Raw genomic sequence first — 288,358 nt, forward strand, 5'->3', positions numbered from 1 at the left:
AATTTTGTGCCTAACTTTGAGCACAATCACTTACCAGCCAAAGTCTGATGTAAATACCTGCCCCGGCCATATCCTCTTTGGAGTTGCCTGTGAGTACTTAGGTATGCAAGTTTTATAGAATACAGGTATATCATTGATACATGTGTAATTACTGACTGCCAGTTACCACTTGTTAATGCCAATAATTATCACCTATTTAGTCAATTAGTTTATGCATGGGTCTGTGAACCTGTGCCCAAAATTGCTCACCCAACTTTGGATGACCTATACAGAATCTGGCGTTGTATCCTGCCACTTCCTTTCTTTCCTACAGCGAGCACTGTTCAAAACAAAATTCAGCAAATTCTCTACAGAACAAATGTTCCCCTAGCTCCTGCTTTTAGACAAGTCTATGAAATATGTTTCTGCCCTCGATACCGCTTATAGCCCTTGATTTCTTTTTGCTTCATCCTGTAGAGCTCACTCAAAACAACTCTGAAGTCTCATTGCAAGTTGAGCACTGAACCTGCAAATCAACATTGAGCAGGTGCAACTTTATATCTTAAATATAGTTCAGCTTTTGTTCTGTGCCTTCTCAGTGCAGTCACAAGTTCTTATGGCTTAAGACTTTTGTCGTCACCACATATCTGTCTACTGTTAATGTAGCTTTATTTCCTACAAGAAACCTACATTCACTTGATAAATCCAAAACCCGTTTTAAAAAAACTAGAGAACAGACAACATGGAGAATACAATGGAAAGACTCAGTTTCCAGTTCTTTTGAGGTTGCTTCTGACTAGAGGGTTCTGTTTCTGAACTGAATCCTGGGAACTGCAGCCTGAGCTAATAGTTGATGAGGGAACATGGAAGACTCTAATATCCCAGAAAGCAATACTGCTTGCCTAGTCAGAGCAAAGCCTTGAGCACTTCTATGAATTTATCCACAAGGAACTTAGTAATGCAAAGCCACAGCCCAGTGGTTCCCAAACCAGGTCCTGGAGGCACCCAGCCAGCCAGATTTTCAGAAAACCCACAATGAGTATTCATGAGAGATTTGCATGCACTGTCTATCTTATGAATATTCAATGTGGGTCTCCTGAAAACCTGACTGCCTGGGGTGCCTCCAGGACCTGGTTTGGGAACCACTACCATAGTCTATACAGAACATGCAGTCTATACATCACGCTCAAATGGAGGTTATGTCTTCCTTGTCCTATGTTCTCCTTTCCAGTTTTCACCTATCCATCTGCTCCCTCCCAACAACAGCTCCATGCCTTTTTCTTTCCCTAGTCCACAGGGGGTGGGGCTCTAGTTGCAAGAACCCTCCAGACAAACAGTCATTCCCAACCCCAGTCCTCAGGGCACACCTAGTCCCAATAAGTTTGCAGGATATCCACAATGAATATTCATGAGTTAGATTTGCATACACGTGAAGCAATGCATGCATATCTGATGCATATTCATTGTGAATATCTTGAAACCCCAATGCGACTAGGTGTGCCCTGAGGCCAGGGTGGGGAATGGTTGCTCTATAGTATTTGTGGTCACTAGCTTATGGCTGTGCATTTGTACAGGGACTTCAACAGGCCAACTGTGTCATCCCCCTCCCCCTATCCTAGCCAGCTCCATCTTTGGATGATCTGCCCCAGATGCTAGTACAATTTATTAATGTCTATGTCAAACACTGCTCCAGGTGATCAACAGTAACTCTGGGGACAGGTCTGACCATAGTCTCTGTTTCTATGAACTGGGGGAGGGGGGTCTCAACTACAGAATGACACGCGGACAAAGTTTGTCCCCAGCCACGGGGGTTCTGTCTCCATCCCCACCTCGTCCCCGTGGGCTCTGTCTTCATCTGCAGAAGCCTTGAACACTTATGATTTTATATTTAAATCTTTTTATTAAAAAAAAGTATAAAAAGGAACAATATGCTATGTAACTGTTATGTATAAATTACAAATGGAAAACAATAATAATGAGCAGCTATAATAACCCTCCTTCCCACCACCATCTTCAACCCTTCCAACCCCAACAATAGGTGATTTCTACTACATTGTTAAAATGTCCATGGGTATAAAATACAACCAGTTCTGTTTGCCCTAGAGGGGAAACATATGCCCTATGAAGCACTTACGGTTTTTAATCTGTGGATGAATAAGAAGTCATCAGAAATCTTAGGATTCAATCTAGCTCTCCTGTCTTCCACAGTCCTTCCTGGAATAGAAGTTGTCTTAGAAGATGTGCTGGTAGCAGGATGTACAGGATCCCCCATGTAAATTTTGCTAATTGTGGCCAGCATGTTTGCTTGTTTTTCCAAAAAATCAAAATATCATTGTAGGCATCACTCAAACATAAATAACCGTCCAGTTCATTAACAGGCTTCAACGTAGAAAATGACTCGGGGGGGGGACACAAAGTTGGTCTCCATCCCCATCCCTGCACTCCTGCAGTTTCCCATCCCCATGTCATTCTCTAGTCTCAACACTTATATAACCTATAAAATGATGATGATAATGATGCATATTCACAACTATAAACATAAGAACATAAGTGTTGCCATACTGGGACAGACCGAAGGTCCATCAAGCCCAGCATCCTGTTTCCAACAGTGGCCAATCCAGGTTACAAGTATCTGGCAATATCCCAAAACAGTACAATACATTTTATGCTGCTTATCCTAGAAATAAGCAGTGGATTTTCCCCACGTCCATCTTAATAATGGCGTTTGGATTTTTCTTTTAGGAAGTTATCTGACCCCTTTTTTAAAACCCTGCTAAGCTAACTGCTTTTATCATATTCTCTGGCAATGAATTCTTGAGTTTAATTGCACGTTAATTGAAGAAATATTTTCTTCAATTCATTTTAAATTTGCTACTTTGTAGCTTCTTTGCATGCCCCCCCCCCCCCCTAGTCCTAGTATTTTTGGAAAGAATAAACAAGCGATTCACGTCTATCCACTCCACTCAGTATTTTATAGACCTCTATCATATCTCCCTCTGCCATCTCTTCACCAAGCTGAAGAGCCCTAGCTAGTTTGCTGTAAGCCAAGAAAAACCATTCACGTTTTCTTGGGTCTCCTGTTGCACATTTAGATACACAATGAGAGAAGTACAAGTAGTATTTGCTGCCATCAAATGGCAGCTCATGGTACAACAAGAACACTATTCGGATTTTGCTCACACTTTTTTCAGTATTTTTATTTTAGTTACAGTTGTACCCTGCACTTTCCCACTCATGGCAGGCTCAATGCGGCTTACATGGGGCAATGGAGGGTTAAGTGACTTGCCCAGAGTCACAAGGAGCTGCCTGTGCCTGAAGTGGGAATCGAACTCAGTTCCTCAGTTCCCTGGGACCAAAGTCCACCACCCTAAGCACTAGTTAAATTCAGGTTCACTGGGTAATTCCCTGGAGGGCTCCCAATCTAAGGTTGTACCTGAGGCAATGGAGGGTTAAATGACTTACCCAAGATCACAAGGAGCAGCAGTGGGATTTGAACCAGGCACCTCTGGATGTTAAGACCAGTCCTTTAACCTCTAGGCCACTACTCCACACTAGTCACAGCAACCCCTTCCTTAGTGTCCCTCCGGATCTGCCCAGACTGCGACTGATGGGTTGTGCACGCCTTCCAGCAGATGGAGACTGAGAATTCTGATTGAACACAGTGAGCCAATAAAAGCCTTCGGTAGGACTAGAAAGATCCAGTAATCTCAGTCTCCAGCAGGTGGAAGCTTGTAAACTATTCAATCTCTCTGAATTTTCTTTTCCTTTCTTTCTGTGGTGAGTCCTTTATTTTTTCCTTACTTCTGTGCACCGGGGCTGTATAGAATAACCTGTTCTCTGGAGGCTGAGGTCCGTCGGGGCCTATTCCAGCCTTGGGGGTGTTACACCCGGGTGGCTGGGTCCCTCCCCCCCCAATCCCCCCTTTCACAGTCTTCAGTGCTGTGCTGCTTGAGCCTTAGCCTCTTCAGGGGAAGAGTGTCTAGGCAGGGAGAGGCAGCCGTTTTCTCTTGGTTCACAAGAGAACTTAAGTGTCACCAAAATTTATTACAAAAGAAAAAAAAAAAAAAGAACTGTGCAGCTTGGGGCATTGTCTTTTAAGTATTCACGGGCATACCGGCTTTTCTGGGTTTGTTTTTCAGCTGCTCTCTCTCTCCTCCTTCCTGCCGGAGTTGCTAGTTAAAAAAAAAAAGCGCGTTGCAGCTTCATTATGGCTGAGAAGCTCCGGCGCTGTTTAGTTCGTTAGATCTGCGCAGTTTTACTGGAGGTGGGCCCAAATTACCTCCACCCAATGGGTTCTGGAGGGTTATTCGAGAAGGGTAAGCCTTAAGAGTTTGCGCGGCCTCTCTCAGACGCATTTCTGGAGTTCCCTTGTTGGTCTCGTCTCAAAGCGGGTGTCGTCCGGGGAACTCTGGAAAGGCAGGGACGCTATTCCGTTTATTTCGTCGTCCCCAAAAAGGAAAGCTCTTTCAGACCCATTTTAGACCTCAAAGTAGTCAATTGGGCACTAAAGGTCTCCTCCTTTCATATGGAAACTCTATGGTCAGTCTTAGTAGCAGTATGGTCTGCAGAGTTTTTGACAGCCTTAGATCTCACTGAAGCATATCTCCACATTCCGATCCGCCCCTTGCGCCAGCGGTTCCTGCGCTTTGCAATTCTTGGCCAGCATTTTTAGTTTCGGGCGTTGCCCTTTGGTCTGGCTACAGCTCCGCACACTTTCACCAAAGTAATGGTAGTGGTTGCATCAGCCCTCAGAAGGGACGGGATTCTGGTCCATCCTTATCTGGACAATTAGCTGATCAGAGTGAAGTCGCACAGCGAGAGTCTTCAGGTCACGGAGAGAGTGGTCAATTTTCTCCAGTCCCTTGGATGGGTAGTCAATGCGCAGAGAAGTCGGCTACAGCCATCTCAGTCCTTGGATTATCTGGGAGTGTGCTTCGACACTCGTAGAAGTCGAGTGTTTCTCACCCAAGACATGATTCTCAAGTTGCAGACATTGATTCGTCTGTTTCTGCAGTCTGCGCTCCAGTGTGCTCGGGATGATCTGCAGATTTTGGGCTCCACGGCAGCGACAATAGAAGCTGTACCGTGGGCCAGGGTGCATATGAGACCTCTTCAATGGTCTCTTCTCTCCAGGTGGTTACCGCAGAGGGACTCCCTCCTGCGAAAGTTGTCACTACCAGTACAGGAGAGAGGCAGTCTTTGCTGGTGGCTCCAGACGCCCAATTTATCCAGAGGAGACCCCGCAGTGGATTCTGGTCACGGCAGATGCCAGTCTTTTGGGCTGGGGAGTTCATTGTCAGGGGCAGTATGCCCAAGGCCTATTTATTTTATTTATTTGTTACATTTGTATCCCACATTTTCCCACCTTTTGCAGGCTCAATGTGGCTTACATACAGGGCTTTTTTGAGGGGGTACTCGGGGATACTGAGTACCGGTACCTTTTCCAGTGTCTGCTAAAATTGACCCATGGACCACAAGTTTTAATGAAAGAGCTCAAGCTCAACACACCAATTCTGCCTTGTCATAGATTCTGTGACTGGTTGCAGGGGGCCTGGCTATTGTGGGTTGAGTCCCTCAGTGATCACCCCTACCTCTGAAGGGTGGCCTGGCATTTGAGTACTGGCACCTTTTTTGCTAGAAAAATTGCACTGCTTACATATAACCGTTAACGGGAGCTTAGAGAGGGAAAGGGGGAAGAAGAGTCAGGTAATGTCCGTTGCAGTCTTTGGTTATGTTGTGTCGCAAGTGACCGGTATTTTTATGTGGGGTCAGTGGGGTAAGCTCTTCTGATCAGGTCTGTCTTTAGTGCTTTCCGAAAATTTAGGTGGTCGAGCGTAGTTTTTACTGCTTTTGCCAATGCGTTCCATAGTTGTGCGCTTAGGTAGGAAAAGCTGGTTGCATAGGTGGATTTGTATTTGAGTCCTTTGCTGCTTGGGTAGTGGAGGTTTAGATATGATCGTGCAGATTTTGTGGAGTTTCTGGATGGCAGGTCAATGAGGTCTGTCATGTAGCCCGCTGCCTCGCCGTAAATAATTTTGTGAAGTCTTGCAGATTTTGAAAGTGATGCGTTCTTTGATTGGTAGCCAGTGCAGTTTTTCTCTGAGTGGTTTGACGCTGTCGAAACGTGTTTTTCCACATATAAGCCTGGCTGCTGTATTTTGGGCGGTCTGAAGTTTCTTTATGATTTGATCCTTGCATCCCGCATAGATTCCATTTCAGTAATCTGCGTGGCTTAATACCATGGACTGTACCAGGTTACGAAATATTTCTCTCGGGAATATTGGTTTTACGCGTTTGAGTTTCCATATTGAGAAAAACATTTTCTTTATGGTAGACTTCGCTCGGGTCTCTAGTGATAGGTTATGGTCGATTGTTACTCCGAGAATTTTCAGGCTGTCTGAGACAGGGAGGGTGTATCCTGGGGTGTTAATGTTTGTGGGTTTGTATGTGTTGTATTGGGATGAGATAATGAGACAGTGTGTTTTTTCTGTATTGAGTTTTAGTTGGAATGCATTTGCCCATGAGTTCATGATGTTTAAGCTTAGTTTGATTTTGTTGGTGATTTCTGCCAGATCATGTCAGGTCACAGGAGAAGGCATCTTGCTTGATCAATCTCTTGGCGACCAGAGCAATACGTTTGGCCCTCCAAGCGTTCTGTCCTCTACTGAAAGGTGCATCAGTCCACATAGTGTCAGACAACGCCACGGCTGTGGCCTATGTCAATCGTCAAGGAGGAACTCGAAATCTGCGTATAGAGTAGGAAACAGCTCAGTTCATGAGCTGGGTGGAGTGGCATCTGGAGGCCCTCTAGGCGCTCATGTAGTGGGAGTGGAGAATGTTCAGGTGGACTTCCTCAGTCACACCACTCTGGATCCCGGGGAGTGGGCTGTCAGCAATGTTTGGATAATGGTGGATCGCTGGGGTCTTCCGGTCTTGGATCTCTTCTCCTCAGCATCCAACACGAAAGTCCTGCAGTTCTTCAGCCACCGAAAAGACCCAACGGCACAGGGAGTCGATGTGCTTCTACAGCCATGGCCGTCGGCCCTTCTGTATGCTTTTCCTCCATGGCCCCTGAGAGGTCATCTGCTTCAACGACTGGAGTTGCATTCAGGTCATGTGATCCTGGTAGCACCAGATTGGCCCCGCAGGCCCTGGTATGCCAATCTTCAGCGTCTGCTCGTTAAGCCTCCTCTCAGGCTTCCCATGGATCCCAACCTGTTGGTCCAGGGTCTGCTCGATTTTGTCTTATGGCTTGGCTCTTGAGTGTGCACGGCTAACTAAGAGAGATTTTTCAGCGAGTGACATCTCCACTATGCTTCGCTCAAGACGTCGGTCCACTTCACTTAACTATATCAGGACATGGAGATTCTTTGAGGTGTGGTATGCCGACTTGAAGTTCTCTCCCTTTCGGGCCATGGTTAAGTTCATACCACTGCATATCTCAGGTTAAAGGTAACCAGACAACTGTAAAGTGGTGCACGTAAATTCTAATGCATGGATCTCAAAAGGGGGCATGGCCACAGGAGGGTCATAAGTGTTTATAAAAATTATGCGCACTGTTATAAAATATGTCCGATCCATGCCTCAGGGGCTCTTTTACTAAGCCACTTTACTGCCTGGCTACTGCATGGCTTTTGCAGTAATTTAATTTGGGCGACTGTCCAATATGCGTCACTGAAAAATAATTGTAATTTTCTGGTGCACATCCGCTATGTGCGCCAAGTGGCATTTGACGCACGTAGGTCATTACCGCCCAGTTACCACGTGAGACTTTACCACTAGGTCAATGGTTGGTGGTAAGGTCTCAGACCCAAAATGGACGTGTGCCAATTTTGATTTTGCCGCACATCCATTTTTGGCAAAAATTTTTAAAAAAGGTATTTTTTGCAGGTGCACTGAAAAATGGTTCTGCGTTGCGCCCAAAACACGCACCTACACTACCGCAGGCCATTTTTCAGTGCACCTTACTAAAAGGACTCTCAGTTAGGTGCAGGAATTTACACCAGGTACTTATGTACGGTTTTTCTTTTTGTTCACTCAGGGATAAATCTGTCCCTGCTTATAGTTTAATTTCTTCCTATTACATTTTTGCAGCTTGGTTTGTTTCACATCTGATTGAAAACAATTTAGTTATGATGTAACATTTAAGGAAATGGAAACACAACTCTCTTCTCCCTGATGGATTTGTAAACAAGATTGTTTCTGGATCATTTGGGAGTCTACTTCCTTAATTAATCTCCCTGTTGTTTCAATTATAAGTAACATTAAACCTTTGGAACATTTTGTAAGAATTTAACTCTGCCGAGTTATAAAATTCACATCTGTGTCATGAATGTGTGAGTCCTTTTAAATTCATATGCCACGACAGATGTTTTTCCTGACAATATTCTTTCACATAGTCTGCATGCAAATCAGCTCAAATCAGTGGGTTAAATAGAGACAGTACTTTTACCAAACAAGATTCATCATGAGTCATATTATTATGACGGCAGATAAAGACCTGAACAGTCCATCCAGTCTGCCCAACAAGATAAACTCATTTCACATGGTATGTGATACTTCATATGTATACCTGAGTTTGATTTGTCCCTGCCTTTCTCGGGACACAGACCATAAAAGTTTGCCCAGCCCTGTTCCTGTACTAAAAGTTCTGAAGCTAACGTCGAAGCCCCTTAAAATTTACACTCCAGCCCATCCATAACTATTTAGCCACGATCAGGGCGCAGACAGTAGAAGTCTGCCCAGCACTGGTTTTATGCTCCAATTACCGGCGTCGCCACCCAATCCCCACTAAGATTCCGTAGATCCATTCCTTCTAAACAGGATTCCTTTGTATGGAGGAGTAGCCTAGTGGTTAGTGCAGTGGACTTTGATCCTGGGGATTGAGTTCAATTCCCACTAAAGCTCCCTGTAACTCTGGGCAAGTCACTTAACCCTCCATTGCCCCTGGTACAAAATAAGTACCTGAATATATGTAAACCACTTTGAATGTAGTTGCAAAAACCCCAGAAAGGTGGTATATCATTTCCCTTCCCTTTATCCCACACATTTGAATTCCATTACCGTTTTCATCTCCACCACCTCCCACGGGAGAGCATTCCACATATCCACCACCCTCTCCGTGAAAAAATACTTCCTGACATTACTCCTGAGTCTGCCCCCCCTTAAGCCTCAATTAATGTCCTCTAGTTCTACCACCTTCCCTTCTCCAGAAAAGGTTCGTTTGCGGATTAATACCTTTCAAATATTTGAACATCTGTATCATGTCACCCCTGTTTCTCCTTTCCTCCAAGGTATACATGTTCAGGTCGGCAAGTCTCTCTTCGTACTGTTACCTGATAGTAACACTGCTTCCTCCTGTTACATCTTCATCTATATTTAATTAATTATTCTTAGGACAAAGTTTTTTTTATATACTGAAAACAAATCACTAAGGAACTGAATGAAAATCCCACCAACAATAATAAGAAAAAAAATCTGTGAAACATAACAATATCCACAGATAAAAAAAAAAACAAATAAACATCCAAAAAATCCTGAAGTTGTCTTCTGATAGCTTGTTTGACCAGTTTTTCCAAAAAAGGTAAACTAGAAATAGGATAGTAATTATTAAGTCCTGCAGTGTACAAAGATGGTTTCTGATGCTATTCTGTTTAACAGCCACTACACCATCCCTGAGTGGAGGAGTGGCCTAGTGGTTAGGGTGGTGGACTTTGGTCCTGAGGAACTGAGTTCGATTCCCACTTCAGGCACAGGCAGCTCCTTGTGACTCTGGGCAAGTCACTTAACCCTCCATTGCCCCATGTAAGCCGCATTGAGCCTGCCATGAGTGGGAAAGCGCAAGGTACAAATGTAACAAAAATAAAATAGATACTATTGGAGATTCTACATGGAATGTTGCGTGGCCACATTGGTGATCTGCAAGGGCCGACTTCTACATGGAATGTTGCTAGTGGAATAGCAACATTCCATATAGAATCTCAAATAGTAGCAACAGTGGAGGAGTGGCCTAGTGGTTAGGGTGGTGGACTTTGGTCCTGGGGAACTGAGTTCGATTCCCACTTCAGGCACAGGCAGCTCCTTGTGACTCTGGGCAAGTCACTTAACCCTCCATTGCCCCATGTAAGCTGCATTGAGCCCGCCATGAGTGGGAAAGCACAGGGTACAAATGTAACAAAAATAAATAAAGGTGCCCGATCCAAAGCATGTGACTAAGGGACTATCACCTTTGGGACCATTTTAAGATGACCCACAGGGCTCTATCAAAGGGACTAGAAGTGGTATTTATAACTTGAAACACCATTACCAGCTCGATCTGACTCATCTCAGAAAAATGACTCCATAATTCTTTAGGCAACTCAGAATGATCACTGACCACTGCAGTGGACTTCAAATAAATGTTCCCAGGTACACATCTCACTGTTGCTCCTTATACCATACTAGCCGTTCAGCCAGTAAAAACGGGCTAGTATAGGAGGGGGGGTTGAAAAGCCCCCCACCCCGCCGCCGAATTCGCCACTGCCACTCCCCCTCCGAGTTCGTCCCCCCCCCCCTCCCGGAGCCGTCGCCACCCACCTTCCACCCGGTCGGGCCCTCGCTCCGCTATTGAAACAGCGAGGGCACGCAGCACACAGCTCTACTGCTGAGCTGCGGTGGCCTTCCTTCTTCTCTGCCTGTGTCCCGCCCTCGTGTGACGTAACGTCGTCGAGGGCGGGACACAGGCAGAGAAGAAGGAAGGCTGATGGCAGTTCAGCAGAGCTGTGTGCTGCGTACCCTCGCTGTTTCAATAGCGGAGTGAGGGCCCGACCGGGTGGAAGGTGGGTGGCGGCGGCGACTCCGGGTGGGGGGAGCGTTAGCGCCGGCGGTGTCCCTTGCAAATGCGCAGTAGAGACCCTCTCTGTTCCACCCTCATCACGTATTGACGCGGGGGCGGGGCAGAGAGGGTCTCTACTGCGCATTTGCGAGTGAGTACGACACTCGCCATTTATATATATTGATAGTGAGCCTTCCAAAAACCTACTGTATCCACCTGTACACCACTACAATAGCCCTTATGGCTGCAGGTGTCACCTGTATGTGGGTACAGTAGGTTTTTGGTGGATTTGGGAGGCTCACACTTTCTATCACAAGTGCAACAGTTAGGGTGGATTATGAGCCTGGGTCCCCTTCTCCACAGTGCACTGCATCCACCACTAGGCTACTCCAGGGACCTGCTTGCTGCTCTAACAGGACTGGCTATAACATCTGAGGCTGTGATAAAGGCTGGTATGTACTGTTTCTTTTACATCTTTGGAGGGTGGAAGGGGGTCAGTGACCACTGGGGGAGTAAGGGAGGTCATTTCTTTATTCCTCCAGTGCTTATCTGGTCATTTAGGGCACTTTATTTGTGGCTTATTTGTTTTAAAAACAGATCTACCTCAAAACATCTTAGTTTTAGTTCTGTATGTTTTTGTTTTGTTCCATTACGACTAAAATTGTCTAGGTCTTAGGGACGCCCAAATCCTGCCCCTGACATGAGATTTGGGTGCATTGCAGGTGAACAACATAAAAAAACTTCTTGAAAATGGGTTTCAAAAATACTGATTTGGATGTTTTTGTAAGAAAATCATCCAAATGCTGCTTTATGCCATTTTAGATATTTTTCTCTTTTTAAAATGAGCCCATATTATGTGAGGGGTGGCTAAGTGCATGAGCAGTGCATCTGGGGGGCCGATGGTCTGAAGTAAACGTGGGCGCTAGAGGCTTTTGGGGAGGAATGGGGTTTGTGGAGCATTGGGACGGAATGGGGAGCCCTGTTCTGCATACTTACAGATCCCAGACACAGAGGCTGGAGGCCCAGTGGGTGGGGGTAGGGTTACCCACTGGGCCACCAGGGATGGATTTTTATGGTTTTGGAGGTATAGGGGGACTAGAGGTCCACCAGCCCCCTTGTGCCCTTGTGTCGGGGAGGGGGGCGGGAGTTGTGGGACCTTCAGTCTCCCATGTCCAGGGGGTGGGGGGATGGAGGCCACTAGGGATGGATTTTTATAGTAACATAGTAGATGACGGCAGTCTACCCAACAAGATACTCATGTGTGCTACTTTATATGTATACCTGACCTTGATTTATCCTTGCCATTTTCGGGGCATAGACTGTAGAAGTCTTCCCAGTACTTGCCCCGCCTCCCAACCACCGGTGCTGCCACCCAATCTCCGCTAAGCTTCTGAGGATCCATTCCTTCTGAACAGGATTCCTTTATATTTATCCCACGCATTTTTGAATTCCGTTACCATTTTCATCTCCACCACCTCCTACGGGAGGGCATTCCAAGTATCCACCACTCTCTCTGTGAAAAAATACTTGGCTAGAGGTCCACCAGACCTCCAGCACCTTTGTGCTGGGGGTGGGGGTGGGGGGGCTGGAGGTGCACCAGACCTCTAGTCCCCCTTGTCTGGGGGATGGGGGTTGGGAGAAGGCCACTGGGCAACCAGGGAAATTTGTCTGGGGGGAGGAGTTTAAGAGGTCATACCGTTAACAAAGTTTTTTTTTACTTACAAATGTGAACATTCAGAAAAGAGTGGACACAGGGGCGTAGCCAGACAACAGATTTTGGGTGGGCCTAGGGAAGAACTGGGTGGGCACCAATTGTTATCCCCCTTCCCCCAACCACCACCCAAAAAATATCTCAACTGGTGGGAAAATGCTTCTTTCCACCTTGGCAGTCTGCAGCAGGCATGCGCTGAAAACTGAACATGCGCAGGTGCCGATATCTTGGAGAGTAGCATTTTAATTACCATCAGGAGGAAGTCTTCAGCTGGCCAAGCTTGGGATCCCACCAACTACCACTAAACGTGTGCTACTGTTGGGTGGGCCTGAGCCCTAAGTGGGTGGGCCCCGGCCCACCTGTGGCTACGCCACTGGGACACACCTGCCCAAATTACCATTTCTGCATGTAATCTTAAGCGTCCCTAGTCTCTTGACTTCCAAAGGGACACTTGCTTATTATGTTTCCAAAATATCGCATTGTAAACAGACAATGGCTCAACAAGAGTTTGTTTACTAACCGCATTCCTTTGAAAGACAGGAAAAAAACTCCCTCACAGCCTACACCAGTAGATTGTAAGCTCCTTTGAGCAGGGACTGTCCTTCTTTGTTAAACTGTACAGCGCTGCGTAACCTTAGTAGCGCTCTAGAAATGTTAAGTAGTAGTAGTAGTTCCCAAACCTGGTCCTGGAGAGGATACTGTTTTAAATCCTCCCCCGTATAGACCTCTTTCTGACTCCGTCACACGGGGGATTAAAGGTACTTTGGCCATATATTAACATTCCCCTCTTCACCCTATCCCATAGGGTGACACCAGGGTTAACGTACCTTGGTACCATCCGTTCCAGAAGGTATTCTATAAGGCCATCAAATTATCTGAGTCTTAAGGTCAACTGGTACAATTTGTTTCGTTTTCGGTTTGAAAGTATCATCTTGGCAGTACTTCAATTATGTCAATCCTACTAAAACTTATGGTTACTACAATATAATTTTTCTTCAACCTTTTAATATGCAGGTTCTATCTTATTCTTATGTATGTCAATATATTTATATTGTTATAAATCACAAAATCATTGGTTATATACTGATTATATCTTAATTATACATTTACATAGATTTGCACAATTGATCACATCATCTTATACAGCTTTATATGGTTACATTCTATCCCTGTGCGTTATTATCTGATTATACAGTTGCAGACATCTCTCCAGTGTCTCTAACAGTTGCATAGCGATTGGTACTTCTCGGAGGGAGATAGTCCAATGTGTTTTCTCCTGTGGTGTTGGGAAGGAGATTTTCGTACAGGGCATATTGTCCTGCTGTGGTCCTTTTCATTATTGCGGTTTCAATTAAGCGTTCTACTAAGCCTCTAGCACAAGGGATTATGCAACATCCTACTAAAACAAAAATTGCTACTACTATGATTATAGTCGTGGCTGCTGAAATGATAAATGTTTTCCATTTACCAAAAGCTCTATCCATCCAACCTGTCCAGGATGTATCAACGCCAGAGTTCTCTGCCAATTCTTGCGACAGTGAGGTTAAGCCTTCTAAAGCTCTGGTAATTGATCCATCTGGAGCTGTATTGTTGGGGATAAAGGTGCAACACTGGGTGCCTATCTTTTGGCACACCCCTCCATCCGCTGCTAGAAGTTGGTCAAGAACTAATCTATTTTCCAACGTCATCCGGCTAGTGGCGTCTAATTGTGTTGCAATTCCTTGAACTGCATCCCTAGTATAATTCACAAATCTCTGCTGATTGTAATATATATAGTTGATCCAGTCAAGATTCTTATTGATAGTCGCCCACCAAAAGAAAACTGATTCAAATCCTGCAGCTATCTGGTTTCTGGCTTTAAACTCATCAGGAACCCCTCTTGGAACTCCAATAGCATCTATATAGACCCGATCATCAAAAGATCCAGGCATTGCATTTCTCTTCACTCGTGAGGAAGAGCTACTATGAGGAGGAGGCAAGGATGCTATAATGATTGGAATGACCAATTTGACTAGGGCACATCTGCCTGTCCAATTGTTAGGAAGTGTATGGCGGATAGTGCGGGTTCCACAGTACCACCATATGTCTGCTCTAGCTTGTGAGAACCGTGTTAGGTTCAGATTTTTCAGAGTCCCATTTCCTAAGGTTGTGTTACAATTGGTTAAGTTTCCTAAAAACCGTGTCTGTTTCACCCCATATCGTTCCAGACATGTATGATATTTGGTAGCAGGATTTGGAATCCTGAATGCAGGTGGGACCCTCATCCGAGGGGGTAAGTAGGGGTGGTGCTCGTCAAGATGTTGACAAGACTGATTTATGTCCTCTTTAACCTGCAATAACTGCAACATACACCAAAATCCATCTGGATCATTTTGGAGATCTAAGGGGAAAGGAACAACTGTTGGTTCTGCTCTTGCATGGGAACAAAAATAACAATTAGAGATATTCAGACTCTTTGTTGTATAATGTGCCCAATCGAGCCATAGGTTTGTCTCTCCAAATCCTGTTTCCAGTGCCACTAAATCTTTAGAATTATTAATTGGTACAATCTGGTAGGGAATTTTTATTTCTGGGATCTTTGTCGGCACTAAAGGATTGGTCGCTGTAGGTTGGGCTGGGGGTGGAACAATCTTGATTTTTCCAATGGGGTCTCTACCTGTGGCATCAATTCCCATGGAATAAGTTCTGTATGTAACATCCGTTACTCCTCTAAAAGTGATAGCCACTGGATTACATTTGGTCATTTGGCAGAGGCCAGTGACTCGCAATTTCATGATGGAAATGCTCCTTTTTAGATCTGGAATCTCAGTACCTGAGTAGGGAACCCATGAACCTGTATACCACCATACTTGTGCCCAACTTCCACAATTGGGGAAGGGACACAGGTATACTTCAAAAGCTGACAAATATCGCTGCACAGGATGTTCCCCACACATTGTGTAAGCACACACATCAAGGGTGATAGTGGTTGTGTCCTTGGTAGTGGGTAATGTTATTTCATAAGTGGTTGTAAATTGTTCTTGAGAATTTGCTAGGTACTGTGTTCCATGTATCATGGGTGTGGTGAGCACACACAACAGGAGGGCTAAGCACTTCATGTTGGTAGTTTTCATAATGAGGCACTGTATCACAATTGTATGAAAGGTAAGTAACGGCTACTGATTAAGGAGAGCGACAAATTTATCCCAAGGGTTTTAGCAACAGGCTGCGTGTTCGAATCACGTCGGGGTCACCACTGTTTTAAATCCTCCCCCGTATAGACCTCTTTCTGACTCCGTCACACGGGGGATTAAAGGTACTTTGTTCATATATCAGGTTCTGTATAGTTTCTCCAACCTCCATTGTCACCCAATCATAAGGGGGTCTGTTCTGGGGTGGCATTAGGAGCCGTAATTGAACACTAATTCCCATAACTACAGCTTTCTATTTTTCTAGATCTAGGTATATTCTGGACCATTTATGTTCCCACCTAAATCTTATTAAACATCTGTCTAAGTTTCTGCAAAGACTGAGTGTCACTTGTATGTGATCTACCTTGTAGACTAAATGTTAGGTAAAGAGAAGATAGAATCAATAAAAATAGAGACAGAGATAGGTTTAGATAGATAGGTACATTTTATTTCTTACCCAAACACAGGTCTTCAAGTTGATACAAATACAGACATCAGATTCTGGTTTCAACCGCACAGGGCTTCGCCGTCTGACAGAGGCTTTGGAGAAGACTCTCAAACTGAGCCAAAATCTGCCATCTTTTATACTCTATCCTCTCCATAGAAGTGAATGGTGAGATACCTAGCTCCTAATATTTCGCAATTTCTGAGATCATACTTTCCCATGCGATCTGCTATCTGATGTGCCCACCTCCTTCCGTTCTCAGCTACTGCTAATTATCAACATGTTTTGGGAAGCGTTGAGATAACAGTTTCACATCTTCCGGCTGCAATACTTTTCATACCTTTCTCATGAACTCTGTATTACCTCTGTATCATTGTATACCAAAACTAATAAGCTCCATTTTATTCATCTGATCTTTCATTACAGGTGCTATATTTGAATTAAAAATTGTACCAATTTGTGGCAGGACTCATTGTTCAGACCTGCTTTTTGCAGATTCTCAAATATTAAATCATTTACTTGTTGTTTGGCCTAGTCAGTACTTTTTCAGTTGTTTTTAGGCTGCATAGCTTTGGCCATCACTATTCCAGTGGTAGCCTTAAAGCTAGGCCATATATTAACATTACCCACAATGAATATTCATGAGAGAGATATGCATGCACTACCTCCACTGGCATAAACAAATGCGAACCCTTAAACCCCAGTTTAGGAAAATCTTGTTCCCCCACGTTAACGCTTCTGAGGAAAATGCTTGGTAAATCAGGCCTTTAGAATGTACATCACATGAGAGAACCAGCACTTCACGTGACAGTCAGACTACTTTCCGGCCTCAGATGTTCTGAAGGCCGAAACTACAACCAATCACGGGCCGCACGACTCACGTTCGCCCCGCCCCATCTCAGAGCCGTCGCCACTCCAGAATGCCTCGTAGGCCTTGTCTCCCCGGCTCCTCCCTCCCGAGTTGGGTTTTGTTACCAGCACTTCTCAATCTCAGCTTTCTTGTTCGTTTGACAGGCAGGCGCGTGCATTTAACATTTTCCCTTGCCTTCGTTCCAACCCCGGAACGAGCAACACAGGACACCAATCGCCACTCACGCAGCTTGGATTTTTATTCTCGACCTGTCGAGCTTGGACCAATCGGGAGGCAGCGCTGTTTCCGCGCGTGCTCAGTAGCAATGCGGTAATATGGCCCCTTAGGTTTCGTCCTCCTCTCCGCTTGCTGTGCTCACGTCAGGATTTCTCCCAACATAACAACAACAACAACAGTAAAGCAAGAATTAGCGGTGATTTTTTTTTTTTTTTTAAAGGAAAGCTTGTTCCCCGGATTACTGTTTCGCAAGCCGTAGGTTTCCTAGTTCTTGACGTCAGGTCGCGCGCGGGCGCCAGGCAGTTGGTAGTATCCGGAGTCTCGTGCCGGGCAGGTAACGGCTGTCGGGCTTAAGGTGTTAGTGGGCGGCAGGAGGGGGAAACGTGGCGTTGGTTGTACCGAGGGGAGCCTTCTAGCCCGGCAGCCGGGTTTTTGGGATGAACTCCGCGGCTGCGGGCGGCAGAGACGGTATGGCAGCGGGGTCTTCTCCCGGGGTGACTGTGGTGACGGCACCTGGCTCGGCGGCCCGGGCTCTGCATGTCGAGCTGCCCTCCCAGCAGGTAAGGTGATGACCTGAACCGGGAGTTGGGTTTATTTATTTATTGCATTTGTATCCCACATTTTCCCACTTCTTTGTAGGCTCAATGTGGCTTACAATACATCATGAATGGTGGAAATATATAAGAGAGTATACATTTAGTATTATAGAAGAAGCTTGGGTATGATAGAGTGGAGGAGCGGCCTAGTGGTTGCCCCATGAGCCTGCCATGAGTGGGAAAGTGCGGGGTACAAATGTAACAAAAATAAAATAGATACTACTGGAGATTCTACATGGAATGTTGCTACTATTGGAGATTCTACATGGAATGTTGCTATTCCACTAGCAACATTCCATGTAGAAGGCCGCACAGGCTTCTGTTTCTGTGAGTCTGCGCAGCCGTATTGGTGATCTGCAAGGGCCGACTTCTACATGGAATGTTGCTACTATTGGAGATTCTACATGGAATGTTGCTATTCCACTAGCAACATTCCATGTAGAAGGCTGCGCAGCCTTCTGTTTCTGTGAGTCTGACGTCCTGCACATTCGTGCAGGACGTCAGACTCACAGAAGCAGAAGCCTGCGCGGCCACATTGGTGATCTGCAAGGGCCGACTTCTACATGGAATGTTGCTAGTGGAATAGCAACATAGAATCTCAAATAGTAGCAACAGTGGAGGAGTGGCCTAGTGGTTAGGGTGGTGGACTCCTGAGGAACTGAGTTCGATTCCCACTTCAGGCACAGGCAGCTCCTTGTGATTCTGGGCAAGTCACTTAACCTTCCATTGCCCCATGTAAGCCGCATTGAGCCTGCCATGAGTGGGAAAGCGCAGGGTACAAGTGTAACAAAAATAAAATAGATACTATTGGAGATTCTACATGGAGTGTTGCTATTCCATGTAGAAGGCTGCGCAGGCTTCTGTTTCTGTGAGTCTGACGTCCTGCACGTACGTGCAGGACGTCAGACTCACAGAAGCAGAAGCCTGCGCAGCCACATTGGTGATCTGCAAGGGCCGACTTCTACATGGAATGTTGCTAGTGGAATAGCAACATTCCATGTAGAATCTCAAATAGTAGCAACAGTGAAGGAGTGGCCTAGTGGTTAGGGTGGTGGACTCCTGAGGAACTGAGTTCGATTCCCACTTCAGGCACAGGCAGCTCCTTGTGATTCTGGGCAAGTCACTTAACCCTCCATTGCCCCATGTAAGCCGCCTTGAGCCTGCCATGAGTGGGAAAGCGCAGGGTACAAGTGTAACAAAAATAAAATAGATACTATTGGAGATTCTACATGGAGTGTTGCTATTCCATGTAGAAGCCTGCGCAGCCACATTGGTGATCTGCAAGGGCCGACTTCTACATGGAATGATGCTAGTGGAATAGCAACATTCCATGTAGAATCTCAAATAGTAGCAACAGTGGAGGAGTGGCCTAGTGGTTAGGGTGGTGGACTTTGGTCCTGAGGAACTGAGTTCAATTCCCACTTCAGGCACAGGCAGCTCCTTGTGACTTTGGGCAAGTCACTTAACCCTCCATTGCCCCAGGTACAAATAAATACCTGTAAGCCGCATTGAGCCTGCCATGAGTGGGAAAGCACAGGGTACAAATGTAACAAAAATAAATTGCCTGGTAGTCCACCCTTGTCGCCAGCCACTTTTAGTGAAAGTAGGAACATAAATTTAGGCACTGAAAAGCCAATTTATAAATCTATCAAAATTAGGAGCCTAAAGCCTTTGACTTTCAGCCTCTGTATCATCAGTTTGTTACTCCCTGCTGCTTGGAACTCAGCAGGAATTTTATGTCTGCGAGATGTTGATGTATTGATGTTAGAGCGAAAATGTTATTCCCACTTCAGGCACAGGCAGCTCCTTGTGACTCTGGCCAAGTCACTTAACCCTCCATTGCCCCAGGTACAAATAAGTACCTGTATATAATATGTAAGCCGCATTGAACCTGCTCTGAGTGGGAAAGCGCGGGGTACAAACGTAACAAAAATAAAATGGATACTATTGGAGATTCTACATGGAATGTTGCTATTCCACTAGCAACATTCCATGTAGAAGGCTGCGCAGGCTTCTGTTTCTGTGAGTCTGACGTCCTGCACGTCCGATCTGAGGAAGAAGGGCAACCTTCGAAAGCTAATCAAGAAATGTATTAAGTTATGTCCAATAAAAAAGGTATCATCTTATTTTCTTTTCCATATTTTATTTTGTTTGATTTCTATTGATAACCTTTAAGAGTGGACTAACACGGCTACCACACCTCTCTGTTCAAGATACCAAATTCCCTATATCAGAGAGACGGTTAAATATTATCTCAACTAGGGTAGGAGTGGATAAACATGTCCTGCTGCAGTATATGCAGCCCGAGTCACTCCTTGGGTGTGAGAGTGACACTAACAAGTTAGTTACTTCTTCCATTAAAGGCCTGGTTGAAGAGCCAAGCTTTCACCTGCCTCCTGAAGTAGAGAGAGTCTTGTGTTAAGCACAGCCTTTCAGGCAGTGCATTCCAGAGTGTGGGGGCTACTCCAGAGAAGGCTAAATCCTAATAAATAAATAAATAAATGAGCTGGCCTCTGTCCAGAAGTTAGAACATACTAGGTATGACCCCATATATTGATTATATTAATAAACAATTGTTAAACTGAGCACAGGATAGTGTTTTTTTTATTTAAAGTTCTACACAGTGATAGTACGGTCTATCAAATCCACAGATAAATTCCTTTAGCTAGGACTGGTGCAAGGGCATTAGCTGCTATAGGCAAATCTTGGGCTTTGCACACCTCTCTCCCTTACATTATTATTGAGGTCCCTTAGTCGCCCAACAGTCATGATTTCCCCACCACCACCCCTTCCAGATCAATTTGAAAACTGCCCATCCACTCTGCTGGTAGAAGTCCTTCCTGTGTAGTCTCTTGATCTATTGTTTTGCTTTGCCTATGAATCGGGATCATCAGGACCTTGACTTCAGTAACCTGACTTTTTTAATGGTTTTTATTGGATTTAGTACATGTTTATTCATTAGTTTAGGTTAGTTTTAGGTTTGTTTGACTTGATATACTGCCTTTTTGGGGCAACCAAAGTGGTTTACAAACAAGATTCAGAAGGTAGTTCAAGGCAAATTACAGTATGTTTAGCTATGATGGATACTTCCCTAACCCAAGAGGGCTTACAATCTTAAAGGCCCTTTCTACTAAGTATTTTTCACATAGATACCAAATGGTGGAGGTGGGGGGGGGGGGGGGGAAGCTTGAGACCCTTTTTACTAAAGCTTTGCACACTAATGGACATTAGTGTGTGCTAAGTGCCACATAGGTATAAAATAAGAGGTGTAGCAGTTATTGTGCGTTAACTTTTAGTAAATAGACCCCTAAATTTGTAGCTAAGGCTATGGAGGGTGAAGTGACAACTCAAGGTCAGGATCAGTGAGAAATGTAGATTCAACACCGGCAAACTCGGTTTTCAACTTGCTGCTTCTCCTATAAGTTGATCTAGCATCCCTGCTTGAGGCTCTTGTCCTGATTCTTCTCTTTTTTTCCCCTTCAGAAATTTTATTTTTAAAGAATTTGTAATTGTTTGTGTTTTAAATACAAAGGAAATGTCATTTTCACCTCCCATAAAGTTAGGTGAAAGAACACCAACAAAGTAGTTGAATAGAGATCTTTTTAAGACTACTAAGTGTTTAAAGCAGCTGACTTTGGGGTTGACTTTAGGACAGGAATGTGTGCCCAAATGTACCCACGGGGTGGTAGGTATATTTGGGCACACATACTGTGTGCTGCAGAAAAAAAAAGCAATGTAATTTAGAACTCTTAAACATTTTACTGTGAGGAGACACACTTTTTTTTTTTTTTTCTTTAAAAATAAATTACGGGTAAAATGAAATTTTTTTTTTGTGAAGCAACCAGTGACATTTGTTTACATCCAAAAATGTTTTTGGCAGGTTAAGAAATGAGGCTTGGAGCTAGTGCAAGGTAGAACAAGTGCTAAAAATAAAGACAATTTAGGAAAGCATCTTTACTTTGGAGCCATCCTGAAAGAGAAGGAGAACACGAGAAGCATGAAGGGTTATAAATACCATTCTCTTGCAAGAGTCATGTCAAGGTGGTGACCTGAGAGTAGATTGAACCAAAATGTTTATATGATACTTAGATTATTTATAATTTGTTGGTTTAAAAAATATAATATGTTGGTAATTGTCACATTATTACAGTATGGTGAAATTAAGAATTATACCTTCAGAGCGCATTACTTCCTGACATAAAATGATGGTGTGTAGTTAGGCACTGGCAGTTTTTTTTTTTTTAAGGCTTCATAGGTAGAGAACTAGTTCATTTGTCCCCATGGCCCTTGCAGACATTGAGTTGGATGAGATGATGGTATGTTCTTCCGCTGAGGAGTGCTGCAGTTCTTGAGGGCTATAGTTTACTGTAGCTATTTTTCCATATTATCTCTATTAGGGTGGGGTAGGCAGGAAACTTCATAAATCAGCCCTTTCCCCAGCAAGCATGTCTAAGATGATTGTATCTTTGTTTCATGTTTCACAATAGTGCAGATTCCTCCCCCCCTACCTATCCCCAGATGTCTTTTCCCACTTGCTCTGAAACTACCAATCCTCATCTCCATCAATCTCCTCCTCTGTCTTCCCACTGAGTTTTCATCTAGGGGCCGATGCTCAAAGGCTTGCGATAGACTTCACACTACCTCTAAATTAGCACCAAAAAATTGCCATGGCTTGCTTAAACTAATGAGCATGCAAATTACTGGTACATCAAAATTGGTTAGTGCTAAGTGTCAGTTTTCCTGTCTGTGCCTGAGCGGTGATTAACCCCCTCCCCCTCCCCAAAAACAAAAACACACACACGAGCATGCCATGGCAACATCCCCCTAACCCATGCCTAATGATTCCAGATTACTGGATTGAGGGTTCCATGGGACCCTGGAATTTACCTGTTGAATAGAGTACTTCTGTGGTTTTGGAAGCATCAGACTCTTTGGTTCACTGTTTGCTTTAAGCGGCCAAACTCACTTTAGCGGCTGCCTGGAAGACCCTAGGGGTTCCCTTAATAGCTAAATGGAGATCTCTATTATATTCTGGCTGTAAAATTTCACTGCTATTTGGTGTAATAATTTTAGGACTTGGGTAAATGTTTGGGGTTCTGTATGTAACTGAAGTTTTGTGGGTAAATTAGACCTTCACTAGGTTTTCTTGTTTTGCTTTACCATCTCTATTGTTTTTTTCACGTGTTTGCAGTGTACCCTGTAAGTCAGGTTTTGCCTCCCTTTTTCCTGTCTTCCCCTCTTCCCCCTTTCCTTTCTTTTTGCGTTGTTATAAAAAACTATAAATGTTAGAGGACCTCATGTAAATGAACTGCACACTCAAGGAGCATGGTCCCTCCAGGAAACAGGTCTTCAGATCAATCTTCTGGAGCGCCAGGCAATCAGGAACGCTCCAAAGGTTTTCAGGGATTGGCTGTGCAACCAAATTGTTCTCATTCAAACAGATAACCAGGTTGCATTGTATTCACCAACAAGCAGGGGGGCACCAGATCACGCCCTCTGTGTCAGGAGACTGTCTGGATGTGGCTCTGGGCTCGCCAACACAGCATGTTCCTTCTGGTCACTTTTCTGGCAGGCAAAAACAACAGTCTGGAAGACAGACTGAGCAGGGTCATGCAACCGCACGAGTAGTCTCTCAATATGGGCATTGCCCACGAGATCTTCTGAGTCTGGGGCACCCTCTCGGCAGATCTCTTTTCCACACAGCTGAATCACAAAGTCTCTCAATTCTGCTGGCCCATGACAGGCTAATGTCGGATGCCTTCCTTTTACATTCGTGGATAGGTCCACTGTATGCATATCCTCCCATTCCTCTTGTGTGGAAGACTTTGCTGAAACTCAAGCAAGACCACAGGGCTATGATCTTAATCGCACCTTACTGGCCTCGTCAGATCTGGTTCTCTCTTCTTCTGGAGTTATCCTCTTCAGAACCTTGGAGATTGGAGTGTATTCCAATCCTTATCAAGTAGAACGAGGGATCTCTTCTACATCCCAACCTTTAGTCCCTGGCCCTCACAGCCTAGACGTCGAAAGCCTAGAATTTGCTTCTCTTGATCTGTCAGAGGGTGTCTCTTGAATCTTGCTGGCTTCCAGGAAAGATTCCACTAAGAGATGTTATTTTTTCAAATGGAGGATGTTTGCTGTCTAGTGTGAGGTCAAGACCGTAGATTCTGTTTACTGTGCTACATGGTCCCTGCTTGAATACCTTCTACACCTTTCCGAGTCTGATCTCAAGACCAACTCCGTAAGGGTTCACCTCTGTGCAATTAGTGCTTATCATCAATGAATAGAGGTTAAGCCCATCTGTAGACAGCCTGTAGTTGTTCACTTCATGAGAGGTTTGGTCTTGTCAGATCCCCCAGTCAAACCTCTGCCTGTGTCATGGTACCTCAGTGTTGTTCTTGCCCAGCTGATGAGAGTTCCTTTTGAGCCACTGAATTCCTGCCATCTGAAATACTTGACCTGGAATGTCATTTTCTTGTTGGCTGTTCCTTCAGCTCGTAGAGTCAGTGAGCTGCAAGTACCCTAAGTTCCTGCCAAAGGTGGTATCAGAGTTCCATCTGAACCAGTCAATTGTCTTGCTATTATTCTTTCTCCACTCTCATGTCCATCCTGGCAAGAGCACCTTGCACAACTTGGACTGCAAGCGAGCATTGGCCTACTACATGCAGCAGACAAGGCCCCACAGTCCACCCAATGTTTTGTTTCTTTTGATCCCAACAGGATGGGGGTTGCCATCTGGAAAAGTACAATCTCTAATTAACTGTCAGATTGTATTTCTTTCACTTATGCCCAGCCTGGGCTGACTCTGTAGGGTCATGTCATGGCTTATAGTGTCAGAGCCATGGTTGCGTTGGTAGCCCACTTGCGGTCTTCAGTCCACACATTTACTTCTCATTACTGTCTCGATCAGAATACCCAACGCTGTAGTTGGTTCAGGCAGACATTGTTGCAGAATCTGTTTGGGGTCTAGAATCCTACTTCTCCTCCCTAGGCTCGTTTTTATTCTGCTTCAGGCTACACTTGCAATCAGCTAGTATATAGTTTCAGGTTATTCTAAGTTATGTCCTCACCATTGCAAGGCCCAGTTAACCAATATTTGTTGTTTTCGGTGAGCCTGGATGCTAGGGATATCCCATTTGTGAGAATTAATGTCTTGCTTGTTGTCAGAGAAAGTGAAAATACTTACCTGTAGCAGGTATTCTCCAAGGACAGCAGGCCTTATATTTTCACAAACCCTTCCACCTCCCCTAGGAGTTGTCTCCTATTTTTATTTTTCTTGCTGTAGTATCTTACTGTGGTAACTGCGCCCTTGCGACTGGTGGGAAGGCACCTGCTCAGGCGCGGTGGAGCGTGTCTCGTGCTCCAAAAAAGTTCTTAAAGCTTGTTATAAAGACTGGACTGGGCAACATGGCACTATGTTACCCACTTTTGAGAATATAAGACCTGCTACAGGTGAGTACCTTCCCTTTATCTGCCATCATCTACTATATTACTTATGGCTTTTCTTCAGGGATTACTTCCTTTTGCCACTTTCATGCTGTTTTGGAGTAATTTTAACTGTAGAGTGTCAGCCAGAGTTCTCTAGTTCTTTTCAAAATAATCTTAGGTCTCACTTTGACCTTTCTAGGCTACTGACATTGGAGGATTTGCCAGATCAAGGCAGTATCTTGGTGGTACCAAAACTGTTTCCAGTTTATAGTGATGACCCTAAGAGCGCCCCAAAAGGTATTCAAACATATTGAGCCTTTCTCCAGTCTGTAGCTTTGGATAGCTTTTATCCCAGTGTGTGTTCAGTAGCTCTGTGTTTAGCATGTTTAGACCTTTGCTTCGCATTCATTTCAGACAACAGATTCTTCATTCAAGCTGGCATACCATGATAGGTCACAGGTAGGCTCCATTTAATTTCTTATGGGCCTTGTTAAGGCAGTTATTAGAAATGGAACTACTTTAGATTTGCTGTGATAAATATGTGAAGAGTTCTCAAGACTTCTTGGTTTTTTGTTCTTTTGTTTTTCTATTCTTAAATACTGTTGTTCTTTCATTGATGCACTCTGAATTGTATTTTATTAGTCAGCAGAATGTGAAAAAATGTACATGGTTGTGCAGACTTTTCTGAGGCCATATTTTGTATGACTATTATTTGGGTGAGAGTGATAAATATAAACAGATATGTTCATGTACCTTGCTAATTCTCAAGCCCAGTGGATATAGGTGTTTAACTTTGCGCTAACAATGAAAGTCTCATTAAGAGAAATCCTGTCATCTAATGTTCATTGTATATTTATTTCTGTAGCGCCGCCTTCGTCACCTGCGCAACATTGCAGCACGAAATATTGTTAATAAGATCAGTTATCAACTCCTTGATACCTACTATACGCTTCACCTCTGTGATGATAGAAAGATATATAAAGGTAAGTACAAAGTTTAATACCTATGCATTTCTCATTCCTTTGTTAGCTCTGTGTATGTTGAGCTTCATTTTATATGGGATACTATAAAACCTGTAGTCTTCATAATTTACAAGTGATTGATCTTGGGCATTAACCTCAGTGATCACATTTCTTCTGTATTAAAATGTTAGGCTGCCTATATTTAGAGAGTAAATTTAAAACGAATCAGAGAAAATGTTTCTTCACTCAACGTGTAATTAAACTCTGGAATTCGTTGCCAGAGAATGTGGTAAAGGTGGTTAGCTTAGCGGAGTTTAAAAAAGGTTTGGACAGCTTCCTAAAGGAAAAGTCCATAGACCGTTATTAAGTGGACTTGGGGAAAATCTACTATTTCTGGGATAAGCAGTATAAAATGTTTTGTACTTTTTTGGGATCTTGCCAGGTATTTGTGACCTGGATTGGTCACTGTTGGAAACAGGATGCTGGGCTTGATGGACCTTTGGTCTTTCCCAGTATGGCAATACTTATGTACTTATGGACGTCCAAATCCATAAATTTGGTCGTCCTTGGAGATGGACGTTTATGATTTTCAGCGATTTTTGAAACCAAGTACGTCCATGTCAGAAACAACCAAATGTAAGTCATTTTGGTCGTGGGAGGAGCCAGCATTTGTAGTGCATTGGTCCCCCTGACATGCCAGGACACCAACCGGGCACCCTAGGGGGCACTGCAGTGGACTTCATAAATTGCTCCCATGTACGTAGCTTATGTACTTATCTTAAAATTCTATGCTTGATTTGTAAGGCTTTTCACAGACTGTCCCAAAACTGATTAAGAACCTTTCAGTAGGCCCTTTGAAAATTCCAGATATCATAAAGCATGATAAATCCTTTGGAATGTTTTAAAATCCTTTGCCATGTTTTAAGATATTGGATTTAGTGATTTTTTTTCTTTTCGTACACTTTGTATAACATTGTTTATAAAGCCTTTGGCCGCTGATAATTATGTAATAGTTAATGTGTCTTTTTTATTTTAGTTTGGAAATAGCTGTGTAGCTTTTGCTTGATTATTTATATAATGTTCCTATGAGCTGTGCTTCCTAGAGCAAACCAGCTATCTGCAAAAGTCATGTATTCTTTATTCTTACAGGTTGAATACTGCATATGACCCATTTTCTCCAGTCTCATTGAAGTCTGTTTTCATGTCCTAGCTCAGGATGTAACTTTAGATATAACCAATAGGGTCCAGAGACCCTTAGTCATTGTGGATATTCTGTTTCCAGATATCTCCATCTTGGATACTGAAATTGCAAGCTTTCTTATTGCTTTCCTCCTCTTTCTGCTCTTGTAAGCAGCATTGTCTTTTTCCTTAGCGTCCTTCAGATTATTCCAGAACTTGGGATGTTATGTCCTTCAAATAGCAGGTGAATAAAGAGAATACAGAATTGTGCTGTGCTCTATAAGACCTGTGTGCATTTCCAACAATTCAGTATTTTTCTGTTTGTAGCAGGTAAAGTGGATGTGCTTCAGCTTGGAGTGGAGGAGTAGCCTAGTGGTTAGTGCAGTGGACTTTGATCCTGAGGAACTGGTTTCAATTCCCACCACAGTTCCTTGTGACTCTGGGCAAGTCACCTAACCCTCCATTGCCCCAGTTACAAATAAGTACCTGTATGTACTATGTAAACCACTTTGAATGTAGTTGCAAAAAACCATAGGCAGTATATCAAGTCCCATTCCCTTTCCCTTTCTTGGTTTAGCCTTGTAGGCTGGTCCAGCAGTTAGTCAGCTGGTTCCTAGTTGAGCAAGAGGGATTGTAAGTTCCAGTTGCGGATATACCTAGTTGTTACTGGCTCCATCCTTTCTGCTCTCCAATGGCAATTCTCGTCCTTTAAAAAAAAAAAAATAGGGATGAAGGAAACTTGGAGTAGGGAAAACATGCTTAAGAGAGCCTGTCTGTTTTTGAGAAAAACATTTAAGCCTGTTAGTTCTGAGTTTTCCTGTAAATGGGCTGAGCCATTGGCATTGAAGTCAGCAGGAATAAGTCTGATTTCTTTGCATACTACTCATGTTTCCAAGATGAGACCATTCTAACAATGCTGCTTGTTGCTTTACCTACGGGAGCCCGGACTTTGATTTCCCCTGCCTCTTGGCATTTCTGCAGCTTTGGTGTCAATGAGTGCAGTCTCCCTCTCGAGAGCTCCTTCTGAAGCAGTGAAACACTGTTCCTTAGTGTCATCAACAGATGAATCCAGAGACTTGTGTGTTGTGACTATCTACCAGCAGAAATTTGCAAGGCTGTGACATGGTCTTCAATCCATACATTTACATCTCATTACTGTCTTGAGCAGGATACCCAACGCTATAGTTGGTTCGGGCAGACAGTGTTTCAGAATTTGTTTGGGGTCTAGAATCCTACTTCACCTCCCTAGGCCCATTTTATTCTATTCCAGTCTACACTCTCACTCAGTTTGCATATAGTTTCAGGTTAATCTGAGTTATGCCCTCACTGTTGCAAGGCCCAGTTAACCAGTTTTCGGTGAGCCTGGATGCTAGAGATACCCCACTCGTGAGAATTAATGGCTTGCTTGCTCTCGGAGGTAGAGCGCTGAATTGCACTGTCTTGTAGGATGGAATACTCTTTGGTCAGTCAGTGTCTCTAGCAGGCGGATGGCTGGTTTCTCCACAAACTCCTGGTATCATCTGTGTGCAGCTCCTATTCTGGGCCTCCTGGTTTAGTTGAGTTATAGGGTGTGCGGCTGAGTGGTGCCGCCTTTAGGGGGTACACCTGGAGGCATATTTTCAAAGCACTTAGCCTTCCAAAGTTCCATAGGTGTCTATGGAACTTTGGAAGGCTAAGTGCTGTGAAAATGTGCCTCCTGGTCACCCTAGGTCCCTCCCCCACCCTTCTGCCTTCTCCTGTCCTTCTCCATTCTCCTTCATGAGGTGGCTATCCAGCTACATAAAAAAAAAAAGTTAGAGCCAGGTGCTTTAGACCTGCTGACTTGTACTTTCACCTGGGTTTGGGAGAGGTACTGGTGACTCTAGTATCAGGACTATGGGGCAGATGCACTAAGGTCCTCGGAAGAGCCCTTCCCTTACCGATTCCATAGTGAATCGGTAGGGAACGGCCATGCATCATGGAAAGGGAATGCAAATGAGCTGCTCGTTGTAGCTTACTTGCATTCTCTATTCCCTTGGAAGCCAGTCAGCCGGTCGAGCATGCGCAGAGGAGCCAAGCTTTATGCTGGCTGCTCTGTGCATGCCAAGGATGTCCTTTATGGGCGTTATTCACTCAAAAAACAACAACAAAAAAAGGACGTCCCTGACGAGCAGGAAACTTGTCAGCAGCCTGAAACTTCAGAAGAGAAACGGTGCTGAAAAGAGCCCCAGTTAATTTAAGTGCTACTGCTTTGCATGTTAAAGGCAGGCTTACATCAGGCAATTAGGAAGGACTTCTGTGAAGAAAAAAAAAATCCAAGTACTCCTCAGGGACGTCTAACAGGAGCTGGACGTCTTCCTGCAGCTTTTGTGATGGGCGTTCTCCTTGGATGTGTTTTTCTTACCTGCAATTAGGAAGGACTTCTCTAAAGAAAAAAAAAAAAAAGGACGTCCCTCTTTTTCTTACCTGCCTGAACTGACCACAACCACAGTTCTCTCAACAGTCCCCTCCAAGGTTGTTTTCATCTTGCGCCCCCCCCCCCCCCCAACACACAAGATCGGGACTTGCGAGGACGTCCAAATCAAAACATTTCGGACGTCCCGCCCTCCAGGTCTCTCCCAGCCAATCCCAGCGCGTTTAGCTGATACTGGTAACAGCTAAACGATCAGCTAAATGCGCTGTGATTGGCTGAGAGAGACCTGGAGGGAGGGACATCCAAAAAGTTTTGATTTGGACGTCCTCTCACGTCCCGATCTTGGAGGGGGGGGCACAAGCTGAAAACAACCTTGGAGTGGACTGTTGAGAGAACTGTGGTTGTGGTCAGTTTAGGCAGGTAAGAAAAAGAGGGATGTCCTTTTTTTCAGAGATGTCCTTCCTAATTGCAGGCAAGAAAAACACGTCCACGAAGGATGCCCATCACAAAAGCTGCAGGAAGACGTCCAGCTCGTGTTAGACGTCCCTGAGCAATTTTCTTGATCAATTGTGCCCAGTGTGGCCACGTTTTGCCTTCCTAAAAGCTGCGTCAGGGGCTTATGCTATTGGGATACCAAAGGGCACTTACACCTAATAGTAAGTTCAAAACCAAACAGCAGCAGTGTCAGATTAAAACAAGCAGCAGTAACTTATCTCTGATTTGAGGAGGAAAGAGCTCTGTGAGTCAGATCTGTTACTGCTGAAGATAGCTAAAATCCCTTATTCATCTCAAGCTTGTTTCCGTTTCCATATTTCTAGAAGGTACAGGCCTGACAAATCCAATTCTAAATCCTTTCAGAGAGCTCGACTCCACCAGAGACAGTCTACTTTTCAAGGGGACAAAATAATTCCCCTGCAGTTCCCAGAGCTTCCAACTCCTCCTACTCCTCACAGTGATCGTGAACCAGTTCACTTCTTGGACATATGTATTGGAGGTTGTCTATCAAGGTTTTACGAGAGTGGACCAAAATGACTACAGACCAGTGGGTCTTGGACATCATCAAGGAAGATTACAAGCTAGAATTTCTGTACCACTTAACAGATATTAGTTAGAATCCCCATGAAAGGGGCCTATAAAAAAATAAAAGCAGGCGGTCCAAGCAACACGGCAATCTCTTTAGGAGTGGGTGACTCATGTTCCTCAATGTGAGTGGGGGACTGAAAGGCACTCCATTTACTTGGTAGCTCCAAAGAAAGAAAGAAAAAACCCAGTACTAGATCTCGAGCATGTCAACTGGGTGTTCAAAATGCACACTTCAGGATGGAAACTTTACATACAATGATTGTGGCAGTCCAGCCAGAGAGTTTCTCATCTCCTTGGTAATAGAGACTTACTTTCTCATTCCAATTTGGCCTCCTCAAGCAACGCTTTCTCTACTTCTCCCCTTAGGAGCTCACTACCAGTTTCAGGCAATGTCGTTCGGCCTTGCTACAGCACTAAGAACGTTTTCAAAGGTCATGGTAGTGGTAGCTACCTTCCTCAGGCAGGAAGGCGTTCAAGTTAAGAGCTTCCTCTTACCAAGAGAGACTGCAGGTTTCATTTTGAGTTGGGCTCTTGCTTCGCTCTCTGGGGTATATTGAGTTGGAGTCAAGTGACTCTTAGCCATGTTGACAATCTTTGGAGTATCCCGGCATCTTATTTTTGACACGAAGGCAGGGAAAATTTTTTTCCCTTCAGCTTGTCAGTGCAAAATTCAGGCACAGGCCAACTTCCGCCTTCTCTTCCCGCAGTATGAGATTATGTGCAGGTATTGGGAAGTATGGCATCCACATGGGATATTTTCCCTTGGGTGAAAGTATGCATGTGGCCACTGGAATTCTCTTCTTTCTCATTAGTTGCCAACGACCATGGACAATAGTCTTTCCCTCCTCTGGACCCCGCAAGCCAGGCAAAGTCTACTTTGGTGGTTCCTCTCGCCTTCATCTGGGCTTTCCATTGGCTTCTCAAAATTGGGTTGTAATGACAACCGATGCCAGTCTATTGTGCAGGGGAGCTCATTGTCTTCACAGCATAGCACAGGGCTGATGGTCGCCAGCTGAAGCCTCTTGGTTGATTAGCATTCTGGAACTAAGGGTGATTTGGAAAGCATGCTGTTCTTTGTGCCCCTTCTCCAGGGGAAGCCGGTGAGAATTCTGTTTGACAACATGGTAGCAGTAGCCTATGTCAACAGGCAAGGGTTAGTGAGAAGTTCTCCTTTTGGTCAGGGAAGCCAGGCTTCTGTTTCAATGAGCAGAGCACTATGTTTTGCTAATTTCTGCAGTCTACATTGATTGCAGAGGTAGATTTTTTCAGCAGGTGGTTTCTGGATCCAGGAGAGTGGCAGCTATCAGCAGAGGTGGTCATTGGTAGGAAGTACCAGTAGTAGAACTTATGGCTACCAGATTCTTCAGTCGCTAGAAGCAGTCAGGATTGGAAGGTATGAATGCTGGCTTACCAGCAACCTTCTGAATGTGTTTCCCTGTTGCCTGATGATAGGTAGAACACTGCAGTGCATTGCTCTTCACCTAGGACCAGTAATTCTTGTGGCACAGGCCTGGCCAAGGAGATGCTAGTATGCAGATCTGATTAGGCTTCAGATATCATCTCCTGTTTGACTCCCACTTCACAAAGGCCACATGACTTGGGGACCCATCACAATGGACGATTTCTCCCCCTGTGTTCTTACGATTTGGCTCTTGAAAGGTTGGGATTAAGTAAGAAGGGTTTTTTATTATTATTATTTTTTATTTCATTTTAATACTTAAACAGAATATACTGTCAAGTGTAATACAGCCTGGAAAATACAATATAAAGAAAAATAGAGAACTATCCTCTCTCTTAGTAATATATATATATATATATATATATATAGCTTTCTTAGACCACAACAAAAATGTAAAGAAGGGGGCTAGGAATCAGGGAAGATTATAAAGCATTTAACAATCATATTACGGCGTCATATTTCCCAATTTTGTTTCTATTTTGATGATTTTGAGTCCAGAAAAGACTTCAGCTGCTCTGGAATATAGAAAATATATTTTAACTTGGGCCATCTGTATAATACACTTACACGGATAGGCCAATAGAAAAGAACCTCCTAATTCTAGTGTTTTCGTTCTCATAGTCCGAAATTCTTTCCTCCTCTGTTGTGTCACCTTAGTGACATCTGGGTATAACCATATTCTTTCTCCTCCAAACTGAGAATTAGTAGATTTGAAGTAAAGTCTCATAATTGAGTTCAAATCTTGTTCAAATATGAAAGAGACTATCATTGTAGCTCTTTCAGTAGTGTTTTCTAAAGATTGTTCCAGAATTGCAGAAATGTTATTCACATCAATATCCTCTTTTCCTATAGCTTGTTCTCCCCTTCCACTCCTTTGGGTTTACTGGAAATATAATAAATTTTGTTGATAGTAGGAATTGCTTCATGTGGAATTTTTAAATTTTCTAGAAGAAATCTTTTAAATAAGTCCAATGGATTTGATCCTATGAGTTTGGGGAAATTTAGCACACACAAATTCAATCTTCTGTTGTAGTTTTCTATCATTTCAATTTTTCTACGAAGTTCAGAATTATCCTTCACCACTACTGATTTGAACTCTTGTATTTGTTCTATCTCAGTCTGTAAAGTTGAAAAGTAAGAAGGGTTTAAAAAAAATAAGGTCATGACCTTTTGCAGACACGTAAACACTCCACTTCAGCAGTGTATAAGGGTATGGGAATCCTTTGAAGAATGGTGCGCAGAAATGAACATTTCCTCCTTTCATTCTTCCCTGGTATGTATTTTGGCTTTCTTGAAGAACTGTTTTTAAAAAAAAAAAAGAGCTTGACCTTAAATTCCCTGAAGGTTCAGGTTGTGGCGCTCACATGCTACAGTGGCTGTCTTCAGAACTCTTCTTAGAGGCACATCCAAAAGTTGTCCTTTTTTTGAAGGGAATTAATCATTTAAATCTGCCACAGATGTATGTATGTCTGTAGTGGAATTTGAATTTGGTGTTGAAAACCCTACAGAAATCCCCTTTTGAACCTTTGTGTAAAGCTATCCTTGAAAGAACTTGTTCTAAAGACACTTTTTCTACTGGCCATAACATCATCTAGGCTCTTGTCAGAGCTGTAGACCTTATCTTGTAGAGACTCTTTTCTCTGTTTTTCAGGGGCTGGAGTCACCATATGAACAGTCCCTTCTTTTCTCCCCAAAATGTTTTTCTCCTTTGAATCAACCACTCTGTCTTCCTCCCTTTTCTAGGAGGACTATGGTGAATTATGCCTCCTTACAATTGTTGCATATCCGATGGGTTTTCTTGAGGTACTTGGAAGTTTACCAATGACTTCAGGTGATCAGATCATCTTTTCATTCTCTTATCTGGCCCTAGGAAAGGTTTCTGCACTTCAAAAGCTGCTGTTGGTTGAGAGAGTCTATTTGTTTCTGCTTTTTTTTTAAAAGGACTCCTTTACAAGTTAAAGCTCACTCTAGAAGAGCCCTTTCTACCTCATTTGCTGAAACACAGCAGTTTTTATTGATGAGATCTGTAGGTCAGCCGTCTGATCTTTGTGTCATTCTTTTTCTAAACTTTATTGGTTAGATGTGGCTGCTAGATCAGGAGACTCTTTTGGTGCTTCGGTTCTTTCAGTGGGGGTTTTCTCAGCTCCACCCAACTTCTGGACTTCCTTTCTACATCCCATAAACCCGGACTGATCTTTTGTGGGCAAAAAGGAAGGAGAAATTAGATCTTACCTGTTCATTTTCTTTCCTTTAGTCCCAAAGGATTAGTCAAGAACCCGCCCTATCTTTGTGTGTGGCTGTGTTTTGCTCAGTTTCTAGCTCATAGGCATGATTTTTTTTCTAGTTTTTTTTTTTTTGTTAAGTTTGGGTTATTGACATCTTCAGTTTTCATTTTTTCCATCTGATATTTATATTAATAGGAGTTAAGAGGGTTTTTGGCACACTTGCTCTGGCGTTCTGTTCACTGCTGAACAGGAGCAGCTACACAATAGTCTTTAAGGCAGAGCTCTGTTGTATTCTCTATTCTCCGAGGACAAGTAGGCTGCTTGTTCTCACGATTGGGTCATCGTTCACGACAGCCCAGGAGATCGGCAAAATTTGCATAGCAAAAAGAAAGAGCTTTCCAGAACGCTGCATTGCGCGGGCCGAACACACTTTCCATGCGCGAACGGCTTCCCGCGACGCGAGCGTGCCCTCCTCCTTTTCTTCTTCACTTCCTGCCCTAGGTCTATGTATGATCTTTCACATTTAGCTTTCTTCCATTTTTCTGCCTCCAAGCTATTTAGTTTTCCATTTCCCTTCCTGTCCCTTCATATGCAGCATTCCTACCCTTCTTGCACAACGTCTCCCCCCTTCCCGTCATGTACGGCATCTTTCCCTCTCCTTCCCACCACTGTTCTTTCTTGCAGGTCCATCTCTTTCCCTACCTTCTTACTCCTTCCCGATCCACTCTCGCTTCCCTTCACCGTGAGTTTACAAACTCATTGTGGTCACTGGTAGCCCTTAGATCAGTTTTTCCCTCTGCTGCGTCCCACTCATGTGGCAAAAGATAGTTGTAAAAGAGCCAAGGACCCTGGGCTGGCAGAGGAAATCCTGATGTAATCGCTGCTGGCACCTGCAACAAGTTTGTAAACTTGAGACAGAGGGGGGGGGGGAGAAGCCAGAACCGAAAGAAGAGGCAGGTGGAGAAAGTTAGGGAGGCGATGCCAGAGCATGTTGACTCTGGTTGGGTGGCAAGACAGTTTTGGGGGGTTTTCCCACCCCATAACGGTTCCTATGACCAGCGCAGGAAAAAGGAGTGTCTTCACTCTAAGTGATGCTGATGGGGTGCATATGTTGCGTATGCACCATGTATGGCTATGCCACTGAGTGTAATTGAACTAGCAGAGGAGATGCTCTTTTCATTATGGATCTGAAAGTTTTTGCAATGTTTGAAGTCTAGTCCTCAGTCTAACAGTTACTTCTGGTATAACTGTCAGCAGTTCTGTGGTTGTCTGTTTTGCCGGAATTATCACTTGCACAGAGTAAAAATCTTGAGTATTATGGAGTTGATATTCAATGTGATATAACTGGGGGTGAAACAGCTCCTGGCCAGTTAAATTGCCTGTTTGGGGCTAACTGGTCATTTTTCAGCAGCATTTAACCTGTTAGCGACAAACTTAAACCAGATATTTTGGGGGCATTTTGGAGGCTGAGTCAGCACTTGGCCAGTTAAGTGCTTATATTCAGAACTTAACTGGCCACATTGACCACAAGTCCTATCTTTATGCAGTAACCCATAGCCGGTTAAGTGCTGAATATCGCACTTAACTAGCTATATGTTAGCCTGCTTCGGAAACCCAGAAATTCCGTGCCAGTGCCCAGACGTGGCCCGGCATTGAATTTCCAGGTTTAGCGTTGGCAGCGGTCAGCAACATTCTGATTGTCACCAGCTGAGTATCAGGCCCTGTAATTATAACTTTTTCAGGTATCTTATTGAGTTTGTTTCCACCGAACCGCTTATGTATTTTTGGAAACCGCCTAGGTTTTAGGTGGGTTATAAAAAAATAATAAAATAAGAATGAAGAGCTGCTGGCCGCAGCCTACATCAGTCATGTATAACTGCCTAAATGTGATAGGCATGAAGACAAATTGCCGATTGTCCTGGTTGTGATGCCAGTGTTCAATCATGAAGGAGTGTAACCCACTGCCTTCTTGTTGGGTAGTGGGTGGACCATGCAGGTCTTTATCTGCTATCATTTACTGTACTACTGACCATAATTAATCTCTAGAATTTGTTGTTAGAGAATGTGATCAAAGTAGTGCAGCTGTATTTTAGAAGAGGTTGAACAAATTCCTGGTGAAAAAGCCAATACATTTACTATTAAGGGAGACTTGAGGAAATCAGTAGATTTCATTGGAATAAGCAGCATGGAATCTTATCTGCTTTTTGGGATCCCACCATATTCTTGGTTTTGATTGGCCACTGCTAGAAACAAGATAATGTGCTTAAGGAACCTTTTATCTGACCCAATATGATAATTTATGTTCTTATGTTTTTAAGCAAGTCCAACAGACTTACTTTCAAAGGTAATTTTAAGCCATCCAGCGCTTAAAGGACGGTGTCTGTATTATATAAGATCCCTAAAGGATGCTGTATCCAGAAGTTTTCAGACTGGTTAACCAACAAAATTAGCTGGCTGAATGGACTTCAATAGCCATGGAGGAGGGACCAGTTTGTATTCTCCTGTGTTGGGAATCTGTTCGGAAGTGAAACTAGATTCTGTCTCACAGGAGTTCCTTGGAGCCACTTATCTAGCAGAAAAAATCTTGATGGGCAAACTTAGCTAGGTATTCTAATCATACGAGTCATCTTGAATTTATGTATTTATTAGGATTTATTTACTGCCTTTTTAAAGAAATTCACTCAAGGCAGTATACAGTAAGAATAAATCAAACATGTGCAATAGATTTAGAGGAAAAGATGATTTTCTCTGTGTGGGGAAACACCCATAGTGGATCTCTTCAAGTCTTCTCGGAACAGAAAAGTCTCTAGTTCTGTTCCAGGATGGTTTGTGTAGCAAACTAGTCTTGTATATTTTTCTCCTAGATTTGAATATTGATGAAGACTTTATTTATCTCTAAGCATTTTCCTCTAAACTTAAATCTGCTTTGCATTTTTTATCTCTTTAATTCTCAATTGAGTAATATTGCTCAATCATTTACGTAGGTAATGCTTAGTTCATCTATCACTGACAACTTTATCGCTGGATGAGTTATGTTCTTGCATATGATTGCTCTTGTTTTTTTATATTTAATTGTCAACAAACAAGGTTGAAAAAAATGTTCTGATCTAGTATACGTTGCATATGTGTTATAACAAGCAGATTGGACAGGAGCTCCTTTTAGCGAGGTTAAATGGAGTAGGTTTTTTTTTTTAACATGAATTCCTCATTTTCTGCTGTATAAGTATTTTGTTTTGTGTGCTGTAGTTTAACTATTGACCGGGTTTGTATTTCATGGTCATAATTCATTGAATTGGATTTGTACGTGCTTTTGGTTAATGTGTTATTATACAGATTGTTTTTATATGATCACTAATGATCTAATAAAGATAGTTGTCAAATAACTATTGACCAGCTTTATAAGATCAGCAAGCCCCTGTGCCTGGATATAAATGTACATTGGTGACTCACATCACTCTTAAGTCAGGGATGCAGGAGTGCTGCAAACAGGCTGGGTTTTCAGGATATCCCCAATGAGTGTGTATGGATACCACCTTATCTGCATTGTAAACAAATCTCTCTTTGGCATATTCATTACGGATATCCTGAAAACCTGGCCCGTTTGCAGCACTCTAGGCTTGAACTCCTTCATCCTTGCTCTAAGTGTTCGTATGAGTTGTGGAACAGAAAACCTTATCAGGCTATTTATTTTTTTTGTTATTAGAAATAAAAATGATAAAGCTTACATCATATTCTTAATGGTTATATGTTATATAAATTAAAAGAAATATTTATTCTATTTTCTACTATCTTATTTGTTTTTAGAATTTTACAGAAGTGAAGTGGTCAAAGATTCTCTGGTGAGTTTTCATTCTCTAACACTGTTTATAGTTCAGGTTTAACTTGGTTTTTATTTTAACTTCCCAGTTCAGATATTTTTGCAGAACTGTAGAATCCTTAAAAAAAATGCTTTTAGAAGCAATACATTTCTCAATAATAGCAAAGATGAGCAAGAAATACAAAACAGGAAACAAAAATATTTACAAGTTCCTCATTTAGCCAACATCATGAGAGAAGATCAACCAGTAAAAAAAAAAAATTGGGTACAGAAAAAATATTGAAAGGAAATATGGAAGAAAACTTCCTAATATATTAGGGCTCATTACTGTACTAAACTCCAATATTCTATCCACCTTAATCATCATTTATCATGTTCATGCAGAAACTTTTTTGTGTAGACTCAAAGAAATATATTGCTTTTCCTGAAATGTAACAAAACACAGTGAAGCGCAAGAAAAAAAGTGGCTCCCAAAGCCACCACTCCAGTCTTCAAAGCTAAAAAAAGCTTTTCTCTGAACCTGAGTATTTCAAGAAACATCGTGTGACGCAGCAGCTGTGTCAGCACCCCAGGGATCATGGAGATTAGGAAGTAACCAGTTCCTTGTTGTCAGCAGCAGATGAACCCGAACTATAGCTACGTAATGCATGGTTCTACATTAGGAGTCACTGACCAGGAAAGGGATATAGACGTTGTTGATACGTTGAAATTCTCTGCTCAGTGTGCGGTGGTGGCTAAGAAAGCAAGTAGATTGTTAGGTATTATTAGGAAAGGAATGGAAAACAAAAATGAGGATGTTATAATGCCTTTGTATCGCTCCATGCTGCGTTCGCACTTTGAATATTGTGTGCAAGTCTGGTCACCGCATCTCAAAACAAATATGGTGGAATTAGAAAAGGTACAGTAAAGGGCGACAAAAATGATAAAGTGGATAAGACGACTTCCTTATGAGAAAAGGCTAAAGCGGCTAGGGCTCTTCTGCTTGGAGAAAAGACGGCAGAGGGGAAGATAGAGGTCTATTAAATAATGAGTGGAGTGGAATGGGTAGACATGAATTGCTTGTAGTCTCCTTCCAAAAATAATAGGACCAGGGGACATGCAATGAAGCTACAAAGTAGTAAATTTAAAACGAATAGGAGAAAATATTTCTTCACTCAACTAATTAAACTCTGGAATTCATTGCCGGAGAAGCTTAGTGGGGTTTAAAAAAGGTTTGAATAACTTCCTAAAAGAAAAGTCCATAAGCCATTATTAAGATGGACTTGGGGAAAATCCACTGCTTAGTTCTAGAATAAGCAGCATAAAATGTATTGTATTTCTTTGGAATCTTGCCAGGTACTTGTGACCTGGATTGGCCACTGTTGGAGACAGGATGCTGTGCTTGATGGACCTTCAGTCTGTCCCAGTATGGCAATACTTTATGAATCCAGAGACTTGTGGGTTGTGACCATCTACCAAGAGGTGGAGATAGAGAGCGCTGAACTGAACTGTCTTAAAGGATGGAATGCCCCTTGGTCAGTCAGTATTCTCTATCTCCAGTAGGTGGATAGACTGTCTCTCACAAACTCCTGATCTCATCTGATGGTGGTTCCTGTTTCGGGGGCCTCAGTTCAGTGGAGCTTTGGGGTGCATGGCTGAGTGATGCTGACTTTAGAGGGTACACCTGCTGATATACCAGGTGTCTCCCCCCCCCCCCCCCCCCACACACACACATTTCTCCCCTCTACAGCCTTTCCTCCATTCTTCCTATCTGAAAAAAGAAATTGGGCATAATTCTTTAAAACCCACAGCCTTGGCTGTAGGATAAGTACTAGTTTGGACCAGTATAAAGGGCTTAGTAGTGGAGAGGGTGTGAGGGTGCTTCCAGCAGCACAGCTGTCTCCTGGGGTGAGTGTATCTTTAAATTTTCTTTAACTTCAGGTCAGTCGCGGTTTTACTTTTGTTTTCTTTGTGATGGCTACCAAAGTTGTTAAACACCGCTCCCACTATGGGAAGCGGAGAGCAGCGTCAGGGCAGTGTTCGGCTGCCTGCAGGCTTTTCTCTGGCAGAGGGGGTGGTGGTCAGGGAGGCCTCGTTAGGTTCCCGCATGGGAGAGACATGGGCTCATTCTCCTCATGGGGCTGAAAGTGATTAGACTACTATTTTACAGCAGCACAGTTTGCACAGATGCAGGAGGAACTGGAGGAGCAAGTGTTTCATAAGGAAGACTTGCTTTCTTCGATACCTAAGGCTTTCCAGGTTCTTAATATTTCTTTTTATGATTCTTCTACTCCTGCATCTGCTAATACTAAAATGGCATGCACTGGAAGATTGCCTGTCTTTTCCAGTGCATGAGGCTATGCAGAAAATTATTACTGCTCAGTAGGTCACCCTGGATGCTACTGTTCGGGTGGCAAAGGCTATGTCGTATCTTTACCCCATTTCCACGTCTTCGGGTGGCAAAGGCTGGAAAAGCTACATTTGCCTAAAGTGAATTCATTGGTTACAGCAGTCACCAAAAAAAACCCCCACACTGTCTGTGGTGAGTTAAGATATTACTTGTTGGTTAAATGCTGTTCCTAGGTTTGGAGCCAGCGAACAGCATCAGGGCAGTTCACCATGTGTATTTGGACCTCTGAAAAGGCCTATTTCCATATCATCAAGCTGATCAATCCATAGACTGGTGGGTTGTGTCCATCTACCAGCAGGTGGAGATAGAGAGCAATCCTTTTGCCTCCCTATATGTGGTCATGTGCTGCCGGAAACTCCTCAGTATGTTCTCTATCTCAGCAGGTGGTGGTCACACACAGCAGCAGCTCTGGCTAGGCCTCCAAGCCTAATTTTTAGGTTTTGTTGAGTGCCTGGGGTTGAGGGCTCTTCTTGAGCAAGTGCAAACCTGGTGGCGCCAGGTCCCTCCTTTTCTCCCCCCTCCCGCTGGCTCCGTTTAAAAAAAAAAAAAAAATTTTGAATGTCCTTAAAGGCGTTTATTTCGACGTTTATTTAAACGTTTATTGCAGCTACTCACTGGGACACCAGGTCGTTACAGCTCGGAGCGGAAAGCAGGTAATTTTTACCTTTTTATAGCGGGCAGGGGGTTCCCCGATTGATCTCCACGTGGCATATGGCGTCGGAGGGCGAGGGCGCAAAGAGTCGCTCCCCGGATCGCTTAGGCGCTTCTAGAGGGGATGCGGGGGTCTTAAAGTCGGATTCGCCCTTGTTGGGTGATAGTTTCGTGACCGATGAGTGTCCCGGTCCTTCCTCCGGCGTGGCGGTTTTTCCCGCCATAAACGCCCATCCCCCGCTGCTCGCCTCCGCCATCTTGGCTGGCCACGCGGCTCGGACGGCTTCTTCGTGGGCCGCCCTTGAGGGAGACATTAATGCCCTTAATTTGGGCGACGGCACAGAAGCGGCTAAAGTTAAGCGCCGTTTTTCCCGCGCGGCTCCTTCGCGGAGTGTCGCGCCGGACGCCATTTTGGATGCGCAGCATGTCTCTCCCCCGCTCTTGCGAGCGCCGGTTGAGGGTGCGTCTAGGGCTGTAGCCCAGGCTGCGGAAGTGCACAGTCTGGGGGGTTTCTCCCCCGAGTTTGTTTTGCTGCTGCATCAGGCCTTCCTTATGCAAAACGCTGCCCCTGCTCCCTCGTTTGGTAAAGAGGTTGAGGTCCCCGGAGGTAAAGGCCCTCGAGTTGATTCCCAGGCCTTGGAGGACCTTGTCTCCTCCGATGTAGATGAGGGCAGCGTATCTGAGTTCTCCCAACGGTCCTTTGCGGATTCCTTGGAGGAGACGGATCCCCGCTCGGTTGGAGCGGATGACCCCTCTGCAGCGCGGCTTTTTAGCTCAGAGGATTTGCCCAACCTGTTAGTGCAGGCCATGGGCATTTTCAAGATTTCCTCTCCGGAGGACGTCTCTCCCTCAGCCCCTGTTGGCTCTGCCATTATGCTGGGGACGAAACGCCCGCCTAGAACCTTCCACGTGCATGATGCCATGCACACCTTAATTTCGGCTCAATGGGATGTCCCGGAAGCGAGCCTCAAGTGGCTAGGGCTATGTCCCGCCTCTATCCTTTGCCTGAAAGTGAACGTGAGGCCTATCTGTGGCCTACCGTGGATTCTTTAATCACTGCGGTGACTAAGAAAACGGCTTTGCCGGTGGAAGGTGGCACGGCCCTAAAGGACGCCCAAGACAGAAGATTGGAGGCGGCCTTAAGGTCGTCCTTTGAGGCGACTGCTTTAAGTTTGCAGGCCTCGGTTTGCGGTTCCTATGTGGTCAGGGCGTGCCTGACTATGGTGCAGCGGGCTTCCCCCTCGGATCATTCCTTGAGGGCTGATTGGCCGGCCCTGGAATCGGGCTTAGCCTATTTGGCAGACTTGCTGTATGATGTCTTGAGAGCCTCAGCTAAAGGCATGGCTCAGACAGTCTCTGCGCGGCGGTGGCTTTGGCTGAAACATTGGTCTGCTGACCACGCCTCTAAATCCCGCCTGGCTAGATTGCCTTTTAAAGGCAAGCTGCTCTTTGGGGTCGAGCTGGACAAAATCGTGACCGATCTCGGCACGTCTAAGGGCAAGAAGTTACCAGAGGTCAGGGCTTGGGCTAGTACTCGTTCCGGTACCTCCAGAGGACGGTTTCAGGAAGCCCGTCGGTACCGCCCGGGCAGGTCGGGCTCCTCTGCCCCCTCTTCCTTCAAGAGGACTTTCTCCCCCAAGCAGCATTCCTTTTGCAGAGACCGCCGTCCCGGAGGTGCTCCCTCCGGTCCTCCCCCAGGGCCTCGTACCCAATGACGGGACCTTGGTCCACGCCCCAGTGCAGATTGGAGGACGGCTGTCCTCGTTTCTGGGCGAGTGGACCACAATAACTTCAGACGCTTGGGTGCTGGAAGTCATCAGAGACGGCTACAAGCTAGAGTTCTGCCGACCCTTAAGAGACGGGTTTGTACTCTCTCCCTGCAAGTCTCCGGTCAAAGCTGTGGCAGTGCAGCAGACCTTGGACAACCTGATCCGCCTGGGTGCGGTCGTTCCGGTGCCAGAAAATCAGATTGGCAAGGGACGTTACTCCATTTACTTTGTGGTATCAAAGAAAGGAGGTTCTGTCCGGCCTATCCTCGACCTCAAAGGGGTCAATCGGGCCTTGAAAGTGCGGCACTTTCGCATGGAGACTCTCCGCTCTGTTATAGCGGCAGTGAAGGCAGGAGAGTTCTTGGCTTCCTTGGACATCAAGGAAGCGTACCTGCATATTCCCATCTGGCCTCCTCATCAACGCTTTCTGCGTTTTGCAGTCCTGGGACGACACTTCCAGTTCAGAGCCCTCCCTTTCGGGTTGGCTACTGCTCCGCGGACCTTTTCCAAAGTAATGGTGGTCATCGCGGCCTTCCTGCGAAAGGAAGGAGTACAAGTCCATCCTTATCTGGACGACTGGTTGATCCGAGCCCCCTCTTATGCAGAGTGCGGCAAAGCTGTGAACCGGGTGGTTGCTCTTTTGAGCTCCCTGGGGTGGATCATCAACTGGGAGAAGAGCCAGCTGCGCCCGACTCAGTCCCTGGAGTATCTGGGAGTTCGATTCGACACCCAAGTGGGCAGAGTGTTCCTGCCAGACAATCGGATTGTCAAACGTCAGGCTCAGGTGGACCAGTTCCGAGTAGCCTCTCCTCTTCGGGCTTGGGACTATGTGCAGCTGTTGGGCTCTATGACGGCCACGATGGAAGTAGTGCCCTGGGCCAGGGCTCATATGAGACCACTACAACACTCTCTGTTGCAGCGCTGGACTCCGATGTCGGAGGATTATGCTGTGCGCCTTCCCTTGGATCCAGCAGTGCGCAAGGCGCTGAGCTGGTGGCTGCAGACAGACAAGTTGTCTGCAGGAATGCCTCTGGTGACCCCAGAGTGGATTGTCGTCACGACGGACGCCTCTTTGACGGGCTGGGGAGCCCACTGCTTGGGAAGGACAGCGCAGGGGCTCTGGTCTCCTGCAGAGGCAAAGTGGTCTATCAACCTCCTGGAACTCAGAGCCATTCGGTTGGCGCTTTTGGAGTTCATCCCGGTACTGGCGTTGAAGCCAGTACGGGTCCTGTCGGACAATGCCACTGCTGTGGCCTATGTCAACCGCCAGGGAGGTACCAAGAGCGCCCCTCTAGCCAAGGAGGCCATGAATCTATGCCAGTGGGCGGAAGCGAACCTGGAACAGCTGTCAGCGGCCCACATTGCCGGAGTCATGAATGTCAAGGCGGACTTTCTCAGTCGCCATACCTTGGAGCCCGGAGAGTGGCAGCTATCTGCTCAGGCGTTCTTGGACATCACGAAGCGCTGGGGCCAGCCGAGCCTAGATCTGATGGCGTCATCGGCCAATTGCCAAGTGCCGCGCTTTTTCAGCAGAGGACGGGACCCTCGATCCCTGGGAGTAGATGCTCTTCTCCAACAGTGGCCGACACAAGAGCTTCTCTATGTGTTCCCGCCCTGGCCCATGTTGTGCCAGGTCCGGACTGGCCCAGACGTCCCTGGTATGCGGACTTGATCAGGCTCTCAGTCGACGATCCTCTGCGACTGCCTGTGGAGCAGGGCCTGTTACATCAGGGTCCCGTGGTGATGGAGGATCCCTCCCCCTTTGGTCTTACGGCCTGGCTATTGAGCGGCAGCGTCTGAGAAAGAAGGGCTTCTCAGACAAGGTCATCGCCACTATGCTGAGAGCGAGGAAGCGCTCTACTTCTACTGCTTACGCCAGGGTTTGGCGTACCTTTGCAGCGTGGTGTGAAGCAGGCTCACTTTCTCCCTTCACTGCTCCAATTTCTTCAGTGTTGGCGTTCCTGCAAGAAGGTCTGGAGAAAGGCCTGTCGCTCAGTTCCCTTAAAGTCCAGGTAGCGGCTCTGACTTGCTTCAGGGGCCGCCTGAAGGGTGTTTCCCTGGCTTCACAGCCAGATGTGGTGCGCTTTCTTAAGGGAGTTAATCACCTGCGCCCTCCTCTGCACTCTGTGGTGCCTGCATGGAATCTCAATCTGGTGCTAAGAGCATTGCAGAAGCCGCCTTTTGAACCCTTGTCGAGGGCATCTCTGAAAGACCTGACGTTGAAAGCAGTCTTTTTGGTGGCTATCACTTCAGCCAGAAGAGTTTCCGAGCTCTAGGCGCTCTCATGTCGAGAGCCTTTTCTGCAGTTCACTGAGGCAGGAGTGGCTATTCGCACAGTGCCTTCCTTCCTGCCCAAGATTGTTTCTCGCTTCCATGTGAATCAGCAGCTCTGTCTCCCTTCCTTTCGTAGGGAGGACTACCCAGAGGAATACTCTGCTCTCAGATGTCTGGATGTGAGACGAGTCATCATCAGATACTTGGAAGTGACCAATGATTTCCGGAAATCGGATCATCTGTTTGTCCTGTTTGCAGGTCCTCGTAGGGGTCTGCAGGCTGCTAAGCCTACAGTGGCAAGATGGGTCAAGGAAGCCATTGCAGCGGCTTATGTGGCCGCGGGGAAGGTGCCGCCTATCCAGCTGAAGGCTCACTCCACAAGAGCTCAGGCGGCCTCGATGGCAGAGGCCGGTTCCGTCTCCTTGGAAGAGATATGCAAGGCAGCAACTTGGGCTTCGGCCCATACATTCTCCAAGCATTACCGCTTGACTGTGGCTGCTCGGGCGGAGGCCCGGTTTGGAGCTTCAGTGTTGCGGTCAGGGATTTCTATGTCCCGCCCTGGGTGAGTACTGCTTCGGTACATCCCACCAGTCTATGGATTGATCAGCTTGATGATATGGAAGGTAAAATTATGTATCATACCTGATAATTTTCTTTCCATTAATCATAGCTGATCAATCCATAGTCCCTCCCAGATATCTGTACTGTTTATATTCTGGTTGCATTTCAGATTCAAGTTTAGTCTTCAGTTCCTGTTCAGGAAGACTTCGTGTTCAAGTTATTTTTTCACTTGGATTCTTCAAGAGTTGAGACGAGTTTGTGTTACAGTGAGCTGCTGCATTCCTCTCCCCTCCGTTTTACGGGGCTGGATTGAGATTTAAATTCTGCCGGCACTCCCTCCCGCTTCGTGCGGCTGTAGGGCAGCTTTGTACCCCTCCCGCTTCGGCGGTGTTAGGGTCAGTCAGCTCCTCCCGCGGTTGCGGTTGCAGGATAAGCCAGATCCCCCCGCATCGGCGGGTGTGGTGTCCCTCCCCCGCTCCGCGGGGATGAGCTGGACGGATTCCCCTCCCCCACTTGTGTGGGGATGAGCTGGGTTAATTCCCCTCCCCCGTTTCGGCGGTGGTGAGCTGGGCAGAGTGTCCCTTTGTGGCTGTAATTCTCTAAGTGCTGAGTCCTGCGGATGGAGCTTTGATATCGACATACTGAGGAGTTTCCGGCAGCACATGACCACATATAGGGAGGCAAAAGGATTGCTCTCTATCTCCACCTGCTGGTAGATGGACACAACCCACCAGTCTATGGATTGATCAGCTATGATTAATGGAAAGAAAATTATCAGGTATGATACATAATTTTACCTTGGTGTTCTCATATTCTTATGTACCTTTCATTTAGAAAGCTTTGAGTCCCGTCAGTTTTTTGACAGAGGACAGTTACTTTATAAAGCACCCGGAAAGTTTCACTCACTTCATTTGTGGAACTTTTTTGTAACCAGAACTCTATATTAGCAGTATAGGTATTCCTTTTTTCAGCATCTTTAGAAAGGCATTTAGTGTAGAGTCAAGCTTAGTGCTATTGGCTCCATGATTGTGTGAGTTTTTTTCTGAGCCTAGTGCAGTTTCTATGTCTTTCCTGGTCTCCATGGTAACCATGGAAGAGTGGGAAACTCAATGTTGCCAATCTTGGATTTTCTGCAGGTACAGTGTTAACAATGCTTTGAGAAGCAGAATAGTTTACTCTGAAAGGTTGCTGGCTTTCAGCTTGAAGGTCATAGGTTCAAGACTGGTTTGTGTATAATATTATCAATAGAAATCAAACAAAATAAAACATGGTAAAGAAAATAAGATGATACCTTTTTTCCATATCATCAAGCTGATCAATCCATAGACTGGTGGGTTGTGTCCATCTACCAGCAGGTGGAGATAGAGAGCAAACTTTTGCCTCCCTATATGTGGTCATGTGCTGCCGGAAACTCCTCAGTATGTTCTCTATCTCAGCAGGTGGTGGTCACACACAGCAGCAGCTCTGGCTAGGCCTCCAAGCCTAATCCTTAGGTTTTGTTGAGGCCTGGGGTTGAGGGCTCTTTTGAGCAAGTGCAAACCTGGTGGTGCCAGGTCCCTCCTTTTCTCCCCCCTCCCGCTGGCTCCGTTTAAAAAAAAAAAAAAAAAAAATTTTAAACGTCTTTAAAGGCGTTTAATTCGACGTTTCTTTAAACGTTCATTGCAGCTACTCACTGGGACACCAGTTCGTTACAGCTCGGAGCGGCAAGCAGGTAATTTTACCTTTTTATAGCGGGCAGGGGGTTCCCCGATTCTTCTCCTCGTGGCAATGGCGTCGGAGGGCGAGGGCGCAAAGGGTCGCTCCCCGGATCGCTGAGAGCGCTTCTAGAGGGGATGCGGGGGTTTTACAACCTGATTCGCCCTTGATGGGTGATAGTTTAGTGACCGATGAATGTCCCGGTCGTTCCTCCGGCGTGGCGGTTTTTTCCCGCCATAAACGCCCATCCCCCACTCCTCGCCTCCGCCATCTTGGCCGGCCACGCGGCTCGGACGGCTTCTTCGTGGGCCGCCCTTGAGGTTGGAGACATTAATGCCATGAACGCCCTTAATTTGGGCGACGGCACAAAAGCGGCTAAAGTTAAGCGCCGTTCTTCCCGCGCGGCTCCTTCACGGAGTTTCGCGCCGGACGCCATTTTGGATGCGCAGCATGTCTCTCCCCCGCTAGTGCGAGCGCCGGTTGAGAGTGCGTCTAGGGCTGTTGCCCAGGCTGCGGAAGTGCACAGTCTGGGGGGTTTCTCCCCCGAGTTTGTTTTGCTGCTGCATCAGGCTTTCCTCATGCAAAACGCTGCCCCTGCTCCCTCTTCTGATAAAGAGGTTGAGGTTCCCAGAGGTAAACGCCCTCGGGTTGATTTCCAGGCCTTGGAGGACTTTTGTCTCCTCCGATGTAGATGAGGGCAGCGTGTCTGAGGTCTCCCAACGATCCTTTGCGGATTCCTTGGAGGAGATAGATCCCCGCTCGGATGGAGCGGATGACCCCTCTGCAGCGCGGCTTTTTAGCCCAGAGGATTTGCCCAACCTGTTGGTACAGGCCATGGACACTTTGAAGATTTCCTCTCCGGAGGACGTCTCTCCCTCAGCCCCTGTTGGCTCTGCCATTATGCTGGGGACGAAGCGCCCGCCTAGAACCTTCCACGTGCATGATGCCATGCACACCTTAATTGCGGCTCAATGGGATGTCCCGGAAACGAGCCTTAAAGTGGCTAGGGCTATGTCCCGCCTCTATCCTTTGGCTGTGAGTGAACGTGAGGCCTATCTGTGGCCTACCGTGGATTCTTTAATCACTGCGGTGACTAAGAAAACGGCGTTGCCGGTGGAAGGTGGCACGGCCCTAAAGGACGCCCAAGACAGAAGATTGGAGGCGGCCTTAAGGTCGTCCTTTGAGGCAGCTGCTTTAAGTTTGCAGGCCTCAGTTTGCGGCTCCTATGTGGCCAGGGCGTGCCGGACTATGGTGCAGCGGGCTTCCCCCTCGGATCATTCCTTGAGGGCTGATTGGCCGGCCCTGGAATCGGGCTTAGCCTATTTGGCAGACTTGCTGTATGATGTCTGGAGAGCCTCAGCTAAAGGCATGGCTCAGACAGTCTCTGCGCGGCGGTGGCTTTGGCGGTAACATTGGTCTGCTGACCACGCCTCTAAATCCCGCCTGGCTAGATTGCCTTTTAAAGGCAAGCTGCTCTTTGGGGTCGAGCTGGACAAAATCGTGACCGATCTCGGCACGTCTAAGGGCAAGAAATTACCAGAGGTCAGGGCTCGGGTTAGTACTCGTCCCGGTACCTCCAGAGGACGGTTGCAGGAAGCCCGTCGGTACCGCCTGGGCAAGTCGGGTTCCTCTGCCCCCTCTTCCTTCAAGAGGAATTTCTCCCCCAAGCAGCATTCCTTTCGCAGAGACCGCCGTCCCGGAGGTGCTCCCTCCGGTCCTCCCCCAGGGTCTCGTACCCAATGACGGGGCCTTGGTCCACGCCCCAGTGCAGATTGGAGGATGGCTGTCCTCGTTTCTGGGCGAGTGGACCACTATAACTTCAGACGCGTGGGTGCTGGAAGTCATCAGAGACGGCTACAAGCTAGAGTTCTGCCAACCCTTAAGAGACGGGTTTGTACTCTCTCCCTGCAAGTCTCCGGTCAAGCTGTGGTAGTGCAGCAGACCTTGGACAACCTGATCCGCCTGGGTGCGGTCGTTCCGGTGCCAAAAAATCAGATTGGCAAGGGACGTTACTCCATTTACTTTGTGGTTCCAAAGAAAGGAGGTTCTGTCCGGCCTATCCTCGACCTCAAAGGGGTCAATCGGGCCTGGAAAGTGAGGCACTTTCGCATGGAGACTCTCCGCTCTGTTATAGCGGCAGTGAAAGCAGGAGAGTTCTTGGCTTCCTTGGACATCAAGGAAGCGTACCTGCATATTCCCATCTGGCCTCCTCTCCAACGCTTTCTGCGTTTTACAGTCCTGAGACGACACTTCCAGTTCAGAGCCCTCCCTTTCGGGTTGGCTACTGCTCCGCGGACCTTTTCCAAAGTAATGGGGGTCATAGCGGCCTTCCTGCTAAAGGAAGGAGCACAAGTCCATCCTTATCTGGACGACTGGTTGATCCGAGCCCCCTCTTATGCAGAGTGCGGCAAAGCTATGGACCGGGTAGTTGCTCTTTTGAGCTCCCTGGGATGGATCATCAACTGGAAGAAGAGCCAGCTGCGCCCGACTCAGTCCCTGGAGTATCTGGGAGTTCGATTCGACACCCAAGTGGGCAGAGTGTTCCTGCCAGACAATCGGATTGTCAAGCTTCAGGCTCAGGTGGACTAGTTCCTAGTAGCCTCTCCTATTCGGGCCTGGGACTACGTGCAGCTGTTGGGCTCTATGACGGCCACGATGGAAGTAGTGCCCTGGGCCAGGGCTCATATGAGACCACTACAGCTATCTCTGCTGCTGCGCTGGACTCCGATGTCGGAGGATTATGCTGTGCGCCTTCCCGTGGACCCAGCAGTGCGCAAGGCGCTGAGCTGGTGGACGCAGACAGACAAGTTGTCTGCAGGATTGCCTCTGGTGACCCCGGAGTGGATTGTCGTCACGACAGACGCCTCTTTGATGGGCTGGGGAGCCCACTGCTTGGGAAGGACAGCGCAGGGGCTCTAGTCTCCTGCAGAGGCAAGTGGTCTATCAACCTCCTGGAACTCAGAGCCATTCGGTTGGTGTTATTGGAGTTCATCCCGGTACTGGTGTTGAAGCCTGTACGGGTCCTGTCGGACAATGCCACGGCTGTGGCCTATATCAACCGCCAGGGAGGTACCAAGAGCGCCCCTCTAGCCAAGGAGGCTATGAGTCTTTGCCAGTGGGCGGAAGCGAACCTGGAGCAGCTTTCAGCGGCCCACATTGACGGAGTCATGAATGTCAAGGCGGACTTTCTCAGTCGCCATACCTTGGAGCCCGGAGAGTGGCAACTATCTGCTCAGGCGTTCTTGGACATCACGAAGCGCTGGGGCCAGCCGAGCCTAGATCTGATGGCGTCATCGGCCAATTGCCAAGTGCCGCGCTTTTTCAGCAGAGGACGGGACCCTCGATCCCTGGGAGTAGATGCTCTTCTCCAACAGTGACCGACACAAGAGCTCCTCTATGTGTTCCCGCCCTGGCCCATGTTGGGCAGGGTGCTAGGCCGGGTGGCAAAGCATCCCGGCAGGGTAATCCTGGTGGGTCCGGATTGGCCCAGACGTCCCTGGTATGCGGACTTGTTCAGGCTCTCAGTCGACGATCCTCTGCGGCTGTCAGTGGAGCAGGGCCTGTTACATCAGGGTCCCGTGGTGATGGAGGATCCCTCTCCCTTTGGTCTTACGGCCTGGCTATTGAGCGGCAGCGTCTGAGGAAGAAGGGCTTCTCAGACAAGGTCATCGCCACTATGCTGAGAGCGAGGAAGCGCTCTACTTCTACTGCTTACGCCAGGGTTTGGCGTATCTTTGCAGCGTGGTGTGAAGCAGGCTCACTTTCTCCTTTCACTGCTCCAATTTCTTCAGTGTTGGCGTTCCTGCAAGAAGGTCTGGACAAAGGCCTGTCGCTCAGTTCCCTTAAAGTCCAAGTAGCGGCTCTGGCTTGCTTCAGGGGCCGCCTGAAGGGTGCTTCCCTGGCTTCGCAGCCAGATGTGGTGCGCTTTCTCAAGGGAGTTAATCACCTGCGCCCTCCTCTGCACTCAGTGGTGCCTGCGTGGAATCTCAACCTGGTGCTAAGAGCATTGCAGAAGCCGCCGTTTGAACCCTTGTCAAGGGCATCTCTGAAAGACCTGACGTTGAAAGCAGTCTTTTTGGTGGCTATCACTTCAGCCAGAAGAGTTTCCGAGCTCCAGGCGCTCTCATGTCGAGAGCCTTTTCTGCAGTTCACTGAGGCAGGAGTGACTATTCGCACAGTGCCTTCCTTTCTGCCCAAGATTGTTTCTCGCTTCCATGTGAATCAGCAGCTCTGTCTCCCTTCCTTTCGTAGGGAGGACTACCCAGAGGAGTACTCTGCTCTTAAATATCTGGATGTGAGACGAGTCATCTTCAGATACTTGGAAGTGACCAATGATTTCCGGAAATCGGATCATCTGTTTGTCCTGTATGCAGGTCCTCGTAGGGGTCTGCAGGCTGCTAAGCCTACAGTGGCAAGATGGGTCAAGGAAGCCATTGCAGCGGCTTCTGTGGCCGCGGGGAAGGTGCCGCCTATCCAGCTGAAGGCTCACTCCACAAGAGCTCAGGCGGCCTCGATGGCGGAGGCCGGTTCCGTCTCCTTGGAAGAGATATGCAAGGCGGCAACTTGGGCTTCGGCCCATACATTCTCCAAGCATTACCGCTTGACTGTGGCTGCTCGGGCGGAGGCCCGGTTTGGAGCTTCAGTGTTGCGGTCAGGGATTTCTATGTCCCGCCCTGGGTGAGTACTGCTTCGGTACATCCCACCAGTCTATGGATTGATCAGCTTGATGATATGGAAGGTAAAATTATGTATAATCATACCTGATAATTTTCTTTCCATTAATCATAGCTGATCAATCCATAGCCCCTCCCAGATATCTGTACTGTTTTTATTCTGGTTGCATTTCAGGTTCAAGTTCAGTCTTCAGTTCCTTCAGAAAGACTTCGTGTTCAAGTTTTTTCACTTGGATTCTTCAAGAGTTAAGACGAGTTTGTGTTACAGTGAGCTGCTGCATTTCTCTCCCCTCCGTTTTACAGGGCTGGATTGAGACTTAAAATTCTGCCGGCACTCCCTCCCGCTTCGTGCGGCTGTAGGGCAGTTTTGTACCCCTCCCGCTTCGGCGGTGTTCGGGTCAGTCAGCTCCTCCCGCGGTTGCGGTTGCAGGATAAGCCAGATCCCCCCGCATCGGCGGGTGTGGTGTCCCTCCCCCGCTCCGCGGGGATGAGCTGGACGGATTCCCCTCCCCCACTTGTGTGGGGATGAGCTGGGTTAATTCCCCTCCCCCGTTTCGGCGGTGGTGAGCTGGGCAGAGTGTCCCTTCGTGGGTGTAATTCTCTAAGTGCTGAGTCCTGCGGATGGAGCTTTGATATCGACATACTGAGGAGTTTCCGGCAGCACATGACCACATATAGGGAGGCAAAAGTTTGCTCTCTATCTCCACCTGCTGGTAGATGGACACAACCCACCAGTCTATGGATTGATCAGCTATGATTAATGGAAAGAAAATTATCAGGTATGATTATACATAATTTTACCTTATTGAACATAACTTAATACATTTCTTGATTAGCTTTCGAAGGTTACCCTTCTTCCTCAGATCGGAAATAAGCAAATGTGGTAGCAGATAGTATATATAAGAGAAACATCAAAGCATTACTTTGACAGTCTGACAGAGTGGGAGGGTGGGTGTATGCATGGGGACATCAAAGCATTTCATTGATATTCTAACAGGATGGGTGTTGGTAGGTGAGAGGAGGGTAATAAACAGAGAAATAAACAGAGAAATACAGCTTTATGGTTTATAATGGGTTAGAAAACCCAGATCCTTGTTAAGTCCTCTCTACTTAAGATGTATAATATTAGAAGCTCTGTGTCAGAAGGCCATTCGGATGTGGTGTGGGGCTGTCCAGCATGGTATGCTCCTTCACGTCTTCTGGCGGCAAAGACAACCTGGCCGACAGACTGAGCAGAGTCATGCATCCACATGAGTGGTCTCTCAACATGGGCGTTGTCTCCTCCTTTTTTCATATGCTTTAGTATTGGACTGATGGTCCCGCGCTCTCACGGCAGGCGGGAAGGCACTTGTGCATGCACAGTGGAGTGAGTCTCTCACTCCCACAAAGCTCTTCAACTTGATATAAGCTCCAAACTGGGCAACACAGGTCTCATTACTCACTTGTGAGAATTTAAGGCCTGCTCTCCTCAGGAGAATACCTGCTTCAGTTAAACATGTTTGCTTTAGATACAGAGAAAATGAAGCAGTCCGAAACTGAAAATAGACCCTCAGCACAGGAATTAGCTGTTTTTTTAAAATCTAAAATTGTCAAGATACGTTCAGTGTTATCTCCTTTTTCTCCAGATAAGATTATGAATTACTCTGTTTATTTTATGTCAAAAGTGTTGAGCACTCCAGATGTGACAAGAGTAGGGTCTGCTTTTAATTTAGTTGATTTGGAAGAGACCAAAAGGTTATTACTGAAATATTCCTCCTCCTATTGTACTTTGATATATGCCCTACTTATGTTTTAAAGTTGCCACCAGTAGTCTTTTTAAAGTGGCTGATGACCCGGCTTAATATTTGTTTAGATCAGGGGCATTATCCTAGTTATCTGGGTCCTATTGTTCTTCGGCCAATCTTGAAGAACTTGCTTGGACTAAGTTAGTAACTACAGACCAGTAGTGTCCATTCTTTTGTTTTTTAAAAATATTGGAGGCATCTGTTACATAGCAACTTCTGGAATATTTACATCAGCATCAGTGCTTTTTTTGTAGAAAAAAAGGTGCTGGTACTCATTGTGGGCGGGGTCACCACAGATGGCTCCACCTCTTATAGCCACACCCACATTAGCCACACCTCTTATACCAGCCATGGCGCATATAAACAGACATCATTGAAAATATTATACTAGTATAGGAGAAAAAAATAGTGATTTTTATTTATTATAAATAATTTCTGTAAGCTGTTACAGGTCCAGTATCCCAGTGGGATACTGGACCTGTAACAGCAGATGTAAATTCTCAAATTGGACATATTCCAGACACTAAAATGAAAATAAAATATTTTTTTCTACCTTTGTTGTCTGGTGACTGTTTTTCTGATCATGCTGGCCCAGTATCCGATTCTGCTGCTATCTGTCCTCTTAACTCCGTTTCCAGGGCTTCCTTTCCATTTATTTCTTTACTTTCCGCCTTTCTTCTTCATTTCTTGCCCTACATCCGTAAGTAAAAGCTGGGTCCTCCGCAGACTTGACTGTCCAGTGGATCCAGCTTCTGCCTATTTTCTTCATCCATGTGCAGTTTTTCTCCTCCTTTTCCCTCATCTCATCTCCTTCCTCACTCTTCCCTCCCCTCCATCCATGTCCAGCATTTCTTCTCTCTCCCTGACCTCTCCTCCATCCACCCATGTCCAGCAACCCTCCTCTCCCCCTGCCCCCCTCCAGCCACCCATGTCTAGTGACTCTCCTCTCTCCTCTGCCCTGCCCAGCATGTCCTCTCTCTCCCCTGCCCTCCCCCTCCATGCCAGCAATTCTCTCTCCCCTTCCCAGTATGTCCCCTCTCTCCCCTGCCTCCCCTTCCTCTGATGATGAATTTCCTGTTTCCGTGTGGGCGGGACACAGAGAGGGAAGGGAAAGGCTGAAGGTGAGCCCGCTGTCACGCTGTGCTGTTTTCAGTGCCTTCGCTGCGATTTAAAATAAAAGGTTTAAACGCTGGGCGGCAAGGAACGGAGAGGAGAGCTGTCGGGAAGCTGAGGGGGGGGGGGGGAGGAGTGACCGAGAGCTGCTTGCAGCCGGGTTGCGCCCCCCAACCCCCAAACTACACCCATGAATAGAGACAATGATCAGGTATTCTATATCACATTAATTGTTGGTTTAAGCACGACTTGATAATGGTGTGACTGTTGAGCAGACTGAATAGACCATTCAGGTCTTAATCTGCCATCATTTACTATGTTACTGTGTTACTGTTTCTGGGTCTCTAAATAGTAAGCTTAATCCTTTGAATTAATCCTACAAAGCAAACACACTACACTACTCAGATATATAACACATTTTTAAAGCCTGAAAGGATAAGCTAAATCACGGTGTACCCCAATAATAGGCAAGGAAGTACACAACTACACGTGCAGAGGGAATCTGAACAGATTCTTAGATCTCGCATTAAAGTAACTACCTCCTTCTTGTAACTTACAGAACGGGTAAAGGAAAAATTAGGGTTGGGATTTTGGTAGGTCTTTTTCTCTCTCTATCCACAGGTACAAAAAGATCCTACAGTTGAAGTATGGCTAAGAAACATCATGCCTCCAAAGCTGCTGCTGCTTTGATTACAGCTTCTGCCTCTGTCCAGACTGAATACTTGATCCAAGGCGAGAGGCTGGTTTCATGTGCTAAATGTATGCACATTTAATCCTTCATTAAAGAGGTACAAGAACTAAGAGAGGAAGTGACAAGACTAAGAAGCATCTCTGACAACCAGAAATCCATCCTGGAAGTGCATCTTGAGGCATTGAGGATATCCAGCAAAAGGGTAGAGAATTGGCATATGTTAAGCATAATATTAAACTGACAGAATTGCAGGACAAATGAAGTAAGGAGGAAGCACTGTGGGTTAATCTGAAAAGAGGGAAGGGAAAACACATTTACATTGGTGTGATATACAGCCCTGCTTCACAGTCAGATGAAATGGACAGAGATTTAACTGAAGACATTCACAAGATAGCTATGATCTGTGCCCTGAGAACGGCAAGGACAAATCAATCTCGGGTATACATATAAAGTATCACATATCATGTAAATTGAGTTTATCTTGTTGGGCAGACTGGATGGACCATACAGGTCTTTATCTGCCGTCATTTACTATGTTACTATGAAAGACAAAGTACTACTAATAGGTAATTTTAATATGTTAGATGTTGATTGGGGCATTCGTTTTGCAGGGTTGTCTAGAAGCAAGGGGATCTTGGCTTTGCTACAGGAAGAACTGTTCCAGCAGTTGGTAATGGAACCCACACAGGAAGGAGCTATTTTGGACCTCATGCTTACAAACGGGGAGAGTATTTCTGATGTTATGGTGGGTGATCATTTGGCATCTAGTGTCCACTGAATGGTGTGGTTCAGTATAAAGATGCAGGAGGAGAGGGCTTATTCAAGATCAAAGGTTCTAGACTTCAAAAGAACTAACTTTGTCAAGATAGGAGAATACCTCAAGGGGGGGTTAGTTGAATGTGAAAGCTGAAGGAGGTAGAATAGCAGTAGGCAAAACTGAAAGGAGCTATTTTAAATGCGGAAAACCTTTATGTTAGAAAAGTATATAAAAGTAAGAGGAAAAGAAGGCCGCTTTGGTTCTCAAAAGGTAAGGGAATATGGTTAGCCTTCATAAATTAGAAGAGATCGCAGAAAGAAGAAGACAGGCAAAAATACCTGGAAAAGCTAAGTGAAGCTGGAAAAGTCAGGAAAGAAAAGATGCAAATGGAAGAAAAGATAGCTAATAGGTTAAAATTGGGGGACAAGACATTTTTTAGATATGTAAGTGATAGGAGGAAGTGCCAAAATGGCATTGTGAGGCTTAAGGATGAAGGGGAGAAACATGTAGAAGCTGAGGATAAAGTTGAACTGCTTAACAATTATTTCTGTTCTTTGTTCATGGATGAAAGGCCGGGGGGTAAGACTTGAGAAAACAAATACTAATGGGTAGATCAGGATCAGTTCTCAGAAGACTGTGTTCATGAGGAGCTAGCTAAACTAAAATAGACAAAGCAGTGAGGCCTGATGGGATACATCCAAGGATACTCAAGGAACTCTGAGAAGTTCTGGCGGCTCCATTGACATTCAATGCTTCTTTAGTCTGGAGTGGTCCCAGAGAAGGGCAGATGTCTCTCTGCACAAGAGCAGAAGTAAGGAGGAGAGATTTGAAATCACAAAGGTCTCTATTCTATCCTTATCCTTTTTGATCTATCTGCTGCTTTTGACATTGTTGATCACCACTATACCTTGATACGCTGTCCTCACTTGGATTTCGGGGTTCTGTTCTTTCTTGGTTTTCTTCTTATCTCTCTCATCACACTTTTAGTGCATTCTGTGGTGGATCTTCCCCCACTTCTATCCCACTATCAATTGGTGCACCTCAGGGTTCCATCATGGGATCTCTTCTTTTCTCCATTTATACTTATTGCCTTGGTGCTCTGATCTCCTCCCATAGTTTTCAGTATCATCTTTATGTTGATGACTCCCAGATCTACCTCTCCACACCAGAAATTTTAGCAGGAATCGAGGCCTAAGTCTCAGCCTGCCTGTTTGACATTGCTGCTTGAAGGTCTCACCACCATCTGATATTAAACATGACCAAGACTGAGCTTCTTATATTTCCCCCAAACCCACCTCTTCTCTTCCCCCATTCTCTATATCTGTGGATAACATTGGGGCTCATTTTCAAAGCACTTAGCTCTATGGAACTTTGGAAGGCTAAGTGCTTTGAAAATATGCCTAATTGTCATCCTTCCTGTCTCATCAGCTTGGGATCATCTTTGACTCCTATCTCTCTTTCTCTGCATATATCTACCAGACTGTTAAAATCTGTTGTTTCTTTCTCTGTAATATCACCAAAATTCGTCCCTTCCTTTCTGAGAACACTACCAAAACCATTATCCACACTCTTTTATCACCTCACGCTTAGACTACTAAAGCTTGCTTTTCATAGGACTCCCGCTAAGCCGTCTCTCTCCCCTTCAATCTGTTCAAAATTCTGCTGCATGACTTATATTCCACCAGTGTTGCTACGCTCATATTTGCCCTCTTCTCAAGTCACTTCATTGGCTCCCTATCTGTGTCCACATACAGTTCAGACTCCTCTTTTTGACTTAAAATTGCATTCACTCTGCAACTGCTCAGTACTCTTCCCTACACTCCTCCCCAGGAACTCCATTCATTGGGTAAATCTCTCTTATCTGAACCCTTCTCCTTCAGTGCCAACTCCAGACTCTGTTGCTTATATCTTGCTGTACCATATGCCTGGAATAGACTTTGCTGAGCTCCGTCTCTGGCTGTATTCATTCTAAGCTAAAAGCCTATCTTTTTGAGGCTGCTTTTAACTTCTAACTCCTATTCTCTTGTTCAGTGCCCATGTCTGTTTTATCATTCCCACTTTAGTAATTCCCTTATCCCTTATTTGTTCTGTTTGTCTTGATTAGAATGTAAGCTCTGTCGAGCAGGGACTGCCTCTTACATGTTTAGTGTACAATGCTGCGTATGTCTAGTAACACTATGGAAATAAGTAGTAGTAGTACAGGTCTGTTAGCCTGACTAATGGAAACACTTCTAAAGCAGAGTATTCTGAGGTTTCTAGAATTGAATGGACTTCAGGACCTGAGGCAGCATGGTTTCACTAGACTCAGGCCTTTGACTGGGTGGCCAAACAGTTGGATATGGGAGGGGCACTAGATTGGTGTACTTGGATTTTAGCACAGCCTTTGACATGGTTCCATATAGGAGACTGGTAAATAAAGTACCCTAAAGTGACTGAGTTAAAAACTGGCTAAGTGGAAGGAGACAGAGGGTAGTGGTAAATGGAGTTTCCTTCGACGGAAAGGATGTTATCAGTGGTGTACTGCAGAGATCCGTCCTTGGGCAGGCTCTTTTTAACATCTTTGTGAGTGATATTGCAGAAGGACTGTGGTAAAATTTGTCTCTCTGCGGTTGATACCAAACTCTGTAATAGGGTAGACACCCCAGAGGTTGTAGATCATGAGGAGGGATCACCGGTGACACAATTACCCAGGCGATCAAGAGGTACTCCAACAGCCACTGTCAACTGGATACCTGTCCCAGTTACCTAATAAAATATGCCCCCCATCGCTTCATAACAGACCTCACATCCCATTTAAACGTCATGCTTCAACAAGGTACCTTCGCTAAGAAAAAGGGCAACATCCTACTCACCCCAATACCAAAAGACACCAAGAAAAAAACGAATGACATCACCAACTATCGCCCAGTAGCATCCATCCCACTGGTAGTCAAACTAATGGAAGGCTTGGTAACTAAACTACCTAACGACTACATAGACAAATTCACAATATTACACGAATCACAATCAGGATTCCGCCCCTCACACAGCACCAAAACAGTTCTACTCACCCTCTTAACTAAATTCAAGCAAGAAATAGCAATAGGTAAAAGCATACTTCTACTACAATTTGACATGTCCAGTGCATTCGACATGGTCAATCATAATATACTACTAAGACTCCTAGAGTACTTTGGAATCAGTGGAAACATACTCAAATGGATCAAAGGCTTCCTATCCACTAGAACATGTCATGTGAAAGCCAGCACAAACATATCATCACCTTGGCAACCAGAATGCAGAGTACCAGGATCACCATTATCACCGATCCTTTTCAACCTCATGATGACCCCATTAGCCAAGTCCTTAGCCAGTCAAGGCCTCAAACCATTCATATATGCTGACGATGTCACAATATATATCCCATATAAACACGACCTGGCAGAAATCACCAATGAAATCAAGCTCGGTTTGAACATCATGGACTCATGGGCAAATGCATTCCAACTTAAACTCAACACAGAAAAAACACACTGTCTCATAATCTCATCCCAATACAACATATATAAACCCACAAACATAAACACCCCAGGCTACACCCTTCCTATCGCTGACAGTTTGAAAATCCTCGGAGTAACAGTCGACCGGAATCTCATACTCTAGAATCAAGCAAAATCAACCATAAAGAAAATGTTCCATTTAATGTGGAAACTTAAACTTGTGAAACCATTCTTCCCGAGGGATATATTCCGCAACTTGATACAATCAATGGTACTAAACCAAGCAGACTACTGCAACGGAATCTACGCGGGCTGTAAAGAACAAATTATAAAGAAACTCCAGACTGCTCAAAACACAGCAGCCAGGCTTATATTTGGCAAATCGCGTTTTGAAAGCACCAAACCCCTCCGAGAAAAACTACACTGGCTCCCAATCAAAGAACGCATTGCTTTCAAAATCTGCTCCCTGGTCCATAAAATTATCTACGGGGAAGCCCCTTGATACATGATAGACCTCATAGACCTGCCAACCAGAAACACAACAAGATCAGCTCGAACATACTTGAATCTCCACAACCCAAACACCAAAGGACTCAAATACAAATCAACATATGCATCCAGCTTCTCCTATTTAAGCGCACAACTATGGAACACACTGCCAAAAATAGTAAAAACAACGTACGACCGCCTAAAGTTCTGGAAACAACTAAAAACGAACCTGTTCCAAAAGGCTTACCCCACCGACCCAACATAAGAACAAGAGTACCTGCTACACAACAACACCAAGAATGAAACGAACTCACCCCAACTCTACCTCTTCCTACCTTATGTTCCCCCAATGTATCTACCATATATGATCCCCATTCTACCACAACCATACCTTGTCCTTATGTACACTTTGTATTTGCTACGGCACCATCTAAGCCACATTGAACCTGCAAATAGGTGGGAAAATGTGGGATACAAATGTAACAAATAAATAAAAATAAAGCTTGAAGAATGGTCCAGAAATTGACAACTAAGATTTAATGCTAAAAAATACAGGGTCATGCACTTGTGCTGCAAAACTCCAAGGGAACAGTGTAGTGTAGGGGGTGAAGTACTTCTATGTATGAAAGAAGAGCAGGACTTGGGGGTGATCATATTTGATGATTTTAAGGTGGCCAAGCAAGTGTAAAAGGCGACAGTCAAAGCCAGAAGGATGCTGTGGTGTATTGGGAGAGGAATGGCCAACAGGAGAAAAAAAGGTGATGGTGCCCTTGTATAAGTCTTTGGTGAGACCCCATTTAGAATACTGTGTGCAATTCTGGAGGCCACATATTCAAAAAGATATAAACAGGATAAAGTTGGTACAGAGAGTGGCTACAAAATTGGCCAGTGGTCTCTGTTATCAAGTGTATGGGGACAGACCCTTAATATGTATACTGTGGAAGATAAGCAGAAGAGAGGAGATATAATTGATTTGTTTAAATATTTCTGTGTCATTAATGTACAGGAGATGAGCCATTTTCAAATGAAGGAAAGCTCCGGAATGAGAGGGCATAGGATGAAGTTCAGAAGAGGTTATAGGCTCAGGAGTAATCCAAGGAAATTCATTTTGCACAAAGGGTGGTGGATGCATGCAATAGCCTTCTGGTGGAAATGGTGACTGTCTGAATTTTAAGAAAATGTGGGACAGGCACGGGAGATCTGTTAAGGAGAAGAGGAGATAGTGGATGCTGAGGGTGGGCAGACTAGATGGGCCATTTGGCCCTTATCTGTTGTCATGTTCCTATGTTTCCTCCTGCCTTCCCTTGCTGCACTGCAGGTTGGCGTTTACTAATCCACATTTAATTAAGTACAGTATAGACTAGTGAAGGTGCCCTGCTCCCCTCCCAGCACCCACAGAGCTGGCATTTGTTTCACACGTCTGGTAACATTTTTTGCTTAGACGTGATTTCATTTTTTTGTAGTTGGATTATATATTGTGATTAAACTTACTCTACAAGTATGTCCATATTTTTTGCTTGTGTTTAAATAATTTCTTCTTGCTCCTCTGTTTTCAGCCTCCCTTTATTTATTTATTTAATTATCTAATTATTTGATTATTTATTTTCTTTTTAATCTATTTAATTACTGCCTTTATCATGAGATTCACCCAAGGTGGTGTAGGCTACAGTTTTATAAATTTTCATTTGCAGCTGCCTTTTGTTTTTTCTTACCTACTTACATATCCCCCTTTCAACTCGATTAAGTAATTGCAGCCAATAACCACAAACTGTTGATCCTTCAAACGGCTAATGTTCTGACTCTTTGATTTAACATTTAATTATAAGCAAATGCAAAGTGATGCACTTAGGGAGTAGAAATCCAAGAGAGGCTTATGTGTTAGGTGGGGAAAGCCTGATAGACACGGACGGGGAGAGGGATCTTGGGGTGATAGTATCTGAGGACCTGAAGGCGATGAAACAATGCGACAAGGCGGTGGCCGTAGCGAGAAGGTTGCTAGGCTGTATAGAGAGAGGTGTGACCAGCAGGAGGTTTTAATGCCCCTGTATAAGACGTTGGTAAGGCCCCACCTGGAGTATTGTGTTCAGTTTTGGAGGCCGTACCTTGCGAAGGATGTTAAAAAAAATGGAAGCGGTGCAAAGAAAAGCTACGAGGATGGTATGGGAGTTGCGTTCCAAGACGTATGAAGAGAGACTTGCTGACCTGAACATGTATACTCTGGAGGAAAGGAGGAACAGGGGTGATATGATACAGACGTTCAAATATTTGAAAGGTATTAATCCGCAAACGAATCTTTTCCGGAGATGGGAAGGCGGTAGAACGAGAGGACATGAAATGAGATTGAAGGGGGGCAGACTCAGGAAAGATGTCAGGAAGTATTTCTTCACAGAGAGGGTGGTGAACGCTTGGAATGCCCTCCCGCGGGAGGTGGTGGAGATGAAAACAGTAACGGAATTCAAACATGCGTGGGACAGGCATAAAGGAATTCTGTGCAGAAGGAATGGATCCACAGAAGCTTAGCTGAAATTGGGTGGCGGGGGGAAGAGGGGTTGGTAGTTGAGAGGCTAGGATGGGGGAGGGCAGACTTATACGGGGTCTGTGCCAGAGCCGGTGATGGGAGGCGGGACTGGTGGTTGGGAGGCGGGAAATACTGCTGGACAGACTTATATGGTCTGTGCCCTGAAAAAGACAGGTACAAATCAAGGTAAGGTATACACATATGAGTTTATCGTGGGCAGACTAGATGGACCGTGCAGGTCTTTTTCTGCCGTCATCTACTATGTTACTATGTATTAAATGTACTTACATAAACGTTTTTGATTACTATTCCTTGTATATTAACAATGTCATTCCCTTTGTCTGTTTTGCCTACCTGAAGAAATAAAAAAAAGTTTTCCAGTATGAAACATCGTCATTCTGAACATGATTGTTAACATAGTACAACAAAGCAAAAAACTTAAGCTGGATTATCTGACTATCCAGTCTTCAGCACTGCTTCATGTAAATTTAGAATTTCGAAAGTGTTTATTATAGTTAAAATGTTGCTTATTTTAAATCTACAGAATCCAACATGGAGAAGTCTTGATTTTGGAATAATGCCTGATCGACTAGATACATCTGTATCGTGTTTTATAATAAGGATTTGGGGTGGAAAGAAGGACCTTTATCAAATGCTGATTGAGTGGAAAGTAAATCTAGATGGACTAAAATATTTGGGGCAGCAGGTAAAGTAGTTTATATGTTGAGTAATTACTTGTTTGATTTTTGTCCCCCCCTCTTTTCCTTAGGGTGATTGCCCTGTTAATTCAATTGCTTGAACTGGTGTTGGAGACTGAGCTTTTCATTGTTGCTGATGTGGTTCTCAACCCAGTCCTCAGGGCACACCCAGCCAATCAGGTTTTAAGGATATCCACAGTGAATGTGTATGAGATAGCTTTGCATACCAAGGAGGCAGTGCATACAAATCTATCTCATGTATTTTTGTTGTTAACTAATTCCTATGAGTACCCTAAATTTCAATTCAGTCACAATGTATTACTCTATTGTTAATGCAACGGCAACAACAATTTTTTTAATACATTTATTTCATTTTATTACTATTATTTGTTGCAGTTGCATTAATAATAGATGTATTTTTGTTGTGCATATCCTGAAAACCTGACTGTCTGGGTTTTCCCTGAGGACTGAGTTGAGAAGCACTGTTCTAGTAGCAGTGCCTTTACAGCAGAAAGTGAATGTCTGCCTTTCTGTCCTAGTATAGCACCACTCCACTATTCATGCATCTTGTTGGCTCTCAAAGACCAGCATATTAGTACTCTGGCTGTGGGTTCTGCAGAAAACTTGGCTTTAAAAAGAAATGTTTAACACTCACTGGTATAGCATTACATTTGATGTACTGTTGCAAAGCACACTGTAGCACAAGTCTTGTAGTATTGCTTTTATTGACTGTTTATGATCACTGAAATGTTAAGAAGCAAAAAAAAAAAAGCCCCCAAAACAAACCTATTTCTCCAAGGACAAGCAGCCGTGATATTCTCACATGTGGGTGACGTCATCTATGGAACTCGGTGCGGACACTGCCACAGTGCACAGTCATCTTAAAACTTTGAGGCTGTGTCCCCACTGTGCATGTGTAGGTGCCTTCCCACCCAACACTTGTACGCAGGTCCAGCAGTCTATAGTGTTTTCCACGGAGCAGAGAGGTTACATAAGAACATAAGTATTTTCATACTGGGACAGACCGAAGGTCCATCAAGCCCAGCATCTTGTTTCCAATAGTGTCCAATCCAGGTTACAAGTACCTGGCAAGATCCCAAAACAGTACAACCTGGCAACGAATTCCAGAGTTTAATTACACATTGAGTGATGAAATATTTTCTCTGATTCGTTTTAAATTTATTACTTCCTTAGCATCCTTCCGGACCAGCCCAGAAGACTGGTGGGTTGTACGTGCCTTCCAGCAGGTGGAGACTGAGAAAACTGATTCTTGTGAGAGCCAATAAGAACTCAGCTTAGCCCCTACAAACCTCAGCATTCTCAGTCTCCAGCAGATGAAAGACGTGGTGAGTCCTTCAGGCTCTTCCCTTTCTTTCTTTTTGAAAAAAGAAAGAGAAATTCTTCCTTAGTAGAGTAGCTTTGTTTCTCTCTGTGTGTCATTTAGCTTGTTTGCTGGCTGAGGCTGAGACCCGCGGGGGTTTCTGGAGCCTCGGGGGTGCACACTCGGGTGGCTGGGTCGCTCCTGTCAAGTCTTAATAAGCTTTTAGTGCTCAGTTTAGTTTCCACCTGTTCGAGGGAATGGTGTTGCATGGCTGAGGGGAACAGTCACGTTGCAGGTCCTTGAAAAAAATAAAACAAAACACGGAAACCCAAACTTGCAATGGCATTTACTTTAAAAAAAACCCAAACGAGAAGAGTCACGTGATGCTAGGCGAGGGATAGGACGCCGCAGGGGAGAGCTCTGAAACCCCGGTGTAACATCAACCCCTCTAACGGCCGAAATCGACAAGAGAACAACCCATACGGAGTATAAATAGAAATAGAACATTACCAGGGAGAAAGCTGAGAAGATCCGCCGAAAATATCAATAGTATGGCATCCAAATCGCAGCGGAAAGATGGAGCACGAGGGCGGACTGGAGAAGGCAAAATGGCGGACGCAGGTCCCTCGGGAGAAACTGTAAGTTCTATCTGGGCGGCAGAAATAGCGGCGGAGGTCTCGCAATTGCTGGAGTCATCAGTAGATGTTAAATTGCAGAGAATCTCCGAAAAGCTTGATAATATGGATGGCAAGCTAGAAGGACTAAAGAATGATATGGCGGGATTCCAGCAAAGACTGTCAGAGTTAGAAGATCGGAGTGCACAGCAGGAGGGCCGGGATAAGGACTGGCAGAAGAGGATTACCCAACTAGAAACGAAATTGGAAGACCTAGAAAACAGAGCAAGAAGGAACAATCTCAGACTAGTGGGGATCCCGGAAGCTATAAGAGAAGTGGATCTGCGCGAAGTTTTAGAGTCCTGGCTACCAAAGGTCTTGCAAGTTAAAGCCCTGGAGAATAACCTAAAGATAGAGCGTGCACATCGCTTGGGACAGTTGAGATCGGGAGAGAGGCGTCCGCGAGTAGTAATTTGCAAAATCTTAAATTACACTCATAAACAGGAGATCTTGAGAGCTTGGCGATCCCTGGGAAAAGTATGTTATGAAGAGCAAAGGATGTTGTGTTTTCAGGATTTCTCGGCTGCAGTGGCGGCGCAACGCAAGCAATTTGTGGGCTCCTGCACGGAGCTTCATCAACGCCGAGTCCGCTTTGCCTTGTTGTACCCGGCACGCCTGAGGGTTCACTATGATGGCCAGACACGACTATTTACTGCCCCAGCGGAGGCGATGCAGTTCGTCAAGGAGATCAAAGGAGGCATGGTGCAGAATGCGGAGGAGACAGCGCGCTGACAGAAGTAGAGACACCCGTACAGGAGTTTGGATGGTGGGGATCAATCGGAATAGATGCAGGAGAAATGGACCCACTTTGACAGAGCTGGAGCAGAAACTGGAGAAGGCGGTCGAGTAAGACCTCACATGCAACAGCAATAGAGTCCCATGTTTGGGGATTTAAAAGTTTGGAATGTGTTTTTACAGTTTAATAAACCAATTATTTGAAAGGGAACTGGGGTTTGAAAGGGACTTATAGGCTAAGAGGAACTACATTAGCTTAAATATGGGAAGAGGGTTTAAGCAATTTACGAGGACATGTTGAAAAGGGTTGTTTGTGTTAATTTAGAGTTAAGGTTAGAGGGGGAGGGGTAGAGCAAACACGTGACCAGTTCTCAGATGAGAACACTATCTGGTGGTATGGGGAGAGGGGAAGGGAAGGGGGAGGGGGGGAGGGAGGAATTCTGGGTTTTTTTCTTTGGGAATGCATTTGCTGTGTTTGATATTATTTGCTCGCTGACTGTATACATTAGAGGGGATCTATGGAAGACACAATGGTCAAGAGGGGAGGCACTTAAGGGCTGGGAGGTGCGTTCCCCACATGATAGGAAAGAAATCACACGGAGTTACGTGCTACTTTGGAGTGATGGGGCAGGTTAAGTTGATATCGTGGAATGTGGGGGGGGTCTCATCGCCCGTAAAGCGGAAGAAAATTTTACAGGCTTTGCAGCGTCATGCAGCGGATGTTGTGTTTCTTCAAGAAACGCACCTGACTTCAGTAGAGCACAATAAATTCCGGCAGGGGTGGGTAGAAACAGTAGTCGGAGCCCCAGCTCACAATAAGAAGGCAGGAGTGCTGATTTTGTTTCGAAAGGGGCTGCGGCTGGTCATAAAATCAGTTAAGAGGAGTGCAGTGGGCAGGTTTGTATTGGTAGAAGTAGAGATGGGGGGAATGCCCTACATCCTTTGTAATATATATGCACCAAATGTATATGATAAGAAATTTCACAAAGAAATCATAACATTGTTGACGCCATACCAGAGGGGGAATGTGGTGCTTGGGGGAGATTTTAATATGGTGTATGACCCATTAATGGATAAGACAGGTCGGGGGGGCTTGGGCCCTAGTCACTACTTTAGGGGACTACCGTTTTTGTGTTCCACATTAGATTTGATAGATGTGTGGAGAGTGCTACATCCAGGGTGCAGAGATTACACGCACTTATCTCGAGCTCACTCTTCCCTATCCCGAATTGATTACATTTTTGTTTCAAACCCCCTTTTTTCTAAAACAGTGGAGGCAGAGATTGGGCCCAGCGAAATCTCGGACCACTCCCCCATATGGGTGACTTTAGAAGGCACAGGAGATAGGAGAGGGCATGGGGGGTGGACGTTTCCATTTGAGCTTTATCGGGACACAAAATTCCAAGAACTTTTACAAGAAAAGTGGAGGGACTATGAGTATCATAATGAAGGGCACGTAGAACAACCTGGGTTGTATTGGGAAACAGCAAAAGCGGTCCTAAGAGGTGAGATAATTGCATATAGGGCATGGAAGAGGAAACGGAGAGATAAAGAGATACTGAGGTTGGAACGGGAGGTGAGAGTGCACCGGAAGAAATATGGGGCAGTTCAGACAGAAGAACAGAAGTTAATATATTTGGAGGCCCAGAGGGAATTGAATGAACTCATACAGGAGAGGGCACAGAAATCTATTCTGTATTATAAACATCAGATGTTCATGCACGGGAATAAGGCAGGTACTTTGCTGGGTCGATTGGCAAAGGGGAAAAGAGATACATCTAGGATCTTGCAAATGAAGAACCAAGAGGGCAGGCTGCTTAGACTGGAACAGGACATAGTAGATAGTTTTAGGCAATACTATGGAAACCTGTATAAGGAGAACACAGACATAATACCTGACAGTGCATTGTTTTTGGATAATATTGACCTCCCACTGCTGACAGACGCCCAGAAACAAAATCTTAATGCCCCCATTGAAGAGGGGGAGCTGATTTTAGCGCTACAACAGAGCGATATTCACAAAGCGCCAGGGCCCGATGGGTATAGCATGGCTTTTTATAAATTACTACAAGAACAGGTGACCCCGCCTTTATTAAAGCTTTTTAATTCCATGGCGGCCTCCGGGTCGACCCCAGAGACTTTAAGTATGGCCAAAATGATTGTGTTGCTAAAACCGGGTAAAGACCCGGAGGATATGGGTTCATATAGGCCAATATCCCTATTAAATTGCGATGTTAAACTCTACGCAAAAATTCTGGCAAACCGGTTGGCACGGGTGCTGCCGGGTTTGGTAGCATCCCCGCAGGTGGGGTTTGTAAAGGGTAGGTCAGTGGTAAGTAATGTGCGGGCTTTGTTAGCCTCGTTGGAACATGTGGAGGAACAAGGACAGCCTTCTCTGCTAGTAAGTTTCGATGCAGAGAAGGCTTTTGATCGAGTGGTATGGCAGTTTATGTTCGCAGTTTTGCAGAAAGTAGGTATAGAAGGTTTTTTTAGGACGGCGGTAGAGGCTCTGTACTCGAACCCTCAAGCGTTTTTGTGGATCAATGGCGAACGGTCGCAGACGTTCTCAATTAGGAGAGGGGTGAGGCAGGGATGCCCTCTCTCCCCATTACTCTTTGTGTTGACACTGGATCCCCTGATTAGAGAGATTGAGGCCCACCCGGAAATCGCTGGGGTAGAATGGGGGAAGGTCAGATTTAAGATATCCGCATTCGCGGACGATATTCTGGTACATATCACAGACCCCAGGAAATCTCTAGACAACTTGTTGGAATTGTTCAGGGAGTATGGGGACTTTGTTGGATTTCAGGTCAACTTCTCAAAATCCTTGGCACTAACAACATCGGATAAAGTGCGGGGGGAGTGGGGAGAGGGGTTCCCATTAAAGTGGGCTAACGAAAGTTTGACATACTTAGGGGTGCAGGTTGCCATGAAAACTACGGCCTTCTATGGTCTTAATCTTACTAGGTTGCTGGACAACATGAGGCATAGGTTGCAAAGATGGGCAGTCTTACCGCTCTCGTTACATGGAAGAATTCAGCTGTTTCGCATGGCGGAATTCCCCAGGTGGCTGTATGTTTTGCAAGTTTTACCATTACGTTTGAGCAACAAGGATCTTAGGCAATTTCACAAACATCTACGACAGTTTATCTGGGGGGGAAAAAAGCCCAAATTACCATTGGAACTATTAATGGGATCTTGGAGGGTGGGAGGTATGGGGATCCCAGATATTAAAAAATACAATCAAGCATGTCTGCTACGACACCTGAGAGACTGGTTGTTGGATAAGCAGGATTTCACCCCAAGGGAGTTGGAACAGGCTTTTTTTGCACCATTTCACATACATTACCTACTGCATGGCCCACAGAGCTCGGTGCCCCATAAATTTAAGGATAGTTTACTATTAGGTCCTATGAGGGCGGTTTGGAAGGATTTGAATGGGTACTGGGGATTGGCAGCGGATACATCTGATATGTTGCCACTGCAAGGTAATCCTGCGTTCACACCTGGTACCGAGAATAAGGTATTTAGAAGGTGGGCATCTATGGGTATAACAAGATTAGAACATGTATTGGGGACTAGAGGGGGACTGATGAATCTGGGGGCGTTGGGGGTCGGCATAGATGTTAGCCATGAGTTTGCGCATCAGCAATTAGCCCACTATGTCAGAACCCTAAATGCGGAACAGTTGAATAGTGGGCATGGGAGGAAGGTAAGGGAATTTTTTTAAAGAAATCCCGGGGTCACGGATCTCGATCTCAAGTTTGCATAAGCGACTATGGGAGTTGAGACCCCAGAGAGATACAGCAGTAATCACAGCCCGTTGGGCTCGAGACATGCAGAGACCTAGTTTGAATTTGGATTATATAAAGCTGGTGTCCCGTATACCAGGGATCTCGGTACATGCAAATCTGAGGGAATGCCAATTTCGTATCCTATACAGAGCATACATGACTAAACCACAGGTGTTCAAGATGGGAGGGGTACCAGATCCATTATGCTCTAAGTGTCAACAGCGGGAAGGTACACTGTATCACTGCCTGTGGGAGTGCCCGGGTACACAAAGATATTGGCAATTGATTATAAAGTATTTGGAAGGCTTGGTAAAATCTAGAATAAGCTGCACTCCTCTGGGGATTTTATTCGACAAATATGAACTCTTTGTTTTACAGCGGGGGGGCCAACGGCAATTGATTCGTAAGGCCTGCCTGATAGGGAAGAAGGTGATCCTGAATGGGTGGCTGACTGTGGACCCACCAGATTTTTGGCATTGGAGAAACAGATTTCATGACTTGCTGCTGCATGAACGCCGGGCGGTGGGACCCTCGCAAAAGAAAAGAACACGTTTTTTGGAGGTCTGGGGGCCGTATGTTCAGTCCCTATCTCCAAGAGCACGAAGCTTAGTACTAAATGGTTTCTAAAAAATTTTTTTGTAGGGGGCTTTGTGGCTTGGGAATGGGGCTCAAAGAAGAATGGGAGGTGATAAGACAAATCCCTCCCATTTGTTCTATATTTCTCATACGGGCCCTCTACCAGTTTTTTGTGATGGGGATATGCGGTCTAATAGTGTATAAGGTCAGGAGATTAGGTTATAGAGCATAATTTGTGTGCTTTTCGAGCTATTGATTGGGTGGGGGAGGAGGGAGGGACTGTTCATGCACGTCAAAAGTATATCAATGTGGTAAATGTCAGCTTTTGCTTAGTCTGATTGGTTAAAGGTTTTTGATCCATTGTATATTGAACTGGGGGGAGGCATTCTTTGTTACATCATCAATAACATTTGTTGGAATTTAATTAGGGGGGGGAAGGGGTGGGTGGGAGGAGGGGGGATAACATGGGGGGGGGGGAAATTTGTATAGTGACTGGAGTTATGACATGGATAATGTAAAAATGGTCTCTTTTCATTGCATACTCTGTATCAGCTCTGTTACTATTAATAAAAAGATTTAAATATAAAAAAACCCAAACAAATAAAAATAATCCTCAAATCAGACCAACATTGCTTCGCCCTGTTAATTCTTTCAGGCTGTTCCCCTCAGTTCTGGGCTCTTGTCTGCAGGCATTATGGCACAAAAACTGTGTCGCTGCTCCGTGTGTTATCGTTGCAGTCTTACAGCTTGCCGGTATTTGTAAACTTTGTACAGCATCGGAGGTCGCGATTCAGTCTTTATCAGCTGATGCGAGTGCTCGGTCTTTGGTGGCTTCCGCTGTAGTGGCTGGTTCTTAAGTAACAGTTGACAAGATGGGCCCGGATTTGGCGGGATCTTCCGCCATTTTGGAGCATGTGATTCTATCTGCAGCCCACATCGCGGCTCTCTGCAGCCTTTGATGTTACTGGTGAGCCTGCAGTGCTGCAGGGAGGGATCCCTGAGGGTGGATTCCTTCCAGAGTTTGTTTTAGCTATGTATAAGGCTTTTGTGCTGAAACAATTCTCTCCCTTGTGCCACCAGAGACCCCCAAGGCGGCCTCCTTGGCTGCCAAACGGCCCAGGGTGTCCTGGGAGGATCAAGAATTACCCTTGGATATGGATGTAGAGTCCTTTGGGGGGAGACCTGGAGGACTTGGATATGGAGGCCGGGGGGGTTTGGGGCTGAGGAAGAGCTCTTTCCTTCCCAACTAGATTTATCGCCAGGTGAGAACCCTTCTGTGGCGAGGGCCTTCCAAAAGGAGGATCTGCAGGAGCTTATTGTGCTAGTAACTTCCACATTAAATTTTGAAGTAGTACAGGAGGTTTCTGTGCAGCACAAGGTGGATCCCTTGGTTAAAGGAGTCTGTAAGTCAAGCAAATCTTTACTTTGCATCAGTACATCGGGAATATTGTCCAGGTGCAGTGGGATGTTCTGGATGCTCCCTTCTGCTTGTCTCGTTCTATGGTTCGGCTTTATCCAATGCCAGAGCAGGATAAGAACTGACTCAAGCCTCCTGTGGTGGATGCTTGTTGGGCAGACTGGATGGACCGAACAGGTCTTTATCTGTTGTCAGATAAAGACCTGTACAGTCCTGTCATTTACAGGATTCTGATCCCACCATAGCACTGAAACTGTCCTGGTTACCCTCCTGGCCAAATTCAAGCAGGAAATACTCATAGGTAAAAGTATACTCCTCCTTCAGTTCGACATGTCGAGTGCATTTGACATGGTAAACCACAACATGCTACTAAGACTACTAGTCACAAAACAGAGGGAAAGCAGCATACAAAAGCATACTAGGCCACTTCGGGATTGAAGGAAATGTACTTAACTGGATCAAAGGTTTCCTAACCACCAGAACTTATCAAGTAAAATCAAATTCAAACATACCACCACCATGGAAAGCAGTCTGCGGAGTACCCCAGGGATCACCATTATCACCAATACTCTTCAACATGATGATGATTCCACTGGCACAGTCCTTATCCAATCGAGGCCTCAACCCATTCATTTACACAGATGATGTCACAATCTACATCCCCTTCAGACATGATCTGACAGAAATAACCAATAAAATCAACGATGGCCTGAACATCATGGACTCCTGGGCAAACTCATTCCAACTGAAACTGAACACTGAAAAAACACATTGCCTCATCCTCTCTTCTCAACATAACAAGTATAAACCCACAACCATAAATACCCCAGGACAAGCCCTCCCCACCTCAGACAGCTTGAAAATACTCGGCATCACACTCGACCGCAACCTTACTCTCGAGAGTCAAATAAACTCTGTAACAATGAAAATGTTATATTCAATGTGGAAGCTCAAACGATAAAACCTTTCTTCCCAAGAGCAACCTTTCGATACCTGATACAATCAATGGTTCTAAGTCATGCAGATTACTGCAACGGAATCTACGCGGGTTGCAAAGAACAACTCGTTAAAAAAAAAAACTCCAGACCACCCAAAATACAGCAGCCAGGCTGATATTCAGCAAAACACGCTTCGAAAGCGCCAAACCTCTTTATGAAAAGTTGCATTGGCTCCCAATCAAAGAACGGATTATGTTCAAAATCTGCACCTTAGTCCACAAAATCATTTACGGCATTGGCCCAGGATACATGATAGACTTTATTGATCTATCAATAAGAAACAAAGTCAGACTGTCAAGATCCTACTTAAACCTACACTACCCAAATTCAAAGGACTGAAATACAAAACAACTTACGCATCCGGCTTCTCCTACATAAGCGCACAACTATGGAATGGCCTCCCAAAAGCCCTGAAAACAATCCACGACCACCTGAACTTCAGGAAATCACTAAAAACCAACCTCTTCAAAAAGGCCTACCCCAACGACCCCACGTAAACCTCTTCACCCAGCAACACAGCATGACTTTGACCATACTGGACAACACGCAATCTTCACAAGAATCAGTCAGTCTCCACCTGCTGGAAGGCATGCACAACCTGCCAGTCTGGAGGGACTAAAGGAAAGCAAATTAACAGGTAGGACCTAATTTCTCCTTTGTAGCTTCATTGCATGCCTCCTAGTCCTAGTATTTTTGGAAAGAGTATGCAAGCGATCCATTCTACCCATTTCACTCCACTTATTATTTAATAGATCTCTATCATATCTCCCCATCAGCCATCCTTTCTCTAAACTGAAGAGCCCTAGCTGCTTTAGCCTTTCCTCATATGGAAGTCGTCTCTTCCCTGTTATCATTTTCATTGCCCTTCTCTGTACCTTTTCTAATTCTGCTATCTTTTTAAAGATGTGGTGACCCAGATTTGCACACAGTATTCGAGGTGCGTTTGCACCGTGGAACGACACAAAGGCATTATAACATCCTCATTTTTGATTTCCATTCCTTTCCTTATAATACCTTTCTTAGCTGCCACCCCACACTAAGCAGAGGGTTTCAAAGCGATGACACCTAGATCCCTTTTACTGGTCGGTGACTTCTAATGTGGAATCTTGCATTACATAGCTATAGTTCGGGTTCCTCTTTCCCACATTCAACACTTTGCGCTTGCTTACATTAAACGTCATCTGCCATTTGTATGCCCAGTCTGATAAGGTCCTCTTGTAATTTTTCACAATCCTCTTGCGATTTAACAACTTTGAATAACTTTGTGCCAGAAAGTTTAATTACCTCACTAGTTACTCCTATCTCTAGATCATTAATAAATATGTTAAAAAGCAGCAGTCCCAGCACAGACCCCTGAGAACCCCACTATTTACCCTTATCCATTGAGAATACTGACCATTTAACCCTACTCTCTGTTTTCTATTTTTTAACCAGTTTTAAATTCACAATAGGGCACTACCTCCTATCCCATGACTCTCCAGTTTCCTCTGTAGTCGTTCGTGAGGTACTTCATCAAATGCATTTTGAAACGACCGGCTCACCTTTATCCACATGTTTGTTCACCCCTTCAAAGAAATGTAATAGATTGGTGAAGCAAGATTTCCCTTCACTAAATCCACATTGGCTTTGTCTCATTAATCCATGTTTTTGAATATGCTCTGTAATTTTGTTCTTTATAATAGTCTTTAGTCTTTACCATTTTGCCCGGCACTGACGTCTGGCTCTGGACTATAATCTCCTGGATCACCTCTGAAACCTTTTAAAAAATTGACATCACATTGGCCACCCTACAATCTTCGGGTACCGTGCTTGATTTTAAACATATTACTAACAATAGTTCTTCAAGTTCTTTTTTCAAGTCTATCGGTACTCTGGTCCAGGCATTTTGCTACTCTTTACTTTGTCAAATTGTGCCATTACCATTACATCTTCCAGGTTTATAGAGATTTCATTCAGTTTCTCTGACTCTTCAGCTTTGAATACCAATTCTGGCACCGGTATCTCTCCCAAATTTTCCTCGGTGAAGACCGAAGCAAAGAATTCACTTAATCTCTCTGCTATGGCTTTGTCTTCCCTGAGTGCCCCTTTACCCCTCGGTCATCTAGTGGTTCAACTGATTCTTTTCCTGGCTTCTTTCTTTTAATATAGCTAAAAAAACTTTTTACTGTATGTTTTTGTCTCCAACGCAATCTTTTTTTTTTTTTTTTTTTTTTTTCCCCCGCAAAGTCTCTCTTTGCCTTCCTTATCAGCGCTTTGCATTTGACTTGCCATTCCTTATGCCATTTCTTATTATTTTCAGTTGAATCTCTTCAGCGTGCCAAACTTTTGACTTTTGGTGTGTTTCCTTTTTCAGGATATTTTTTCTTCATATTCTTTTCTTTATTAATTTTGTTCAATTCATTTTTAATATTTTTCATTTTTTGGCCTTTGGGGCCTCTGTGCCCTTCTTTGCGTGGGAATCATCAACCATTTTCAGGTGTGTGACTACTGTGTCGGCTGTTTTTCCCTCCAGGTCAGTGAGGGTGCAGAGTTGCTTTAGGAAGTGTACTCGATGCAATAGGACCATTTCAGACACAGACACCCTTAACTGGCATGTTCAGTGATTGGATCTGGAGTACCGAGGCATACAGTGTTGTCTGCCTGCACCACGAACCCAACCAATGTATGCGTCAACATCAGCAGAGGAGCTTTCACCAGCCTCAGAGACTCCTCTGCCTTGACATAGAGCCGACACACTCTTCATGTACTTCCCAAGAACAGTACTTTGAAGAGTCAGACTCAGACCTCTCCTGGGAGATAGATCAGGACCCACAGGACCTCTCAGCTGAAAGCTCCTATGGCATTTGATCTGATCCTTCTCCACCACCTAAGAGACTTGGGTCTCCTCCAGAAAATATATCCTTTGCTGGCTTTCTCTGAGAAATGGCCTAAGCCATACATTTCAAATTTGGGATAGAGGAGGAACCTAGTTAAGAACTCTTTGAGGTTCTGGAGAACTCTTTGAGGTTCTGGATAAAGACTTTCCTCCTAGAGAAGGAATCACTGTTCTACTTCATATAATAAAGAATATTCTAATCAAAAACTGGGAGACTCCACTAAGAGTTCAAGTTGTTCCAAAGAAAATTGATACATATAAGATTCAGAAATTTACTGGGTTTCAGAAAACTGTTACCCCATCATTCCTTAGTTGTGGAATCTGCTTTGAAACATACTTGCAGTGCGATATCTCATGCTTCTGCTTCTCCAGTCAGAGAAGCTAGAACATTAGACTCATTTGGCAGAAAAACATTTCAGGTCTCAGTGCTAACCAATCATATATTACATATCAACTTTATTCCACAGTTTGTTTAAAGTTGCTAAAGTCTTCTTTGTAGACTTTCGTGCTCCTGACAAGGCTGATGAGTTCTTCAAACTTCACAGGGAACTTCTAGATTGCCGTAAATATCTGGCAAGGCAAGCCTTGGATGCCTTTGATGTCTCTTCACACATTTCAGCCTTAGGAGCAGCAATGCAGTGTCTTTCTTGACTCAGTCTTTAACCTTGAATCTGCTATCCAAGAATTACTAGTAAATGTCCCTTGTTGTGGATATTACTTATTTGATGACAAAGTCGAGGACGTGGCCAATCTAATTAAAAGCATACTCCAGGCCACAGACTTCTGTCGCCTCTTCTAGAAGTTTTACAGGAAGTTTTTAACACTTTAATTACTACACATCTAAACATCGTTATTCTCCCACTCTTCCTCCACCTTAAAGGACTACGTTCCAACTCTCATGTCCAAGGCAGCAGTAAGGACAGAAATCACAAACTCCTTCTCAATCTAAACAGCCACCTAGTTTTTGAGTCCTTCCTAGAGAGCATGGCCACCATCCAGTTGTCCGTGCCACACAATCTACCAGTAGGAGATAGACTTCTCCTCTTTTGCGGAGGTGGCCACTCATACCCTTTGACCGTTGGGTGGTATGTATCATACAGCATGGTTACACTTTGCATTGGAGGGGAAAAAGACCTTCTGACCATCCACCAAGAAAGTCTCGTTTCAACTCACTCCAAATGATAATACTTTGAGATGGATATCTGCCCCAGTTCCTCCACTGGAGAGGGGTTGAGGGTTTTACTCCAGATATTTTCTCATACCAAAAAAGACGGTTGGAGGGGGGCAGGGAGTGCAACTAATTCTCGACCTGTGACATATAAACAAATTTCTGCTCAAATCTTTTGCAATGCCATGAAACCAACTCAACAACTGGCATTGCTCTCTAGATCAAGGAGAGATTCTACCTGTCCACAGAAAGTTCCTGCACTTCCTCTGTGAGACTCTGCATTATTAGTACAAGATCTTACCATTCAGATTGGCTTTGGCTCTTTGAGTCTTCACAAAATGCCTGATGGTTATCGCTGCAACACTCCGCCTACTCAGTCACATGGCATCAACAGTCCATGTAACATAGTAGATGACGGCAGAAAAAGACCTGCACGGTCCATCCAGTCTGCCCAACAAGATGAACTCATGTGTATACCTCACCTTGATTTGTACCTGTCTTTTTCAGGGCACAGACTGTATAAGTCTGCCCAGCACTACCCCCTCTTCCCAACCACCAGCCCCGCCTCCCACCACCGGCTCTGGCACAGACCCTATAAGTCTGCCCACCACTATCTTCGCCTCCCAACGACCAACCCTTCTTCCCCCCACTGGCTCCGCCACCCAATTTTGGCTAAGCTTCTGAGGATCCATTCCTTCTGCACAGGATTCCTTTATGTATATCCCATGCATGTTTGAATTCCGTTACCGTTTTCATCTCCACCACCTCCCGCGGGAGGGCATTCCAAGCATCTCTGTGTGAAAAATACTTCCTGACATCTTTTTTGAGTCTGCCCCCCTTCAATCTTATTTCATGTCCTCTCGTTCTACTGCCTTCCCATCTCCGGAAAAGATTTGTTTGCGGATTAATACCTTTCAAATATTTGAACGTCTGTATCATATCACCCCTTTTCCTCCTTTCCTCTAGGGTATGCATGTTCAGGTCAGCAAGTCTCTCCTCATATGTCTTGGAACGCAAATCCCATACCATTCTAGTAGCTTTTCTTTGCACCGCTTCAATTTTTTTTTACATCCTTAGCAAGGTACGGCCTCCAAAACTGAACACAATACTCCAGATGGGGCCTCACCAACGACTTGTACAGGGGCATCAACACTTCCTTTCTTCTGCTGGTCACACCTCTCTCTATACAGCCTAGCAACCTTCTCGCTATGGCCACCGCCTTGTCACACTGTTTCGTCGCCTTCAGATCCTCGGATACTATCACCCCAAGATCCCTCTCCCCAAGATCCCTCTCCTCCTCAGTACATATCAGACTCTCACCGCCTAACACATACGTCTCTCGTGGGTTTCTACTTCCTAGGTGCATCACTTTGCATTTCTTCGCATTGAATTTTAATTGCCAAACCGTAGACCATTCTTCTAGCTTCTGTAGATCTTTTTTTCATGTTTTCCACTCGGCTCGACTCCACTTCAGAATTCCTCAGTGGTACCAAGCCACTGGATTGTTCTCAGCCTGTATTTGAGTCACTTCACAGCTACATCACTCTCTACAATGTTTGGTCCTTTGAGTAGCAATCAATAAAGTGTTTTTTAAGCTCCATCTCCTGGGTTGTTTTCGTCTGTGGTCAGCCTTCACTCCTGGTGATTTGTTTCCTCTTTTTGTGCAATACCACTGGCCCCCTATCCCATAGCACAGGGTTTTGACATTCAATTACAAAGTTCTACACTCTGGCAGTCCCTCCTACCTGTCTTTTATTACCCCATATACATCAACCTGTTCCCTTCGTTCTGCCTCGGGCGGATAGTGGTGTGATCCGATGGATGGTTCAGCAGTGTCCCCTGCCATGGCAGCAATAATTTTATTGAACCCTCTAAATATTCCCTTTCATTTATACTCTTCTCTACTGTCCTATACTAAGTTGTAGTTCCTTTTCTTATCTTTTGAAATTTTTTATTAAGTTTGTTGTAAACCTCTTTGATTTTTATTTGAAAGGTGGTATAATCAAGCTATAACAGTAAACATAAACAATGTTTTATCTTGTTAATCTTGCTCATGTATATGTAAAAAAGATGTTGGTCTTAGTCATGCTAAAGCAGTGTGTTCAGTTTTTGGTCTCTTGGTCTCTCAAAATTCTCAGGTTTTGCTTATTCCAAAAGATCTTCCACTTACATTCTTAGTAAACATGATAAGGTAACCCCGCTTTATACGAATGCATTGGCTTCCTATAGAAGCCAGAATCTTGTATAAGCTTTCCTGCTTGATATTTAAGATTGTTCAGTGAACAGCACCACATTATGGGGCCCTTTTTACTAAGGTGTGCTAACAGATTTAGCATGCAGTAACGATTAGTGCTCCCTAGATGCCGTGCAGCCCATTGTATACCTATGGGCTGCATGCACATAACACACACTAATGATGTTAAATCCGTTAGTGCACCTTAGTAAAAGCATCCCTATATGTATAGACTAACCTGTATGCCATGTTCTAAAAAATATTCAGCATGCAATCCTACAAGATTGGTTTTTCCTGATCCTAAGGTATTAATTTTGTAAGATTTTTTTTCTTCATTTCCTTATCAAGTGGCTAAATCTTGGAAAATATTGCCAGTGAAGATTTCCCTGACTAATTATGACATTTTTAAAAGAGCTGTGAAAACTATTTTGTTTTGTGAACGTCATATCTAACACACACAACCTGTAGTTTACCACATATTGCTTTTTTCAGATCCTTGTTTTTCAGAGATTTTTATTCTTATTGTTTAGTTCTTTTGGATGAAAATATTTCTGGATGAGTTGTAAATTCTTACATATATGTTCTAGCTCTTTGTCTGTAATCCTTTTTGAACTTCACGGTATAATGTTCTCTGTAAGATCTACTTAGGCCTGTCTATATATATGCGTGCTTATGTGATTATCCCTTGTGTAAGTGAATAGTAGTCACGTTTCACCCTCATGCTCCATTGGATTAAAGACATCACAGAATTAAACTACATGTGATGTGTTTTACTACTGACGTAGCCTGAGGGTGAAATGTGCCCACGTTGGGTCTTACATTCAAAAATGTCAATTTTTATTATGTCTGTGAAGTGGTGGTCTTTGGACTTTGTGTATTATCTAGCCTCTGTGTTTTGTTCCTAAGTAAATAGTGGAGGATTTTTACAAGTAGCATGATGCCATATAGTGAGCTGTTTCTTTGTGGCGATGAGTTTTTATTTTCTACCTTCTTGCAGATGCATGCACGAAATCAAAATGAAATCATTTTTGGGCTAAATGATGGGTATTATGGAGCCGCATTTGAACACAAGGTAAGAAATATAGTATCATAGGAAGACATGTATGTATTTTGCAACATTTTCATATCATTAAATAAAAACTGCTGGATGCCAGAAACCCAGCTATGGTACACTAGTACTGCATCTATAACATAACCAATCGAGAACTTTTCTTTGAGGACAAACAGGATAGCAAGCCTAAACAATATAGTAGATGCCATTGACAGATTCTGACACAGGAATGCTTCTCCAGCTGCATTGATTGGGAAGCTTTTGTGATCTTACCTTGCACATGCCTCATTTAGAACCTGCCACTGTTGGATGGGACCACCTTGGTCTCATCCTTCTACAGAGCTGGTTGAATGCGTTACTGGTTTTATGTTTTATTTCCTTTTTCTGTATTCACAAGTATAGGCCTCCATTGAAGGCTTGAGTGTCCCACTATGGTACATTTTCAAAATTGAGTCATTTTTGTTACATGTCTCAGAAAAAATTCCTAGTGGCTTTTTAAGAAGCACACCCAGTGTGCAAGACCATATTATAACAGATACTTGTAAGTGATGCTTGCAGTACCTGGGGCCTGATCGTGAATACTATAGCTATGATTTGTGTTAAAGGTGTCCAAGAGATCTTCAGGGTTGAGAAAAGCTGCATGAAAATATTTTTGAGTCTAAGTCTGATCCATTGGTATTTGAAGGATCAGTCTTTATGGGTCCAAGAGCTGTATTGGATGCATCAGTCCCTGTCAACAATGAGCATCAATAGAGACCATTGGAACTGGACATTTCACCGACTCCTGCCCAATGAAGAGCTAAAATTAGTCCTCCTTGAACATTGAAGCCTTCAACAGATGGCACTGTAAATGTAGCAAAAGCAAGTAGATTTTGAAAGGTTCAAAAGAACACACAAGCTTACAGAAAAGGCCAGAGAAAATTATGAAGCAGAAGTACACAGGAACCTCCTTCTAGAAAGACTCTGGCTCAAAGTAGGGCAGGAGATTAAAAAAAAAAAAAAAAAGGCAACGATGATAGCCTTTATATAGAGCAATTACAGCCAGTCTATAAGCAGCACCAGTAAAAGTCAGAAGAATGTTGCCAGTTCATAAGCAGAAAAGGTACAAAGCATAGTTTAGCCCAGAGAGAGACACAGCAAGCTACAGATCTTGCATACCAGGCAATGGTGACAGAGGCAATTACAGACATGAAACCTCACACAGATTCACAAGGAGAGAATGAGTCCCAATACTCTGTCACCTCTAAGCATAGTTCCAGAAATTCTAGAACTTCTAGATCTATAAAATCACACAGGACCAGCCATTCTGGTCAGTCTACAACTAGTTCAGTTGGTGGCCAGGCTTGAGCTAAAGCAGAAGCTTCTAAAGCACGTCAGCAAGAAGCAGCCATAAAAATTGAGAAGCTTAGAATAGAAAAAATAAAGCTGCACACAAAGGAGTTGGATATTGCCTTGGAGGTGCTTCAGCAAGAGAAGGAACCAGCTGCCGTTGATAATGAAGCCAAGGCTGTTGAAGCCACAAGGCAGGATGTTGGGGAGAGCCAGCTTAGTCATATTATCGCAGAAGATTCTGCCTAGTGAACTGCAGCCTATGTGAAGGCTTATACTGCAGCACATGCTAGCTCGGTCAGTCTGACTTAGAAGAGTCATCAGATTTAGGGAAAGTATGTCCCTTTGCACCAACTAGCTCACCTGAAAGAAGCATTCCTAGGCCAAAAAATGCCAAGGAGGCAAGTTGCCACCACAGTGATCCACACGATTGCATGCGTACGAATGCACCATCATTGGCTTTTACTCCAGAAAAGCACTCCAAGGGAAATGCTTCATTTCAACCACAGTTCCTGGTGTCACATAGGAATTTGGCTCAAATAAATGCTGAGCAGTTGCACCCAGGAGTGCATTAGCTAAACACCCTGTGGTTCAGCAAGAGGCACCTGCCCAGTCACACTCCACACCTGACTCCAGACAAATTGTGGCAAACAGCCAGCCACAGGTACCTATGGCCATCACACTAGAAACTTCAGAGAGAAAAGATCTAGCAACATTCATGGCATACAAAAAGATGGCGAGCATGGAGATTACCCAGTTCAGTGACAGCCCCGAAAAGTATAGAGGATGGAAATCTTAAGGATACCCTATCAATTAGGAAGCCTACCCTAAAGCAAGAAATGAATTTGAGGATAAAATGGCTGGGAACTGAGTCAGCCTAATGTTTAAAAGGGATTAATGAATACATATTTATATGATCTCCAGAGGATTGAAAGAAAAGTGGAAGAGGGCTGTGCAGCACTATGGCAGCCCAGAAGCAATCCAAAAGGCACTGATGAAGATCATAAGGAATTTTCCAAAGGTTATAAGTAAAGATAGTGACAAGTTACAAGAATTAGGAGATCTCCTTCAGGAACTGGAAACAATCAAAACTGATCTGAATCTTCTAGGCCTATGCTACTTGGATACAGTTTGGGGTAAAACAAAATGTGAAAGTGCTAAACCCCTACAAGAAAAGCTACACTGGCTACCACTCAAAGAACGCATCACGTTCAAAATATGTACCCTAGTTCACAAAATCACGGAGATGCCCCAGCCTGCATGTCAGACCTGATGGACCTATCACCCAGGAACGCCACAAAATCATCCCGCACATTCCTCAATCTTCACTTCCCCAGCTGCAAAGGTCTAAAATACAAACTAATGCATGCGTCAACCTTTTCCTACTTGAGCACACAATTCTGGAATGCGCTGCCACGCAACTTAAAAACGATATACGAACTAACTAACTTCTGCAAATTACTGAAGACAATACATTTCTTGATTAGCTTTCGAAGGTTGCCCTTCTTCGTCAGATCGGAAATAAGCAAATGTGGTAGATGACAGTATATATAAGTAAAACATCCAAGCATTTCATTGACAGTCTAACAGGGTGGGGATGGGTAGGAGGTATGCATGGGAACATCAAAGCATTTCAGAGATAGTCTAACAGGATGGGGGTGGATAGGTGAGAGGAGGGTGATAAACATAGCAGTACAACGTTATGGTTTATAATGGGATAGAAAACCCAGATCTTTGTTAAGTCCTGTCTGTTGGGTGTCAAAATATTCAATCATTCTGACTTCAAAGGTCTTATGTTCCTGCATTGTTTTAAAGTTACCTTTCAGGATTCTTACTATGAAGTCACTGGTACAGTTATCTGGTTTTGTTAAGTGCTGGCCCACAGGGGTGGGAACCCGGCTGGCACCAGTATTGTTCATGTGATGTCTGTGTAAATTAAATCTTGTCTTTAGCATCTGGCCTGTTTCTCCAATATAACATCCTTCGTTTGCCTTTTTGCGGATGATACTAAGATTTGTAACAGAGTGGACACCCGGGAGGGAGTGGAAAAAATGAAAAAGGATCTGCGGAAGCTAGAAGAATGGTCTAAGGTTTGGCAATTAAAATTCAATGCGAAGAAATGCAAAATGATGCACTTAGGGAGTAGAAATCCATGGGAGACATATGTGTTAGGCGGGGAGAGTCTGATAGGTACCGACGGGGAGAGGGATCTTGGGGTGATAGTATCTGAGGATCTGAAGGCGAGGAAGCAGTGTGACAAGGCGGTGGCCGTAAGTAGAAGGTTGCTAGGCTGTATAGAAAGGGGAGTGACCAGCAGAAGAAAAGAGGTTTTAATGCCCCTGTATAAGTCGTTGGTGAGGCCCCACCTGGAGTATTGTGTTCAGTTCTGGAGGCCGTATTTTGCTAAGGATGTAAAAAGAATTGAAGCGGTGCAAAGAAAAGCTACGAGAATGATACGGGATTTGCGTTACAAGACGTATGAGGAGAGACTTGCTGACCTGAACATGTATACCCTGGAGGAAAGGAGAAACAGGGGTGATATGATACGGACTTTCAAATATCTGAAAGGTATTAATCCGCAAACGAACCTTTTCCGTAGATGGGAAGGCGGTAGAACTAGAGGGCACGATACGAGATTGAAGGGGGGCAGACTCAGAAAAATGTCAGGAAGTATTTTTTCACGGAGAGAGTGGTGGATGCTTTGAATGCTCTCCCGCGGGAGGTGGTGGAGATGAAAACGGTAACGGAATTCAAACGTGTGGGATAAACATAAAGGAATCCTGTTCCGAGGGAATGGATCCTCAGAAGCTTAGTTGAGATTAGGTGGCAGAGCCAGTGGTTGGAGGCGGGGTTGGTGGTTGGGAGGTGAGGATAGTGCTGGGCAGACTTATAAGGTCTGTGCCCTGAAAATGACAGATACAAATCAAGGTAAAGTATACACAAAAGTAGCACATATGAGTTTATCTTGTTGGGCAGACTGGATGGACCATGCAGGTCTTTTTCTGCCGTCATCTACTATGTTACTATGTATGTTACTGAAGACACATCTCTTTAACAAGGTATACCACAAAGATCAACAAATGTGAACTCCAACACACATATCCAGAATTGCCTTACGATATTTATTTGACACACTACTATCATGCTTTATCACTATCATGTCACCCAAGATCCTTTTGTAATACTAAATGTTTATTTTCTTATGTATTTCCACTATTCATGATGTATTGTAAGCCACATTGAGCCTGCAAAGAGGTGGAAAAATGGGGGATACAAATGCAATAAATAAAATAAACAAGATTATAACAAAGCTGCCATACAACAAAAGAGATAAGTGGTCATTATTAGACACAAACTATAAAGAATACAACCAAGGGATGTTTCCTCTGCCTCAGAAGGAGGACCTTCTCTTTCTGGACACTCTCACTTTCACTGAGGGGGGTCATTCTTCCTTCCACCTCTCCTAAGTGGAGGGGGTTTACCACAAAAGAAAAATCACTCTCTGAACTGGTTGTCAACTTCAATCTCAATGTGCTTTATTGTCTCTCATACTTAATTTAGCAGTCATCAATCAGAAGCAGAAGCGAGCAAAGTGCAGCTAGCAAGGTAAAAAAAGAGAGGTATTAGAAGTAAGAGCTAGGAAAAGGATCGACTCCGCAAGCCTCCATCCAACTCCCCCGAGCCTAGGTACAGGACTGTCTTTTATAGGTATATTGATCTCTCTCTAGCCCACCTCCTTCCTGTTTTGCTCCTTTCTGTCACGTAGACCATAGGCATACCACAATTGATCCATCCTAAATACCAGACAACGAAACCGATACTAGAAATAGACAAAAATGAACTCTCAATATTTGACTTCTTCACCTAATCTGTCAATTACTGAACCTTAACACAATACCACTTGATGATTTCTTATTCCGGAAAAGAATCTTTAACACTTGACTGCTTAATTTACTTTGTCATGTACGAACATTACTGCAATACCACTCTGTATTTCTTAATCCGGAATTGGCGATCGCCATTACGGTACAATGTAAGCCACATTGAGCCTGCAAATAGGTGGGAAAATGTGGGATACAAATGCAACAAATAAATAAGAGTAAGCCTACTTCTACAGGAACCCCAGTCTTAGAGTCGAGCCACAGCGGGGAGAAGGAAGCAGAGCGTCACTACTGAATGTTACTCTAAACTGCACAAGTGTGCAGAGGTAGCCACAGTGGAAGGTCATGCACCAAGATGTGTAGCTAAGTATATCCAAAAGAACAACCAGAAAAGGCAATAAAGATGTGTGCCATCATAGATGAGTAGAGTAATCAGTCCCTGGCAAGGACAGCATTCTTTGACCTATTTGACTTCCAAGGAGCTCACTATCCCTACCATCTTGAAACCTGTACAGGGATGACGAAAAGTACAGAGAGAAGAGTAAGTGGATATGTAAAAGAAGCAATGCATGGCAGCAACAAGACCCATCTATGACTCTCATTGAGTGTTATCAGGTACTTGATAACAGGGATGAAATTCCCACTGCAGAGGTTGCATATCATCACCCTCATTTGCAACCTATAGTGGAGTACCTGTAGCCTTTGGACCCAAATGACGATGTCTTACTCTTATTGGAAAGAGATGTACCAACATTGTTCAGAGTTCATGAGTTGCATGCAGGTCCACTCGATTTTCCATATGCCTACTGACTTGCCCTTGGATGATTGATAATAGGTGATATCTGTCTTAACAGATTGAAGAGACCAAGTATAGATGTATACAAAACATGCATCTTGAGAACAGGTGCACAAGTTTGTTCAAGCATGGTTTATAACCATCTGCACGTAAAGGAGCTTTTCAGCTGGGAAGAACAAGACCCCAACTCAACAATCAGATTGCTTCTCTACCAGATTTAGAACTTCTAGGGAATTCAGTGTTCCAAGTTGCCAAGGATGGTGACAAACCAACTCTTTCAGTAGAGTTCTTGAGAATCACTAATACAGAATTCTCAAAAGATGAGTCACAGTTGGGTAGCTCCTCTACCATTTCAGATGCCCATATTGGAACTCCCTAATAACAGAGAACAAGCGCTGTCCTAACTCCATTGCAGAAGACTTTTAAAGAAGGAAACCAGAGTCAAAACAACACTTTATAACATTCATGCAAAACATTCTGGATAATGGCCATGCAGAGCAAGCTCTGGCCCCTTTGGGGCTCATCACTAAAACCTTTCTGAGTGAAGATGAGAGAGTCAGTAAACTGGAAATCAGGACTGTGAACCAAGGGACAGCAAAGACCTTCATCTGACCAGTCACTGACGTGGTACTACATGAACTCCATGGACCGTTGTCCACTCCAGAGACTCTGAGACTTTTCCTCTCTTTTATGTTGTTTGTAGTTTGTGTTGTCTGTCTCTCGCTTCAGCTGCTGCGAGACTGCATGAGAAAAGTCACTTGAACAACAGAACTTGACAAGCAAGGAGTTGTCACTTTTCGAGATCCAGCTTTATTAATGGATCTTGCATGCTTATAATGTTGACAGTTTTGAAAATTAAATATTGGTATCTACTGATACTAGGTGGAGTATTGCATGGAGGCAGATAATAGGGTTATATAATACTACTATAAGTCCTTGTAGTCTGTTCCCTGTTATAGGGTCTTTTAGAGCACATGTCTAGCATCCTGTGTCTTATGGGGCTCTTTCTATTGGCTTGCCCCCCTTCTCTCGCCTTCAAATCTGTAAAAGTTAGTCTACAGTATGTTTCCTCTGTGAACTGAAACTGCCTAGCTTGTTTTTGTGTTGTTTTGGTGCATGATCGCTTCAAACCTTTATGACTCTATCAAAACCTCACCAGTGTAAAACTATAAACAGCATTACTATTCAGTTTGTTGCTGAAATCTCCCATCCTCTTTTGCATGGCGAGAGAGCTGGTTGAGAACAGATTCCTAATTTGCAAGGCAAAAACCCTTGTCCAGCTCAAATGAACTGTAAGTTAATTTTCCTTGTTTGATTACTGTAGTGCTTCCCAAACCTGGTCCTTGGGGCACCCCAGCAAGTCAGGTTTTCAGGATATCCACAATGAATATACGTAAAACATATTTGCATGGCCTCCTTCCAATGCGTTTAAATCTGTCTCATGAAGAATTATTGAGGATATCATAAAAACCTGACTGGCCGGGGTGCCCCCAGGACCAGGTTTGGGAACCACTGAATTACTGCGTTTTAAGAAGATTTTGGCATATTTCTTAAATAAAAAAATTAAATTGATACCAATTTGAAGTACTGAAATCTGCTCAAATCGTGTCTCCTGGTATAGCCAGATTTCCTAAGGGGTCTTCACATTTCAAAGGAACCAGCTTATTATCAAAATGAGATCTAATTGTTTTTACTTTCCTCTGAAAGAAATCTGCTAATTATGACACAGTAGGTATTATGTCTGATATTAAATCTTGACAACGATGTGTGTTAAGATTATGCACCATCTGAAAAAGATATTTAGTATTAATTGTATCTGCCCCTACTAATTTAGAATAGTATGCTCTTTTTAAAAAACTTTTAATGGGGTCTTATCATGAATTGCCTGTCTCCAGCTTTTTTTCTTTTTAATTGGAGATTGTGTTGTCTTTTAGCCAGGCACATTCCAATTTCCTACAGCATCTTTTTAACTTTAACAGATCTTCATCAAACCAAAGATATATCCAAAGATATAGTAGAACTGGTAAAAGTATAGAAAAGTATGAGGAAGGGCTGAAGAGATTAGGGCGCCTTTGCTGAGGGGAGGTGATAGAGCTCTATAACAATCCTGACTGGAGTGGAACAGGTAATAGATTGTTTACTCTTTAAAAAAAAATACAAAGACTAGGGGACACTCCATAAGAGAAAATATTTTTTTCACTCAACATAAAGTTATGCTCTGGAACTCTTTGCTGGAGCAAGTAGTAAAAACAGTTATTGTAGGCTGGGATTTAAAAAGGTTTGGATAAATTCTTGAAGTCCATAACCCATTAAGGTAGACCTGGGTAAAGTCGCTGCTTAGGCTGGGGGTGGATGGACTCTTGCTACATTTTGAGACTCTACCAGGTACGACTGGTCACTGTTAGAAACAGGTTATTGGGCTAGATTGACTCTTGACTTGATCCCGTAGGGCAGCTCTTATTTGGATATGTTCTGTTCTGTTTTTGTGACCCCCACAGTCAGGTGTTCAGAATATCCACAATGAAGGCTCATAAAAAAGATTGTGTAGAGTAAGCCTCTAGTGTGTACAGATTTATCAATGATACTCATTATTAATGTTCTAAAAACTGAATTGATTTTGAGATTACCCTGACAGATTTGGAAAGTCCTAATCACTGTAATACCTGCTTTCGTTTTTTAGTAAAAAATTTGTGTTTCTTTTTATATACCTTTTCTTTCAGGATCATGCAGATACACAGCGAAGCAGTCACCTTCAGGTTGATCAGAACTCTGTTCGTAATTCCTATGATGTCTTTTCTTTACTTAGGTAAGACTTGATGATTCTGAAATGCTCATATAAGACCCTCTGTATTTTAAAGGAAATATTATTATTATTATATATTAGGATTTATTTACTACTACTATTTACCGCCTTTTTGAAATAATTCACTCAAGGCAATAATTGTCAACATTGATTAGAGATGTACATCAGACTAGAGGAATGCTGAACTAATTTTTCAAGTTGAATTCTAAAGAAGGGTCTTGTTTGTGGTCTTTAATCCATGCCTCATCTTTGGCAGATGCTTGTGTTTTCTTCAGGCTGCTAGAGCTCTTTGCTGCTTTTCACAGATCAGTCCAGAACTTATGGATGTGTCCATCGACCAGGAGATGGAAATGGAGAAAGAAAGTAGTTCTTTTTGATTTGCCCCTAAAGGGGATCAGGCAACTGTAGAATACTTGGTATTTTCTCTGTCTCCAAGTGGATGGAACAGTGAGTTCTGCAGCTCTGGTCTGCATAGTCCTCACATGTTCCTCAACTAGTTTCTTCTGGTTCAGTTGAGCAAATCTTCTTTTCTGTAAAGCAATGAAATTGAATTTGAAGTTAGGAAATACTTGGAGGGATCCAAGTGCTTTCCCTCTTCTTTCCCCCATTCTCCAATAGGTACTTTTTTGCTGGGGTTATGGAACAGGGAGAATTCCACTGTATCTTGGGCACTGCTCATGCTGTCTTAAAACGGTTACATTTCTGATATTAGATTGTTTAGCACTGGTCTTGGTAGAAATCAGAGACTTATCTGTGGCTTTTCTACGTGCTTTAAAAGTTATTTTGTATTAGCCCTCCTGCCCCCTCCCCCACCTTTTCTCTAAAGCAGTCTCCTGGTCTTGGAGGCAGGCTTTTGTTGCAAAGCAGCGGTGTAGTAAGGTGTTTTAATGCAGCATTGGAGTTTGGTTTCACAGCTAACACATTCTACAGATCTTTGGAGCTGTTCTGGACCTGGTGCTACAAATGGGGAGAGTGTTCCTGATGTTACGGTGGGTGGGTGATCGTGTGACATCTAGTGATCACCAAATGGTGTGGTTCAATATTACGACACAGGAGGAGAGGGCTTATACAAGATTGAAGGTCATAAGCTTCAAAAGAACTAATTTTGCCAAGATGGGGGAATTTCTCAAGGAAGAGATAGTTGGATGGGAACAGCTGAAGGAAGAAGAATATCAGTGGGCAAAATTGAAAGGAGCTATTTTAAAGGCGACAAATCTTTCTCCGAGGACAAGCAGGCTTTATAATTCTCACAAGTGGGTGACACCAATCTGTGTCACCCGGTCTGGCATTTACCATAGCTAAATGAGAGCTTTGTGGAGCATGAGGCACACTTCATTGCGCATGCACGAGTGCCTTCCCACCTGCCACGACAACACGGTCTCCTCAGTTCTTCTTTTTCCACGTGAGGAGAAGGTGTTTTTCTTATCTCCTCTTAATTCTGTTCCTGTTGTTGGAACCTCCATCTTTTTCGTCCTTTAGTTTCTTTAGTTTTTTGCCTGGTTTTAAGTTTTGTTTGATTTTCGGTCATGATCAGGCCATTTTTAGGCCTTGACTTCGGCTGGGACTTTTCCTTTCATTGACAATTTTCAGGCACCATCGTGTTGTTTAATTCAGGCAACTAAGTTTTTCTGTCCATTTCCATGAAGATTCCCAATGGGTTCAAGCACTGTACCTGGTGCAATCGGACAATATCTGGGAAAGAAACACATTCTTGGTGTCTGCAGTGTCTTGGGCCCGACCATAGCCCTGCTAACTGTGTTCTCTGTCTTCGCAGGAAGAAAAGGACCCAGGTTTCCAGAGAGGCTTTTGGAGCCAAGTCCGGTTCCTTGACATCGGCATTGAGGTCAGAGGCATCGACGTTGAGCCGGCTTCGGGAACGTTGGTAAGCACGACAGCTACTAGACCCTCAGACACTGGGAGCAGTGAAGCATTGAGTGGGTCTCCACCTGCTTTGGGACCCTCCGTTGGACCTGACCCTGAGGTGACGTATGGATTTGATGACGTCCTCATCGGCACCGAGGAGCCATGCTGACATTCTTCGGCGAAGGCCAAGATGCATCATCATCGATTACCCTCGACACGTGGTGCCGGATGTTCGGGGCTGTCGTAGGACTCCAGCACCCAAGAAGCATCAGCGTCAGGAGGACTGCTCCCCCTCCATATAGGAGGTACCGATGCGCCTGTCTCTTAGCAGCTAAGATCCAGCTACCGTTTCGACCCCAGTGGTTCTGCAACCTGCGCCTCTGCCGGCACTCCAGCTCTTCCCGATGTAGGCACTCAATGAGCCAATCTGGGCCTACTCCCTCAACTGCTGGATGGCCTCATGCAACGTTGTGCATTGGCACTGGGGGTGCTTGTGCCTACCCTGCCTCCCATTGCGGCCCCGCTTGGCCCTCAGCCTGTTGTGCGGCTTGCGACTCTGGTGCCGCATGCAGCCCCGGTGTCGACTGCCAACCAAGCCAGCACTCCTCGATGTCAATGGAGGAAGCTTCGCTGGAGTTGAAAAGGGAGTCGACGTCTTGATGCCGTTCTCGAGAAGCAGGTTCCATCTCGACACTCCCAATGGGAAGTACTGTCTGACACTGTAGAGGAGCGCTTATTGGATTCAGAGGAGGATCCCAGGTACTTTTCCTTGGACAAGTCTTATGGGATTTCCTTTGAAGCCTCATCCGCCACCTTTGGAAGTGGAGGATGAGCCCAGGGCCAAGATGCTTGAGGTCCTGGACTATACATCTCCTCCTAAGAAGGCTGTGAGTGCATCTCTCCGTGAGGTACTCAAGGATGTCCTTGTCAGGAACTGGGAATTGGGAATCCCCTCTGTCGGTCCCTGTCATGCCCAAGAACATTGACTCCGAGTATCGGCTCCATAACTTTCTTGATTTTGATAGGCCTCAGTTGCTTCACAATTCCATTGTGGTGGAATCTGCTCTTAAAAGAGCCAGGAGTACTAGGTACTATACCTTGGCGCCCCCAGGCAGAGAAACTAGAACCCTGGATTCTTTAAAATGTACCAGGCTTCAGTGCTCATCTCTAGTATACAATCCTACCAGCTGTTCATGAGCATCTACTTGCGAAACTCGGTGCGACAGCTGTCGGACTTGGTTGAGACGCTCGCTCCAAAGCAGGCCACGCCTTTCGCCAGTTGGTCAGGCAGCAAAAGGTTTGTTGAAAGTTCTTGGCCAGGGGCACTTAGGACACTTTTGATGTGGCATCCCTGATCTCTGCTCAAAGTATAGCAATGCGCAGACCCTCATTGCTGTGTGTGTCTGACTTGGAAAACTCTGTTCAGTAGAGATTGGCGGATACCCCTTGCTAGGGGGATAACCTTTTTGGAGAGAAGGTTGAAGAGGTCACTGACCAAATAAAAAAACACACTGATAACTATCTTTTCTCTCCCGTTGGGCGCCTTCAGCTAGGAGGACCTTTGGCAAGCTAAGGAGGAGTTCCTATTCCTATCCTAGGCATAGGTACAACTCTTCGGCTCACCAGCCTACTCAGGCTCAAACCCAGCATGTTTGTTCACGTCAACAGTGTGCGCCTAAGCCCCCTGCTGCTCCCCAGGCAAAGGAAGGGGTGATCTTTTGACTGGCTCCAGCAGAGCATAGCCACAGTAAAAATGTCCATCCCTGTTGACTTGCCGGTCGGAGGGAGACTAAAATTATTTCTCCAAAGGTCTCCTCTTATAACCTCTGTCTGGTGGGTTCTTCAAATAGTCCATCTCAGATATGTCCTCATTTGGTTCAGCTGTCAGCACAGGCAGGTACTTGCAGAGGAACTCTCCGCACTTCTGAAGGCCCATGCAATCAAACCCATTCCACCATGGGAAGAAGGGCAGGGATTTTGTTCCAGGTACTTGTGCAGAAGAAAATATGGTGGATGCGTCCCATCCTAGACCTAAGGGCCTTGAACAGATTCCTAGTCCAAGAAAAGTTCAGGATGGTTTCCCTGGGCAACCTTCTCCCAGTGATTCAGGAAAATGATTGGCTATGCTCTCCTGACTTAAAGGAGGCATATACTCATATCCTGATACTTCCAGCTCACTGGAACTATCTTCGATTTTGGCAGGGTGCACATCACTTTCAGTACCGTGTGCTGCCTTTTGGCCTCTCGTCAACTCTCAGGGTCTTCACCAAATGTCTAGCGGTAGTTGCGGCATCGCTACTCAAAGTGGGAGGCCATGTGTTCTTGACGATTGGCTGATGAAGACCACCTCAGAGGAGGTTGCTCAGGAGTCAATGTGCTTGACTTTTCGGGTGCTTGAGCTTCTAAGGTTTGCCTTAAAAGTATAAGAACAGAGTCTCAGTGCTCAATCAAATCCTGCTTCCATGATAACCAAATCATTGAGGTATCCAGGACTTCAAACAAATCCCAGGAGAAACTTTCTTGCTTCGGCATTCAAATTAAAATTCAATGTGTCACCTATGCATTCCTATACTTTTAAGACTCTCAGGAAATTTTATCATCAAGGATAATAATAATAATCCATTTGAATGAGCAGGGAATAACAGCTAGACTAAAATTCAGTTTGTCAGCATCATTGGATGCTGTTTGAACTTTAATATCGGACATATTGGGACATTAGTTCTGCTTTTGATATGATATATATGAATGTGAGGGATTGTAGTTGATTGCATTTTATAATAATTGTATGACATTTGTTTGCTTCTCGAAACCCGTTTTCCTTTTTGCTTTTTATTTATTTACTAGTAAAAAAAACCCGTTTCTGATGCAAATGAAACGGGGGCTAGCAAGGTTTTCTTCAGAGTGTGCATGTGGGAGTGTGTGTGTCCCTGCCCTCTGCCCTCTCTCCCTCCCCCTCCCCCTTGGAGTCCAGTCCTTCAGTGTTGTTTCCTGCTGTTCTGTGTTTTTGTTACAGAGAGAGTGAGGGCATCTCTCTCCCCTCCCCTCTCTGAATCCTTCACTGTTTGGTGGGATTTCCTGCTGTGCAGTTTTCCTTCGCTCATGGGGAAACCGGATATCTCTGGCGCTTCACACTTCCGGCTGGAGGCTTCAGTGGTGCCTTTTATATATATAGATATTGTATGCTTTAAATATGCTATATTATTTACTAGTAAAAAAGGCCCGTTTCTGACACAAATGCGCTAGCAAGGTTTTCCTCGGAGTGTGTATGTTTGAGAGAGTGTATGTGAGAGTGACTGTGTGTGAGAGAGAGAGTGAATGTGCGAGTGTGTGTGTGTGTGAGAGAGAGAGTGAGTCTGGGTGTGAGTGCGTATGTGTGAGAATGAGAGTGTGTGCAAGTGTGTATGTGAGAGAGAGAGAGAGTGTGTTTCACACAGATACAGTGTGTGCGAGAGAGAGAGTGTGTGTGAGACAGACTCTCTGTGAGACTGAGTGTATGAGACCAAGAGAGTGTGTGAGTGACTGTGTGACACATAGAGAGTGAATGTGATACAGTGAGAGACATAGAGTGTGTGAGAGACAGTGTGAGAGTGAGAGAGAGAAAGACATTGACTGTGAGAGAGAGTGTCTGTGTGACAGAGTTACCTCCCCCCCCCCTGTGGTGTCAGGCCCCCCCCTCTCTCTCTCTGCAGTGTTGCCAGGTGGAAAATTTTTTTCCCACCCAATCCAGCACAAAAACCGCCCAAAACCCGCCCAAACTCAAACCCCGCCCCTGACACCCCCACCCCCGCGTCATCACCCCCGCCATCATCAACCCCGCCCCCGCCGTCACCGGCCCCGCCTCCCCCGTCATCGGCCCCGCCTCCCACGTCATCGGCCTCGCCTCCTACGTCACTAACCCCGCCCAAAAACGTCACTAACCCCGCCCCCCGCGGCCGAAAAAGCCGCACAAAAAACCGCCCTGAAGCCCAAAAAACAGCCCAAAAAACCGCAACCCGCCACGGGCAAAAATTTCCCGCGGCGGGTCGCGGAAAACCGCCCAATTGGGCGGTAAAACCACCCACCTGGCAACACTGTCTCTCTGGTGTCTGAGCGTTACTGTGCAGGACGCTGAGCTCTGGCTGTGCTTCAAGGAACTGACCAATCCTATTTAATAGAATGCACCTCCAACATTCTGAAGCCGAGAAACCTCGTGTGGTTGGTCACTTCTGCTTGTGACGAACCCGGAAGTACATGATGTCAATTCAGGAAATGGATACAGAGAGCAGGAATGCCTCAGCCATGCAGTCAGCTTCAGAATGTTGGAGTTGCGTTTTATTATATAGGATGTTTCCTGTGATAAATATTTTTAGATTAAATTTTAACTGCCAGACCCGTGACCATTCTTCTAATAATTGGAGATTCCTTCTCCCTGTTTCTATTCCCTCCAGGGTATCCATTCTATTGGCTGTCTTTGTGTCATCTGCAAAAAGGCAAACCTTTCCTTCCAACCCTTCAGCAATATCTCTCACAAAAATATTAAACACAATCGGTCCCAGCTCCGACCCCTGAGGAATTCCACTGCTCGCCTTCCTTTCCTCCTAGCAGATTCCCTTTACCACCACCCTCTGCCATCTGTTGGTCAACCAGTTTCCTATCCAGTTCCCCACTTTTGGTCCTAAGTTCAGCCCTTTCAGCTTATTCATGAGTCTTCTGTGGGGGACCATATCAAAGGCTTTGCTGAAATCTAATTAGATTACATCTAGATCACGTCCTCCATCCAGTTCTTTGGTCACCCAGTCAAAGTAGTCAATAAGATTGTGAAGAGTTATGCTAGCAAATTAAATGCAATTGGCAGGATTTTCCTTTGGTAAAGTCATGTTGCCTCGGATCCTGTAACCCGTTGGCTTCTAGAAAGTTAACTATCCTTTCTTTCAACACCAACTCCATTATTTTTCCTACCACCATCGTGATACTTACCAGTTTGTAGTTCCCACTTCACTTTTGTGGACCACATCCGCTTGTCTGCAATCCCATGGAACCTCTCCTGTCTCTAAAGATCTATAAAATAAATCTTTAAGTGGTCCCGCCAGGACCTCTCTGAGCTTCCTTAGTATCCTGGGATGTATCCCATCCGGCACCATAGCTTTGTCCACCTTCAGATTCTCAAGCTGTTTATAAATTCTTTCTTCTATAAATAGCACAATATGCACTCCATTCCCAGATATTCCCTCTGCAGCCAACCTCGGGACGTCTTCAGAATTTTCCTCTGGTGGTTGTGGGACTTTTTCATATCACTGCATGTTAGTTATCATACCTGCCCAGAGTGATAGAGAAACAGAAGATGACTGGACAGACTGGGGATATCATTTTGTACTTATTAGGTGTCATATATTATATTACCGTTGACCTGCTTTGCTGTGTTGCCCCCTTCTCTACCTATGGGGTAATGCTTAGAAAGACAGATCCTATGTGTGTTAAAGCAGTATGCACACTTTACCACAAGATGTCACTGCTGCTCTTCAGAAATGTAATTGAATGCATAATTGTATGTATTTAATATTTTGTTAAGTTGAATGATAAAATACCATATTATACTTTGCTTATATTGATTCAATGAGCTTAACTTTCAAAAACCTCTTTATCTTTTCCACATTGTATAAAACCAAATAAAATTTAGCTATTGACAAAGATTTTAAAAAAGATTGTTTTCTTTCTGAGCATCACTTGTTTGAGAACAATGTATATTTTAGATTTTTTTTCATCCCTTCACAGTAAAATTAGGTTGATGAGGAATGACTCTGTTGTAATGAGATACAAAAGATTTCAGTTTGATTTTTAACCTTTGACAAAATGCTCTCCACTGTGAAGATCTTATTTAAAGGTAACCCCCCTCCCCCATTTACTAAACCGCGCTGGTGGCTGCTGTGCACGAATGCTGATAGCCCATTCACTTTGAATGCAGCATTGTTAGGCGGCTTAGTAAAAAGGGAGGTAAGAGTTCAGCTCAATGCAATTGGCACACATCTTCAAATATAGAAGGAAATTTAGTATTAAAACATTCCAAAGGGTCCGTTCAAGAAAAACAAACAAACTGGTGTAGTTTAGTAGTTAAGCTACAAATCATGATGTGAGGGAAACAGTCTGATGAGGAAGAGAAGATCAGGGACCTTACAGGTAACAAACAACAAGTCTGTAAGTGAGGTCCGAAGCAAAACAAAGACAAGGAATCCAAAAGTCCTCTTTATTATAAACTGAGGATTAAAAAAAATTCCAGTGTCAAAATATGCCAGAAGCATGACTTGACACTGCCGTGTTTCTGCATAAATGCCTGCATCAGGAGTCAGGTGCACTGCAAGAGTGTAATAAACATAATGTATCAGCCTGGGTTATACAAGACTGTGGTTATTGCACAATTATCAATAAAAGACTTAGAAAAAAAACAAATCACATAGAAATAAATGGATATATAGAAGATATTTACATAACCAGTACAGTATTGTATACAGTGTTGTATATTTAATGAACATGGAATTAAAATAGTCATAATCAATCTAACAAAGGGTGTTAAGAATAAAAACACATACCTAAATAAGTGTGAGTCACACCTGAAAGTCTGTTCAATAAAAGAACCACCATGATCACATGTGCACAATTGAGCCTGCTCTGCCTGGGAAAGTTGAAGATGCGAGTTTTGGGGCAGGAGTGTTGGCGCGGGGAGCGTCGGCTTCCCACCCTACTCAAGGAATGCTTTGGTACATCCCACTAGTTCCTGGATTCATCTGCTTCAAGTGACAAGGAAGGTAAAATTATATCTTACCTGATAGTTTTCTTTCCTTTAACGCAGCAGATGAATCCAGGATCCCTCCCTAGTTCAGCTGAATTTTTTTTTCATTTTCCACGCAGTGTGGCTATTTTTTCCTTCCGGGTTCCCCTTTGCAGAGTTCAGACAGATATTGGAACTCAGAAAGGATTTCGATTTCTGGATCAAGTTGCAGTTATTTCGAAGTTCTTATTTGGTTCTCTGTTTTTCATAGTGAGGATGGTTTCTGATATTGGTTTCATATTTTTAGCCTTGGCAAATGCTTACGAATGACATACTAACTGAGGAAGGAGCTGGCCGTCTGACATAACTGCCTTTAGTTTGTTTATCTCTATCTCCACCTGCTGGTAGGTGGACTTAACCCACTAGTTCCTGGATTCATCTGCTGCATTAAAGGAAAGAAAATTATCAGGTAAGACATAATTGTACCATGGTAAGCAACACCAGCGTTGCTCTGTGAGTGAAAATTTGAGAGTCTGCTTCATGATATACAAACAGAGGGAAAATGATGAATAAGCAAGCATAGAAACATAAAGCATTGTCTTACTTGAAGATGGATTAAATACCCAATACAGAGTGTAGGATGCCAAAAAAGCTCAGACTCGCTCATGCATATTGCACCTCTTGTAACAGCCATCATGAGCATAGGTTGAAGAATGACATGCAGGTTGCTCACACTGGGTGAGAGTCTGGTTGTTTGTCATTCTGGCTGGCTGCCAAGAGGTTTCCTTCTACATTTCTTCATGCACCAGTGTCCCCTCCACACTCGATGCAGCACCTCTCTGCTTTGGTCCTCTTTGGCCTACCCCTGCACCTTTTCTTGCCACGATAAATTTTTTTTTAAAGCAGCGCCAGCACGGTTAGCAAAAGCAGGCTGCTTCAGACAATCCCAGGGGCTTTCCTTCAGCCCAAAAGTAGGGATAGGCTGAAGGAAAGCCCCTGAGATTAAGCAGCTTGCTTTTGCTAACGGTGCCGGCACTGTTTTAAAAAGAAAATTAATCGCAAGAAGAGGTATGAGGGTAGGTCAAACAGGGAACGAGCAGAGAGGTGCTGCATCTGGTTGGGGGGGGGGGGGGGGGTACAAGATGCCCAAGCTACAGGGGAGGAGGATGCCAGGTGTGTGGACCTGGAGTGGACCAGTGGGCAGTTGATTGAAAGCCCTGCGCTGTTCCAAACAGCGCTCTAAAAATAATGCTGGAACAGCATGGGGCTTTACTGCCCATATGATCAGAAAAAATAGCATACAAATTTAAGCACGCTGTTCTCTCTCTGATCATGGGGTAAAAGTGCGGGAGGATTGTGCCTGAGCATGCGCTCGGGCACAGTCCTCCCGCACTTGATTGACAGGTCTAGGCTGTCAGAAACCCATAACTGTCAAACACAGAGATTGGAGGGCCATGGGACCACCAGACCCCTAAGTACCCCACCCCACCCCGAGCCAAGCGACACGGGGGGGGGGGGGGGAGGAGAGAGTGAAGGTCCGGCAGACCTCCAGTCCCCCGGACCCCCCCCCCCCCCCCGACAAGTTCGGGGGGAGGAGGCTGGAGATCCAGTGGGTCTCCAGCCCCCCCTTACCCCCCAGCGTCCCATCATATAAAGCCCTGGTGGACCACGAGTCAAGCCCCCCCCCCCAGTCCCCCCAACACAGGTTCAGGGGGGGCTGGAGATCTGGGAGTCTCCAGTCCCCCAACCTCTCCTGGCATACCCACACATGAACGGAGCTCTGGTGGCCCAGTGGGCTGCAAGTCAATCCCCATCCCACCTCCATCAGTGGTCTTAGTGGCCCTTCCCCACCCCCTCTCTTTGGTGGAGGAGGGAGGTCGCCTCCCTCCTCTTCCATAGGCGCCACCTTGAAAAAGGGCGGCACCCAGCCCTGCCCAGTGTATCCTGGGATGAGCTGGGTGGGGCTTCACCATATAAGGGCATTTCTTCTTATATGGTGTGAAGCCCCACCCAGCGTATTCCAGGGTACCAATTTCTTTAATTGGTACCCTCTGCTTTAGCTGAAGTAACTTTAACATCTGATTCAAATTTCTTGCAGTGTTTGTCAGCATCCCATGACCATGGGACCTAGAGTAACTGTTTGGGTAAAAAATTGGTTGAATGGTAGGAGACAGAGGGTGGTGGTAAATGGAGCTTGCTCTGAAGAAAAGGATGTCGTCAGTGGAATACCGCAGGGATCGGTTCTAGGGCCGGCTCTTTTTAACGTCTTTCTGAGTGATATTGCGGAAGGGCTGTCTGGTAAGGTTTGTCTCTTTGTGGATGATACTAAATTCTGCAACAGGGTGGACACCCTGGAGGGTGTGAATGACATGAGGAAGGACCTAGCGAAGCTAGAGGAATGGACTGATATTTGGCAAATAAGGTTTAATCCCAAAAAATGCAGGGTCATGCACCTGGGTCACAAAAATCCGAGGGAACGGTAGGGGCTGTAGAGCTTCAGTATGCGAAGGAAGAGCGGGTCTTGGGGGTGATTGTGTCTGACGACCTTAAAGCTTTCAAATAGGTAGAAAAAGCGACGGCCAAAGCCAGAAGGATGCTTGGGTGCATAAAGAGAGGCATGACCAGCAGGAAAAAGGAGGCGATAGTGCCGTTGTATAAGTCTCTGGTGAGGCCTTATTTGGAGTACTGCGTGCAGTTCTGGAGACCGCACCTACAGAAAGATATAAACAGGATGGAGTCAGTCCAAAGGGCGACTACGAAATTAGTAAGCAGTCTTGAATGCAAAAATTATAGGGACAGGCTTATGAACCTGAACATGTATATGCTGGGAGAGAGGAGACATGATAGAAATGTTTAAATATCTCAAGGGCATTTATGTACAGGAAGAGAGCCTTTTTCAAATGAAGGGGAGCTCTGGAATGAGGGGGCATATGACAAAATTAAGAGGGAATAGGCTTAGGAGTAATCTAAGGAAGTATTATTTCACAGAAAGGGTGGTGGAGACGTGGAATGGCCTCCTGGTGGAGGTGGTGGAGTCGAGGACTGTTCCAGAATTTAAAAAGGCATGAGATAAGCATGTGGGATCGCTTAGGAACAGGAAGAATTAGGGGTTAGAGAGGATGGGCAGACTGGATGGGTCATGTGGCCTTTATCTGTCGGCATGTTTCTGTGTTTCTATTTCTTCATTCATGCATCCACAGAGCAAAAAAAAAATTTTGAACCATTTTATGTCTTCGGTACAGCACAAGTTTATTTTTTATCCAGTGTCCTTGCCCACTTATATATGTGGGTAAGACAAAAAGGACAAGAAAAACCTGTATTACTGAACATCGCAGCTGTATCAATAGGAATATCCTTACAGTGCCTCTTGTAGAACATTGGAACAATGCAGGACATTCCATCAGTGATTTCAGATTCTTCATTTTTTTAAGATTACTAAAAATAGGTGGAAAGGAGGAGACTGATACCATTCTATTACATGGAGAACAGTGTTTGTTTGATTTTGGAGTTAAGTTCAGTGAAACTACACAGTATGAATTCTCTCACTTCTTTTCTTTTCCTTCCTTCCTTTTTCTTCCTGCCCTTTCTCCCCTATACTCTCATTTTCCAATTTCTTCTTCTCCCCTTCCCCCTTTTCCCACCGTTACCCCTTCATTTACCTCTCCTCCATGTTTCTCTTTCATTCTTCCCCTTCCCAGCTTCCCTTTCATCTCCCTTCCTTACCTTTCCTTTTTCATTTTTTCTCCGCTATCCCCATTTCCCTTCCCCCTCCTCTTTTCCCACTTTCACCTCTTCCACCTACTCCCCTTTCCTTCTCTTCTTCCTTCATCTTCCTCATTTATTAAACATTTATAGCCCACCTATTAACTAGGTAGGTTATAAACAATACATACACAACCATTAAAGCAAGTCATATAATTATATAGTTATATATGATTCAAAACATTTCTTCACCTTCATAAAACATGTAATAAGTCATCTGCAAATAATGTCTACATTCCAAAATATGTCTGTGCAAATAACAATGCCTTAACTGTTGTTTTTTAAAATATCAAGACCATTCTGTAGTCGAAGCCTCAGTGGCAATTCATTCCACCCCTTTTTCCCCTTCCATATCCTCCTGTTCCTTCCCTTTTCCATCACCCTCCTCCACTTTTTCTTTCTCCTTCCCGTTTTCCTTTCTTCCCCTTTATTCTTCTCCCTCTTCATTCCCCTTCCTTCTCCCTCTTCTCTCTTCCATCCCTATGCTTCTGATCAGATTTTTAGTCACCCTCCTCCCCTTTTTCTTTTTCTTTCTCTTTCCCTTTTCCTTTCTTCCCCTTTATTCTACTCCCTCTTTGTTCCCCTTCCTTCTCCCCTTTTCCCCCTTTCTCTCTTCTCCATCCTTACCCTTCTGATCAGATTTTTTTTCTGTCATTAAGATTTCTCATGGCAGTATTTTTGATGACGTTTCATATCATCTTACAGCTATATAGAGTTGTGGGGTTTTTAAAAAAATATATTTTTGGACTCGTATTAGAGAGATCTAATTTCGACATAAGAGTGTATACTCACGACAGTTTTGTGACTTTTACAGCATTACTATCTCTCCCCTCCACACACATATCTTTTATTTAAAAAAATTTATACTTGCATCTTTTACTGTTTATTCATACTTTTTTGTGACCAGTATACTATGTTTATATTTGTCACAATAATTGACTAATAAGTGGATTTGATGAGTATGTTTAAAATAGGTTTTTATTTAGTATATCCATTTTTTACACTGACTTTATTGGGAGTGTTTTTGGCAAAAGGCTTTCCCATCAGTAAGTAACTCATGTTTTTAGTTCTTTAAAGTTTTATATGACCATTTTTAATTATAGTAGGACAGCAGTGCAGATCAGCGACTCATGTTTTGTTGCATTAACTTTTTGCATTCACTTATTTAAATTAAAAAAAAAATTTGATATCGCTAAAAATCACAGCAACTGTCGCCAGAGTTTCACTATAATGAGCTGTCTCAAGGCATGAACAGCCAATCAGTTCATAGCGCACAAACCAGGATCCAAGTGACATAGATATTTTGTGCGCGATGAACTGATTGGCTGTTCATGCCTTGAGCCAGTTCATTATATCGAAACTCTGGCCACTGTCGGTGTGATTGACTCATATACACACTTTTGAATCTTCACTAATATTAAGAAGCAAGGTGTTTGCTTTTTTCTTACGCTTGTCACGCTTTTGGGTGGATCCATTGAAATTAATTACTCTGTGGAGTTTCAACAAAGTTTTGTGTGAAAGGGATTTTTATGCCGATGAAGAAAGCTGACCCTGTTTAAGTCCTTTTTACCCAGTAAGTGTTTCTGTTGGATGGAGGCACAGGTGCTGAGGCTTTTTCCCTTTCATACTTTTTTTGTACTCTACAGAGAGATATATATAGTATATAAATAGTACTTTGCATATTTATCTATTTGTTACATTTGTATCCCACCTATTTGCAGGCTCAATGTGGCTTACATAGTAATACTACTACTACTTATCATTTCTAAAGCGCCACTAGAAGTATGCAGCGCTGTACACTTGAACATGAAGAGACAGTCCCTGCTCGACAGAGCTTACAATCTAATTAGGACAGACAAAAGATAAGGGAATATTAAAGTGAGGATGATAAAATAAGGGTTCTGAACAAAGTGAATAAGGGTTAGGAGTTAAAAGCAGCATCAAAAAGGTGGGCTTTTAGCTTAGATTTGAAGATGGCCAGAGATGAAGCTTGACGTACCGGCTCAGGAAGTCTATTCCAGGCATATGGTGCAGCAAGATAAAAGGAACGGAGTCCAGAGTTAGCAGTGGAGGAGAAGGGTGCAGATAAGAGAGATTTACCCAGTGAGCGGAGTTCCCGGGAAGGAATGTAGGGAGAGATGAGAGTGGAGAGGTACTGAGGAGCTGCAGAGTGAATGCACTTATAGGTCAACAAGAGGAGTTTGAACTGTATGCGAAAATGGATAAGAAGCCAGTGAAGTGACTTGAGGAGAGGGCTAATATGAGCATAACGACACTGGCAGAATATTAGTCGTGCAGCAGAATTTTGAACAGATTGAAGAGGAGAGAGATGGGAGACCTGTAAGAAGCAAGTTGCAATAGTCTAAGCAAGAGGTTATAAGAGTGTGGATGGTAGTGTGCTCAGAAAGGAAAGGGCGAATTTTGCTGATATTATAGAGAAAGAAACGACAGGTTTTGGCAGTCTGTACAATATGTGCAGAGAAGGAGAGGGAGGAGTCGAAGATGACCCCAAGGTTACGAGCTGATGAGACAGGAAGGATGAGAGTGTTATCCACAGAAATAGAGAATGGGAGAGGAGGAGAGGTTGGTTTAGAGGGAAAGATGAGAAGCTCAGTCTTGGTCGTGTTTAGTTTCAGATGGCGCTGAGACATCCAGGCAGCAATGTCAGACAGGCAGGCTGATACTTTGGCCTGGTTTCCTGCTGAGATTTCTGGTGCGGAGAGGAGGTAGATCTGGGAGTCATCAGTGTAAAGATGATACTGAAAACCATGGGATGAGATCAGAGTACCAAGGGAAGAAGTATAGATGGAGAAAAGAAGAGGTCCCAGGACAGATCCCTGAGTACCGTAAAGGCGTTCTCCAAGTCCGGTAGAGAAACAAATACATGGTGATGTTGTCAATTAAGGTTCAGGCACAGTGGGGATCGAAGAGAGGAGAGGTTATAGTGTCCATTACGAGCTTTGGTTTTGCTGTGTTGGGTCGGTAGGGTATGCCTTTTTGAACAGGTTGGTTTTTAGTGATTTCCTGAAGTTTAGATGGTCGTAGGTTGTTTTCAGAGCTTTTGGCAGTGAGTTCCATAGTTGTGTGCTTATATAGGAGAAGCTGGATGCGTAGGTTGCTTTGTATTTGAGTGCTTTGCAGTTTGGGTGATGGAGGTTTATGTATGTTCGTGATGATCTGGTTGTGTTTCTGGTTGGTAGATCTATGAGGTCTGTCATGTAGCCTGGAGCTTCGCCGTAGATAATTTTGTGGACCAGGGTGCAGATTTTGAAAGTAATACGTTCTTTGATTGGGAGCCAATGCTGTTTTTCTTGGAGGGGTTTGGCACTTTCGAATCGTGTTTTACCATACCTTTACAATAACAGATACAAATTGGTCTGAAGTACCATGGTCAGATTACTTTAAATTAAATATATCTATGCATTGGCGGATAAAAAATCTGATCCAGAAGCAGGAGCGACAAACTTTCACTACAAGGGGTCAAATCGATCCGATACTTTTTTGGCAGAAGTTCTATGCGAATGACTGGACTACTCAAACTGATTCTAACCAATAGCTTCTAAATTGGGATAACAGATGCAAATACATACTTGAAGCAATAGCACCATTACAAATAAAAACATCACGAAGACATACAGTGGTGGAAATAAGTATTTGATCCCTTGCTGATTTTGTAAGTTTGCCCACTGACAAAGACATGAGCAGCCCATAATTGAAGGGTAGGTTATTGGTAACAGTGAGAGATAGCACATCACAAATTAAATCCGGAAAATCACATTGTGGAAAGTATATGAATTTATTTGCATTCTGCAGAGGGAAATAAGTATTTAATCCCTCTGGCAAACAAGACCTAATACTTGGTGGCAAAACCCTTGTTGGCAAGCACAGCGGTCAGACGTCTTCTGTAGTTGATGATGAGGTTTGCACACATGTCAGGAGGAATTTTGGTCCACTCCTCTTTGCAGATCATCTCTAAATCATTAAGAGTTCTGGGCTGTCGCTTGGCAACTCGCAGCTTCAGCTCCCTCCATAAGTTTTCAATGGGATTAAGGTCTGGTGACTGGCTAGGCCACTCCATGACCCTAATGTGCTTCTTCCTGAGCCACTCCTTTGTTGCCTTGGCTGTATGTTTTGGGTCATTGTCGTGCTGGAAGACCCAGCCACGACCCATTTTTAAGGCCCTGGCGGAGGGAAGGAGGTTGTCACTCAGAATTGTACGGTACATGGCCCCATCCATTCTCCCATTGATGCGGTGAAGTAGTCCTGTGCCCTTAGCAGAGAAACACCCCCAAAACATAACATTTCCACCTCCATGCTTGACAGTGGGGACGGTGTTCTTTGGGTCATAGGCAGCATTTCTCTTCCTCCAAACACGGCGAGTTGAGTTCATGCCAAAGAGCTCAATTTTTGTCTCATCTGACCACAGCACCTTCTCCCAATCACTCTCGGCATCATCCAGGTGTTCACTGGCAAACTTCAGACGGGCCGTCACATGTGCCTTCCGGAGCAGGGGGACCTTGCGGGCACTGCAGGATTGCAATCCGTTATGTCGTAATGTGTTACCAATGGTTTTCGTGGTGACAGTGGTCCCAGCTGCCTTGAGATCATTGACAAGTTCCCCCCTTGTAGTTGTAGGCTGATTTCTAACCTTCCTCATGATCAAGGATACCCCACGAGGTGAGATTTTGCGTGGAGCCCCAGATCTTTGTCGATTGACAGTCATTTTGTACTTCTTCCATTTTCTTACTATGGCACCAACAGTTGTCTCCTTCTCGCCCAGCGTCTTACTGATGGTTTTGTAGCCCATTCCAGCCTTGTGCAGGTGTATGATCTTGTCCCTGACATCCTTAGACAGCTCCTTGCTCTTGGCCATTTTGTAGAGGTTAGAGTCTGACTGATTCACTGAGTCTGTGGACAGGTGTCTTTCATACAGGTGACCATTGCCGACAGCTGTCTGTCATGCAGGTAACGAGTTGATTTGGAGCATCTACCTGGTCTGTAGGGGCCAGATCTCTTACTGGTTGGTGGGGGATCAAATACTTATTTCCCTCTGCAGAATGCAAATAAATTCATATACTTTCCACAATGTGATTTTCCGGATTTAATTTGTGATGTGCTATCTCTCACTGTTACCAATAACCTACCCTTCAATTATGGGCTGCTCATGTCTTTGTCAGTGGGCAAACTTACAAAATCAGCAAGGGATCAAATACTTATTTCCACCACTGTAACTCACTTCTTTGGTTCAACGATGAGCTGAAAAAATAAAAAATTCAAACAAGAAGACTCGAACGTGCATGGAATAAAATGAAAAAAGAACAAACGTTCACCGCGTGGAAACTAATGTTAAGGAAATACAAATACACCATCAGACAGACTTAAAAGGTCATTCTATAAATCCAAAATTGGACCACATTACAAAGATTTACACAAGTTATTCCAATCTGTTCATAACCTACTAGATGTTACACCGGTCACCTCCACTAATTCTGATACTCCATCAGCAAATGATCTAGCCACTTATTTCAATCAAAAAATCCGCAAATTAAGATCCACCTTATCAACTAACTCTTCTAATTACGAAACATTTATTGATTACTTAGACCCAATTACTGACGAATATCCAGCTGACCAAATATGGACAAATTTCAACTCCCTAACTGAGGATACAGTCACCCAAACGATCAATAGATTTACCAAATCCCATTGTAAACTAGATGCTTGCCCTAGTCATTTAATAAAATCTGCTCCTCAATGTTTTTTAATCGATCTCACCTCCTATTTAAACCATATGTTCCAACATGGATCCTTTCCTGCTGACAAAGGTAATATATTACTTACTCCAATCCCAAAAGACCAGAAGAAAAAATTAAATGACATAACTAACTATTGCCCAATTACATCCATCCCTCTTGTAGTCAAATTAATGGAAAGCTTAGTAACTAAACAACTTAATGATTACTTGAGTAAATTCTCAGTATTACATGCGTCCCAGTCCAGATATCATGCTAATCACAGCACTGAAGCAGTTCTTATAACACTCCTAACTAAATTCAGACAAATTATCGCAGCTGGCAATAATGTTCTACTCCTCCAATTTGACATGTCTAGTGCATTTGACATGGTTAACCATGGTGTTCTATTAAACATCCTTGAATACTTTGGACTAGGTGGAAACGTATTGAACTGGTTCTACAAATTCCTAACAGTAAGATCTTATCAAGTGATATGTAAGTCGACCATTTCCTCACCATGGAGACCTGGATGTGGAGTGCCTCAGGGCTCGCCGCTTTCACCAATTCTCTTTAATTTAATGATGTTGCCACTAGCCAAATCACTATCCAATCAAGGCCTAAACCCATATATTTACTCCGACGACATCACGATATACATTCCATTCAAGAGCAATGTATCAGAAATTACAGATAAAATTAATACCAGCTTCCAAATCATTAACTCATGGGCTGATGCTTTCCTACTTAAACTCAATGCAGAAAAGACTCAATGTCTTATCTTATCATCGCAGTTTAACAAGACTAATTACGCCAATATTAATATACCATGCCACACTCTCCCTATTGTGAATAACTTAAAACTCCTAGGTGTTACTATTGATCAAAATCTCACCCTTGATTGCCATGCGAAGAATGTGACAAAATGTTTTTTGCTATGTGGAAGCTGAAAAGAGTGAAACCTTTTTTCCCAAGGGAAGTATTCCGCAAACTAGTGCAATCACTAGTACTGAGCCACCTGGATTACTGTAACTCCATTTTCGCAGGATGCAAAGAAAAAACCATTAAACTCCAGACTGCCCAAAATACAAAACATCAAAAGTTCATCACGTACCTTCTTAAACCTCCACTACCCCAATTGTAGAGGACTCAAATACAAATCACTACATACATCTACCTTCACATACCTCTGCATAAAATCATGGAATAAACTACAGAATGCAATAAAAACAACGCATGACTTGACAACCTTCTGGAAGTTATTGAAGACGCACCTATTCGAAGAGACTTACAATAAAAATCCTCTTTAATGACTTGATTCCATTCTACATCTAAACCAACTAATACTGATACCTTCTAATTTGATTATGTTAATCACATTATCACTATTGGTCATTATATCTTACCTGTTTTATTTTGTGTTATGTAAATAATTCTACTGACCTATCTACCTAATTTCTTACACAGTAATATGTTAAATTAGACCATACCTCTTACTCTGTTTATGGTTATAACGTTTGCAACATAGTGTAAGCCACATTGAGCCTGCAAATAGGTGGGAAAATGTGGGGTACAAATGCAGCAAATAAATATCAGCCTGGCTGCTGTGTTTTGAACGGTCTGGAGTTTCTTTGTGAGTTGTTCTTTACATCCCGCATAGATTCCGTTGCAATAGTCTACATGGCTTAGTACCATTGATTGTATGAGAGAAGGTATCATGTATGACTAACTTTATTGCATTTACATTTCATGATTTATAGGTTTTAACTTGATTTTTTTTGTCAGCCTTTGTATACTCTTATTGATATTGTTTACACTGATCTTATTTCCATATTGAGAAATCTATTATGTATTTGACATGCTCTCATCTTTTAATGTTCCCATACAGTCACTACCACATATTTACTCTAGCTTATCCACAATTTACTCAAATTCACTTGGACTTTGCTGTGGCAGCTTTCAGGCCAGCACTATTCCAAAAACGTCTTGTTTAAAAACAGAATTTCACTGTAGTAGCAATTTTGCTGTTCGCTCAGTTTGAATAACAGTTTCTTATCTCACCCCAAGGAGAGATCTGTGTTCCCCCATTAGGTGAGCAATCTCTCTCCATGGCACCTCTTTCTGGTCCCCCTCTGCATGGCTGGAGACCACCACCTTTCACACACTCCAACTTTCTGGCTAATGTTTTTTGTATTTTTTATTGGGATTTATTAACCACCTTTATGAAGAGATTCACCCAGGGTGGTGCACAGCAGGTACAGTTTAACATAAAACTTGCAATTTTGTTAACAGTATAACAATAGTAAAATAACCAAGAATAAACATAAATACAATAAATGAGTTAAACTTGAAAGCAGTAAATTGAAACCTAATAGAACTACTGTGAAACAGTATTAAAGAAACCCAATGCTATATAGGATTTGTAGCCACAAATGTTGTTTGGCATTTCATGGTTGGTCCATCTTAATGAGGCTTAAGTCATGGGGGTTGGTCCTGTGATGCAAAGGCCTAGTCAGCTTAAGCATACAGCACATCACTCATGGTAGTTGAAGAGGAGTCTCTGTAGACCCACTACAGGTTGCTTGCTGTGTCACGATTCTTCTGTGACCCATGACTCAGACCAAATATCCAAGCTCTACGTCAGTATATACTCTGGTATACCAACTTGGATCAATAATGCTGACTGCTTAATTCTCTTAAAAATACAGTTGGTGCCTGGTTTGACCAGCTAAAAACCTAATGACCTAACTTTCCTATGGCTTACAGGCCCAAAGCCACCCCAAAACTAACTATAAGAATGGAAAGGGGATGGTATTTGATATAGCGCCTTTCTGTAGTTATTGTCAAAGCGGCTTACATATTGTATACAGGTACTTATTGTGGAATGGAGGGTTAGGAGACTTGCCCAGAGTCATGAGCTGCAGCTGGAAATATATAAGTAAAATTAAAATGCCTTTAATTGTGCAATTAATTGCAGTTAAAAGTTTTAATCAAAATGCAGCCCTAGTCATAACAATATGTTTGCTATTTATTTGTATTGACATATTTGGTTTTGGATTTTGATGTATTTGTATGAGGTTGTAGTTTTATAACAGTGTTTTTAAAATTTGAAACGTGTTCTTATATTATATTTTAACCTGGCTTAGGTTTGAGACACCATTAAAAACATGTGTGTCAAATTTAAATCACTGGTAGATTTAGGATACTTGTAGTCCTTTGCACTTGCCGTAGAAGTTACGGGGTCAATATTCAGAAAGTGGCACTCGAACAGTTATGGCCAGAAATTCTGTGCCGGGCCATTTCCAGAGCTAGCATTACATAGCTGGTTAAGTACGAAATTCAGCACTTAACCAGCTCTGGAACACCTCATAAAGATAGGACTGACTTTTATGCGGTCCTGTTTGTGCAGTAACCTTGCCTGGTTAAGTGATGAGTATTGGCACTAAACCAGGAGCCTTTTCTGGCCTGTTAAATCTTTTAATATCGACCCCTACATCTTTAAGTCTTTGTTGTTGCAACTGTTCAAAGCTTTGACAAGATTTACATATGGAGTATGGACACTTATTTTTTTGTTCTTTCCTTTGTTGCCATAGTAGTCTGATTTGTGCACTTGTGGGAAAACTCATTGTATACACATTGAAAAACTCCTAATGCTGTGGAAAGGTTTTACACATTCTGTGTAGTAACAGTGGTAATGGCTCATTGTATTTCTCATAAATACATTTATTAAAATCCTGCAAACGTATTTACAAAATGCTTATACATTTGTTTTTATTTTTTGGAATTCCCTGCCCTTTCTTTCTGATGGTGATGGTGAAAGTTCATGAAATGTACAAACTTACTGGGCAGTATTCAGCCTGCAGGTGTCAGTGATTTTAAAGCCACTAACAGCCACAGGCAGAATTATTTATTTATTAATTATATTTGTATCCCGCACTGGCATTAAATATCTGGGACTTGCTGCACCTATCTGTCCAGTTACATATGTAGGCACCAGAATTTAATAATCACCAGTGCCTGCATATCTTCCTGCTCTGCCAGAAACCACTCCTGGACCATCCTGGCAGTCATATTGGATTTTCATTGGCACTGTGCTCTTAAGTGCTGTTGATCATCCAGGGATGGCCACTCAGCATGGTTTAAGCAGGCAGGAGCCTCTCCTTCCCACTTAAACCATGCTGAATATCAAACTCTTGGTTCATGAATGCACCCCCTAGCAGAATAGTTTGCAGGGTGGCTCATTTCTATGCATTCATACAAAATATTAGGACTGTTGAAGGTCCCATGCAAAGTAATTCTAGATGAGAACTGAGCTGTACCATCAAAGCCTATTTGTATTGTAACAAAAAGCTTCATTTTATTCAAACATCAGAAATGGTGTGATTTTTGCATGCAGACACGGCCACCCTGTACGTGTGCACTTTTCAACTTGTTCTCTGTATTTTCTTGCTCCTCTGTTCATTCAAACAAACAGGGCAAATGATCTGCAAATTCCAATGCCGCAGTAAAAAGAAGATCAGAATCGGGATTATTTTTCTTCAAACATTTATGCTCTGTGAAATCTAAAACAAATGAAGCCCGATATTGGCCATGTTTTGCCCATGCAAGGGCTGCGTCAAGGGCTAGGTAATGCTAACAACAGATAAAACATATGAGTAAAAAAATATTATAAAAATAAATAGAATAATTAGACATAAATGTATAAATACCAATTATAAATACCAGAACATGTACATTAAAATTCATTGGTAATATCAAGATAAATGGAAACTCATATAAGTTATAACATATATATATATAGCCACATACCCAAGTGGTGCACAAAAATCACCTCACCAGCTTGGCCAAAGCTAAATACACACACACACCAGAAAAAAGTGATCCTCCTAATCACTGCAATAACAACTTTGAACCTGCACCCAATTAATTAAAATTCTAAGTGCACAAAGTGACTTCTGTTTATGTCGCCGACACCAAATTACGTAGGAATCCCTCGTCCTGTTTAAGAGGGAGAGGAAAGTAGAATAGACGAAAAAGAAGAAATTGAGTAAGAAAGAGGGGTTAAGAGAGGGTGGGGGTGGTCAGGGAGAGGAGAAATTGTGTGATGTGAATGGGCTTGGGAGCAATGAGGGACTAAAGATTGGTTGGTAGGAGAATGATATGGGTGGTATGGATGGGGTGATGCCAGATTGCATGGGATAAGACAGTAAGTGATATAGATGGGAAGGGAAATGGGACTTAATATACGGTCTGTGCTGGGGCTGGTGGTTGGAAGGCGGGACTAGTGCTGGGCAGACTTATACGGTCTGTGCCGGGGCTGGTGGTTGGGCGGCGGGGATAGTGCTGGGCAGACTTATACGGTCTGTGCCAGAGCTGGTGGTGGGAGGTGGGACTGGTAGTTGGGAGGCGGGGATAGTGCTGGGCAGACTTATAGGGTCTGTGCCAGAGCTGGTGGTTGGGAGGCGGGGGATAGGGCTGGCCAGACTTATACGGTCTGTGCACTGAAGAGGATAGTACAAATAAAAAAGTAGCACATATGAATTTATCTTCTTGGGCAGACTGGATGGACCGTGCAGGTCTTTTTCTGCCATCATCTACTATGTTTACTATGTTTATACCGCCTTTCTGAGGTTTTTGCAACTACATTCAAAGCGGTTTACATATATTCAGGTACTTATTTTGTACCAGAGTCACAAGGAGCTGCAGTGGGAATCGAACTTAGTTCCCTGGGATCAAAGTCCACTGCACTAACCACTAGGCTACTCCTCCACTGTGAGAAGAGGAGTAAAGTGTGGGTAAACTTGTACTAGTGGATATGAGTTGGGATTGGGGATGGAAAAGAGACTGGTGCTGCGTCCCTAGCTGGTCTTTTAGTTATGAGACCCTCCCTTTGTGTGTCGCTTGCTATTCAATTGACTGCATTTCAATGTGCCTGGCCAGTTGTGCCTGTGACCTTCAATGTTTTGTTTTACTTTTTCCAGCTGTGGTCATTTATGTAGAGTTGAGTCCCCGCAATCATTTTGAAAAGTTGACTGTGCCTTACAGTTAATGCAGAGGTTAACGTGGCTAAACAAAAACACCAGAGCATTTGCCACCCCAAAAGGTGTAGTTGACTGTATCTTGTGTTATTGCCATGCATGGTAGGAATCTCTTCTTTGCATAAACTGCGTGGCAGCACTCCTAAAAATTATGAGACCATCCCCAACAGTTAATGAGGAGGCTTTGCAGTCACCACATGTTAATTTTGGCAATTACTGCACAGTAACTGCAAAACCTGGCTTTACTTTAGCAGCCTGTATCTTCTTTAAAAAAAACAAAAAAACAAAACATAGGCATAATAGGCCAAATTTAACAAAGGTTGTCTGAAAGTCTTTATCCAGAAAAAAAATTCTTCAGCTGATTTGTTTTTTTTCCAGCTAACTCTATACAGCTGTGTTTTGACATTTAATAATTCAAGCCTCTAGGCTGATATTTAAGTTGTTCTGATTGACTCAAAAATGTCCTTTCTTCATTGGGTAGAACGTATCCTACAGTAAACACATTCTTTTCTTTGATTTTCAGATTACATAGAACCCAATGTGCAATTAAACAGACTCAGGTAACTGTTCAGAAAATAGGAAGACAGATAGAAGAAAAATTGAGGCTTACTTCCACGAGCAATGAACTAGTAAGTATGTTTTTAGCGCTTTATTTCTATTTCTATTCCAAATTTTTATTTTTATATTGTTGCTGCTTTACCTAATACATAACCCTATTGCTTACTTAGCTGTCCGCTGTGAGATCCATCACTGGGGTAGGTTAACATAGAGATTTGAGTGTAGAGGCTCAGTTAGCACTCTAGTGTATTTGATATATTAAATTTTTTGTAATCTATAAATATGATCCTGTAAACATCCTCACAGTATTAACTATTCCGCAGTTCCCTGATATCCAAAAGAATTATCAAGTAACGATTTTTATGTTTCAACAATTTTTATTGAGGATTCAACAAATTAAACACATTGGACAAGCTCTCTGATGATTGAATTGAACAACATAAAGAATACGACAGAGTATGAAAATCCATCCCCAGAGCTTTAATAACTATCTGTCTTCCCCCCCTACCTATGTATCACCCCCCCCCCCCCCCAAAAAAAAAAAAAATTATACACATAACTATTCAAGGAACAATCACTTTACTTCTTTCAGGGTGACGTAACAGGATTCACCCTCCAACAGAGCACAAAAATTGTCAGGAAGGAGAGAGAGGAGAAGGAAAAAGAACCCCACAACTCGACCCCCTCCTTGACCAAACAGGAATATTTATCTTCCCTCCGTTATCTCAAAAACTGTGAACCTCCATAAGATAGATCAAATATTATTGTCCCCCCAAAACCTTTTTAACTCGCAGTCCCCCGCAGCCATTGCACAGTAACAAGACAACCACAAACTAGGAGGGATGCTGCAACTCTTGAGCCCCCCAACAATTACCCTGTACCCTAACCCTCCCCCCTTCCCGGTGCAATGCCTCACTCCCACCCTCTCAAGTGGGCCTATCCTCCCCAAGGGAGTTTATTCAGGATTTGACTACGTGCCCTTGGTGAGATCTTGTTCAAGTAAACTTCCCATATTGCAAGGAACCTCCGCTGCCTTCCAGGAGACAAACATGCTCCCCGTGATTCCCAGACCATTACTTCATGCAATTTGTTTCTCCAGTGCCAAAAGGAGTGGGGGCGATCCTGGGTCCAATGAATGAGAATGCATTTCTTCTCTAATATACATGATTTACCTAAGAACAACTTCTCTCCTCTCGTGCCCTCCTGCCGCAAGCATGGATCACTAAACATCGCCCTCTCAAATGATATCGTAATTGCTCGTCCTACTACCAGTTGAAGAAATTGAGCTATTGCCGACCAGAACAAAGTAATTTGCCTACACTGTCACTACCATGGAAAAAAGTAGCCTCCGCCCTCCTTCACTTTTTGCAACACGGCGATTCCGATACCCCAACATGAAAGGCCTGTCTCTGAGAAAAGTATGCCCTATGCACAGTCCTAAAGTGGCACTCCTGCAATTCTGCACTATGTACCAAATGTACTCCACTCTGAAGAGAGGACAATAACAATTTCACTGAAACCGTCCTACCCACCTCTTTGCTCCACTGATCCACGACCGTTTGTAAATCCCTATTTTACGCCATCCTGCATAACTCACCATGAAACCAAGAGATCGAAATTTAGCCCACGGCATCTCCCTCTAAAAGTTCTCGCAGCTGTCGTCCGAATCTTGGGAGCAAACTGCCCCTCAGCAACGAACGCATGTAGTGAGATAGCTGACAATAGGCTAATATTGTGGCTGGACCCTGTGCACATTGAGCTACAAAATCTTGAAAGGGCAGTAGGGGACCCATCTTATTTAGCTAAACTTTCTTGCTGCGTCACCCCCTTCTCCGTCAGGGACTGAAAAACTCTATTTTCTCCACCCGGCGTAAAGTCTACATTCCCTGTAAGGGCATCCACACGCTGCTAAAAGGGCTCTGCCCCCAAAGAGGGAGAACCGTCCTCCACAAAGACCATAAGGGTTTAAGCAAAACACTTTCTCGCAATTTCTCCGGTAATCTCCCCCTTGGAGTATGAAGCAACAAATTCAGATGCCAAGGGCGAAAATAAACCTGTTCCAACCTTACATCCATCTAGGTTGTGGTACCCAGCAACCAGTCCCATAGATGGCGAAGCAAACAAGCCTGATTATATTTCCGAAGATCAGGTAACCCCAACCCTCCTGATTTTGGGGCCCTGTCAAGTAATGCCACCTCATTTTTTATTTCCATCCCCCCCCAACAGAATTTTGCCACCATCCTCTGAAGTAACGCCAAATCTCGTCACGATAAACAAACAGGTAAGGTTTGTAACACGTACAGTCACCTCGGAAAGACGATCATTCTATAGAGATGCAATCTACCTAGAAAAGACAACGGAAGAGTAGACCAGAGTGACAACTGTTCTTTCGTCTCTCGGAGTAGCTTTAAATATTAAGCTCGTACAGAATTGAGGGATCCATTGACAACTATACCCAAATAGCGAAACGACTCCCTCGCCCACCTTAAGGGGGACCCATACCCCCATGACTGTCGTAAAGCATCCGAACTCGCCAGTGCTTCCGATTTTGTAAAATTCAATCGAAACCCGGAGAAATCTCCATACTCTACCATACTCACCATAAGATTCGGCAACGACGACTGTGGCTCTGTGATCAGTAACAATAAGCCATCTGCAAATTACAGTTAAAAGACCCTATCTGCACCTCTTTAATTTTCCGGATTATGCTGGATCTCCCTCAAAAGAAGATCCAGAGTTAAAACAAAAAGTAGCGGTGACAGAGGGAAACCTTGCCTGGTTCCTCGTTTGATAGGGAACCAGTCAACTAGTATTCCGTTAGCACACACCTGCGCCTTTGGGTCTGAGTACAGAGTCCACACCACTTTAACAAACCAGCCCTCTATACCATACGCTTCCAAAACCACAAATATGAACCCCCACTCCACCCTGTCAAATGCTTTTTCTGTGTCAAAGCTTATTAATAAAGCCTGAGCTTTTTCTGAGCCAGTGGTCTCCAAGGCCGCCAATATTCAGCGCATGTTTTTCGCAATCACCCTCCCGTGAGTGAACCCCACTTGGGGTTTGGCCACCCAAGAGGGAAGAATTCTCGACAACTTATTAGCCATAATCTTGGCCAGAAATTTTACCTCCATTTTGAGCAATGAAATTGGGCGATAGGATTCTGGGCGTTCTGCTGGTTTGCCCGGTTTTGGGAGAACTATAATTTGAGCTGTATTAAGATGCTGTGGTAACTTCTCCCGTTGGATAAAATTATTAAAAACTTTCACCAGTACCGAACTGATCTCTGATTGCAATAATTTGTAAAACTCACTACGGAAACCTTCCGGTTCTGGGGCTTTCCCCAGTGCACTCTGCCTAATGACCCACTCCACCTCTTCTACTGCTATAGGTGCATTCAACTGAACTAACTTAAACTCTGTGACTCTAGGTAAATCCATACTAGATAGGTAAACCTCACTGGCCATTGGTGGTGGGGTCTGCGGTTCATAAAGCCTTGCAAAAAAACTCTTGAGTGTACCTTGTTAATAGCCCCATCCTCTTGTCTCTGAACTCCCTTTGAATCTACTAACGTGGATATTTTATGACGTCTGGAACTACCGTGTGCCAGCCTAGCCAATAATGTGCTTCCCTTGTTTGCAAACCAATAGAGCTGATATTTGTAATAAGCCCAAGACCTCTTCGCCTTTGCATGCAACAATTTGTTCAGAGCTTGCTGAGCTTCCAATAATTGTCTTAACCCGCAGGGAGTGCCACTGCTTTGGGAAACCAGTCTTCCAAAAAAATGTTTGTCCTTTTCTGGAAGGGATTCGGGGAAGCCCACTAGCCTTAAGTTTTTTCTGCAGGAGCGATTTTCTAAATCTTCTATCTTCTCTTCTAAATTCAACAAGCACTTTAAAAGCTGTGGCTGCCCCTCCGTCACCTTTTGCACTTCGTCCTCGATGTCCCCCACACGCTGCTGCACCGCCTGGAGCTCCGCCGCCATTGCCACATACCTCTCCTCCATCCCATCCAATATGTCCAGGATCCGTTGAAATTTTGCTTCCACCGTCTGCTCCACCTCCGCTTTAACCTCCGTTATTATCTCTGCAGACCATAGAGAGCTCGGTGTTGGGGACGGCGGCATGCTCTTGTTTTCCATCTTGGAGTCTGTTAACTGCTCCTTCTCCCGACTCTCTTTCCGCGTGGATTTGGCAGCCATCCGCGTTAGTTTTTAACTCCACAAAGGTCTTATACTCAATACAATCTGAGATTAATTTAAGTTTTCCATTCATGGGGAGAAAAGCTGATTCTGTGTGCTGATTATATCGGGCACTCCGGAGCAGCGATTCACTTCCTCCTCCGTAGCCCAACCGGAAGTAAGTAACGATTTTTAATGAACAGATTTTACTGATGGAAAGCAAAGTTTCAGTAAAGATTTGCACTGAGAATTTGTATAGTTAAGTGGCAACGAGAGAGAGTGAACCAAACCTTCTGGACCCATACCATATAAAGTTTTAAATACTAATGTTGCCAATTTAAAATCAACTCTCTCCTTAATGGGGAGCCAATGCAATTCTCAAAAGCGGGGTAACCTGATCCTATTTTTGATAGAGACAGAAGAGGAGCCCAGGTCAGAAACATGGGATATCCTCCAATTCCTTGACAACCCGCCCCCCCCCCACCCCCCACACACATACATACGAAGCTGTGACTGTTTCCATTTACAGAAAGACGTATAGATGAGAATGTGGGAGACCTCCATACCTCTTCTCCAATAGGAGGTGAACTCTATGTACAGCAAAACTTCCCAGTCTGTGGGGCAGGACCTCAAATGGAGTCATAAAACCACATTTGGGGTCACAAACTAGGTGAAATCTCCATAAGTGCATCATTATTGTGCACCTCTGAAGGGTCATACAATTTTATTGGGCCGTAGTCATGGAGTCATAGTTACAAGATTAGGAAGCACAATGTACTGATTCCAAAAGGCTCTGGCATTCCAGAAGCAACAGCCTCCTCACCATTCCTCAGTGGTTTGAATTTCACTCTCAAAAGAGCCAGGAGTATGAAGGCTTAGTCCTCAATGTCCCATGGTAGAGAGGTGAGGAACTTTTGGGAAGAAATTCTTTCAGAGCGTTGTGTTCACGTCCACTTAGCATACTACCAGCTCTTCTTGAGTATGTACTTACCAAACATAATGTGCAGTGTAGCGGAGTTTGCTAACACTGTCCTTTATGAGAAGGTAGATGACCTCAGTGAGTTAGTATCCAAGGGAAAGGAATGTGGATGATATATATAGTTTGTGTGTCTCTGATATTTTAAAAATGGCATCGAGAGCCTCTGAAATGAGGATTGGGGGCTGCAGAATTGTCTAGATGTAGGCCTCAGGCCTCAAGCCAGAGGTGCAGGTGTGCCATGCCAAGGATAGAATCTCTTCAGAGATAAGTTGCATGAGGTTGCTGCTCTCATCAAGCAGCACTCAGATACTACAACTGCTATTACTACTACTACTTATCACTTCTATAGCGCTACAAGGCATACGCAGCGCTGTACACCATACATGAAAAAGACAGTCCCTGCTCAAAGAGCTCACAATCTAAATAGGACAAACACACAGACAACTAAGAGGTAAGGGAATTAAAGAGAGGTGGGGATAAAAAGGGACAGGGCAAGTGAGTAGTGGTTAGGAGTCAAAAGCAACGTTAAAGAGGTCAGCTTTTAGCCTGGATTTGAAAACAGCCAAAGACGGGGCTAGAAGTACAGACTTGGGAAGTCTATTCCAGGCGTGAGGTGCAGCGAGATAAAAGGAACGGAGTCTGGAATTAGCAGTAGAGGAGAAGGGGACAGACAAGAGAGATTTATCCTCAGAACGGAGTACCCGAGGGGGGCATAGGGAGAGAAGAGTGAAGATGTACTGGGGAGTGGTAGAGTGAATGCACTTATATGTCAGCAAGAGAAGTTTGAATTGAATGCGGAAACTGATAGGGAGCCACTGAAGTGACTTGAGGAGAGAGATGGCTAAGTGGGAGGCCGGTGAGAAGCAGGTTGCAATAGTCTAGGCGAGAGGTGATAAAGAGTGTGATAAGGGTTCTGGTAGAGTGTTCAGAGAGGAAGGGACGGATTTTGCTGATGAAATAGAGAAAGAAACGACAGGTTTTGGCAATCTGCTGAATGTGAGCAGAGAAGGAGAGAGAGAAGTCAAAGATGACCCCAAGGTTACGAGCTGATGAGAGACAGGGAGAATGAGAGTGCCATCCACAGAAATAGAGAAAGGGGGAAGAGGAGAGGTAGGTTTAGGGGGAAAGATGAGAAGCTCGGTTTTGGCCATGTTAAGTTTCAGATGATGTTGAGACATCCAGGCAGCAATATCAGATAGGCAGGCTGATACAGTGGTCTGGATGCTAGTTGAGATTTCGGGGGTAGAGAGGTAGATCTGGGAGTCATCAGCATAGAGGTGGTATTGAAAACCATGGGATGATATCAGAGAGCCAAGGGAAGAAGTGTAGATGGAGAACAGGAGAGGACCGAGAACAGAACCCTGAGGTACACCGATTGGTAGTGGGATAGAGGTGGAAGAGCATCCACCAGAGTGTACACTAAATGTGCTAAGCGAGAGGAAGGAGGAGAACCAGGAAAGAACAGAGCCTTGTAATCCAAGTGAAAACAACGTATTAAGGAGTAAGCTGTGATCAACAGTGTCAAAAGCGGCGGATAGATCGAGAAGGATGAGGATAGAATAGAGACCTTTGGATTTGGCCAGTAACAGGTCGTTGGAAACTTTAGTAAGTGCAGTTTCAGTTGAAAAAAGAGGGCGAAAGCCAGATTGGAGTGGGTCAAGAACAGCTTGAGATGAAAGAAAGTCAAGACAGCGGCGGTGAATGGCAGTTCAAGTATCTTGGAGAGGAGGGAGATGGGTCGCTAGTTGGAAGGACAGGTAGGGTCAAGAGAAGGCTTCTTAAGGAGTGGTGTGACCATGGCATGTTTGAAGGCATCAGAAACGGTCGCAGTGGAAAGTGAAAGATTGAGGATATAACAGATAAAAAGGGTGAGAGTAGGAGAGATGGTGTTAAGAAGGTGAGTAGGAATGGGAACAGAGGAACAGGTAGTTCGTTTTGAGGAGGAGAGAAGATGTGTTGTTTCCTCATCAGTGATTTCGGGAAAGGAGGAAAAGGACGGAGGGGTTGGGGAGTTTGGGGAATGGACAAGGGGAGGGAGAGGTGGGGGTGGCTTGGTAGAGAATTCAAGGTTTATCTTCTGAACCTTGTCATGGAAGATACTCTTCAAGACCCTCTCCAGACCCCACTCCTCGCTTGACTTCCTATTCTAGGAAGTTTTACAGCGAAGGGCAATGGCGATCCAACGGCTGCGAAATTAGTAAGCGGTCTTGAATGCAAAAATTATAGGGACAGTCTTATGAACCTCAACATGTATATGCTGGAAGAGAGGAGAGAGAGAGGAGACATGATAGAAACGTTTAAATATCTCAAGGGCATTTATGTACAGGAAGAGAGCCATTTTCAAATGGAGAGCTCTGGAATGAAGGGGCATACGACAAAGTTAAGAGGGAATAGGCTTAGGAGTAACCTAAGGAAGTATTATTTCACAGAAAAGGGTGGTGGAGGCGTGGAATAGCCTCCCGGTGGAAGTGGTGGAGTCGAGGACTATTCTAGAATTTAAAAAGGCATGGGATAAGCATGTGGGATCGCTTAGGAACAGGAAGAATTAGGGGTTACAGAGGATTGGCAGACTGGGTCATATGGCCTTTATCTGCTGTCATGTTTCTATGTTTCTATTACTCTCATAAACATAGGTTTCCTCCACCTAGTCTACTCAAATGAGGGTCTAGAAGACCCAGCCAGCTCCACAGTCAAAACCGTAGCTGTACCTGATGAGCTTCCGTTAGGAGGGAGGTTACATTTTTTTGTACCAAGATGGCTTCTTATAATCTTAGACAACTGGGTTGTCAAATTTAGTTTGGGAAGATTACTGTCTGCGATTAGAGACAATTCCTCCAAACTGGCTACTGAGAAAATCAAAGATAAGCTCTCAACATCAGGAATTATATACCAAGGAACTCTCTTCCCTCTTGTAGGCCAGTGGGAAGGGATTTTATTTCAAGTACTTACTGATCATAAAGAAGACGGGGGAATTTCATCCTCTCCTAGACTGAGTTCTGAAAAGTATTTGACCAGACAAAAGTTTAGATTGGTTTCTTTAGTCACCCTCATTCCATTCTACAAAAAGATTGGTTATGCTCTCTGGACTTAAAAGATGCTTATACCCACATACAGATACATCCAAGCCACAGGAGGTATGAGATTCATTGTAGGGAAACACCACGCCAGTACCTTGTATTGCCTTTTGGCTTCATGTCAGCACCAAGAGTATTCACAAAATGTCTAGCAGCCATCACAGCATCGCTGTGCAAACTAGGGTTGCATGTGTTTCCCTGCTTGGACAATTGGCTAGTCAAGAACACATTGGAGGAAAGAGCAAAATAATTAATGCACATGACCATTTGGGTGCTGGAGCTTCAAGGGTTCTTCGTAAATGATCCCAAGTCGCAGCTTAGCCTGTTGCAAAAATTGCAGTTCATAGGACCTCTACTTGATATAACTCTAGTGTTTGTATTTCTTCCACAGCAGTGGATTTTAACTTTACTTTCCTTAGCAGTGGAAGTGCACAAAAGTCAACAGGTATCAGTTAGTCAAATGTTGAGTATTTTGGCCATGTGGCCTCCACAGTTTGTGTAACTCCTATAGCTCACTTCAATTTGAGGCGTGCTCAGTGGACTGTGTCTCCCCAGTAGACACAGACCACAGGGAGTCTTCAGGATGTTATCTCCATCACAGCTCCTTACCAGGATTCCCTGTCATGGTGGATGGTTCATTCCAATCTGGCGAAAAGAATCTCCTTCCAGTTTTCTCAAATTTAAAAAAAAAAAAAATCCTCACAATGAATGCATATAACCTTTGTCTGAAGAGCTCCTGTAGATGGACTCCACATTGAGGTTTCTGGTCTGCTCAGGAAAAGATTCATCAAGTAAACTTCCTAGAGCTAAGAGCAATCTGGAAGACACTAAAAGCTTTCAGAGATTGGTTATTTCATCAGATCATTCTAATCCAGATAGGTAGGTTGCAGTGTACTACCTCAACAAGCAGGGAGAAAATTTGTACCTCTAGTATTGATTGTCTTTCTTCTATGTTTGTGAAGCGCTGCGTACGATTTGTAGCGCTATAGAAATGCTAAATAGTAATAGTAGTAGTAGTAGTATTGGGGAAACAGAGGTGGAAGTGGGCCATCTCAAACAGATTGCTTCTCAGAGCCACTTATCTGGCAGGAAAAGATAACTGTTTGGCGTACAGACTGAATTGGGTTCTGCTACCTCACAAGTGGTCTTTAGAACAATGGTGTAGCGCAGAATATCTTTTGAGTGGGGCACCCCCTTGATTGATCTTTTTGTCATTCAATACAGCAAGTAAGTCCCTCAGTTCTTCTCCAAACTAGGGTCACATGGCAAACTATCTTCAGATGCCTTCCCCCTTCATTGGGTTATAGTTATGGTTTATATTGTTCAATATACTGCTTTTCATTAGAAACAGCAAGGTGGTGTACAATAATCATAAAATTAGAAAGAAGCTAGAACTCAATTTTCATGCTTCAAGGCCACTGGAAGTATCTCAGAATTCGAGTGTGAACATGTCACTTCGAGTACCGTGTGTTGTCATTTGGCCTTGCATCAGCTCCAAGGGTTTTCACCAGATATTTAGTGGTAGTCGCAGCATTGCTACGTAGACTGGGAGTCCAGTGTTTCCCTACCTGGACGATTAGCTGGTGAAGAGCACATCAAAGGACAGTGCTCAGGACTATTTGGGTGTTGGAGCTATTAGGATTTGTTTTAAATTACCCCAAGCCCCATGTGCTCCTAGTTCAGCAGTTGGAGTTCATTGGAGCCCTGCTAGACACACAGCAGAAACAAGTCTATCCCCCTGTGCTGAGGGCAGACATACTAGTCACAATCACCACTCAGGTTCAGGCCAGCCAGCAATTCACAGCTCGGCAGATGTTGAGGTTGTTAGGGGGCGTCCACGGTGCATGTCATGCCTGTGGTACATCTTCACATGAGAACTGCCAGTTGCTTCCTAGTGGTTTCATGCCTCCGGGAACCTAGTGGATGTCACCCGATTGACACTGGAGTTAATTCAGTCCCTCCTCTGGTGGTCAGTTTGAAACAATTTGACTGTGGGACTTCTATTCCAAATTGCTCAGCCCCAGAAGGTGCTGATGACAGATGCATCCTGCCTGGGGTGGGGAGATTGTGTGGATGGGCTTCACACCCAAGGTGCTTGGTCATCTCAGGAATCAGATCTTTAGATCGACCTTCTGGGAGCTACGGGCAATCTGGAACGCTCTAAAGGCTTTCAGAGATCAGCTGTTCAACCAAATTGTGCTCATTCAAATGGACTATCAGGTTGTGATGTATTACACCAACAGGCAGGGGAGTACCAGATCATACCAAACTCAAGACCGAGGAACAATGATTCTGATTGCTCCTTATTGGCCCAGGCAGATCTGGTTTCCTCCTTCTTCTGGAGGTATCATCTGAGGAATATTGGAGTGTTTTCCGACCATCATGTAGAATGAGGGATCTCTTCTGCATCCCAAACTCCAGACCCTGGTTCTCAGAGCCTGGATGTTGAGAACTTAGAATTTGCTTCCTTGCATCTTTCAGGCGATATCTCCAAGGTCTTGCTGGCTTCCAGGAAAGATTGCACTAAGGTGTTATTCTTTCAAATGAAGGAAGTTTGCCTTCTGCTGTGAGGGCAGAGCCTTAGATCCTATTTCTTGCCCTACACAGACCCTGCTTAAATACCTTTTAGACCTCTCCAAGTTGGGTCTTAAGATCAACTGTAAGGGTTCAGCTCAGTGCAATTAGTGCTTTCCATCACCATATAGAAGGTAAGCCCATTTGTGGACGGCATCTAGTTGTTCAGTTCAGGAGAGGTTTGCTTTTGACAAAGACCCCTAGCAAACCTTTGCCTGTGTGATGGGAGCTTATCGTCCTTACCCAGCTGATGGAAGCTCCTTTTGAGCTGCTAGATGTCATCTGAAGTACTTGACCTGGAAGATGACGTTTTTGGTGGCTAACTTCAGCTGGTAGGGTCAGTGAGCTTCAGGTCCTAGTAGCGGATCCATATTACATTAAATTTAATCATAACATTCTCTGCTCGCACCCTAAGTTCCTGCCTAAGGTGGTGGTGGAGTTCCATCTAAACCAGTCATTTTTTCTTCCAACATTCTTTCCCAAACCTCATGCCCATCCTGACAAAAGTGCACTGCACACCTTGGACTGCAACAAGCACTGTCCTTTTTACTTGGAGTAGACTAGGTCCTACAGACAGTCCACCTAGCTCTTTGTTTCTTTTGATCCCAACAGGATGGGGGGTGCCTTCAGAAAACACTCAATCTCCAATTGACTGGCAGCTTGCATTTATTTCACTTATGCCCAAGCTGGGATGACTGTTGAAGGTCATGTGAAGGCTTGTAATGTCAGAGCCATGGCTGTGTCAGTAGTCCACTTGCACCTAGAGCAAGATACCTGATGTGATGGTTGGTTTGGGCAGACTGTTATGCAGAATTTGTTTGAGGTTTAGAATCCAACTCCACCCCTCTAGGTCTGTTTTGTTCCAGGCTGCACTCTCACACAGTATATATATAGTTCCAGGTTAATATGTTTTTTGACCTCACCATTGTGAGATCCAATTGTGCTAGTGTTGTTGTTTTCAGTGAGCCTGATAGCTAGTGATTTCCCACTTGTGAGAATATGGCCTGCTCGTCAGTGGAGAAAGCAGGAATACTTACCTGTAGCAGGTGTTCTCAGAGGACAGCAGTCCAGCCATTCCCACATACCCTCCCACCTCCCTTTGGAGTTGTCTCTTGTCCTGATAACTATACTTTTGTACTGCTGGTCTCACACTCTCATGAGTGGGAAGGCACCCGTGCATGCGAGGTGGGGGGATACTGTCGCGTGAGTTTAAAGCTATATTATGCTTTTTAAGCATTCCATGCCGGTCGATATGGATCTCATCGCCCACATGTGAGAGTGAATAGCCTGCTGTTCATGGAGAATATCTGCTACAGGTAAGTATCCATGCTTTCCAAGCAGCTAGCTGTAAGCAACACTGAATTACACATTACAAATGATCAGTTCTAATTATCTGTTGTCTCACTCCATACACTGAATTTAAGGTTACTGATTTACTAATAAAAGTTATGTGGGTAGGAGGGAACTGGTATTAGGTTTGATACGGGAATTTATATGCTCATCTACCCAAAATGGAAAAATCACAACAAGACAGACTAGATAGGCCATTTAGTTTGTGTTATTATGTAAAGGTACCATGCTAACACTTGAATCTTATTGTATTCTTTCTTAAGAGGTTCCTCAACAGCATTTCAGCTTATTCATTGAAAAGTGGTCAATAATAAAATGCTTCCCTTGGGATATACATGCTCATATAAAATTATACTGTTCAGTATTTTATTGATGTATACCAGAAAGGAGATTTTTTTTCATCCTAGCTAATTGTTTTGATTACATCGAAGCACGGGTTCTTAACCCAGTCCTCGGAAGATGCTTAGTCAATCAGGTGTTCAAGATTCCGACAATGAACATTCATGAGATAAATTTGCAACCGGTGGAGGTAGTAATGCATGCAAATTTATGTATATTCATTGTGGGTATCTTGGAATTCAGACAGGTTTGGTGTGTCCTGAGGGCTGGGTTGAGAACCCCTGCATTGAAGTGATGTTTTAATGAAGATAGTATATTAAGAGACAACTATCATTGAATCTACAAGGCATATATGGCAGGACCTCACAGTTTAGATCTTCTTTTTCCCCAAATTTCTAAATTGTTTTCTTCTCCGAGGACAAGCAGGCCATTGTATTCTCATAGATGGGTGTCGTCATCTGATTGAGCCTAGTGCGGACTCTGACTAGTAAGCATCCCACTGTGCATGCATTGATGCCTTTCTGCCTGACGTATGAGCGCAGTTCCCTCAGTCCCCCCTTTTTTTTTTTCCACAGAGCAGGGAGGACACATTTTGTGTTCTCACAGTGTGTGTATTTCTCTCTCTCTCTCTCTCTCTCTCTCTCTCTCTCTCTCTCTCTCTCTCTCTCTCTCTCTCTCTCAGCGCCTTCCTGTGCGGGTGTTATTTATTTGTCTTATTGGCTATTTCTTTTTATTCTTTTTGTTTCTAATTCCTCTTTATTTTACTAGTGTTTTTGGCTCTTCTTTATTTTTCACGAACGGCTAGATCCATTTAGGCCGGATCACAAACCTCAGTTTGAATGCTGCCCCTTTTTCGATCCTCAATTGAGGAGTTCAATTTGGCTGTGATTCTTTTCTTGATGTCTCAGAAGACCTCTAGTGGCTTCAAGAGATGCAGCCAATGTAATTGGGTGATTTGTGTGACGGACTCATTCTCTTGATGCATCGGGTGCTTTGGGCCTAACCATGAGCCTAACTCTTATTTTCTCTGTTTAAAAATGGAGTTGAAAACATACAGGGCGTGGCAGGTCCAACAGGAGAGACGTTTTGGCTCCTCGAAGGCTGGTACATAGTCATCAGCACCGGAAACATCAACCTTGATAGCTGCTAAGACTTAATATCCACTGGGAGTGCATAGGCATCGAGGAGGTCTTCACCTCTCTTGACATCAGGGGCTGAGTAGACCCTGGGTCTGGTCAGCATCGGACCTGACACTGAGGACATGTACGAAGGACCATGATGCTGAGCATTGGGGGAAGCCCAAGAAGCACAAGTATTGGTCCTCATCGACGCATGGTGCCAGGAGCACCAGGGCATCTGCTTCGCTGGTACCTGAGAAGTGCTGGCACTGGAAGGAGCACTCTCCCTCTTTGAAAGAGGTACCAATGCACAAGTATGCAGGCAGCCAGGTCCCCGCTACCAGTTCGGCACCAGTGTTTTCTCAGGCTACCTCTCTGCCGGCTCTCTCGCCTTTGCCGATGCCTTCCTTCGATGAGCAGTTCTGAGCAATGCTCAGGGAGGAGCTAACTCAGATTCTGCAGCTACAAACTGCTCAGGCATCAAGGGTGTTTGTGCCAACTGTAGGTCAGCCCCTTATTCTTCCTGAGACTCAACCCATGTCTGTGCAAGGATCCTCAATGCAGGCACCTCAAAGGGTGTTGATATCGACATATGCAGTACCTCTTTCAAAGTCAGGTGAGGAAGCTTCCCTAGAGTCGGAGGGTAGGGCTGTACCACTGCGCTTTTCGGGATGTGGACATTGTTTTATTGAGCCAAGGCAGGCACAGACTCATTTAGCTCGGTCTGAGTATGGGACCGTTCATGGGACTCGGAGGAGGACCCACACTACTTCTCAGAGTCATCGTCTTATGAGATACCTCTGATCTCTCCCCACCTCAAAAGAGACTCAAATCTCCACCCAAGGTTCTCTCATTTACTGGTTTTGTTAGAGAGATGGCTTTTGCCATCCCATTTAAGTTAGAGAGAGAGAGAGAGCCTAGGGCAGGAATGTTAACTATCCTAGACTATGAGTCTTCTCCTAAGGAAGAGGTCACAGTACCATTGCACTCTGTCCTTAAAGATGCACAAAGAACTGGGAATAACTCCTCAGTTCAGGTTGCACCTAAGAAGGTAGATATGCAGTATCGTATCCATAAGGCTCCCAAATTCGAGAGGACCTAGCTGTCTCACCATTCTCTGGTGGCCGAATCCGCCCTCATTCGAGCTGAAAGACTTATTCCTCAGCACCCCCAGGTAGAGGCTTGGACACTGGACTCATTTGGAAGGAAAGTTTTTCAGGCCTTGATGCTCATTGCCCGCATCCAGTCCTACCAGCTCTACATGAGCCTTTACTTGCAATCTGTGGTCCACAGTACAGTAAGTCATGTGGATTCTCTCCTGTACAGTTGGCTGCAGAGCTTTGCCAGTTGGCCAGTAAGCAGCTGGAGTGTAGAAAATATCTGGACAGGGGCATGTAAAACTCTTTTTTGATATAGCGTCCAGGCTCTGCCATGGGTGTGGGGATGCACAGAGTCTCACGGCTGCATGTGTCTGACCTAGAACCAGCTGTTCAGGAGAGGTTGGCGGACGTTCTTTGATCAGGTGACAACTTGTTTGGAGATAAGGTAGAAGAGGTCGCAGACCTCATCAAGTAGCATACAGATGCCATCCAAACCCTGTCTCAGCAACCCTTCTAGAAGGTTTTCAAGTGGGCCTAGGCAGTGATCCTACTCTCTGAAGTGTAGATTTCCACCACCACCTCGCTCTGCCCAAATTTCCCAGGCTCAGTGTTCTCAGCCTTTGCCAGTCCTGTCCTCAAGCATTGTCCTCATATATCAGCTCTCAGCACAAGCAGGTACTTTGTAGAGGAAATCTCTGCCCTTCTATAGGCCAGTGTGTTCCAACCCGTACCACTCGGGCAAGAAGAAATTGTGCCCAGAAAGACGGGGGGATTTCGCCCTATCCTAGACCTAAGGGTTCTGAACAATGTCCTGGTCAAAGAAGTTCAGGATGATTTCCCTGGACCCCTTCTCCCCATGATTTACGAAAAAGATTGACTGTGTTCTCTGGACTTGAAGGTTGCATATATCCACTTTTTGATACTTCTCAGTCACAAGAAGTATCTCAGGTTTTTGTAGCTTTCCATTGGTCTCAGGCAGCTGGGAATCAAGAGGTTGCAATCCAGATTTCGCCAGAGCTAACTCATGCCCCTCTCTGGTGGACAAATTGATCGAATTTGACTGTGGGACTACCATTCCAAATTCTACTGTCTCAGAAGGTGTTAACAACAGATGCATCCAAACTAGGATGGGGAGCTCATATACATATACAAGCACCCAGGGAACTTGGTCTGCTCAGGAAACAGATCTTCATATCAACGTCCTCAAGCTGAGAGCCATTTGGAATGCTCTAAAGGCTTTCACAGATTGGCTACAGAACCAAATTATTCTCATTCAAATGGACAACCAGGTTTCAGTGTTCTATGTAAACAAGCAAGGGGGTATAGGTTCCTACCCCTGGTGTCAGGAAGCAGTAGAAATGTGACAGTGGGCCCTCTTTTATAGATTGGTACTTCGAGCAACATACCTACTAGGAAAGGACAATTGCCTGGTAGACAGATTGAGCAGGTTCTTGCAACCGCACGTGTGGTCTCTCAACGTGGACGTAGCCCACACGATTTTCCGCGCATGGGGCACCCCTCAGTGGATCATTTTGCCATTCATTTCAACAACAAAGTCCCCCAGTTCTGTTACAGGCTCAGATCATGCGACAGACTAGCATCTAATGCCTTTTCTCCTGCATTGGGGGAAGGATTTCTCTGTGCGTATCTTCCAATACCGCTCATAGAGAAGACGGCTGAAACTCGAGCACCTTACTAGCTGAGGCAGATCTGGTTGCCTCTTCTGGAGTTGTCCTTTGAAGATCTGTGGAGATTGGAATTCTGATCCTCATCACGTGGAACGAGGGATCTCTTCTGCATCCCAGCCTACAAAACCTAATCCTCAAGGCTTGAATGTTGAGAGCGTAGAATTTGAATCCTTAGATTTGCCGGAGGGAGTATCAGATTTTGCTGGCTTCCAGGAAAGACTCCACTAAGAGGTGTTTAAGTGGATAATGTTTGCTGTCTGGTGTGAAGGCAAGGCCTCAGATCCACTCACCTGCCGTATACAAAAACTTCAAGTACGTCCTGTGCCTTTCTGAGTCTGGTTTGAAAACCAACTCTGTAAGGGTTAATCTAAGTGCAGTCATTGCTGATCACCGTGTGGTAGGTAAGCCCATCTCTGTACAGCCCATAGTTTGAGAGGTTTGCTATTGACAAAGCCCCCTATCAAACCTCCAACTGTTGGGATCTCAACATTGTTCTCACCCAGCTGATGAAAGCTCCTTGAAGTATTTGGCCTGGAAAGTTGTGGTTTTGGTGGCCATCACTTCAGCTCGCAAAGTCAGTGAGCCTCAGGCCCTAGTAGCTGATCCACCTTAAATAAGTTTACCACAATAGAGTAGTTCTCGACATACATCCTAAGTTCCTTCCTAAGGTAGTGTCGGAATTCCATCTTAATCAGCTGATCGTCTTGTCAACATTTTTCTCAAAACCACATGCTGCACCTTCACAACTAGTATGTAAATAATTTCAGATTAATTAACTTTCAGGCCTTGACATTTCCCTTGGAGTTGTATTCTTTAGGTATCTCGCAAGACTGAGGTTTGGGTGGGAAGGCACCAGCGCATGCATGGTGGGACGCTGTTAGAAAGTTCTCCAATAATCTTGCTAGTCAGTGTCTGCAGTGGGTTCCGTTGGATGACATCACCCATCGGTGAGATACTCAGCCTGCTGTCCTCGGAGAACATCTGCTGCAGGTTAGTAACTTTGCTTTATCAGTGCTATTAAATTCAATAATTCCAAATGTGTGAGAACTAGATGAGAGGCTGCTGTTAAGGCCTTTGACAAGCACGTCCAAAACTTTCCTGCCTCTCACTTCCATCCTACCGTTTAGTAGTCACCTAACACCTAAGCAGTGGTAGAAAGTAGCCTTAGCGTACCGTTATACGGGTTCTTCCCGCATGCTAAGGCCATTTTTATCACAGCAGTAAAATGGCCAATTTTCCATTTTTTGAATTAGTGGCCATGTGCTAGTGTTGACATTAGCATGTAGCCATTAACATAAATTTGTGCGTGAGTACTTACTGACACCTATTTTATAGGCGATAAGGGCTCACTTGCTAATCCTGAGCTAATCTGCATGCAGTAAAGCTGCGCTAACTCAGTGCAGAAATACCTACTCTCTGCCCCCACCATGCTCCCTCCGCAGAAATTGTTTAGCGCATGGTTTGTGCGCACAGATCTCAAACTTTACCTCGGGACACCTGAGTGTGTTCTGCGTCAACGTACGCTAGCATGTGAAAGAACCCCATATTTTGGTTTTAGTTAATGAAGACTTTTATTTATACTAGAAAAAGGAGAGTGAATGTTTACAGCTGAAGATCTTGGTGCTTCAAAATGAACTGGAGAGGCAGAAAAAGGCTTTGGTGCGTGAAATGGAGTTGTTGCATAAGGAGCACAAAACCTTTCAAGTTAAAGGTGAGTTTGCAGGTTAAAAATATTTCCGCCAGCAATAAGTAGAGCTACGATGTGCAAATTTAGAAGTATTTAAGTATGTCAAAAATATTTATTAACATCAACAAGAGTCCAGTGTAAATGTTTAAATAATCAACACGATGTATTAAAATTCCAAATATTTCTTTATTCTCAAATATTATCTTCTTTTATATATAAAAAGTAGTTGAGCATTTAGCTATGGCTCGACGGTGGCCAAATCCGTTTCACTTTGCATGCTTCATCAGGAGCCGTGCATCAACTTTCTTATAATTTGTTGCATTTGTATCCCACATTTTCCCACCTATTTGCAGGTTCAATGTGGCTTACATTATGCCGTAATGGCAATCTCCATTTCCGGAATGAGAAATACAAAGTGGTCTTGCATTAAAGTTCATAGGTGACAGATTAGATTAAACAGTCAGCTATAAAGAGATCATTTCCGAATGAAAAATAAAGTGGAATTTCGTTAAAGTTCATTAGAGATAGAGTAGATGTGGCAGTCAAGTGTAGAGAGTTTGGTTTTGTCCAGTTCCGGTATAAGTTTTGTTGTCTGGTATTTAGGTTGGATCATTGTGGTATGCCTTTTTGAACAGGTTGGTTTTTAGTTATTTTTGGAAGTTTGTTAGGTTGTGCATTGTTTTTATGACGTTTGGTAGTGCATTCCATATTTGGGTGCTTATGTATGAGAAGCTAGATGCATATGTTGATTTATATTTTAGTCCTTTGCAACTGGGGTAATGAAGATTCAGGAACGTGCATGCTGACCTTTTTGTGTTTTTGGTTGGTAGGTCTATGAGGTCTGACATGTAGGCCGGAGCCCCACCGTGAATAATTTTATGAGCCAGGTTGCAGATTTTGATCGTAATACGTTCTTTAAGTGGGAGCCAGTTTAGTTTTTCTCATAGGGGTTTGGTGCTTTCGTATTTTGTTTTTCCAAATATGTCTAGTCGCTGTGTTTTGGGCAGTTTGGAGTTTCTTAATGATTTGTTCTTTACATCCAGCATAAATTGCATTGCAGTAATCTAGGTGGCTTAGTACCATTGATTGTACCAGGCTGCGGAATATTTCCCTTGGGAAGAAAGGTTTTACTCTTTTGAGTTTCCACATTGAGCGGAACATTTTCTTTGTTGTATTTTTGGCATGGCTTTCTAGTGTGAGATTTCGGTCAGTTGTGACTCTGAGAATTTTCAGGCTATCTGATATAGAAAGGGTATAGTCTGGGGTGTTTATAGTGGTGGGTTTATTTGTGTTGTATTGTGATGAGAGGATGAGACATTCCAGCTTATTTTTGAAAGAGAAAGACGCCCATATTTCGACCCAAATCGGGAGATGGGCGTCTTCTCCAGTGTGCGACCAAATCGGTATAATCAAAAGCCAATTTTGGTCATCTTCAACTGCATTCCGTCGCAGGAACAAACAAAGTTGATGGGGGTGTGTCGGAGGCATGGCGAAGGCGGGACGGGGCGTGGCTATCGGCCAAAGAGAGATGGGCGTCTTTAGCTGATAATCGAAACAAGGAGGGCGTTTTTGACGAGAATTTGGTCCGCTTTATTTGGACCATTTTTTTTCAGGTCCAAGTCCCAAAAAAGTGCCCCAACTGACCAGATGACCACCGGAGGGAATCGGGGATCATCTCCCCTGACTCTCCCAGTGGTCACTAACCCCCTCCCACCAAAAAAAAAACCCACTTTAAAAACTTTTTTTGCCAGCCTCTATGCCAGCCTCAAATGCCATACCCACCTCCATGACAGCAGAATGTGTTCTATCCTCTGACAGCCTTTCCCTGGTTCTGATGTGGCTCTCGGGTGAGTGTGACACTTCTGTTATGCGCACTGCAGAGTCAAATCAGCAATGCATTGTGGTGGGTGTAGGCTATTGGGCTCCATGATTCCAGTAGCTTGTGTTAAATACTCACGATGTTGGTAGTTGGTAGGCTCTACTCCCATGGTGCTTTTCCCCCTGCTTACTGGGTCAGAGTGTGCCCTGTTTTGTTTCCGGTAGTCTATGAGGTGGTAGCCATTTTTGTAAGCCAGTTTTAGATCCCTTTCATGTGTTAGCCACGTTACAGCACTTAGTTCTTCCCTTGAATGTTGCTGAAAAAAGGCATTGTACAGCATTCTGCCAGCCCTGACCTACTGCTAATCTCAGTACCAGGAAGACTCTTTGCCAGTGGGACACAACCTCTGATCTGCAGTTAACTGTGAGTAAACGTGCTTATTCAAATAAAGGACTTTTTCAAAGAGATTAGTCTTCAGGTGTCAACTGGTGTGCCAAGGTTATACAGCAACAACAAGTCCTAGAGGCCTGCGTGTATGCAGGTCCCTGGAGCACTTTTAGTGGGTACCGCAGTGCACTTAAGGCAGGTGGACCCAGGCCCATCCCCCCTTACCTGTAACACTTGTGCTGGTAAATGGGAGGCCTCCAAAACCCACTGTACCCACATGTAGGTGCCCCATTCACCCCTAAGAGCTATGGTAGTGTTGTACATTTGTGGGTAGTGGGTTTTGGGGGAAGGGGGTTGGGGGCTCAGCACCCGTGGTAAGGGAGCTATGTATGTGGGAGCGTTTTCTGAAGTCCACCGCACTGACCTCTAGGGTGTCCAGTTGGTGTCCTGGCATGTCAGGGGGGCGAGTGTACTACGAATCCTGGCCCCTCCCACGACCAAATGGCTTGGATTAGGACGTTTCTGAGCTGGGCGTTTTTGTTTTCCATTATCACTAAAAAAAACAAACGCCCAGCTCACAAATGACTAAATCCATGGCATTTTGGTCTGTACAAACCGTATTTTCGAAACGAAAGATGAACGCCCATTTTTTTTTTGAAAATACGGTCTGTCCCACCCCTTCACGTACCCGTTCTCGGACATAGACACCCATAGAGATGGGCATTCGCGTTCGATTATGTCCCTCGTGTTTTTTCTGCATTGAGTTTTAATTGAATTGCATCTGCCCATGAATTTCATGATTTGGAGGCTATGTTTGATTTCATTAGTGATTTCTGTTAGATTGTGTTTGAACGGGATATAGATTGTGACATTGTGTGTGTAGATGTAAGATTAAGGCCTTGGTTGGATAGCGATTTGGCAAACAAGATGGTATCACATATTTTTGTGATCACCTACAAAACATATACACATCATTTGCATCTATAAAAATCTCACATCTGGTATTATTATTATTACATTTGTACCCTGCGCTTTCCCACACATAGCAGGCTCAATGCGGCTTACATAGTAAAAAAACAATACAAGTTCTGTAAGAGAATAATTACAAGCTATAATAAACATTATAATGATAAGGTTTTAAGAATAAATGATTTGGATATGGAAAGGATAGGATAGGCGAAAGGAGATTGGGAGGGGTATGGTATGGAAAGATGGAGAAGAAGGGATTGGAGGATGAGTATGATAAGAGTTGGGAGAAGGTCCAAGGTATAGTCGGTGTCAGAGTCAGTGTCAGAGCAGGAGTAGTGTAGGTGGGGTGATAGGATTAAGTAGGGTCGTTAGGGTAAACTTGTTTGAAAAGATGAGTCTTCAACATTTTACTGAAGGGTAGATAGTTATTAATAGTTCGGATGGATCTAGGTAGAGCATTCCAAAGCTGACTACCCAAGAAGGAGAAACAGGATGCATAGTAGGTTTTGTATTTAACTCTTTTACAGCTGGAAAGGTGTAAATTGAGGTAAGTACGTGAGGACATGGATCTATTTCTGATTGGAAGGTCGATCAGGTCATTCATATAGCTAGGGGATTCTCCGTATATGATCTTATGAATCATTGTATAGACCTTGAAAAATATTCTTTCTTTGATGGGGAGCCAGTGAAGCTTCTTCTGAAGAGGTGATGCGCTTTCAAATCTAGATTTGCCAAAGATAAGTCTGGCTGCTGTGTTCTGGGCAGTCTGAAGTCTTTTCAGGACTTGGGTCTTACAACCTAGAAAAACACTGTTGCAGTAGTCTGCATGGGTAATAACTGTGGATTGTACCAGGTTCCGGAAGGTGTCCAAGGGAAGATATGGTTTCACTCGTTTCAAAATCCACATCATATTGAACATTTTTTTCGCATTGAACGTAGCGTGGAGATCGACAGATAAATGGCTATCTATCGTAACTCCTAGGATCTTTAGGCTGTTAGAAATGGTGAGAATAACATCAGGGGTGTTGAGAGTAGTCGGAAGGAGTGGGGAATATTGAGATGAAAGGACTAGGCACTGTTTTTTCTTTATTCAATTTCATCTTAAAAACATTAGCCCAGGAGGTTAGGGTGGTCATTCCAGTAGTAATTTTATCAGCGATTTCTGATAAATTGGATTTAAAGGGGATAAATATAGTGACGTCGTCTGCGTATATGAAGGGATTAAGGCCGTGTTTGGTCAGTAACCTGACCAAGGGGATCATCATAAGGTTATGTTTCAACGTTTTTTATTTGATGACAAATCAATTGAATACAAATCCACCTTGGTACATTGATTGCAGTACAAATTTACGGCACTTAAGGTAATAACACAGCAGAGATACAACATTGTTTACCATCATCAGACTTTTAACATTTTTACCCCCCCTCCTCTCCAACTGTTTTGGAAATTTAACTGCCAACCCTTTCCATTTAAAGCAAAACAATGTACATCTATAATCCTGATATGGTACATTAGCAGTGAATAACAAAAAGTACCTTCAACATTTATGCAATACAACATATTATCATCACTCTTTTAGCTGTTATTTCCCTCCCTATCTCCCCCACCACCGTCCCTCCCTCTATTTATCCAGCCAATATGGGGATCAGGCGTTCAGACAAAGTGCATTCTAAAAAAGATTCACAACAAGGTAAGGAGCAGACTTCTTCCTCGTGGGCTGAGCCCTTGCATGTATTGACTCCATACTAGCATGAAATGCTTTTTCCTTTTTGGGGCTCCTTTCGCCTCCCTAGCCTTCCATGTGGCCAGCTCGTGTACCCGGTTCCTCCATTGCCATTACACCGGTAGGTCAGGGGCTATCCACCTCTGCAGGATGGTCTTACGCGCCACCAGACATACCTTACGGCACCAGATTCTAGTTCCTTTCGCCTGGGTTGAAAAGGCTGACTGCGTGTCTAAGACATATTGGTCCCAGGTCCCCCCTACGGGTACCTGCGTCGTTGCTCTGGATTTGTCTCCAGAAGGCATGTACTCCTGGGCAGGGGATCATCATAAGGTTAAAGAGTATCGGGGAAAGTGGAGATCCCTGTGGTACTCCGCATTCTGATGACCATGGGGATGATATGTTTGTGGTTCCTTTGACTTGGTAGGACCTTACCGCGTCAATCAACATATAATTTCCAATGTAATATTTTTAACACTATCATACTGCCAAGTTTATATAAATAAAAGGCTTAACATTCAAAACCAAGTGACAGATATTCTGTTAGCAATTATGAACATACGTACATAAGTACTGTTTAAGTTAAGAAACAAACATTTCTTTTTCTTTACTTACATTACATCTCATCCAAACCCAAATACTTTCAGACAGCATTTTTGGCAGTTAGATAGGTTTATATTTATTTCACAATCTACATACATAATATCTTTTCTAACCCCAGTTCTTTCATAAAAAGTTTCTAAGTATTAAACAGATTTATATTTCTTTCATAATTTACTTACATTGCATCTTATCAAACCCCAATTCTTTCATACAGCGTTCTTAGCTGTTAAGCAGGTTAGTATGTGTTGTTGCACAACCTGTCCTCATTGCTTAAGATTCACTATCAATTATCCATCCTCCAATGAGCAGGTGAACTTTTCTTGACCAGTCACTTCATTGCATTATTTAAAGTTTCCAATCAGTGGTTAATACAAACATGACACTATCTTTAGCTCCAATCTACTGCAATCCTAGATGGTTACTCAGTTCCGCTATATGGAACATGATCACAACATTCTTTTGATTGTCATTAGCAATAGAATGCACACCACCCAATTAGATTGTTTAAACCAACTGGTTCCAATGAGTATGTTATTGCACAACCTGTCCTTATTTTTTAAGACTCATTATCAATTATCCTGCAATGAGAAGATAAACTTTTCTTGACCAATCATTTCATTACATTATTTCTCCGAGGACAAGCAGGCTGCTTGTTCTCACTGATGGGTGACGTCCACGGCAGCCCCTCCAATCGGAAACTTCTCTAGCAAAGTCCTTTGGTAGTCCTCGCGCACCCGCGCGCACCGCGCATGCACGGCCGTCTTCCCGCCCGAAACCGGCTCGAGCCGGCCAGTCTTCTTTTGTCCGCACTCGGTACGGTCGTGTTTCGCCGTGTCGAGCCCCGGAAAGTCGACCTCGCGCGTCCAAAGTTATTTTTGACGTGTTTTTTCTTCGGAAAAGTCTTTTAAAGTGTCGGGAAGTGCTCCGGTTTTCGTGTTACCCTTCCCGTACTTCCAGCTTTTTGCCCCGATAAGTTTTCTTTCGTCGTCGGGGTAGGCCTCTTTCGGCCTCGGTCGAGATTTTCTCCCTTTAAATCTTTTGGTGCTCTTTTTCCGTCATTTCGGACTTTGATTTCGCCGGCGTGATTTTTCCGCCCATGACATCGAAGCCTTCCAGCGGCTTCAAGAAGTGCACCCAGTGCGCCCGGGTTATCTCGCTCACTGATCGACACTCGTCGTGTCTTCAGTGTCTGGGGGCCGAGCACCGCCCTCAGAACTGTAGTCTGTGTTCCCTGCTTCAAAGGCGGACTCAGGTAGCGAGATTAGCCCAGTGGAACGTGTTGTTCTCGGGCTCTTCGTCGGCATCGGCACCGGGATCTTCGAGTGCATCGACGTCGTCAGCGTCCAGACCATCTTCCTCGGCCGCCCCTGCATCGAGTGCATCGAGGCATCGGGCCTCTGCATCGGCGCCGAGACATCGGATAGCTGCATCGACGTCGGTGGTACCGGGACCTCGTCTGCTGATGTCGTCGGACGGTGGTGCATCGTCAGGAGTGCAGGTGAGGGCTGTCCATTCCCCTGCTGGTGGCGGTGAGCCTTCGGGTGGGTCTCCTCCTACCCTGAGGGCTCCTGCGGTACAGCCCCCCCGAGACCGACCTCCTTCGGCCTCGGCCCCGAGGAAGCGACGGCTGGATTCTACGTCCTCCTCGTCGGTGCCGGGGAGCTCCGGTGACATGCTTCGGAAGAAATCGAAGAAGCATCGACACCGGTCGCCTCCCCGCGTCGGCACCGAGAGCTCTGGGTCGCCGAGGGAGTCGGCACCCAGCAGGCATCGGCACCGAGAGGACCGCTCACCCTCTGTTCAGGAGGTGTCGATGCGCTCCACTCTGGACAGCCCGGAACAGCCTCCTCGCCCGGAACAGGTTCTGACGTCGACGCCTGCATCGACCTCTTTGCCTTTCTCTGCAGCCGCTCTGAACGAGAGCCTCCGGGCCGTTCTCCCAGAGATTCTGGGAGAGCTGTTGCGCCCTACCCCTCCGGTACCGGCGGTGCTTGCGCCTCCGGTACCGTCGAGCGTGGCGCCGGCTGGCCCATCGCCCGGGGTGAGGTCCCCGACGTCGGTACCGCGTGCGGTGCCGACTGCGGCCACCTCCCAGGAGGGCTCCCCGACTACGTCGGCGGAGGGAGCTTCGCCGATGCGGGCGAGGGAGTCTACCTCTCGACGCCCCCATCGTGGACGTGGCTCCACCGAGTCGAGCCGGGCGAGGTTGCAGACACAGGTTCGTGAACTTGTGTCTGACACCGAGGGTGAGGCCTCGTGGGAGGAAGAGGAAGACCCCAGATATTTCTCTGACGAGGAGTCTGAGGGTCTTCCTTCTGATCCCACTCCCTCTCCTGAAAGACAGCTTTCTCCTCCTGAGAGTCTGTCTTTCGCTTCCTTTGTCCGGGAGATGTCTACGGCCATCCCCTTCCCGGTGGTTGTGGAGGACGAGCCCAGGGCTGAAATGTTTGAGCTCCTGGACTATCCTTCTCCACCTAAGGAAGCGTCCACTGTTCCCTTGCACCATGTCCTCAAAAAGACATTGCTTGCGAACTGGACAAAACCTCTAACTAATCCCCACATCCCCAAGAAGATCGAGTCCCAGTACCGGATCCATGGGGACCCAGATCTGATGCGCACCCAGTTGCCTCATGATTCTGGAGTTGTGGATTTGGCCCTAAAGAAGGCTAAGAGTTCTAGAGAGCATGCTTCGGCGCCCCCGGGCAAAGACTCTAGAACCTTAGACTCCTTTGGGAGGAAGGCCTACCATTCCTCTCTGCTCGTGGCCAAAATCCAGTCTTACCAGCTCTACACGAGCATACACATGCGGAACAATGTGCGGCAGTTGGCGGGCTTGGTTGATGCTCTCCCCCCCCGAGCAGGCCAAGCCTTTTCAGGAGGTGGTCAGGCAGCTGAAGGCGTGCAGAAAATTCCTGGCCAGAGGGGTGTATGACACCTTTGATGTTGCGTCCAGGGCCGCTGCTCAAGGTGTGGTGATGCGCAGGCTCTCATGGCTGCGTGCCGCCGACCTGGAGAATAGACTCCAGCAGCGGATTGCGGACTCGCCTTGCCGTGCGGACAACATTTTTGGAGAGAAAGTCGAGCAGGTGGTAGAGTCTCTCCACCAGCGGGACACCGCATTCGACAAGTTCTCCCGCCGGCAGCCTTCAGCATCTACCTCTACAGGTAGAAGATTTTTTGGGGGGAAGGAAGACTGTTCCCTATGCTTCTGGTAAGCGTAGGTACAATCCTCCTTCTCGACAGCCTGCGGCCCAGGCTAAGCCCCAGCGCGCTCGCTCTCGTCAGCAGCGTGCGCCTCAGCAGGGCCCCGCGGCTCCCCAGCAAAAGCAAGGGGCGAGCTTTTGACTGGCTCCAGCAGAGCATAGCCGACATCCAAGTGTCAGTGCCGGGTGACCTGCCGGTCGGGGGGAGGTTGAAAGCTTTTCACCAAAGGTGGCCTCTCATAACCTCCGATCAGTGGGTTCTGCAAATAGTCCGGCAAGGATACACCCTCAATTTGGCCTCAAAACCTCCAAATTGTCCACCGGGAGCTCAATCCTACAGCTTCCAGCACAAGCAGGTACTTGCAGAGGAACTCTCCGCCCTTCTCAGCGCCAATGCGGTCGAGCCCGTGCCATCCGGGCAAGAAGGGCTGGGATTCTATTCCAGGTACTTCCTTGTGGAAAAGAAAACAGGGGGGATGCGTCCCATCCTAGACCTAAGGGCCCTGAACAAATATCTCGTAAAAGAAAAGTTCAGGATGCTTTCCCTGGGCACCCTTCTCCCCATGATTCAGCAAAACGATTGGCTATGCTCTCTGGACTTGAAGGATGCCTACACACACATCCCGATACTGCCAGCTCACAGACAGTATCTGCGATTTCAGTTGGGGGCACGCCACTTCCAGTACTGTGTGCTACCCTTTGGGCTCGCCTCTGCGCCCAGGGTATTCACAAAGTGCCTAGCTGTAGTAGCAGCGGCACTTCGCAGGCTGGGGGTGCATGTGTTCCCATATCTCGACGATTGCCTGGTGAAGAACACATCCGAGGCAGGAGCCCTGCAGTCCATGCAGATGACTATTCGCCTCCTGGAGCTACTGGGGTTTGTGATAAATTATCCAAAGTCCCATCTTCTCCCAGTGCAGAAACTCAAATTCATAGGAGCTCTGCTGGATTTTCGGACGGCTCGCGCCTATCTCCCAGAGACGAGGGCCAACAACTTGTTGTCCCTCGTCTCGCGGGTGCGAGCGTCCCAGCAGATCACAGCTCGGCAGATGTTGAGATTGCTGGGCCACATGGCCTCCACAGTTCATGTGACTCCCATGGCCCGTCTTCACATGAGATCTGCTCAATGGACCCTAGCCTCCCAGTGGTATCAGGCTGCTGGGGGTCTAGAAGACGTGATCCACCTGTCCACGAGTTTTCTCGAATCCCTGTATTGGTGGACAATCTGGTCCAATTTGACTCTGGGACGTCCTTTCCAAATTCCTCAGCCACAAAAAGTGCTGACAACGGATGCGTCTCTCCTGGGATGGGGAGCTCATGTCGATGGGCTTCACACCCAAGGAAGCTGGTCCCTCCAGGAACGCGGTCTACAGATCAATCTCCTGGAGTTGCGAGCGATCTGGAACGCTCTGAAGGCTTTCAGAGATCGGCTGTCCCATCAAATTATCCAAATTCAGACAGACAACCAGGTTGCCATGTACTATGTCAACAAGCAGGGGGGCACCGGATCTCGCCCCCTGTGTCAGGAAGCCGTCAGCATGTGGCTTTGGGCTCGCCGTCTCGGCATGGTGCTCCAAGCCACATATCTGGCAGACGTAAACAACAGTCTGGCCGACAGACTGAGCCGGATTATGCAACCTCACGAGTGGTCGCTCAACTCCAGAGTGGTGCGCCAGATCTTCCAAGCGTGGGGCACCCCCTTGGTGGATCTCTTCGCATCTCGAGTGAACCACAAAGTCCCTCAGTTCTGTTCCAGGCTTCAGGCCCCCGGCAGACTAGCATCGGATGCCTTCCTCCTGGATTGGGGGGAGGGCCTGCTGTATGCTTATCCTCCCATTCCTCTGGTGGGGAAGACTTTGTTGAAACTCAAGCAAGACCGAGGCACCATGATTCTGATTGCTCCTTTTTGGCCGCGTCAGATCTGGTTCCCTCTTCTTCTGGAGTTATCCTCCGAAGAACCGTGGAGATTGGAGTGTTTTCCGACCCTCATCACGCAGGACGAAGGGGCTCTTCTGCATCCCAGCCTCCGGTCCCTGGCTCTCACGGCCTGGATGTTGAGAGCATAGACTTTGCCTCTTTGGGTCTGTCAGAGGGTGTCTCCCGCGTCTTGCTTGCTTCCAGGAAAGATTCCACTAAGAGGAGTTACTTCTTTCTATGGAGGAGGTTTGCCGTCTGGTGTGACAGCAAGGCCCTAGCTCCTCGCTCTTGTCCTACACAGACCCTGCTTGAATACCTTCTGCACTTGTCTGAGTCTGGTCTCAAGACCAACTCTGTAAGAGTTCACCTTAGCGCAATCAGTGCATACCATTACCATGTGGAAGGTAAGCCGATCTCAGGACAGCCTTTAGTTGTTCGCTTCATGAGAGGTTTGCTTTTGTCAAAGCCCCCTGTCAAGCCTCCTACAGTGTCATGGGATCTCAATGTCGTTCTCACCCAGCTGATGAAACCTCCTTTTGAGCCACTGAATTCCTGCCATCTGAAGTACTTGACCTGGAAGGTCATTTTCTTGGTGGCAGTTACTTCAGCTCGTAGAGTCAGTGAGCTTCAGGCCCTGGTAGCCCAGGCCCCTTACACCAAATTTCATCATAACAGAGTAGTCCTCCGCACTCACCCTAAGTTCTTGCCAAAGGTCGTGTCGGAGTTCCATCTGAACCAGTCAATTGTCTTGCCAACATTCTTTCTCCGTCCTCGTTCCTGCCCTGCTGAACGTCAGCTGCACACATTGGACTGCAAGAGAGCATTGGCCTTCTACCTGGAGCGGACACAGCCCCACAGACAGTCCGCCCAATTGTTTGTTTCTTTTGATCCCAATAGGAGGGGAGTGGCTGTAGGGAAACGCACCATATCCAATTGGCTAGCAGATTGCATTTCCTTCACTTACGCCCAGGCGGGGCTGGCTCTTGAGGGTCATGTCACGGCTCATAATGTTAGAGCCATGGCTGCGTCGGTAGCCCACTTGAAGTCAGCCTCCATTGAAGAAATTTGCAAAGCTGCGACGTGGTCATCTGTCCACACATTCACATCTCATTACTGCCTGCAGCAGGATACCCGACGCGACAGTCGGTTCGGGCAGTCAGTTCTTCAGAACCTGTTTGGGCTTTAGGATCCAACTCCACCCCCCGAGGGCCCTGTTTGTTCTGTTCCAGGCTGGACTCTCAGTTAGTTGGTAAATTTTTTAGGTCAATCTCAGTTATGTCCTCGCCGTTGCGAGGCCCAATTGACCATGGTTGTTGTTTTGAGTGAGCCTGGGGGCTAGGGATACCCCATCAGTGAGAACAAGCAGCCTGCTTGTCCTCGGAGAAAGCGAATGCTACATACCTGTAGAAGGTATTCTCCGAGGACAGCAGGCTGATTGTTCTCACAAACCCGCCCGCCTCCCCTTTGGAGTTGTGTCTTCCCTTGAAGTGTATTGTCTTGCTACATACTGGACTGGCCGGCTCGAGCCGGTTTCGGGCGGGAAGACGGCCGCGCATGCGCGGTGCGCGCGGGCGCGCGAGGACTAGCAAAGGACTTTGCTAGAGAAGTTTCCGATTGGAGGGGCTGCCGTGGACGTCACCCATCAGTGAGAACAATCAGCCTGCTGTCCTCGGAGAATACCTTCTACAGGTATGTAGCATTCGCTTTAAAGTTACCAATTAGTAGTTAATATGAACATAACAATCTTCATCAATCAATAGCTCCAATCTACTGCAATTCTATGAACTCTCCAAAGAAAATTTTACATTTAGAAAAAATAATTTGAATTGTGAACAACGAATGGCTTTAAAAATTTTACAGAATGATACTTCAATTATGATTAAAAAAAGCCGATAAAGTGGATCAATTGTAATTCTAAATAAAGATGACTATGAAAAAGAAGCATTGAGACAACTAAATATGGAGGATACATATAAGAAAAATTAGACCCCACAACGAAACATAAGAAAAGAATTAATGTCACGAAGAATTGAAAAAAGGTTTTCTATCAAAGAAGGAATTTAAATTCCTCAATAAAATGCATCCTATGATCCCTGTTTTCTACTTGCTCCCTAAGGTCCATAAAAATCCTGTAATCCACCTGGACGACCTATACTGTTAGCATGCGGGTCTCTATTGGAACCATTATCAGTTTATGTTGACTCTTGGGGCGAGGGGAGAGAAGGAATGAGTTGGAATCACTGAATACTCTTGTGCAAGCAGTTTCAAAAGATAAGTGTTCTTTTCAACTATATATATTCAGATTAACACCGTATTGAGTAGCTCTTTAGAGTACTATAGTGAGAGAGGAATCTTCATTAATTTACAGATTGAGCTACAGTGTGTGAAAGAGATCAGATTACCACAAATTTTTGAAGGTTTTGGCCAATGATGAACAGAGGATCATTATAGATCCGTTTTAGCTCCGATAGATGGTTACATCTAGTAGCTCTGTGAGGCCTTTTTTCCTTCTTACACATAGAACAATGTTATGTTTGAATACCATTAATTCATTGATCAGTGGAAATTAAGATGTGACAGTATCTAAAGATTTTATATTTCCACATCCTATATTTACATATATCTTAGTGTACTCTTTTATTAAGCCAGAGGTGGAAAGACATTCGACATACATTAAGGACACGGCACATTTCTTGAATATTCTTATGAATGCCACGATTAACAAGGAGAAATATCTGATTGTAATTCTCGATATTGTGGCTTTATATACCTCCATTCCACAAAGTAATGCATTAGATGTTTTGAGTAAAGTTTTAATAGACAGAGACCACACAAAGTACCAAGTGAATTCATTATTAATTTGGCAAGAATGGCGATAAAGGAGAATTTTTTCCTGTTCAATGGTCAATTGCATCATCAAATCTGTGGAGTATCAATGGGGGCAACATTTGCGCCCCCAGTTGCGTGCCTTTTCATGAACGATTTTGAAAACCAATAGATTTTACATTCTCCATTCCTGGAATATTTTTCATCATGACACTGCTACATTGATATTTTTCTTCTATAGACTGACGGAATTTCTAATTTAAATTCATTTGTCATATGGCTGAATTCCGGTAATGAGAAGATTCAATTTACTGTCAATTATTCTTTTGACTGTATATCATTTTTGGATGTAGAGATATTTCAAACATCTAAAGAGTTCATTACGAAAGTCCATCAAAAACCTGTGAGTAGAAATATGTTCTTACATTCAACAAGTTGCCACCCTAGACACTGTAAAGAGTCCTTGCCATATGCGCAATTTTTGCGATACAGAAGGATATGTAGCAAAAAAGAAGATTTTAAACTACAATCTAGAACTTTGACATCACGATTGAAAGCACGTGGATATGAGGATGGTATTTTGAAGAAAGCTTACAATAGAGCAAAATACAATGAAAGGGATTGGCTCTTAAGAAATTCTGCAAAAACACAAGATTACCAAAAAACTTTCTTTTATTAGCAAATATACAAATGCAAGCCCAAGAATCTCTAACATAATAAGGGATCAATGGCATATATTACAATCAAATGACATGTTTAAAGACACTATATGTATAAATTAGAGCTCATAGAGTATTACAATCCAACAATCAAATCTGCATACATATACTCTAACCCTACTACTATTGTGGTATATATATGGGAGGAAAAAGCCTCAAATACGGACAGATACTCCTTTGTTACGTGCTAGAAGTCCCAGCACGTAATATATCGATTACAAGATACCACGGTACTCTGAAGCAGGAGTCGAAACTCGGCCGGAGTCGGGCCGTGGATGATAAATATATCGATTGAACAGCTGCAAGATAAGTGATTCCTGCACATTTACTATTTAGAGTGTTAGGTATCACATTATTAAAGCCTGGGAGGTTGTTTCAGCCCGTGATGATTAGACAGAACTCCCTTAAGTTTGGATTCTAACAAAGGAGTATCTGTCTGTATTTGAGGCTTTTTCCTCCCATATATATACCACAATAGTAGTAGGGTTAGAGTATATGTATGTTTAAAGACACAACATTATGCTTTTCATATACACGGGGAAAAAATCTGAAAGAAATTTTAAGTCCATCAAATCCAAAATTTGGGTTTAAGAAAAAAAACAACATTCCAGTAGGTCACTTCAAGTGTGGTAAATGTAAAAACTGTGACATAACTCTGCAGTTAAAATCTTTTGTAAATTCACATGATTTTAAAAAGTATCAGTTAAAACATTTTAGTAATTGTGATACTAACGCAGTGTATATAATCCTTTGTCCATGTGAAAAACTACGTGGGGGAAACGATACAAAGTTTTAGAATAAGACTAAATGAACATCGGAGCAATATTAAGAGAGAACGTATGGAAGCACCTTTAGTCAGTCATTGCAGTAAGTTTGGTTATACTGTTGATAATTTAAAATGTTTTATAATTGATGTGGTGAAATCTAATATCAGAGGAGGAGACAGGGAAAGACAGCTCCTACAACAAGAGCAAAAATGGATTTACCGCTTGAATTCACTGGAACCAGTTGGTTTGAACAATTTAATCATTCTATTGCTAATATATGACAAATCAAAATAATGTGATTATGCTCCAAACAGCTGAATTAAGTAACGATCTGGAATTGCAGTGAATTGGAGCTGTTGATTGATGATGAGGGTTGTTATGCTTGTATTAACTACTGATTGGTATCTTTAAATAATGTAATGAAATGATTGGTCAAGAAAAGTTTATCTTCTCATTGGAGGATAGATAATTGATAATGAGTCTTAAGAAATAAGGACAGGTTGTACAATAACACATACTCATTTGAACCAGTTGGTTTGAACAATCTAATTGAGTGGTGTGCATTCTATTGCTAATAATGACAATCAAAAGAATGTTGTGATCATGTTCCATATAGCTGAATTGAGTAACCATCTAGGATTGCAGTAGATTGGAGCTGAAGATTGTGTCATGTTTGTATTAACCACTGATTGGAAACTTTCAATAATGCAATGAAGTGATTGGTCAAGAAAAGCTTACCTGCTCATTGGAGGATGGCTAATTGATAGTCTTAAGCAATGAGGACAGGTTGTGCAATAACATATACTAACCTGCTTAACAGCTAAGAACGCTGTATGAAAGAATTGGGGTTTGATAAGATGCAATGTAAGTAAATTATGAAAGAAATATAAATCTGTTTAATAGTTAAAAACTTTGTATGAAAGAATTGGGGTTAGAAAAGATATTATGTTTGTAGATTGTGAAATAAATATAAACCTATCTAACTGCCAAAAATGCTGTCTGAAAGAATTTGGGTTTGGATGAGATGTAAGTAAAGAAAAAGAAATGTTTGTTTCTTAACTTAAACGGTATTTTATTTATTTATTTGTTACATTTGTATCCCACATTTTCCCACTTATTTGCAGGCTCAATGTGGCTTACATAGCACCGGAGGGGCGTTCGTCGACTTCGGTATGAACAAATACAATGTGATGTTATGGTAAAAAAGGTTCATGTGGAACAGATACATTAGAGAATCGTAGAGCAGAAGGGTTATGTTATGCCATTGCGTGCTTTGCTTTCGTTGTGTTGCGGGGTTCAGGCATTTAAGTTGGATCGGTAGGGTATGCCTTTTTAACCAGGTTGGTTTTTAGTGATTTCCAGAAGTTTAGGTGGTCGTACGTTGTTTTCACATATGTACATATGTTCATAATTGCTAACAGAATATCTGTCACTTGGTTTAGAATGTTAAGCCTTTTATTTATATAAACATGGCAGTATGATAATATTAAAAATATTACATTGGAAATTATATGTTGATTGAAGTGGTTAAAAGAAAAGTCAAATTAATGATTTTATAAGTAAAGATTGAACACCAGATAATGTGAGATTTTTATAGATTTAAATGATGTGTATTTGTTTTGTAGGTGATCACAAAAACATGTGATACCATCTTGTTTGATGATATAAGAAAGTTGATGCATGGCTCCTGATGAAGCATGTAAAGTGAAACGGGTTTGGCCACCGTCGAGCCATAGCTAAATGCTCAACTACTTTTTATATATAAAAGAAGATAATATTTGAGAATAAAGGAATATTTGGAATTTTAATACATCGTGTTGATGATTTAAACATTTACACTGGACTCTTCACCTGTTGATGTTCATCTTTGGAGTTAGAGTCACAGTAGTCTTCCTCTTTTTGTGGTGAAAAACTATTTATTAGACATCCCTTCCTATCTATATAGATCAGGGCTTGACAATCCCCAGGTGGCCATGGTGCATAAAAATAGCAGTTTGTTGATCCTGTGGGATTTTGCTGTCTCTCCCCCCCCCCCCCCCCCCCCCAGTCTCTGGAGTCATTGGTCCACTTCACACTTTCCTTAGCACCTGGGATTTTATGCCACCCAATAGTCTTTTTTTTGATTTTGGTGCTTAAGCAAAACAGGTTTCCTTCCTCCCTACTACAACTTGGTTCTGAAGCTTGTGCTATGCTGTACAGGAAGTTGGGAGCGCTCATGTTTTCAAATCTCACAAAACTTGAAACCGTGAGGCCAACTTGAACTTCCTGTATTGTGCAGCTCAAGTTTACAGAGAGCTGAGATGCAGCGGATAAGCAGGAAGCATGCAGTTTCATCTGCTGCTGAAGCCTGCCAGGTGAGGGCAATAGATTGCAGTCTCTGAGAAAGAGGCTGGGTAAAAGCTGGGGGGGGGGGGGGGGGGGGTAAATGAAAAAGAAAGAGACTGGTAGGGACCAAGGCCATGTTTTACATATCAACTAAGAGGCAATCGCATCTTTGCATTATCTATCATTATCTCAGTAGTGGCACCAATAATTTGCTATAGCATTTATAAAATTTGTTTGTAAACCCATCTGGTCCTGGGGCTTTGCCATTGGGCAGGTCCCCTATAGCCCACGTCACCTCGTCCGATGTGATTGGCGCTGATGGTGCTTCGCTTTCTGCTCGAGATTTCGTAGGGAGCTCTGTATGTTCAAGGTAATTCTGAGACTCCTGTGGATTCGGTACCTCCTCTGCCTGATATAAGGTCTTATAGAAATTTACCAAGACTGACTTAATGCCTTCTAGTTTTGTACAGCTGTTTCCCTCTGCGTCTAAAATAGAGTGAATATGGGCACTAGTGGACCATTTTTTCAACTTATGAGCAAGGCGTCTTGAGGCCTTGTTCCCAAATTCGAAGTAAGCCTGTCTAACCCTTTGTAGATGCTCTGTTATCTCCGCTAACTGGAGCTCCCGAAGCTCCGTATGTAGTGCATGCATACGATGTTGGATGCAATCCCCCTCATTGAGTGACTTGCTCATTAAGAGGCGATAGCTGTGCATGTATTTGCTGGGCCCAAGCTCTTGCCTGTCGTCTAATATGTACCTGCAGAGCTATTACCTTTCCCCTAACCACTGCTTTAAAGCCCTCCCAAAGTACCCCTGAGGATACCGCTCCATTATCATTGAGACTAATATATTCTTTAATATCTGCTTCCAGGTGGAAGACTACTAAAGGATCAGCCAATATCTCATCATTAAATCGCCGGTGGGGCTATTACATAAAGCTCCATCTCCAGCATGACCGGTGCATGGTCCGACCATGTTCAAGGGTGTATCTGTATATCGCCTAAGTTAGTCAGTAGTGCCGGGGGTCCCACCCAGAGATCTATACGGGATTGAGAGTTGTAGACTGCTGAGTAATAAGAATATCCTATGGCCCTTGGATTTCTATGTTTCCATAAATCTATTAACTGCATTTGGCTCAGGAACTTACACAATTGGGACCGATCAGCCTGCGAGTATCGAACCCCTTTGGCGGTGTTATCTAATGTAGGTTGCAATGTAAGGTTAAAATCTCTGCCTATTAATAGGGTACCCTAGATGTGCTTAGAGAGGAGCACTGACAGTTCCAAGTAGAAGGCACCCTGATGGTCATTAGCGCATATTTATTTAAGAGCGACATCACCTCCACCCTCACTTGCACTACCAGCAGCAGGTACCGACCCCCCCTACCTCGCACTACCCGCCGTACCTGCCACGGATATCTGCGAGATAACACTATCAGGACTCCTTTCTTTTTTTTTCTATAGTATTAGATGCAAAATAGATCTGTGAAAACTTTTTAGAGTGACATAACCGTTCACCTGTCTGGACCAAGTGAGTCTCTTGTATAAAGGATATATCTGCCTTCAGGCGCTGGATTTCTTTAAACATAAGCTGGTGCTTCATTGGGGAATTTAGCCCTTTTACATTAAGGGTCATATATTTTATGGTACTCATCCTGTATTCAAAACCAAGTCCCCCAACCCCCTGCTTATCTCATGTCCCTGCTTCCTAACCTTGTGTGGATCCCTCTCACTGATCATCAGTTGCTTCTTATTCTTAATTTGCCCCCCCCCCCCCCCCCCCCAACCATTAACTCCCCTACCCTCCCTCTCTACCTTGTGACACCCCTGCAAAAATATTATGGGGTTGTCCTAGAGGTAAATGACCTCACCCCTTATATATTATCTGTTATTAGCTGGATCCCCGCTTTTTATAATAACTTTTTAGCCGTTGTAACATCATTAACATATAACTACTTAACCGTTGCCAAACACCTTGTAAGTTTCAACCATTAATGTTCCAGCCACTATCTTGAAACACTAGGCATATCCAGGTGGTCTCTGCGCCCTCTTATTTCTTAGCAGTCTCCTCAGCTGTGTATCGGACTGCTGGCGTTGTAAGCGGCCCTTCCCTGAGGTGGCTCTTTGCCAGCGTGGTTTGTCCCCCATCGGTGCTGCTTGGTGTCTTGCTGAGCTAGCTCCCTCAGCCAGCCCTCCTCCTGGGAATATCTCCGCCACCTCCGCTATATTGCGGACCTGACATAGCCTCTCCTCTTTGTAGAATCTCAGCACAAACGGATGTCCCCATCTATATCTGATGCCTTTATCATGTTGAAATTTCGTGAAGGGCCTGAGTTCTGCCCTCCTCCTTAGCGTGGCCGCTGCTAGGTCGTGGTAGCATTCTATGGCGTATGAGTCTCACTTGAAACCTAGCGCTATTCGAGAGGCCTGCATGATCTTCTGCTTCAACTTAAAGTCGCTAAAGCAGGCAATTATATCTTTTGGGCGGTTTGTCTTTGTAGTGCCCAAAGCCCGAGAAGCTCGTACTAATTGGATTTCTGATGGATCTTTGGTAATCTGTACTTCCATTAGTAAAGCACTCGCTATTTTCTGTACCGTCAGCTCACAGTCTGTATATTGTGGTGTATCCGGGAGACCACGGAACCTCACATTGCAGTGCTGACTCCTGTTCTCAAGATCTTCTATCTTGTCCCACATCTGCTGGGTTTCCTGCCTAGTCTCCCGGACCTGCGCATCCAAAGCCTGAATTTTCTCCATTTGCTCATCCAGTTGCTTCTCCGTCTCTGCCACCCGATTTCCCAGCGCGCCAATTTCTCCTCTCAAGTCCGCCCCCAGCGCGGTAATGTCTGCACGTACTGCTTTTATATCAGTTTTTATTTCTTGCAGCCAGGAGCGTATTTCGTGCAGATGAGTCTCCTCTTGCAATTGCCCCTCTCCTGATGTAAATAAGGGCGGCGAGAGCTGTGATGGGTGCAGCGCTCAATGTTCAGGCGACCGGTTCTCGGGGGCTGACGCGTGCATGCTCGGAGCTGGGCCCGTATATGCGAATGCTGTCAAATCTATTGCCGGAGCTCAGGAACTCATTCACCATCTGCTTATCTCCGACATCACCCGCTTTTTCATCCCACTCGGAAGTTTTATTTGTGCTGAACAGCCACGGTTAGTTTCCTGATTGCTCTAGGCTGGTCAGAGCTCGTGGCTCAGGCAGCGATTTCGGGTGATGATGTCACTTCCTCTTCCCGGTAGCATCCTATTTTAATGTGGACAAATGCAAAGGGTTGCACATTGGGAAGAACAATCCAAATCATAGTTACCTGATGCTAGGGTCCACCTTGAGGATCTGCAGTCGTCCCTTCCCCTTTATCATTTTCATTGCCTTTCTCTGCACCTTTTCTAATTCCACTATATGTTTTATGAGATACGGTGACCAGAATTGAACACAGTATTCGAGGTGCATGATGGAGCGATACAAAGGCATTATAGCATCCTCATTTTTGTTTTCCATTCCTTTCCTAATAATACCTATTTGCTTTCTTAGCTGCCGCAGCACACTGAGCAGAAGGTTTCAAGGTTTCAACGTATCATCGACGATGACACCTAGATCCCTTTCTTGGTTGGTGACTCCTAACGTGGAACCTTGAATTACGTAGCTATAATTTGGGTTCCTCTTTCCTACATACATCGCTTTGATCACATTAAACGTCATCTACCATTTAGACGCCCAGTCTCGTAAGGTTCTCTTGCAATTTTTCACAATCTTCTTTCGATTTAACAACTTTGAATAACTTTGTGTCGTCAGCAAATTTAATTACCTCACTAGTTACTCCCATCTCTAGGTCATTTATAAATATGTTAAAAAGGAACAGTCCCAGCACAGACCCCTGGGGAACCCCACTAACTACCCATCTCTATTGAGAATACTGATCATTTAACCCTACTCTCTGTTTTCTATCTTTTAACCAGTTTTTAATCCACAATAGGACACTACCTCCTATCCCATCACTCTCCAATTTCCTCTGGAATCTTTCATGAGGTACTTTGTCAAACACCTTTTGAAAATCCAAATACACAATATCAACTGGCTGACCTTTATTCACATGGTCACCCCTTCAAAGAAATGTAATAGATTGGCGAGGCAAGATTTCCCTTCACTAAATCCATGTTGGCTTTGTCTCATTAATCCATGCTTTTGAATATGCTCTGTAATTTTGTTCTTTATCTGTACTGTTTTGCCCGGCACCGACATCAGGCTCACCGGTGAATAATTTCCTAGATGATCTCTGGAACCTTTTTAAAAATTGACATTACATTGACCACCCTCCAATCTTCTGGTACCATGCTCGATTTTAAAGATAAATTACATATTGCTAACAATTGTTCCGCCAGTTCATTTTTCAATTCTATCAGTACTCTGGGATGAATACCATCCAGTCCAGGAGATTTGCCACTCTTCAGTTTGTCAAATTACCCCATTACATCCTCCAGGTTTATAGGGATTTCATTCAGTTTATCCGACACGTCAGTTTGAATACCATTTCTGGCACCGGTATCTCTCCCAAATCTTCCTCAGTGAACACAAAAGCAAAGAATTAATTTAATCTCTCCGCTATGGCTTTATCTTCCCTGATTGCCACTTTTACCCCTCTGTCATCTAGCGGTCCAACCAATTCTTTTGCCGGCTTCCTGCTTTTAATATACCTAAAAAAAAATGTTACTATGCGTTTTTGCCTCCAACGCAATCTTTTTTTCAAAGTCCCTCTTTGCCTTCCTTATCAGCGCTTTGCATTTTACTTTTCAGTCTGTTCCTTCTTCCATTTTCTGAAGGATTTTCTTTTAGCTCTAATAGCTTCCTCCACTTCACTTTTTAACCATGCTGGCTATCATTTGATCTTCCGTCCTCCTTTTTCAATATTCGGAATATATTTGGCCTGGGCTTCCAGGATGGTATTTTTGAACAGCGTCCATGCCTGATATAAATTTATGACCCTTGCTGCCGCTCCTCTAAAGTTTTTTCCCACCGTTCTTCTCATTTTATTATAGTCTCCTTTTTGAAAGTTAAACGCTAACGTATTGGATTTCCTGCGTATACTTACTCCAAAGTTAATATGAAATCTAATCATATTATGATCACTGTTATCAAGCGGCCCACACCATTACCTCCCACACCAGATCATGCGCTCCACTAAGGACTAGGTCTAGAACTTTTCCTTCTCTTGTTGGCTCCTGTACCAGCTGCTCCATAAAGCAGTCCTTGATTTCATCAAGGAATTTTACCTCCCTAGCATGCCCTGATGTTATATTTACCCAGTCAATATCGGGGTAATTAAAATCACCCATTGTTATTGTGTTGCCCAGTTTGTTAGCGTCCCTAATTTCCTTTAACATTTCTACATCTGTCTGTTCATCCAGGCCAGGCGGATGGTGCTACACTCCTATCACTATCCTTTTCCTCTTTACACATGGAATTTCGATCCATAGGGATTCCAAGATGTGTTTTTTTTCTTGCAGAATTTTCAATCTATTTGATTCAAGGCCCTCCTTAACATACAATGCTACCCCTCCACCAATTCGATCCATCCTATCACTACGATATAATTTGTACCCCGTTATGACAGTGTCCCACTGGTTACCCTCCTTCCACCAGGTCTCAGAGTTGCCTGTTATATCTAATTTCCCATTTAGTGCAATATAGTCTAACTCTCCCATCTTATTTCTTTGGCTTCTTGCATTTGCATATAGACATTTCAAACTATGTTTGTTCATATTTACATCATGTTCAGTACTTGACAGTATTAATTTGCAATTTTTTGTCTGATTTTTATTTAAGGACACCTGATCTACAAAGGTCTCTTTTGCAACCTCACTATCGGGATACCCTATCTTCCCTGTTTTGGTGATATCTTTGAAAGATACCGTATTCCGAACCATGCACTTTTGAGCAACTGTTGGCCTTCCCCCAGTTTCTAGTTTAAAAGCTGCTCTATGTCCTTAGTGGAGCGCATGATCTGGTGAGGGACGTTATGGTACTGGGGCCGCTTGATAACAGTGACCATAATATGATCAGTTTTGACATCAACCTTGAAGTAACTGTACACAGAAAGTCAAATACGTTAGCGTTTAACTTTAAAAAAGGAGACTATGATAAAATGAGAAGAACGGTTAAAAAAAAACTTAGGGGGGCAACTGAGAGAGTAAAAAACTGTACAACAGGCGTGGACGCTGTTCAAAAATACCATCCTGGAGGCCCAGGCCACACATATTCCGCGAATTAGAAAAGAAAGGCGGAAGTCCAAAAGACACCCGGCCTGGTTGAAAAGTGAGGTGAAGGAAGCTATTAGGGCTAAAAGAAACGCCTTCAGAAAATGGAAGAAGGAACCGTCTGAAAATAACAAGAAACAGCATAAGGAGTGTCAAAGCAAATGCAAGGCGCAGATTAAGAAGGCCAAGAGGGAGTATGAAAAAAAGATAGCATTAGAGGCAAAAAAACATAGTAAAAATTTTTTTCGGTATATTAAAAGCAGGAAGCCGGCAAAAGAATCGGTTGGGCCGCTGGATGACCGAGGGGTAAAAGGGGCGATCAAGGAAGACAAAGACGTAGCGGAGAGACTGAATGAATTCTTTGCTTCGGTCTTCACCGAGGAAGATTTGGGTGGGATACCGGTGTCGGAAATGGTATTTCAAGCGGACGAGTCGGAGAAACTTACTGACTTCACTGTAAACCTGGAGGACGTAATGGGGCAGTTCGGCAAACTGAAGAGTAGCAAATCTCCTGGACCGGATGGTATTCATCCTAGAGTACTGATAGAACTGAAAAACGAGCTTGCGGAGCTACTGCTAGTGATATGCAACTTATCCTTAAAATCGAGCGTGGTACCAGAAGATTGGAGGGTGGCCAATGTAACGCCCATTTTTAAAAAAGGCTCCAGGGGAGATCCGGGAAATTATAGACTGGTGAGTCTGACGTCGGTGCCGGGGAAAATGGTAGAGGCTATTATCAAAAACAAAATTACAGAGCACATCCGAGGACATGGATTACTGAGACCAAGTCAGCATGGCTTTTGTGTGGGGAAATCTTGCCTGACCAATTTACTTCAATTCTTTCAAGGAGTGAACAAACATGTGGACAAAGGGGAGTCGGTTGATATTGTGTATCTGGATTTTCAAAAGGCGTTTGACAAGGTACCTCATGAAAGGCTACAGAGGAAATTGGAGGGTCATGGGATAGGAGGAAATGTCCTATTGTGGATTAAAAACTGGTTGAAGGATAGGAAACAGAGAGTGGGGTTAAATGGGCAGTATTCACAATGGAGAAGGGTAGTTAGTGGGGTTCCTCAGGGGTCCGTGCTAGGACCGCTGCTTTTTAATATATTTATAAATGATTTAGAGATGGGAGTAACTAGCGAGGTAATTAAATTTGCTGATGACACAAAGTTATTCAAAGTCGTTAAATCGCGACAGGATTGTGAAAAATTACAAGAGGACCTTACGAGACTGGGAGACTGGTCGGCTAAATGGCAGATGATGTTTAATGTGAGCAAGTGCAAGGTGATGCATGTGGGAAAAAAGAACCCGAATTATAGCTACGTCATGCAAGGTTCCACGTTAGGAGTTACGGACCAAGAAAGGGATCTGGGTGTCGTCGTCGATAACACACTGAAACCTTCTGCTCAGTGTGCTGCTGCGGCTAAGAAAGCGAATAGAATGTTGGGTATTATCAGGAAAGTTATGGAAAACAGGTGTGAGGATGTTATAATGCCGTTGTATCGCTCCATGGTGCGACCGCACCTTGAGTATTGTGTTCAATTCTGGTCGCCGCATCTCAAGAAAGATATAGTAGAATTGGAAAAGGTGCAGCGAAGGGCGACTAAAATGATAGCGGGGATGGGACGACTTCCCTATGAAGAAAGTTAAGGCTAGGGCTATACAGCTTGGAGAGACGGCTGAGGGGAGACATGATAGAGGTATATAAAATAATGAGTGGAGTGGAACAGGTGGATGTGAAGCGTCTGTTCACGCTTTCCAAAAATACTAGGACTAGGGGGCATGCGATGAAACTACAGTGTAGTAAATTTAAAACAAATCGGAGAAAATGTTTCTTCACCCAACGTGTAATTAAACTCTGGAATTCGTTGCCGGAGAAAGTGGTGAAGGCGGTTAGCTTAGCAGAGTTTAAAAAGGGGTTGGACGGTTTCCTAAAGGACAAGTCCATAAACCGCTACTAAACGGACTTGGAAAACTCCAAAATTCCAGGAATAACATGTATAGAATGTTTGTACGTTTGGGAAGCTTGCCAGGTGCCCTTGGCCTGGATTGGCCTCTGTCGTGGACAGGATGCTGGGCTCGATGGACCCTTGGTCTTTTCCCAGTATGGCATTACTTATGTACTTATGTACTTATAAATGCTGATGCCAGCAGCCTGTTCCCACCCTGGTTAAGGTGGAGCCCATGCTATTTGGAGTAGGCTTCCCCTTCCCCAGAGTGTTGCTCAGTTCCTAACAAATCTAAAACCCTCCTCCCTGCACCATCGTCTCATCCACGCATTGAGACTCCGGAGCTCTGCCTGTCTCTTGGGTCCTGCGCGTGGAACGGGTAGCACTTCAGAAAATTCTATCCTAGAGGTTCTGGATTTGAGCTTTCTACCTAAGAGCCTAAATTTGGCTTCCAGAACTTCTCTCCCACATATTCCTAGGTAATTGATACCCACATGTACCAAGACAGCCAGCTCCTCCTCAACACTATCTAAAATCCTATCTAGGTGACGCGTGAGGTTTGCCACCTTCGCACCAGGCAGGCAAGTCACCAGGAGATCCTCACGTCCACCAGCCACCCAGCTATCTATATGCCTAATGATCAAATCACCAACTGCAACAGCTGTCCTAACCCTTCCTTCCCTCCTGGGCAGAACTTGGAGAGATATCCTTGGTGCGAGAGGATAGTACATCCCCTGGTGGGCAGGTCCTGGCTACAGGAGTACTTCCTACTTTCCTTCTAGGATACCTCCCTCCTCCAAGGTAGCACAGCAGCTACCAGACTGGAGGAGGGACTTCTCTACATCCCTGTAGGTCTCCTCTATGTACCTCTCTGTCTCCCTCAGCTCCACCAAGTCTGCTACTCTAGCCTCAAAAGAACAGACCCGTTCTCTGAGAGCTAGGAGCTCTTTGCATTGGGCATACATACATATAACCGCTCACCAACTGGGAGATAATCATACATGTGACACTCAATGCAAAAGACTGGATAGCACCCTTCTCGCTGCTGGACTGCTGACTCCATCTTAGTATTTTTGAGTTTTTCAATAATTTAAAACTTGCTGAAGTACTAAGAATATTAGCGTAATACAAAAATGTCTTTTAGTTTATATGCTATATTGTGTGATTTATTTATTTATTTATTGCATTTGTATCCCACATTTGCCCACCTTTTTGCAGGCTCAATGTGGCTTACATAAAGCCGTAGTGGCTATCGCCACTTACAGAATGAGAAATACAAGGTATTATAACATTTAGGGTACAAATAGTATTAAAATAAATTAAAGTAAGTGCTCCGGAGTAAATTTAGTGTTTCCTTCTTAGATGGTAATGAAATGTATTTTAAACTCTGTACGAGCACTCCTTGCTTGTTATCCTAATTACAATAACGGACTATAAATGAAAAGTTGTGTAGAGATGGGCAGGTGTTGGGGAGGGTGGGTGCGATGAAGACTAAACTAGGTCCTGCAGTGCTTGCTAGAGGCTACCTGTTAATGCTGTGGTACAAAGTTCAAGTTTTAAAACTAGAAGGAAAAGAGTATGGAGATTAGTTGATAAAGTTTGCTTTTTTATATTTTTATTCTTTGTATCACTAACCTACAATTCCTCCTTTAAACCCCAAGCACAAAGCAAAATAGTGTTCACTTACCAGAGAAGTGTCCTCTTCTCTCAGAACTTCTCAGAAAGTTCTAGTAGTTCTAGAAGCATCACAGTGGCTTCATTTTAAAACAATCTATGATAAAAGCAAATAAGGAGTACACATATTAAGGGTATCAATAGAAATAAAACTTGGAAAAGAAAATATGATACCTTTTTTATTGGACATAACTTAATACATTTCTTGATTAGCTTTCGAAGGTTGCCCTTCTTCGTCAGATCGGAAATAAGCAAATGTGCTAGCTGACAGTGTATATAAGTGAAAACATTCAAGCATTACTATGACAGTAAAATAGATACCATTGGAGATTCTACATGGAATGTTGCTACTATTGGAGATTCTACATGGAATGTTGCTATTCCACTAGCAACATTCCAAGCAGAAGCCTGCGCGGCCACATTGGTGATCTACAAGGGCTGACTTCTACATGGAATGTTGCTAGTGGAATAGCAACATTCCATGTAGAATCTATAGAAATCAAACAAAATAAAACATGGAAAAGAAAATAAGATGATACCTTTTTATTGGACATAACTTAATACATTTCTTGATTAGCTTTCGAAGGTCGCCGTTCTTCGTCAGATCGGAAATAAGCAAATGTGCTAGCTGACAGTGTATATAAGTGAAAACATTCAAGCATTACCATGACAGTCTGACAGGGTGGGAGGATGGGGGTGGGTAGGAGGTATGCATGGGGACATCAAAGCATATCATTGATATTCTAACAGGATGGGTGTGGATAGGTGAGGGGTGGGGTGATCAACAGAGAAATACAGCTTTATGGTTTATAATGGGCTAGGAACCCCAGATCCTTGTTAAGTCCTTTCTGTTGGGTGTTAAAATATTCAATCATTCTGACTTCAAAGGTCTTACGTTCTTGTATGATTTTAAAGTTACCTTTCAGGATTCTCACTGTGAAGTCACTGGTACAGTGTCCTGGTGTTATAGAGGAAGAAGCGACAGGTCTTGGCTATCTGCTGGATATGCGCAGAGAAGGAGAGGGAGGAGTCGAAGATGACACCGAGGTTGTGGGCAGATGAGACGGGGACGATGAGGGTGTTATCAACCGAGATAGAGAGTGGAGGTAGAGGAGAAGTGGGTTTGGGTGGGAAGACAAGAAGTTCGGTCTTGGCCATGTTCAGTTTCAGGTGGCGGTTGGACATCCAGGCAGCAATGTCGGATAAGCAGGCAGCAATGTCGGATAAGCAGGCCGATACACGGCTACCACACTCCTCTACATATTAAGGGGAAAGAGCCCAAGGCAAAACATGGATTCTTGTCAGCATATACAGTGTGTGAATTAAAGCTTAGTAAAATTTGAAATTTAAAACTTGGATAAAAAGTCTAAAATCGTTTTAAAAAAATGGACATGTTAAATGTGGTCTTCAAAAATGATGGACTGATGATATGAAGTGATGACCTTGTAGCCAGTCATTTCTGCAAGATCACTTCTGATAGTCCTTTACCTCTAATAAGATTGTCAGTAAACCAATTTGGTTGTACAGAAAAAGATGGTACGTTAAATCCATGACCCTTTACCTTTTCTCGTTTGCAGTTAGTTTCAGTAAAAAAAAATCTTAGCGTTTTCATATTTCAGAATACCAAAACAAATCTGTAAAATGTTTTCTGTGTAGTAAGTGTCTTTATTTTTTATAGGAAATGCTTTTGCGGCAGAGCATCAGAGACTGCAAAAGCAAAAAGAATCTTTAAATGAACAAAGAAAAGAATGTACTGCTAAGAGGTAAATTTGCTCCACAAAGAGCCTCCTTTGTTTATTAATTTTGCTTAATTGTGGTTTGAGATTAGAAACTGGGGAAGGAATGACAGACAGAGGAAACAGGAGGGGATGTAATTGTGCGAAACGTATATGGTGATCCAAAACCGAATGTTTCTTTTAGTAATAGTACAAATTATCTTCATTGCTGCTTTATATAGATTAGGTTGTCCTTTTATTTGGTAGAAGGTGGTTTGGGTGGAGGTTTAATTTATTGAAGCATGAGAAATCACATACCAAATTTATAAATAAATGTTTGTATTAACAGGGAGTTGTTTTTGAAGACCAACGCACAGTTGACAATTCGATGCAGACAGCTATTGTCTGAGCTTTCATATATTTATCCCAATGATGTGGTAAGTTAATTCAGTTAAAGCTGTAAAACTAGCATAAATACTCAAAATAACAATTTGCTTGTATCTCAGCTTTGTCTTTTTCTCTCTTGTTCTTATTAACTTTTATGAGATCTTAATATTAATCAGAGATTTGGCCACCAGTCTTTATTCTCTGATTTGTCAAAAATTAGCCAAATAGCCATATGTATAAATGTATCAAACATAGTATAAGTAGGATGTGACAGGATGAGTGGTTGTGGAAGATGCGATGAGAGAGAGGAGGAGTGGGAAAGAAGTGAAGAAATAGGTGGAAAACAACTATACAGAGGGAATCTGGGAGAGGGAGGAAAGATGTAAAAGAGAAGCAAAATGCTGGGGGGGGGGGGGGGGCGGGGTGTAGTATGGATAAGGAAGCAAAGGAAACACTGTGGCAAAGAAGGGGAAGGTTGACTGATAAGTTTGGGAACTACACATATTTAGTTAAATGATCTTTATTTGGTCTCTATCCAAGTCACCAAGTTAAGAAACTATCAAGAGAAGAGGTGTATAAATAAAGAGATTAAAATGATGTAATAAAGAGGCACATGACAAAAATTTTGTGGTCACAGACTAATAAAATTGTTCTGTTATTCCTGGTACCTAATAACTATATGCTGTAGCTGAATTAAATATGATGGCATATTTTTATTCTCTTTCAATTCAATGACTTGTTTTTACATGAGTGATCTCCTGGTATCTATATCTTTCTTCACCATAATGTATGACTTTTTTAAAAAATGAGGCATATTTAGTACTGTTTTTATTTGGGCTAGACAAGCATGCTCAGGGTTTCACATAAGTGGAGGAGTAACCTAGTGGTTAGAGTACAAAGCCGACATCCAGGAAAGCCCTCCAGAGACAGGGGAATGCCTAATGTACCTGAATATAAATTGCTTTGATCTGCTTCTGAAAAAGGTGTGAGCTAAATCTAAATAAATACATTTATGGCCGCCCTTTGCAGGGTAGAACAGTTTATCACTTACATACATAGGAATCTGTGAGGCTGTACGAGTCTTTCTATAACAGAACATGGGCACCCAGGTTCTGTTATAGAGTCTAAGCATAACTGATATTGGCATACCTAACACTTAGGTGCCTGTAGTTACACCAGCCATAGAGTTGCAGTAAGTTGGGGGTGCTTAAACAGCAGCAAGGACACATGTAACTTATAGTATAATGCAAGTTACCCGTGTAAGTAGGAGCTCCACCTATGTCCTATACCTGTGTATGCCCCTTGCAAATACACACTATGGAATTTAACTGTGTAGTTGCAGAACAGCACCCAGGTGCCCTGCTAACATTTATATATGCGCATAAGTACAAGCATTCTAGACATTTATGCGTGCAATATAAATGTGGGCACCTGGATTATAGAATTGCCTTTTTAATGCCAAGCTACATTAGGGAACTGTTTCATACTGAGGACATTGATTTATGTCCAAAAATGGTCTTGCTGAAAGTTGTCCACCCTGAGCACATGTAAACATATGTGCGGCTAGGGGAAGCATTCCTCTGGTCAGGATTGACACTTAACATGCATGTTTTGCAGTTTCAGAGGGACATGTTTCCTTTAAAAATTGTGAAGTCTGTAGGTAAATCATACTTGCAGACTTTACACTTTAGTACACTTCTAAAATTTGCCCCACTATTGAACACATTTATATTTGTTCTTAACCAAAATAGTTAATACAGTCCAGTTAAGACCAAGATTTCTCCAGCAGAACTCTGTTGCTGATGAACCAGACCCTAGTCATTTTCTTTATATTTCAAATGTGATAAACGCTTTCTAATCTAAATGGTTACTAACTACCATGTTTTGCTATTAAATCTACAGAATGATCAAAAGGATTATTTTATTTGTGGCGTGAAACTTCCTAATTCTGAGGATTTTCAAGGTATTGGAACTTTTCTTTATTTTATGTAATACCAAAGATTTAACAATCTAGGACAGGCTTGTCCAACCTTTTTCTGTTGGGGGCCACATTTTAAATTTTGTAACATTTGGAGGATCAAAACACACACCATTATATTTTGCCACATGTTTCGTCAAATAGTGGTAAAATACAATGGTGCATTGTACCCTACCCAACCTTCATCCGGTCTGTCTCTCTCTTGTGTACTCCCCCTACCCCCAGTCTTCAACCAGTCTGTTTACGCTCACTTGGCTTCAGCTGCAGAAGAAACAGTGGAATTCCTGCTTCCGCACTGAGATAACAGCTCTCTGCAAGCTTGGGCCATGTGGTGCTGGAAGTTCGGGCTATATAAATACATAAGTATTGCCACAGTGGGACAGACCAAAGGTCCATCAAGCCCATCATCCTGTTGACAACAGTGGCCAATCCAGGTTACAAATACCTGGCAAGGATCATGGAAACGTTCAATATGTTTTATGCTGCTTATTCCAGAAATAAGCAGTGAATTTTCCCCAAGTCAATTTAATAATGGTCTATGGACTTCCTTTAGGAAGCCATCCAGACCTTTTTTAAACCCATAAGTATTGCCATTCTGGGACAGACCAAAGGTCCTTCAAGCCCAGGATCCTGTTACCAACAATGGCCAATCCAGGTCACAATTACCTGGCAAGATCCCCCCAAAAGTACTAAATATTTTATGCTGCTTATCCCAGAAATAAGCAGTGGATTTTCCCCAAGTCCATTTTAATAATGGTCTACAGCTAACCGCCTTTTCCCACATTCTCTGGCAACGAATTCCAGAGTTTAATTACACGTTGAGTGAAGAAAAAGTTTCTCTGATTCGTTTTAAATTTACTACTTTGTAGCTTCATTGCATGCCCCCTAGTCCTAGTATTTTTGGAAAGAGTAAAGAAACGATTCGCATCTACCCATTCCACTCGACTCATTATTTTATAGACCTCCATCATATCTCCCCTCAGCCGTCTTTTCTTCAGCCTTTCCTCATAGGGACGTCGTCCAATCCCCTTTATCATTTTTGTCGCCCTTCTCTGTACCTTTTCTAATTCCACTATATCTTTTTTGAGACTTGAAACCGCAAGATCAACCTGAACTTCCAGCACCACGTGACTCGAGCGTACAGCAAGCTTAGTTATGGAGGAGAAACAGGAATCCCGCTGTAAGCATCACATGAATTGCCAAACTTCCGAGGTCCAGAAAAAAAGCACCTGGTGGGCTGGATTCTGACCCTCGGGCCATAGGTTGGACAAACTTGGTCTAGGATCTCCTTCTTTCCTCTCTTTCCTTCTCTCTTCATATTACCTTATTAAGTACCACTTTGATGATTGCTTTGAAAAATGGTACCGAAAATGCATTAAAATAAACATGCAGGTTTAACTTGTCACACAAATGGTTTCCATGACTATTCTCAGCACCAAACAGATGGAATCATACAGTTGCTTTGCTACAGCAGCCCAGTGGTTATATATGAAAAGTGTTGTATGCATTTTCTTCTTGTATCTTTGCAGAGTTTCAGAAGCTTTTCTTTATTTCTTCCAGCTTTTCTTTCAAACCCTTCAAGTATTGCCTTATCTAGGATTTTTGATACTTGTTTTATTCTCTGAGGATAAGCAAGATAACAAGTCCTCACACCTGGATGATATTTTATGGACCTCAAATGAGAAAAACACTCCAAAGGAAAAAATTCTGGAAGCTTTTTTGGGGGCATTGCTGTACATGTTCATGACTTAGTGTCTTTCATCACACAGACCTTCCTCAGTCTTCATTTTTCCATGGAGCTTTTTCTTTTAGAGGATGTGCATTTTTTTCTTTTAATTTCTCTGAAGAGGAGGACTTCAGTAGCCTGCTCTTACATCCCTCTCCTCTGCAAGTAAGAAAGTATTTCCCCAGCAGATTGTTTTTCACCAGCTTTATTAGGGAAATGGTTTATGCCATTCTATTTAACTTAAGATGGAGGAGGACCCATGGCAGACATGTTGGACATTCTCTAATTTCCTGAAGTTCAACCCCACCAAAGGAAAGTGTAACCATGCCTGTTCACAAGATCCTGAAGGAGTGTGCACATGAAAATGTGGGAGACTACTTTGTGCACCATGTTAACAAGAAAGCTGACTCCATGTATAGAGTCCAAAAGACTCACAAATTTGAGAAACAACAACTTTCACACGTTGATAGCTGGATCATTTGGCCCTAAAGGATAGATTCAAATTCCATTGTTTGTGTCCCCCAGGGTGAGATGCTTAGACAATGGATTCTCTTGAAAGAAATTTTTTGTCTCATTGCATAACTTTTTCCAGCTCTTCATGGACAAATATATGCAAAATGCTTTGCACATTCTCTCTCTGTGTAAAGCTGCTTAACTCCATTCACTAGTAGACAAAGTAAAAGAGTGTAGAAAGCACATGTTCAGATTGACCCTTTGTCACAATAATCAAGGATGCAAGTGGTAAAGTGAGAAAAATATAATATGTACAAACAAGCTAGGTACATTAATACTATGGAACTCAATAGCAATATCACAGTTAACATAAATGATACTGCGCTGTTCAGAGGAGCTAGCATATTTCTGCATCTCACTAGTGGAGGGATCCTATTATAAGCTTTCCGGGTATTATCTGCATGGGTGATCCTGGCATCTCGTCAGTCCCTCAGTAAAGTCCTGATACAAATCAAGCACTCTGTATTTTATTTGTGATTTAAAAAACAATTGTTATCAACAGGTCTTCAAGTTATTTAACCCCTCCTTCATGTACCAAATTCATCTGACGTTCAGAATTTTTTCTTCACATAGCTAATAAGTTTACATCATACTTGTTATGCTGATAATTTCTCATGTTTATTTATTTATTTGTTACATTTGTATCTCACATTTTCCCACCTATTTGCAGGCTCCTTGTGGCTTACATAGTACCGTAAAGGCGTTCGCCAATTCCGGTATAAACAGTTACACAGTGATGTTGTGGTAGAATGAGGTTCATGTGGAACAGACATATTAAGGAATCATATAGAGGAAGAGTTACGTTATGTCCATTACGTGCTTTGGTTTCGTAGTGTTGCAGGGTTCAGGCATTTAAGTTGGGTCGGTAGGGTATGCCTTTTTGAACAGGTTTTAGTGATTTCCGGATGTTTAGGTGGTTATACGTCATATATACTAACTAGTATTTTTCCACTGTGAGAAGAAACCATAGACCTTCTTTCCCATAACAAGACCTTTTGCAATGGCCTTTGGAACTTGCAGATTCTAATGGCTCTGACTTTTAGACCTTCATTATAATATGAAGGAAAGTCTTGTTGACATGCCAAGCTGAGGAGAAAATATCTTTGGAGATAAGGTAAAGGAGACAGATTCTCATAGAAGAGTATTGTGAAATGCCCAGGTCCTAGTACACTTCTGACCCAGTGTCCTTTTTTTTTCCAGGAGGTATATGAATAGGGACAAAGGGAAAACTACAACTCAAAGCATAGTTATCCTGCTTCCTCTCATTCCAGACAAACATAACAGGAATTGTGTTCTCATCCCAGACAGCAGAGATCCCAGAAATCTAAACCTGCTCCTCAGCCAAAATCCAGGATGGGTTTTTGAGTACTTTCTCTACTCCACTATGTATAATGGACAACCTTCCAGTAAGAGGGAGATTAAGGATTTTCATAAATCATTGACCCCTTATAGCCTCTTACCATTGAGTTCTAAAAACTGTCTCAAATACCAGCTGTGCCTATCTGAAATACCTTCAAATTATTCACTTGGGAGTTTTGTAGTGAAAATCTGAGCACCAGGAAATAATTATTAACAAGCTCCCTCTTGGAGAGCAAAGGTATCAAAACCCATTGGAGAAAGGATAGGGATTTTACTGCCAAGTATTTCTAAATCACAGAGAAAATGGATGCTCCTGATCAGCTGGAGAGCTTATACCAGTTGAGCAGGGGGTATTTTTGATTGATTTCAGCTCTTAACGACAACAACAATGACAATTTAAAAAGTAGAGATGAAAAGAAGTGTAGGTCCCCAGCCCTTCATCCCCCTAGCAGCTGTAATTCTCATCTTCTGGGTTTAAGGTAGTTCTATAATACTTGGATACTTGGGTTGCTCTGCAAGTGAAAGGGAAAGATCCGTGGACACGGTAAACGCCAGGGAGCTTGGGTTCTCAGCCATGGCTCTGGCTTGAGGGAAGATTTCTTGAAAGGATGAGCTATGGACATATTCTGGATGCTATGCTATACTAGAGGCTTGTATCCTGCTAAATCCCTTTAAAAAAAGAAAAAGTGCAAGGTGGATAAGAAAAGGACCCAAGCATTACAGTCATATAGGTACCAAAAGAAAAAGTATAACTTTTATATATAACTGTATAAATCAAGCTCCTAAATTCATAAGATATACTTTGCAAAAAGATAAGTTTTTCAGTTTTCTCCAAATCCGATAAAAAGAAGAACAAATATCCTGCGGAAGAAAGTTCCAGATTCTAATGGCATTGAAAATTAAAGGTTGACTGTATAGCGATCTATATTTTACACCTTTCAAAGATGGTAGCTGCAAAATAAGGCGGTTCACACCCTTTACTCATTGAGTATCACCATATAATGTTTTAAAAACTAAACAAAGTGTAAAAACAATTCATGCTTTATGGGGCGCCAATAAAGACCAGCAAATAACGGAATCACATGATCAAATCTACTTTTCCTACAAATTTCTGAGAAATACCTAGATAGTGAATTAACAATAGTCAAAGATGATAAAATAACAACCTGAATCAATACTCTGAAATGTTTGGGAAAAAATATCGAATTAAACGTAATTGCTTCAATTTAAACATAGATTTTTTTAAACTATAGCATTAATCTGAGGTTCCATTATTGAAGATGAGTCCAAAAACACTCCCAAGACCCTGGACTTCTTATCAGCTGAAAGACATGACACATCCAACAATATAATCTGATCCAGTATAGAACTTTGATTAATAGCAAACCACAGTATCTTAGTTTTATCAGCATTCTGTTTTAAATGATCTTGTACAGAACAGCTTTTAATCTTATCAGTAGCAGGTGTCAGATTTCCCATGAACACTCATTTATAGAGAGCAACATAAAGATATCATCTGCATATGAAAACATCCACCCACCTAACCCAGCATAACCACACTCAATGAGGTCATAAAAACATTGTAAAGCAAAGGAGAAATAGGTGTCCCTGAGGAACTCCACAGGGAGGGACCCAAAAGAGGGATGAGCACTATATCATCTTCCTCTGGAATTCATCAAACCATTTTACTATATTCCCCATAAGACTAAGTCCCTCTTCTATCCAGTATCACAAGTCATTGTCTATGGTGACAAATGTAGCGGAAACATTGAAATGCAGTTAGACCATTTGATTCACCTTAATTCTGATCAAACAGTTGACTTTAATGCAGTTAAGTGTGTCTGTACTGTGAAACCTGCTGAACCTGTGTTGAGATGATATCAGTAAGTCTGATTGCTGAATAAATTCCGAAAGCTGAGAAGCCACAAGAAACTCAATAAGCTTAGTTAAAAAAGGAATGATTGCAATCAGTATAAAACCTGATGTTTGTGATCAATCCAGTCCTGTGGCTTTTGGAATAGGTGTCAGGACATAGATTCTATATATGAAGCCTAAAAAAATCAGCACCAAAAAAAAAAATGCGCCTAAGCGTATTCTATAAAGTACACCAAATTTAGGCGTACTTTATAGAATGCGCCTAAATGTATTTCCATGTGGTTTATAGGCAGTTACACCTAGTAAAATTTGGTGCAAATGCTGACGCCTAAATTAGGTGCCGACTGGGTGTATTTTATAGTAAGCTGCATAGATTTTAGAAACAAGTATACCCTGCCAATGGCTACGCCCATTTTTCAACTAATCTCTTGTAAAGCTTCTCATAAGCTCTGAAGAGGGCAATGTTAGGCCTCATTACCCAATTGAGAATATAAGGTCTGCTATCCTCGGAGAATACCTGCAACAGGCTTCGCTATACTAACACAGGTCATGCAACTTGTATGTATGTCTTTATTAAGCTGCTGTTATCAAAGAACAAATATTTAAAGTAAATTTCATGATTGTGTTTAGTCCTGACAGACTTGTTTAATTTGTAAAAGTTTTCTGTTACACAAATCCTAATAATTAAATAAACACACACACACACACACACACACACACACACACACACACACGTAAGCAAATGGAAACAAAGTAACAATACTGCTTATGCTTTCATTTAACAGCAAAAGATGATGGAAGCATTGCTGTTGCCCTTGGCTACACGTCTCACCTTGTCTCAATGATTTCCTTTTTCCTGCAAGTGCCACTCAGGTATCCTATAATTCACAAGGGTTCCAGATCTGCTATCAAAGATAATATAAATGACAAATTGACTGACAAAGAAAGAGAGTAAGTATTCTGCATCAGATATTTGCTTTGAAGTAGTCTGTTCTAGAGTTACCATACAGATTATGAGTTTTAAAACAGCCTCCCTGCAGGCAGTTGAAATGTTGTCCAGACAGCTTGTTTACTGGATAAAAATGTAACTGGTTAAAAGAGAGGGGAAGTAGTTATGCCACGGGAAGTGCTCAAACTATTCTAATAGCACTGAATGCCAGTCTGATTAAGTCAGACCACAGAAATACCATGTCTAAAGTTAACTGGATAAGCTGTCTAATTAACCGAATTTTTTCCTCAGTGGTGACTTAACGTTATAATTTTTTGAATATTTGGTTACAATTAATATGATGAGCTATCCATTCATTAATAAGCAACTGTTGAATGATATCACAGTAGTGTAGAGATCCAATAACAGTTCTGTTGTATGGTTATATAACTTTAGCATACAGTTCTATATTGCTAAACTTTAAACCAGTAAGCCCTGTTACAAAATGGATAAAATTAGCCTGATAAATTTATCCGACTAGTATTGAATTAGGGATTTGGAATTAGTTTATGCTTTTCTTAGTATTTCAAGGTGAGTTCTTCAGGTAGATTAGATATTTCCCTTTTCCCAGATGGTTTACAATCTAAGGGCCCTGTTTATTAAGGGGTGCTATCTGTAAAGTTCTGTGAAGATAGGACAGTTCATCAAAACGAGTGAATAATGATGAGAAGATGAGGAAGGAACGCGAAGGGTACAATAACACTTCGGCTGTCGGGGGTTTGGGTCCCCCGTCAGCACAGGTAGTACACAACGGCGGCGGGGGGCAGTTTTCGGCGGTCCAGGGGGGGGGGGGGCGACAGGTTCGCGGAGGGGGGGTCAAGGGGGCTGTAGCGCGGGGGGTGACAGATGATTCCGAGGCAGGGGGAAGCGTGTTTCCCTACTCCTCCACTTGCCTTGGAATCAGCTGTCATGACGTCAGTGCGTGTCTGCCTAGCAGACCACCTCCAGCCTAGGGAGCTACGGTCCCAGACACAGAACGTTGGAGGTGAGAATTATTATATAGGATTTGGTGCATGGATCCGCACCAAATTTTAGGCTCAAGGATTTACACCAAGTGAAACCTAGTGTAAATCCTTGCGTCTAAATTAGGCACTGATCGGCCTTATTCTGAAACACTGCGTGCAAATTCCAGGAACGTCGTTGACCTGCTCATGCCCCTCCCATGGCCATGCCCCCTTATTGGATCCACACAGAAAAATTTACACACGTGTCTTTATAGAATAGTGACTATAAAGATGCATGTGTAAATTTCAATTACTGCCAATTAGTACCAATAATTGATAAGCACCAATTGGCACATTAAGCAGTTAAATTGTTGCACATAAATTGAGCACGTGCCCAAACTTGTGCATAAGTTTTTTTTGTGTGAGAGTGGTAGGTCTTTCCTATTTTAATAATTTGAGTTCTTTTCTTTTTAGACAGTATATATTTTTATTGTTAACCACTGTGATCTGAAGATGCCAGGTGGTATATAAAATTTTAATAAACATAAACAGGACAAACTTTGGAAAGAAGGGTCAATAAAGAAGAAGGTCAGATGCTCGATTGGAGATGGGGAAGAAACAGGGCAGATGCTGGTTTGACTGAGACAAGGGGTGGAGAAAGAGGGCAGATGCTGTATTAGTGGGGGAAGAAAGAGGGCAAATGCTGGATTGAAGGGGGGAAAGGATGAAGGGATTTGATATATCGGCTTTCTTTGTAATGGTCAGAGCAGTTTACATACTATATGTACAGGTACTTTTTCTGTTCCTAGTAAGCTCAGAAGCTAATTATTTTTTCGTATCTGGGGCAATGGAGGGTTAAGTGAAGAGGACACAAGCTGGGTGGAAGAGGGGAGAGAAGGGGCAGACAATGGAAGCGGGCCCATTAAATACAGAATTTGTTTTAAAATATTTACATTAGCAGATAAAGCTTTTTACAAAATGCAACCATCTTTAAATACTTTTGCAATACCTTCTGTATCTAGTAGGGTTCTTAGATTACTACTACTACTACTACTGCTATTTAGCATTTCTATAGCGCTACAAAACGTGCGCTGCACAAACATAGAAGAAAGACAATCCCTGCTCAAAGAGCTTACAATCTAATAGGATTTTAGAATGGTGGTGCCTTATGCAGCTAGAGTAAGATGGGAATGGACACGAGAGAGAGCTTTTTTTTTTTTTTAGCTCCATATTTGTGGAATGAATTACCGAAATACTTACGAGCAGAGGCAATTAACATAAGAATAGTCATGCTGGGTCAGACCAGTGGCCATCCAGCCCAGTATCCTGTTTCCAACAGTGGTCAATCCAGGTCACAAGTACTTGGCAGAAACCCAAATAGTAGCAAAATTCCATGCTTCTAATCCCAGGGTAAACAGTGGCTTCCCCACTCAATAACAGACTATGGACTTTTCCTCCAGGAACTTGTCCAAACCGTTTTAAAACCCAGGTACACTAACTACTGGTACCACATTCTCGGCAACAAGTTCCAGAGCTTAATTACTCGTTGAGTGAAAAAATGTATATCCTTCTATTTGTTTTAAATATATTTCCATCTAGTGTCATTGAGTGTCCCCTATTCTGTTGTAATGGCTTCAGGGTAGAGTGTTAATCCTGCACTCCAATGACTGATATATAATCTTCATTCCCCAAAACTGCTTCTCAAACCAATCACAGACACAACCATATGCTTCGGTGCCACACAAAGTCATAATTATTTGAACCCTCTACCTATACATATATCTCCCTAAAAAGAAAACAACTTACATACCTACACAATTCCCCCAAAACTTAATAACCGCAAGCTTCAAAACATAAACCATACAATACTCATTGCAAAACCCCAACTCTAGGAAAATCATCACAGTTCATAACATAGCAGTGATGATCAACATTTTTCATCTTGCAGCACACTTACAAGGTGCAAGAATTGTCAAGGCACACCACTAGATTTTAACCCATACCCGTCTGTCCCTGCTAAGCTTCATTCATCCCCACAAGTAATCTCCATCCCCACCCATATCTATAACCTTCAGAAGTAGTCATTTCATTTAATTATGCTACTGAAATGCATTAAAGGCTCTGGCAGAGACCCATTTACAAAGTATTCTTCACAATATTTCCAAATGAATAAAGTGCTTTTCCTTGTTTGTAGTTCAAAATCTTGTTTTTGGGTCAGCTAATACAAGATGTGTTCAAAACATTTCATACTTTGCAAAAGGATGTTTCTGTTGCAGATTCACAATTCTATGCATGATATCAACTACAACAAGCTATAGGCCACAGTGACATCAATCTCCACAACCTATCAAAAGAATGGACCTTAGAATCATCAGCCTGCAAAATTCTGGTGCAAATATTTAAAAAAGAAAGAGAGAAGACTTATGCGATCAGCATCTGTGCTGATCTTATAACTCCCGGTGCATTATTTTAACACTTACCACTTTGGTGACAAACCATGGTTAACTGGCACTGTATAGCAAGTCCTCAGAGTCCTTGCTTCAATAATTCAGCTCAGCCTTACTTGCTCTCTGTCTGGGCAGAGGTTAGCAAGGCTTACACTGACACACGCATGGGCCAGTAGCATCAGAGGTCATCACGTGATTTACTGGTGCATGTGTGTGATGACCTCCACTGGCTGCACATGGAGGTTGCCACACACATGTGCCAATAGATCAGGTGACCTCTGCCCAAGCAGAGAGCAAGTGCGTCTGCACTGAATTATTGAAGCGAGGAGGCGGCAGTACTTGGATGTCTTGGAGGACCCTGGTTAGGTAGGTGATCCTTACAGACCTGGAGGAGATTCCACGGCACACCTGAGGAGCAGCTGCAGCACACCAGTTGAAACATCCTTCTCTACAGATTTGGGGATATGTGTACATAGGGTATGAACGGGAGGTGAAACTATATAAGCTGAGAGTCAAGGTGTTGAGGGGTTATTAAACTTGGGGTGGGGGCAGAGGAAATAGACTCCACATAATGTTTGTGGGAGAGAGCCCTGGGGCTGTGGAAGATGAAACTCAGATGTGTAATGCTTCCGTTAACTTTGATGCTGTCAGCAGTTTTAAATTGTTATTATACTATTATAATTGCTGGATTTCATAAATTAAAATAACTTTTATTTTCTTTCCTCAGATTTCCTTTGTACCCTAAAGGAGGAGAAAAATTACAGTTTGACTATGGTGTGTACCTTTTGAACAAAAATATAGCACAGGTATTTATCACTGTTTATTCCCTTTTGCTTCTAATGCTAAACATGCATAATTTTTTGTAAAGATATGTCAGGAATAATGCTTCCAGATCTGAAACATTTTGAATATTTGCTGCAAAGTTTGTATTTTATAATACGGTCATTCTTTTGAATACTATAAAATACAATTGCCATTTGAAGTATTGCATCAGTTGCCTTATTTTTAAAGTAATGTCAGCTGGTCAAGTTTGAGTCTTCCTTCTTACAAAATTTAAGAAATTATAGTTTATCCTATCGTTATGAAGTGGATGGTACATCTCATGAGCCTGCTGTGTTTCAGCCTCAAGCTTCCCCTAACCTAAGCACGTGAATTGCTGAAAAGAATTAGAATTGGTACTAAAATACATTTACAAGATTATCTGAAAATCATAAATTTTTTTTGTTACATTTGTACCCCGCGCTTTCCCACTCATGGCAGGCTCAATGCGGCGGGCAATGGAGGGTTAAGTGACTTGCCCAGAGTCACAAGGAGCTGCCTGTGCCAGGGAATCGAACTCAGTTCCTCAGTTCCCCAGGACCAAAGTCCACCACCCTAACCACTAGGCCACTACTTGACTGTGCTTTTTACTGAATAGACAGCTATTTGAAGGCTTTTTCATTGCATGTTGTTTTGTAATTTTTTTTAACTACCTCTCGCCAAAAACAACTTATTTCCTTAGGTATGTTTTTGGGAATTGTTTTCTTTACTAATCATTTGGCATATAGAATTTTTTTTCTTTCCATTTCACAGGTACAGTCTGTTATGCATTTGTTTTTAAGTTTTTTTAATTTTCTGAAGGAGATTTATTTCACTCTGGACTCAATTTCAAAAGAGACAAATGTCCAAAAAGTGGCATAAATCTACATTTGGACGTTTTTCTCACTTTCAAAACCAATTTTTAGATGTTTTTCTATGAAGTCCATCAGAAGAGCGATTAAATCACAAGGAGGCATGTCAGAGGCATGCTAAGGGCGGGATCTGGGCATTCCTAACACTTGAATGTTTTTCTGCCATATTGGAATAAATCAAAAACATCCAGGACTATAAGCTGAACGTTTTGGTCTAGACCTGCTTTATTTAACGAATAAGCTACAAAAAGTGCCCTAAATGACCAGATGACCACTGAAGGGAATCAGAGATGACCTCCCCTTACTCCTCCAGTAGTCACTAACCCCCTCCCACCCCCAAAAATATGATTTAAAACATTATATACTAGCCTGTGAGATGTTATACTCAAGTCCATTAGAGTAGCATGCAGGCCCCTGGCGTAGTCTAGTGGTGGGTGCACTACGCTGCAGACAGGTGGACCCAGGCCCATACCTCCCCCTACCTGTTACACTTGTGGAGGAAACTGTGAACCCTCCAAAACTCACTAGAAACCCACTGTACCCACATATAGGTGCCTCCATCCATAAGGGCTACTGTAGTGGTGTACAGTTGATAGTAGTGGGTTTTAGGTGGGTTTGGGAGGCTCAGTAGACAAGGTTAGGGAGCAATGCTGAGGTGTATACCTAGGAGCATTTATTTTTAGTCCGGTGCAGTGCCCTCTAGGGTGCCCCATTGCTCTGCTGGGATGTCTGTATGGCCAGTCTACCTAGAATGCTGGCTCCTCCTACATCCCAATGACTTGATTTTGTTTTTTTCACTTTCCAAAAATGGACCAAAAAGATAAACACACTGAGCACAACAAACGTTTTTCTGTTTTGAAAATGGCTATATGTGCCCTATTTACATTTTGGGTGTTTTTAGCAAAATGTCCAAAGTAGGACATAGATGACATATTGAAAATGCCCCTCTACGTAACTTTGTAAGTCTAATTGTTTTGAAAATATGCCTCCATGTGACTTTTCCTCACCATATCAGAAAAGCAGATTAGCAGTCTCAGTTTTGGTCCCAACTGTAAATAGATGAAGTCCATCAATGATTGTGAGGATATTTGCCTTAGACATATTAATATATGTGTTTCTGATCATCTGTGCACTTGATTTCAGCCGTATTAGAAGGAAAGTACTCCCAGAGGCATCTCTTAGGTTGGAGGGGATAAAATATGCATTTCCATTCTGTAGCTTCCCACTATGTTTGAAGGCTGGTATTCTGAGTGTGGACTTTCTCTCTTCTCTGCTCAGATTGCATACACATCCTAGCATTTCTTCAGGAAGGAAAAATTCTAGACCTAGGCCTTAGTGAAGTTCATGATCTGGTGCAGGAGGTAACGGTGCTGCGGCCATTTGATAACAGTGATCATAATATGATCAGATTTGATATTGGCTTTGGAGTGAGTACAGACAGGAAATCCAATACGTTAGCGTTTAACTTTGAAAAAGAAGACTATGCTAAAATGAGAAGAACGATGAAAAAAAAGTTGAGCGGCTGCGAAAGTCAAAAATTTACATTGGGCATGGATACTGTTCAAAAACACCATCCTGGAAGCCCAGGCCAAATATATTCCATGTGTTAAAAAAGACGGAAGAATGACCAAATGGCAGTCGGCATTGTTAAAAAGTGAAGGAAGCTGTTAGAGCTAAAAGAAAATCCTTCAGAAAATGGAAGAAGGAACAGACTGAAAATAATAAGAAACAGCATAAGGAATGTCAAGTCAAATGCAAAGTGCTGATAAGGAAGGCAAAGAGGGACTTTGAAAAAAAGATTGTGTTGGAGGCGAAAACACACAGTAAAACATTTAGGTATATTAAAAGCAGGAAGCCAGCAAAAGAATCGTTTGGACCGCTAGATGACCGAGGGGTAAAAGGGGCGATCAGGGAAGACAAAGCCATAATGGAGAGATTAAATGAATTCTTTGCTTCGGTCTTCACCGAGGAAGATTTGGGAGAGATATCGGTGCCAGAAATGGTAGTCAGAGCTGACGAGTCAGAGAAACTGAATGAAATCTCTATAAACCTGGAGGATGTAATGGGGCAATTTGACAAATTGAAGATTAGCAAATCTCCTGGACCGGATGGTATCCATCCCAGAGTACTGATAGAATTGAAAAATGAACTTGCGGAACTATTGTTAGTAATATGTAATTTATCTTTAAAATCGAGCGTAGTACCGGAAGATTGGAGAGTGGCCAATGTAATGCAGATATTTTTAAAAAGGTTCCAGAGGAGATCCGGGAAATTATAGACTGGTGAGCCTGACGTTGGTGCCGGGCAAAATGGTAGAGACTATTATAAAGAACAAAATTACAGAGCACGTTCAAATACATGGATTAATGAGACAAAGCCAACATGGATTTAGTGAAGGGAAATCTTGCCTCACCAATCTATTACACTTCTTTGAAGGGGTGAACAAACGTGGATAAAGGTGAGCCGGTCGATATTGTGTATCTGGATTTTCAAAAGGTGTTTGACAAAGTACCTCATGAAAGACTCCAGAGGAAATTGGAGAGTCATAGGATAGGAGGTAGTGTCCTATTGTGGATTAAAAACTGGTTAAAAGATAGAAAACAGAGAGTAGGGTTAAATGGTCAATATTCTCAATGGAGAAGGGAAGTTAGTGGGGTTACCCAGGGGTCTTTTCTGGGACTGCAGCTTTTTAATATATTTATAAATGATGTAGAGATGGGAGTAACTAGTGACATAATTAAATTTGCTGACAACACAAAGTTATTCAAAGTTGTTAAATCGCGAGAGGATTGTGAAGAATTACAAGAGGACCTTACTAGACTGGGACTGGATGTCTAAATGGCAGATGACATTTATTGTGAGCGGAAAGAGGAACCCGAACTATAGCTACGTAATGCAAGGTTCCACGTTAGGAGTCACCTACCAGCAAAGGGATCTAGGCGTCGTCATTGATAAAACCCTCTGCTCAGTATGTGGTGGTGGCTAAGAAAGCAAATAGAATGTTAGGTATAATTAGGAAAGGAATGAAAAACAAAAATGAGGATGTCATAATGCCGCTGTATTGCTCCATGGTGCAACCGTACATCGAATATTGTGTTCAATTCTGGTCACCGCATCTCAGAAAAGATATAGTGGAATTAGAAAAGGTGCAGAGAAGGGCGATAAAAATGATAAAGGGGATGGAACGACTTTCCTATGAGGAAAAGCTAAAGCAGCGAGGGCTCTCTTCAGCTTGGAGAAAAGACGGCTGAGAGGAGATATGATAGAGTTCTATAAAATAATGAGTGGAGTGGAACGAGTAGATGTGAATCTTTCAAAAAATACTAGGACTAGGGGGCATGCGATGAAGCTACAAAGTAGTAACTTTAATATGAATCGGAGTAAAGTTTTCTTCACTCAACATGTAATTAAACGCTGGAATTCATTGCCAGAGAATATGGTAAAGGCGGTTAGCTTAGCGGGATTTTAAAAAAGGTCTGGATGGCTTCCTAAAGGAAAAGTCCATAGACCGTTATTAAAATGGACTTGGGGAAAATCCACTGCTTATTTCTCGGATAAGCAGCATAAAATATATTGAACATTTTTGGGATCTTGCCAGGTATTTGTGACCTGGATTGGCCACTGTTGTAAACAGGATGCTGGGCTTGATGGACCTTTGGTCTTTCCCAGTATGGCAATATTTATGTTCTTATGTTCTAACTGCTGGTAGTTAATGATTGCTAGGCAACATCATTCAAAGCTTTTGAACTAGAGGTGTGCATGGCCACATAATCTGGTCCCCATCCCCAGTCAGTTCTATTATGTCCTTACTCCAGCTTCATCGTATTAGTACTATCATCTCGCCATCCCTGCTCAGTTCTTTTCCGTCCCTTCACATCCCCTCAATTTTTTTTACCATCCCAATCCCCAACCCACATTTAAAAGATCTTGTAAATTCAAACAAAACATAAAATATGTCTTGTGTAACTTTGTTAAATATGTCACAAAAACATATATATTAACATGGACTGCGAGAAAACATTAATTTCAAACTATGTGAAAATAATAAACCATCTACAGAGTCAGAGCTAGGTTCCATTCTGCGTTGCTCAACTGTTAATCCTGCAACTGAGAGAAAACATTCTGATGATATGCTGGTGGCAGGAGCTCCGAGCAGGGAACGAGCAACCCATGTCTGTTTCGGCCACATATAGGACCTCTGTTGCCGGTAGGTAGGTAATAAGAGATGAGCAGAATTCCGTGTCCGAGCTTGATATGTATGTATCCACTTCATTGATCACTAAAGCTGTTTCCTGGCTCTTGAATAAGTCTCCAAAAAATCTGCCTCTGATTCTTCTCATTTTAGATGTTTGTTGGTGGTTCGGCAATTGATGCACCTCGACTACAGCTTGATGTGCTGTCAGTGTTTGCAGTTTGTTTATGGCACTGTTCTGCCCTTTGACTGTCATCAGATCTAAACAACCCTTCAGTCTTGGATCTAGCAGCATTGCTGCTGCGTATGTCTTTGTAACTGTAAAATAGTGATCCAGATGATTCTTTAAGGATGCTATCATGTGGCTGTCTGAGCTTGCAGTTATCAGATGCCATTTCAACCGATATTTTGTTGGGATCACCAGATGTAGTGAGGGCTTTAGTATCTGTCAACATTATTATTTGTTACATTTGTATCCCACATTTTCCCACCTATTTGTAGGCGCAATATGGCTTACATAGTACCAGAAGGCGTTTGCGGATTCCGGTGTGAACAAATACAATGTGATACTGTGGTAAGATAAAGTTCATATGGCAGAGCCACATTAGGAATCATAGAGCGGAAGAGTTGTGTTATGTTCATTACATGCTTTAGTTTTCTTGTGTAGTTTTCTTGTGTGGATGGGAGGGGAGGCGAGGGGAGAATCGCGGTTCATTTAAACACATAATCACTATTACATGATAGCCTTACTAGCACCCATTTCATTTTTTAGCGAAACAGGCTTTTTTATTGCTTGTTTCAAATAGAACTGTACCAAATAGCATATTTTACTATTTGGCTGAATACAACTAATGAAAAATATTATTATTCAGCTGAATACGAATACCGATTGTGATTAGTGGGCATTGAGCTTTAATATAACAAACAATAAAAGAAGCAACGTGAAATCAGAGATCAAGTGTTTATTTCAGGATTTGGCACAGTAGAGCCCCGGATTACTTGTATTCAAATTTAAATCACAATTTGGCCAAAAACAAATAAAGTATTCGGGGCACTCTTTTGTAGCCCTGTCAAATGGTTCCAACACCATAACAACTTCTGCCAGCAGGCAGTCATCAATTGCATAGAGTTTGGTCATGATCTGCTTGATTGCACCTGGTTCAGTGGCAGTTGCATGCAGCTCCTCCATGTTCTCTGCCACAGATTTCAGTGTCGGTAGAATTCTGTTCCATCAGGTTGACGTACACAACTTGAGCATTCTCGTCGATGAACAATTGACTTTTGTTCGCTTAGTGAGTGTAACCACCTCCTTGTACAGTGATACAAGCTTGCTTACCTTGCTGAGAAGGTCATTTGGATCAACTTCAGTTTTTGATTGCTGGAGTCCGTGAGAGAGTACAAGATTGATATTATGACCTGTACAATTCTATCCAGACCCCATCTCGAAATGCTGCTTTCATATTAGCTGCATTATCGGTCAGACAGAGAGACTAGAATGGTGGAGATTATACACTGCCAAAATGCTTGAGACGAATTGACAGATGTTCTCACCAGTTTCGGTGGTCTCCCTCATTGCCAAAATTGCTGAACACATGCACCAGTTTTAATCAAGGTGAGCTCCTCTTTTGTTTTGTTTTTTAAGCTGAGGTATTGGTGTCAGGTTTCCAAGTCAAGGTGTACACAGGAACATAATCGGGTCCCCATTCATTTTTTATCTTTCCCCATGGTAGTAATGGCTTTTTGTCCCAATCCCCACACACCTCTATTTTGAACTTCCAGCTTGAGGGGTTCCTTCAAGGTCGTATGTGACAAGTCACACACTACCTTCACTGGAAAAAGAAGAACCAATCTCCACACATCAAAAGCGCAGAACAAAACAGTAGAGATGACCAGAAGCAAACAATGGTGTAAAGGTGTATTTATTAGATGTTTTCTAAAATGATTCGACACTGGCTGTGATTCAACTTGTAAGGCCTGCTTCAGGAGTCTGCATACATATCATAGCAAACTGAAAAACACCTTGACAGCCTTGTAGGTCCAAAACCTACCCAAAAAAATCAAACCTCCTCCTACAAGTTCTCCAAAATATATTTGAGAAAAAACGCTTGCCGATCACAACAGAAATGTCTTCCAGAATCTCGACTGCTCATGTGTGGAGTGTTCTTTAGTACTTTTCTTGCCAGCATTCTACTGTTCAACAAGTATTAGAAGCAGTGAGAATTCTGAATTATTGGGACACCTATGTGCTAAGCTAAGTGCCTTCTGGTTTTTGTTTTTGATGTTTTGAAGATTTGAAAAATGTAAGCATTGAAATATATTTAGCTGTGTATTCTCTGTCTGCACAGGGTGGATGAATGGAGTTTTCTTGACCAGTGGAGTGGTGTTTTTCCCTTGACTGTACAGCAGTTTTGCAGTGAAGCTGCAGTATAGGGGTTCTCTGAGGTCTTTTCTCCATTTTTTTCTTGCTTCTGCTTCTTTTGTATTGTACTGTATTCTCTGATTGTGTTTGGTAGTAGGCCTACATTTATAAGCAAAGCTTTAAAACTCCAAAATTAAGACAAAGTTATAGCTGAAAATATATGCTCATAAGTTTGGCTGAAAATAGGTTACACACAGCTCTTTTTGAATATTGGGTTCCATGTAAATATAACATTTCTATGGTCTGGTCCAATGTCTTAGGCATAGTCCTGCAGCCTATAGGAACCAACTTCAGATCTCTTATCCACTGAGTCTGGGTGCTTTACAGAGGTGGCATGTTGGTGCAACAAGGATGACATCTTGTGTTCCATCTTACAATAAGATGTCTGTTGTCTGGTGGTATTTCTTTGAAGAAAAATTCATTCTTTAGAAGCATTAAGTTATGACTCATTTAAAGTTGTGGCTTTCTGTATATAGTTTTGAAAGAGCCTTTTGTACGTGTTTGGAATGGTGTACTGTTGTTCTTGTGAAATGTGTCTTAAATTAATACATTTTTTCATAATTGTTTCAAAATGTTAGTATGAAGAAAAACTGGCATTTTCAATTAAAACAAATGACTTTTCTTATAAGACTATCCAGTGTCTTACATTTTTTTTTAATTTTTCATATCCAGTTGCCCAGATCAGTTCTGTTGAGCATATCTAATGTAATTTCAATTGTACTGTGTTTTTATCCACTTTTTATCATAATAGAATGTTTAGATCATATCCTTCTTTACAGCACATTATGATTTCACTGTGAAAACTACATATAATTCTGTCTTTTAAAGAAAAATTTATTTATGAACAAAAATAAAAAGATAGAACTGTGTGCAGGTAATTCTTTGCTGGAACCAGTTAAATGCTTCTATTGTCACATGCTTTATATTGAAACTTTATAACCCATGAACACATGAAGAACAATTTTATACCCGTGTGCCTAGGCTATTTTATAAAGGCACACGGGTATAAAATTGTTACACCTGCTATGTAAAGCAACACATGCACCTGTATATCTTTTGTAAAATAGCTTTCCTGAAAGCTTCCACAGTTGCACTTGCATAGAGACAGATGTAACTTTTCCACCTGACATAGCACGGTTATGTGTGTATTTTATAACATGCATGTGTGTAATCCCCCATTATAATGGGGATTAGTAAAGAGTATAAGAGAACTCTCCAGAGTTACTGAGGGGACAATTCTAAGGTTATGGGTTGTGAGGGATCCAGCCCAAAAGGGTGGCTTCCTGGGTAAATTGCAGAGGGAAATGTTCTTGGTTGTTGAATGACAGTAGGGGAGGAGTTTAGAGTTGATAAATAGTATTGGGGTTTGCATTAGGTCTGTAGTTGCCTCTACCCCCACTGGGGGACCCTTGTAAAGAGGGGGGGGGAGTCCTGGATGGGTTCTAGAAACTAAGGCTGACCAAAGAGGAAGGTTTCTGCTAGTAAAGCATTAACCATGAAGTGGAGGAGTGCTCCAGGTGGAAAGTAGGGGATACCAGCCTGGGAGCAGGGACAGAAAGAGCCTGTTCAGAGCAACAGGTAGTAGTCCAGAGAGGTACTCCTTTTGAGGAGAGTGTGGACCTTTGGAGGTCTGGTCCAAAGGAAGATCTGCTTGATGCACAAGTGCTGCAGGCACAGCCTTAGGTTGTTTCACCTAGAAAGGATGGGTATGGACAAGAGGAGCTGTAAATATGTACATACTGTAGGATAATAAAATTGAACCCGAGAAGATACACCATATCCCTGAGTTCGCTTCTGGCTTTATAATTATTGAATATCAAATTGGATTATAAATTGACTGTCTCTAAAAGGATTTGAACTGCCTGTTGCAGAATGTTTCAGTAAAGTTCTGGTTGTTTCACATGAAACCTTGGACAGTGCATAAGTACATAAGTATTGCCACACTGGGACAGACCAAAGGTCCATCAAGCCAAGTATCCCGTTTCCAACAGTGGCTAATCCAGGTCGCAAATACCTACCAAGATTCCCAAAAAGTTCAATACGTTTTAGGCTGCTTATCCCAGAAATAAGCAGTGGATTTTCCCCAAGTCAATTTAATAATGGTCTATGGACTTTTCCTTTAGGAAGCCATCCAGAACTTTTTTTAAACCCCACTAAGCTAACTGCCTTTACCACATTCTCTGGCAACAAATTCCAGAGTTTAATTACATGTTGAGTGAAGAAAACCTTTCTCTGATTCGTTTTAAATTTACTTGGTCTGTATGATGCTTTCCAGTGTTAACCCCCCCCCCCCCCCCTTCCTCTCTAAATTTGCTCCACCCTCTTCTTCTGGTTTGTGTAGTAGACGTCCTTTTAATCAGTACTGCAGAGCTTCTATTAGTGGAATTTAGGAATATCAAAAAACAACTTCCACGGAATCAACATTCTCATCAGAGCCCTCATGAAAGGGCCTGAGTGCTTGCTTCACTAAAGCTGCAGTCTTCCTTTTGACTACTGTCTATCTCAGTAGCCATAATCTGTCCATGAAGTGTATCCTGTCTTTCTTTAAGGGGTCAGGTAGATTATTTCTTCTAAGTTTATCAGACCATCATGGATTCTTATCTTCCAATATGCCTTGTATATTATCAGAATTCTATTTCTTATCCAATATTATATTTACATTTCAGTGTGATTAGGCATGATTCTCAGTAGTATTTAGGGGCAGATGCACTAAAGCTAAATGAGCCTTTAATGACCCTCCAACGAGGAAAATTTGATCCGTTGCATGCATCAAAGGGCTTTTACCGAGGAAGCCAGCAGCTAACGAAAACGGAATGGAGATGAGCAATTAGTGTGAAAACCCCATTGAAACGACATGCACTAACCTTTTCCGATTGCCTTTACGCAGGAAAAAGGCAGGAAATCTAACGAGAGGTCTGGACCTCTCGTTAGGACAGCTCTGTGCCAGGAAAAATCATTAAGTGAAAAAATAAACAAACTTTGAGCCAATCCCAGCGCATTAGCAGAGCTAAAAGTGCTGTGATTGGTCCAAAGGACGTCAGAAAACACATCAAATAAAAAAAATTAAAAAAGGATCGGGAGGGGGCAAGGGCGCTCATCAGGAGCGTCCTGTATGGACGGCCTTGCCCCCCCCCCCGCTGCTCCCCACTTTCCGCCACTCCCCCCCCCCCCCCGAAAAAGCAAAATGCTAGCTGCCCCGGTCCCCCTCCCTTCCTGTTCCTGTGTTCTGCAGAGCTAACTCCGCCTCCCGTCATTCTTTCGCCCCGTGCCCCGCCCCCACTGCCCCCCCTGAGGTCGACTACGCCGCTCCCCCCCTCCACCGAGACCCCCCTCCCTATTAACGACCCGAGCAGCGCCTCTCACCTCTTTCAGAAGCGCTGCACGGGCAGGAAGATCTATTGTGTTGGTTGTAGAGTCTCCATGACGTCTCTTCTTCCCTGGCCCAGGCCCCGCCTCCTTCTGACGTAAGTAACCTACGTCAGAAGGAGGCGGGGCCTGGGCCAGGGAAGAAGAGACGTCATGGAGACTCTACAACCAACACAATAGATCTTCCTGCCCGTGCAGCGCTTCTGAAAGAGGTGAGAGGCGCTGCTCGGGTCGTTAATAGGGAGGGGGGTCTCGGTGGAGGGGGGGAGCGGCGTAGTCGATCTCAGGGGGGGCAGCGGGGGCGGGGCACGGTGCGAAAGAATGACGGGAGGCGGAGTTAGCTCTGCAGAACACAGGAACAGGAAGGGAGGGGGACCGGGGCAGCCAGCTAGCATTTTGCTTTTTCGGGGGGGGGGGGGGGGGAGCGGCGGAAAGTGGGGAGCAGCGGGGGGGGGGGGGGCAAGGCCGTCCATACAGGACGCTCCTGATGAGCGCCCTTGCCCCCTCCCGATCCTTTGTTTTTGGATTTTGCTGACCGGGTAGCCACGTGTATGTGTTGTGGCTTTTTTGTTTGTTTGTTTTTACGTTTGCAGCATGCGCAGAGCAGCCAGCAAAACGCTTGGCTGCTCTGCGCATGATTTAGGGGCCGATTACCGATGTGTATTGTGATTCTTTGATACATTGTACGTTTGAATACCGATCTGAGCATGTGTGACTTTTTTTTTTGGTGCATTCTTCGTTTTTTAAAAATCGTTAGGGACTTTAACAATTTTGATTTTTTACGTTTGGTTGCTGCATCTGCCTCTTAATTGCCAGATAACAAATGCACACACCAGGTGCTGATGCTACTTAATTCAGATTGAGTGTAGCAGGAAGTAACATCAGCACATTGAGACCAGTGTTACTTTATTATCTTTATAATAAACTGGGATCATTTGAAGGCTGTCAAGAACAGAGAGAGCTGCAGCAGGAAGATGGAAGTACCGGACAGCTCAGCTTTATATTACTTTAAGAAGAGGTGAGAAGTGGGTACCCCTTCTTCCATCAAAAAGATACAATGCCAGAAATAGTGTAGGATAGTTTTAAACATACAAATTGCATGTAGGAAATAGAGCTAACAAATACAGTAATGCTACTTGCAGTTTTCAAAGAGAAAGTATCTGCATACTTTCTTTTAAAATTACCCCCCAACCCCACATGCACACAACATTTTCAAAACAAATCACGTGCATATGTTGGACAATCCAAAACTATGCACATAAATCCAAACTCTTACCCAACTCCATTCTGAACAATATCTCTGCTTGTCATAGGTAAAATTATGCATGAAATGGCTTTTATACACATAGTTTTAGCCACATACATTTGGGCCGATTTAAAAGAAGCCATTTGTAGGGAGAGAAAACACTCTTTTATGCATATAAATTAGGTTTTGCACCGATGCAGCCTACGCATGGCGGAACACAGCCATTTCAGGCGTACTTTTAATTGAATTACTAATAAATTCTTATCCTTCTACCTACTGCTTGAACCAGAAGAGTATGGTTCCATTAATATGTCAGTTTGGCGTAGCCCCAAACTTCTAATAAACCTTAAACTATCAGTTGGAGAATATGACAAAGTTATAATATCTTATTGAATTCACAAAGGATTAAGCCATTTCCAGTTTTGCAGAGAGGATTTGACTTGCCTGGTTCTTGGTTTTTCAGTTTTTTTAAATCACAAGAGGACTGTGAAAAATTACAAGAGGACCTTACCAGACTGGGAATCCAAATGACATATGACATTTAATTTGAGCAAGGTTCCACGTTAGGAGTCTTCAACCAGGAAAAAGATCTAGGTGTCATCGTTGATACGTTGAAACCTTCTGCGCCTTGTGCAGTGGTGGCTAAGAAAGCAAATGTTAGTTATTATTAGGAAAGAAATAGAAAACAAAAATGAGAACGTTATAATGCCTTTGTATCGCTCCATGGTTCAACTGCACCTTGAACACTGTGTGCAATTCTGGTCACCGCATCTCAAAAAAGATATAGTGGAATTAGGAAAGGTGCAGAGAAGGGCAACAAAAATTGTAAAGTAGGTGGGACGACTTCCCTATGGAGGAAAGACTAAAGTGGCTAGGTCCCTTCAGCTTGGAGAAAAGACGGCTGAGAGGAGATATGATAGAGATGTATAAAATAATGAGTAGAGTGGAATGGGTAGATGTGAATCACTTTTTTATTCCTTCCAAAACTACTGGGACTATGGGGCACACAAGCTACAAAGTAGTAAATTTAAAACAAATTGAATAAAATCTTTCTTCACTCAACATGTAATTAAACTCTGGAATTCATTGCCAGAGAATGTGGTAAAAGCAGTTAGCTAAGCAGGGTTTTAAAAAAGTTTGGATAACTTCTGTAAAAGTTCATAAACCATTATTTAAAATGGCCTTGAGAACATTTTCTAGGATAAGCAGCATAAAATGTACTTTTTTGAGATCTTGCCAGGTACTTGTAACCTGGATTGGGCACTGTTGGAAACAGGATACTGGGCTTGATGGCCCTTCGATCTGTCCCCTTATGACAATGCTTATATGTTCATATGACTTGCCGGAGGTCCTGCTTTGTATGAAAAGTTTCTGTTATCTTCAGACTCTAACATTGAGTTAACCTTCCACAAAATTGTTGTGAGCCATATATTTAAATTCAATAAAGACATTTGAACTCGGGCATACATATTCACCAGTGGCTGGTGACATGTAAGTCCACTGTATTTGGATTTTCATATTTTGTGTGGATAGTGTCAGACCAAAAATTCCTCAAACCTGCTGGATTTTGTATAGTGAAGAATGGAGAGAAGGCAGAGCTACTGTCTGTCTAGTTTAGGTCTGGCAGTCCTGAGCTAAACAGGTAGTCATAGCAGTGACGACACACAAAAAAAAAAACGCAGCTTTTCTGGAGCTATGTAACAAATGAAATACATAACAGATGTTTTTACTATACTTTGTCTTTTTAGCTTAGGTACCAACATGGATTGGGTACTCCTGATCTACGTCAGACTCTTCCCAACCTGAAAAACTTTATGGAACATGGTCTTCTCGTTAGATGGTAAGTAGTTCTGTTTTTTCAGGAGCTAGAAGTATATTTGAAAGAAATATATAGAAACATAGAAACATGACGGCAGATAAAGGCCATATGACCCATCCAGTCTGGCCATCCTCTGTAACCCCTATTTCTTCCTGTTCCTAAGCGATCCCACATGCTTATCCCATGGCTTTTTAAATTCTGACACAGTCCTCGACTCCACCACCTCCACTGGGAGGCCATTCCACGCCTCCACCACCCTTTCTGTGAAATAATACTTCCTCAGGTTGCTTCTAAGCCTATTCCCTCTCAACTTTGTCGTATGCCCCCTCATTCCAGAGCTCTCCTTCATTTGAAAAAGGCTCTCTTCTTGTACATAAATGCCCTTGAGATATTGAAATGTTTCTATCATGTCTCCTCTTCTCCTCTTCTCTTCCAGCATATACATGTTGAGGTTTATAAGCCTGTCCCTATAATTTTTGCATTCAAGACCTCTTACTAATTTCGTAGCCGCCCTCTGCACCGACTCCATCCTGTTAAAATCTTTCCGTAGGTGCGGTCTCCAGAACTGCACGCAGTACTCCAAATGAGGCCTCACCAGAGACTAATATCTGCAGTAAATGAAATTGTAGTAGCCCTTTGCATTCACTTTGTCAGAATATTAGGCTTTATACTTCCCTTTGACTCGCTTAAGAATGTATCAATAAACTATAAAAGATATCAGTAGAAAGTATGGGAAGAAAAAAGATATATATTCCGTTTTACTTGCGAAGGACAGACTTGTATTTTTTATTTTTGACAGGGTTGCACTGTGAATAACACAGGACGTTTTTTTTTTACCATGTTGAGAAGATATAGAATCTGACAAGAATTTAAATAAATGCAGAATATATAAGAAACACTCTCTTACGTCATTAATTGTAACTTACTCCTGAATCTACAGAAGAAAAGAATCTATTAAAATAAACAAAGGGTTATCAGACAGTGTTCTCACTATATATCACACTAACTCAAACAAGGAAATCACTACGAGTGAAACTTTAGCATTACAAATTTTCAAATGATACATTAATTCATTTATATGAAGAGGACCTCATAGCATAAGTAAGAACCCTATTACAAATCCATATCCTTTCTCAAAGTTCAAATCATATGTCCTCTAGTGTAATGCACACCTTTAATATGTGTTTCTAATGTGAAATCACAATATAGATATTTAACATATGGAAAACAGTGGCAATTACTTATCTGAAATAGTGTTGTGCCACTCTAACTTGGTCACCCAACGCCCAAACGATGACATCAATAATTGCCAAAATGTGGCTCCAGAATATAACACATAAATTAAGGCATTTCGGCATAAAATATTCCTTTCTCCAGGGGTTTTAAAGCATGTTCTTTATGCCATTCATGTAGTTTGTAAAGCCCAAGCATCCAGCCACAAGATGCACTAAGAATAAAGATAAAAATGAAGATGAAAGGTAAAAATAGCAGTAATATTCCATTATAACTTAACAACCATTCCAAGAAAAGAGCCACATACAGAAATCAAACTTTTAAACGTACATGCTTATTTAAATCGGCTATAATTTCAAGCAGCTCTAATTGGCTCAGGATAGCTCCCCAAAAAATATGGCGGCAACTGGCTTAGGATGCTAACTATAGAGCATTCTCTATCCGGAATGATGTCTTCATTCAACCTACTTTATACAAGATCTTACAAGGCAACAGAAATTTAAGCTCTCTAAAATCCGTATGAAAAAACAATTATGTGTGTACTAAAATACTGCTGCTAAAATGTGTTGTTTTATTTAATATTATATGGGCAGTCTCCTTTGGCACATTCTACAACTGTCATTACTGTGCATTAGTCATGAAGTAATCTCTAATAAGGTGAAAATCCATTATAGCTTTTTTACCTCAGTTGACATGATGTTGGCTGAGATCTGTACCTTGAACTTCAGGCATTTCAAATGGCTATATACCAACTTAAACACATCCATTTAGAGTTCTTACTGTCATGAGGTCATTCTTTGAAAAAGAGAGCGAGGAAGAGAGATCAACTGGTGTTTTAAAGTTATTTTTTAGCATGTTCTAATGCTGTAGACTTTTAGCTGTAGATATTGGCCAGTCTCCAGATCTTCAAGATTTAGTATTTTGAACAGCTGTGATCTAGCAATATTATACAAAGAAATACTTTGAAAAGAAAGATATATATTTGAGACTATGAATTATACACCATCATTTACAATACTTGATAGCTTTATTAGGCTGTGCTTCAGACAGATTAAATAATTTCATGCATATCTGACAGGAAGAAATTAGCAAAGTCACCATCTCAGTATAAGAAAACGTTCTTTGTAAAAACAAGCGTTTATACAAAATTAAGGCATTGACTAATACATGGTAATTACTTGAGTCACTATGGAGCGCATGATCCAGAGTGAGGTACATTCAAAGGATACTGTTAAAACAGGAAAGTTAATTTTAGCCATATCCTCTCTGTCAGAATACTCGTGGGTAGGTCAGCAGGATTTGAATAAAGAACAGATATGAATTATTCCAAATTACTTGAATTAACATCTAATAATTGGGATGGGAATAGGATTAAAAAGACCACAGATTTAGTTGATTTATGTGAATTCCCAAATACAAATATTGAGTTTGGAGAGAGAGAATATGACTTCAGATGAAGATAGAGACATGGAAGAAGGCAAGCCAGGCATCAAAGTCACTGAGAAAGGATGAAAGGGACTTATCAGGGGGACGATAAATGACTGCTATTCGAAGAGGCAGAGGAGAGAAAAGGCGGATAGAGTGGACTTCAAAGGAGGAAAAACAGTGAGATTGAGGTGGAAGAAGGGGTTGAAATCTGGAGGAGGGAGAGAGAAGTAGTCCAACACCGCCCCCACGGCCAGCAGGGCGAGTAGTATGTGAAAATAGATAACCGCCATGGCACAGGGCTGCGACTGAAGCAGAGTCATCAGGGCAGAGCCAGGTTTCTGGCGAGCAGATGGAGGTGACGCGAGATAAAGAGGTCATGGATATAGGTGAGTTTGTTACAGATAGAGCGGGCATTCCATAGGGCGCAAGAGAAGGGCAGAGAAGAGGAGGGGAGTAGAGAAATAGAGATGAGGTTAGAGAGGTCGCGGTGAGATCTGTAGAGTTGGGATAATAGTTGGTGAGGGGGGCCAGGATTGGGATTGATGTCACCGGCTGAGAGTAAGAGAAGGAGTAAAAGAGAGCGGAGGAGAGTAGGAGAGGTGTGGCCACGAAGGCGTCGAAGGCGAGAGGTATTTAGGTGGAATGGGGAAGGCAAAATGGACGGAAGAAAGAGGTGGAGATTAAAAGCCAAGAGGGAGGAAGAGGGTAGGAGAGAAGGTGAGGTGATGAAGTCGATGGATGGGCAGTGAGTTCCTGTAGCGGAGAGAGGTAGGAGGTGAGGGAAAAGATTAGGAAGGGACAGGGCTAGGAAGAGAATATGAATAGGGGCCATAAATGACTGAGGTACTTTAGCAAGATTAGATGTAACGAGAAAAATGCCCCTCGCGCCGTTAGACGCGCGGCACCTAGAGCGGAGGCCCTGAGTGGATCGGAGTGGACCTGGGTGTCACCCCGGAGAAGGCTTGTAAGGATATGCAGATGAGCTGCAAGTCCTCCACAGCACCTGAAAGGCAGCCGGTGGTAGAGCTGGGCACCTCTCAGCTGAGGAAAGGCTTACCAGGGGTTAGGCCGAAGCCAGCATTCCTCCCCCTGAGGGTCGCCTGATCCTAGCAAAAAAGCACCTGGAAACTCTGTGCACTTGGAGCGAAGGCCCTGGGAAGATCGGGGTGGAACTGGAGTCACCCCGGATACAGCTGTGAGGAAATGCAGAAGGGCTGCAAGTCCTCCACAGCACCTGGTGGGAGAGCTGGGCACCTAGAGCGGAGGCCCTGAGTGGATCGGAGTGGACCTGGGTGTCACCCCGGAGAAGGCTGTAAGGATATGCAGATGAGCTGCAAGTCCTCCACAGCACCTGAAAGGCAGCCGGTGGTAGAGCTGGGCACCTCTCAGCTGAGGAAAGGCTTACCAGGGGTTAGGCCGAAGCCAGCATTCCTCCCCCTGAGGGTCGCCGGAGCATAATACCAAGACGTGCACCTTGTGTCTCGGCTTGCGGAAGCGGACACAGGTGGTGAGGCAAGTTCTATGGGACCGTCTTTTTGGAACTTGCGCCGGCCCCTCGACGATGGCATCGGTGTCGACGGCCGGATCTTCGGTACCGGTACCAATGTCGACGAAATCGGCACCGACGATGGCATCGACCCCAGGAGTACAGGTACCGTTGGTCTGCCGGCGACGGCAGGGGTGAGCGGCCGCGCGGGCAATCGGCCCTGGCTACTCCCTCTACACAGGGCCATCGGGACCGAACCCTGTCACACCTGATTCCTCGAGGCCGGGGGGTTCTACCTCCTTTTCATCTCTGCCACCCAACACCGATGACGGGCACCATAAGAAACCAAAAAAGCACCGTCATCGGTCGCCCATGGCGCATGGGACCACCAGCTCCGGCACCAACAGAGATGATTCGATGCCGAGGAAGCGGCAGTGCCGAGAGGAGTGTTCCCCCTCGGTCGAAGAGGTGTCGCTACGTCAGTCCATGGGTGCTTCAGTACCGTCTCCTGGACCCGAGCAGCTTCCGGCACCGACACCCGCACCAGCCCCCCTGCCTTTCCCGGCAGCGGACCTTGACGAGTGCCTCCGAGCCATCCTTCCTGGGATTATGGAAGGGCTGATACGCCAGGCTTTGCCGGCGCCGGGGGTGCTTGCGCCCCCAGCGCCGTTGTTGGAGGCGCCGGTGTGTTCTAGCCCGATGCCGAGGCCTCCGATGCCGCTTGTGGCACCGGTGTCGACCGCCACGCAGGTGGAATCCCCGTCGATGGAGGGAGCTTCATCCCCGCCGACGCGGGAGTCCACCGCTCGACGCCATCATCGAGGACGTGGTTCCTCGCAGTCGAGACGGGCCTGGTTTAGGTCAGAGCTGCAAGAGCTCATGTCCAACACCGAGGAAGAGGCCTCGTGGGGGGAGGAGGAGGACCCCAGATATTTCTCCTCAGAGGAGTCTGAGGGCCTTCCCTCCGACCCCATTCCTTCACCGGAGAGGAAGCTCTCACCACCTGAGAGCCTCTCCTTTGCCTCCTTCGTCAGGGACATGTCTATTTGCATTCCCTTCCCCGTGGTCTCTGTGGATGAGCCGAGGGCTGAGATGCTCGAGCTCCTCGACTATCCATCACCACCTAGAGAGTCTTCCACGGTGCCGTTGCACAATGTCCTCAAAGAGACACTGCTTCGGAACTGGCTGAAGCCATTATCTAATCCCACCATCCCCAAGAAAGCAGAGTCCCAATACAGGATCCACTCTGACCCAGAGTTGATGCGGCCCCAATTGCCTCATGACTCGGCGGTCGTGGACTCTGCTCTCAAGAGAGCACGGAGTTCGAGGGATACCGCCTCGGCGCCCCCGGGGCGGGAGTCTCGCACTCTGGACTTGTTTGGGAGGAAGGCCTACCAATCTTCCATGCTCGCGACCCGCATCCAGTCATACCAGCTCTACACGAGCATTCACATGCGGAACAATGTGAAGCAACTGGCGGACCTGGTCGACAAGCTCCCTCTGGAGCAGTCCAGGCCTTTTCAGGAGGTGGTCAGGCAGCTGAAGGCGTGCAGAAAATTCCTGTCCAGGGGTATCTATGACACCTGTGATGTGGCATCCTGAGCTGCGGCCCAAGATATAGTGATGCGCAGACTCTCCTGGCTGCGTTCCTCTGACCTGGACAACCGCACCCAGCAAAGACTGGCGGATGTCCCTTGCCGGGGGGATAACATTTTTGGTGAGAAGGTCGAGCAGTTGGTGGACCAACTGCACCAGCGGGAAACCGCTCTCGACAAGCTCTCCCACCGGGCGCCTTCAGCATCCACCTCAACAGGTGGACGTTTTTCCCGGGCCAGGCAGGCTGCGCCCTATGCCTACAACAAGCGTAGGTACTCCCAGCCGGCCCGAAGGCCTCCTCAGGCACAGGGACAGTCCCAGCGCGCTCGTTCCCGTCAACAGCGTGCGCCTAAGCAGCCCCCAGCGCCTCCACAGCAAAAGCCGGGGACGGGCTTTTGACTGGATCCATGGGAACATCGCCGCCATCAAAGTGTCTGTACCGGACGGCCTGCCGGTCGGGGGGAGGTTGAAAGCTTTTCACCAAAGGTGGCCTCTAATAACCTCCGACCAGTGGGTTCTCCAAATAGTCCGGTGCGGATACACCCTGAATTTGGCCTCCACTCCACCAAATTGCCCGCCGGGAGCCCAATCCTTCAGCTCCCATCACAAGCAGGTACTTGTAGAGGAACTTTCCGCCCTTCTCAGCGCCAATGCGGTCGAGCCCGTACCACCCGGGCAGGAAGGGCAGGGATTCTATTCCAGGTACTTACTTGTGGAAAAGAAAACAGGGGGGATGCGTCCCATCCTAGACCTGAGAGGACTGAACAAATACCTGGTCAAAGAAAAGTTCAGGATGCTTTCCTTGGGCACCCTTCTACCAATGATTCAGAAAGACAATTGGCTATATTCCCTGGATTTAAAGGACGCTTATACTCACATCCCGATACTGCCAGCTCACAGACAGTATCTCAGATTCCGTCTGGGGACACGGCACTTTCAGTATTGTGTGCTGCCCTTTGGGCTCGCCTCTGCACCACGGGTGTTCACGATGTGTCTCGTGGTGATTGTGGCGTATCTACGCAAGCTGGGAGTGCATGTGTTCCCGTATCTCGATGATTGGCTGGTCAAGAACACCTCAGAGGCAGGGGCTGTCCGGTCCATGCAGTGCACTATTCACCTCCTGGAGCTGCTGGGGTTTGTAATAAATTACCCAAAGTCCCATCTCCAGCCAGTCCAATCTCTGGAATTCATAGGAGCTCTGCTAAATTCACGGACGGCTCAGGCCTTTCTTCCCAAAGCGAGGGCCCACAACCTCCTGTCCCTTGCTTCCCAGGCCAGAGCGTCTCAGCAGGTCACAGCTTGGCAGATGTTGAGACTCCTGGGTCATATGGCCTCCACTGTTCATGTGACTCCCATGGCTCGTCTTCACATGAGATCTGCTCAATGGACCCTAGCTTCCCGGTGGTGCCAAGCCACCGGGAATCTAGAAGATGTCATTCGCCTGTCCCCCAGTTGTCGCAATTCGCTGCACTGGTGGACACTTCGGACCAATTTGACCCTGGGACGTCCATTCCAAATTCCGCAGCCCACGAAGGTGCTGACGACGGATGCATCTTGCCTGGGATGGGGAGCTCATGTCGATGGGCTTCACACCCAAGGACTGTGGTCCCTCCATGAACAAGATCTTCAGATCAACCTCCTGGAGCTCCGAGCGGTCTGGAACGCACTGAAGGCCTTCAGAGATCGGCTGTCCTATCAAATTATCCAAATTCAGACAGACAATCAGGTTGCAATGTATTACATCAACAAGCAGGGGGGCACCGGATCTCGCCCCCTGTGTCAGGAAGCCGTTGGGATGTGGCGTTGGGCCTGCCAGTTTGGCATGCTTCTCCAAGCCACATACCTGGCAGGCGTAAACAACAGTCTGGCCGACAGACTGAGCAGAGTCATGCAACTGCACGAGTGGTCGCTCCATTCCAGAGTGGTACGCAAGATCTTCCGAGAGTGGGGCACTCCCTCGGTGGACCTTTTCGCCTCTCAGACCAACCACAAGCTGCCTCTGTTCTGTTCCAGACTACAGGCACATGGCAGACTAGCGTCAGATGCCTTTCTCCTCCATTGAGGGCCCGGCCTCCTGTATGCTTATCCTCCCATACCTTTGGTGGGGAAGACCTTACTGAAGCTCAAGCAAGACCACGGCACCATGATTCTGATAGCGCATTATTGGCCCCGTCAGATTTGGTTCCCTCTACTTCTGGAGTTGTCCTCCGAAGAACCGTGGAGATTGGAGTGTTTTCCGACCCTCATTTTGCAGAACGACGGAGCGCTTCTGCACCCCAACCTTCAGTCTCTGGCTCTCACGGCCTGGATGTTGAGGGCGTAGATTTTGCTTTGTTGGGTTTGTCTGAGGGTGTCTCCCGGGTCTTGCTTGCCTCTAGAAGGGATTCCACTAAGAAGAGTTACTTTTTCAAGTGGAGGAGGTTTGTCGTCTGGTGTGAGAGCAAGGCCCTAGAACCTCGTTCTTGCCCTGCACAGCACCTGCTTGAATACCTTCTACTACTACTACTTGGCATTTCTATAGCGCTGCCAGGGTTATGCAGCGCTGTACGAGTTTAAACATGGGGAAGGACAGTCCCTGCTCAAGAGAGCTTACAATCTAAAGGTAAAAACTGTGTAGTAAGTGTAGGTATCAGGAATGGGAAGGTGGTTAGGCGCCAAAAGCAAGGGAGAAGAGATGGGCCTTGAGTAAGGACTTGAAAATGGACAGGGAGGGCGCATGGCGTATGGGCTCAGGAAGTCTGTTCCAGGCATAAGGTGACGTGAGGCAGAAGGGGCGGAGTCTGGAGTTAGCGGTGGTGGAGAAGGGTACAGAAAGGAGTGATTTGTTCTGAGAGCGGAGGTTACGGGTGGGAACATACGGGGAGAGGAGGGTAGAGAGGTAATGGGGGGCTGCAGATTGAGTACACTTGAAGGTCAATAGGAGAAGCTTGAACTGTATACGGTAGCGGATCGGGAGCCAGTGAAGCGACTTGAGGAGAGGGGTGATATGAGAGTATTGGTTCACGCGGTAGATAAGACGTGCGGCGGAATTTTGGACAGATTGAAGGGGGATAGGTGGCTAAGCGGGAGGCCAGCGAGGAGAAGGTTGCAATAGTCAAGACGAGAGGTAACCGAGTGGACGAGGGTCTGTTCAGAGAGGAATGGGCGAATTTTGCTAATATTATAGAGGAAGAAGCAACAGGTCTTAGCTGTCTGCTGGATATGGGCAGAGAAGGAGAGGGAGGAGTCAAAAATGACTCCGAGATTGCGGGCTGAAGAGACGGGGAGGATGAGGGTGTTGTCAACAGTGGGGGAAGAGGAGAAGAGGGTTTGGGTGGAAAGACAAGGAGCTCAGTCTTTGCCATGTTCAGTTTCAGATGCCGATTGGACATCCAGGCAGCGATGTCTGAAAGGCAGGCCGAAACTTTGGCCTGGGTTTCAACTGTGATGTCGGGAGTGGAGAGGTAAAGCTGGGTGTCATCAGCATAGAGATGGTACTGGAAACCATGTGATGAGATCAACGAGCCCAGGGAAGAGGTGTATATTGAGAAAAGAAGCGGTCCAAGGACAGATCCCTGAGGGACCCCAACAGAGAGCGGGACGGGGGTGGAAGAAGAGCCATTAGAAAATACTCTGAAGGTGCTTTGGGAAAGATACGAGGAGAACCAGGAGAGGACGGAGCCCTGGAACCCAAATGAGGACAGTGTGTCAAGAAGTAAATTATGATTGACGCAGTGTCAAAGGCGGCAGATAGGTCGAGGAGGATGAGGATGGAATAATAAAACTCACCCTCAACGTTTGCTCCGCCCTCGTCATGATGTTTGACTTGAGGGTGGGGCCTGGTGGCTTCACCACCACGAACCTTCGAACCTGAAGGAACTGTTGTCAGTGGCTTGGCTTCACTGACGTCAGTGTCCTCAGAACGTTGAGGGTGAGTTTTATTAGATATTGAATAAATTGATGCTCTGCACTCTGAAAATGTCCTCATGGTATGTTAACTTCTGGTGACATTTCTCTCCTCAAAAATGTCTCTGAGGAAGCAGGAGGCTAAATATAGGAGTGTGTTACTAATACATAGCATTACAAAGATTACTAATTGATGTGAAGAATCCCATAAGTGGAAACAGAAGTGCCTTAGCTGGCCTCTCTCCACCCTTTGTTTTCAGTGAGCAACAAAGTGAACGATGCATGAATCAAATATTTCATATGTCGGGGAAGGATTTTTGGTAACTTAAATGCATTCACTCTGCAGCTTCTCAGTACCTCTCCACTCTCATCTCGCCCTACACTCTTCCCCGGGAACTCCATTCTCTCTTATCTGCACCCTTCTCCTCCACCGCTAACTCCAGACTCCGTTCCTTTTATCTTGCTGCACCATATGATTGGAATAGACTTCCTGAGCCGGTACGTCAAGCTCCATCTCTGGCTATCTTCAAATCTAAGCTAAAAGCCCACCTTTTTGATGCTGCTTTTAACTCCTAACCCATATTCACTTGTTCAGAACTCTTATTTTATCATCCTCACTTTAATATTCCTTTATCTTTTATTTGTCCTGTTTGTCTGTCCTAATTAGATTGTAAGCTCTGTTGAGCAGGGACTGTCTCTTCATGTTCAAGTGTACAGCGCTGCGTACGTCTAGTAGCGCTATAGAAATAAGTAGTAGTAGTAGTACATAGCAACCTGCTGTGGCCACTGCAGGATTTGTCTTATGCCAAAGAATTTGGATTCCACTGCAGAACTAGCAGATCCCTGTAAAATAATTGCAGGACAGTGATGCTGGCACCCTATCCCTGTTCACCCCTAGCACACTCTGCCAAGAGGATTCCCATCCTTTCCTGCAGCCCAGCGCAAGCATTTCTTCTCTTCTGCTTACTGGATATTCTTTAGTTCAGTGGTTCTCAACTCAGTCTTCTAAGCACACCCAGCCAGTCAAATGTTAAGGATTTTACAGTGAATATACATGAAATAGATTTCCATACACTGTCTCCTTGATATGCAAATTCATTGTGGCAATCCTGAAAAACTGACTGGCTGGGTGCTCCCAAGGATTGGGTTGAGAACCACTGTTTTAGCCTCTCCAGTCCCATGAGTTGCTCTATTTGTGAAGTACGTGGGTAGGATGACACCTCCTTGGTATAACAGATGTATAGTGCTGGTAGTGCCAACCATAACTGTTCCTGTTATTTCTACAGGGCTCAAAGTATACAGAGTATGCAGCAGTAAGGGAGGCAGGGATGGAGAAATGGGGAATAAGGGGCAATGAAAGGAGAGAGAGTGAGAATTTGAGGAGGAGAGACTAGGGAATGGATAGCTTGCAGGCAGAACGGGATAGAGGTCAATTTTGTAGGGAAGAATGAAAAGGAGAAACTGATATGGTAAATGCAATTGAGAAGCAGAGGTATTTTCAGGTATGCATTTTCAAAGCACTTAGACTTGGAAAGTTCCATAGGTTACTATTTAACTTGGTAAGTCTAAGTGCTTTGAAAATACGCCTCTATGTGGAAAACGTTAGAAGGGAAATGGGACTTGATATACCGCCTTTCTGTGGTATTTTGCAACTACATTCAAAGCGGTTTACATATATACAGGTACTTATTTTGTACCTGGGGCAATGGAGGGTTAAGTGACTTGCCCACAAGAGGTAAAACTGAATTGGAAAACATACATTCAGACAGTTCAGTGAAATGTTTTATTTTAAGTAGACATTTGTTCAGTGACAAATTGGGATATATATATTTCAAAATTGTAAGTTTTATGTTAAACTGGACCTGCTGTACACTGCCTTTGGTGAATCTGTTCATAAAGGTGGGTTAATAAATCCTACTAAATAAATAAATAAATATATTTTTAACATATTTAGGGGCCATCTTATCATGAAATTTTGAAGAGGATTATTGTTAGGGTTTTTCTGTATGTTTTATCAAAGGTTAATTGTGTGAAGAATCGTAAACATTGAATTCCTGCTGGTCCTGAAAACCAAAACATTTCCATTTCTCCACAAGAGAGTGGCCTAGTGGTTAGGGTGGTGGACTTTGGTCCTGGGGAACTGAGGAACTGAGTTCAATTCCCACTTCAGGCACAGGCAGCTCCTTGTGACTCTGGGCAAGTCACTTAACCCTCCATTGCCCCATGTAAGCCGCATTGAGCCTGCCATGAGTGGGAAAGCGCGGGGTACAAATGTAACAAAAATAAAATAGATACTATTGAAGATTCTACATGGAATGTTGCTATTCCACTAGAAACATTCCATGTAGAAGGCTGCGCAGGCTTCTGTTTCTGTGAGTCTGACGTCCTGCACGTACGTGCAGGACGTCAGACTCACAGAAGCAGAAGCCTGCGCGGCCACATTGGTGATCTGCAAGGGCCGACTTTTACATGGAATGCTGCTGGTGGGACTCTGGGCAAGTCACTTAACCCTCCATTGCCCCATGTAAGCCGCATTGAGCCTGCCATGAGTGGGAAAGCGTGGGGTACAAATGTAACAAAAAAAAAAAAAACCTACCTTGAATATTGTCAGTACAACTTTTAATACAAACTTTTATTCCTTCTCCTCCCCCCTCCCCGCTTCCCTTTTCAATTTAGTATATTTAGGATGGCTCACAAAGCAAGAAGGATACAACTGTTCAGTTTGATGAATAATAAACTGATATGATATTTTTGACAGCGTATAGAACTCTGAGATAAACCAAACTGTACATCATACTTGAAAGAGACCTCATTCCTTGTACCATTTTTATTTTAATGTGCTTTTGTATGTCACTGTAGTTTATAAAATGGTCCTCTCCAGCAGAGTTTTACAAAATGTGACAGCTATGACATATTTCCCCAAAAATTATTGCAAACATTATTGAAGAATACATTTTCAGCAAGTCAGTGTAAACAAATTACTTATCATAAACTATATTTGAATGAAAAAACAAGATTCCAGATGTTGACCTTAATGAAGAAAACCGTAGCATTTTCCATGCTTCTTTTTGTCTGTATACAGTACTTGACAAGCATAGGTTTCACTGAACAAATAATTGTGAGACCTCTTTATTTGGCAGCTGGTCAAGTAATGTAATATTGTTAGTTTAGATAATGTAATATCCATTATACTTTTCAAAATGAAAAGGCTCCAATAGTATTCTCACTTGTGCTCTTTTTTTGAAAGTAAGAACTTATTTTATACTATATTATAAAAGCAACTTATAGCACAGTAGTGCAAGACTATAATATACTTGGACCCCCCTGAATTGCGTGGCTCCGCTCCCCCCACCAGAACCACAACTACTGGATGTATGAACATAGGGTTTTTTAAAAAAATAGAACATTACAAAACTCAGATGCCATCTCCGAGGAATTTTTCTTTAAGGTCGTCGGCTTTGTGTAAACTGCAATAATACTGTACACGAAAAAATCAAATTAAAGCTAGTTCGTCAAATTTTTTTTAAACATAGCCCTTGATGAGAGCTTTCTGAAAAGATGTTATAATTTGCAGATCCTAACTGATTCTTAGTTTATTTGAGGTCCATTTATTTGATTTTCAGCCCTAAATATCTAAGAATCAGTTAGGATCTGCAAATTATAACTTATCTTTTCAGAAAGCTCTCATATACACAGTCATCCTGCAGCCACTCCCTTAAGCCCTGCCAGCACTTCTTCTCATCTTCAACTTCCCAAACTGCCTCATAAAAACAGGGGGAATACACCCCATTCTAGACCTGAGAGCCCTGAGCAAATTCCTGGTCAAAGAAAAGTTCAAGATGGATTCCTTGGGCACGCTTCTTCCAGTGATCGCGAAACAAGATTGGTTATGCTCTCTGGATTTAAAGGAAGCCTACACGCTTATCCCGATAAACTCCCAGGGTACAGGAGGTATCTCAGATTTCGGGTGGAAGCACATCACTTTCAGTACCATTTGGCCTGCACATCACTTTCAGTACCATTTGGCCTTGCATCAGCTCCCAGGGTTTTCACAAAATATCTAGTAATTGTAGCGTTGCTGCCGTACTGGGAGTCCATGTGTTTTCCTACCTTGACAATTGGCTGGTGAAGAAGCACATTCAAGGACTGTGCTCAAGAGTCCATGAGGAGAACTCTTCAGGTGCTAGAGCTACTAGGGCTCATTTTAAACTACCCCAAATCCAATCTGCTCCCAGTTCAACAATTGGAGTTCATTGGAGACCTGCTAGATTCACAGCAGGCACGAGATTTTCCCTGTGCCACAATCTGCTCCCAGTTCAACAATTGGAGTTCATTGGAGACCTGCTAGATTCACAGCAGGCACGATATTTTCCCTGTGCCAAGAGCGAACACTCGAGTTGCTCTGACCACTCAGTTTCTTGCCATTCAGCAGATCACGACTCTGCAGATGTTGAGGTTACCAGGCCATATGTGCATGTCACTCCTTTAGCACATATTCACATGAGAACTGCCCGGTGGACCCTAGCTTCCCAGTGGTCTCTTCTTTGTACTCTAAACCCATCTAACCTACAGAAGATCTTGGGCCTTAATTCTAAGTTAGAACAGATTAATGATTGGCTCTGGTCAAATAAACAGGCCCTGAACCCTCTCTCCTCTTCACAGGAGGAAAAGAAATCCCCCATGACTCGCCTTTGCTACTTCATCATATTCCTGTCCAGTTGACCACTAGCACTACTACTACTACTTATCATTTCTATAGCGCTACTAGACGTACACAGTGCTGTACACTTGAACATAAAGAGACAGTCCCTGCTTGGCAGAGTTTACAATCTAATTAGGACAGACAAATCATAACAATTCAAGGTACCTTACAGTCAGGTACAATTGGTGTTTATTCAATCTAAGTTTATAACTAACGTAATGGATGCTGAAGCGTCACAAGGTGCATCAGTGGAGTTTGAACCACTCCTTCCTTTGCTGGTCTACATGAATTTCAGCCCAAGGATGGTCACTGCTAGAATCCTAGGAGTTGTTTTTGACAATACACTTTCCTATCGTATGCACCAGGGGTGACATGATACAGACGTTCAAATATTTGAAAGGTATTAATCCGCAAACAGAGACGGGAAGACGGTAGAACTAGTGGACATGAATTGAGGTTGAAGGGGGGAAGACTCAGGAGTAATGTCAGGAAGTATTTTTTCACAGAAAGGGTGGTGGATACATGGAATGCCGTCCCACTGGAGGTGGTGGAGATGAAAATGGTAATGGAATTCAAACACGTGTGGGATAAACACAATGGAATCCTGTTTAGAAGGAATGGATCCACATAATCTTAGCGGAGATTGGGTAGCAACACTAGTAACTGGGAAGCAAAACCAGTGCTGGGCAGACTTCTACGGTCTATGCCCCGATCATGACTGAATAGATATGGATGGGCTAGAGTGTAAATTTTAAGGGGCTTCAACGTTAGCTTCAGAACTTTTAGTACAAGAAGAGTGCTGGGCAGACTTTTACTGTCTGTGCCCTGAGAATAGCAAGGACAAATCAAACTCGGGTATACATATAAAGTATCGCATACCATGTAAAATGAATTATCTTGTTGGGCAGACTGGATGGACCTTACTGGTCTTTATCTGCCATCATTTACTATGTTACCTGTCTCATTCAATTTGCAGGATGTTTTACAAATTGAGACTTATTCGCTCGGTTTGAGCACTTCTTCACCTCTCAGCATTCTTGTCACCAGTCAGCTTGATTACTGTAACTCCCTGTGCAAATCACTTACGTTAAAGGATCTTCACTGGCTACAGCTTGTTCAAAATACAAGAATAAAACTTACACATGGTGCACTGAAATACGATCATGTTATACATTTGCTACAGTCATGTCACTGGCTTCCAGTTTCCTTTCGTATTACATATAAAATTTTGCTTCTGGTATTCAAAATACAGTCCATTGGAGATCCCTTCTTCCTCGCATGTTTTCTTTTTCACTATGTCCCGGTGGCTGTCTTTGTTCATCCACTCAGCATCAGCTAGCTAACTGTCTCCCACCTTTCAGGATATTGTGCATACTAGAATCCGAAATGCCTGAGGTCTCAAACTTCCCTGGAACGGTTTAAGACTGAACTAAAGATTCACCTCTTTCTAGAGGCTTTCCAGTGTCCCTAATACCTGTGGTAGGCCCTGACACTGTAAGGTTTTGAGAGCATTCCCCCTCCTAAGTGTGCTTCCCGTTCTCCTCTTTACTATCATGATTATTGTAGTTCTCCCTCTTTCCCTCTGCTTGGTGTTCAGTCCGCCTCTCTTTACGTCTTCATTTTTCCTTTTTTTAGTCTGTAAGCCGCTTAGTTGGCATTGCCGATAGGTGGGATAGCAAGTGCTCAATAAACTTGAAACTTGGTCTCAAGCCTCGGGGAACCTAACAGATATCATCTGAGTGACTCCAGAGTTAGTTCAATCCCTCCTCTGGTGGACAGTTTGATCCAATTTGACCATGGGACTTCAATATCAAATTCCTAAGCCCAGGAAGGTGCCAACAATGGATGCATCCCACCTGGGGGGGGGGGGGGGAGGGAGCTAACTTGAATGGTTTTCTTACACTCAAGGTGCTTGGTCAGCTCAGAAAATGGAACTTCACACCAACCTTCTGGAGCTCCAGGTAATCTGGAACACTCTAATGGCTTTCAGAGATCGGCTGTTCAACCAAATTGTGCTCATTCAAACAATCAGCTTGCAATGTATTACACAAGTGTGTGTGTTTTTTGGAGTGGGGATTACGGGATCATATCCTCCGTGTCAAGAGGCTGTCCGGATATGACAGTGGGCTCTAATGGAATAGTTCTCAGAGCCACATACCTGATGGAAATATCCAACAGCCTGGCTAACAAACTAAGCAGGGCAATGGAACCACACAAGTAATAACTCAGCATGAGCATTGCCTGTGAGATTTTCTGAGAGTGGGGCACTCCCTTGGTAGATCTCTTTGCCACTCCTTACAGCCACAAAGTCCCTCAGTACTGCTCCAGGTTCAGAGTACATGACAGACTAGCGTCGGATGTCTTCCTCTTCCATTAGGGAACTGTCTTCTGTATGCATATACTATTCCTTTCATGTTGAAGACTTTGCTGAAACTCAGGCAAGACCGGAGAACCACAATCCTAATTGCCCCATATTGGCCTAGACAGATCTGGTTCCCTCTACTTTTGGAGTTATCCTCCAAAGAACTGTGGAGATTGGAGTGTTTTCTGACCCTCATAATGCAGAACGTGTGATTTCTTCTGCATCCCAACCTCCACTCTGGCTCTCACAGCCTGGATATGGAGAGCCTAGAATTTGCTTCCTTGTATCTCCCAGAGTGTGTCTTCAAGGTTTTTGCTGGCTTCCAGGAAAGATTCCACTAAGAGGTGTTATTCTTTCAAATGGAGGAGGTTTGCAGTCTTGTCTGAGAACAAGGCCCTAAATCCTCTTTCTTGCCCTACATAGACCTTGCTTGAATACCTTCTACACCTCTCCGAATCTGGTCTTAAGACTACCTCTGTACAATCCAAGGACTTGACGCGGCAAACGTGCCTTCATCATCAGAAGCCCTAATGAAGTAAAATACAGTAAATAATATAAATATAAACATTCAATTAAAATCAGTACAAAGATGATAAATCAAAAATAAAAGATTAAAAAAGAAATAAAAAGAAATAATGGATGAGAAATGGAGCGAAAAAATAATATAAAATGTGACATGTATAAAAGTACAAGGTAAATTGTTGGCTAAGAACATGCGCTACGGAGGCATTAGGTTGAAATGTACCTTAACGAATACAGTACACAATATGTAGAAGTCGCAAAGTAGGCAAAGGTAAATCACATCTACAGATCCAAAAAGAAGCAATAAATTGCAGATGCTGTGAAAATGATATAATACTAAAAACAAAAACAGTCAGAAACATATATTTAACATATGGAGTAATATAAATGTCAAAAAACTATAGTATTATGCTAGTTAAAGTGGAACCCATATACAAAAATGTATGATAATTGGTTAAAGGGAAGAATATAAACAGCTGATTTGGTGCTAAAATGAAATGCTGTTGTATTCTACAAATTCTCCGAGGACAAGCAGGCTGCTTGTTCTCACTGATGGGTGACGTCCACGGCAGCCCCTCCAATCGGAAACTTCACTAGCAAAGTCCTTTGCTAGCCCTCGCGCGCCCGCGCGCACCGCGCATGCGCGGCCGTCTTCCCGCCCGAAACCGGCTCGAGCCGGCCAGTCTTCTTTTGTCCGCACTCGGTACGGTCGTGTTTTCGCCGTGTCGAGCCCCGGAAAGTCGACCTCGCGCGTCCAATTTGTTTTGAACGTGTTTTTTTCCTTCGGGAAAGCTTTGTCCTAGTCGGGAAGTGCTCCGGAAACCCCCCGCCGGGTTTCGTGTAAATCCTCCCCGTACTTCCAGCTTTTTTGCCCCGGTAAGTTTTCTTTCGTCGTCGGGGTAGGCCTCTTTTCGGCCTCGGTCGAGATTTTTTTCTCCCTCTAAATTTGGTGCTTCAAATTTCGCCATTTCGGCTTTTGATTTCGCCGGCGTGATTTTTCCGCCCATGACATCGAAGCCTTCCAGCGGCTTCAAGAAGTGCACCCAGTGCGCCCGGGTTATCTCGCTCACTGATCGACACTCGTCGTGTCTTCAGTGTCTGGGGGCCGAGCACCGCCCTCAGAACTGCAGTCTGTGTTCCCTGCTTCAAAGGCGGACTCAGGTAGCGAGACTAGCCCAGTGGAACGTGTTGTTCTCGGGCTCTTCGTCGGCATCGGCACCGGGATCTTCGAGTGCATCGACGTCGTCAGCGTCCAGACCTTCTTCCTCGGCCGCCCCTGCATCGAGTGCATCGAGGCATCGGGCCTCTGCATCGGCGCCGAGACATCGGATAGCTGCATCGACGTCGGTGGTACCAGGACCTCGTCTGCTGATGTCGTCGGACGGTGGTGCATCGGGTGGAGTGCAGGTGAGGGCTGTCCATTCCCCTGCTGGTGGCGGTGAGCCGTCGGGTGGGTCTCCGCCTACCCTGAGGGCTCCTGCGGTACAGCCCCCCCGAGATCGACCTTCTTCAGTCTCGGCCCCGAGGAAGCGACGGATGGATTCGACGTCCTCCTCGTCGGTGCCGGGGAGCTCCGGTGACATGCTTCGGAAGAAATCGAAGAAGCATCGACACCGGTCTCCTCCCCGTGTCGGCACCGAGAGCTCTGGGTCGCCGAGGGATTCGGCACCCAGCAGGCATCGGCACCGAGAGGACCGCTCACCCTCTGTTCAGGAGGTGTCGATGCGCTCCGCTCTGGACAGCCCGGAACAGCCTCCACGCCCGGAACAGGTACTGACGTCGACGCCTGCATCGACCTCTCAGCCTTTCTCTGCAGCCGCTCTAAACGAGAGCCTCCGGGCCGTTCTCCCAGAGATTCTGGGAGAGCTGTTGCGCCCTACCCCTCCGGTACCGGCGGTGCTTGCGCCACCGGTACCGTCGAGCGTGGCGCCGGCTGGCCCATCGCCCAGGTTGAGGTCCCCGACGTCGGTACCGCGTGCGGTACCGACCGCGGCCACCTCCCAGGAAGGCTCCCCGACTACGTCGGCGGAGGGAGCTTCGCCGATGCGGGCGAGGGAGTCTACCTCTCGACGCCCCCATCGTGGACGGGGTTCCACGGAGTCGAGCAGGGCGAGGTTGCAGACACAGGTCCGTGAACTTGTGTCTGACACCGAGGGTGAGGCCTCGTGGGAGGAAGAGGAAGATCCCAGATATTTCTCTGACGAGGAGTCTGAGGGTCTTCCGTCTGATCCCACTCCCTCTCCTGAGAGACAGCTTTCTCCTCCCGAGAGTCTGTCTTTTGCCTCCTTTGTCCGGGAGATGTCTACGGCCATCCCCTTCCCGGTGGTTGTGGAGGACGAGCCCAGGGCTGAAATGTTTGAGCTCCTGGACTATCCTTCTCCACCTAAGGAAGCGTCCACTGTTCCCTTGCACCATGTCCTGAAGAAGACATTGCTTGCGAACTGGACCAAGCCATTAACTAATCCCCACATTCCCAAGAAGATCGAGTCCCAGTACCGGATCCATGGGGACCCAGAGCTGATGCGCACTCAGTTGCCTCATGACTCTGGAGTTGTGGATTTGGCCCTAAAGAAGGCTAAGAGTTCTAGGGAACATGCTTCGGCGCCCCCGGGCAAGGACGCTAGAACCTTAGACTCCTTTGGGAGGAAGGCCTACCATTCCTCTATGCTCGTGTCCAAGATCCAGTCTTACCAGCTCTACACGAGCATACACATGCGGAATAATGTGCGGCAGTTGGCGGGCTTGGTTGATGCTCTTCCCCCTGAGCAAGCCAAGCCTTTTCAGGAGGTGGTCAGGCAGCTGAAGGCGTGCAGAAAATTCCTGGCCAGAGGAGTTTATGACACTTTTGATGTTGCGTCCAGGGCCGCTGCTCAAGGTGTGGTGATGCGCAGGCTCTCATGGCTGCGTGCCGCCGACCTGGAGAATAGAATCCAGCAGCGGATTGCGGACTCGCCTTGCCGTGCGGATAACATTTTTGGCGAAAAAGTCGAGCAGGTGGTAGAGTCTCTCCACCAGCGGGACACCGCATTCGACAAGTTCGCCCGCCGGCAGCCTTCAGCTTCTGCCTCTACAGGTAGACGATTTTTCGGGGGAAGGAAGACTGTTCCCTATACTTCTGGCAAGCGTAGGTACAATCCTCCTTCCCGACAGCCTGCGGCCCAGGCTAAGCCCCAGCGCGCTCGCTCTCGTCAGCAGCGTGCGAATCAGCAAGGCCCCGCGGCTCCCCAGCAAAAGCAAGGGGCGAGCTTTTGACTGGCTCCAGCAGAGCATAGCCGACATCCAAGTGTCAGTGCCGGGCGACCTGCCTGTCGGAGGGAGGTTGAAAGCTTTTCACCAAAGGTGGCCTCTCATAACCTCCGATCAGTGGGTTCTCCAAATAGTCCGGCAAGGATACACCCTCAATTTGGCCTCACAACCTCCAAATTGTCCACCGGGAGCTCAGTCCTACAGCTTCCAGCACAAGCAGGTACTTGCAGAGGAACTCTCCGCCCTTCTCAGCGCCAATGCGGTCGAGCCCGTGCCATCCGGGCAAGAAGGGCTGGGGTTCTATTCCAGGTACTTCCTTGTGGAAAAGAAAACAGGGGGGATGCGTCCCATCCTAGACCTAAGGGCCCTGAACAAATATCTCGTAAAAGAAAAGTTCAGGATGCTTTCCCTGGGCACCCTTCTCCCCATGATTCAGCAAAACGATTGGCTATGCTCTCTGGACTTGAAGGATGCCTACACACACATCCCGATACTGCCAGCTCACAGACAGTATCTGCGATTTCAGCTGGGCGCACGCCACTTCCAGTACTGTGTGCTACCCTTTGGGCTCGCCTCTGCGCCCAGGGTGTTCACAAAGTGCCTAGCTGTGGTAGCAGCGGCGCTTCGCAGGCTGGGGGTGCACGTGTTCCCATATCTCGACGATTGGCTGGTGAAGAACACATCCGAGGCAGGAGCCCTGCAGTCCATGCAGATGACTATTCGCCTCCTGGAGCTACTGGGGTTTGTGATAAATTACCCAAAGTCCCATCTTCTCCCAGTGCAGAAACTCGAATTCATCGGAGCCCTGCTGGATTCTCGGACGGCTCGCGCCTATCTCCCAGAGGCGAGGGCCAACAACTTGTTGTCCCTCGTCTCGCGGGTGCGAGCGTCCCAGCAGATCACAGCTCGGCAGATGTTGAGATTGCTGGGCCACATGGCTTCCACAGTTCATGTGACTCCCATGGCCCGCCTTCACATGAGATCTGCTCAATGGACCCTAGCCTCCCAGTGGTATCAGGCCGCCGGGGGTCTAGAGGACGTGATCCACCTGTCCACGAGTTTTCTCGAATCCCTGTATTGGTGGACGATTTGCTCCAATTTGACTCTGGGACGTCCCTTCCAAATTCCTCAGCCTCAAAAAGTGCTGACCACGGATGCGTCTCTCCTGGGATGGGGAGCTCATGTCGATGGGCTTCACACCCAAGGAAGGTGGTCCCTCCAAGAAAGCGATCTACAGATCAATCTTCTGGAGTTGCGAGCGATCTGGAACGCTCTGAAGGCTTTCAGAGATCGGCTGTCCCACCAAATTATCCAAATTCAGACAGACAATCAGGTTGCCATGTACTATGTCAACAAGCAGGGGGGCACCGGATCTCGCCCCCTGTGTCAGGAAGCCGTCAGCATGTGGCTCTGGGCTCGCCGTCGAGGCATGGTGCTCCAAGCCACATATCTGGCAGGCGTAAACAACAGTCTGGCCGACAGGTTGAGCAGGATTATGCAACCTCACGAGTGGTCGCTCAATTCCCGTGTGGTGCGACAGATCTTCCAGGCGTGGGGCACCCCCCTGGTGGATCTCTTCGCATCTCAAGTGAACCACAAGGTCCCTCAGTTCTGTTCCAGGCTTCAGGCCCACGGCAGACTGGCGTCGGATGCCTTCCTCCTGGATTGGGGGGAAGGTCTGCTGTATGCTTATCCTCCCATTCCTCTGGTGGGGAAGACTTTGTTGAAACTCAAGCAAGACCGAGGCACCATGATTCTGATTGCTCCCTTTTGGCCGCGTCAGATCTGGTTCCCTCTTCTTCTGGAGTTATCCTCCGAAGAACCGTGGAGATTGGAGTGTTTTCCGACCCTCATCACGCAGGACGAAGGGGCTCTTCTGCATCCCAACCTCCAGTCCCTGGCTCTCACGGCCTGGATGTTGAGGGCGTAGACTTTGCCTCTTTGGGTCTGCCAGAGGGTGTCTCCCGCATCTTGCTTGCTTCCAGGAAAGACTCCACTAAGAGAAGTTACTTCTTTCATTGGAGGAGGTTTGCCGTCTGGTGTGACAGCAAGGCCCTAGATCCTCGCTCTTGTCCTACACAGACCCTGCTTGAATACCTTCTCCACTTGTCTGAGTCTGGTCTGAAGACCAACTCCGTAAGGGTTCACCTTAGTGCAATCAGTGCATACCATTACCAAGTGGAAGGTAAGCCGATCTCAGGACAGCCTTTAGTTGTTCGCTTCATGAGAGGTTTGCTTTTGTCAAAGCCCCCTGTCAAGCCTCCTACAGTGTCATGGGATCTCAATGTCGTTCTCACCCAGCTGATGAAACCTCCTTTCGAGCCACTGAATTCCTGCCATCCGAAGTACTTGACCTGGAAGGTCATTTTCTTGGTGGCAGTTACCTCGGCTCGTAGAGTCAGTGAGCTTCAGGCCCTGGTAGCCCAGGCCCCTTACACCAAATTTCATCACAACAGAGTAGTCCTCCGCACTCACCCTAAGTTTCTGCCAAAGGTTGTGTCGGAGTTCCATCTGAACCAGTCAATTGTCTTGCCAACATTCTTTCCCCGTCCTCATTCCTGCCCTGCTGAACGTCAGCTGCACACATTGGACTGCAAGAGAGCATTGGCCTTCTATCTGGAGCGGACACAGCCCCACAGACAGTCCGCCCAATTGTTTGTTTCTTTTGATCCCAACAAGAGGGGAGTGGCTGTAGGGAAACGCACCATATCCAATTGGCTAGCAGATTGCATTTCCTTCACTTACGCCCAGGCTGGGCTGGCTCTTGAGGGTCATGTCACGGCTCATAATGTTAGAGCCATGGCAGCGTCGGTAGCCCACTTGAAGTCAGCCACCATGGAGGAAATTTGCAAAGCTGCGACGTGGTCATCTGTCCACACATTCACATCTCATTACTGCCTGCAGCAGGATACCCGACGTGACAGTCGGTTCGGGCAGTCAGTTCTTCAGAACCTGTTAGGGCTTTAGGATCCAACTCCACCCCCCGAGGGCCCTGTTTGTTCTGTTCCAGGCTACACTCTCAGTTAGTTGGTAAATTTTTTAGGTCAATCTCAGTTATGTCCTCGCCGTTGCGAGGCCCAATTGACCAATGTTGTTGTTTTGAGTGAGCCTGGGGGCTAGGGATACCCCATCAGTGAGAACAAGCAGCCTGCTTGTCCTCGGAGAAAGCGAATGCTACATACCTGTAGAAGGTATTCTCCGAGGACAGCAGGCTGATTGTTCTCACAAACCCGCCCGCCTCCCCTTTGGAGTTGTGTCTTCCCTTGAAGTGTATTGTCTTGCTACATACTGGACTGGCCGGCTCGAGCCGGTTTCGGGCGGGAAGACGGCCGCGCATGCGCGGTGCGCGCGGGCGCGCGAGGGCTAGCAAAGGACTTTGCTAGTGAAGTTTCCGATTGGAGGGGCTGCCGTGGACGTCACCCATCAGTGAGAACAATCAGCCTGCTGTCCTCGGAGAATACCTTCTACAGGTATGTAGCATTCGCTTAAGAGACAATGATTGTAAACAAACGATATAGACATGATACCAAATGTCGCGGCTCTGATGTCACTCCGGTATTGGTGAGCTCTCGAGTCTTCCCGAGCCCCACTAGGGCCAGGAAATCACCGAGCACCCCGAATCTTCACCCGCGGCGACCGCCGTTCACCGAGGGTTGTGCCCTCAGCTGCGGGCGGCCAGCAGGACTGTTGGAACCGCGGGGTGACGGCTGGCCTGGCTGGGTGTGGGTACAGAGTCCTTGGTGAGCGTGGCTTAGCTGGGCGGCTAGCTGAGCACGGGGAACGGACACAGTCTTTATTGGCAATAGCCAGCAGGATGGCTAGCTGGCACGAGGAACAAACACAGTCATCACTGGAAATAGCCAGCAGGACGGCTAGTTGACACGAAGAACAAACACAGTCTTCACTGGAAATAGCTAGCAGGACGGCTAGCTGACACGAGGAACAAACACAGCCTTTACTGGAAATAGCTAGCAGGACGGCTAGCTGGCACGAGGAACAAACACAGTCTTTACTGGAAATAGCTAGCAGGACGGCTAGCTGGCACGAGGAACAAACACAGGCTTGGAATGTGGCTTCAAACAACAAAACGGAAGCACTGGACCCCTTCCGTGTTCTCGTTTAAATCCCCCGCTCGTCCTGGCTGGGGAACCGCTGGAACCAATCCTCTTCGCCCAGGCCGGCAGCGGGGGCCCGGATTGGTCCTCCCGTCCGATGGGCGGAGTTCCTATGCGGATGCGCTAATCCGGCGCAAGTGGGCGGAGCCTCCTCGCTGGTCCCGCTGTAGCGAGGAGGACGACGACGCCGGCGCCGCCATCTTGGCCGGCGGATCTCCTTCTCCGAGGCCGGCGCTTGCTCTTCTGGATCGCCGGCCTCGGAGCAGCCTGCAGTCGCGGCGATCCCCGTGGCAGCCTTCCCCCGCCGCCCCGCATCCCACGGGCGCCCCAGCCTCTCGCTCCGGCCCGTGGACCGCCAGGTAAGGGCCCAGAACGGGACAGTATCTTCCCCGGATGACCCCTTCTCCCGGGGCCCGGGTTTGGACGGATATCGGGCGTGGAAGGCTTTGACCAATTCTGGGGCATGAACATTAGCCACGGGTTCCCAGGAATTGTCTTTGGGGCCAAAAGATTTCCATGATAACAAATAATGCAGTCTTCCCCGCCGCCACTTTGAGTCGAGAATTTCTCCTACCTCGTACTCCGGGTCCGGGGCCACCTGGAGATCTTCTTCTTGGGCCGGGGGCGGGTGCCACCCGGACCCCTGGAACCGCTTCAATAACGAGATATGGAAGGCGTTATGCACTCGTAGGGTGCCGGGTAACCGCAACCGATACGTTACTGGCCCAATTCGTTCTTGGATTGCATATGGTCCCGCATATCGAGGTCCCAATCTTCGGGAAGAACCTCGGAATCTCAGATGTTTCGTGCTTAACCATACCTTCTGTCCTGGTTGGAGCACGGGAGCGGGCCGCCGATGGCGGTCAGCAAAGATCTTGTCCTTGGTCGCGGTCTTCTGTAATTGTTCCCTAGCCATCTTCCAGACCTTTTGTAGGTCGGCCACGACTTGGTCCCCCGCCGGGGTTATGGCGGTAGCCGGGAACGGCCCTGGAAGCCGAGGATGTCGTCCATATACCAGGAAGAACGGGGACTGCCCTGAGGACGAGTGGTCACTTTGGTTATAGGCGAACTCGGCCCAGGGAAGTAGAGAAACCCAGTTATCTTGTCGTTGGTTGACAAAAGCTCGTAAGAATCCTTTCAAGGTTTGATTAATCCTCTCAACCATGCCGTTGGTTTGAGGATGGTAAGCGGATGAAAAATGGTTCTCCACCCCCAAGGCCGTGCACAAAGTTCTCCAGAAGCGGGAGGTAAATTGGGGTCCTCGGTCACTGATGATCCGAGTGGGTAGTCCATGTAGTCGAAAAATGTGGTGAATGAAGGCTTGAGCTAGAGAGGCGGCCGACGGGAGGTTCGCGAATGGAACAAAGTGAGCCATTTTAGAGAACCGATCTATCACAACCCAGATCACGGTATGACCCTGGGAGCGAGGTAAGTCAGTGATAAAGTCCATGGATATCTCCGACCAGGGACTGGTCGGCACGGGCAGTGGCTGTAGGTCTCCCACGGGGGGTCCTCCTACTGGCTTGGTTCGGGCACATACCGGGCACGAGGTAACAAACTGGAGGATGTCTCGTCTCATCTGTGGCCATCGATAATGTCGTGTGATGAATCGGAGTGTCTTTTGGTACCCGAAGTGCCCGGCCCATCTAGACGAGTGCCCCCATTGCAGAACCTCTTTCCGATCGGCGGCCGCCACGAATCTCTGGATCGGTGCAACCTCCCCTGTGGCCACACTGAGACAAGCGGGGTCTAACATCGGATGAGTCTCCTTAGTCTCTTCTGGTACCTCGAAGGCCCGGGAGAGCGCATCGGCCGGGGTATTCTGGGAGGCCGCCCGGAACACTAATTGAAAATGAAACCTGGCAAAGAATAATGACCACCGAGCCTGTCGGGGATTCAACCGCTGAGCCTCTTGGAGGTATAGGAGGTTCTTATGATCAGTGATGACCGTGAACCGGTGTTCCGCTCCTTCCAGCAAGTGTCTCCACTCCTGCAGTGCTAGTTTCAAAGCCAAGAGTTCTCTATCCCCTACCGTATAATTCCGCTCGGCTGGGGAGAATTTACGTGAAAAGAAGGAGCACGGTTGGCGCCGGCCTTCGGGGTTGATTTGAGAAATGACCGCCCCGGCCCCTAGGGCGGACGCGTCCACCTCTACAATGAAAGGTTTCTCAGGGTCGGGGGTCAACAGAATGGACGCGGACTCAAAAGCCTCTTTTACCAGATGAAAAGCCGCTTGCGCCTCTGGCGGCCAATCCCTGACCCTCGCGTTCTTGTGGGTGAGCGCCGTCAACGGGGTTGTCAACCGGGAGTACTGGGGAATAAATTGGCGATAGTAATTGGCGAAGCCCAGGAATCGTTGTAAGGCCTTCAGGCCCTTCGGTTGAGGCCACTCTCGAATGGCTTGGAGCTTGTCTGGCTCCATCTGTAACCCCCCTGGAAGCAGGATATGCCCTAAAAAGGGTAAGGATCGCTGATGGAAAGCGCACTTACTCAGCTTAGCAAATAGATGGGCTTGACGTAGGCGGTGCAGCACTGCACGAACATGGCCCGGATGCTCCAGGGGGTCCTTAGAGTAAACTAGGATGTCGTCCAAATATACAATCACCGTGGAATTTAGCAAATCCTCTAGTACACAATTGATAAGGCGTTGAAACACCGCAGGGGCATTGCAGAGACCGAACGGCATCACCCGATATTCAAAATGTCCCTCGTGGGTGTTGAAAGCCGTTTTCCATTCGTCCCCGGACCGGATTCGTACTAGATTGTAGGCCCCCCGCAAATCTAACTTCGTGAAGATCTGAGCTCCTTGCAGTCTGTCCAAGAGCTCGGGAATGAGTGGCAGCGGGAACCGATCCTTCACGGTGATGGCATTTAATCCCCGATAGTCAATGCAAGGTCTCAGCGACCCATCCTTCTTGGTAACGAAAAAGAACCCTGCCCCGGCTGGGGATGTAGACGGCTGAATGAACCCTTTCCGTAGGTTCTCATGGATGTATTCTCGCATTGCCTTGAACTCTCCTCGGGACAGTTTGTACAGTCGGCCCCGTGGGGGTACCGTATCCGTCTTCAAATTGATAGCACAGTCAAAAGACCTATGCGGCGGTAGTACCTCCGCCTCCTTGGGATTAAACACATCTGCAAAGTCTCTATAATCCATAGGCAAGGAGCCCAGTTCACCGGTCCCTCCTCGGGCAACGTATTTAAGGCCGGACAGCTGCCAGCCCGACCCTTACAACAGGTCTCTTGACAGGAATTACCCCACGCTTGAATTTCTCCCCCGGCCCAGTCGATAACCGGGTTGTGGTATCGTAACCATGGCAGTCCCAGAACCACAGGGTGGATGGTCCGGGATAATACTAAGAATTCGGCTTCCTCCCGATGGTTCTCCCCCACTTGCAGTTCCAACATTGGAGTAATCTCAGTGACCGGCTGGGGAAGGGTAGTTCCTTGGATGGAGGTTATCCGCAGCATCGGCCTCCGGGGGAGCGTGGGCCAGCCCATTTGCTGCAGCAGTTCGAGCCCAATAAAATTGCCCCCTGACCCCGAGTCCACCAGGGCTCGGGTCTGAACCGTGGCCTCCTGCCACCGTAAGGTCACCGGTAGGATGATCAGGGTGTCTGGTAGGGGAGCGGAGTGCCCCAAGAACCCTCCCCTCAGGGTGCCTTGGGGAGCGCATTTCCCGGCCGGATGGAACAAGTCCGGAGGAAATGCCCAGCCTTCCCACAATAGAAGCACAGTCCGTTTGACTGTCGTTGCTGTCTTTCGGCGGGAGTCAACCGTTGCCGGCCCATCACCATCGGCTCCTCCCCGGGCTCCGTAGTGTCCCGGTTCCCCTGGCGAGAGGACGGCCCTTTGCTTGTCCGGGAGGTCCCTCGTGCCCACTTCTGCCGCTCCGCCCGGGCTCTGGCTCGCTCCTGGAATCGGGTGTCCACCCGTATACAGAGTGATATGAGGGCATCCAATTGTCCGGGAATCTCCCGTCCCGCCAATTCATCCTTGATTCGTTCTTGTAATCCCTCCATAAAAATGGCCATCAAGGACTCCGGATTCCAACGCAGCTCCGTGGCTAAGGTACGGAACCGGATGGCATAATCGGCCACCGTACCTTCTCCCTGATGAATCCGGAGCAGTTCCGATGCCACGGAGGAAGGTCTTCCCGGAAGGTCGAACACCATCCGGAACCGGCGCTGAAATTCGCTATAATCATCCAAAATGGGGTCATGTTGTTCGTTCAGGGGGGCCACCCAGTCCTGGGCTTTTCCTTCACAAAGGCCCATAATGTAGCCCACCTTACTTTGGTCCGAAGCAAAGGCCTCCGGTTGCATCCGGAAGGCCAGGTTACACTGGTTAAGGAACCCCCGACAACCTCCCGGGGTCCCATCGTATCATGCTGGTTCAGGGAACCGAGGTCCCACGCGGAACCCTCCCATACGGGGAGCCGCTGCGACCCCTTGGACCGCAGCGGCCTGGTTCTGTACCTGAAGCCTGGAAAGCTGAGAACATACATTCTGGAGCGCCCCAGACAGGGCATTGAGCTGTTCCTGTTGCTGCTGGAGAACCTTGGCCAGGTCCCGTAGATCAGGTTGCGTCGGCGAGCTCATGGCTTCCGTTTTCTGTCGCGGCTCTGATGTCACTCTGGTATTGGTGAGCTCTCGAGTCTTCCCGAGCCCCACTAGGGCCAGGAAATCACCGAGCACCCCGAATCTTCACCCGCGGCGACCGCCGTTCACCGAGGGTTGAGCCCTCAGCTGCGGGCGGCCAGCAGGACTGCTGGAACCGCGGGGTGACGGCTGGCCTGGCTGGGTGTGGGTACAGAGTCCTTGGTGAGCGTGGCTTAGCCGGGCGGCTAGCTGAGCACGGGGAACGGACACAGTCTTTATTGGCAATAGCCAGCAGGATGGCTAGCTGGCACGAGGAACAAACACAGTCATCACTGGAAATAGCCAGCAGGACGGCTAGTTGACACGAAGAACAAACACAGTCTTCACTGGAAATAGCTAGCAGGACGGCTAGCTGACACGAGGAACAAACACAGTCTTTACTGGAAATAGCTAGCAGGACGGCTAGCTGGCACGAGGAACAAACACAGGCTTGGAATGTGGCTTCAAACAACAAAACGGAAGCACTGGACCCCTTCCGTGTTCTCGTTTAAATCCCCCGCTCGTCCTGGCTGGGGAACCGCTGGAACCAATCCTCTTCGCCCAGGCCGGCAGCGGGGGCCCGGATTGGTCCTCCCGTCCGATGGGCGGAGTTCCTACGCGGATGCGCCAATCCGGCGCAAGTGGGCGGAGCCTCCTCGCTGGTCCCGCTGTAGCGAGGAGGACGACGACGCCGGCGCCGCCATCTTGGCCGGCGGATCTCCTTCTCCGAGGCCGGCGCTTGCTCTTCTGGATCGCCGGCCTCGGAGCAGCCTGCAGTCGCGGCGATCCCCGTGGCAGCCTTCCCCCGCCGCCCCGCATCCCACGGGCGCCCCAGCCTCTCGCTCCGGCCCGCGGACCGCCAGGTAAGGGCCCTGAACGGGACACCAAAAATATAAACAAGTAGAGGTGAACAACTGTAAAGTGTAAGACATATACCTACTAAAAATATTTGTTGACTTGTTTAAAAGAGAGAGTGATGCTGTGAAATAATGAACCACTGTGTAAAGAAACTGCAATTATGAGGGTGATTATAGATACTTTACTATACCATGTAATAGTGCAATAAGAAAGCCACAAAGGGAAAAAAAAAACAAAAGGAAAATCAGGTGCTACAGAAAGTGAAAAACATGAAGGTGAACCCAGATGAACAAGTGCTATGGTATTGAATGTAGAGTGAAAAGGTATAAATGTAAATATATCAACCGGGTACTAATGAAGATGGTGAACAAGAAAAGGGCTAATGAGTGAACAGACGGAAAAAAACGATATGTGGAAACAAATCAGTTTTCCAAAGAGAACAAAAAAACTATACCTGTAAGGAAAATACTGAAAAGTGAATATTAGACTCATTAACCTGAATAATGTTGATCGAGCACAAGCGAACAAACTGACTGACAGCGTTTCGTATACAAATGAGTGCATGTGATATTACGTGAAAGTGTTTAAATGTACTGTTGGTGCTAAAAACATCAGCTGTGCCATGAAAAAATAGAGGAGTGCAAGTGAGCCCATATGGCATGCCCAGTAAAACTATTTACTTATTTTGTACTGTATACATTTAGGTTCATTTCATCCTCTATAATGCCTCTGTTTTTAGCTAACAATTTACCTTGTACTTTTATACTTTTATATTATGGGCTTTTTTTCGCACCATTGTTATCCATTATTTTTTATTTTTAATCTTTTTTGTTTTATCATCTTTGTACTGATTTTAATTGTTTATATTTATTTATATTCTTTACTGTAGTTGTTACATCACTAGGGCTTCTAACAAAAGCACATGCCGAAACACGACCGTGTCGAGTCCTTGGATTTGTATACCCATTACAAGTTGGAAAATAAATTGGACTTTTATTATCCAGCTTTGGCTTCCTCATTTTATGTCCTCACTCCCTTTTGTTGGAGTCTTGGTTATAACCACAAATCATCCCCAAGTATTGCTGACAGTATTCAACTTACCAGTCAATATGTCTTCCCCTCCCCTCTGAGCTGCACTACCCTCACTTGCAGCACTATCATCAGGCAGTTCTGAGTTTTAAGAATGCAGTACTCTAGAAGTTACAGTAAATATAGGATTAGATGATCAAACAGATAAAAAGGGAGACCCCTGTAAGGGGCATAGAGAGCCAATATCAAAAATCAAATTTTAAATTTGATGCAGTAGGATACTAGGAGCCAGTGGTATTCCTTAAGTAATGAGATAACATGGTCATACTTCTGTGAGTGTGCAGTATATAAAACATAATGCTGTGACCAGTAGGACTTATAATACCCACATTCACAATCTTTGAGCAGCTCCCCATATGCACCATAGTCTAAATTCTGTACTTTATCAAGAAAACCACCATAGGCCTCTTTCTTCCATGTTTCTGCACTGCAGATTATTTCTCTTGGATGCAGTTGTATCAGTAGTATTGATATCCCATGCTGCATCTCTAATAGCCACCTGGGATTGCAGCTAATCCAGTCAATTCAGTACCAATATCATAAAAATAAGCTATGGGTGGGAGTGTGGAACAGCTGCACCAGAAAAGGAGATTAATGTTGGCCATCAACAAAAGACTGGAAATTGCAGCTGGCTCTGTCATGATGAAGCAGCAAATACTCATAGGCTTTATCACTTTCTTAGATCTCTCTGGATTTAGCAAGAAAGCAGCAGTAAAGGCCTACTTGGATCTGGAAAGAGAGATAAGTTGCTATGATAGGGTAATGCAAAAATGTAATATGTGGCTAAAAGATGTTCATGAACCATGTGGTGATCTGGTTTCAAGACTCAAATGACTTGCTACAAAGCCTTATTTTTACATTTTTTTCAGTAGAATTGCCCAGTTCTTGTTCTGCCTTTAGACATGCCTGCAGTTTGCTACAATAAAATAACATCAGTATTGGTTAAGCAGCTACAATAGAGAGAGAATCTGATAATGTTCTTATTTTTTTATTTTAGTGACCGACATCACAGCTCCAGTGCAATTCCTGTTCCAAGACGACATCAGAGTTCTACATTTGGTGGTCTAGATATTGGCTTTTCTATTGGGATTCCTTCCCCAGATAAAGGACTCCGCAAACGGGCCAGTTCTGAGAATGAAAAACTACAGTACAAGACACCTCCACCTAGTTATAACTCAGCAGTAACTCAACCAATTGCCATTTTAGCCACTTCAAGAGACTCGAGTACAAAGCTTGGGTCCTCATCTTTGGATGCTTCATTAGACTTTTCAAAAGAACATGACAAAGATTTGTGTGAAAATTTGAATGGAGAAAGCCCAAACAAGAATTTACCTGTGAACAGTGATCAGGATGACCAGGAGCCATCTTGTCAACCCTGTAGTGCAATAAATGGAACCTTTCTGACCAATGAATGCACTAACATTGCAAGGCAGGACCATCCTTGTAATTTCCATCTTTTACGAGCCAATGATGTTTGTTGTACTGTTGAGCAAGCAGAGGAGATCATTGGCATGGAAGCAACAGGACTTAGCACAGGTGACCAGTTAGAGGCATTTAGCTGTATACCTGTGGATCATGCTGTGGCAGTGGAATGTGATGATCAAGTCCTAGGAGAGTTTGAAGAGTTCTCACGAAGGATCTATGCACTGAATGAAAACATGTCCAGCTTTCGCAGACCACGCAAAAGTTCGGATAAGTGAATAATAGTGATTGATGTTAATTCCCAAGGAAAATTGGTGGTGGGAAAGACAAAGAAATTTGCTCTCACCATCCTTTATCAATTATGGTAATAAATTATGATGGAGGCTGTTCCTATGGTGCTGGAAAACTGACCTTTGAATCAGGCAAAATAGGGTTATTATGTGCTTACTTATAAATATCTTTTTGATTGGACTTCCAACTCTGTTTTACCGATTTTCATTATGAAACCCACTAGTATGTCATTATCACAAATACACGTTTTTTTTTTTCTTTTAGGCACGCTGTTAGAGAAATCAGGCACTTAACATTTTACATTTCTGTTTGTTATATTTGCCATTGTATTTGCTTATTTTAGTTTCTGAGAAGGAATTCAATGCGGATTAAAAAATCTTTAAGCTATTAAAGGTTTATATTTTCCTATCCAGTCATTAATAAATGTCATAAACAATGAGTGTACTAAAACAGCAAAATTGCTTTGAATTCAGTACTACTGAAGAATACTTAATTCATTTAGCCAATCACTTTCTTTCTCCCCAGTTTCCAAAAGTGATTTCTTTTATTATGTTTTAACTTTATTGTAAAGCAGGCAATCAATTTTGTATACTTTAGAAGTTTCCATTCATTTTGTGTACTCCCCAACAGATTGATTTGCCTTTGTGTTACTTACACAGCTCATCAGCCTGAAGTACTACCAGCTGGCACTTGGGTCAAGTATAGTATGTGTCTGAGCACCTACAAACTTCTGTAGTGTCATATAAAGTTTTATAGCAAAGAAAAGGCAAATATTTTGCTAAATCATATTACAGGCAGCAGTTATCTGCACCCTTTACCTTTTTTGAAATGTAGAAGAAAGTGCTTAGAGCAGTGGTTTTCAACCCAGTCCTCGGCGTACACCTAGCTAGTCAGGGTTTTTAAGATAAAGTTATTCTGAAATCCCCAACTGGCTAGGTGTGCCCCAAGTACTGAGTTGAAAAACTCTAGCGTAGAGAGAGAGAGAGGTTTTTAGAAAGCAATAGTCTAGTAAACAAATGTGTTCCTTTTCTTGGATACAGCCATCAAATACATTTAAAAGAACCTATACATCATATATATATATATTTCATTTGTATGGAAAACATATCACACATCGGTCATCTTTGCCACATCTGTTTACTACTGCACTAATGTAAAATTAGATTTGGGAAGCTGCTTGTGAATCTTGGTCTTCAGTTTGTTCATATTTCATTGTTCTCTCTTGCTTCATTGTAATCCTAGTAATGTAGTTCAGAATTTGCACTGCTGAAAGGAGGAGGAATAGATCAGCATTATATGTCAAGCCTGGTGTTTCTTTTCAGTTCCTATATTTCTTGATGACTCCTGAAACTGTTCTAATATGCTACTTTCTGACTTCACCATAAGAATGGCCTAAGGAAACTGTGGATATGTATAATGTAAGCAACCTTGACTTTTGTCCCATTATTGCATTTTTTTGTGTGTTTATACAGAGACACGCATGTGTCCGTTTTACCATTATGTAACTGTAACATTCCATGGACAGAAACACTTTCAGTGTAATGAATGTGTTGAGATCATACATTTTGCAATGAGTTTGCTCCTTGAGCTTCAGTTTAAGGATCATTTTTACGCAGTATTTTCCAACAGAGACTGACATGGGAGAAACCCTTTAGTACACAGATTCCAGTCTGTTACATTTATTTTTTATTCTTTTTAAGGTTGTTCCCAGAAAACACATTAAACAAAACAGTATATATGATAAGAATGTTAAATGAATTTTTGTGTTGTTTTTAACTTCATTAAACATGCATTCCTTTTGTACCCATATTTTTGTGGGGAAGAGAACTATTAAATGATATATCCCAAAGATGCATTATTTTATTATTTAATGTGACATGCAAGCACCAACAAAAATTAGCTTAAAAATGGATAAAATATGATGCATGACATGTCAGTGTGAGTCATATGTTACTGTTTGTTTTTGAATTGCTCAGGTTTCATCCAACCAAATAAAGCGTTAATTCCTTTTGCTGCTCTTTTGTTTTATCATCATGTTATAGAGTTGCATGAATGTATGTCACACCTATTAAATATAATGGGAAGGGTCATTGTAGTGCTTTGCTGTCTGAAAAAAATGTATCTTCTTTGATGAAATAAATTACTTTCTACTTGTTCCTCACTCACTCACTCTATTTCCAGTTTTCAGTAGTTTTTGCTCTGTCTTTTGATATTGTTAAGTACACTGTTGTATTTTGTACTTTAATTTTGCTATTCACCTGGATTGAAATTAGATTACAGCTGATTTGCAGGGCTAAATAAACTAATAAAAGATTAGAATTTCTAACTGTTATCCAGAAGAAGAGACAACACTTATTTGTAATGGACCCCTACAACATGCTCATAGAGACAAATATCAGAAGCCAAGTATTATACCGATTTATGGTGCTCAAATTGTCTTTCCTTTGTGAACAGTTTTTCCTTCAATAAGATGTATTGTGACTTCCTCAAAGAGATGTGAAATCCTAGGCAAAGCATGTCAGTTCACTACAACAAACAGAAAGCAGGGTTCTAGAAGTGAAAGTAAACTTTCTGCCTAGGGACTTACCTGATATGATAATTTTCTAATCAACGTAGCTGATATTTAAGTTCTTTCTCATTACTTTAAAACTCTGCAATGTAAAGTTAGCCTAATAATCAAATAACCTAATGTCTTATTTTAGAAATAAATATTTCTATCATATTCAGTCTTCCCGCTCATGTAAGTTTTCATCTCCAAAACAGACTGAGGAAATGTGCAGGAATTAACAAGATATTGATGCTATCACTGTTTATTTCAGCTGCCAAGAATCTCTTTATTTTCAGGTTGTTGTGAACTGTTCAAAAATTTGAAAAACTTGTATTATTTCATAACAATGTATTATTGCCTTTTCCCTTAAAAATAACCTATTTTCAGAGTATTTCTTTTGGAAGTTAACATTTAGCTATATTTTTATAGCAAGCCTAACAATATCTGCTTGTCCTGGCTTAATTAACTAAAGAAAATAAAACTGTAATTGATGGCACGTTACATTGTTTTGGTGATAAGGAATGAGCACTTGGTATCTGTATTTATAAAATAAAATGAATTAGTATCTACTTTGAAAGCATTGGTGTATATTTTCTGATGTGAAGAGTCCTTCCTCCAATAGTTTATCTGTTTTATGAGATGTTTAATATCCCAATGTCATACATAATCAAGTAATATTGTTGAAACTTAAGATCTGGAGAATCTTTTCAAATTGTCACTCAGTCACACAGCATTGTTAAATATGCTGCTTTCTTACACGTTCAAACACACTTTCTTCAAGAACAGCCGTCCGTCTGTATTCTCACATCTGGGTGGCATCATCCGACGGAACCCGGTGTGGACGCTGAATAGCAAGATGATTATAGAAATTTCTAGTAGTGTCCCACTGAACATGCGCTGATGCCTTCACACAAGTGCGAGCGCAGGTTCCTCAGTCTTCGTTTTTCCACAGAGCAGAGAACGCGCGTCTTTGTGTCTTCTCACTTTGCATTTTTTTTCTCTGCTATTGTAGTGCCTTACCATGCAGGTACTTTTGTCCTTTTTTCAATTCTTTTATCCTTTCTCTTTATTTTGTTTCCTTTTAGTTTTAGTTTTTAGTATTTTTGGCTCTTCAAGCTTCCTTTCTTTTTTGTGAGTTGCCCACTTAGGCTGGAGTACCTACCTCAGTTTGAATGCTTCCCGTTTTTACAGTTCACAATTGAGTTTAATATGGCTGCAGTTCTTTTTTTTATGTCTAAGAAGACCCCCGGTGGCTTCAAAAGGTGTGCTTAATATGATCGGGTGATTTCTGTGATGAACCTGCACTCTTGGTGCATCAGGTGCCTTGGGCCTGACCATGAGCCTAACTCTTGTTCCCTCTGTTTCCAAATGCAGTTGAAAACACAGAGGGCGTGGCAGGTTCAGCCTAAAAGGCCGATCCATCAACACTGGCACCAGTAGCATCAACCTCAATGGCGCTTTAGAAATATACCTAAAAAAAATTTTTACTATGTGTTTTTGCCTCCAACGCAATCTATTTTTCAAAGTCCCTCTTAGCCTTCCTTATCAGAGCTTTGCGTTTGACTTGACATTCCTTATGCTGTTCCTTATTATTTTCAGTCGGTTCCTTCCATTTTCTGAAGGATTTTCTTTTAGTTCTAATAGCTTCCTTCACCTCCCTTTTTAACCATGCCAGCTGTTGTTTGGTCTTCCGTCCTCCTTTTTTAGTACACGGAATATATTTGGCCTGGGCTTCCAGGATGGTGTTTTTGAACAGCATCCTCCACGCCTGATGTAAATTTTTGACCCTCACAGCCCCTCCTGTAAGTTTTTTTTTTCACCGTTCTCATTTTATCAGTCTCCTTTTTTTAAAGTAAAATGCTAACGTATTTGATTTCTTATGTGTACTTACTTCAAGCTAATATCAAATCCGATCATATTGTGATCACTGTTATCAAGTGGCCCCAGCACCATTACCTCTCACACCAGATCATGTGCTCCACTAAGGACTAGGTCTAGAATTTTTCCTTCTCTCGTCGGCTCCTGTACAAGCTGCTCCATAAAGCAGTCCTTTATTTCGTCAAGGAATTTTACCTCCCTAGCATGCCCTGATATTACATTTACCCAGTCAATATCGGGGTAATTGAAATCACTATTATTATTGTGTTGCCCAGTTTGTTTGCATCCCTAATTTCCTTTAAAATTTCTGCACGCGTCTGTTCATCCTGGCCAGGCGGATGGTAGTACACTCCTATCATTATCCTTTTCCCCTTTACATGTGGAATTTCAATCCATAGGGATTTCAAGATGTGTTTCCTGCAGAATTTTCAATCTATTTGATTCAAGGCTCTCGTTAATATAGAATGCTACCCCTCCACCAATTCGATCCATCCTATCACTACGATATAATTTGTACCCCGTTATGACAGTGTCCCACTGGTTATCCTCCTTCCACCAGGTCTCAGAGATGCCTATTATATCTAATTTTTCATTTAGTGCAATATATTCTAACTCTCCCATCTTATTTCTTAGGCTTCTTGCATTTGCATGTAGACATTTCAAACTATGTTTGTTCATATTTACATCATGTTCAGTACTTGACAGTATTAATTTGCAATCATTTGTCTGATTTTTATTTTTATTTAAGGACACCTGATCTACAAAGGTCTCTTTTGCAACCTCACTATCGGGAAACCCTATCTTCCCTGTTTTGGTGGTATCTTTGAAAGATACCTTATTCCAAACCATGCGCTTTTGAGCGACTGTTGGCCTGCCCCAGTTTCTAGATTAATGCCCCAGTTTCTAGATTAAAAGCTGCTCTATGTCCTTTTTAAATCCTGATGCCAGCAGCCTGGTTCCACCCTGGTTAAGGTGGAGCCCATGCTATTTGGAATAGGCACCCCCTTCCCCAGAATGTTGCTCAGTTCCTAACAAATCTTGAAACCCTCCTCCCTGCACCATCGCCTTATCCACGCATTGAGACTCTAGAGCTCTGCCTGTCTCTTGGGCCCTGTGCGTGGAACAGGTAGCACTTCAGAAAATGCTACCCTAGAGGTTCTGGATTTGAGCTTTCTATCTAAGAGCCTAAATTTGGCTTCCAGAACCTCTCTCCCACATTTTCCTAGGTCATTAGTACCAACATGTACCAAGACAGCCAGCTCCTCTCCAACACTATCTAAAATCCTTTCTAGGTGACGCGTGAGGTTTTTATGGTATATTGTGTGATTTATTTAGCGTTTCCTTCTTAGATGGTAATGAAATGTATTTAAAACTTTTTAAGAGCACTCCTTGCTTGTTATCCTAATTACAATAACTGACTATAAATGAAGAGTTGTCCTAGGGGTGAGCGGGTGTTGGAGAGGGTGGGTGGGAAGACTAAATCCTGCAGTTCCTGCTAGAGGCTATCTGTTAATGCTGTGGTACAAAGTTCAAGTTTTAAAACTAAGGGGAAAATACTATGGAGATTAGTTGATAAAATTTGCTTTATATTTTTATTCTGCCTGTCACTAACCTACAATTTGTCCTTTAAACCCCAATCTCTACGTTCACAAAGCAGAATAGTGTTCACTTACCAGAGAAATGTCCTCTTCTCTCAGAACTTCTCAGAAAGAAAGTTCAGTGGGACTTTTCCTCTTTATATAGTTTTGAATGTATGGGGCCTTTTTTAAACAGGCTCTTTCAAGCTAACTCAGCAACCTATGCAAATATTCTACTTCCCCACACCGTAATTAACACCTAATTGAAGTCACAGGACGTGCTACCTCTCCAGCAGCCAAAGAACAGAAAATAACTGTCTCTTAAAGCAAGAGTTTTTGGCTGTTAAATTTCTACCTCTAGAAAAGGTTTCAGTTTAACACTATGGGAAAAGGGTTGTGCACTATGGCAACTAGTTGATAATGCTTGCTTCTGTCTCTCTCTCTCTTTTTATTCCCCCTTAATACTAAACTAGATCCTGAAGTGCCTGCTAGAGGCTATCTGTTAACGCTGTGGTACAAAGTTCAAGTTTTAAAACTAAGGGGAAAGACTATGGAGATTAGTTGATAAAATTTGCTTTTTTATATTTTTATTCTGCCTATCACTAACCTACAATTCCTCCTTTAAACCCCAATCTTTAAGTTCCCAAAGCACAAAGCAAAATAGTGTTTGCTTACCAGAGAAATGTCCTCTTAGAACTTCTCAGAAAGAAAGTTCAGTGGGACTTTTCATCTTTATATATTTTTTAATCCAAGGGTCCTTTTTTTTAACAAGCTTTCGAGTTAACTCAGCAACCTATGCAAATATTCTACTTCCCCACACCGTAATTAACACCTAATTGAAGTCACAGGACATGCTACCTCTCCAGCAGCCAAAGAACAGAAAATAACTGTCTCTTAAAGCAAGAGTTTTTGGCTGTTAAATTTCTACCTCTAGAAAAGGTTTCAGTTTAACACTATGGGAAAAGGGTTGTGCACTATGGCAACTAGTTAATAATGCTTGCTTCTATCTCTCTCTCTTTTTATTCCCCTTAATACTAAACTAGATCCTGAAGTGCCTGCTAGAGGCTATCTGTTAACGCTGTGGTACAAAGTTCAAGTTTTAAAACTAAGGGGAAAAGACTATGGAGATTAGTTGATAAAATTTGCTTTTTTATATTTTTATTCTGCCTATCACTAACCTACAATTCCTCCTTTAAACCCCAATCTTTAAGTTCCCAAAGCACAAAGCAAAATAGTGTTTGCTTACTAGAGAAATGTCCTCTTAGAACTTCTCAGAAAGAAAGTTCAGTGGGACTTTTCATCTTTATATATTTTTTAATCTAAGGGGCCTTTTTTTAACAAGCTTTCGAGTTAACTCAGCAACCTATGCAAATATTCTATTTTCCCCACAACTTAATTAACACCTAATTGAGGTCACTGCACGTGCTACCTCAGAGAAATGTCCTCTTCTCTCAACCTCTGAGAGTGTCCCCGCTTTATAGGTGAATTTAGGAATACACTATCTGGGATTCCAGGGATAAACTACAGTAGGGATGAGTTCCTAGTACCCAATCTCTCATCTATTTTATTAAACTAACAATATTCTAGATTTTAATATGAGGAGTCCCAATTGCCCTTCTTAGGTATCCTTAATAGTGCAATGTACATGCACAGTATTTTCCCCATCATTTTAATCAGCTGTATTCTACCTATTAAAGGGGCAAATCTCTCCAGTTTTTAAGAAGATATCCCATGTCCCTCAACAAGGTTCTTATATTTAATTCATATAAACGGGTAAGCTGTCTAGGAATATTAAGGCTCAGGTATTTCAAATATCCCTTGACCCATTGATGGAGGAAAGGTCCCAGCTACTGCCCATCCCTTTCTGACTGTAAGTGCAAAAGTAAAGATGTGCCTTGATTAACTTTCAAATCTGCAAATTGACTAAACTTGTTGAAATGGGCCAGTACACAAGGAAAAATGTGTTCTCCTATTTGTTTTAAATGTACTACATAGTAACAATGGCATCTCCCCTAGCCTTGGTGTTTTTTTAAAACATAAACAGTCAATTTGTGTTTAACTGTTCACTCCACTCAGGATTTTATAGTTCTTTATCATGTCTCCCCTGAGCTATCTCTTCTCCAAGCTGGAACCCTTTAACCTTTCTTCATAAGAGAGTAGTTCCATCCCCTTTATCATTTTGGAAGTGGTTCTCTGTGTCATTCCTAATTCCATTCTATCTCTTCTGAGATATGGTATCCAGAGTTGCACACAGTATTCAAGGAATATTCACACCATGGAGTGATACAGAGGCGATAATTCGGAAGGAAGGAGATGGGAAATATAATAGAGATGTTTAAATATCTGTGTGACATAACTGCACAGGAGGTGGGCACCTCTCAGTTGAAATGGAGGTCATAGGATGAAGGCAAATTTGGATGTTCTCAGGAATAATCTAAGGAAATATTTCTATATGGAAAGGATGGTGGTTGTGTGGAACAGCCTCCCAGTAAAGATGGTAGAGATGAGGACTATATCTGAATTCAAGAACAGAGGATCTGTAGGGGAGAGGATGAGATTGTAGAGCTTAGATATATATGTACAGACTGGATGGGTTATATAGGGCATGTTTATTAAAAAAAAGCATTAGGTGTTTGCACTTAATGTGAGTTAACAGCCAAAAGTAACCTGCCTTAAGTGCAAAAGCTCTGTGGTAACTGGTAGGGGGGCATGTCCAGCATTCTCCCTTCAGTTTCCACACAGACAGGTTCTCTAATACACCTTACTTTCAGGTGCTATGATCGCGGATGCACCGAATACAGCCTATTGAAGTGAGGTGGTTAAACAGCCTTAACTGTACATTTGACAATACACACACTACCTCTTGTGCACTGACTGCAATGAGCAGCACATGCCCAATCTTTACCCATACCCCACCCCATTCTGCTTAGCATGGGACTTATAGCGCACTGACCATTTCAAGCAAGTTAGATGTTAGCATGGGCTAGGGCTAATGGTTAGCATGCAACAAATCCATGTTGCTGAGTGTGCCTTAGTAAACATGTCCCATTGTTTTATCTGCTGTTTTTATGTGAAATCTTAACTCAGAGAGCGTGACAGCGGAGGAGTGCCTCTTGTCAGATGAATACTTGTTAACCATCACCACACTGCCTTGTCTTAAGGGATCTGGGATTCGTCAGGTATTGCGGCTTGCAGAAGCTTTGAGCGTCTGAAATGGTCCTGGCTTTGTACAGTACTTTCTCTCCTTCAGAAGCAAGTCATATAGAGAAATGGCTCCTGAGCTGTCATCCATCACATCTGGTTACTCTCAGGTAAGAGTTTTTGACAGCTCTCCCAAGAGCACATTCCTGGTCTTGTTATTGATTTAATAATGGTAGTTTGTATGTGTATGTGTAATAAATTCAGAACATCTTAGAACAGTTTACTTATTTAACTGAGACATGAGCGGTGAGATCACCAACTGTAATATGTCTAAAATAGCCATTTGGCCAGCTCAGATTAAATTCATGTTTAAGTAACAATAATTGTGTTGTAATCTCCCCATTTATGCATTACGTTATACACAGAATTTTTTTAAAACAGGCTGTACATCATCATTTGTGTATTTTTGAGTAGTAGAAAAGGCTCGTACGTAGCTGTATATTTCAACTTTATTTTCCAGAGGGTGGTGGTGGTCTGTGTAGCTTTGTTTATAACCATCCAGTAGCCCCACAAAGTGTTTCAGATGAGCCCAATAGGTGCTAACGGAACTTTATACCGATGACAGAGATTTGGGCCATGGATATAACAAAAGAGAGGGGATATAACAAAAGAGAGGGAACGAAGTACAAACTAAAGTCCAAAAAAAAAAAAAAAAAACAGCACCACGGGCCTTTAAAAATGGAACACAGTTCTTTAATGAATGAGCCTTGACAAAAAGACCCGATACGGGCCGTGTTTCGGTGACTAGCACCTGCATCAGGGGTCACAGTGATGACGTGGAAAACTTGGGGAATAACTCGAATATATTCCTCTACAATATATTATTCCTTACCCCACATCTCATATAGTAAAAGCTACAAAGCACCAAGGCACTTTCACTTTCTGTATCCAAATGGATGAAAAGGAATAATATATTGTAGAGGAATATATTCGAGTTATTCCCCGAGTTTTACACGTCATCACTGTGACCCCAGACGCAGGTGCTAGTCACCGAAACACGGCCCGTGTCGGGTCTTTTTGTCAAGGCTCATTCATTAAAGAACTGTGTTCCATTTTTAAAGGCCCGAGATTTGGGTCATGACATTTATCATTAATTACAGAGTGCAAGATAGCATATTATAGTGGTAGTTATTGCCATAGAGCAGAGGGCACTGAACCCCTATCCTCAAGGGCTGTCATGAATTTTCCAGGGTTACAAAAATATGCAAATTAACCTAGTACCAGGCACCTCAAAGGGGGAAAGTGGCAGAAATTATCACCAGCTAAATGACTGCCATTTGGAAAAGTATTACTGTAATTAAAAAATACAAGATTCTTTTCCTCACTAATGTGATTAGCAGTTTATCTGATTTTAGTAAACATTGACATATCAAGAACTCAACCACTCAAATCGGAACACTAATCACAGCCTGCAGTGGTTTTCTTTTATTACTGTGTAGCTTAATGGACGATTTTCATTCCAACCTACCAATTTTTATAGTACTTATTTTTAATTTTTATATTTTATATTAACCTGATCAACCAGTGAAGAGTGGGTATCCTGAAAACCTGACTGGCTGGGGTGCCTCCAGGCAGTGGCGTAGCTAGGGTAGTTGACACCCCCCCCCCCCCCCCCCCCCCCCCCCCCCAAATCCAGTACTAGGCATACTGAGAATACAAAACACTCAGGACCTATAGAGCAATTCTACCATACCATAAGCAGTCATTTCTACAAGTCACACAAGGAAAAGGAAAGCATCTTAAACACTACAGTGAGCACTAGAACATCAATTCACCTATTGTAAAAACGAAACCAGACAGAATAGTACAGATAGTCGATCCTGCACAGTCAATGCCAATTGAAAGCCATGTCTTTTTCACAAACACAGATACACCCTAATCTACTATAGAATAAGTAATCATAAACTTTCTATTTAGACAAAAATTAAACTGAACCCCCGATGCCAGACTCTGCATACAATGCAACACCACAGAAACAGAAAATGTCCCCTAGTACTGTGCAAAATATAAAGACAGCAGATGTAAATTTGAAAAAACTAACAAATACCAATCACCACTTTACAAATTAACAAATAGAAATAAAACAAATACAGAAAATAAAATAATACCATTTTATTGGACTAATACATTTAGCTTCCAGAGGCCAAAATCTTCTTCTTCAGGTCAATACAGTATACTGCTGTTACAGTATCCTATCCTGACCTGAGGAAGGGGGTTTTGTTCTCTGAAAGTTAAGTCAAAATGTATTAAAATTAGTCCAATAAAAAGATTACCTTATTTACATGTTCTATTTATAAACATTAACACAGCTACAATACTATATCCTAAAGCAAAATAATAAAAATATATATTTACAGTTTTATTGTCTCTGGTTTCTGCTTTCCTCATCTTCTTTTCACTGTCTTCCTTCCATCCAGCATCTGTCTTCGCTCTCTCTCTCTCTCTCTCTCTCTGCCATCCAGTGTCTGCCCTCTCTAATGTCCCTTCCACCCACTGTCTGCCCTCTCTCTCTGCCCCTTCCATCCACTGTCTGCCCTCTCTCTTCCATCCACATCTGCCCTCTATTTCTGCCCCTTCAATCCACCATCTGCCCCAGTCTGCCATCTCTCTCCCTATTCCATCAACATCTGCCTTCTCTCTCTCCCTCCCTTCCTTCCATCCATCCACCATTTGCCCCAGTCTGCCCTCTTTCTATCTTCCCCCTTCCACCCACAATCTGCCCTTTCTCTCTGTCCCTTCAATCCGTCTACCTTCCCTCTCCCATCCATCTAGGGTCTGCCATCCCTCACGCTTCCCCTTCCATCCAGGGTCTGTCCCCACCCTCCCCAATCCCCTTCTCCCCGCTGGGCACCCATCTGGGCTCCCCCACCCTCCCCAATCCCCTTCGGGCACCCATCTGGGCTCCCTCCCCCACCCTCCCCAATCCCCTTCTCCCCTTTGAGCACCTCTCTGAGTCCCCCCTCCCACCCGACCTGACCCAACAAAATTATGAAGTCATTCTCAAGTGGCCCTTGGGAACATGGTGCATCATATGGCCAGACCAACTCAAAACAGCTAAGGCCTATGGGAGAGGTAAAAACATAGTCAGGTGTACCCCCTTTCCCCGGCAGACATTCCAAGCGGAAGGCAGTCTGTCAGTGATAGACAAGCTCACCCTTACAGCAGGTAAGGAGACTCCCACCAGAAATCCAACAGGTTCTCCCACAGAACCTACAAGTTCATCAGGCTCAGGATTGGTGACCAACTAGTGAAAAGAGGAAGCAATCCTCTCCAAGTATAGCAGAGCATCAAGAGACAAGCCAGGTCCTGAAAGTGTGCATGAGGATCAAAGAACACCATCTTGTCCAAGGGTCTCTGGCCATGTTTCAGGCAGATCTTGAGAGAAAAGTCTTCTGCCTTTCCCAGAATCCAAACATCTTCAGCACATATCACCTCACAGACCTGAGGGTCAGTCAGTTCAGACTTCAGGCTGGCACTTGTGGTCTGGAACTCCACAGGGGAACCTTGCAGTCTCTCCCAAAGGACATGACCCACCAAATCTACATAAACTCCCTGTCTGATGAGGCAATCCGAATTCAAACATGAGGGCCATTTCAGGCCTCAGACAATAGAGAAGTGGTAGACAGAAGTCCTCGTACCCAAGAGCAAGGGTAAGCTGCAACTCCCCACAAAGGGCATGGCACCTTGCCCAGGTACCTGCACAAAAGTGTAAGGACACTTGACAGAAAGAATCTGTACAGACTTCACAAGACTTCAGTAATGTGGTTCACTGATCATGGAGATGTCACTGAGTAACAACAGATAGGCTTGGAGCTGGACTGTGACTGTCAAATCATTGCTTTCTGGATGATGGTCTATAAACATGCCAGGATGTGACAAGTCAGGATTGGAAAGAGTAGAAGAGAGCATCTGAGGTACGTCCTTGGCAGCATTCAACTGATCACGTGCAGCAGGCGAGTCTTTAGAACAGTCTCCAACTTACCAGCATGAAGAGCAATGTCACCCATTAGATCATTCTTGACTCTGATTACCTTACCGTGCTGCTGCTCCCCCCCCCCCCCCCACCCCGGAGCTGTCTCGAATTGGAGCTCCAAAAGATATGGGTTTGCGGAACGCTGGAAATTTATTCAGATAGAAGCATCCCTAAGCTCTTTGGAGCGTAACTGCTATTCTATTAATAGGTGCATGTGATTGGCGCCTAATTCGGGGGTCTTTTACAAAGCATTGGTAAGCCCAACGCAGGCTTACTGAATGTGAAATTGTTGGGATGGCAGTAGTTCCACCCCGAGCGTGCGCCATTTCCAGGGGGGAGGGGAAGAAAACCCCCAGAAACGGCTTGTGTGGCGGTAACCCGGTGGTAATCTGGCATTGAAGCATGCTGCCGGGTTACAGCAGGAGCCTTTATCGTCACCTCAATGGGTTCTCTTACCGCATGGTCATGTTTGGGAGCTTTTTACCTGCTGCGGTAAAAATGGCCCCTACCACTTTTGCAGGGCCCTTTTCCCCACAGCTTGGTAAAAGGAACCCCTAGGTGCACCTTATGGAATTGCCCTTTGTAAGTGACAAGACTAACAGTAAATACCACACCAAGGGGCCATTTTTAGCAAACAGTGGTAAAACGTGGCCTTAGCGTGTCCTTATTTTATTTATCTATTTATTTATTATTACATTTATATCCCACATTTTCCCACTGATCGCAGGCTCACAGTGGCTTACAAAGTCTGTAGTGCAAGCTACAGTACAAGAAAAACAGTTATACAAATTGAAGAATAAAGTAACAATTAAACATCAAAAGGCAAGTGATAATGATAGGTAATTATTGTCCTTGGATCTGAATTTATAGTAATAGTTAATTCAAGTTAGGTTAGACCTGGGGAATAAGCCTTCTTAAACAATACTGATTTCAATAATTTTCGGAAATGTAGGTAGTTCTGGGTAGATTTTACTTGTGTGGGTAGAGCATTTCATAATTGAGTGCCTATATATGTAAAGTTGGTGGTGTAAATTGATTTGTACTTATGCAGGTCATTCCCATTTACTGAGGCCACTTTTACTGCTGGGGGTAAAATGGCCACGTGCTAATGTTGCATTAGTGCATGAGCCCCATACTAGCACCTATTTTGTAGGTGCAACAAAGTTAATGCAGAACACACCTACTCTCCACCCAAGAGACATACCTCCTGCACCAAAAAAAAAAAAACTTAGTGCATGGTTATTGTGTGCACATGGTACAATTAGCCCAGGATGTCTCATGTTATGCATTTTTTTGCTGCACCATTTTACCACAGCTTTATAAAAAGGTCTCTAAATATTTCTCAAATAATTAAGTTTTCAAGTCCTTACAAAACATTACATAAGATCGTTGCTTTTTAAACAATAGCAACTTGAAATTTCTTTATTTCTTTATTTGTTGCATCTGTATCCCACATTTTCCCACCTATTTGCAGGCTCAATGTGGCTTACATTATGCCATAATGGCGATCGCCATTTCCGGATTGATAAATACAGAGAGGTATTGCATTAAAGTTTGTACGTGACCGAGTAAATTAAGCAGTCAAGTATTAAAGGTTCATTTCTAAAATGAGAAATCAAAGGTTCATTTCCGGAATGAGAAATCAAGTGGTATTGCGTTAAAGTTCAGTTATTGACAGAGTAGGTGAAGCAGTCAAGTATTGAGAGTTCAGTTTTGTCTATTTCTGGTATAGGTTTCGTTCTCTTGTATTTGGGAAATGAATAGGAGCTTTCTTACGAGATAGTCAATTAACACGAGGGAAGTGTAATACAAACCAATCTGTTAAGTGTGAGCATCTTCCAGTACCGGGAACCTTAATCATTATCTGTAAATTGAAAAGGTGCCAAACCTGAGAAGGTGTTGAACACAAGGCAAGCCAGTTTAAACTACATTCTTGCCTGAATTGCAACCCAGTGAAGCTTTATTAGCAAAGTAGTAGAGCTATCAAACCTTTTAGCTGTAAATATGAACTTAGCGGCTATATTCTGAAGAAGTTGGATCTTCTGCAATTTGATTGGCACTCCCGAATAAAGTGAATTACAGTAATCCAACTGTGATAAAATTGTACTGTGAACCAGCAGAGCAAAATGATCCTTATAAAAGTAAGATCGTATAAGCTTACACTGCTTAAGCTTGAGAAAACATTTTTAATAAGATTCCTCGTCTCTGACTCCAAAGATAAAGAAGAAACTAAAATCATCCCCCAAACTTTAGAAGATTTCTACAGCTAAATAATCAGTAGAGCTCAGAGGAATAGAAATGGATCAAATCCTGAGAGCTGGAGAACCAAAGCACTTTTGTTAGTATTGGAAAAGGTGCAGTGAAGGGCGACTAAAATGATAGCGGGGATGGGACGACTTCCCTATGAAGAAAGACTAAGGAGGCTAGGGCTTTTCAGCTTGGAGAAGAGACTGCTGAGGGGAGACATGATAGAGGTATATAAAATAATGAGTGGAGTGGAATGGGTGGATGTGAAGCGTCTGTTCACGCTTTCCAAAAATACTAGGACTAGGGGGCATGCGATGAAACTACAGTGTAGTAAATTTAAAACAGAGAGGAGAAAATTTTCTTCACCCAACGCGTAATTAAACTCTGGAATTCATTGCCGGAGAACGTGGTGAAGGCGGTTAGCTTAGCAGAGTTTAAAAAGGGGTTAGACAGTTTCCTAAAGGACAAGTCCATAAATGGACTACTTGGGAAAAATCCACAATTTCAGGAATAACATGTATAGAATGTTTGTACGTTTGGGAAGCTTGCCAGGTGCCCTTGGCCTGGATTGGCCGCTGTCGTGGACAGGATGCTGGGCTCAATGGACCCTTGGTCTTTCCCAGTGTGGCATTACTTATGTACTTATGTATTTAGACTTATGATAGATAGAGGCCTAATGTTTTATCCTGTTAATACAATTCACTAATTTAGTATATGTTAAATCTGTCAGACAGATCAGGAACTAACATAAAAATATCATCTGCACACAAACATAGACATTCATCACTTTTTAAATTACGAGCACCCAAACAAGTCATAAAAATATTTAAAAGAATCAGTAAAATTGGGGGGCCCTATGGTACTCTACAAGGTGGGTTGCAAAGCAAGAGAAATTTTACCATTTAATTCTAACTTTATAGTTCCTATTAGTCAAAAATTGTTGGAACCAATCACAAACAGTTCCTCACGTACCAGGATCACGGAACTTGGCCAATAACAGATTATGATGAGCAGTGTCGAGGCACTTGAGATATCAAAATGTGAAAGTACAATCTGAGTAACAAAACTTGGTGCTTCCTTTACTTCTGAGATCAATGCAATGAACAAAGTCACATTGGCGCCTATGCACACACAACACATGACTACTGCATGACCCAGGTGGTAATTTATTTATTTAGATTTTGCTCACACCTTTTTTAGTAGTAGCTTAGGGTGAGTTACATTCAGGTACTCTGGATATTTCTCTGTCCCAGGAGGGCTCACAATCTAAGTTTGTACCTGAGGCAATGGAGGGTTAAGTGACTTGCCCAAGATCATAAGGAGCAGCAGTGGGATTTGAACCGACCACCTCTGGATTGCAAGACTGGTGCACTAACCACTAGGCCACTCCTCCACTCTATATAATTCCATTTTTTACATGCGCCTGCAAATATTTTTTATTATTGGTTGCACGGTGCTAACTGGGCGGTGATTGGCAGTGTACAAGCATTGACAATTACTGCCTGGTTAATGCGTGAGACCTTACCGCTAAGTGAATGGGTGCAGTAAGGTCTCAGACCCAAAATGGGCGCATGTCAATTTTAATTTTGCTGCACATCCATTTTCGGCCAATAAAAGGGCATTTTTTTACAGGCGTGCTGAAAAATGAATCTGTGTGCATCCAAAACACACATGCCTACACTTGCGCAGGCCATTTTTCAGCGCACCTTAGTAAAAGGACCCCTCAGTGCTTTGTAAACGTGTAAAACCATATTGAGTAGGATGTAAACTGTCAAAGTTTTTCTAAATAACAAACCATTTGGGTAGAAACCAATGATTCAATTAATTTAGCAAAAAGAGGAATTGAAGTGATGGGCCTATAGCAACTTGTCTTAGACAGATCTAGATTTGCAGATTTAAGAATCGGCATCAAAACTCTCCCATAATGGGTTGAAAGTAAACACAATTAATGAAATAAACAATGCAATTTTTAAAGTCCAGTGGTGGAATCTTCGCCGTGTTCAACTCTAGGGGAAACAGTGATTTAGAAGTATCGTATTGACTGACGATAGCAGGACAACTGTCCAAAATACAAGTTGATTTAGAGCATTTGTGAAGTACAGGGCTAACCTCTACAGCTGCGATTAGATTAAATTTAGGCCATACCATATCTGCAGGTACATCTTAATCTATAGCAATAGATAGAGATTAAAAATGATCAGATACACCATCTTTTCCCTGAAACAAAAGTCTCAGTTGTTTAACCATAAGTACACAAGTATTGCCATACTGGGACAGACCAAAGGTCCATCAAGCCCAGCATCCTTTCTCCAACACTGGCCAATCCAGGTCAAAAATACCTGGCAAGATCCCAAAAAAGTACAAAACATTTTATGCTGCTCATCCCAGAAATAAGCAGTGGATTTTCCCCAAGTCCATTGTAATAATGGTCTATGGACTATTCCTTTAGGAAGCTGTCCAAATCTTTTGTAAACCCCGCTAAGCTAACCGCCTTTACCACATTCTCTGGTAATGAATTCCAGCAAGTTCACTGGGGCTGGGTTATCACTATCAGTAGTAAAATGATAGTAAAATCCTTGACCAACTTAAACAACACCATCTGCTCAGGACTCCCAGTGCCAACCAAATTAGAATAATATTGCTTCTTAGCCAAAGATATCTCACTTCGTACAAACAAATCTGATGCTTCCAAATTGCTTTATTCGAATTACTACCAAATTTGTACCAAGCTCTCTCAATCCTATGGCTTTCCTGTTTACAAGAACATAGCTGTGGACAATACCAAGGGAAAGAATTGGCTTTTGAAGATTACTTCTCAACCAATGGTGCCACTAAATCTTCTTGCCCACTGTCTTAACATATGCATGTAACTATAAGCGAATTCATTCCTCTATAAAACTAAAAGTTTAAAGGAAGATCAAGCTTAGATCAAAATCTTATGTCCTGGAGTTAGGACGACTGTGATAGCATGAGGGAGGGTTGAGGGTGGGCAGGTACTATTTGGAAAAATAATACTCCATGTGCCCTCTTTTTTGTTGGGGTGTAAGGATAGGCAGCGTTTCCGTTACTGATCACCAGTTGCTGCGGGAGAGTCTAGCTGCTAATGGGCTTTAGAGGGCGGAAAAGCAGCGAGCAGAAAGCGAGCGAGTGCAGAGAGAGTACTGAGAGCATAGTAACTTCATCAGCCGTTTGTATAGGAACATCCCGAGCTACCACAACACAGGTTGAGCACCTGCCCGAGCGGATCACATTGCCCCAAAGAGGAGAAATGGGACTTTTTACCCTCCTGTATAATATCGGAATAAGTAGAATCCAAAATCCACAATAGTCCAAAAACAATTCTACAATCAACTTTGAGTGTTCAAGAGTAGATGGAAATCAAATGAAAAAATAGTGGAGAAAAAAAAGACCTCAGTAAATACCGGATTCACCTCTTTGTAAAGGACACGCCTTTTAAATAGAGAGGGAACCTCTTAATCATTAGTCTTTTTAAAAAAACTCCACTTCATTTACTTTCATATTCATAATACCATCTCACCCCTGTAAACACTCATTAAGGGCGGACACACTGCTTCATATCAAAAAGCCAAAAAATTAAGTATTACTTATCTTGGGCGGTGACCATTTCCATCTGTGAAACTTCACGAATTTCTTTCCTTTATTTCTCTTTCTCTTTCTTTGTAATTCCCCTCCCCCAGACACCCACCAGTTCGGAGCCCACTTGCTACTCTGGTGCTGGGAGCTGCCGAAGCTGTGCCGGGCTAAGCTGTGCAATCTCTCCCTCCTCCCCCCCCCCCCCCCCCCCACCAAAAGACTACCTCAGCTTTCATGCACACAGCTTGTCTGTGTGTATGACAGCTGTCTCTGGCATGCGCAGAGCAGCCACTCTTAGCGATGGGCTGCTCTGCACATGCTCAGCTGGCCGACTGGCTTCCCCCATATCACATGCAAATAAGCCTGTTTGCAAAAGCAACACAGCTCATTTGCATGCGATTCTCTTTGGGAATCCCTCTGTATTTCCAAATCGTTAGTTTTTACCGATTTTGAAATACAGAGGGATTTTTAACAGGGACCTTTGTGCATCTGGCAGGGGCGTAGCCAGACAACAGATTTTGGGTGGGCCTAAGGAAAAACTGGGTGGGCACCAACTGTTCTCCCCCCCCCCCCCCCAACCACCACCCAAACAATATCTCAGCTGGTGGGAAAACGCTTCTTTCCACCTTGGCAGTCTGCAGCAGGCATGCGCTGAAAACTGAACATACGCAGGTGCCGGTATCATGGAGAGTAGCGTTTTCGTTACCATCAGGAGGAAAGTCTTCAGCTGGCCGAGCTTGGGATCCCACCAGCTACCATTAAACATGTGCTACTGTTGGGTGGGCCTGAGCCCTAAGTGGGTGGGCCCTGGCCCACCCAGGCCCACCTGTGGCTACGCCACTGGCATCTGGGCCTAAGTCCCTCACTGCCTCACAGGAGGAAAGATCAATATGTTTTTCCCAGGGGAGGAAAAATATGTTTTGTCTAATAGTCTGCTACTGATAAGAGAAATTGCAAGAAAAACATGTTTGTTTGCACCAGTCTGGAACATCTCATTCTAAAGCAGAAAATATGCAGTAAGAAATGAAGGAAAAAAACAATCATGCTAAAACATAGCTTAGGGCCCCTGCCTGACTTTCCCATGATTTTTCCAGCCCGCATAAGCTTTGTCCTCTGGCAAAAGATTCCACAGCATAATCGTGCATTCTATGAAAAAAAAAAAAAAAAGCTATCTACCATTTGTTTTTAATCTGCCTGGTTGTTAGTTTCATGGTGTTTAAGGTCCTGTCTATTGCTTTAAAGGCTTTTTATGTATGTTTAAGGAAACTCTTATTTTTACATACGCCCTCTGCAATCAGTTATTCCCCCTTGTCTTAGCTAAATGAATCTCTGAACAAAAATAGCACATTTTCTTATGTATTATTGTCATATATTAGAATGCTCTGCCAGAAGAAGTTTAGGTTAGATGTTTAGGTCTAAATTTACTGAACCGTGTTAAAGTGTTAACCTTCTGTAGCTGAAAAAATAAATTTGAGCAGAGTGTGGAGCTGTGCCACTAATCAGGGCACTGGTCATTACCGCATATTAATGGCACAGCTACTAAAGAGTGGAGGAGTGGCCTAGTGGTTAGGGTGGTGGACTTTGGTCCTGAGGAACTGAGTTCGATTCCCACTTCAGGCACAGGCAGCTCCTTGTGACTCTGGGCAAGTCACTTAACCCTCCATTGCTCCATGTAAGCCGCATTGAGCCTGCCATGAGTGGGAAAGCGCGGGGTACAAATGTAACAAAAATAAAATAGATACTATTGGAGATTCTACATGGAATGTTGCTACTATTGGACATTCTACTTGGAATGTTGCTATTCCACTAGCAACATTCCATGTAGAAGGCTGCGCAGGCTTCTGTTTCTGTGAGTCTGACGTCCTGCACGTACGTGCAGGACGTCAGACTCACAGAAGCAGAAGCCTGCGCGGCCACATTGGTGTGACTCTGGGCAAGTCACTTAACCCTCCATTGCCCCATGTAAGCCACATTGAGCCTGCCATGAGTGGGAAAGTGCAGGGTACAAATGTAACAAAAATAAATAAATAAAAATAGCAGTTAACTACACCTCTGCACTATCTGCCGTTTTAGCAGTTAATATTTTGAATCAGCGTGGCTTTTCTTATATTCTTAGTCAAATTTCAACCAGGCGTTGTGATAAAACTTTCAGACTTTAAGCGGGTGAAAAATAAATCTATCAGCTTTCCTCTCGGCAGATCTGGTAAAACACAGATCTGATAAAACACAAGATCTACACAGATCTGGTAAAATACACACGTTTTGCTTGCCTTGTATGTGTAAGTGCACAGAAAAGTGTCACTTGTACATATGAGTGCACTAAGCACTGTGAGCCAGATTCAGTAAATGGTGGCAGAAAGATTCGTTCTAAACTAATATTCTATAAAGGGCGCTGTACGCCAAGCGCCCTTTATAGATTAGCACTTAGGGCCAAATTCTTTAAATGGCGCCTGAAAAATCGGTGCCAAAAAAACCCACATGCGTAGCGTGATTCTATAAGTTAGGCTTATTTTATAGAATATGCGCATGTGCCGATTTTGCCAGCTAAAATCAGGCCTAAATACCTATGCCACATATCATGTGTTCTATAATAGTGCACATAGTTTTTTGAATGCCCACAACCCACCCATTCCACATCCGTGAAACACCCTCTTTTCTGCTTCACGCATTAGAATTATTCGCACCATGCTATAGAATGCGCCTAGAACATTGTGTACGTAAATTCTAATTAAAGCCAATCGGTGCTGATTGGCTTGGTAATCAATTAAGTTGTATATGAAATATGGCTATGTGGCCAAATTATCACGCACAACTTAATGCGCCGTATATAGAATTCGGGGGTTCGTGCAGATTCTCACTTCCAACTTTGATTGCAAGGACTTATACCTGCGGAAACCTGGTGTAAATCCTGGTGCCTAACTGAGGGCAGTTGGGCATGGAAATTTACGTATTCTATAACATCGCACTTTATTTCTGGGAATGGCCACACCCACTTTTGAGTTGCACGCTATGAAATTTAGGCATGCATGATGTAAAATAGTTAATAGGTCAGATGCATGTACAAATACAAATTCATGCCAATTAACTCAAATTATTGATTGTTGACACCCCATTAACTCATTAATTTGCATGTGCATCTGGCCCATATGCCCAAATTTGGGCACCCAACTGGGTGACCTGTATAGAATCTGGGAGATACTATTTGTATCTTATTACATTTGATGCTTATGATTTTTAATGATTTTATATATTTTTGTGTGTGTGTGTGATTCAGTTTATGGTTTTGTGTGGTTTGTATTTTGTAAGCTTCCTTGAACAATTTTAATTGTAAAGATATCCTATAAGTATGTACATGAAATGCAATTAAAATTTAAAGGCACAAATAGTGTGGTACAAGGAGAATAACACTAAAGGGTCCTTTTACTAAGGGACACTTGCAGATCAGTGTGTGTTAAGTGCCATGCAGCCCATAGGTACTGGTATACAGTGGGCTGGGCGGCACTTAGCATGTGCCAATCATTAGCACATCTTAGTAAAAGCATCCTAAATCTGGCTGTCAACTATGCAGAGGTGTAGCAATACACGAGTGACTTATTCCAGTGCTTTATGCAGCCAACAACCTCAAAGAGGTAGAATATAATGGTAGCGAAGTGGGCCCCAATCTTAATTTCTGTATGTTTCCTTCAGCTTATAAAAGTTAATAGATTAGAAATGCAGTATAGCAAAGGGCAGGCTAAAATTATACCCCCCCCCCCTCAATATTCAGCCGGTGGCAGTGAACATTTTGTTGCCCGCTGCTGGTGGTATTACCAGATATCTAATCTAATCCAGTAATTTATATACCGCCAAATCCAAATCTTCAGACTACCCAAAACACAGCAGCCAGACTCATTTTTGGTAAATCACGATTTGAGAGTGCAACACCCCTTCGTGAAAAGCTACACTGGCTCCCTATAAGAGAACGAATAAGCTTCAAGGTCCACACAATGGTTCACAGGATCATCCATGGAGAATCCCCGAGCTACATGACCAACTTGATCGACCTACCCACCAGAAACATTTTGGAATCCTCTCAAAGCTAGCTTGACCTGTACTATCCCAACTGCAAAGGTCTCAAGTACAAATCCTCGTTTGATTCAAAGGCGGTCAACTTTGGAACGCCCTACCCAGACCCATCCGCTCTATTAAAGACTACCTACCCTTCAGAAAATCTCTGAAAACCCATCTAGTCAAGGAAGCTTACCCAAACGCCGCGTCCTAATTCTACGAATCCATCTATTCATTACCTGATCCTGCAACAACGGCAATGACTCAGACCACGTCTCCTCCAATTTTAATTATGTTTACCCTGACCCTATCCCCTGATTATCTCTATCTAGCCTAAAACTAGCACCTCCTCCTAACACCTTACCCCTTCTTCTCATATTATTACCTACCTACATATCTCCATTACTCTGCATCTCCTTTACTCTGCTAAGCTTAGCCTGTACTCTCTACACTTTAGTTTGCAATCCTACTACTATGTGGGAAAGTGCGGGGTACAAATGTAACAAATAAGTCCAAAATGGTTTACAATGAAAAAATTAACAAAGTAATAATGTCAACAATACAAAATAAAAGTAACAAGCACTGGGGTCCTTTTATTAAGGTGCACTGAAAAATGGCCTGCGGTAGTGTAGGCGTGGTTTTTGGGCGCGCACAGATCCATTTTTCAGTGCCTGCAAAAAATGCCTTTTTTTTGTATTTTTGCCGAAAATGGACGTGTGGCAAAATAAAAATTGCCACGTGTCCATTTTGGGACTGAGACCTTACCCGCCGGCCATTGACTTAGCGGTAAGGTCTCTTGCGTTCACTGTGCGGTAATCACCTACGCGTGTCAAGCCGGAGTTACTGCCTGATTTTCGCTGTGCACCAGAAAATAAAAATTATTTTCCAGCATGCGTAGCGGACGCGCATACAAAATTACCACACGGGCCACGTGGTAGCCGAGGAGTAACTTCAAATTGGCGTGCATTGGGCATGCGTAGGCGCCTACACAGCTAGTAAATGGGCCCCATTGAGAAAAATATTGAAACAAAATTTATCAATGATAGAGAACATCCACAAGATTAAGTAAACAAAAATGTATCAAACAGGTATGTCTTCAGACTCTTTCTAAAAGAAGAATAAAAAGAAAACAACCTAAGGCATTGAATATCTGTGTTTTTTTTGTTGTTGTTTTTGGTTTTTTTTTTGAGCTGGTTAAGTTGGCCTTGACTGCATAAGCCAAACCGCTTAAATATAGGACTGCTGTTTATACGGCCGGGTTTAAGTCGTTCACTTATGTGGTGAGGAGCTGAATATCGTCACTTTACCCGACTCCACCCCTGGAATGCCCGCAAGTTAGGTGCTTTTGAGTTTGGCGCTAACCAGCCATTTTCATCAAAGATAACCGGTTAAATGCCGCTAAACATGACCGGATAGCCACGAACAAACAATTTAACCCATTGGCGGCCATTTTCAGCCAGTTAAATCGCTTTGAATATCGGCCAGTTGCTATTTTAGTTTCAGGCATTGGAGTCTTGTAAAGTGGAACAGCCTGACTTTTTAAGCTCTTTGATTTTCTCTAATTGCTGATAAAACCGATCTAGGTTAGATATATTCCTGAGCCTTCATACTATCTAAAAATCACTGTTAATGTATGCATGGTCCTTAGGAGCTCTCTGGCCCTGCTTGTGACTGCTAATCCTGCTTATAATCGAATGAGAAAAACACCCAAGTTCCGACCTAAATCGGGAGATGGACGTTTATCTCACAAAAACGAATAACGCGGTATAATCGAAAGCCGAACTTGGACGTTTTCAACTGCACTCCATCGTGGAAGCGTACAAAGTTGACGGGGGCATGTCGGAGGCGTGGTGAAGGCGGGACTGGGGCATGGTTATCACCTGAACAGAGATGGGCGCCTTTCGCCGATAATGGAAAAAAAAGTATGCGTTTGTAGCTAGAATTTAGGGCACTTTTCCTGGACCCTGTTTTTTCACGAATAAGGCCCCAAAAAGTGCCCTAAATGACCAGATTACCACCGGAGGGAATCAGGGATGACCTCCCCTGACTCCTCCAGTGGTCACTAACCCCCTCCCACCACAAAAAATGATGTTTCACAACTTTTTATTTTCACCCTCAAATGTCATACCCACCTCCCTGGCAGCAGTATGCAGGTCCCTGGAGCAGTTGTTAAGGGGTGCAGTGGACTTCAGGCAGGTGGACCCAGGCCCATCCCCCCCCCTACCTGTTACAATTGTGCTGCTTAATGCTTAGTCGTCCAACCCCCCCAAACCCACTGTACCCACATGTAGGTGCCCCCCTTCACCCCTTAGGGCTATAGTAATGGTGTAGACTTGTGGGCAGTGGGCTTTGAGGGGGATTTGGGGGGCTCAACACACAAGGGAAGGATGCTATGAACCTGGGAGCTCTTTAACTTTTTTTTTGTAAAAGTGCCCCCTAGGGTGCCCGATTGGTGTCCTGGCATGTGAGGGGGACCAGTGCACTACGACTCCTGGCCCCTCCCACGAACAAATGCCTTGGATTTATTCATTTTTGAGCTAGGCGCTTTCATTTCCCATTATCGCTGAAAAACAAAAACGCCCAGCTCACAAATTGTCGAATAAAACATGGACGTCTATTTTTTTCGAAAATACGGTTCGGTCCGCCCCTTCACGGACCCGTTCTCGGAGATAAACGCCCATGGAGATAGACGTTTTCGTTCGATTATGCCCCTCAATGTGTACGTTATTCATCATAAAATATCGTTAAAGCCACATTTACACCCCCCCCCCGACTCAACAAAAATACCGTCTAAACGGGAAGAAGAAAGATTTTTCAAAGTCATGTCAGACATGTAAGACAGAAAGATTTCTCAGCACAGAACAAAGCATTGTTTCCAGACTGGTTTCATGCAATATTGACCGTTTTGGCTGTGTGTACTTTCCTGAGCTCTGCTGATGTTTATTGAGGCTGGTTAGACAGGAAATTCCATGTGCGTACACTCAGCATTATCACATATGTTTCCCTCTAATAAATGTGTTATTTATCATACCCATGTGTGAAGGATTCTCATAAGGGTATAATACTGGAAACTCCTCATTCAAATATTAATGGAGCAATTTCCAAATGTCTGCAGGTAACTTTCTTGGACCCTGCATCTGCTTTCCCTTTGAAAATTGCCTAGGGACAAAGTACCACACTTGCTTTTTTTCTGTAAATACATTTTCCTTTAAAAAAAAAAAAGAAGCATAAAAGCTTCTAGTTTTGGAAACGCAAAACAGTATGTTGATGCTTCCTCTTTTTACCCGTGCCTCGGAGCCCACCTACTATTCCATGGTGGCCAGTTTCAAACGCCTGATTACCTGGGTAAATGGTTTTAAAAGATTTGCCTTCTAAAACCTTATGAGAGTGCTTGTCAACCGAGTCTGTGGGGCACAACCAGCCAGTCGGGTTTTCAGGATATCCACATAAGTACATAAGTAATGCCACACTGGGAAAAGACCAAGGGTCCATTGAGCCCAGCATCCTGTCCACGACAGTGGCCAATCCAGGCCAAGGGCACCTGGTGAGCTTCCCAAACGTACAAACATTCTATACATGTTATTCCCGGAATTGTGGATTTTTCCCAAGTCCATTTAGTAGCGGTTTATGGACTTGTCCTTTAGGAAACCGTCTAACCCCCTTTTAAACTCTGCCAAGCTAACCGCCTTCACCACGTTCTCCGGCAACGAATTCCAGAGTTTAATTATGCGTTGGGTGAAGAAAACTTTTCTCCGATTTGTTTTAAATTTACTACACTGTAGTTTCATCGCATGCCCCCCTAGTCCTAGTATTTTTGGAAAGCGTGAACAGACACTTCACATCCACCTGTTCCACTCCACTCATTATTTTATATGCCTCTATCATGTCTCCCCTCAGCCGTCTCTTCTCCAAGCTGAAAAGCCCTAGCCTCCTTCGTCTTTCTTCATAGGGAAGTCGTCCCATCCCTGCTATCATTTTAGTCACCCTTCGCTGCACCTTTATATCTTTCTTGAGATGCGGCGACCAGAATTGAACACAATACTCAAGGTGCGGTCACACCATGGAGCGATAGAATGGCATTATAACATCCACAATGGAGACAGTGCATGCAAATGTCTCTCAGGTATAGTCATTGTGGATATCCTGGAAACCTGACTTGGCTGGGTTGAAAAGCACTGGTTTATGATACTGCAGTACTAGAAAAAGGATTAAATGCAGCTGTGCAGGGGCTAAACTATATAAACCATATAATTCTACTGTCTGTCACCTTCTGATCACCCATCCATTCCCCTTCCCCCACCCCAGCCTTTTCTCTTTCATAATATCATTATCATGCTTTTATGATTCCTCATATATTCTAGTATTGCCGTCTATTGCTTATTTTGTTCTGACCCGAGGAAGGGGGTTTTAAGTGGTGAAAGTTAATTTTTTAAAAATGTATTTAAATTAGTCCAATAAAACGACAGCACCCTGTTTTGTTTTATTCATTAACCCTTATCTCTATACCTAAGCTATTTTAGGACAGGGAATACCAGGGGCGTAGCCAGATGGTCAAATTTGGGTGGGCCTGAGCCCAAGGTGGGTAGGCATGGAATTCACATCCCCCAATCCCCCTCTGGTTTGCTCTTCTCTCCACCCTTCCCTGCCCACAGACCCCAAATATTAAATACTTGAGCAGCTGGGGATCCCCAAACTCTGCTTTCTGAAGATTTCCTCCTCCTCCTCGAGGCAGCCGGCAGCACTTGCCTCCAACTGATGCTGCTACCGGCTTGTCGTGCATGCTCAGTGCTTATGCATGTGCGAAAACTGAGCATGTGCAGAAGGGCCGGTCTCCAGGCAAGTGCCGTTGACTGACATTTGGAAGAGTTTCTGGTGCCCAAGGAGAGAAAATCTTCAGCTGGCAAGGTTTGGGGATCCCCACCAGCCACAGCAAGACTGTCACAATTTTGGGTGGGCCTGAGTCCAAAGTGGGTGGGCCCTGGCCCACCCAGGCCCACCTGTGGCTACGCCACTGGGGAATACAGAATGCTACAACATGAAATTCCAAAAGTTATAGGAAACCACCAGCCTCTTCCAAATTCCAATGTTTACTAAAATTCCCTTTTAAACCTGTTTTTTTTTTAGGTATAGCAACTAAGGGCTCCTTTTACAAAGTTGTGGTAATGATTCCCGTTGCGGCAAATGTGACAAAGCCCATTCAGTTCCTATGGGCTTTTTGCCATGCAGGAATCACTGCCATGGTTTAGTGAAAGGAGCCCTATGGTCTTTATGTTCTGGGTGATGTCTTTGTAAGTGATGTTCACCTCCTCCACTAGAGGGCAGCCAAGCCCTTCACTATAAAAGGGAATGTGCAAAACTGGAGAGAAGATTCTGGCTACCTGATGGAAGAATCCCCCTCTATCCTTGATGGTTATTGAAATAATTTGAGGCAAGAAAGATTCTTTATGCTTTTCATAATGGAGGCTTCAATTTTTTAAAGTAACATTTCTTAATGTATGTGTGGAGTAACCCAAGTTTAGCACTATAATTTTTATGTGCGGTTTTATTGATTTTTACCTGCTGTATGGACACTTGAAACCTACGGCATAAAATGTGCCCTCTGAGTGTTAGTGGACATAGAATGTGTTTTTCTGAAGCAGCAGGCCTGTGCTTACTCTAAATATTAGTTAGACAGACAATAGGGAGAGACAGAAAACCTGAGCACAACACATCTCAGCGATCCGAGCAGGGGCGTAGCCAGACACCCAATTTTGGGTGGGCCTGGGCCCAAGATGGGTTGGCAGAAGAACTCTGCCCTACCCAAAAGTGTTTTGGTCTCTCCCTCTCTCGCCTTTATACCATATGGTCTCTCAGACATCCCCCTAACCTTTTAAATAGACTTTCACCGACAGCGAGCAACAACTAATACACACTGCTCATGTTGGCCCCACAGCCTTCCTTCTGATGCAACTTCCTGTTTCCACATACAGTGGTGGAAATAAGTATTTGATCCCTTGCTGATTTTGTAAGTTTGCCCACTGACAAAGACATGAGCAGCCCATAATTGAAGGGTAGGTTATTGGTAACAGTGAGAGATAGCACATCACAAATTAAATCCGGAAAATCACATTGTGGAAAGTATATGAATTTATTTGCATTCTGCAGAGGGAAATAAGTATTTAATCCCTCTGGCAAACAAGACCTAATACTTGGTGGCAAAACCCTTGTTGGCAAGCACAGCGGTCAGACGTCTTCTGTAGTTGATGATGAGGTTTGCACACATATCAGGAGGAATTTTGGTCCACTCCTCTTTGCAGATCATCTCTAAATCATTAAGAGTTCTGGGCTGTCGCTTGGCAACTCGCAGCTTCAGCTCCCTCCATAAGTTTTCAATGGGATTAAGGTCTGGTGACTGGCTAGGCCACTCCATGACCCTAATGTGCTTCTTCCTGAGCCACTCCTTTGTTGCCTTGGCTGTATGTTTTGGGTCATTGTCATGCTGGAAGACCCAGCCACGACCCATTTTTAAGGCCCTGGCAGAGGGAAGGAGGTTGTCACTCAGAATTGTACGGTACATGGCCCCATCCATTCTCCCATTGATGCGGTGAAGTAGTCCTGTGCCCTTAGCAGAGAAACACCCCCAAAACATAACATTTCCACCTCCATGCTTGACAGTGGGGACGGTGTTCTTTGGGTCATAGGCAGCATTTCTCTTCCTCCAAACACGGCGAGTTGAGTTCATGCCAAAGAGCTCAATTTTTGTCTCATCTGACCACAGCACCTTCTCCCAATCACTCTCGGCATCATCCAGGTGTTCACTGGCAAACTTCAGACGGGTCGTCACATGTGCCTTCCGGAGCAGGGGGACCTTGCGGGCACTGCAGGATTGCAATCCGTTATGTCGTAATGTGTTACCAATGGTTTTCGTGGTGACAGTGGTCCCAGCTGCCTTGAGATCATTGACAAGTTCCCCCCTTGTAGTTGTAGGCTGATTTCTAACCTTCCTCATGATCAAGGATACCCCACGAGGTGAGATTTGCGTGGAGCCCCAGATCTTTGTCGATTGACAGTCATTTTGTACTTCTTCCATTTTCTTACTATGGCACCAACAGTTGTCTCCTTCTCGCCCAGCGTCTTACTGATGGTTTTGTAGCCCATTCCAGCCTTGTGCAGGTGTATGATCTTGTCCCTGACATCCTTAGACAGCTCCTTGCTCTTGGCCATTTTGTAGAGGTTAGAGTCTGACTGATTCACTGAGTCTGTGGACAGGTGTCTTTCATACAGGTGACCATTGCCGACAGCTGTCTGTCATGCAGGTAACGAGTTGATTTGGAGCATCTACCTGGTCTGTAGGGGCCAGATCTCTTACTGGTTGGTGGGGGATCAAATACTTATTTCCCTCTGCAGAATGCAAATAATTCATATACTTTCCACAATGTGATTTTCCGGATTTAATTTGTGATGTGCTATCTCTCACTGTTACCAATAACCTACCCTTCAATTATGGGCTGCTCATGTCTTTGTCAGTGGGCAAACTTACAAAATCAGCAAGGGATCAAATACTTATTTCCACCACTGTAGGTGGGAATACATCAGAGGGAAGGCTGTGGGGCCGGTGTGAGCAGTATGTATCAATTGCTGCTCGCTGCAGGTGAAGATCTGCTATTTGCAAGGTATGCAGGAAGGATAGTTGGGAGTTTTCGGCTGGTGGGGCTTAGGGATCCCTGCCAGCCACATCATAGGTGTGCTGCTACTGGGTGGGCCTGGGCCCACCCTTGGCTACGCCACTGGATCCGAGAAGAAAAGCCTGCCCAAAACAGAATCCAAACTAGTTGGAGAATAGACTCTCCTTGGTTCTCTGCTTGAACGTTAAACAGAGAAGCTGGATAACTGAAAGGCTGGCACAGAAGAAGAACTGAGACCCAGTGGAGAAAATTGAATTAAAGCAGTGCAAAGTATTATCAGGATTTCGATGAAAAGGAGGCCCCTGGCAAAATTTAATTCAAGATTTTGTCATAGACATTTTTGGTATACTGCTATACATGTTATTGGTCTGAGACTACATTTTCTTGGACAAGAAGAGAGAAAATGGCCTTGCTGTTGTGTATTCTTCCATGCTTCCTAATAGCAGAGCCAGATCAGGGAGAGCACCTTGCGTTTGTAGCTAGAATTTAGGGCACTTTTCCTGGACTCTGTTTTTTCACGAATAAGGCCCCAAAAAGTGCCCTAAATGACCAGATGACCACCAGAGGGAATCGGGGATGACCTCCCCTGACTCCCCCAGTGGTCACTAACCCCCTCCCACCACAAAACATGATGTTTCACAACTTTTTATTTTCACCCTCAAATGTCATACCCACCTCCCTGGCAGCAGTATGCAGGTCCCTGGAGCAGTTGTTAGGGGGTGCAGTGGACTTCAGGCAGGTGGACCCAGGCCCATCCCTCCCCTACCTGTTACAATTGTGCTGCTTAATGCTTAGTCGTCCAACCCCCCCCCCAAACCCACTGTACCCACATGTAGGTGCCCCCCTTCACCCCTTAGGGCTATAGTAATGGTGTAGACTTGTGGGCAGTGGGTTTTGAGAGGGATTTGGGGGGCTCAACCCACAAGGGAAGGGTGCTATGCACCTGGGAGCTCTTTTACCTTTTTTTTTGCTTTTGTAAAAGTGCCCCCTAGGGTGCCCGGTTGGTGTCCTGGCATGTGAGGGGGACCAGTGCACTACGAATCCTGGCCCCTCCCACGAACAAATGCCTTGGATTTATTCATTTTTGTGCTGGGCGCTTTCATTTTCCATTATCACTGAAAAACAAAAACGCCCAGCTCACAAATTGTCGAATAAAACATGGTCGTCTATTTTTTTCGAAAATACGGTTCGGTCCGCCCCTTCACGGACCCGTTCTCGGAGATAAACGCCCATGGAGATAGACGTTTTCGTTCAATTATGCCCCTCCACATGTTTAATATTTATAATGAATATGCATGAGATCTATTTGCATACAATGGAAGTATTGCATGCAAATAGATCTCATGCATATTCATTGGGGAAATGTTACCACAGTTAGACTATTGTAATCTGATATACATATGCTGTAATTCCACTGCTAGACATAAACTTCAGATGCTGCAGAATGCAGCAGCCAGATTGATTTCTTTTTCAAAATCAAAATATGAGACAGTAACGCCATTGTTTAAGTTGCACTGGCTTCCTGTGGAAGCAAGGTATATTTTTAAGTTGTGCCTATATGGAGAATTTGATCCTGTTACAGGATTGCAATAGATTGAAGACAGCAATACGTTTTTTGTTTTTGTTTTCTTTTAAAGAGTTATCATACCCTAGTCCAAAAGGTGTTGTGTATAAATCTTTTTTTATTTTTTTTCATTTACTTTCCAATATCCAGCTGCCAAGTGGTGGAACCAATTGCCAGATAAAATTAGGAAACATCTATTTATGGTATGTTTCGTAAATCTCTTAAACCTTTTTTTATTTGTGAAGTTATGTATTAGATAAAAATTGATGTGGTAAATCTGTAGTTCCTTGGAATTGCCCAGTCTTATCTTTTGTACATTTTTATTTTATTACATTTGTACCCTGTGCTTTCCCACTGATGGCAGGCTCAATGCGGCTTACATGGGGCAATGGAGGGTTAAGTGACTTGCCCAGAGTCACAAGGAGCTGCCTGTGCCGGGAATCGAACTCAGTTCCCCAGGACCAAAGTCCACCACCCTAACCACTAGGCCACTCCTCCACTGTGGCTACTATTTGAGATTCTACATGGGATGTTGCTATTCCACTAGCAACATTCCATGTAGAAGTCGGCCCTTGCAGATCACCAATGTGGCTGCGCAGGCTTCTGCTTCTGTGAGTCTGACGTCCTGCACATACGTGCAGGATGTCAGACTCATAGAAACAGAAGCCTGCGCAGCTTTCTACATGGAATGTTACTAGTGGAATAGCAACATTCCATGTAGAATCTCCAATAGTATCTATTTTATTTTTGTTACATTTGTACCCTGTGTTCAATGCGGCTTACATGGGGCAATGGAGGGTTAAGTGACTTGCCCAGAGTCACAAGGAGCTGCCTGTGCCTGAAGTGGGAATCAAACTCAGTTCCTCAGGATCAAAGTCCACCACCCTAACCACTAGGCCACTCCTCCACCGCAAGGAACTCTAGTTGGGGTAATTATAACATCAGCAAAATCCATCCCTTCATTTCTGAGCACTCTACCAGAACCCTTATCCACACTCTTATCACCTCTCGTCTTGATTATTGTAACCTGCTTCTCACCGGCCTCCCACGTAGCCATCTCTTTCCTCTTCAATCAGTCCAAAACTCTGCTGCGTGACTCGTTTTCTGCCAGAGTTGCTATGCTCACATTAGCCCTCTCCTCAAGTCACTTCACTGGCTCCCTATCCGTTTCTGCTTTCAATTCAAACTTCTCTTACTGACCTATAAGTGCATTCACTCTGCTGCTCCCCAGTACCTCTCCACTCTTGTCTCTCCCTATGTCCCCCCTCGGGTACTCCGCTCTGTAGATAAATCTCTCTTGATCATCCCCTTCTCCTCTATTGCTAATTCCAGAATCCGTTCCTTTTATCTTGTTGCACCTCACGCCTGGAATAGACTTCCCGAGCCTGTATGTTTAGCGCCGTCTTTGGCCGTTTTCAAATCCAGGCTAAAAGCCCACCTCTTTGACACTGCTTTTGACTCCTAACCACTACTCACTTGCCCTTTACCCCACCTCTTTTATTCCCTTACCTCTTAATTTTTCTGTCTTATTTAGATTGTGAGCTCTTTGAGCAGGGACTGTCTTTTCGTGTATGGTGTACAGCGCTGCGTATGCCTTGTAGCGCTATAGAAGTGATAAGTAGTAGTAGTAGTAATTATGGGATAGAAGAAATTGAATGGAATGGAAATCCAAAAACCCAACGGAGTTGAGGTCTGAGGTTTCCCCAGTGGCATAGCACACCCAGAAGCAGCACCTATGATGTGACTGGCAGGGATCCCCAAGCCCCTCCAGCCAAAAGCTCCCTAGAAATCTCCCTCCCACATACCTTTTAAATAGCAGACCTTCGCCGGCAGCGAGCAGTGACTGATACACATTGTTCATGCCAGCCCCACAGCCTTCCCTCTGACTTACTCCCACCTATGAGGAAACAAAAAGTTGTGTCAGAGGGAAGGCTGTATGCAGTGGCGTACCAAGGGGGGGGGGGCGGTCCGCCCCGGGTGCACGCTGCTGGGGGGGGGGGGGTGCCGCTCGCCTCTCGGCTCTTTGTTTTCATGCTCCCTTTGCCCCGGAACAGAGGGAGCATGAAAACGAAGAGCCGACAGGCGCACGGCACCCCCCACCCCCAGTGGCGTGCACCCGGGGGGGGTTCTTTTGCCGGGGGGAGGGCGTCACGCTGTTCTGGGGGGTGCTGCACCTGGGGGGCGGGGCGCATCGGCGATCCGCCCTGGGTGTCAGCCTCCCTAGGAAAGCCACTGGCTGTATAGCTGGTGTGAGCAGTATGTATCCAGTCACTACCCCATACTGGCAAAGATCTGCTATTGAAAAGGTATTGGGGGATGGGGGGGTGAGAGACCATATGGCATGTGGGTGGATGAGAGAAACCGAATTGCCTGTGGGCTGGAGGCATGGCGGGGTTCTTCTGCCCACCCACCTTGGGCCCAGGCCCACCCAAAATTGGGTGTCTGGCTACGTCGCCGGGTTGCCCACCCCTGGAGTAAGCAGTGCTTGTGCTGGTTATTCCCACATCCATCCTCCCACTGATTTTGTGTGCTAGAACCAATCAACAGTAAAAAGCTGGGAAACACTTTCTCTGCTTCCTGCAGTCAGCAAGGGGTGTGGGGGAGGGGCAGACAGCAAGCTAGAGGGGTTTTTTTAAATTATGAATTATAATTACTACAAAGATACATTAATCTCTTTGAAAGAAAACACCAAGATTCAGAAAGAAAAAACGTTACAATGAGGAAAATAAAATTAACAATAGACTTTTGATTACTTGGTTAATTAGACCACAATTTGGAGGATCCTTGAATTAATCCAAAGGAAGTTGGAATATAGGAAATATTACCATGAAAAGATGTAGGTGGTCTTTCCCTTATACTTTTAAAGGTTATCAATAGAAATTAAACAAAATAAAACATGGAAAAGAAAATAAGATGATACCTTTTTTTATTGGACATAACAATACATTTCTTGATTAGCTTTCGAAGGTTGCCCTTCTTCCTCAGATCAGAAATAAGCAAATGAGGTAGCATTTCTTTTCCCGTGCAAACCCTGAGAATTCAGAAAACTGCGCAATTGAAGAGGTTCAAAAAACACATGTTTCTTATCTTTAAAGAATAGAATACTTTTACAAGGATGATAGTGTGTAAGAGAAACAGGAGCAGGAACCATGAAAGGAGAGCAGAAAGTTAATAAATTGATTTTATGCAAATAAAACTTCTGAATTAATGTGTGTAAAGTTGATTTTAATGGGCATATTTTACTTTTGACGCAGTGGAGTCTGAAATGAAGCAATCAAAAAAATTATCCAAAAAGATCTGAAAGTGAACCAAATTTATTTTTGCGTGCATACTCCAGAAAGAAATGATGTAGGAAAGACTAATGGAGGAGGACTAATGGGCAAGGCAGATGATAAAAAAATGGGATAAGGAAGAACAGAGGGGCTGTTAGGGCAACAGGGTATGCTTCAGTTTCTTGCCTAATCTTAGTCCTTCTGTAGGAAAATCAATATCAAACCACTGGATTAAGGGGTAGCACAGTCAACTTGCAAAACACATTGAATTTGCTGCTTAATAAGTTGCTACTGATGTAAACCAAAACTAAAATCTAGCACAGCTTTTTTTTTTTTTTAACTCTCTGTAGTGCTGAATCTGGCATAAAATTGCAGTGCAGGAACAGAAGGTGATCTAAGGTGAAGCGTGATACTTCAGATTAGCAAACATTCCAGAAGGCTCCCGGACCCCCAACCCTGACCTCTCAAATGGCCCTTATGGCTCCCTGGACCTTCCACCCCCTGTCCCAACAAATGGCCCTGGTAGCTCTTCAAATCTACCAATCTCTCAATTTCTCAAACAGCCGTAGTAGATTCCCCAATCCCATAACAGACCAAAGCCCCTGTGCTCCTCCAAGTTGGGAGGCAGAAGCAATAAGCACTCACTCCTGTCTTCACTCCATACCATACTCTGTGTTATCTCTGTGGTACTTTGTACCACACCTTGTACCTTACTTTGTGTTATCTCTATGATACTCTGTAAGCCGCACTGAGCCTGCTATTGAGCGGGAAAGAGCGAGGTATAAATGCCATAAATAAATAAATATATTGAAAAATGGCAGTGCCTGACCCCCATGTGGTGCATCAGGATGCTCCAAGTGGGGTCAGTCTGCCAAATAAGGCAATAAGGAGGGAAGTTATCAGTGTGGGCCAATGTTAAGTTGGGTTATTTTTGCACAGGGTCCTATTTTATGCAATGAGTTTCTGTGATAAAATAACCCAATTTCTGGTAAAATAACCCAACTTAACAGTAGCCCACATTGATAACTTCTCCCCCCCCCCCCCCAATTGTCTAATTTGGCAGACTGATTCCACATGATGCACTGCCATTTTTCAAGATGGTGGCATTGAGGCAGAAGCAAGTGGTCATCTCTCCTGCCTCTCAATTTAGAGGTGTGGGGGGGGAGGGGTCAGGAATTACGAGAGAGAGCCATCTTGGGCTGCCTCAGTCAGTTGTGTGGTTGGGGGTGGGGTTTCAGGGGAGCCACCAAGGCCATTTATAGAGTTGGAGGAAGGAGAGAAGAGTGGGCAGAAATGTTGTAGGGAGGGGCCAGGAAAGGTGTCCGGTCTTCCATGGTTTTTAAAATCCCTTGCTGTCATTTCATAAGCCAATCTCCAGTCAAGCCGTAAGACCAAAGGGGCATGGATCCTCCATGAGCACCAGACCTTGCTTCAGTAGGCCATTTGCCTGCGGAGGACGGAGAGTTCCCCCATCCAGCTATTGAACCAGGTCCATGTACCGTGGCCTCAGCAGCCGATCCAGGGCTACAAGAATTATTCGACCCTGGTGCAATGCGATCCTTTTCAACATACGGCCAATTCATGTCCTCTAGTTTTACTATTTCCCCATCTCTGGAAAAGATTTGTGTCTATGTTAATACCTTGCAAGTATTTAAACATCTGTATCATATCTCCCTATCTTACCTTTCCTCTAGGTATACATATTCACAGACATGCCAAGTCAAACGCATCTGGACCCCTTCTCCAGCTCACATGTGTAACTGTAATAATCTCATGCATCGCTCCCATGGTCTACTGAACTTGCTTGAGGCCACCACCCATAGCGCTGAAGAGATGCTGCTTCCAACCAATGCAGGGCCTTTCTTCTAGAGATGGGAGCGGCAGAAGAAAGGCCCCACATTGGCTGGAAGCAGCGTCTGTCCAGTGCTTTGGGTGGCAGCTTAAGCGAGTTTGGCAGAAAACAGGAGCAAGGAAAGTCAGAGATGGTTGCTGGGTTGTAGGGAAAGGAAAGGGAGAATGAGTGAGGTAAGAGGAAGAGATGCCACGATGGTTGGGGGGGGGGGGGGGGGAGTGAGAAATAAACATAAGCTAGGATGGGGGGGGGGGGGGGTAAGAAAGAGATGCCAGGATCTTGGGGAAAGGAGAAAGAAAGAGATGCCTGGATGGTGAGGAAAGAAGGAAGAGGGAGATGTGCTGGATCTCCAAAGGGGAGCCAGAACAGGAGTCACGGAAGAGAGAGGAACACTTGCTCGATACCTGGGGAGAGAGGGAAGGGAGGGAGAGATGCTGGCCTGATGGGGGTCAGGAGGGAAAGGGAGAGATGCTGACATGTTGGGGGGGGGCATAGGGATGCAGAAAATTTATGTTGGACAAGGCAAGAATACGGACAGAGAGGGGGAAGATGCTTAACATGGCAAGGTAGGGGCAAGGATATAAGGATGATGCTGGATAGGGTTGATAGGGATACAGAGAGAAGATAGATGGTAGGCATGGAGAGAAAAAAAAGTGCCAAGTGGACGAGATCCTGGCAAGACAATTAAGAGAAGACAGAAGAAAGCAGAGCTGGGGCCAACATGATTAGAAAAGTAAAATTACTAGACTACGAAAGTAGAAAAAGGTTTTTTGTTTTTTTTAAATTTTCTATTTATTGATTAGAATGTCAGTTTTTGGAACATGAATGTGCTAGAGCTCGTTTAAAACATGGCAGGAACCTAAGAGAAATCTCACTCATTGGCCTTAAATGTCCAGTTTTGGGATGGGCCACCCTTGGTGTCTCTGTATTCAGGTCTTCCAGTCTCTTCTCGTACATCTTTTGGTACAAACTCCTTACCATTTTTGTCACCTTCATCTTAACCACTTCAAGTCTTTTTACATCCTTAGAAAGATACGACTTCCAAAACTGAACTCAGTACTCCAAGTGGGGCCTTGCATGACTTCTACAGGGGCATCAATACTTCCTTTCTTCTGCTGGTTATGCCTGGTTAGCCAGAACTGATTTTGTTTTTTTGGGGGGGAGGGATGCCGAGGTTATCATGGGGAGGCACTAGGCATACAGGTCTCAGCCATGCTTGTTATACTGGGATTGACAAATAATGCCTCCAGGTCCACCTGACAATTGATTTCTAAGTAGTCTGCAACAGCTGATGTACAGTGGGTGACACTTTTAAAAATGGAAATGGCTTGAGCAGCGGTAACCCAGTGGTATTTGGGCATCGCCATGCGCTGCCCAGTTATCACCCGGTTAGCACGGGAGCCCTTATCGCTGCCTCAATAAGTGGCGGTAAGAGCTCCCCATCTCATGGCCATGCGGTAAGAGTTCTCTTACCGCATGGCCATGTGTGCTGGTGGCTTTTTTTACCTGCTGTGGTGAAAAGGGCCCTGGCACGTGGGAAAAATGGCCCCCCGCCACCAGCGAAGGGCCCTTTTTCCCACAGCTTAGTAAAACAGACCCTTAGTGTGGGAGCTTTGCATGTTAGATGCGCCAATAGTCTCATGAAACCTAGGTGCCTTGGTTCTATTACGGACTAGATTCCTACCCCGCAGCCTTGGAGCATCTAAATGGCGACACTAGTTATAGATTTGGCCCCCTCTCTGTTATTCTTCTAGTGGAGATAGTTGAGATGATATCTGAACTCAAGAAAGCATGGGACACATACAGAAGATCTCGTAAACCTCAGCAGTTGGTATGGATGGGCAGATTAGATAGGCCCTATGGTGTTTTTCTACCATCATGTTCTATTTCTGCAATCTCTAGTGATAGAATCTATCTTGAGAGCTACTTTACATGGCTGTATCATTTTAGGGAAAGGGAAATGGGACTTGATATACCGCCTTTCTGAGGTTTTTACCACTACATTCAAAGCGGTTTACATATATTCAGGTACTTATTTTGTACCAGGGGCAATGGAGGGTTAAGTGACTTGCCCAGAGTCACAAGGAGCTGCCATGGGAATCGAACTCAGTTCCCCAGGCTCAAAGTCCACTGCACTAACCACTAGGCTACTCCTCCGCTCATGAAATTCTTGAATTACTCCTGGAGATTGATGCATTCTCAGTAAGAGACCATGCTTTTGCCTTTACCTTACCCCTCAAGCTTAATTAACATCAGTGACTTACAAAATGTTAAAGGCAGATCATAAGAAAGAAAAAGGACCAACTAGTGCTTTGCAAACTATAAGATATTTTGCCTTTTTAAGTGTCTATATAAATTTATATCACAAAGATCAACACGTGTAACTGTATATTCTTTAATATATCCAGAAATGTCTTATAATGTCTGTTACTTTAAAACTATTATGTATTTCAACACCATGTAACAAATACCCTCTGTAAACCAAATGTATATTCTCTTCTATTTCCAATTTCCATGTTGAATTGTAAGCCACATTGAGCCTGCAAAGAGGTGGGATAATGTGGGATACAAATGCAATAAATAAATAAATAAATAAATAAATATTTTGGCAATATGTGGCATCTCATGTTGAAATGACATGGCAACATGCATGCAGCTCCATTAAAGGGTGCTATGGCAGAGCATGGTAAATTCATTAGAAACTTCCGCGTTGCTGGCAGTTTTAGATTGCTGTATCTCTGTTATAAGGCAAATCATATGTACTGGTTGATTATTTTGCAAACTTGATGGTTTAGGAAATGTTAGGAATTGAAGATAAACCCAGGAGATGAGTACACATTGTAGTATTACAGCAGGAAGGGAATTCAGACACACTAGATGGATTTTTATCATCTTCATCCGATGTTATAGTCTGTTATTCAAAAAAGATATAGTGAAATTAGAAAAGGTGCAGAGAAGGGCGACGAAAATGATAAAGGGGATGGGATGACTTCCCTATGAGGAAAGGCTAAAGCGGCTAGGGCTCTTCAGCTTGGAGAAAAGGTAGCTGAGGGGAGATATGATAGAGGTCTATAAAATAATGAGTGGAGTGGAACGGGTAGACATGAAGCGTCTGTTTACTCTTTTCAAAAATACTAGGACTAGGGGGCATTTAATGAAGCTGCAAAGTAGTAAATTTAAAATGAATCGTAGAAAATTTTTCTTCACTCAACGTGTAATTCAACTGGAATTCGTTGCCAGAGAATGTGGTAAAGGTGGTTAGCTTAACAGGGTTTTAAAAAGGTTTGGACAGCTTCCTAAAGGAAAAGTCCATAGACCATTATTAAAATGGACTTGGGGAAACTCCGCTGCTTATTTCTGGGATAAGCAGCATAAAATGTTTTGTACTTTTTGGGATCTTACCAGGTATTTGTGACCTGGATTGGCCACTGTTGGAAACAGGATGCTGGGCTGGTTGGACTTTTGGTCTGTCCCGGTATAGCTATACTTATGTAGAAGAGCAGTTTATAACCCTCTACAAGGCTCTGCTCTGAAGATATTCCTATGACTTCCCTGTCCAAGCCAGAGATGTGGATTGAGTCCCAAACAAAATTGAAAATCTGAAGCTTTATGTAAATACACAAGTAACGTACTTGCAGATAGCTTTATAAACAGTGTATCCTTGTGCAAGAGGCATGCCAAGTAATGCAATTTCGAAGAGTGTATCTTTCTTGCTACAGCCAACCCTTAGGGCATGTTGTCGTGGTGTTTTCGAATTCTATAATAGCTAAAGTAGATACAGAGCATCTTGAGTTTGCTTTGTGGAAATAGGAGCCTCTTCCTGTTTCCCAATTGCGCTTTTGAGTTGATTTGTCTTGCTGCAGGATCTCTTCCTGTTTATTCTACTGAATCCTAATTTTAGACAATCTAATTCTTCAGCGAGTGAAGGAAGCAGAGTCTAGTAACTCTAATGAATTTGATAGTTAATTTGAACTTCAATTCTTAAAAGCTTAGGGAGCAATTGCAGTGGAAATTAGCACTGACTCTAGTGCTTCTTCCAAAAATGTAAATTGGCACCTCATTGGTGGTAACAGCTTTCCACAGTGCCCCCTAATTTATTAGTGGTGACTCCAGCACAACGTCCCTCTTACTCTCACTTTTTCCTCCATTCTCTCCCCAGCACCATTATCCAGTGGCGTAGCTATGGGGGGCCATAAGACACACAGAACTGGACATAGGCTCTTTCAGAGCACATCACAAGGAACTACAGGATTACATGAATTTGTAGTTCAAGGGCACAACCCAATTCCCTGCCTCTATGCAAATGTTTATTAAAATTCTTGATATACCACCTGGGCTGGCGTACAGATCACAGCGGTGTACATAAAATCATAAAATAAATGAAAAGAAGACAAGAACTCCAAATTAAAATAAGAAAGTACCAATAATACTACAGTATATAGGACGAAGAACAATTTTTCATAGATAATCCAGGAATGTATCACAGTGCTCATTGCAACAGTGCTCCCTCATAAGCACGGCACAAAAATGTGTCTTCAATAGTGTTTTAAATGTTGTGAAGGAAAGTTCAGAGTGTATAGTTAGAGGAAGGTCATTGCTCGGTCTGGGAGCCAGGTAAAAGGCCAACTGTTGAGTGGATTTATCATGAGCTTTCTTGGGAACTGGGGACCACCAGACAATGAGAGTCATTGTATCTTAGAGAATGGATAGGTGTATATAGAATAGTTAGGGATGATAAATACAATATTATTATTATTATTATTTATTGCATTTGTATCCCACATTTTCCCACCTTTTTGCAGGCTCAAAGTGGCTTACAATACATCATGGATAGTGGAAATGAGAGGGGATTAAACATTTGGTATTACAGAAGGATTTTGGGTTGCATGGTAATGGACTACATAATGATAGTATAACAGAAGGCATTATTAACATTACTGGATATATGTATTCACATGTTTTGATCTTTGTGGTATGTCTTGTCGAAGAGATGGGTCTTTAGTAGTTTGCGGAAGCTGGTCAGTTCATAGGTCGCTTTTAGGTTACGTGGCAATGCATTCCAGAATTGCGTGCTCATATAGGAAAAGGTTGACGCATGCATTAATTTGTATTTCAGACCTTTGCAGTTGGGGAAGTGAAGACTGAGGAATGTACGAGATGATTTTTTGGCATTTCTGGGTGGCAGGTCTATCAGGTCGGACACACATAGAGTCCATACTCACTGTTCATCAATGCAACATACATCCACTTCTGATCCCTCATCCCGTAATCCAGTCAATCATACATTTATTCACGGAACTATGTACACCATATGTCTTTGTGTCTAACACTGCCCTTTTAGCTTCCCATTGTCTCCTTCCAATGTTTCTATGTTGATGTCCCATTGCTATATTCCTAATGATATTCGAATGTCTCGCACAACTCTACACAATGTAATCCATAACCAAGTTGTAACAAATGTATTTCTATTATTCATATTTTATTGTAAGCCACACTGAGCCCGCAAAAAGGTGGGAAAATGTGGGATACAAATGCAATAAATAAATAAATAAACATATAGGCTGGGGCCTCACCATGGATGATTTTATGTACTAGGGTACATACTTTAAACGTGATGCGTTCTTTGAGTGGGAGCCAGTGCAGTTTCTCTCGTAGGGGTTTTGCACTTTCGTATTTTGATTTTCCAAATATGAATCTGGCTGCCGTGTTCTGGGCTTTTTGGAGTTTTTTTGAGTATTTGCTCTTTACAGCCAGCATAGAGTGAGTTGCAGTAGTCTAAGTGACTGAGTACTAATGATTGTACCAGATTACAGAAGACGGTCCTTGGGAAGAATGGTCTTATTTTTTTTTTAATTCCACATTGAATGGAACATCTTTTTGGTTGTGTTTTTCATGTGATTCTCAAGTTTTAGGTGCTGATCAATGGTGACTCCAAGAATTTTCAGGGTGTCCGAAATTGGTAGATTTAGTTTTGGTGTGTTGATGGTGGTGAATTTGCTTGTGTTGTGTTGAGAGGTGAGTACTAGGCATTGGGTTTTTTCTGTGTTGAGTTTTAGTTGAAAGGCATCTGCCCAGGAGTGCATGATATGTAGACTTTGGTTGATTTCATTGGAAATTTCTTTTAGGTCTTGTTTGAATGGGATGTAGATCGTTACATCATCTGCGTATATGTACGGGTTGAGGTTTTGGTTTCATAATAGTTTGGCCAAGGGTGTCATCATTAGGTTGAATATAGTCGGTGAGAGGGGAGATCCCTGTGGAACTCCACATTCAGGTGTCCTTGCGGCTGATATATTTGAGTTTGATGTCACTTGATATGAGCGTGTAGTAAGGAATCTTTTAAACCAATTAAGGACGTTACCTTAATTGGTAATTAAGAAACTCCATTGGCTCCCACTCAAAGAATGTATCGAGTTCAAGATTTGCACGATAGTGTACAAAATTATACACGCAGACGCCCTAATCTACATGCTAAACCTTGTGGACCTGCCTCCCAGAAACGCGGTAAGATCCTCCTGCAAATATCTCAACCTGCACTTCCCCAGTTGGAAAGGAATGAAATACAAACTGACACACGCCACCACCTTTTCCTACTTGAGCACGCAGCTGTGGAATGATCTTCCTACAGACCTGAAAGCCATTGACGAAGTAATTAACTTCCGCAAATCTCTGAAAACTCATCTCTTCCAAAAGGCATACAAGGAAAATACATAGCCTACAAACCACTTCAACAGCTCACACAATTGCCAAAGCTCATCTCTAACTGACCTAACACTTCCCTGTCTATCTTCCATTACCCAATCTTTAAACAGCAATAATTGTACTTTTCATCAGGAAACGACTATGCTTATCTTCTCTTAACAACATTCAAACTATAAGAAATGTACCTGTTAATACGAAATGACTATGTCATAACCACACTCTGTAAGCCACTTTGAGCCTACAAATAGGTGGGAAAAAGTGGGATACAAATGCAATAAATAAATAAAATAAAAAATAAATAATACCTCCAACACTGAAGTATTCAAGGATGTGCAGTAGGATTCCATGGTCACCCATATCGAAGGCGCTTGACATGTCGAATTGTAGAAGTAATATATTCTTGCCGGTTGCAATCGTTTGTTCGAATTTCGTCATGAGCGTGATTAGTACAGTTTCAGTACTGTAATTGGAGCGAAATCCTGACTGGGAGTCATGTAGTATTGCAAACTTGTCTAGATAATCTGTGAGTTGTTTGGTTACAATCCCTTCTGTTATTTTGGTTATTAAGGGAATGGATGCTACTGGTCTATAGTTGGTTAATTCACTCGCATTTTTCTTTGCGTCTTTGGGTATGGGGTATGGGTTAGGGATGATAAATACAATAGTAGACCATAATAATAGGACTTATGAGTCAAGCACAGAATTTTGAAAGATATTCTGAAAGGGACAGGAAGCCAACGTAACCGGGCTAGGAGAGGTGTGAAATGATCAAATCTCTACACTTTAAGAAGCAATCTAGCTGTGAAATCATTTTGCAATTTGGAAATTAGGATTACTAATTATAGTCTATTCTTTCATGTATGTAACTTCCTGGTAAATTTCCAGCTTCTTGAAACTGTAAATCATTGGGTGTAGGCAAATACCAAAAAAAAAGAATAGAATAGAATTATTACTACTGCTTCGGTAGGGCAAGAGTAACTAAGAATCATTCTTCCCCGTGAAGAGTCTTCATGCGGCAATGGGTAAGATAAGAGATTGTGGGGGGAAGGGGAACTGAGGGCCCAAGGAAATTTTTTGATTTGTGGCGGGCCAAACAAAACAATTTTTTTAATTTAGTTTATTTTTTTAGTATTCTTTTTGTTTTATTTTTATTTGAACCAAATGGGATTTTAATAATATAAAACACAACATGAAAAGAGAAAAGACACCAATGGTGTGGTAATATTGCAAATCAAAGGGTAGAAGTTCTGCTGACTTGTAATTCACAGATTTAATCGCTAGACACCATCTCAACTGCTTCTTTACTTACCAAACAGTCCAAAACCTTAAGTAATAACATTAGCTTTCTTTCTCCACAGACCCTGTTAGAAGCTGTCAGGAAATTCAAACAGCAGAATCAGTCCCCAGGCAACACAACATACAATCAAGGGGAATGTGTGTTTCTGAGAATCTCTGTCTAGAAAGTTCACTGGGATCTTGTTAATGAAATATGCTTTATAAAAAAAACAATGATTAGTTTTATTAAATGGCTTGTGGGAAAAAAGTAGACTGGACCAAAGAAAAGTCTTTACTGGGATTTGTCTTCCAAGCCATACGCCTATGGCACCACTTCTGCACACTGTCAGCTAATACTCTGGCAGAAATACTTCAGGTCATGGCTTTATTTCTCTAGTGAGCCTTCATCAAACCAGAGACAAAAGGATAAGAACTACAGGGTTCAGCAAAGCTGTACTAGTGGGCAGACAGCTGCATGAATGTAGTTAGCGAAACGTTCCTTATTTTTGCTTTCATAAATCCACCAATGGGACATTAGCCATCTACAGGGACAGCAAGTGAGTAGAGAACTAACGAGTTGGTATAAAATGGAAAGGAAAGAAAAACCCAGGGTGTGTGGAATGGTGATAAATAGCTGTGTCCACAGTGAGAGCTTTGACAAGTGAAAAGAAATGGTAAGCTCAGTCTTTTCTAATGAGCTTTTAGAGTTAGAATCTGGCTTTTTGTTCACTCATACTAAGGGGAAATCTTAGACGTTAGGGTTGCCACCTTATTCGGGTCAACCCAGACAGGCTGATCTGATTCTAGTTTTGTCCCATTGCTTGTACTGGGGCTGTAATGCAGATTTCCATGAGTAAAGAGGGGAAGGGGGGGAGGGGGGTATTACATCTCCATGCCTGCAATAAAGCAAACCCAAGACTGAATGAACCTCTCCAGGCTGCTGTCAGCAGGGCATGGTAAAGGTAATTCCAGCAATATTGTGTCTGCTGAGTCTGCATTTAAAAGGTACCCTAACAAAGTAGCAATCATACACAGGTGCAAAGTGTCATAAACGCATCCAAATCAAAGTAATATCTTTTACTTTTTAACAAATTCTGCTTTCCTTTCTAAGCTCAGTAGTGTCTGTTATCAAGTGTCCATCCATCTGTTGCTCTATCTGTTCATCTGTATGCATGTTTGTTTAAGCATGCACAAACATTTGCTTAGGGTAGTGTTCTTCAGTGCAAGACCCACAGGATAAAGGTGGCCCCTGGGGACCTTTGGGGTGAACCACACAGTTGCTGCTTTTTAAATTAATTAATTAATTATTGCCACTAGTTGGATGTAGGCTTTGCATCGAAGAATACTGCCTTCTCCTTACGTTGGGCCTCTCTCTATCCCACACCCCCTTTCCCCCTCCTGCAGCACCCACTGTCCCACATCACTTACTCCCCCTCCCCTGCTTCTGTCCACTCTGGTCTGGTCTTTCCATGCTCTCTCCCTGCCTACCTCCCTCAAACGCAACTGATGGTCTTTCAGAGTTGGTTGTCTTCCCAGCAGTAAATAAGCATGTGGATAAAGGTGAGCTGGTTGATGGTAGTGTGTCTAGATTTTCAGAAAGCATTTGACAAAGTCCCTCATGAGAGACTCCTGAGAAAACTGAAAACTCATGGGACAGGAGGCAATATTCTGATGTGGATTAGGAACTGGTTGATGGATAGAAAACAGAGGGTAGGGTTAAATGGCCAATTCTTTTAGTGGAGGAGTGTGAATAGTGGAGTACCCCAGGGATCTGTACTGGGACTGGTTCTATTTAAGATATTTATTAATAATCTAGAAATTGGAACGAGTACGGTGATTAAATTGCCCACCTAAACTTCAGGAAATCATTAAAAACCCACCTCTTCAAAAAAAGCTTATCCCACCGATCCAACAAAAATCTCCACACCCAGCAACACAACATAATCAATGATCGTACTACTGGACAATTTACTATCCTCTTTCCCCTCGACGCCATGATGCCTGATCACTTCTACCTCATTTGACCACAACACAATCTTGTATTTGTTATCAACCGAAATGGCAAATGCCTTTACGATACTTTGTAAGCCACATTGAGCCTGCAAATAGGTGGGAAAATGTGGGGTATAAATGTAACAAATAAAATAAAAAAAATTTAGACAACAAAAAACTATTCAAAGTTGCTAAAATGCTTGCGGATTGTGAAAAATTGCAGGAAGAACGTAGGAAGTTGGAAGACTGGGCATCCAAATGGCAGATGAGAATTAATGTGGACAAGTGCAAAGTGATGCACATTGGAAAGAATAATCCGAATCATAGTTACCTGATGCTAGGGTCCACCCCAGGAGTCAGCACCCAAGAAAAGGATTTAGGTGTCATCGTGGACAATAAGCTAAAATCTTCTGCCCAGTGTGTGGTGTGTAAGCAAACAGAAAGCTAGAAATTATTAGGAAAGGGATATAAAATAAGACAAGGAATATTATAATGCATCTGTATTGCTTCATGGTCTGACCACACCTTGAGTATTGTATGCAGTTCTGATCGCAGTATCTTAAAAAAGATATAGCAATATTAGAAAAAGTTCAAAGAAGGGAGACCAAAATGATTAAGGGGATGGAACTCCTGTCATATGAGGAAAGGCTAAAGAGGTCGGGACTCTTCAGTTTGGAAAAGAGACGGCTGAGGAGTGATATGATCTACAAAATATTGAGGTCTACAAAATATTGAGTGGTGAAGAACAGGTAAAAGTAAATTGATTTTTTTACCCTTTCAAAAAGTACAAAGACTAGGGGACACTCAAGGAAGTCACATGGTAATTCTTTAAAAATGAACAGGAGGAAATATTTTTTTCACTCAACAAATAGTTAAGCTCTTGAACTTGTTGCCAGAGGATGTGGTATATCAGTGGTTTGTGTATCTCGGTTTAAAAAAGGTTTGGACAAGATCCTGGAGGAAAAGGCCATAGTCTGCTATTGAGATAGACATGGGGAAAGCCGCTACTTGTCCTTGGGATCACTAGCATGAATCTTGCTACTCTTTGGGGTTCCGGAATCTTACTACTCTTTGAGGTTCTGGAATCTTACTACTCTTTGAGGTTCCGGAATCTTACTACCCTTTCGGGTTCCAGAATCATGTTATTCTTTGGGATTCTTGAATCTTGCTACTATTTGGGATTCTGTCAGGTACCTGTGACCTGAATTGGCCACTGTTGGAAGCAGGATACTGGGCTAGATGGACCAGTGGTCTGACCCACTGTGGCTATGCTTATGTTTTTATGACTCAGCCAGGCTAGTTCTAGCCACCACTGTTCCCTCTAAGCTGAGTGAGAGTCCTCCACCTAGAATTCTGCCATTAAGGATTAAGGGGGGGGGGGGGTGCTGCTGATTCACTATCACATTTTCAATAGTGAGGGACAGGCAAGTTCTACAGGACTCCAGGAAACCTGTCTGTCCCTACAGATTGAAAACAACATTGAAGCACCACACCATACTGGTAGCAATGCATAAGACATAAGAACATAAGCATTGCCATACTGGGACAGACCGAAGGCCCATCAAGCCCAGCATCCTGTTTCCAACAGTGGCCAATTCAGGTCCCAAGTATCTGGCAAGATCCCAAAACAGTACAATACATTTTATGCTGCTTATCCTAGAAATAAGCAGTGGATTTTCCCCAAGTCCATCTTAATAATGGCGTATGGATTTTTCTTTTAGGAAGTTATCCAAACCTTTTTTTTAAACCCTGCTAAGCTAACTGCTTTTACCTCATTCTCAGGCAACAAATTTCATCTTTTAATTACACGTTGAGTGAAAAATATTTACTTTGATTTGTTTTAAATATACTACTTTGTAGCTTCATTGCGTGCCCCCAAGTGCTGAAGGGATTCTTGTCTACTCGTTGCAATCCACTCATTATTTTATGGACTTCTATCATTTCTCCCCTCAGCCATTTTTCTCCAAGCAGAAGAGCCCTAGATACAGTTGGAGGACACCCGCTCAGCTTAGAAGGAACAGTCCCAGTCACCCCAAGGGCCTTCCATCTGATGCAACTTCCTGTTGCCACGTGGAAGGGATGCACAAAAGGAAGGCCCCCCAGGGTGGCCAGAAAGTAGCCTGGCTGAATCACTGCCAGGAAGACAACCAACTCTGTAAGATTGTTGGGTGCATGGGAAAGAGGTAGGCAGGGAGAGAGCTAGAACCGCTGAAGGGTATAGAGAAAGAAGGGTGGTGAAAGAGAGGGCAAAGCTACTGGAGTCAGAGAGGAACATGGTGAGCGATTCCAGATTGTGGGTGGGAGGAAGTAGGGAGAATTACTGGACACATGAAGGGGGAGGAAATGAGGGCAGAGAAAGAAACAGAGCCTAGATTGGACCAGGCAGAAGAGAGGGAAAGAGGGTCACAATGAGAGCTACAGGCCTGCCGGGCAGGGGGATATGCATTTTGGGAGGAAGAAAGTAGAGAACAGAGAAGCTGGACATGGGGAAGGAAAGAAACACAGCAAATAAAATGCTGGAGGGGGAGGGAGCATAGGGACAGGGACATGGAGTAATGCTGGAAACAGGGAGGGATAAGTATACAGACTGGTGATGCTGGATTGAAGGGAGGAGATGGCACACATGGATGGAGGGGAGGGGAAGAGAAGAGAGATGAGGAGATGGTGCACTTGGATAGAAAGGAGTGGAGGGGAAGAGAAAAGAAAAGAATGGGAGGCGAATTTTGCACATGGACGGAAGAGAGGAGGAAGAAATGGTGCACATGGATAGAGGGCAGGGGAAGAGATGGAAAAGTAGATAGATTTGAGATGGAGGCAGAAAAATGGAAGAAAACAATGTGAAAAATCAGTGCCAAAGAAGAATGTAGGCCAGAAAGTGAAGGAGGGAAAAGAAACAGCAAATGGACAAGGAGGCCCTGGAAACAGAGTTAAGAGCACAGACGGAAGTGCAAGCAGAGACTGGGAACAAGATGATCAGAAAAATAAAATCACCATACAATAAAGGTGGGGGAAATGATTTGATTTTCAGTTTAGTGAATGAAATATGTCAGTTTTGCGTATTTTGTATTTTGCACTGTACAGGAAGAAATGCTTTTTTTTTTCTATTTCTCTCACGATGCAGTGCATGCAGAGTCCGGCATCTTAGGGCAGGGCACAAGGGAAGTAGTGCCAAAATTGCTCCTCATCCATCGGCCTCCCTTGTTTGGCATTAACCCTGTGGACAGGGTAGGAGTGATTGGGGATGTGCCGCACAGGGCATGTCTCCGGGCTGCTGCGCTCCTATCTTAGGGTTTTATTTGGCCGCATTAGTACTTTTCATTTGTGATCACTTGTGATCGACATGGTTGACCACGGAATTTTATTACACATCCTTGAATACTTTGGAATCGGAGGCAACATCCTCAATTGGTTCAAAGGATTCCTAACCACAAGATCATACCAAGTAACATCTAACTTGACTATTTCAGTCACATGGGTACCTGAATGCGGAGTACCACAAGGATCCCCCATCTTGCCGACTGTATTCAATTTAATGATGATACCCCTGGCAAAATTACTATCAAATCAAAACCTTAATCCATACATTGATGCAGATGACGTAACGATCTACATCCCATTCAAACAAGACCTAAAAGAAATTTCCAATGACATCAACTAAAGTCTCAATATCATGCATTCCTGGGCGGACGCATTTTGGCTAAAACTCAATGCGGAAAAGACCCAATGCCTAATACTCACCTCCCAACACAACAAGAAAGAATTCACCGCCATTAACACACCAACCCTAAACCTTCCTGTCTCAGAAACCCTAAAAATTCTTGGAGTTACCATTGATCGACACTTAACACTAGAGAACCACACGAAATATACAACCAAGAAGATGTTCCACTCAATGTGGAAATTAAAAAGAATACGACCTTTCTTCCCAAGGAGTGTTTTCCGCAACCTGGTACAATCAATGGTGCTCAGTCATCTAGACTATTGCAACGCACTATATGCCGGCTGCAAAGAACAAATAATCAAGAAACTCCAAACAGCCCAGAACACTGCAGCTAGACTCATATTTGGCAAACCAAAATTTGAAAGTGCCAAGCCCTTACGAGAAAAATTACACTGGCTCCCACTTAAGGAACGTATCGCGTTCAAGGTATGCTCACTAGTTCATAAAATTATCCATGGAGATGCACCAGCTTACATGTCAGACCTGATTGACTTACCACCTAGGAATGCCAAAAGATCATCCCGCACATTCCTTGATCTGCACTTCCCCAGCTGCAAAGGAATGAAATACAAACTAATGCATGTGTCAAACTTCACCTACCTGAGCACGCAGTTATGGAATGCACTGCAGCGCAGCTTGAAATTGATTCACGAAAGAATGAACTTCCGCTCATTACTAAAGACCCATCTCTTTAATAAAGCCTACCACAAAGATCAACCAATGTGAATATGCACAACTCACCCATTTATATTCAGAATTGTCTCTTAATATCTGCTTGTATACTATTATTTTGTTTTATTATCATTATGCTGACCAAAACCCTGCAATACTAAATGTTTATGGTAAATCATTTTTATTGCAACAAAAAGATATCACATTGTTACAGAAACGCAATAATCATAACTTGTTTTATACAAACTTCCCCCCCCAACCAACCCCTTCCCTTCCCCCTTTCCCCCCCTGCTCATCCTCCCCCCTCCCAACTTCCTTATGCAGAATCCACAGAGTACCATTAGTAGTTCAGTAGTCTACTCCTAGCTGACGGGGACAATGTGTTGAAAAAGGGGCTCCATACAACTTGAAATTGTAATCCAGCTTTGGAGTTAAAGTCCACTATCCCCACTCTCTCCAACCTCAATAATGTTATCATGCGCGTCCTCCACTGACTTTGTGTGGGGCATCGCCGAGATAGCCATCCAGCCATGATCACTTGTTTGGCAACTATAATTGCTTTCTGGACAAAAATTGTAAATCCTGGTGGGATTGGATAGATGAATTTTGGGTGTCCCAGCAATAACCCAGAGTCACACTTCCACTTTGCTGACCAAAGACTAGAGGAATATTGGATCAAAAGTGACCAGAATCTCACCACCTCCCTGCAACTCCAGAGCATATGTCCCAGCGTGGCTCCAACTTCTCTGCATTTGGGGCATTCTCCCCATGCAGAGAGCCCCATGTGGAAGGCTCTTCTCGGGGATATGTATAAGCGGAGTGCTATTTTATATTGCAATTCCCAATGGATAGTCATGCTGGATTGTTTCCGCATTCTTAACAGATGTTCTTTAAGTTGAGACACCGTCAAATCTAACTTTATGTCATTTTTCCACATGTCTAGTAGTTTATTGTAATCTAGTTCTTCTGCTGTATCTCTAATATGTCTGTGATGGAACTTAAGTGGAACCCTTTGCTGTGCCGTGAGAGAAAAAGCCGAGGTTAGCTCCTCTTGGACGTCCTCTGCCAAGTCCTCCCACGGCAAAGACTGCACATAGTGCCTCAGCTGGAGGTAATGAAATTCATCCGAGGGACGTAAAGAGTATTCTTTCTGTAGTTCTGGAAAAGATTTGATTTTGCCTTCAGGGGTAAGGACATGTAATAAATATCGCATCCCACTGCGTCCCCATCTCTCAAATGCTGGATATAGTAGGCCAGCCTCAAAGGCCGGGTTTCCACATATGGGTAGGTAAGGAGTGGTCCTTGCTGAAAAGTTGTGAAGTTTACAAATCCACTTCCACACCAGTCTCGCTGTCTTCATTATTCCAGAAACCCTCAAGATATAAGGTATCTGGGGCCCCCTTACATGTAAGTAGGTGCTAAAGTGTATTTCAGGGTGCAGCTGTAGCTCAATTGCTGTATTTGTAAAATCCTGAGATCCTCTGAACCAGTCGTTCACATGGCGCATGCCACTAGCCACTGTCATAAATTTGATGTTCAAGAGTCCCAGACCACCATATTCTGTCGGGGTACACAGCACTGAGTACGGGAGACGTGGCTTCTTCCCTCTCCATAGGAAGGCTTGCACTGTTTTTATCAGTAGTTGCTCGTCGGTCCTCTTTAAGAAGAGTGGGAGGGTCTGAAATGTATACAGCCATCTAGGAACTATGACCATATTAACCAGAGCGATTCGTCCCATTAGAGAGAGTGGCAACGCCTTCCAGGCCAACAACTGTTTTTTAGTATCTCGCAAAAGCCGTAGTACATTGAGGTCATAAAGTTTGGACAAGTCCATGGGGATATAGACTCCCAGATAAGTCAGCGAAGTCTGCGCCCATTGTAGTGGAAAAGTTCCAGGCCATGTAGTTTGTATCTCCGGGAACATCGGAAGTGCCATGGATTTGTGTAGGTTTAATTGGAAGCCAGAGAGGTTCCCATATTGTTCAATAATCTTTAGTAGTCGCCCTAGGGTTCTGGAGGGCTCCCCCAGCACCACCAGTAAATCATCTGCATAGGCCAGAATTTTTATAGTATGACCCACTAAAGTAACCCCTTGAAGGTCTGGAGCTGCAAGGACCATTCGTATCAGGGGCTCCAGAGACAATAGAAACAGCAGGGGAGACAGGGGGCAGCCCTGCCTGGTGCCCCTGTAAATCTGAAACTCTGGTTCCCTGATACCATTCACCAATACGCTCGCTCTGGGTTGGCAGTAAAGAGTTCCTACTGCCCGTGTAAACCATCCCTTTATACCCATCATTTCCAGCGTTTGAAACATAAAGTCCCACCCAACTCTGTCGAAAGCTTTCTCAGCGTCAAGGCTCAGAATAAGGGTGGATACTTTGTTCTGCCTACTTGCTGCCATCGCCAATAGGAGCTTTCTAACATTATGTACCGCCTGCCGGCCTCTCACAAATCCCACCTGCTCTGTGCCTATTAGTGAAGGCAAGCATTGCGCCAATCTGTCTGCCATCATTTTCGCCATTAATTTTGTGTCTACATTTAATAGCGATATCGGTCTATAGGATTCCACTTTATCTAAGGGCTTCCCTGGTTTAGGAATGAGCGTTATCAGCGCTGTGTTCGCATATCTTGGAAAACTCCCTTCCTCAATAACCTCTTGGAAATATTCCAGGAGTGCTGCCAAGGATTTACCGGGCAGAATTTTATAATATTCCCCAGAAAAACCGTCTGGGCCCGGTGCAGACCGCAATTTTAACGCTTTGACCCCCTTCTGCAGCTCAGACATTGTCAGTGGTTGGTTTAAAGTTTCCAGCTGCTCCTCCGTTAATTTGGGGAGGTCTATTTGCTGTAAATAATCTCGTATTGCATGCGCAGTTGGGGGTAATTGCTTTTGATATAAAGTGGTAAAATACTCTGTAAACGCCTGTCCTATCTTTCTATTGTCAGTTATGAGATCTCCCTTGTGATTTTTTAAAGAGGTCACTGTCCGTGGACCACCTATAGTTTTAATTAATCGTCCCATCATTCTGCCTACTTTATTCCCAAACCTCTGCAATTTGTATTTATAAAATTGAGTGGATTTCACCTCCTTCTCATGTAGCAGACTATTTAATGCTACTTGAGTGGCTTTTAAATTTTCCAGGGTAACCAACGAGGGATGATGTAAGTGTATCTTTTTCGCCCGCTGCAGCTGGCGTTCTAAGTGTAATATGCTAGCTGCTTTCCGTTTGTTCCTAACACTACAGTAAGCTATAACAGCGCCCCGCAAAACTGCCTTTGAGGCTGACCAGAACAACTCAGGTTGAAGATCTGCATGCATGCCATTATGCTCTATGTATTGTTCCCAGTGCTTCTGCACGTGCGCTCGTAAGTGCGGGTCAGAGTACAAATGAGCCGGGTATCTCCATCCCGTCCCCCCCCTAAACTCAGACCTAAGCTTAAGGTCTACCCACACCAGGGCATGGTCGGATATTTCTTCGGGGCCTATAGTTGCTGCCTCTACCAAATGAAATAAGGGACGAGCCAACATAACATAGTCTATCCTGGCATGAGTGCCATGTGCCCTTGACCTATGTGTATAGTCACTCTCCCCGGGGTGTAGCACTCTCCACGCGTCTACTAAATCTAGTGTTTTGTTAAACATTTGAAACTCTCGCGCCCTCGTCCCTCGGTAATAGGAGGCCAGGGTGTTAGTGCAATCTTGACGAGGGTCTATAACCGCATTAAAGTCCCCTACTACTATCAAATCCCCTCCCCCACTCTGCAAACATTTCCCGGCCAGATCTTTAAAGAATGTAGCATCAAAATTATTGGGCCCATATAATACCAGCAGCAACAAGTTCCTCCCTTCTAGCCACACTTTTAACAGAATGAAATCCCCTCTATCCCCCTTGTCCAAAACTGTGGCTTTATAGGGGAGTCCTTTTCGAAATAGTACAGCAACTCCCCCCTTCCTACCTCGAGACGGGGCAGCAAATACTTCACTAACCCATGATTTTTGCAGTTTTAAGTGTTCTTTCTCTGTGAGGCGGGTTTCCTGCAGGCATGCCACATCAGCTTTATGCCTTTTCAGTGCAGTTAGGATCTTAGATCTTTTAATAGGGGAGCTTATACCTCCTACATTCCAAGTTACAATTCTAGTGGACATATTTACTGGATTTACCAATTTTAGTGATCTCGCCTCTCTTCTCTACGGTCTCTCGCTGTTCCTTAACTGTGAGGTCCCCCCAACTCCCAGGCCACTCACCCCAACTACCGGATTTGCCTGCGTGTTCCGTGCAACTCCATTGGTCCCTGACATTCATCAATTTTAAACTTCTGGTACTCTTTGATTTTAAACTCAATAACATCCTAAATCCCCATCCCCCCCTTATCCCCCACCATTCCTTCCGCCCTTTTGCCATTATCCAGACTCAAACCTGCGTCTGGGTACGGCTAGAGTCCACCTGAGTAGCGGGGAGCCCTCCCCCCCGTATGATTTATAATTTCTGTACTTACTGCTGCTGCTATATATATTATGCTCTGACTCACAGCAAGCTCTATAAGTATTTCAATCTCCCTCAGAGATGCCCTTCTCCTGCAATCCAGACTTGGCTTCCTCCGATGTTTTAAAGGTATGCCACTGTCCTTGTAACAGAACTTTCAGTGAGGCTGGGTACTGGAGCCTAAAGCGAATTTGCTTCTGTGCTAATAGTGAACATATCTGATGGAATTTTTTCCGTTGCTCCTGTACGCCGAAGGAGTAGTCCTGGAACATCAAAATTGGGCGCCCCTCATGTGTTAGATCTCCCCTCCTGATCTTAAATCCATTCAGTATTTCCATTTTAGAGCGGTAGTTGAGCACTCGTGCCACTATAACACGAGGCCTCTTTTGACTGTCCGTTTTGCGTCCCACGCGATGTGCGCGCTCAAGTACTAAAGGCCCAAGGGAGTCTGATAAAGCCAATTCCTTAGATAACCAGTCTGTGAGCCAAGGCACTAAGTTTCTGTCTGAAATGTTTTCCGAGATGCCTACAATTCGCACATTGTTCCTCCTGGAACGATTTTCTAGGTCCTCTAGTTTATCGTAATGTTCCTGGAGCTGATGTTTGATTTCGCGGATATCAACATTATAGGCCTGCGAGTCGTCTTCAAGAGCCGAAATCCGCACTGAAAGATCCTCTGTGCGGGTCTCCAGTCCCTCCAACTTAGCGTGGAAAGCGTCGATTTTTTGTTCCATAGTGTCCCATTTAGGCTGCCAGGCTTTCACCACCGCGGCTGTTAGTTGCTCTAACTGCGACGTCGAAAATGCTTGCTCGCATTGCTGTGGTTCGCCCGCCATTTTAGAATCAGAGGTAGGTAACTTAACCTTTTCTTTCTCTTTTTTTCCGGTCCGAAGCGCCATTCCAATCGGGGTTTTGTTCAGGTATTTGTCCATGCAGTTATGCTGTATCCAGTGGGTATTTTTTAATGTTTTTGAGCAGTATTTATAGGAATACGGGGTTAGGGCCCACGAGCTGCAGCACTGCACGTCTGCTCAGCTCATCGCATCACGTGGACTCCACACAAATCATACTAAATGTTTATTTACTAACATTCTTCCACTACTCATGATGTATTGTAAGCCACTTTGAGCCTGCAAAGAGGTGGGATAAGGTGGGATACAAATGCAACAAATTAAAAAAAAAAATTCTGTATTTGAAAAGGGAATATCTGTGTTTTGCATGTGTTCTGGAGGGGTTGGATGTCTATGTGCATTGGATGGTGCCATGGCCCCATGTAGAAAGATATTTGTTGCCTTTCCTTCAACCCTTCTGGACCCAAAGTGTCCCCGACTTAAAAATTAATAAAGACAGACTGGCATAGGGTCTTAGAAGAAGACTGCAGGAGGACACCAGGCCCCCACCAACCAAAGATCATGAGGAGCCACTAGTGCAGGCTGAGAAATCACTAATGTACAGTGTCTTGCACTGTGTTCAGATAAATATGCAGATCACTTTTGAAACAATTAAGTAGCCTGAGTCTAAATGAATCAGAAATCTAGATGAGCTGGACTGAAGTTTAATCGGATAACAGTTTGCAGTAGGATTGACAACTGGTTTCATATCATAAGAAACCAACTATTCCAGCCCTGGCTTTTCTCCAGTCCATTCATGGATTTGTATTTATGATTCCCCTGTTGATTTTGTAAAGGAAACCAGAACAGAAGAGTCTTTGCAGGAAATAAGGTAGAGGAGAATAGGGAAAAGGCAAGAAACACCACGGAGCATGTCAAACAAAATAAGAATGACATGGTCGTCTTCGCCATCAAGCAAGACGCTTTCTACTGCACATTGATGACTCCCTCCCATGAATGTGTGTGGTACTGATTCCAGAAGAATGAACTCATGCAAAATAGAGTTGCGGATTAACGTATTTTCCTTTCTAGTTTTTTTCTTTAACATAGCTATGCCTCTCCGACAGCAGAATGGTGTGATTACTTTCCGCTATGGTCAACCTGGCTCAGTCCGTTGTCTGATCTCGTTTCTTGATTAGACAATGGCTCTTTGCAGTTCTTAGGAGGAGATAAATTCTTCTGATAAGTGTACAACCATAATTTAAAATAACTATTAGTAAAATAATGCCTATTCCCATCTCTTTACTGACATGTTCATTCGGGGCAGAATAGGTTCAACCTTGACTTCTTTATGACCTTCTAGGGATGTACCAAGCTGACCAGAACGAGCATGGCTATCCTCTCCAGTGATTCACTGCATGTCTGTGCTTCCTGCTTGTTTAACTATTATTTATGTAGATTTTGCTCACACCTTTTTCAGTAGTAGCTCAAGGTGAGTTACATTCAGGTACACTGGGTATTTCCCTGTCCCCGGGGAGCTCACACTCTGTTTGTACATGAGGCAATGGAGGGTTAATTGACTTGCCCAAGATCACAAGGAGCAGCAGTGGGATTTGAACCAGCCACCTCTGGATGATAAGACCAGGGTTCTAACCACTAGGCCACTGCTCCACTATCTTTTGCTGTTGAATTTTATGGCATATGCATACCTAGCATTGAGACATATTACTCAACAATTTGTACAAAGAAGGCACATTGACCATCTCAATAATTTTGTTTTCTCTAAAAAGAAAATAAATAAGCAATACAACATATGTCTGTCTCACATTTATAATAATCATGGCAAATACCCTCGGTGTCTCTACAAGTTAAGACCAGCGGTGACAAAGTCTTGCAAAGTTCATCAACCATTAGGCCTGTCACAAAGAAGTTGGCTGCTGGCCAACAAATACAGCTCTTGTCAGGTTCAGACAGAAGTTGAAGCTGATATAAGTCATTAATTAACACAGAGTTTTAAAACGTTATCATTGACATTTTTTCATTCCCCTCCTCCCCCTCCCCAAATAGGCTACAGTATCTCAGTAGTGAAGAGTTATGAGAATTTGTGTTTAGCAGGTGTTGAAAGAAGCACACTAATACATCTTCATGAGGAGATAGCCAACATTTTTCCTCCGTCCCATTAGAATAGTTCTACAGATACGGAGGTGCTCACACAGACAAGAGCACAGAGCAGATGTCTGCCCCACTGTGAGCATGGAACCAGCTAGTGAATTACTTTGCTTTGTATGTTTAACTTGTGTCTTATGTAATCATCGCCTAAAGGAAGAATAGAACCAGTTCGTCCTAAGCTACATTTTTCTTGGCAGGAAAGAACTGAAACTTAAAAAAAAGAAAAGGAATTCATAACAAACAGATGAAAATAAACCAGCTTTTCATAACCGGTCCACAGAGTCATGTCTGTTTTCACAAGATTTTCAGTAAATGGTAAAATTGTCCACACACCCAAGATACGCTTCGACCGCAAGTGAACACAACTGATTCACATCAAATTAACACAATGTGTTAATTTGATGTGAATCAGTTTTGTCCACTTGTGGTTGGTGTTTTCGTAAAATGCCAGTCCCAGCCCTTGGCACAACTCGGTGAGGAGAGAGTTTCTTTCCACTGACATAGGACTACTGAGAACCTAAATGAAAACAAACCACAGCACTTTGGCACCATCAGAGGCAGGATCAGGTCTGATGGGGCCTGGTTGGGCCTGGGAATGTTGCATAGTTGGTGCAACTCAGGCCATGGAGAGGAAGGAAGATGGCTGGTTTCTCTAGCCAGCCAATGGTGCTGAAGATGCATCTCAGAGGAGATATTTCTCCAGATCCTGTGGTCAATTAGGAGTCTCTGTACCACACAAACGTGTCCACTTTGAAAGGAGGAAGACACCATAGATACCATGGAGGGGTAAAATAAAATAGAAAACCTTCAATTTTACTCAGCAGCTGAGTGGCATCACCACTAGGTGTTTTGTATTCCACTATTTTGACCCAACATTATGGGAAAGGGAGATGGGACTTGATATACCACCTTTCTGAGGTTTTTGCAACTACACTCAAAGTGGTTTACATATATTCAGGTACTTATTTTGTACCAGGGGCAATGGAGGGTTAAGTGACTTGCCCAGAGTCACAAGGAGCTACAGTGGGAATTGAACCCAGTTCCCCAGGATCAGAGTCTGCTGTACTAACCACTAGGCTACTCCTCCACTAGCAACATTCCATGTAGAAGCCTGCCCTTGCAGATCAGCAACGTGGCCGCACAGGCTTCTGTTTCTGTGAGTGCAGGACGTCAGACTCACAGAAACAGAAGCCTGCGCGGCTGATCTGCAAGGGCAGGCTTCTACATGGAATGCTGCTAGTGGAATAGCAACATTCCATGTAGAATCTCAAATGGTAGCAACATTCCTAGAATCTCAAATAGAGAAAGGGAACTGGGACTTGATGCACCGCCTTTCTGAGGTTTTTGCAACTACATTCAAAGCGGTTTACATATATTCAGGTACTTATTTTGTACCAGGGGCAATGGAGGGTTAAGTGACTTGGCCAGAGTCACAAGGAACTACAGTGGGAATTGAACTCAGTTCCCCAGGATCAAAGTCCAATGCACTAACCACTAGGCTATTCCTCCATTGGCAGGTGAGGTAATTGAAATTCAGAATGAGCCAAATTCCTTGCTCTTCTGAAAGATTAAGGCATGGCTCTTTGTCTCTTTGTCCAAGTACTGAGAGACAAAGCAGCTATTATTGAGCACACTGATTTACAGGAGATTGGACGCTGGGTTGAGATGAAGCTTGCACTTATAGGTTGTTATATGGAAGACTAAGAATTGTGATTGTTCATTGGCTGCAACAATGTGTGCTATTTTTTTGATGGTGTGTATTGTAACCAGGGCTTTTTTCGAGGGGGTACTTGGGGGTACTGAGTACCGGCACCTTTTCCATTGTCTGCTAAAATTGACCCATGGTCCCCAAGTTTTAATGAAAGAGCTCAGGCTCTACACACCAATTCCGCTTTGTCATAGATTCTGTGACTGGTTGCAGGGAGCCTGGCTATTGTGGGGTGGGTCCCTCAGTGATCACCTCACCCCTGAAGGGTGGCCTGGCATTTGAGTACCGGCACCTTTTTTGCTAGAAAAAAAGCACTGGTTGTAACTTTCTTTGATATTCACAGCAAATGATGGGTGATCACATTGTAGTAGAAAAAATAAATCCTGTTCTCCATTATTTCAGGGTGCCTTATAAGAAACAGCTACTCAGATTAATAACGGTCCAAAGTTGCTTGATGGGTGGGGCAACAATCGCATCAGGCACTAAAACTGATAGAATTTGCACCTGAGAAGTAACTATGTGCAAATTTCTGACCTGATGTGCAGTGGCGTTCCTGCCCTGGATGGCACCCGGGGCGGATCGCCGATGCGCCCCCCCGGGTGCAGCGCCCCCCCCCCCCGCTAAATGACACCTGTTCCGGGGCAGAGGGAGCTGCAGCGAACGAGCGAAGTTAGCGAAATCGGAGCAGGCGCGCGCCGCGGCACCCCCCAGCGGCGTGCATCCAGGGCGGACCGCCCCCACCCCCCCCCTTGGTACGCCACTGCTGATGTGTTCTGTTGTAAAGTGTGGGCTGGCATCTATTTTGGATAAGAAGTGTTACAGAAATCAAAATTGAAAGACTTGCCTGCTGTGTGTTTCTGCCGAATAGCTATATATATGTTTCTATCATATTTCCACTCTCCAGCCTTTCTTCTAATGAATACGTCATCCTGGTGTCTCCAGTCCAGGCACCAGCTAGCTTATCCCGAGTCAGGGGGCACCTGAAACCAGGCCCACAAAGAAAATGATTTTTAGTAAAAGCACTGCAGCTTTTCTAGTCCCATAAACTGAGATGGGTGCGCAGGCCAGGCCTGGATCAAGATCCGGAAATCCGTAGGATATTAAGCTGGGGCTTTTACTCTTGAAGCACTGTTAGTTCAGAAAGCAAGTAGATTCTCATTCTTATGCAAAGAGACTTCAGACCACCAGCTTATTACAAAGAACAACAGGAACTTTACTGTAACTCTCTGCAACAGGCAGTTCAAAATCCTTTCAGGCATAAATCGGAGCAATTTGTTATCCAACATGGTATCAGATGCAAACAATAAATCCAGAGCCAAAATCAGAGATATGGTGTATCTTCTCAATTGCAATTTTTATAATGGTACAGTGTTTATATATTTAGTATTTAGAACTTCTCCAGTCAATACCCATCACTTCTGGGTGTAACAACCTAAGGCTGTGACCGCAGCACTTGTGCAGCAAGCAAATCTTCCTTTGAACCAGACCGCCCTGTCTCTCCACACTCTCCTCCAAACAGGGCCATGCCTAGGGTCTCTGGCGCCCCCCTGCAGTTGGCGCCTCCGGCGCCCCCCCCCCGTTGGCACCGTGCCGCTCCCCTCTGAAAACGATCGCTACACTGCCCGCCCTCTTCTCCCCAGATCCTTTTCCTTTTGTTTAAATTTACCTCTGTCCGGTGGCAGCGTAGCGTCAGTGAGAAGGAGGCGGCGCTCCCCCACCCCGACGTGTCTACTAGTCTTCTTCCCTTCGCTAAGTGTCCCGCCTTCTTCTGACGTCATTTCTGACGTCAGAAGAAGGCGGAACACAGCGAAGGGAAGACTAGTAGACACGTCGGGGTGGGGGAGCGCTGCCTCCTTCTCACTGACGCTACGCTGCCGCCGGACAGAGGTAAATTTAAACAAAAAAAAAAGGAAAAGGATCTGGGGAGAAGAGGGCGAGGTAAGCATGGTGCGGCAGGGCGCCCCCCAGAGGATGGCGCCCTCCTGCCATGCTTACCTCGCTTACCGTGTTGGCACGGCCCTGCCTCCAAAGGACTACCTCACCGGGCTAGCACCTTTGGCTCTGGACAGATCTTTCCTTTTCCTGCTCCCATGTGGGTTTTCCAGCTTTAGTAGCGGAGTATCCTTTGGCGATTTAGACAGATAAACAGGACTCACCATATGTGCTGGTTTTTCTTTTTCTTTTTTTGAGCCTTATAATTGTTCCTATCAGAAGGTTCCATTTTAGCCCCTGATGCAGCCCCTTTGGGCGAAACACGGCCTGTGTCGGGCAACTTTCTGATATACGGTATGAACAAATCATAAAGAAACTCCAGACAGCACAAAACACAGCAGCCATGTCTTCAAGTACAAACGCAGTAACTATATCAATATTCCAGCCTCCTACCCAATACTTAGAAACAACTCAGACCCCATGGCACTTAAAACAACATGGTTCCCATTTTGGTGATCTATTTTTAATTAGCTTCCAAAAGTTAGACGGCTAAAGTTATTCCTTCTATTTTCTTTGGGCAATGTCTTCAAATGGGTTTATAAAATTGCCTCCATAATGTGTATTGAATATACAATGCAAAACTCTCAATTTATTGTTTATGAAAATGACATCATCAAATAATTGACCGGGATTGCATCACTTCCAGAAAGAAAACCCCTGTTTCTTTTTTCTTTTTAAATTTTTATCAATTTCAAAATCTTACAATCACATTATTTTATTTAATTATTTATTGCATTTGTATCTCACGTTTCCCCCCCAAACCCACCTCCCCGCTCCCCCCGTTTTCTATTTCTGTTGATGGCTCTCTCATTCTCCCTGTCTCCTCAGCTCGAAACCTTGGGGTCATCTTTGACTCTTCTCTCTCCTTCTCTGCTCATATCCAGCAGACCGCCAAGACCTGTTGTTTCTTTCTTTACAACATTCGTAAAATCCGCCCCTTTCTTTCCGAGCACTCTACCAAAACCCTCATCCACACCCTTGTCACCTCTCGTTTAGACTACTGCAATCTGCTTCTTGCTGGCCTCCCACTTAGTCACCTCTCCCCTCTCCAGTCGGTTCAAAACTCTGCTGCCCGTCTCATCTTCCGCCAGGGTCGCTTTACTCATACTACCCCTCTCCTCAAGACCCTTCACTGGCTCCCTATCCGTTTTCGCATCCTATTCAAACTTCTTCTACTAACCTATAAATGTATTCACTCTGCTGCTCCCCAGTATCTCTCCACACTCGTCCTTCCCTACACCCCTTCCCGTGCACTCCGCTCCATGGATAAATCCTTCTTATCTGTTCCCTTCTCCACTACTGCCAACTCCAGACTTCGCGCCTTCTGTCTCGCTGCACCCTACGCCTGGAATAAACTTCCTGAGCCCCTACGTCTTGCCCCATCCTTGGCCACCTTTAAATCTAGACTGAAAGCCCACCTCTTTAACATTGCTTTTGACCCATAACCACTTGTAACCACTCGCCCCCACCTACCCTCCTCTCTTCCTTCCCGTTCACATTAATTGATTTGATTTGCTTACTTTATTTATTTTTTGTCTATTAGATTGTAAGCTCTTTGAGCAGGGACTGTCTTTCTTCTATGTTTGTGCAGCGCTGCGTATGCCTTGTAGCGCTATAGAAATGCTAAATAGTAGTAGTAGTAGTAGTAGTAGTTCCCACCTCTTTGCAGGCTCAATGTGGCTTACAATACATCGTGGATACTGGAAATGAGAAGAGGATATACATTTGGTTTTACAGAAGGATTTTGGGTTACATGGTCATGAAGTACAAGATAGTGGTATTACAGAAGACATTATTAGACCTTAAAATACAAGATAGTGGTATTAAAGAAGACATTATCAGACAATAGAAATACAAAATAGTGGTGTAGCAGAGACATTGTAATACATTAGACGCATTACGACGTTACTGGGTGTGTTTGGAGATTTTACATGTTTTGATCTTTGTGGCAAATATTTTCAAAGAGATGAGTCTTTAGTAGTTTGCGGAAGTTGGCCAGTTCATAGGTCGCTTTCAAATAGCGTGGTAGCGCGTTCCAGAGTTGCGTGCTCATGTAGGAGAAGGTAGAGGCGTGTATTAATTTGTATTTCAGACCTTTGCAGTTAGGAAAATGAAGATTAAGGAATGTTCGAGAAGATTGTTTTGCATTCCTGGGTGGCAGGTCTATTAGGTCCGACATGTAGGCTGGGGCAGCTCCATGGATAATTTTATGAACGAGGGTGCATACTTTGAACGTGATTCGTTCTTTGAGTGGGAGCCAGTGTAGTTTCTCTCGTAGGGGCTTCGCACTTTCATATTTTGGTTTTCCGAATATTAGTCTAGCCGCCGTGTTTTGGGCTGTCTGGAGTTTTTTGAGTATTTGTTCTTTGCAACCGGCGTAGATTGAGTTGTAATAGTCCAGATGACTGAGTACCAGTGATTGTACCAAATTGCGGAAGACGGTCCTCGGAAAAAATGGTCTTACTCTTTTTAATTTCCACATTGAATGAAACATCTTTTTGGTAATGTTTTTCTCGTGATTCTCAAGTGTTAGGTGCCGATCAATGGTGACTCGAAGAATTTTTAGGGTATTCGAGATTGGTAGATTTAGTTTTGGTGTGTTGATGGTGGTAAATTTGTCCTTGTTGTGTTGCGAGGTGAGTACTAGGCATTGGGTTTTTTCTGCGTTAAGTTTCAGCTGAAATGCATCTGCCCAAGAATGCATGATATGTAGACTTTGGTTAATTTCATTGGAAATTTCACTTAGGTCTTGTTTGAATGGAATGAAGATCGTTACATCGTCGGCTTATTTGTACGGGTTGAGGTTTTGCATCGATAGTAGTTTGGCCAGGGGTATCATCATTAGGTTGAATATGGTCGGTGAGAGGGGGGATCCCTATGGAACTCCACATTCAGGTATCCATGTGGCTGATGTAGTCGAGTTTGTTGTCACTTGATATGAGCGTGTAGTTAGGAACCCCTTAAACCAATTGAGTACTTTGCCTCCGATGCCGAAGTATTCGAGAATGTGTAGTAAAATTCCATGATCAACTATGTCAAAGGCGCTTGACATGTCGAATTGTAGAATTAGTATGTTCTTGCCAGTTGCTATCATTTGTTTGAATTTGGTCATGAGCGTAACTAGTACGGTTTCAGTACTGTGGTTGGAGCGAAATCCTGACTGGGAGTCGTGTAGTATTGAGAACTTGTCTAGATACTCTGTGAGTTGTTTGGTCGCCAGCCCTTCTGTTATTTTGGTGATTAAGGGAATGGATGCTACTGGTCTATATTTGGTTAATTCATTGGCATTTTTCTTTGCGTCTTTAGGTATGGGGGTGTGTAAAATGTTTCCTTTCTCCCTTGGGAAGAGTCCATTTTGTAGCATAAAGTTCACGTGGTTCGTTAGGTCTGTTATGAATTGCTGAGGGGCTGATTTCATAAGGTTATTTGGGCATACATCTAATTTGCAATGTGATTTGGCAAATCTTTTAAGTGTTTGTGAGATGAGATCCTCTGATAGTGTTTCGAATTCAGTCCATATCCTATCTGCAGGGTATTCTCCGGGGTCTGGGTCTAGGCAGTCTAGGAGTGTAGTGTATTCGATGGGACTGACAGGTATTTTGAGTCGCAGTTGTATGATTTTCTCTTTGAAGTACTTCACAAGGTTGTCAGCTCCTGGTGTGTCTTTGCTGTTATTCGTGACTGGTGTGGTGTCTAACAATTTATTCACGAGTTGGAAGAGTTTGTGTGTGTCTTTGTAATTTGGTCCAATTTCAGTTTTGTAATATAGTCTTTTGCAATGCAACTAAAGAAATAAGGAAAAAGAAACTACATATCATCAATTATCATGAAAACGTTAATAATCAGTTAGTTCAGAATTATTAGGTTATGAGGCCAAGATAATAGAGAATTAAATTAAAGGAAAAAGAAAAATTAACTGAATAGACACCAATATCAGGAACAATCCTCAGCTGGCCTAACGATATTCCCAAATAATTGCAGGATTCATGTCTGAACTTTCAATTCCTCTTTAAGGTTATCAATAGAAATCAAACAAAATAAAACATGGAAAAGAAAATAAGATGATACCTTTTTTATTGGACATAACTTAATACATTTCTTGATTAGCTTTCGAAGGTTGCCCTTCTTCGTCAGATCGGAAATAAGCAACCTCTAATAGTTGCTTAGGAACAGTAAAGGCATAGGAATTATTTTGAAAAGTAAAACAAGTACAAGGAAACCGAAGCAAAACATTTATACCCAGAGCTTGTGCCTGAGAGCGCAAGACCAAGAATTCCTGGTGTCTCTTCTGAGTATTCTTACATAAGTCAGGAAAGATCCTAAAAAATCACAATTCACATAAAAATGTAACTTGAGAACAGTATCCCTGTCCGGTTGTAAGGCAAAAGTCATCGATAAAGTGGTATGATGAG

The 288,358-nt window shown here is 44.1% G+C and overlaps 1 protein-coding gene across 1 annotated transcript; it reads left to right on the forward strand.

The window, feature by feature from the left end:
• Positions 1-17,143: 17,143 nt before the first annotated feature.
• On the forward strand, positions 17,144-222,995 carry UVRAG (UV radiation resistance associated). The gene is made up of 15 exons (XM_030200046.1): positions 17,144-17,765; positions 26,095-26,212; positions 38,334-38,368; positions 63,734-63,895; positions 80,676-80,750; positions 89,456-89,541; positions 114,199-114,304; positions 132,220-132,346; positions 161,144-161,228; positions 161,530-161,617; positions 163,470-163,530; positions 169,804-169,969; positions 174,125-174,203; positions 188,039-188,130; positions 220,269-222,995. The coding sequence occupies exons 1-15, from the start codon at positions 17,643-17,645 to the stop codon at positions 220,969-220,971; spliced, it is 2,106 nt and encodes a 701-aa protein (XP_030055906.1). The 5' UTR covers positions 17,144-17,642; the 3' UTR covers positions 220,972-222,995.
• The last annotated feature ends 65,363 nt before the right edge of the window (positions 222,996-288,358 follow it).

The sequence above is a fragment of the Microcaecilia unicolor genome, chromosome 4 (assembly GCF_901765095.1).
Source record: "Microcaecilia unicolor chromosome 4, aMicUni1.1, whole genome shotgun sequence".
Classification (NCBI taxonomy): Eukaryota; Metazoa; Chordata; class Amphibia; order Gymnophiona; family Siphonopidae; genus Microcaecilia; species Microcaecilia unicolor.

Bases quoted from the DNA above. Each gene is read 5' to 3' on its own strand.
- UVRAG (XM_030200046.1), top strand. From the start codon at position 17,643: ATGAACTCCGCGGCTGCGGGCGGCAGAGACGGTATGGCAGCGGGGTCT. The intron at 17,766-26,094 runs GTAAGGTGATGA...TTATTTCTGTAG, and splicing joins TCGAGCTGCCCTCCCAGCAG to CGCCGCCTTCGTCACCTGCG. The intron at 174,204-188,038 runs GTATTTATCACT...TTGTCTTTTTAG, and splicing joins TGAACAAAAATATAGCACAG to CTTAGGTACCAACATGGATT.